This window comes from Hyperoodon ampullatus, assembly GCF_949752795.1.
Source record: "Hyperoodon ampullatus genome assembly, chromosome: 15".
In the NCBI taxonomy this organism is placed as follows: domain Eukaryota; kingdom Metazoa; phylum Chordata; class Mammalia; order Artiodactyla; family Ziphiidae; genus Hyperoodon; species Hyperoodon ampullatus.
This window is the reverse complement of record NC_136928.1, coordinates 12,617,472-12,826,666: the sequence shown is the minus strand read 5'-3', so window position 1 is coordinate 12,826,666 and position 209,195 is coordinate 12,617,472. Positions and strand designations below refer to the sequence as shown.

The window sequence follows — 209,195 nt, the reverse complement described above, 5'->3', positions numbered from 1 at the left end:
ACTAAATTTGACTTATATTTCTCATCTGAGGTCTTTTTGGCATCAGTAGGGTTTTTTTTCTGCAATATCTCAAAGCCACTGTAGTTGCTATGCAGCTCCTCTAGGGTCAAAGCTATTTTCCTATGAATTAAATGCTATTCCTGACATAACCATATGCCACAATCAAAACACTTTTATTCTCCTCCCGCTAAAATTCAGAATTGAGAAGACCAGAACTTGGAAGATAACTAAAACAGTACCTTATAAAACTTACAAGAAAAAAATAAAATTCAGCTGGTCTTCCTATATTCTAGTCAACAGGATAACCAACATTAAAAAACTTGCGAGTTCATCCGACTTCAGTTGTGCAATTTTGAAATGTTATCCTATTAAAACTTTGAGAGGGGCTTCCCGGGGCATCCCTGGTGGCGCAGTAGTTGAGAGTCCGCCTGCCGATGCAGAGGACACGGGTTCGTGCCCCGGTCCGGGAGGATCCCACGTGCCGCGGAGCGGCTAGGCCCCGTGAGCCATGGCCGCTGAGCCTGCGCGTCCGGAGCCTGTGCTCCGCAACGGGAGAGGCCACAACAGTGAGAGGCCCACGTACCGGGGGAAAAAAAAAAAAAACTTTGAGAGGAAATTACAAAAGTACTAATTTTAGTTATTTTCACAGTACAATATCTTTTTGTACTAATTAAGGCGACACATTTAATACTTTTGCAATACCCCAAATTTTTATGTGTTTTTACTTATTAGGGGACAACATAAAGAGCTACAGATGAAAGTACTGTATTAAATTGATATGCTATAAAACAAGATATCAGCATTGCTTACTAGGAACAAAAACTACCCCGCCAGAGGTAACCATACAGTTGCCTCAAGAGTAAACCCAAATGCACACAGAAGACACCTTGAGTTGCGACTCCGCAAAAAGGCAGAGCTTCCCCGGCCTCTTTAGGGTCAGATGAAACAGGCTAAGAGCCTGGGCCTCAGAACATCGTAATCGGAGCGGCAAGGGGCTGATCTAGAAGCTGAGGCCCACACGGGACACCGCATTTAGCTCAGGAAGGAAGCCGGCGCAGAGTGGAGCAGGAAGGTGCACCCCGTAAAGCCCAGCCCACAAGCTTGGGTCCCCTTGGCTCTGGCGCCCGCTCAGGGCCCGCCCCGGGCTCCCAGCCCTCCGGGTCACCGCGCGCGGGTAGGCCTCGGGGCGCGTGAGAAGACTACCGGACAGGCGATGAACCACCAGGCGCTGCGAGCCCGGGCCCATACCTGTGTGACTCGGGACGCGTCAGGCGCGGCGAGCCCCGGCTGCTCCCCGGGGCGCGAGGGCCGAGGGGGCCCGAGGGTGGCGGCGGGGACGGTCACGGTGACTCCTCGGCCGCTGCAGCTTCTCATTCCCTGTCCCTCCCCTATTCCGGAGGAAGACTGGGCAGCAGCTGCGAACACGACTGCTAATGACAGGCAGGCATGCGGGAGAACCACTCAGGCGAGAGGTTCAAATGGACGCGTCCATGTTGACTTTCCCGTCCTGCTTCGCGCCGAGGCGGGGCTTCGCCGGGAGCGAGCGGCGTTCCCGCGGTCCTAGCGCCTCCGCAGTTGAACGAAGGAAGCGCAGGGAAGAAGTTGCTGGGTATTTATTTGTACCTTCAGCCTGTACTGGGATAGGATCTTCCTGGCGTCCAGATCTTCTCCAGGTCATGTCAGTACGAGCCTGAACTGCCTCATAACTATGAATTAGAAGGTTTTCTGGCCAACTTCGCTCTCGCCTCCTGACCCCCAAATGGGAGGTATATGCCTCCAGGCTTGGGGCACGGTGGGGACTCTACTGATTTTCTCTCTTTACCAGTGCACTTTAACCTTTTGTGGGTCCGGACCTTTTGAAAAGTTGATGAAAGGTATAGAGGTCCTCATAAAAACGTTGCGTGTAATAATCTGAGCTTCACAGAGACTTCCCCTAGCAATTCATAGATCCAGGTTAAGAACCCCAGCTTTACCCCTCCCTCCCTGTCTGTGGATTCAACCGTACAATATCACACTTGGGGAAACTGTATAACTCTGTTGAGCTCTAATCTCCCATTGCATGGTGTCGCTATGTTAAAAGGATTGATAGGCGTCCTATTGCCTGAGAAATAAAGTTCAAATTCCTTATCCAGAAATATAAAGTTGCCTGAAACTTTATGTCTTCACTCAAATTATCTCCTTAGGGTCTCCAAACACATCTTGCACTTCATGGTATCTTGGTATCTTGGCTCATTCTCATCTCTTTATTTGAAATGTCAACCTTCAGGGTTTAGTTCAAATGGCCTCTTTTCAGAAGGCTTTACTCCAACAGGAAGGAGCCTGCTGAGGACTGAATATTTGTGTCCCCTCCCCAAATCCCTATGTTGAAACCTAATGGCCTATGTGATGATACTAGGAGGTGGGACTCTTAGGAAGTGCTTAGGTCATGAGGGTGGAGCCCTCATGAAAGGGATTAGTGCCCTTATGAAAGAGACCCCACAGAGCTCCTTGGCCCCTTCCACCAAATGAGGACACAGCAAAAAGACGGCTGTCAATGAACCAGGAAGCACAACCTCAGCAAACACTGGATCTGCTAGCACCATGATCTTGGAGTTTCCAGCCTCTAGAACTGTAAAGAATAAATGTTTGTTGTTCATAAGTTTGTGGTATAGCAGCCCAAAAGGATCAAGATAGAACTTAGTCTATCTTAGGCTTTAAGACCAAAATATCCCCAGACATCCCTGCCCTGAGGGTACACATGAGGTCAAATTAACAATCAGATTAACAATGCTCTGCCTTTATCTTTTACCTATTTCCTCCTACAGGGCGCCCCCCCTCAGCCACTCCCCCTCTAACTCCTCTTCCTACCAGTCCTCTTCCTGACCTGGTCTTTCTGGGAGAAACAACATCAGGACATATCCCAGTTGCCTCTCAGCATCTCTGAGTGCCACCCTCCACCTCTTGCCCCACCTCAGCCACCACCATGGCCTGACCATACATGGGCCCTCCTAGAGAAGGGGACACCATAGGCTGGTTCCACCAGCCCTGTCAGCCCCACTACCAGCCACTTGCCACAGAGGATGAGGCCCTCCCTCTGCCCTGGCTTTGCTGTGCCATCAGGCCATTGTCACACCCCTGGGGCACTGGCTTGGAGGGAACTCCTCCCCATGGGGTGTGCAAGCTGATATAAGCCCAAAAGTGTAGGGAGAAAATTTAGATCAAGGCAAATTTTGTTCAAGAGGAGCAAGGCAGGAAGGAGCCAGAGACATAAATTCCCTTTTCTTTTCCCTCTGGTGGACTGTTCTACAGCATGGTTGCTTTGCACAGCCTGCCAGACGTCCTCTGTGGCTGAGTGGGTGTGCCTGCCAAGCAGTCAGCTGAGTTTTTGGCAGTGGCCAATGCAGTGCTTCTCATCCTTCCCTTGCCTTCATTCTCTCTATCGTGGGCTAAAGCATCAGCACTCATCAAATTTGCCTCCAGCTCTATGTTTTAGAGAACACAGTCTACAAAGTGTGTCCTATGCTGCTTATTGTCCAGTCTGTGAATAGAGTTACTGAAAGGGTTCGCACAGCTCTTCCTCCTGGATGTTCCCTTGTCTGCCAATAAATTCTCTCAAGATGTCTCTCCGTGGCCTCCGCCTATGATGTTTTCCCAGGACTGGGGTCCCCTGAAACACAGGACTTTCCATTTTAAAACCAGACATCCCAAGCAAGCTGGGACCACTGGTCACCCTAATTTGCAGTCATAAGAGGCAGGTTTTGCATGCATTTGAGCAAAACCTTACCTTCTGGGACCTTGGATAATGAACCTCGCAGCATATAAAACACAATGTCTTCTCTATTCAAACGTCTGGCTAGCTTGGCTGGCCCAAATATGTCTCACCGGTATTTGTAAAAACAGTTTCAACATCGGGGCAATATACAGCACTGCATTGAACAAACAGTAAGTCTAAACATCTAGGAAGTTAGAGGGTTTTTTCTTTTAATCAAAGCTTGTCCCATCTTAAAGGGGAATTTACTTTCCCAGTTTTAAATTTTCCCTTCTCAAAGAGATGGTTTACGATATTTTGAGTCCACAATGTAGATGCTACTTTTTCAAATCTCAGTAACCTACTTTGCCCTACAAAAACACAACAATTTTAGAGAGCTGTAATTAGAGATTAAATTGAGAGTAGGTGCCATGTGGAAACTCAACTAGATTCAACTCTCTGTTTTACAGAGGCAACTCTGAGGTTCATTTGCTTAGTACCTTTTGTATTAAGTTCTCGCTTCCCAATTCTGATTTTACCCAGCAATATTTTACTACTTTAAGCCTCTGGATCTCTTGGCTATAGATGCTAAATTAGTAGGCAGCAAGACTTGAATTAGTGACTGTAATGGACTTTTTCATAGCACAGTGAGTATGTTGTTATATGATACTGAATGGCGGCATTAGCTATAAATGGCACCAAGCAGTCATTCCCTGTATGGTAATGTAACCAGCAACAACTAAGGAAATACTTTCTAAAATCCCTCCATGATAAAGGTATCCTTTTTTATTTTTATTATTTTATAACTTTATTTATTTATTTATTTTTGTCTGCGATGGGTCTTCGATGCTGCGCGCGGGCTTTCTCTAATTGCGGCGAGTGGGGGTTACTCTTCGTTGAGGTTCATGGGCTTCTCATTGCAGTGGCTTCTCTTGTTGCAGAGCACAGGCTCTAGGCACCTGGGCTTCAGTAGTTGTGGCACACGGGCTCAGTAGTTGTGGTGCACGGGCTTAGTTGCTCCACGGCATGTGGGATCTTCCTGGACCAGGGCTCGAACCTGTGTCCCCTGCATTGGCAGGCGGATTCTTAACCACTGCACCACTAGGGAAGTCCCGATAAAGGTATTCTTAGCCATTGTGAGACTTTACCAGGTAAGGGTGGGTAGTTGAAGTTGGTAGAGAAAGAGGGACACCATATATTGAGAGAGAAGAATTACAAGGCTTGAATTCTCACTTGACTAGTTAATAAGTTCAGAGGTAACTTTGTATAGTATTTATATTCCCACCGCTCAAAAAAAAGGTGTGTGTGGGGGGCTTTCCAATTTCCACAAGTGAATATGTGCTGTACATCATATCTATAGGTTTTTAAGAACTCTGAGCGGTTTGAGATTTTTACCTTCTCTGCCTGCCACAGTTCCATAAATGCTGGTAGAAGCCAGAAAACTGCCGGGTCAAAGATGAAGAATAATTTGTTACTTACAGCAGAGCATCAGCATTTTTGTGCCAGTTCCCTGAGTCCAAATTCCCACAGAGTGATGTGAAGGCTGGATGACATCTACATGCACCCTGGGTTGCATCACAGGAAAGAACAGTGAGCTTAAGAAACCCAAATCTTTAATAATAGGTAGTAAGAATGTCTGCCCTTGGTGCCAAGGGAGACACGATCTCCATCTTCTAAGGCTGTGAGCAAACCTGCCCTTTGCTCAAGAAGTAGACACTATCTCTATCTTCCAAGGCTGTTTCCTACACAAAAGAATGAGGGCAGACAGTGCCCCCCAAGCAACAAGCGGAAACATGAAAGACCCATGGAGAACTGTCTCCCAACATGGCAAAGTATAACTTTCATTTTAATGAAACTTTATTATTAACTAGCACCCCTATCCAATATCAAAGTTTCTTCTATACAAGCAAACTAAAAGACACAGGACCCGGGACTTCCCTGGTGGTCCAGTGGGTAAGGGTCCATGCTCCCAATGCAGAAGGCCCGGGTTTGATCCCTGGTCCAATGCAGAGGGCCCGGGTTCGATCCCTGGTCGGGGAACTAGATCCTGCATGCATGCCGCAATGAAAAAAAAAAAAAGATCCTGCATGCCACAACTAAGACCTGGTGCAGCCTAAATAAATAAATAAATAAATATTTAAAAAAAAAAAAAAAGACACAGGACCTAATTTCATAAAGGTTGTGTATTTGTCATCTCTTGCTGTGTAACGATATTACCACAAACCTAGTGGCAATGCACATTTATCTCCCAACTCCTATAGTCAAGAATCAGGCATGGCTTAAGTGGCTCCTATGATTAGGGTCTCACCAGACTGTAGCCAACATTTGGCACTGAGTCTTGAAAGATACTTAAATCAGTTGGGAGGCGTAAATAGGAAAAGTCATTTTAGGCCAAGAAATCGGCCCGGGACAAGGCTTGGAGATGACAAAGTTTATGACTGGTTTGCAAATACCCCAAGAAGTTTAGGAGTAGAGAAAATAAATCCAGGAGTATGTGCAGAAAGAGAACTAGCAAGCCAGGATACTTATTCAAGAATTATCTATGGACCACATCAAAAGGACAAAGAAGCCAACTGTAAAGGGTGCCACTAGCCTAAAGGAATAATTTGAGTATCATAAAAAACAATGATCTTGGGGACTTCCCTGGCGGTCCAGTGGTTACAACTCTGCACTTCCACTGCAGGGGGCATGGGTTTGATCCTGGTGGGGGAACTAAGATCCTGCATGTTGCATAGTGTGGCAAAAAAAAAAAAAAAAAAGATCTTAATGGATTAAAACACATTAGATATGTAAAAATGTGCATTCATAATGATGCTAAACAAACAAACAAGACCTTGTTGATTAACAATGGAGGTTACTAGTGCACCAACTTGTTTCTCTGAAATTTGATAATTAAAGTGAAAGTATCCAGCACTTATTCAGTCCTTCCTCTGTGATCTCTGCATTTCCAGAATAATCAATGAGGGGAAAGGGACAAATAGGGAGATTGGGAATGACATATACACACTACTATACATAAAATAGATAACTGGGAGTTCCCTAGCAGTCCAGTGGTTAGGACTCGGTGCTTTCACTGCCAAGGGCCCGGGGTTCAATCCCAGGTCAGGGAACTAAGATCCCTCAAGCCACATGGCATGGCCAAAATAATTATTAATTAATTAATTAATTAAAATAAAATAGATTACTAATCAGGACCTAGTATATAACACAGGGAGCTCTGCCCAATATTCTATGATAACCTATATGGGAAAAGAATCTAAAAAGAGTGAATATACGTATATGTATGATTGATTCACTTGGCTGTGCAGCAGAAACTGACACAACATTGTAAATCAGCTATACTCCAATAAAAAATTTTTTTAACGAATAATCAAATGAGCTGGTGAGAGAAAGTTCTTTTTATAGAAGAATGCCAGGTAGTAAAGAGAATTATTGAAAGTACTAGAAGTTCACTGTTCCCAGATAAAGGACTTAAGAGACATGCCAAAATGCAACGTGACGACTTTTTTTTTTAGATCTCCTGACCTGAACAAGCCAACTATTAAGTGACATCTTGGACTCAAGCAGGGAAATTTGAATATGTACTGAGTATCAGATGATGTGAAAGGATTATTAATTTTGTTAAGTGTGATACTGGTGATTAAGTTCAAAAAAATCCCTATCAGTTTGAGATGCAGGTTAATTTAAGGGTAACATAATGTGTCTGGGATTTGTTTTAAAGAACTAAAGCCAAAAAAGACGGGGGTTGGGGGGAGGGAATACATGAAACTAGACTGGCAAAACGTTAACAATTGTTGATACTTTGTGATAAGTATGAGAGTTCATTACTGGAAGTGGAATCACTTTTGCCTATGTTTAAAATCTCTCACAGTAAATACTTTTAAAAAGAAAATAATAAATAAAACAAACGCTACCTTTTCAGAGAGGACTTTTCCAACCACCATCTTGAAACGGGTACCCCAAGTCCCCCTCTGCGATCCAGTTTACTCCCTTTAGAAAACTTTTCACAAACTGTAACTCTTCTTTTTAAAAAGTATGTGTTTCTTAACTCTCTCTCTAGAATACAAGCTCCATCCTACTCATGATGGTGGCAAGCACCTACCACTCAGTCACGTGCATAGAGGATGAGCAATATATATATTAATGAGTGAATGAATGAATAACGAAGCCAGATATTGGTAAAGGTGGGAGTAACGAGCACTGTCAGGCACTGAGAGTGAGCGTGTAAATGATGGGGAACATCTCTGGGAGACAGAAAGGAGAGTAAAGGTAAGTAGACCAGGGCTTCCCTGGTGGCGCAGTGGTTGAGAGTCCGCCTGCCGGTGCGGGGGACACAGGTTCTTGCCCCGGCCCAGGAGGATCCCACATGCCATGGAGTGGCTGGGCCCATGGGCCATGGCCGCTGAGCCTGCGCGTCTGGAGCCTGTGCTCCGCAATGGGAGAGGCCACAACAGTGAGAGGCCCGTGTACCAAAAAAAAAAAAAAAAAAAAACCAAGATGGGCTTAATTGATATTTATAAGACAGTTCATCTAATGGCATTGCATTGACTTCCCAAATGAGAAAGTCTCAATGTCAACAAGTCTATCCAGAGTTTCCAATGAGTTTCCAATCAGCCTTTTAATCCTCTACTCTTAAATATAGTGTGGTGGCTTTTTAAATGACTATACTGGGACTTCCCTGGCGGTCCAGTGGTTAAGACTCCATGCTTCTACTGCAGGGGTCACAGGTTCAATCCCTGGTCAGGGAACTAAGATCCTGCATGCTTCTGCGGTGCGGCCAAAAACTTTAAAAAATTTTTTTAAATAAATAAATAAAATGACTTTACTATTATTGAAATGTGGGTCTAATTCATGTCCCCTTTAATCTGAGCCGGCTTTGGTGTCTTGCTTTTAAGCAATAGAATGCAGTGGAAGTAATCCTGCCTGATTTCCGAGGCTAGATAAAAAAATGCTATGCTGCTCCCATTTTATGTACTCTCATAAGCCACCACGTAAGAGTCTGCAAACTCAGACTGCCATGCTACACTGTATCACTTATGTAAGGACTCATTAAAAAAAAAGTTGAACTCATAGAAACAGAGAGTAGAATAGTAGTTTCCAGGGGCTTAGGGGTGGGGAAAATAAGAAGAGTTTGACAAAGATCTGAGGATCTAATGTATAACTTGGGGACTATAGTTGATGATACTGTATTTCTTTTTGTGCGGGCTGTGCTGAGTCTTCATTGCTGTGAGCAGGCTTTCTCTAGTTGGTGCGAGCCAAGGCTGCTCTTCCTGCGAGCTTCTCACTGCGGTGGCTTCTCTTGTTGCAGAGCATGGGCTCTAGGCACACGAACTTCAGTAGTTGTGGCATGCGGGCTCATTAGCTGTGCCACGCAGGCTCTAGAGCGCAAGCTCAATAGTTGTGGCGCACAGGCTTAGTTACTCTGTGGCACATGGGATCTTCCCGGACCAGGGCTCGAACCAGTTTCCCCTACATTGGCAGGCGGATTCTTAACCACTGCGCCACCAGGGAAGCCCAATGATACTGTATTGAATAATTGAAATTTGTCAAGTACAACTTACGTGTTTTCACCACACATACACAAAAAAGGAAAATCTTTGAGGTGATGGACGTGTTTATTAGCTTAATGGAGAGGATCCTTTCACAATGTATACTTATATCAAATCAACGTGTTGTACACTTTAAATACATTACAATTGTATTTGTCAATTATATGTCAATAAAGCTGAAAAACAGTGGGCTAAGGGAGAAGGGATAAACACACAGATTCATGGAACAGAGCTGAGAAACAGATACACACAAATAGAGCCAATTGATAGTTGTAAATAAACTTTGTTTTTTGAAACTGTTTAACAGAAAAATTGCAAAGACAGTTCAGAATTTCTATATACCCCACACCCAATTTCCTCTATTATTAATGTTTTATATTACTTAACATGGTACATTTGTTAAAATTAATCAACCAATATCAACACATTAATAGTAATTGAAATCCATACTTTATTTTGATTTCATTAATTTTAACCTAATGTCCTTTAAGTCATCTTGGTTCCTTAAGCTCTTCTTGTTTTTTACTGGGGGAAGGGGGGATTTTGTTTTTTGCTTATTTGTTTTGGAACCTACCAAATTCTCATCCTTCTCTGTAATTAACCCTCTTACTGAAATTTCTTTTGGATTTCTCCCTTACAAATCATTCCCATTGCCATCACCCTTGGGTTTTAAAATATTTATATTAGGGACTTCCCTGGTGGTCCAGTGGTTAGGACTCTGCGCTTCCACTGCAGGGGTCACAGGTTCAATCCCTGGTTGGGGAACTAGGATCCCATAAGCCGCAAGGTGTGGCAAAAAAAAAAAATCATAAAATATTTATATTAGCACCTTAAGTACTAATCCACCCACTTTGTCCTACTTATTTATTTCTTTCTTGGCCTCTGGGTTCAGAACTTCTGAAGATTAGGAGGAAGCAGGGAACCTTTCCTTTTACAGGACTTTGGCCATTTTTTAGACTGTTTCCACAGGCACTCATATTCCGTATTTCCTCCCTTCCTAAAAGATCTTCCTACCCAATCTTTCCCTCTTCCTTTATGTTCCACAAAGAGTGTACAGTTTTATTCTTCTGAAATATGAATTTGATCTTTCTTCTCCCACTCCCCTAATCCACTTTCTTTGAACATCAAATTCTCTGTCTGGATGTATATTTCTATCAGTGTTTCTATCACATTTCTCCTCTCTACCCCAGGTGAGACCATCTCTCTAAAGTCCTCTAACACATTGTGTTTCCCTCCCTCTCACACTTAGAAATGACTTCTCTGTTTTTGAATTCTGCTTTCTCCCTGCAGTAGCTTTCCTGCAACTCACATCAATTTCTCTTTTTTTCTTTTGTAGTTTTCCAAATTGAAGTATAGTTGATTTACAATGTTGTGTCAGTTTCAGGTGTATAGCAAAGTGATTCAGTTATACATATTTTTTTTCAGATTCTTTTTCCTTATAGGTTATTACAAAATATTGAGTATAGTTCCCTGTGCTATACTGTAGGTCCTTGTTGGTTTTCTATTTTATATATAGGTATGTGCATCTGTTAATACCAACTCTTCATTTATCCTTCCCCACCTTCCCTCTTTAGTAACCATAAGTTGTTTTCTATATCTGTGAGTCTATTTCTGTTTTGTAAATAAGTTCATTTGTATAATTTTTTATTCCACATGTAAGTGATATCATATGATATTTGTCTTTGTCTGCCTTACTTCACTTAGTATGATCATCTCTACGCCATCCATGTTGCTGCAGATGGCACTATTGCATTGTTTTTTATGGTTGAGTAATATTCCATTATATATATATACTATATAAATTTATTTATTTATTTATTTATTTATATATACACACACCACATCTTCTTTATCTTTTCACTTGTCGATGGACATTTAGGTTGCTTCCATGTCCAGGCTATTATAAATAGCGCTGCAATGAACACTGGGGTGCACGTATCTTTTTTTGAATTAATGTTTTTGTTTTTTCCAGATACATGCCCAGGAGTGGGACTGCAGGATCATATGCTAACTCTAGTTTTAGTTTTTTAAGGAACCTCTATACTGTTCTCCATAGTGGCTGCACCAATTTACATTCCCACCAACAGTGAATGAGGGTTCCCTTTTCTTTACACCCTGTCTAGCATTTATTATTTGTAGACTTTTTGATGATGGCCAACACACATTAATTTCTATCTTTAACTCATTTTGCACCTACTTTTTGTGCCACACACTACTATTACTCACTACACTATACTATCCTGGTCTCAAATAGTGCAATAGTTAGCACTTCGTTTTATCAGAATACAGTGACAGTTGGCTTACTCTTCTTTTGTCCTCTAATTGTTTCAAGAATATATCTTACCTCTCCAGCCAGATAGCAAATTCATTTTAAGAAAAGAGGGACTTCCCTGGTGGTGCAGTGGTTAAGAATCCGCCTGCCAATGCAGGGGACACGCGTTCGATCCCTGGTCCGGGAAGATCCCGCATGGCGCGGAGCAACTAAGCCCGTGCGGCACAACTACTGAGCCTACGCTCTAGAGCCTGCGAGCCACAACTACTGAGCCCATGTGCCGCAACTACTGAAGCCCGGGCGCCTAGAGCCTGAGCTCCGCAACGAGAGAAGCCACCACAATGAGAAGCCCGTGCACCGCAATGAAGAGTAGCTGCCGCTCGCGGCAACTAGGGAAAGCCCACGCACAGCAAGGAAGACCCAATGCAGCCAAAAATAAATAAGTAAATAAATTTATTTTTTTAAAAAAAAGAAAGGAAGAAATGGAACTGTCCCATCATATCTCAACTCAATATACAGTCAGATAGTTGATTGTAACTTTTAACTCTTGTCATACTCATTTACATTGGTTGGCAAACAACAAAATATTTAAACAACTAAAAATATTTAGTAAAATTAGTTTAACAAGATTTTTTTTTGGTGACAGAAATGGTGAATTATTTATTTTTTTCTTCCAGTTTTATTGAGATATAATTGACAAACAGCACTGTAAATTTAAGGCGTACAGCATAATGACTTGACTTACACACATCATAAAATGATGACCAAAATAAGTTTAGTGAATATCCCTCATCTCCTATAGATATAAAATTAAAGAAATTGGAAAAAATATCCGTGCGATGAGAACTCTTAGGATTTATTCTCTTGACAACTTTCGTTAGATAACATACAGCCATGTTCATTATATTTATCAGGTTATACATTACATCTCCAGTACTCTTGTTATTTTTGATAACCTTGACAGTTTTGAGCAATATTGGTCAGGTATTTTGTAGAATATTCCTCAAATGAAATATGTCTGATGTTTTCCTCATGATTAGACTGGGGGTATGGATTTGAGGAGGAAAACTGTAGTGATAAAGTGCCATTTTCATCACATCATATTAAGGGTACATATCAATCACATGAGGGTTGATGCTAGTTTGGTCATGTAGCTAAGGTGAGGTCATGTAGGTAAGGTTTCTCTAAAGTTACTTTTCCCCTATTTCCATACTGTACTCTTTGGAAGGAAGGCAATATGTGCAGCCCTCATTTAAGGAGTTGGGCCAATTGATTGGTTTTGTTTTGTTTTACAAAGTTGCAAAAGCAATTCAGTGGAGGAAAGACAGTCTCTGGACGCTTAGTGCTGGAAGAATTGAATATTCATATGCAAAAAAAAAAGAAAAGAATCTTGATCTCTACCTCATACTATTAACTTAAAATGGGTCAAAGACCTAAATGTAAGACTAAAACTATGAAACACTTAGAAGAAGATATAGATAGATGTAAATTTTTGTTACTTTGGATTAGGTAATGATATCTTAGATATGGCACCTAAAGCTCAAGCAACCAAAAAAAAAATGATAAAGTCCAATTGATAAATTGGAACTTTTAAAAACCTAAGGATTTTGTGCTTCAAAGGATACTATTAAGAAAGTGCAAAGACAATCCATAGAATAGGAGGAAATGTTTGCAAGTCATATATCTGACAACTCTATTATCCAGAATATATAAAGAACTCCTACAACTCAATATAAAAAGACACCCCAATTAAAAAATGGGTACAAGCACATGAAAACACTAATTCAAAAAAATATCTGGATCCCTATGTTCATTGCAGCATTACTTACAATAGACAAGATACGGAAACAACCTAGGTGTCCATCAGTGGATGACTGAATAAAGAAGATGTGGTCTATATACCCAGTGGAATACTACTCAGCCCTAAAAACAGAACGAACTCTTGCTATTTGCAACAACATGGATGGACCTTGAAGGTGTTATGCTAAGTGAAATTATTCAGACAAAGACAAACTCTATGATTTCACTTATATGTGGAATATAAAAAACAAACAAACATACAAACAAAATAAAACAAAAATAGATACAGAGATCAGGTTAGTGGTTACCAGAGAAGAAGGGGTTTGGAAGTGAGCCAAATGGGTGAAGAGGGTCAGTTGTACAGTGATGGATTGTAAGTAGATTTGTGTTGTTGGCGATCACTTTGTAGTATATACAGACGTTGAGATATAATTCTGTACACCTGAAACTTACATGATAAAAAAATGGGCAAAGAATTTGAATAGACATTTCTCCAAAGAAAATAAACAAATGGACACAAGACACATGAAAAGATAATCAACATCGTTAGTCATTAGGGAAATGTAAAGCGAAACCACAATGAAGGACTTCCCTGGTGGTGCAGTGGTTAAGAATCTGCCTGCCAATTCAGGGGACACGTGTTCGAACTCTGGTTTGGGAAGATGCCACATGCCGTGGAGCAACTAAGCCCATGCGCCACAACTACTGAGCCTGCGCTCTGGAGCCCGCGAGCCACAACTACTGAGCCCACGTGCTGCAACTACTGAAGCCCACACACCTAGAGCCTGTGCTCCGCAACAAGAGAAGCTACCGCAATGAGAAGCCCGTGCACCACAATGAAGAGTAGCCCCCACTCACCGCAACTAGAGAAAGCCCGCGTGCAGCAATGAAGACCAAAAGCAGCGAAAAATAAAAAATTAGAAAAACCCACTTTGAGACACTACTTCACACCCACTAAAATGTCTAGAATCTAAAAGATGTATAATAATAAATGTTGATGAGAATGTGGAAATATTGGAACCCTCCTGTGCTACTTGTGAGAATGCAAAATGGTGCAGCCACTTGGTAAAACAGTTTGACAGACCCTCAAAACAATTAAACCTAGAGTTGCCATACTACCCAGTAATTCTACTCCTAGGTATATACCCAAGAGAACTGAAAACATATGTTAACACAAACACTTTTACATGACTGTTCGTGGCAACATTATTCATAATGGCCAAGAAGTGGAAACAACCCAAATGCCCATCACCTGGTGAACGGATAAACAAAATGTGGTATATGCATACAATGGAATATTAGTCAACCATCAAAGGGAATGAAGCACTGATACATGCTACAACATGGATGAACCTTGAAAGTATTATGCCTAATGAAAGAAGCCAGTCACAAAAGGCCACGCGGTATAATTGCGTTTATATGAAATGCGTGGAATAGGCAAATCCATAGAGACAGAGAGTAGATTAGTGGTTGCCAGGGGCTAGAGGTTGGGATAGAAGTAGAGGTGGGGAAAACAGAAAGTGACTGCTAGTAGGTACAGGGTTTCTTTTTGGGGTGATGAAAATGCTTTAAAATTAGATAGTGGTGTTTCTTGCACAAGTGTGTGATTCACTTGTGCAGTAAAAACTGCTGAACTGTATACTTAAAAATGGAGTTTCATGCTATGTTTTATGCATAGCCTTATGCTATATTTTATGCAATATGAACTATATCTGAATAAAGTTGTTTTTTTTTAAGTTCTTAGATAAGACACCAAAAGTACAATCCAAAAGAGGGAAAAAAATAGTGAATTGGACTTTATCAAAATTAACACTTGTTATTCTGCTAAAAACACCATTAAGAAAAAAAAAGACAAGTCACAGACTGGGAGAAAATATCACAAATCACATTACTGGCAAAAGGGTTTTATTCAGAATATATAAAGAATTCTCAAAGAAAACAAACAACCTTGTTCCTTAAAAAAACTCTTGTCATACTTAAGTGAGATGGTCATAATCACGGTTATAAACTGAGTTATCCAATTATTACCCAGTAAAAAGAACAGATTAATTGAAACTATGCAAAAAAATTTTATGATTATGAAAAAAGAGAACTCGGTAAGACACTTTGTATAATATTTAACCAATGTTACCTTTGTTCTGAGTGGTTTTGTAGATAAGAGTAATCAATATATATCACTAATCATAACAGAATCATTATTATGTTTTCCTTTACTTATTAACTTATACTCTATATTACAGTCTTTTATGGGATTGCTTTTTCTGAATTCTTAGGGGTCAGCTGGTACAAGATAACTATTTTTGAAATGTCTCCTTACAGTTTGAACAAGTTTAGCGATAAAACTGATGGCTAGGACTTCCCTGGTGGCGCAGTGGTTGAGAGTCCGCCTGCTGATGCAGGGGACACGGGTTCGTGCCCCGATCCAGGAAGATCCCACATGCCGCGGAGTGGCTGGGCCCGTGAGCCATGGCCGCTGAGCCTGCGCATCCGGAACCTGTGCTCCGCAACGGGAGAAGCCACAACAGTGAGAGGCCCACACACCGCAAAAAAAAAAAAAAAAAAAAACTGATGGCTAGAGATACAGAAAAAAAACCTTTTTGATATGCTCATCAGAAATAGAATATTATCCATAATTAAATCAAAGTAGGTTTGTCTGGCCCCTGAATTAAGCAGTGCACTTTCATGCATTTGTCTGCTTCTGGACTAAAGTGTCTGCAATCCTACATCAGTCTTTAAGTACAGGTTGACAGCAGTTGGCAATGTCAGTTTATTCTGGAAAGCCTGGATCTATGGTACAGTCCTCAACTGCGGCTCATTTGATGTTTCTTCTAGAAGACCAATTACTCTCGGGCAAGCTAGGACCCTTAAGAGGAGGTAATAGTTGGATTAACTCCAGCTATTTTGGTATGTGCCCTTTGTTGTATGTAGTACTTGTTCAGGCAGATTGTGGCTAGTTAGGGGCATAACTTTTCAGACTTAATCACACTTTATTGTTGCACATGGAGCTCTCCCTCTCATCTTGAACTGATTCATGTTAATATTTGGGGGACCTCCCTAATTTTGTGGAGGAGAAAAGAGAGAGAAAGCCATGTTCTCCAAACTCTAGATTTCTCAGAAGGATCAGAAACTCGGAAAAAATCCAGAAACAATCATCCCCTGACCATCACATACTCCAGCTCCTTCATTCAGTTATCCAAACCAAGTAAGACCCTCTTAAAAGTGTCGACCCATTTGTTATCAATATATAAAACCAGTTTAAAATGTTCCCATCAGTCTTTGTATACATTTTCTCCCCTAACCAAGGAATCAGAAAGATCTGTGTGCCTGCACTAGATTTTGCTAGATGAAACATATAATAATAAGCTTTTATGATCTATCTGTCCCCCCAGATTGAGAGACAGAAGAACACAGAAAAAGTTATAGACAAACAAGCGATTGTAAAAGATGAGTTACTGTATCTTGCTTTTGTGAGGAAGAGAGAAGGCTTTTTTTCCCTCTCTAAATTTTCACACATACAAAAGAACTACAAGCTTAGGTTTTACAACTTCAGCTATTGGTCAAAAGGAAATACAGGACTCAAAAACTCCCCAGCTCAGCAGTTCCAGCAAACACACACACACACACACACACACACACACACACACACACACACACCACAATATTTTTCACAGAATTGCACCTCTAGAGGCAAGCAAACAAGCCAAACAGCACAGAGAACGCCAGGAGCTAACAGAGTACCCAATACGAAGAGACAATTAAAAATTATTATCTATCAGATTTTCCATTATCAACCACCTGGCAGATCACCAGATAGTCAGCCATTACCAGAAACCTTCGAGAACCAGACCTCTGTAATTTCAGTAAGCTGCTCAGCAAACGGAATCTCATATTCACCACCTCCACTCCCCCACCAAACTATAAGAACCAGAAACATCTTATTTCCAGAATGGTTTGGGGAAGAAAAGTGGAGTTCTTTATATGTACCATCTTAACTCCCCTAGAACTACAAAGGCAAAACATTTAAAGGATATATATTTTTTAAATTTAATTTTATTTTTGGCTGCACTTGGTCTTCGTTGCTGCGCGCGGTCTTTCTCTAGTTGCGGCAAGTGGGGTCTACTCTTCGTTGGGGTGTGTGGGCTTCTCATTGCGGTGGCTTCTCTTGTTGCAAAGCACAGGCTCTAGGCGCGCGGGCTTCAGTAGTTGTGGCACGTGGGCTCAGTAGTTGTGGTGCACAGGCTCAGTAGTTGTGGCGCACGGGCTTAGTTGCTCTGCGGCATGTGGGATCTTCCCGGACCAGGGCTCGAACCTGTGTCCCCTGCATTGGCAGGCAGATTCTTAACCACTGCTTCACCAGGGAAATCCCTAAAACATTTATACTGTTAGTATTTTTGTTTCAGAAGCTAAATGGAGTTGCTTGCAAGCATTAGTTCAGCTTCACATTAAATTACAAAATCTAGATCTCTGTGCTTCTGGTATGTTCTTTAGCAGCTAAATAGAGATTCCTACATCCACCATCTCAATCTCCCCCAATCTTCAGGTGTTGGACACACACTTCCAGTAGAGTTTTATGCTGATTTGAGACTCTGCTAAGCACCATCTCAGTGCCTCGGGGAACTCTGTCTAGATATCTGCACATCCCAGATGTTTGGCGTGGTGAAGGGTATCCGAAAGCTGCAAGGGCTAGACACTGGTCCTTCCAGTTTGTCATTCACCCCCTCCAAACACAGTCTCTTACATGCTCCAATACTAGTACAGTTGACCCTTAAACAACACAGGTCTGAACTTCGAGGGTCCACTTACACTCAGATTTTTCTCAATAAATATGGTACCTGTATGTAAGTACGTATTTCTTTTTCACATTATCTATTTATGTTAGATGTCTAATTTAGTCATATGTATAGCATCTACAGTGTTTTGTATCATATAAGACTGTTTAATATTGATGTGGGTATTGACAGAGAATGCAGCCTGTAAACATTTGATGTAAACTTACAGTGAATACAGTATAGTACTGGAAATGTATTTTCTCTTCCCTAAGACTTTCTTAATAACATGTTTTCTTTAGCTCATTTTATTATAGTACATAATATAGTATTCAATATCTATAACATCCAAATTATGTGGCAATCAACTGTTATGTTATTGGTGAGGCTTCCAATCAACAGTAGGCTAGTCTGGGGGGAGTCAAAAGTTATATGCGGATTTTCAACTGAGTGGGGTGGTCGGTGCCCTTAATCCCCGAGTTGTTCGGGGGTCACGTATACTTCCCATACGTTGCTGACCGTGGCGATTTGAGCATTTTAAACACACAATCTGAATCCCCCCTTCCCACGCACATACACACACCCACTGCAAATACATGAGCTGGATAATTTTCAATCTGCTGTTCAGCACGTGGAGCGAGGTGTTTTACATGTTCCATAATCATCTGCCAACAAATTCAAGAACTGGGCACCCGGCCTCTAGTATGTAATTCAGTGTGCTGGCTGAATGCAGGGTCCACCAGAGCTCTCCCAACCCCATCACAACTTACAGGTGCCAGACAATGGAACTTCCGGTGTGTTTTTTAGCATGATGAAAACATACACCATCTCATTATTATAAAGTTGTAACACTTAGATATTTGAGCTTCTCTTACTTTTTCCAGGACACCTAATGGTTTCTCTAACATGGACAATGTCACTTTTCCCCGACAAACTACAAAAGCTCAACAGCTGTCCTTGTATCCATGGAGGGGCATCTTTAATCAGCACCATCCTTTTTCTGAGCCTGACAATTTTACTTCCAGTAAGTTTTTTTTTTTTTTTTTTTTTTTTGCCTATGGAACAGATTTTCATGCTAAAGTGTCCCCAGAACTACAAAAGGAAACACTTTTAGTCCACCATCATGTTCACTGTGCTGAATGGAAATTTTACTTGTATCATTTTGCAATGACTGTGGAAGCCATTGTGCTGGGAGGGCCTGGAACTAGCCTGAGCTATTTTGCTAAAGTTCCGGCATGGCCCTGGCTCCTGGTCAGGGCACGAAGCATACTGATGAGTAATGTTGCTTTGTGGGTTCGAGGAGGTTCAGGGAGATTTGTCCCAGCTCATCAGTGCTGTTTATTGAAAACAGTGAGATACAAGGACCTACTGTACAGCACAAGGAACTATACTCAATATCCTGTGATGACCTATAATGGAAAAGAATCTGAAAAAGAATTTAATATATATATATATACATATATATGTATAACTGAATCACTTTGCTGTACACTTGAAAATTATTTAATAATTATTAAAATTATTTAATAATTATTTAATAATTTGTAAATTATACTTCATTAAAAATAAATTTAAAAAATAAAATGAAACAAAGCAAACTAAACAAAAGCCAGTGAGACAGAGGATTTGTATGTAGTCTCAGTGAGACCCCCTAGAGGGGTCTGCTCTTGAAGCTGGTTATGCCTCAGGAATATGCCTAGGTGACCCATGAAACATCAAAATCTCCAGCTACGCCTCTATTTTGGGCTCCCTGGTTCTGAGGTATTCCAGGTGATTCCTGATCCAAGATAGGAAGTGCATCCAGCCACATGTCTTACAGAAGGGTGGACAAAGGATCCTGTACCTGGCCTCTCTGGGGCCCTTACCATGAAACAACCACTAAGTGTGATGCATATTAACTTTACTGCTGTTGCTAAACTGTATCCTCTTCCTGTTTCAAACTGTAGAATGTGGATCCGGTGAGTCTTCATCAGCAGTGGATTCCTGTTTCACTGCCAATTAGTTATACAAGTACACCTGTTCACTTGTATTCAATTCAATCTTCCTAATGGATTACCTTACCTGCAGAGTGGTCCCCCAAGAGCTACACACCTGGACTCCAAGCATCTTGTTCAGCACACTGAATGGAGAGTGTGCTGAACAAGATGTGTGCACCACCTACAAGAAACTACAAGAGGGCTTCCCTGGTGGTGCAGTGGTTGAGAGTCTGCCTGCCGATGCAGGGGACACGGGTTCGTGCCCCGGTCCAGGAAGATCCCACATGCCACGGAGCGGCTGGGCCCGTGAGCCATGGCTGCTGAGCCTGCGTGTCCGGAGCCTGTGCTCTGCAACGGGAGAGGCCGCAGCGGTGAGAGGCCCACGTACCGCAAAAAAAAAAAAAAAAAAGAAACTACAAGAGGCTTGTGCTTCCCTTAAGATATGGGGTGTTCTGAGTTGACTCTCTTACAGGGCACCATCCCAGTTCCCCAGCAAACTTCAAGAACTTGGTACTTACATGGATTTCCAACACGTTGCTCAGCACACAACATGGGGGACAAGAGGTCAAGAGACTTGGACCCTGTGGTGTTGGAATGTCATTTATACAGGACTGAAACCACCAAGAATTATGACAGGGATTTTGTGAAAAGAGTGACAGGGATGCAAGTACTGAAATCTTCAAGGAATGGGAGGGAGGGACCGAGGGGTCTGTAGTGACCGCAGCAAGCAGGTCTGATGATATGAGATTCAAAGTTGGAGACTTTGGAGAGAGGGACAGAGAACGATCTTTCAGGCAGCAAGGAGAACACCACCTCCGGGCGCAGGGGAAGGAGGGAATGTGAGCGCAGGAGGCAAGGTTCAGCAAAGCGAAACCGGGGTGCTGCGGTGGGAGGACCATGGAATGGCTGCTGGGCGGGGGAGAACCAAAGTGGTCCTTGACTGGCATTTGGCCCATGAGATAGTAGCTCCCTGATGGAGGTGCTGTGCGTTGGCTCAGTGACACATTCCAGGGGTTGGTCTTACACCTGGAATTGAGCACATGCTGTCAATTTCTGTGGAATCCTAAATGAATGAATGGCTCTCTGGCACTGAAACCAGGATGAGATTGTTTCTTGGCAATCTGTCATTCACAGAATACCGTGAGGCTAAGCCCGATCCCTAAATTTTAGGCAATCTGCACTATGTTAAAATGGATGGGAGGAGGCCAGCTGTGAACTGGGGGTCCACGTGCTGGACTGGATGCAGGAGTGGGAAGTCAATTACAGGCCCCAGCTGGAGACAAGGCTGAAAGAGGTGAGGGGGATGTGTATGTGGGTGGGTAGGACAACAAAGGAAGAGGATATGGGTTCAGAATAGGGTCATTGACCCAGCAATCCCACTCCTGGGCATATATCCAGGCAAAACCGTCATTCATAATGACACATGCAGCCCTACGTTCATAGCAGCACTATTTACAATAGCCAAGACACAGAGACAACCTAAATGTCCATTGACAGATGAATGGATAAAGAAGATGTGGTATATATACAACGGAATATTACTCAGCCATTTAAAAGAATGACATAATGCCATTTGCAGGAACAAGGATGAATCTAGAGATGATCATACTAAGCGAAGTCAGTCAGAAAGAGGACAAATACCATATCACTTATATGTGAAATCTAAAATAGGACACAAATGAACATATCTATGAAACATAGAGAACAGACTTGTTGCAGAGGGCGGGTGGGGTGTGGGAGAGGGAAGGACTGGGAGTTTGGGATTAACAGATGCAAACTATTATATACAGGATGGATAAACCACAAGGTCCTACCGTATAGCACAGGGAACTCTATTCAATATCCTGTGATAAACCATAATGGAGAAGAATATATATATAACTGAGTCACTTTGCTGTACAGCAGAAATTAACACAACATTGTAAATCAACTATATTTTAATAAAATTAAAAAAAATAGAATAGGGCCATTGAGAATCAACTCTTTACATCTTTCATGTGTAGTCTGGCATGTTCCTCTGGGGACTTCAGTTGTGAGTCTTAAATCCCATCACTGGTATGTTGGACGTGCTTGAGGCATGGATTGTGATCACAATACCACTTGATTTGGGACACAGCCCTCCTACACTTGAGTCGGTGGGGGTCGACTTTCCCAGCCCCTGGATGAACACTGCTATAGCCCCTTGACTTTCCCTCTTTTTCTTACATAATAAAAGTAGGGGCTCCCCCTTGTAACATGTGGAGTCTTTAGCAGATACAGGAGACAGACAGTGTGGGCACCGAAGTATGGGTTCTGGGTTGGTGTCGCCCCGCTAAAGTTGCACAAATTTAGCCTTTGGGGGAAGACATCCTATAAGGATGGAAATAGTTGTGTAATATGGGGTCTGATTTTTCTCTTAAACTCACATCTCCTGTCACATATTTTGATGCCTTGAATAATTAGGACATTAACTTGCAGTAACATTTAGATGCATGACAAGTATGAAAAATTAATAGAGTTGAGATCCCACATTCGAGCTAAGCTTTGTTCTTCGTGAAAGTTTTAAAAGGATGCTGCAAATCCTTCGACCCTTCCATCATCAGGAGGTGGGAGCTACGGCTCTTCCCCATGAGAGTGGGGCTGTGACTGCGTCCACCAAGGCAGTCCGGTGTAGTGGAGTGGGGTGACCTCTGGGCTAGGTCATGAAAGGCCATGCAGCTTCTACCTTGTCCACTGGAAAGAATGTTCACTCTTGGAGCCCTGAGCCTCTATGTAAGTCTTCCAGCTACACCAAGGCCACCATGGAGAAGCCTTGTTTAGGTGCTCTGGTCTGCAGCCCTGGTCTTTGGAGTCATCCCAGTGTAAGTGCTAGCTATGTGAGGAAACAGGCCTTTAGATCAGGGGTTGGCCAACTTCTGTAAAGGGCCAGATCGTGTGGCTTTGTGGGCCCTCTGATCTCTGTCACAAGAAATCAACGCTGCTATTACAGCACAGAAGCAGCCATAGACAACACACAGGGAATGGCTGTGTTCCAGTAATGCTTATTTGCAAACACAGACGATAGGCCCACACGCTATAGTTTGCTGACCCCTGTTTCCGATCATTCTAGTCCCTAGTCATTGAGCCTAACATCCCAGGAGAGATGGAGGAGGAAAGACAGACCATCTTCCTTGTGCCCCATCTAAATCTCTGACCCACAGAATCTGTGAATCTAGTACAGTGGCTGCTGTTTACCCCCACTGCGTTTGGGGTTGTATATCACACAGGAATAAATAATTAGACAGTTTTATACTGGGGGGGGGGTCTCATCAGGAACGTGCGACTTAGCAAAGACCTGAAGGAGGAGCATTAACCAAGAGGGGGTGAGTCTGGGGGAAGAGCATTCCAGGTAGAGGGAACAGTCTATGCAAAACCCTGCGGTGGAACAGAGCCTGGTGTATATGAGCAGCAGCAAGGACACTGCAGGAGAACAAGGGCTCTGCTGAGATGGCCTGGCGACCTTGCACATCTCCACACAGGCGTGCAGGCGAGCCTTGACTGCAGTCTTACCCGGGTCTTGGCGGACTGTCTCGTGATTCCTCCTGCGGCAGGGGGAGGTGAGCCTGGTGAGCAGCTGTTGCAGGCAGTTTCATATCTCTCTCTCAAGGCATGCCTGTTTCTCTTCCTTCTCCAGACTTTTAGTTGAGCAAGGTGTTTCCACGCCTTCCCTCCATGCCTCTCCCTGCCCCCAAGGACACAGCAGTAGCCACCTGTGAAAGTCGATGAAGCTGCTCAGCTGTACTTTAGAGTTGGCTGCTCAGCAGCAAAGCCACCCACTCCTCATGTCTGTTCATCTGGCCCCTCGGGCTTGGTGTCATCCTATGGGACTAGGGACGCCAGGAGCTGACATCGTGCTGACTGCTTTTGCTGTCAGTGCAAGTGATAACCGATTTAAATCCATGTGGGCTGGTTGCCTCCTTACAGCCAAATCTAGCCCAAGTCACCAGCCTAGGGGTCAGGGACTGCTGGACCACAAAGCAGCATAAATGGAGGTGGAGTATGGAGATGAGGTCAGAGAAGAAAAGGGACCAGGTCGTGTAGGACCTTGAAGGCCACAAGGCAGGACTGTGGCTCTTATGCAGAGAGAAAGCGGGAACCACTGTCCAGTTTTGAGCAGAGGAATGGCTCATGTTGACAAAGGATCGCATTAAAACACATAAATTCTAAAAATGTTTCCTTAAAGTATATATATACATATACATATATATGTCAGTTATTGTTGCGATTATTAGTAAAAGTGGCTGACATTTCTTTCACGGTTAACTTTCTCTGCGTCTGCCTTCCTGGCTCCTCCACACTTTGTCGTTTGGGGGCTGCCTCTTTCCACTCACGTCTGCACTTTTTCATTGACGTTCGTCTCCCTCCGTGAGCGTCACCTCTCTTGGACTCGGGGTCACAGCGAAGAGTTCTTCCCCAGGAGGCGGTGAGCTCCTCGACGCCGAGGCTGGTCTCACCCCTTTGGCCGGGTACCCAGGGGGCGCTCGGCCGGGAGCGGATGCGTGTGGCGCTCAGCAGGGAGCGCCGCCACGGTGGCCTTGGCCTCTGGGAGCATTGCTGTCTGGGTCTTGTGTCCGCGGAGCCGAGACTGCGGGACCACCGCAGCCCCCCAGCTGCAGGCGCCTAGTCTTACGTCTGGTGGGGCGGCCTCCGCTCCCCCCGCCCAACCCAGTCTCCTCCCTCTGTCCCTCCCACCTGCACGTGTTGGACGTCGAGACAGCCCAGAGCCAGGGCCCCTTTCTCCTCCCCACCTCCGGCCGCCCCTCCCCTTTATGGTCCCCACCTCCCTCCCCTCTCTTCGGCCCCCGCCCCACATCCCGGTCGGCCCAGGCTCGACCCGAGGCCCGCCTCTCCCCGCCCCTCCGGTCCAGCCCCGTCCCTTCCTCCCCCTCCGCGGCTCTCCTCTCCCGGCCTCCTTCCCGCCCCCTCCCCTCCCCGACTGGCTCGGTCCGCTCGGACTTGGCCCGCGTCCCGCCCCCTCCAGCCCTCGGCGCCACCCGCAGGGGCTCGGCTCCGCCACTTCGGCGCTGGCTCCCGGGGCCGCCGGGACTGGGCTGCTTCGCGGGCGCGCTTGGCCGGCGACGCGGCAGGTTCTGGACGTCCATCTGTCCGTCGGTCCGCAGAGAATTTCCAGTTCCGCGGCCCCGGGATGGGGCGGGCCCTGCTGCCGCTCCTGCCGTGGCTCTTCCTCCCCGCGCTGTGGAGGGGCGGTGAGTGCAAGGGGCCGGGGGCCGGGGGCCGGGAGCTCGCCGACGCGGGCGCACCCAGCAGCTGGCAAGTTTGCAAACACCTACCCCCGCCCCAGCGGTGCCGGGTGCTGAGGCGCAGGGGCTCCCACCCACGCACTGTCCCGGCACTCAGGCTGGGTCGTGGGCGCGCGTCCCAGTGGAGCCGGGGAGGGGTGGGCACCGAGGGCTTCCCTTCACCTCCAAGAGGGAAACAGAGCTCGGCCGGGCGCGCTGCAAGTCCTGAAATTTTCGGCAGAGGGGAGTGCGCCGAAAACGTTTCCCTGGACATGGTTGCGTGGTTGGACCCTGGCTTTGGCGGGAGTTGTGGGAGCCGCAGACCCCATCATCCCCCGAGGGACCGGAGACCAGCAGGCTGCGGGAGTTGGGGGTCGCAGCCCCGGTGCTAAGATCCACCAAGGCCAGAGTGCGACCGGGAGGGACTGTCGTCCGGCTGCTCCCCCCCGGGCCCTCATGGGCAACATTAGCAGGGACACCTGGGAGCGTGGGGACCCCGGAAAAAGGGGAAGCATTCTTTTCACCCCTGTTACTGCTGAACCGAATCTAACGTGCTTGGTCAGCGTCTAGGTTTATCTCGACTCTGCCAGGCATTCCAGTATAAGTACTCTTACCCATCCAGTACTGGACTGGATGGGTAAGTGGTGGCAAGGGAGGGCAGGTCCCATTCTGCATCAGCAGCTCGTTTGGAGGATAAGTGATTAACGGGTTAGAAGTTTAATCGCTGATGCATTGCTTAAGGAAGCTGGAAGAAATTTAACCGGGCTTTATACTGAATAAACACATCTCAGGCATTTTCCCTTAACTAAAAGGTTTAGCTTTCACCTATTATAGTCAAAGATGTTTTTTAAGAGTACCTGGGAAGTTCAATTTATAGTTAAACAATTTACTTCAGATTTTTTCCCTGTGACGTTTTCATTGGAAAGCTCAGTTGCTCAAATAAGAAATTCTTAAGCAGTGCACACATTAAATTACATATGCAATTTATAATTTGGGGCAACATAGCAATTTGAAGCAAACATCCGAAACATAAACCAAGCAAATAATTAAAGCAATTCTGTTCTTTACTCCCAGCCCTCCACCAAACCCTCAAAAATTCCTCAGCATTTCTGCCAGATCCATTTTTCATAATCTGCTGCAAATCTGTTATATTTTGCTACTAGGGAAGGCTGGCCATTAACAGTAGTCTTGGACGTAGTGAATGTGGTGAAAATTATGGGAAGAGTAATAGAAACAGTAGTTTTGGTGGAAGACATTTTTTAAATGGAGTGTTTTTCTAATTTTTTTAAAAAGCTGTAATAAAAAAAACCTTTTGTAGCCAATAATCAGTTTAGGCAGATAATCACAAAAGGTCTGTTAAAATCCACCCAGCAGGAAGAGTGAAAAGTTTCTCCAGTGTTTCTTTTCCTACCTTTTGCTTTTCATCTTGAATTTACCTGTGAGATGTCTGGCAGTGTTACATTTTACTTTGTGAAAAGCTGGAAGAATGGGGTTCTCACTGGCCAAGTTAGAGCGAAGTAAGAGTGCTGTAGGAAGAGATTAAAAATGGAAATTGGACCCCTTGTCTAGTTTTACGATTTTCATATTGCATGTTGTGGTTTCAAGTGCTTTGCTCACCAGGCAGCAGAGGGGAGAGAGAGACAGGGTGTGAATGTGTGTTTAGACTCTACACTGTAGAGGAATGGATAATTACAATTTACGCATCACTTTAACCCTGGAATCCTCCCTACCGCTCACCCCCACCCCATACACACAAACACCCTCCCACAAAGACAAACACACACAGAACTGAAACTGCTGAACCAGGGGCGTTTCTGGGCTCACCAATCTTTCCTTTCTGTTCCGTCTCTGATGGGGGTGCCAGTGAGCAACAAATCAGGCAAAGGGTAGCTCTAGAGGGCCCAGGAGAAGCTAGAGGACAAGAAATACCGAAGTGGATCAAAGCGAAGGCATTGCAAGGACCTAGCCGTTGATGAGGCAGTGCTTGGCCCCTAAACTCAGCCCTTAGAACTAATTGGGCTTTTAAAACTCTTCAATGTTAGCATTTCTCTCCCAAACTGAAGCTGTCACCACATTACAATATACTGTCAACATTTTCCCAGAAAGGACTTTAAGATGTCTAGTTGCTTACGGGCTTTGTATCAATGGACTCAAAATGCTCTGTGGAAGTAAGCAGGGCACATTTCAAAAATAAGTAATTTTTCAAAACTTATTCTGATCCACTTCCTTAAAGTTAGGGTTAGGGTTAGGGTTTTTCAAATTGAGAATAATTATTTTTTCAGTCTTATTTTTATAAATAATTTCCAGGTTATTCTAGGAGCAGGGCCAGCGGGTTGCCAGTCAGAGCTGGTTACGAACAGGTTGCATCTTTAGGTGCCGGTGAATTGGGAACATGCCGCCAGGTAGGGAGGCTGAGGCCGGACCTTGGTTTAAATGGGTTCCCCGGCCTGGAAATGAACACATGCAGACCCTCCGCTTCCCACATAATGGCCAGAATGAGACTTTGAAGGTGAATCGGGCTGGGTCGTCCCCTTGTCTGACAGCCTCCAGGGGCCTCCCTTCTTTACCGGAGTTGGCAAGGACTCGGGGGGGCCTCCCTCTCCCTTTTTGACTCATTTCCAGTTACTCCCCCCTTGTGGCTGGAGCGGCACGTCTCCGGCGCTTTTGCTGTGGATGTTCCCTTTGGCTGGAACCTTTTCCCCAAGATCTCTGCACACTGGCTCTTTCTAGTTGTTTGGGTCTCAGCTCAGATGTTCTCCTGGAGAGGCCTTCCCTCACTGCCACTGCTGCCAAAGTTATACACACACACTCCATGAAATAACACTGCTGCCACCTGATGGGTTCCTCTTTACTTTCCGAGCATGATGCGCATTTCAGGTGCTCAGTATCTGCAGATGGTATCAAAGACCCAGGCCTCTGCAGGTCTCACCGTGTGTTCTTCCCGCTTCTCTCTTCCTACTGGCTTTTCCAGAAACAAGTGCTGCAGCTCCCATGACCTTGTGCTTGGGGCTTGGTTGCTAGAAAACAATCTTTCATTTCACTGTGATGCCAAAGTGATTTCCTTACTAGAAATGTTAGGGTAGATTTTTGGACTATATTAAGGCTGATAGAACAAGGTTAACGTATTTTATAGTCTCTTAACGATCCCAACTTTAAAAATAAGTCAAAAGCCAATTTTTCATGTTAAAGACACAGTTTTAACAGCTCCTTGCCCAGGGCACATTGCCCGATTCCCAGGTCATTGGGGTCCTGAGTGCCTTGACTCAGGCCTGTTGTCACTAGTTTAATCTTAAACCAAAGCACATGGTTCTGGTTGGGATGCATCTCAGCAGGAAGTTAATCATTATAAAACCTGAAAAAAGCGGGTTCACTCTGTGTGCTTCTAGGGCTTGGAATGAAAATTAACAGGGGCTGCAGCTCACGGGCTGAGTGGCCAGCGGGCTGGGCTTCCTGTCCTGCCTAGCTGGCCTCTAGGGAGCCCTGGGGCAGTGACTAACTCTCAGGACCTCAGTTTCCTCACCGGTCCTGTGGGATTCTTTGTTATTTATGGAAGGATAAATGAGCCAGTGTCACATGGTAAATGCTTCAAAACTGTTAGCCATTATTACCCATGCTTCCTCTCCCTTCTCAACTCAAATTTTGCGGTAATTGTTTTTCTTAAACAAAAGGTATTGGGGGAAAAGTTTCTTCTTTTCTCACTGAAATATGTCCTAAATTGCAACTTGAAATATGAGGGCGGACCTGTGGGCCAGCCTCCACTGTTCAGAGCGCTCTGGTGGAGGGGCTGTGGGTGTCCATCCGAGAACGCTGAAGTCCTTGCTCTGTGGGACTGTTTTCTAGTAGTTCTCCTAGCAAAACCCATGCTTGTCACCTCAGATGAGGCAGGGCCTGTCCTGACCACTCCCCTCCTAACTCCCCCATCACCCTCACTTGTTGAATTCAGACTTAACTTAGTCCAGGAATCGCTTCCTGTCATGTGCCTCTCAGGAAGGTATAAAAATGAAGTCCAATTCCTGCTCAGATTTTCCCACATCACTCTACTCTAAAGTGGGTGTGGTTTTGTTTTGGTTTCGTAATTTTTTGGGGGGTTGTTTGAGTGTAAACATCCAGATAATTCCTTTTCTTTTTTCCAGCTGAAACTAAGTTTGCCAAATGCAGTCTTCTGGCTGCAATGGCTAGAGAATGAGGCTTTGTTTCTTAGATGACGTTCTGTGTCTGAGTGGGTGTGTGCAGGTAGTCTTGTAGCAGATAGACCGGACAGGGAGGCCCGGGTGCACTCCTGGCTTCCAGATGCTTCCTGCTTGGTGGCAGGTGTAAGCAAGGTACCCTGGGAAAGGCCCAGACTCCTCTGCATCCCACACTCTGGGCATTTGCTAACCCCTGACCCAGAGGTAACTTGTCCCCTATCTTGTTCCTTGTTCCAGCCCTGCTGCCTCCAGCTAAAATGCTGAAAATGCAGCCTGGCAGGAGGATCCTGCATGCAGCCCGTCTTTGGAGCAAGAATACCGAGAGTACCCACCAACCCAGCACTCTCTCCTTCCTGGGACTTATTTTTCTTTGTCTGGAGTGTGGCTATTGAACTGTATGAAAGATTCTTAACCACAGTGAGGGCCCAGGTCTTCCCCAATTTTGTGAGGCCTGGAAGCCCGGCCCCTCCAGCACCTGGAGCAGCTGGGCAGCCCTCCCTTCTCGGTTGCCTTGCCATTCCCACTCTGTCTGGGCCTCTGTCAGCCAGCAGGATCCAGTAGGCCTGGCCTAGCTGCCACATCCAGGTCACCTCCTTAGGTCCTGGTGTTTTCAAGTGAAGGAAAGATAGTATGTCTTCAAGAGTTTGTGGAGAAACCTGCACTCCATTCTAAACCGTTTTATTTCATCCTTTTGTCCATTTCATCCACTGTTAATGCTTCTTTCACTTAATGATAAAATGGATTTTCCACGAGTCTTGGGGGTGGCAGGGGTGGGGAAAGGAACAGGGCAGAGGGGAGAGGGAGAAAAAGAGAGAAAGGAGACAGATGTTGGCTTTATGTTTGGACCAATATCGTATATGGGAAGTTTTACACCAAAAGCTAAGCATGTTTGAGAGACTTACGCTTGCAGAAAAACCATTGCATTTCATAAGAGCAACGCGTAGATATTTGTGGCACCACATTTTATGCTTGTATGTTTCTCCTTGTCCGCAGTCATTAACGGTGTCTCCTGGATTTTTCCCAGTCGATCCCTTCAAAGGTGTTGTCTAGCTTCTGGGGAGCCAGCCAAGGGCCCAGCAGGATCTGATCGTCACGGGGTTAGAGTTCTGCCCCAGCTCACTCGGGGAGGGGGCCCATCCTCACAATTTAGGTCTCAGGCTGGCGCTGGACCATCAGGCAAACACTGTCTGACAGATCCCTTTTCTTTGTCGTCTGCTTTTTGGGGCACGGGGTGGGGTTGGGTGCTCTAGCTGCCACGGCATTCAGGGCCAGTAGACGCCTTAGAATGTGCCTGAGCTCTGGTCCTGCCTCTCGTTGGACATACAAAGGAAAGCCTTGTTTATTTTGGAGACGAGATTGTTTTACTATTGTAAGCCGTGGGGCTTTTTAAAGCTACTAATAGAAGACCGACTTCATTATCGTTTTAGAAAATGATGGAATTGTTCTCCTAATTTCTTTTTCGGATTGTTCATTGTTAATGTGCAGAAATGCAAGTGATGCGTATATGTTGATTTCATATTCTGCAAACAAACTTTGCTAAGTTGTTTTATTAGTTCTAATAAATTTTTTGTGAAATATTAACAAAAAAAGAAAGAAAGAAAGAAAGAAAATGATCTTTTTACCAGTAAGGACAGGCTGTCTTCGTGGAGGATATTAGAACATAGACTCAAACTTGCTGAAAGTACTTTTCTGTCCCTGAGCTACTTAGTGAATACACAGCGAAGTGATGAATATTCATGGGCTCCCAAGGGTGGCCTGTCTTTGGAGGCCCGTTTTTTCCACTCGCCGCAGTTCAGGGCAGGCTGCCTCCACGCAGGAAGTGAAAGCAGCCTGTAAGCCTTTTTCCAATTCTGGCACACGATTCAAAGATTTGTGGATGAAAACTTTCTTTGAAAGTTTGGGGACAAAGTAAAAAAGAAGCTCTTAGATTTAGCATGAGATCTCAAGCATTAGGTTAAAAAAAATAACCACTTTGAGAGTCTGAAGATGTAAGTCCTCATCCCAGTTTCAACGTGCAGGGACAGCTGGGGTGTGATGCTTCGCCTTTCTGAAATTCCACATCACCGTTGATTAAATGGTGGGGGGGTGCGGGTTGCAGATAGGTGATTCTGGGGCCCCTGGTGGGCAGAAAATGGATTGCATCTGAAGGAGACAAGTGGGCTGGGATGTTTTCTCATCGTGAGGTTCGGACATGGTGCCTTCCGTGAGTGTGATGCCGCCAGACCCCAGCCCTGCGCCTGACACTGGCAAAAGGAGTGCAGGCATCAGCCCAGAAGTGGGGCTAGAGGCAGCGCGGGGTATTTCTTAAAAATGAGTCATGCCAGTGGCTTCTTTACTGTGGGAAGTTGCCCTTCCCCGCTGCCTGGGCTGTGTCCCCATGAAGTACCCCCTCCAGTTCTATGTGGGGCAATAGCATAGTCTGAAAACACAGAGGTGTATTTCTGAGGATACTGGACTTGCCCAAACAAATGACAATATGTTAGGTCACAAATTAAGTCTCAATACATTTAAAAGGATTTAAATCATACAAAGTGTGTTCTCTGCACACGTGGAATGAAGTTAAAAATTAACAATGGAAGAAATTTAAGAAATCACAAACGTAGAAATTGAACAACACTACTAAATAACGAATGGGTCAAAGAAGAAATCACAAAGAAAGTTAGAAAATATTCTGAGATGAATGAAAATGAAAACACAGCAAAACTTATGGACTTATGGGATGCATCTAAGGCAGTGCTAAGAGGGAAATTTATAGCTGTAAACACTGATATTGGAAAAGAAGATAGCTCTTAAATCAATAACCTAAACCTCCACCATAAGAAACTAGAAAAAGAAGAATAAACTAAACCCAAAGCAAGTAGAAGGAAGTAAATAATAAAAACTAGAGAGGAAATAAGTGAGATATCACTTTATACACATTAGGATGGGAATAACAACAAGAACAAAAACAACACAAGGCCAGTAACAGATGTTGGCAAGGATTTGGAGAAATTGGAACGTTCATACACTGTCATTGGGAATGTAAAAGGGAGCGACCTCTTTGGAAACAGTTTGGCAGTTTCTTAAAAGGTTAAACATGAAGTTACCATATGGCCCAGCAATTCTACTCTTAGGTGGATATCCAAGACAAATAAAAAATGTGTATTCACACATACAAAAGCAAACAACAAAAAAGTCTAATTACTCAATATTATGATATAATCTTATATTTATAAATTTAAAACTATTTTATAAAATAAATTGTAGAATGTAAAGCTCCAAAGCATTTTGGCTGCAAGACCCAGGAGAAAGTCAACTAGGAAGCATTTTCAAAATACAGAAGCCCAGGTCCCACCCAGGACCTATGGACGCAATCTTTGGGGTGTGACCCTGTCCTGCGTGGGTCCAGGCCGTTGTGTGCCACATCTCTTGTTACACTCCATGGATCCAGTGTGTCTGATTCTTGAGGAGGGGTGCAGAGCCTCACACCACTCCCTGGACTCCTCCCCCCAGGGCATGTATCAGAACCTGGCCACTGAGGGTAAGAATAAAATAGTTATGTTTATCCAGGGAAGACAGCAAGTCTTGGACGAGGGTGAGAACTGTGAGGCTGGATGAGTCCTCAAGCCAAGTGCTCTTATTGAGACGGGAAGGGGGCAGGGCACACAACCTTTAAAAGAATGACACAGCCCTGGAGGACATGACATAAACTGGCTAAAACCAGCTAGGTCCAAGATGGCAGACGAGTCGACTCCCACTAGACTTTGAGCCTCATTATACACTCATGGTAATACATCAGCCAAATGACACACCCACAGGAGTCATGACAGTTCCCAGGTCAACCATAAAAGGTCAAAAAGTGGGCAGTGACCCAATTCCTGGAAATCTGCACCCTCCCCAAAAGAGTTGCAATAATCCTCCCACTCATTAGCCTATGAAATTACCCACCCCTATAAAAACCAACAACCCCCATACCTTGGCATCTCTTGCCTTCTGAGATGGCCCACACTCTGTCTATGGAGTGTGTTTCTCCCTGAATAAACCTTCTTCACTTTACTATCACTCACTCTCGAATTCTTTCCTGCGTGAAGCCAAGAACCCACACTTGGCGGCCCATCCCAGGGACTCGCCTGAGACCTGGGACGAGACCATCCTCTTGTGCCCCACTCTTTTTCCTGCAACATTATGATTTGGGGACCTACGGGTGGAAGAAAGATTCAGGGAGGGATCCCATCATTCTTATCAGGTGGGCCAGCTAGTAAATAGAAAGGCCTATCTTTCTCTTTTTTTTTTTTTTTTTTGCGGTATGCAGGCCTCTCACTGTTGTGGCCTCTCCCGTTGCGGAGCACAGGCTCCGGACATGCAGGCTCAGCGGCCATAGCCCACGGGCCTAGCCACTCCACGGCATGTGGGATCTTCCCGGACCGGGGCACGAACCCGTGTCCCCTGCATCGGCAGGTGGACTCCCAACCACTGCGCCACCAGGGAAGCCCTATCTTTCTCTTTTTACCATCACATTTTTTTTTTCTTACCTACTCTTTTATTTACATACTCAAATCTTGTGGTGAAATATTTAGGATACACAGAAGAATATACAGGAATAAAACTCACCTCTGTGCTCACCACTCAGCATCAGAAATCAGACATGAGCTGTACAGTTGAAGCCCCCCACTGCTCCCCTCTCTAGTCCCCTTGCTCCCCTCCCGCTGGACAAAAGCACTACCCCCTCCCCGCCATCGGTGTTTTAACTCCCACTCATCTCTCTATCCTTTGATCACGCGTAATTATATTGGTAACACTATAGTGTTACCATGTCCTTGGGGTTTACGTTTGTTTGCACGTTACAGAAAACCTCGCTTCAGCGGCTCCACCAAAGGGGACATCCACTGGGAGTCCTACCATTCAGTTCAGTTTTGACACTAACTACCTAGAGTGAGCAGAGACTCCACAGGTTAAGGGCTCAATCCCGTAAGACTGCCTCCCCCCACCAACGCCCATTTCAGACACCAGCTCAGATGGAGTGTCCAGGCTGCCCACACTTCTGCCCAGCTGACTATAAATTCAGAATTCCCATGGCCTCCTCTCCCCCTCAGGTTTGATACTTCGCTAGAATGATTCACAGCACTCAGGAAAGCGCTATACTTAGGATTACTGTTTCATTATAAATGACACAACTCAGGAACAGCCAAATGGAAGAGACACATAGGGCAAGGTATGTGGGAAGGGGCTCAGGGCTTCCATGGCCCCTCCGGGGTACCGCCCTCCCAGCTCATCACCAACTCAGAAGCTCCTCAAACCTTGTTGTTTAAGCCCTTTATGTGGGATTTTATTACACGAGCATGATTGTTTAAGTCATTGGCCATTGGTGATTAAACTCAGTTTCCACTATTAGAGACGTATTTGACCCCACAGGCATCCGGGATGAGCCACTTTTCTGTCACCATATTTTGCAATTCATCCTCATTAAACTTAGTAAGTCCCCACTTCTTGGGGATGTGGATTTTCTGGTGGCCAGGGAACTGGAACTTGGCCCTGCGCAGGGCATCAGTCACGTGCTCCTTGTTCTTCAACTTGATGTGGATGGACATTATGACCTGGCCAGTGTGGACACTGGCCACTGTGCCCTGGGGCTTTCCAAAGGCACTGTGCATACCTGTCTGGAGCCTAGATTGGGGTTAGCATGCCAGACATGAATGTCCACTGCAAAGGTCTGTCTCCAGGGTCCCTTAGAGCAACCCATACAGGCAACAGGCTGCATGTGCTTCTGAGGAGGCTGCTGTTTGCAGCCACTGCACGCTGGGCTCCCATGGGGAAGAGAGCATGGTGGGCTTAGTTGGCTGCAAACATAGTATTTAATTATTATACTTTGGATGTCTTCAGAGTCTATAGTGATACTCCCTGTTTCATTCCTGATATTAGTAATTTTTGTCTTCTTTTTTTCTTTGTCAGTCTTGCTAGAGATTTATCAATTTTATTGATCTTTTCAAACAACCAGCTCTTTGTTTCATTGATTTTCTCTATTGCTTTTCTTTTTTCAATTCATTTCCTATATTTATTTTCTTCCTTCTGCTTGTTTTGGGTTTGCTTTGCTCTTCTTTCTCCATGTTATGAGATTAGACTACTAAACAAAATTTCCCCTCAAAACTGTGTCAACTGTGTCCCACATATTTTGATACATTGTAATTTCATTTTCATTCAGTTCAATGTATTTTTAAAAAAATTTCACTGAGACTTCCCCTTTGATCCATAGATTATTTAGGCATTAGTTTGCAAGTATTTGGAAAATTTCTTGTTACCTTCTGTTATTAATTTATAATTATTTCCATTGTAATCAGAGAGTATAAACTGTATGATTTTAGTTCTTTTAAATTTGTTGAGATTTGCTTTATGGCTGAAGATAATGGTTTTTCTTGGTTTATATCCCATCGTCATTTGGAAAGAATGTGTATTCTGCTGTTGTTGGGTGGAATGTTCTATAAATGTAGTCTAGATTCTTTTCATTGGCAATCTCATCAAGTTCTTCTTTATCCTTGCTTATTTTGTGCCTAGTCCTTTGATCGATTGTTGAAAGAGAGATGTTGGAAGTCTCTAATTATAATTGTTGATTTGTTTATGTCTCCTTTCAGTTCTATCGGTTTTTGCTTCACATATTTTGAAGCTCTTTGCTTTAGTGCATACTCATTTAAGACTGCTATGTCTTCTTGGTAGATTGACTCTTATCCTTACATAATGTGTCTTACTGTCTCTGATAATTTTCTTTGTTTATAAATCTACTTTATCTGATGTTAATGTAGGCATGCTGCTTTCCTTTTGGTTAATGGTTGCATGATATGTCTTTTTTCTATCTTTTTGTTCAACTTGCCTATATCATTATATTTGGAGTGAATTTTTTTTTTTTTTTTTTTTTTTTTTGCGATACGCGGGCCTCTCACTGTTGTGGCCTCTCCCGTTGCGGAGCACAGGCTCCGGACGCGCAGGCTTAGCGGCCATGGCTCACAGGCCCAGCCACTCCACGGCATGTGGGATCTTCCCGGACCGGGGCACGAACCCGTGTCCCCTGCATCGGCAGGCAGACTCTCAACCACTGCGCCACCAGGGAAGCCCTGGAGTGAATTTTTTATAAATGGCAGATAGTTGGGTCATGTTTTTTAATCTACTCTGCCATTATCTGTCTTTTAATGGAAATATTTATGTCATTTACATTTAATGTAATTTGTGGTCTATTAGGTGTTGATGTTTTACCAGTTCAAGTGAATTATAGAATCCCTACCTTCTTCTAAGTCCCTTTACATCCCCCATTTAAAGCATAATTATCTTAAATATATCCTCTTCATATATAAAACCACATCAGACAGTGTTACAGTTTTTCTTCAACCATCAGGCATAGTTTAGAAAAATCAAGAGGAGGAAGAAATTCTATTGTATTGACCAGTATTTTTCCTTTCTGTGTTTTTTCCTCCCTCCTGATGATTCAGGTTTTCTTTTTTTTATTGTTTCCTTTCTGTTTAGAGAATTTCCTTTAGCTATTCTTTTAGAGTAGGTCTGCTGATGACAAATTCTCTTAGTTTTCCTTAATATGAGAATATTTTGATTTCCCCTTCATTCCAGAAGAATTCTGAGTTGACATTCCTTTTCTCTCATCACTTAGGAAAATGGCCACTTCCTTCTATCCTCCATGGTTTTTAATGAGAAATTCACTGTCATATGAATTGGTTTTCCCCTATAGGTAAGGTATCATCTCTCTCAGTGCTTTCAAAATGTTTTCTTTGTCTTTAGTATTCAGAAGTTTGATTATAATGTACCTTGCTGTGGATATTTTGGGGGTTTATCTTATTTGGGGTTCATTCAGATGTTTAATTTTGTAGGTTTATATCTTTTGTCATATTTGGGGAGTTTTCAGCCATTATTTCTTCAAGTGCTTTTTCAGCCTTGCCATCTTTGTCTTCTCCTTCCAGGACTCCGATGATACAAATGTTAGCTCTTCAGTACTGTAGTCCTACAGGTTGCAGAGGCTCTGTTCAGTTTTTTCTGTTGCTCAGATTGGATAATTTTCTGTTGCTCTGTCTTCTGGTTCACTGATTCTTTCTCTGCCCCTTCATTCTGCTGCTGAGCACATCCACTGAGTTTTTTATTTTGGTTATTGTATTTTTTAGTTCAAAAATTCCCATTTGTTTCTCTTCTCAATCTTCTCTTTCTTTACTGAGACTTTGTATTTATTTGCTAAGGCTTCCTATTTTATTCATGTGTTTCATATTCGTAATTGCTCACTGAAGTTTGTTTTTTTTTTTGTTTTTTTTTTTGTTTTTTTTTTTGCGGTATGTGAGCCTCTCACTGTTGTGGCCTCTCCCGTTGTGGAGCACAGGCTCCGGACACGCAGGCTCAGCGGCCATGGCTCACGGGCCCAGCCGCTCCGCGGCATGTGGGATCTTCCCGGACCGGGGCACGAACCCATGTCCCCTGCATCGGCAGGCAGACTCCCAACCACTGCGCCACCAGGGAAGCCCTCATTGAAGTATTTTTATGATTCCTTCTTTAAAAGCTTTTTCAGATAATTCTCTGTCATCTTGGTGTTTGTATTTCGTTCAGTTTCAGATAGAATTTTTAAATTGAAACCTAGACATTTGGGGTACTATGAGACTGACTCTTATTTGTCTTTTGTTTTACTTGGTTTTCTCTGGAACAGTGTGGTAGGGGGCCTCACTGCCTGGTGGGGGTAGAATTCTAGGTTCCCCACTCAGCCTCCATTGACATCTAAGTATGGGATGGTCCTCGTCCTCATTACTGCTGGTCAGGGGTGGGGTGGAAGTTCTGGCTGAGGGAGGGGTAGGAGTGCCTGATTACTTTCCAACTGTTCCCCACCTGACCTCCACTGACGCTAGGGAGTAGTGAAAGCCCTGAATCTCTACTAGGCTTCCTCTCATACCACCCTGCCGGGGACGAGGAGGGATGCCTTGTTAATGCCACGTGGGAATAAAAGTCGAGGCTCCCCACGTGGGCTTTACTAACACCAATCAGTAGGGATGAAAGTGCCAGTTCCCTCCTTGGCCCTCTCTGATACCACCCAGTGGAATGTGGCACCTCTTTACAGCCTGGTACGGGTCCAAGTCTAGGCTCCCCACTTGATCTTTGCTGGCATGGGTGGGGATGGGGCCATGGTTTTTCCTGGGCTGTTTGCCTGGAGGAGAGCAGTTTACTGTTTAAAAGCCTTCTGTCTTGCTGAGGTGCCTTTTCCTAATCCTTTGACTAGAGATAGCAGGCTTTTGTTGGTTTTTTTTGTCTTTGCCTGTTAGCATTTCCAAATCTGGGACACACAGGACAAAAGGAGACCCAGGGAATTCATCACCATGTTGTTCCTGGGTCGGTTTACCGTCTGTCCACTCTTCAGGGTTTTAAAATGTCAATGTCGTTTTATATGTCAATATAATGCCCAGTGTTTTTAGGTGTACTTAGTGGAAGAAATAGGGAAAATCCATCTACTCTGTTTTTGGAGGGAATTCTGTGCCCTCTGTCACTTAGGAAAGACTTGGACAAACTGTGCTTGCTAAGGTGTTTGGTCTTTAGCGACGGTCACGTTTTAGAAGGAAATATTTTTTCCTGAAAAGAAAGGCTAAAATTAATAGGATTTCAGGTATTGGTGGGCTGGAGGATGTGTGTCAGGGGTGGCAGGACAGAGGAGTTAAACTTGGGGACAAGAGCGTCTCTCCTGGGTCCTGTGAAAACCATAGCTGGTTCTTGCGGAGAAGCAGCCCCAGATGGCACAGGGACCAGGGGGGCGGCTGCTTCACAACCCTGGCCAGAAAGTGTCCCCTCAGCCTTTCTGTGACACTTTTGGCATGCTGCCAAAGGGGAAAGAGAAGGAAAGCCACCCTTGGTTGGGTAAACATATATTCCTGTTTCACTGCAAGAGGCTGAATGATCTAAGTCAGCATAATCGGTTCCATGTGTTGGCCTTTGATAGTCCAGACATGACTAGTTGCACCTTTGAAACAAGGCAGATCAGATGTTTCATGTTATGAAAGCCATAACTGGCATGGATTGTGTGCCTGCGCAGTGTTCCGTGTGCGGTGTTCTGCTCTGATCTCTGAGAGAAGGAGGGGTTACCTGTCTTCCTTAGATGAGGAGGCTGAATCTCAGAAGGACAAGGGACTGGCATCTGGCCTCTGAGTGGTAGAGCTGGGACTGAACTCAGGCACCAGAGTTCTTGTTCCTCCCACGCTCCCAAGCCACATGGATTCTAAGCATCAGGGCTAAACCCTCAGGAGCCCCCCCCCCACAAGATGATTTGGGCCACCGGATGGATCCATTCCCTAATTCTCTAGGAATTAGGTCTGACCCTAATTCCTCTAGAATCACTAGAGGAGAGTTTTTAAAATCCCGATGCCTAAGCTGCACTGCTGGCCAGTTAATTCAAACTCTGGGAGAAACCTAGGCATCAGAGCTTTAAAAGCTTCCCTAGAGATCCTGATGTTCTGCTGGTTTTGAAAGCATGGTGGAGAGTTAGCAAATGATGGGGAAGAGTCAGTCAGTCGCAGTCCGCCGGGGAAGCTTCTTTTGCAAAGCACTTCTATCAAGAAACAGTCAAATGGGGCTTCCCTGGGGGCGCAGTGGTTGAGAGTCCGCCTGCCGATGCAGGGGACACGGGTTCGTGCCCCGGTCCGGGAGGATCCCACATGCCGCGGAGCGGCTGGGCCCGTGAGCCATGGCCGCTGAGCCTGCGCGTCCGGAGCCTGTGCTCCACAACGGGAGAAGCCACAACTGTGAGAGGCCTGCGTACCGCAAAAAAAAAAAAACAAAACAGTCAAATGCTCAAGTCAGAAAGTGGGGTGCAGGCTGAAGGGGGTTATGGGGGGCTGCCTGAAGCCTTTTGAGTTCCTTGGAGCTTCTACTGCTAAAGTGTGTGCACAAGGCCAAGCAAGGGGGAGAGGCACCTGTGGGGCTCCAGTCTTTTTTTTGGAGCCAATGCATTAGGGGGCCAGGGGGAGTGAGGAGTCACCCTGATAATCATGCGTTTGGCTCAGAGGCCCGAGCCCCGGCACATCCTCCAGGTGAGGGCACAGAGAGGTTGGCTAGCCTGCTTGGTGTGTTGGGGTCCCTGTTTGCCCCTCAACACCCCTTCCTCATCCTGCTCTAGGCCCCAGGAGGCCAGCCTAGGGGGAGGGCGACAGTGAACTCCCTGGGCTCTGGCTCCAGCTGGTTTGTGCTAAAGGATACTAAGTTGCATTTACTTAACTAAGTATAACCCACATAGGCATTGTTTATCTGAAATCCAGGTGTAACTGGGGCATCCCATTTTTTATCTGGCAACCCGGTGCCCGCCCACCGGAGCCTGTGTAGAAAATCTGACTCACCAGCACCATGTTTTATACCAACCCCACTTTTTACCCTGTGCAGGCATCTCAGTGGTTCACTGTCACCTCTGCTTTTTTCTGCTGAGGCTGTGGCCCCTCCAGGCACAAGCACCCCACCAATGACTCCCCCTTCTTTGTGGTAAAGCCCCTGCTGGGGCCCCTTCCCTCAGGTCAGCTCTTGGTTTCTCCCTGCACTTTTCCTGCACTAGATGCATTTATCCCGTGAATGGCCCTCCTTCTGTTTAATTCTCCCCAAGTGGCGGAGTGCTGTGCACTCAAGTTAATTTTTACCATTTACAATTTGGGGACAGTCAGGTCAGCTGATTTCAGGTTAAAGGGTTTTTTTAAAATGTCCTCTCATTCAATGTTGCTATGCTTTATCAACTGAGAATCCTTTGCGTTTGCGTAAAGTGAAATGATTCTAAGTAGACAGTTTCTGCTCGTTCTGGGTTTGGCCTCAGCCATCTTCGGGGGTGAGAGGAGGAGTTTTTAACCAAGTGACAGCGAAGCGCCCACGGACACAATTCAGTCATCGGCCTGGGGGGCACACATGGAATGGGGGGGCTCTGGTCCACGTAACAGCCCTTTCACCTGGGGGGATGGCCGACACAGGGTGTGACAAGGGAGAGGGACGGGGAGTGGACACAAACAGGATTCCAGATGCCAAAAAGCCTTTTCTGTAAACTGCAAACCCACCCCAGAATGGGGCCTTTCTCCTCCCAACCGCTGGGGCCTGCTTGATAGCAGATCGCACCGTGGGCAGCGAGGCCGAGGAACCCTTAGCTCCTGGACCAAAGTGCATCCTCCTCCTGCTCCGCGGTGGGAAGCAAAGAACCCCTAGGAGTTCAAGGATAAGTCCTCTCTCTTGCAGCTGCCTCTGGGTCTCCGGATTTTGAGGCTGAGCTTTAGAGAGCTCGGCTCATGTCCCCACCTGTTCTGTTGTCTGAGAAGCAGTAGGGAGAACCCAGTGTGGGTCCCACTGGCTGGCACTTCAGCCCTGCTGTTATTTGACCCATCCGGCCAAGGTGCTTCTGGTCCGTTCCCAGGTCTTCAGGGTAGTAAAGCAGGCTGATGGCACATAACACCAGCCTGCACTCTCCCTCCCGTGCAGCTGCCGCACTGCCCAACCCTCCTCTTGCAGCTTGGAGGGATTCCAGGGTCAGAGAGGCGGCATAAGGTTGCCACTCCACCTACTACCCCGGGACCTGCGATTTCAGCAGCCGCTGCTTCCTTTATCCACCCTGGGCTGTGATCCTGAAGCTTCAATAAAAATCTAAAGGAGGGCTTCCCTGGTGGCGCAGTGGTTGAGAGTCCGCCTGCCGATGCAGGGGACACGGGATCATGCCCCGGTCCGGGAAGATCCCACATGCCGTGGAGCGGCCGGACCCGTGAGCCATGGCCACTGAGCCTGTGCGTCCAGAACCTGTGCTCTGCAACCGGAGAGGCCACAACAGTGAGAGGCCCGCATACTGCAAAAAAAAATCTAAAGGAGCTCATGCTGGGAAAGAGTGGTGAAGACCAGCCCTGGAGAGATTCCTTAGAGCTCTCTTTAATGGTTGCATCAATGCCCACTTAACAGAAAGGACTGGGGGGTCGCAGTTCTGCTGGTGAAGCTTCTTTTGCGAAGCATTTCTACCAAGAAGAAGTCAAATGCTCAAGTCAAAAAGTGGGGTGCAGGCTGAGGGTGGTTACTTCACAGACTTGAAGTATGCCTTTTCCTCTCATTCATGGGTGGCAATTATGTTGCTCCAGTGTTGCCATTCTCTATGCATTGTCTAAGACAGACCTGACCCATTAGTCCCAGCACTCATTCCCACAAGGCCCAGAAATTCCTCCTCCGTGTGGTCAAAGGCCGGGTTCAGATGCAGGCCAGTCACAGCAGCAGCTGGTGTCTGTGGAGGCACTGATCATCTGATCGTCTTCCACCCCGCCAGGTACTCCTGTCCTTGCAGGGGGTCAGAGCATGACAGAGCTTTCCTGAGGTCATGGGTCAGGCATCCAGGGACTGGGTGGGCCTTGGCTCTCTAACCACAGAGTTGCTGGCCAACCCCCAAGCATCACTGCCCACCAACCCGTCTGCCATGCACGCCCAGCAAGCACTCAGCAAATATTCATGGATTTAAGGGTGGGATGTGCTACTTGATCACACAGAAAATAGCTTACTTTAAAATTTTTATTTTATTGAAGTATAGTTGATTTACAATGTTGTATTAATTTCTGCTGTACAGCAAAGTGACTCAGTTATACATATATAAATACATTGTTCATATTCTTTTCCACTATGGTTTACCACAGGATGTTGAATATAGTTGCCTGGGCTATACAGTAGGACCTTGTTGCTTATCCATTCTGTGTATTATAGTTTGCGTCTGCTAATCCCAAACTCCCTCCCAATCCTTCCTCCCCCGCCCGCCCCGTGGCAACCACAGTTTGTTCTCTGTGTCCTTGAGTCTGTTTCTGTTTTGTAGATATGTTCATTTGTGTCCTATTTTAGATTCCACATATAAGTGATATCATATATTTGACTTTCTCTGACCTACTTCGCTTAGTATGATAATCTCCAGGTCCATCCATGTTGCTGCAAATAGCATTATTTCATTCTTTTTTATGGCTGAGGAATATTCCATTGTATATGTGTACCACATCTTCTTTACACATTCATCAGTCGATGGACACTTAGGTTGCTTCCCTGTCTTGGCTATTGTGAACAGTGCTGCTATGAACATAGGGGTGCATGTATCTTTTTGAATTAGAGTTTTCTCCGGATATATGCCCAGGAGTGGGATCGTATGGCAGCTCTGTTTTTAGTTCAGAAAATAGCTCCTTCCCTAGCATCCCCTCATTGACCAGTTTTGAGTCTAAGAGGCTGTGGTCCTCAGTATCTGCCCCACCGCAACTGCAGGTGGTTGGGGGAGGAGATGCTGCTGCAGAGGCCTGGCTACAGACCCACCACAGTCCCACTCCCAGCCACAGTAGTGTCCCTGCCCGCGTCACACCCATTTATTCTGTAGGTGTTTGCTGCATATCAGCTTCGTGCCAGGCATCAGGTTGGGTTCAGAGGATACCACCTCCAGCCCTCAAGGAAGCTGCAGGAAAATTTGTTCAGAAAAACAAGGCAAACCTCAAACAATGGACCATAGGTCTAATCACTTTATTCGTTGGCTGAAGAAACATTTGCTAATCATATCCCATGGGCCTGTCCCCGTGCTGAGCACTGGAGGAAGATGATGGTAACACAATCCTTGTCTTTATGAAGCTGGCCTTGGAATCTGGTCAAGGCCTGGGTGATCATTGGAAACACAGGGGCACCCAGCAGGGGCGCTCCACGACCAACTCCAGGACTGGATGGATGTGGCCCCCTGGGGTGGGCAGATGAGCTGCTGGAACATGTGGACAGCTACTCTTGGACCTGAGTGGGAGGCCATTTATCCACGTTGTTCAGCTGCATTTGCTTGTGAAGCCAAACTTCCCACTTCAGCTGCTGTCCCGTCCACATGAGAAAATAACCGTGAAAGAAGATGGGAGTGGGGAAAGGAGGGGGGAGATTTCTCGTGAATTCCAGTAGCAGCCTGCGTTTCCACGTGTGCCATGGAGAGAGGACAAAATTCTCTTTGAGTCTCTGGCTGTGGGCTTTTAATACACCTCTGACTCTGGCTAAAAACATTGTCTCCACAATGGGGATCATCAAACAGACCCACCACGTTTGCTTTTGTCATCTTGAAAATGAATGAACAAGAACACGTTAATAAAAAGTAAAAGTTTAAGAAATTTGTGGTCTGATCGCATCCTCCTACCGTCACTACCTCCCCACGCCAACAAAATAATTTTAAAGTCTTCCGCTTCTGTGAGGAAAAACGGGGAGGGACATTATACAACTGAAGTAGTCAGAACACTGAAAAATCAGCAGCTTAAATGTAATTTCTAATTGATCATTGCCCTGACTTTGGTCCAAAACCTTGGAATGGTTTTCATCTTTCCTTTTCCTACATTATCCGTATTCAGTCAACGCCCCCATATCCGGCTGGCGAGGTTATGCACTGCACAGCACATACTGTAAAGCACCGTTTACACTGAAGACTATGCGGATGGCAACACCCCATCCCAGCCCCACTCCTTGCCAAAGCTGTGCAGTGAGAACCTCACCAAGCATGCGTGGTTGTTCAGCCCTCAGCGTCAACCCCTGTAGATCAGCAGTTCTCAAGTACTGGGCCATGGCAGGTTTTAGTGATACAAAGAGAAAGTAATAGAAGTAATAATAGCTAACGTTTACTGAGCGCTTACTATGAGCCAGACATAGTAATGGCTCCTTTATTCCTAACTGCAGCCCTGTGGGACACCGTTATTATTACATCCCCATTTTCCCTATGGGGGCCACACTATCCAAGCAATGGCCAGGATAAAGCTGCCAGGTGTCCACTCCTGAGAACTGCCCTGTGTTACGCCCTTCCTAAACATTTGGTGCCAAACTGACGTATCTTTTTTGTATATATATATTTTTTTAAATTATTGAAGTATAGCTGATTTACAATGTTGTGTTAACTAAAGCTCTACACCAAAATGATTCAGTTATACCTGTATATACATTCCTTTTCATATTCTTTTCCATTATGGTTCATCACAAGATACTGAATATAGTTCCCTGTGCTACATAGTAGGACCTTGTTGGTTATCCATTCTGTATGTAGTGGTTTGCGTCTGAAACTGACCTTTAATAGGAAAGACTGCAGGTAAGTTTGCCTCCAAGAGACAGAGGTGAATTCTAAGTGCTTTGAAGCCTGTAGAGGAAGAGTGTTCTGAGGAGGGTCTGCAGGCATAAGATAAATAGCCAGAGCAGCCATTACTGCAGAGGGATCCCCAAATCAGACAAGTTGGGGAGCATCCATTACTGCGGAAGAGACCCCCAAATCAGAGAAGCTGGGCTTCACCTCTTCCTACCATTCCTGTACATAAAGTTTGCCTGGCGTGGGGACGACAGGAGAGGCAGGGGCCCCTCTCTGCAGAATCACCCTGACCTCCACTCCTTGGAATAAATCACCACTCCCATCACAGCACACTAATCTGTCTGGACGACTGAGCTCAAGGCCAGCCAGCAGCCGACCCACAAAGCCCTCCTCCAGAGCCTGCAGAGAACACCTGCACTCCCAGGGCCCCCGAGACCTCAGCCTCAAGGACAAGCAATGAGGTCTCCCTGGTTTCTTATAGTGAAACCTCTTGTGCTCCAACCTGGCATTCACCCCGGACGCAGTTCCCAGATGCAGCAACTGTGAGAGTTGACCGGGTCGGGGAGAGAGAGCTGGATGGAGAGGACGCCCTGGCAGGAGCCCCGGCCCTCCATTAAGGGATAAGTGTGGTCCAGAGTGACCTGCAGGGAGGAAGCCAGAGGTATAAATTCTCAGATCCCCGCTTTTGCCCCCAAATCTGCTTGTACCTCCATTCACCCAATAAGTACTTAACTGAATCCTTATACTCAAAAAAATTTTTTAAGATTTTTTTTTTTTTGATGCGGACCATTTCTCAAGTCTTTATTGAATTTGTTACAGTATTGCTTCTGTTTTATGTTTTGGTTTTTTGGCCGCGAGGCACATGGGATCTTAGCTCCCCGACCGGGGATCGAACCTGCAGCCCCTGCACTGGAAGGCGATGGAGAGTGGCCCCCGCTTGCCACAACTAGAGAAAGCCCTCGCACAGAAACGAAGACCCAACACAGCCATAAATAATAAATAAATTAATTAATCAATTTTTAAAAAAACCCTAAAAGTACAACTGATGTGAGCCTATATTTTTAGAAATTCTTGTGGGTCAGATGAAATCAAAATATTTCCAGGTCTATTCCTGCAGGCAAGCATTTTGCTGGAAGCTCCAAGTCATTCTATAGCTGGTGACATAAGCACATGTTGATTTTTTTTCCCCCATGCTTAGGGTGGGTCATGCTGAGGCACAAGAATTGTAAACTCGCCCCTTTGTGACCAGTAGCAGCCTTTGCAAGACTGTTGGCCAAGCATAGTCTTGTGACTGAGCAGACAGTAGGAAGGTGATCTCAGGCTCCATCACCTGCCTGCCGTGCTGGTGAGATGGGTATGAGGGATTTGGAATGAGTCACGAATTTCAAAACCTGGGTGAGGGTCTTCCCTGGCAGTCCAGTGGTTAAGACTCCATGCTTCCGATGCAAGGGACGCGGGTTTGATCCCTGGTTGGGGAGCTAAGATCCCACATGCCACGCAGCGTGGTGGCCAAAAAAAAAATGGGCGAAGTGGTCAAAAGATACAAACTTCCAGTTATAAAATAGGTAAGTTCTGGCAATGTTATGGAGTTAATGCTGACTGTAGTTAATAGTACTGTATCATATATTGGAAAGTTGCTAAGAGGGTAGATCTTAAAAGTTCTCATCACAAGAAAAACAAGTGTCTCACTATGTGTGGTGTTGGATATTAACTGGACTTATTGCAGTGATCATTTGGCAAAATATACAAGTATGGAATCACTGCATCACCTGAAACAAATCACCTGAAACAAATATGTTATATTTATATATCAATTATGTCTCAGTTTAAAAAAAGAAAAAATGTTGATGGGGCATTATATTTCTTACGTATTCTTTAGAAAGAAGGAAGTAAGCGAATGAATGAACTTGTGAAAGAGAATATGCACATTATTCGTGTGTGTTAAATAAATTCCGCTCATGCTTTCTGAGGACATTCAGGATGCCCTTACTCTCTCATCATGGCCTATGAAGTTGGGGACCTACTTGGAAAACTCCATTATTTAAAAGGCTAAAAATCCAATCCTCTGTTTTGCAGCTGTCGCTGAGGTGAGCGAAGAAACGAAGCCCAACCCGCTGTTCCCCGGATCTTTCCCAGGAAGCCTGCAGACTGACCACACACCATTTTCCTTGCCTCACACCAGTGGGTTCCAGCCCACCTCCATGTTTCCACCCATCCAGCCTGGAAGACCGCACACCGGAAATGCAGCCCTTCCCGGAGTGACCTCCTCCAGGTCCACGTCCCTACCGCCTCTTGCATTTAATCACACGGTTGGCCACATAATACTTTCTGAACACAAAGATGTCAAGTTTAATTGCTCGATCAACATACCTAATATATACCAGGACAGTGCAGCTATTTCTTGGTGGAAAGATGGGAAGGAATTGCTGGGGGCCCATCATGCAATTACTCAGTTTTATCCAGATGATGAAGTTACAGCAATCATCGCTTCCTTCAGGTAAGTGTTCTTTCTTCCTCTCTTTTAAACTGTTGTTGTGCTTTTGCTCATTCAAAAGGGAAAGGCTTGTAAAGAAATAACAGCCTTCTGTTTTCTGTGTTAGCAACCCCACTGGTCCATTTAGAGTGTAGATTAATAGCTGATTGTGTTGCTGATTTCTTTTCTGTTGGCTTTTGGCCCTCCTGGAACTCTTGGTGATCAAATGCTCTTCCCAGCTGGCCTGTAAGTCCTGTCAAGGCCTGCTGGACTCAGGAGCTCTCCCAGTGTTCTTACCTGGCAGGAGGAGACATCTAACGCACCAGGTGGGCGTGGAACTTGTGAAACAAGGCAGCCCTCCACCCCTTTCGTTTGCCCTATCTCCTCTCCCTTCTCCCTCTCCCAGCACCCCCTGCGGCTGCAGATCCTGGTACTGATGTTGCCCTCCTGTTGGGGTAGGAAGGAGGCAGGAAGTGCGAAGTCTGGGCAGTTGAGACAGATCTTCAGCCACGTGGCTCACCCTCTCAGCATTCCACTTTGTGTTGGCAGGGGCAGCCCCAATGAGTTGGAGAGAGTGACAAGGATAAGCCAGGCCAGGACATAAATCTGGAACAATCCATCGTCCCAAGGATCGAGTCCTCATACCGCAGATACTGGAGACAGTGAGACAGCTGCTTCTCTTCTCACTGTCCCTTTTCATTCTCTACTCCTTCCTCTTAGCCAGGAGGGGTTTTGTTTGTTTGTGTTTACATCAGGACTTCCTGGCATGTACAGTTTTAGAATTAAGTGGACTGTGGTCACTAAAGTTTCAAAATGAATTCGGAGCCCGGCAGCGTTGACTCAGGAGGCTTTTCTCTGGGATTCCTCCACTCCGAGTGGAGCCCTCTTTGATCTGCTATGTTTTCACTTTCTCCAACCTGATGTTTGGGCCTCTTCCAGACTGTGTCATGTCTTCTGGTGAATCATTGTGTGTTTCCTTTTCAGAAAACCACCTCGGAGTTACCATAGACCTGATGACTCCAGTTAGAGTTTAGTGTGTCAACACATTCATAAGATGACCCCCCTTTTTAGCGTTTTCCAAGTTATCTTGGTCATCATCAAGGAAAGAAAACAATTTCCGCATTTCCCGTTGGTCGATTTAAACTCTGGCTGGGTCTCTCGGGCTGCCATTCTCCGCCAGTGTCAAGACTCGGGTGTCTTGCCCATTACTCTATTTTTTTCTCCATCAACTACAAAACACAGATGTTTTTCCATTATATAGACATAGCTTCTGATGGGAGAACTAAAATCACCATTTCATAATGAATAAGGTTTAAAGGCTTATAGAAACAAAAAGCTGGCACATTGGTCTCACCCAGGGTCATTTAGGAGGAAAGCACAGCCTTGCTCTCTGGGCTGCGAGTCCCAAGTGGGGGTCCTGCCACCGGCCCCCATGAGACCGTGGGTGAGCCGCTGCATCTTCCTTGGTCTTCTTGCCAAGGAGATGGGTTTGGACCACCTGACTGGCAGCTCTAGGTGTGCTCTAAGGGGCCATTAGATATTCAAAAGATTTGGAGAGTTTTTAAACTTAGTGTCTTATTCTGAACTGATGTTTTTAGAGTTCAGAAGGTGACTGGGTGGTATTTTGAGAACTTTAGAGAAAAATGTATACTTTTGCATGTATTTGGCCGAACTCTCATAAACTCATTTGGAAGAGAAAAAAATCTTATGTGACCTCCCAACTAAGCAAATTTAGTGATCAGAATTCTTGCAAAGGATGGACACTCAGCTGAACTGAGTAATATCTGGAACAGCACTAAGTCCACCATTAGAATATTCTTCAACTTTATTAAAGTAATGTACAGGCAGCACTGTAGCTGTGGGTGATTCAGTGAAGTAAATTATAGTGACTTGATCGAGATTATCAATATTTGTGTAATTTCTTCCCAAGAGAGAAGGATGTTGGAGACCCTAATTTGATGTCTTTTATATGAGGACCCTGAGGTCCTTAAGAGTAGGGTGTCTTGCCCAGGATCACTAGATAGTAAGCTGGTCTTCCTTAACCAGGGAGCCTGATATGCACACCTGCAGTATCCTCTCTTCTCAAATCTTCACGGGCCCTAAGGAAATCCACTCTGGTTCCCAGAAACAGTGAAGCGTTAAACACTAGTTCTAGGTTTTCAATGGATGCCATTTTATCAGGAATTCGTTAGCCTGCAATTTTGCTGGAGTTGCCACTAACAGGACTGGCATGGACCACGTTTATTTAAGGGAATGTGCAAAAGATAGATGTCTGTATATAGGCAGGGGTCAGAGGAACTATAAAGAAAAACACAGAGTATTTTAAGTTAGGTCACAGAACCATTTTTCTGTAAGGTGTTATTATAATAAAAAAGGACAGGGCTTCCCCGGTGGCGCAGTGGTTGAGAGTCCGCCTGCCGATGCAGGGGATGCGGGTTAATCCCCGGTCCGGGAAGATCCCACATGCTGCGGAGCAGCTGGGCCCATGAGCCATGGCCGCTGAGCCTGTGCGTCCAGAGCCTGTGCTCTGCAGCGGGAGAGGCCTCAACAGTGAGAGGCCCGCATACCGCAAAAAAAAAAAAAAAAAAAAAAAAAAGATCAAATAATAATAATTAAAAATAATAATAAAAGAAAAAAAGGACAGAATGGACATGAATTTTGAAATGATTAGGTCTCCGGATTGGGGAGTCCACCATTTGCAACTGCACTTGTGCTTTAAATACGAAGCAGCTGTGAGTTGCTGAAGCCTGGCAGGATTGTGGATGCTGCATTTAACTCTCTTAGCCTGATATTGGTTCCTGTTTTCTCTTTCATATCATGCAGACCCTTGGCTCCTGCCCAACCCACACTTAAACCCCAAACTCCTCATTCTAAAAATTAGGATTAGTCAAGCTTCTGGTCTTTGATCCTAAAACAAAACCTGTCCTGGTGGAAGGTGTAGTTTAAGAGGCGTGCGGATTTAACGCACTGGAACTTCCATCTCTGTTATTGCTTCCGCTCTTTCTCACAGTGGCCATCATAGTGCTCTCCTTTCCAAAGGAAGGAAACAAGGGGATAAGTAATCTACACTAAGGAAAGCTTTAACATTCACTGGGGACATCATTTTGGACACAAGGAATAGAGATTTTTTTTTCAAATCACAACACAGGCAACTGCCCACTAGTTATAAAAACAGCCAGCCTTGCCCTGAACATCTGGTCATTGAGACACGAAGGACAGACCTGGTCCCTGTCCTCCTGCTTTGTGCTTGTGAACAGAATGGAGGGGAAGGGAGACTCAAATGTCAAGTGCAGAAGCGCTAAGGTGGTGTTGATGTGTTTAAGGTAGTGTTGCCATCAGATTTTAGATTTGGCCTTTAGGGGAGGAGGGCCCTGCATCAGGACCAAGGGAAGGACACTTCTGCTGCTCAGGGGGGACCACGTCTTGTAGTCAACCCTCAGTTTATTGAAACTAGGTGTGGGAGGGTGGGAATGGTAGGAGGAGCTCACAGGCATTTCAGCATGAATCCCATGCACCCCGGAAAGCTTAAAGGACATTTGTTTTGGCGTCATGCTTGAGAGTATCCCCAGAAGATTTCTGAAACAATTTGGTCTTAGCTCCTATGTATGTGCATTTTTAAGTTATTTTAATAGTTATATATGTATTTTGTTTTCATAGTTATATATGTATTTTGATAAATACTTGGAAGATACCAAACACGTACAGAGAAGGAAACTATGGCCCACAACCCCAAGAAAACTTTTCCAAGCATGTAGAACTCCAAGATGCTTGAAATCAAATTAGTATTTTATTACATAGATGTATGTCTTATTTCATGCACTTATCATTGTATGATGAACATTCACCATATTGCTAAAAGTCTTCAAAATATTTTAATGGCTGTGATAGGCCCCTGTAACTTGCTATTGTAAAACAGATTCATTTATTGAGAGTGCAAATGAAATTATAAAGGGAAAACCTTAAAAATTATTTTCAAAATGCCAAGGTTGGTGGCATACACAAGGGAAGAAGTAACTGATGTGGGACTTCAAATCCAGATGCCCTCTTGAGCTGGGTCTATCCTATGCTAATAGTTCACGTTTCACTTAGATGTCTATTACTCTTGATAGAGTCGAGTCATCTTTCATTAATGGGTGTAGGAAGCATTCCGTGTCTGCTAGTAGGTTGGAGTATTCTTAGCTGATAGCTTGGTGATGAATACTGAACATCCACACCACCCTCCCTACTCACCTCCCCACCCCTTGCATTGTCCTGGATGGTACGTCACTTGAAAGCAGTTGCTAGACTGTGGGACTTAGGTCACCAGGCTGAGCATCCCCCTTGACACTCCAACCAGTCTCCCGCCCCATCTACACCTGTTATCAGCTCGTCCAGCCCCAGGACCCTCCTTAGCCAAGAGCTTCCCCTGAAGTCTCTAAAGGAGGGTGTAACTTGTGGGACATGGCTCTAAAATCTGGTATGGGGTGTAGAAAGCTCTCTCGCTTAGATGGAAACACTCCCTCATCAGGAAGGCACCAGCCTTGAGATCAGAAGACTTGGGGAGACTCACCCTCAAGCAAAAACAAAAGCTGATGCTCCTGTAAACTGACAGGCCCTGCAGATTTAGTTATTGGGTGATTTATGGAGAAGGGAAAGTATTTGATGTTTGTTTTTTTTATAGTCTAGGTATTCCCAGTACTCTTTAAATTCTGGCATCCTTCCCAGGAGCTAAAGCTAGAAGGATTTTACTTTCATCCTACATTTTCTTGGTAAACATGTTAAGTAGGTAGTTTGGGTCCCTGCGGGCTCCTGGCACCCGAGACGCTTGTGTTGGCGGGGCTCCCGCAGGCGCTGCGCGCCGAGACCCTTGCCACAGGCGGGGCGGGGTGCGGGTGTGCATCTGCCTGATGCCACTGCTGGCTGTTCTTTACCCCAAAATGGAATCGTGCATGAGAAATCAGCCAAACATCTAGAAAGTAAGAACCTAATTTGTTTAGCCAAACCATCAGCTGGAAAAGTTATTTTTAGCCATGGATCCCTGAGACTTTTGGGCTTGCTTTATATTCAGACTTCCTTTCAGCTCAGGTTTGGTCCAAGATCCCTGAACTCAGGTGATCCACGGAATCCTATCAGCGCCATTTGAACGAAGGCAGGGTAAAACAGGATGCTTCTCAGTGGGTCGTCTTTGTATTTCTTTTAAAAGTTTTTTTTTTTCCATTTTTCATGGTTTTTTTTTATTGTGGTAACATACACATAACATAAAACTTACCATTTTAACCCTTTTTGAATATCCAAGTCAGTGGCCTTGCGTACATTCACAGCGTTATGCCGCTGTCACCAGAGCCCTTTTCATCATCTCAAACTGAAACTCCAGACCCATGAAACACTGACTGCCCACTCCTCTTCCTCTCCAGCCTTCGGTAACCTCTATTCCACATTCTTTCTCTGTGAATTTGACTACTCTAGGCATTCATCCAATATTGGTCCTTTTTTATATGTCTTTTAAGAAGGCTTGAGAGCTTAGGTGCTCCTTGCGAGCCATTTCTGAGCAGGCCGGCCTAGTTGTAATAGGTCTGAGGGCCAGAGAGATGCTGTGTGTCCTTGTAGGATGCCCTGGGGCGCTGAGGGGATGCTGGTGTGATGGGCTTTTGCAGCTGCTGTCCCCCCACCATGGCTCTCCCCAGGTGGTTCCTGTCTAGACGCTATGGCAGAATCTGTGGTTTCTTTGGTCTTCCCCTGTTCAGATGTTTGACCAAAAGCTGATGGAATTCTTATACTTTTTTTTTAAAGTGCCTGCACATGGTAAAGTAGTCTAACTATCCAAAAGTTATCTCTTGCATTCCAGCCCCGTTCCTCTTTCCCAGTGGGGAGCTGAGGTGACCCATTTATTGGGTAGCTTTCCAGAGATATTCAGTCCATGAGTCGTGTGTGTGTGTGTATGTGTGCGTGTGGTGTGTGTGCATGCCCGTGCCAGGCCCCAACATGGTATGTTAATCTAATAGGGTACTACTCATAGCTGTGGTTAAATCAGTACCCAGAGTTCACAATTTTTGTGGCTATGGAAATGCTATTTTCAGCCGAATCATGTAGTCAACTGTAATTACTTCGTACTTGTTGTAGAGCTTTTTGATTTTCCTGAATTTAATAGTTTCCTTGCCTGTTGGTTCGCTGAATTGTCTAAGTTTCAATCGCTCGTTCTCCTCCCACTTTTTTTTTTTTTTTTGCGGTACGCGGGCCTCTCACTGCTGTGGCCCCTCCTGTTGCGGAGCACAGGCTCTGGACGCGCAGGCTCAGCGGCCATGGCTCACGGGCCCAGCCGCTCTGCGGCATGTGGGATCTTCCCGGACTGGAGCACGAACCCATGTCCCCTGCATTGGCAGGCGGACTCTCAACCGCTGCGCCACCAGGGAAGCCCTCCTCCCACTTTTTAAAGGAAAATATGCATCTCCTCTCAAAATGACCAAATTCTCGGGACTGGTGTTTTTCCTTGGAGGTGCCAGTCCTGGAGCCGTCCCTGTTGCTCCAGCCCAGACACGTTGCCCTCCAGGTCTGGGGTCTGGCTGAGTCAACTTTGCTCTCATTTTTGGGAGCCTCGTTCCTGCTGATTTCCAGCGTCTGTTCCCTGGAGCCCAGCTCCCCCCTTCCTGGCTTTACCCCGTCACCTTGGCATGGAGCCCAGCCTCTCCTCACTTGCTGGGCCCTCATGTGTCTGAAAATGCCATGTTTTTCCTACCTCCCCCTTGAGGTAGTTTGGCCAGATACAGAATTTAAAAGGAAAATAATTTCCTGTTGTCATCTTGAAATCATTGCTGTTTCCTTTTCGCTCTCAGAGCTGTTCTTGAGAAGCATGATACGTTTCTGATTCACTCGTAAATTTCCTGCTTTTCTTTTCTCTGGAAGCTTTTGGGGGGTCTCCACTTTGTCTTAGAGGTGTGACATTGCCTGGCGAAGCCCCTTGGTGGGTCTTTTCTCTCTTGCTGTGCTGCCCACCTAGATGTCAGGTTAGGAAAGACCCGTATCTCCAGTTCTGGACATTTTCTTGAATTATGCCTCCCTCCTCCCCTGTCTGTGTTCTTTCTGGAACTCCTCACTCAGTCATCGTCCGAATGCCTAGGTTGCTATTCTGAGCTCAGAGCCTTTCCTGCTGTTTCTGTGGGGGAGAGGGAGGAGATTGGGGACCAGTCTCCCATCTCCTGTCCCACCCCCCACACTGCCTTCATCCTGGGGGCCTTTACGTGATGTCTAGAAAGCAACAAGAGAATTATTTGTGAAAAACATTTCCTGTGCTATAGGTAAGATGGATCTGGACTTGCTAATGAATGCAGACACGTTGTCTTTTTCACCCAGTGATGCTAGATCCTGCCTGACGCAAATGAGTAAAGACCAAGTTTTGCTCACGTTCCCTTTGCATTCTCCTGCTTTACTCCTAGTCTGAATTTTCCTTGCTGGTTAGTTGAAGGTACTCCTGGACTTTTTTGTGTGGTCTGATTTCTGCTGCCGAAGGTATGCTGCTCCACGGTTATTTGTGCCTGCTGGTTTCTTGGGTTCCCGGCGTGCTGTGCATCCCTGGGCTGGGTGCGGTCCCCCTGGGGATGTGCCCTGCCTCCCTCTCTGGCCTTCACTTCCTCTCTGGTCCCTGGCTCACTGAATCATGCAGCAAGCCTGCTACAGCACTGGGGTCCCAGGCCGTGAGCCACAGCCCAATCTTCCGAGGGTGGAGGTGTCCTCAGCCTGTCACATCTCATCGTCTGCTTCATCCAGCCCCTCCCTGAGTCTTGCCTCAAGAAAATGTTGCTTCTTGTAAAGTGAACTTGTGAAATGAGTAGAAAGGGTCCTCTCTTCAGTAGCCGTAACCTTGGTTTCCCTTGGAACTGCTAAGACTAGACTGGTCAGCCGTGGAGCATCTGCAGGAGCTGCTGAAAGCCACGTTGTACCGTCCGGCCTCTAGGTGTTACCCACGGTGGGCAGCGCATCATCCTGGACGCCTGCTCCCCTCCCGCTCTCTTCAGCCCCTTCCTCTCACCTTGATATCCTGGCAGATTCTAGGGGAAGCGTCAGCTAGCCCGTTATTTGGAGATATTTGTCCTGTGAGGTCTCTTTCCGTTTTCTCCTGGTGACCTCTAAGCATTGTGACATTCACCTCCTGCCCTAAAGCATGGAGAGACCGGCCTTTCCTTGACCCCTGCATCCTCCCCAAGTCCAGCAGTCACTCATCAGGTGCACTCCAGAATTATATCGCGCCTACATAGGAATGAGGGGAGACGGGAAGACAGAGTGTTCCCTGTCAATGGGGCACTGCTTAGATTGGCACATCAGGAAGTGCAGGGGACAGGGGACAGTCACACTGCCGGATCTGAGACCGTTAAGGAGGTGATGCTAACCCAAGCAGCTCTGGCCCTCGTAGTTCTGACTGATGCCGTTCTTTTTTTTGTGTGTGTGGTACACGGGCCTCTCACTGTTGTGGCCTCTCCCGTTGCGGAGCACAGGCTCCAGACGCGCAGGCTCGGCAGCCATGGCTCACGGGCCCAGCCACTCCGCAGCATGTGGGATCTTCCCGGACTGGGGCACGAACCTGTGTCCCCTGCGTCGGCAGGCGGACCCCCAACCACTGCGCCACCAGGGAAGCCCCCAATGCCGTTTTTGATGTGTACCTTCGTTACTCTGTTTATCATAGGCTAATAGGGGTCTGCAGAATGGTATTGTTGGGAGAAGCGGTATTCACAGTGTCCAGTGTTGGTTCTGAAAACCGTGGCTTCTGGAGGCCGGGGACCCTTCACTGCCGCCTGTCAGCTCCTGGTGGTGCCTGTGCTGTGTTAATAACCCTGGCAACTGCCCCTTCTGACCTTGCCCGCCTCCTGGTCTCTTTCAAGCCTTAAGCCTTAGCCCTTGACAGGTTGAGGACAGATTTTATTTTGCTTTGGGATAAACTAGTCATATCGGGGAACAAGCTGCTAGGAAGGCAGGTGGACCCCTCCACGTTTTCCTTCTTTTTTCTTTTTCCTTCATTCACAGTCTTCTTGGTTGTGTCTGATGGGCAGAGAAGAACTCAGTGCTTTGGGGCTAATAAAGGCATCCTCTCCAGGAGAGCATCTGAGAGCATTGCAAAGTGTGTCTCCGTTGTCTCACCCCTTCCCACCCCGGCTAAGAGCGGGTTTCACGCCTGTGGTGTAACTCCCTGTTTGTAAACACATTGGGAAATTGGCAAGCAGGGCTCTGAACCTCTTAGAGCCAAGGCTGCCTGTTTATATAAGATATCTTATGTTCATCCTGTAATAAGAGGGAAATGAAAGGAAAGCAATTGATAATTAAATAATATGAATGTGAATATGTAAATGCTGGGTGTGACCACACCAGGAGAGATTATAATAAAGTCCACAGTGACTTGCACCCAGGCACATGGCAGCTGCAGACGGAGCAGTGCTGTTAGGGATCCATCTTCCAGACGATGACCGAGTCACAGCCAAGTTCCAAACAGGACAAAGGGATACTGGCCCTCCATTTTCACGGTCCTGGGAAATGAGATGGATAATAACACCGGGCAAACTATTTTGTGTGTGTGTACAGTGGGATTAGGTTCTAGTCTCAGGTCATTTGGGGGCTTCCCTGGTGGCACAGTGGTTGAGAGTCCACCTGCTGATGCAGGGGACATGGGTTCATGCCCCGGTCCGGGAAGATCCCACATGCCATGGAGCGGCTGGGCCCGTGAGCCATGGCCGCTGAGCCTGCACGTCTGGAGCCTGTGCTCCGCAACGGGAGAGGCCACAACAGTGAGAGGCCCGTGTACCGCAAAAAAAATAAAATAAAAAATAAGGTCATTTGAGATGTGGAAAAGTTGCCCCTAGTTATTTGTGACCATCCAAAACAACCCCACAAATTTGCAAAATGCCTGGAGGGGAGGTACTCTGATATGGAGAACCCTGGTACAGAGCCTACCATGGAAATCCAGACAAGTGACAATATATGTGTTAGACTGGCTTCTTCAGAGAAACAGAACCGGTAGAGGGGACACACACTCACACACACACACAAAGAGAGAGCGAGAGAAATTTATTATAAGGATTGGCTAATGTAATTGTGGGTGCTGCCAACTCTGAAATCTGTGGGGTGTCAGTGGGAGGCCCAGGGAAGAGGTGATGTTGCAGCCTTGAGGCCCAAAGGCAGTTTGGAGGCAGAATTTCCTGTTCCTTGGAAGACCTCAGTCTATGCTCATAAGGGATTTAACTGACTACATGAGGCCCACCCAAGCGATGGAGGGTCATCTGCTTTACTTTGAGTTGACTGGCCTGAATATTCATCACACGTGACAAACACCTTCACAGAAAAATATCTTTACATCTAGAGTAACGTTTGACCAAGTATCTGGGTACTGTGACCTAGCCGTGTTGACACACATGTGACACACATTAGCCATGTTAATCATCACCGCGAAGGACAAAGAAGTTGAAGAATGTTCCATTCCTGGGCTTCCCTGGTGGCTCAGTGGTTGAGAGTCCGCCTGCCGATGCAGGGGACACGGGTTCGTGCCCTGGTCCGGGAAGATCCCACATGCCGCGGAGCGGCTGGGCCCGTGAGCCATGGCCACTGAGCCTGTGCGTCCGGAGCCTGTGCTCCGCAATGGGAGAGGCCACAACACTGAGAGGCCTGCATACTGAAAAAAAAAAAAAAAAAAAAAAAAGAATGTTCCATTCCTATAGTAGGAACTCTAAAGGTCGTCACAATAAATATCTTTGTGTTTCTCCCGGAAGCATTACCAGCGTGCAGCGTTCAGACAATGGGTCATATATCTGTAAGATGAAAATAAACAACGACGAGATCGTGTCTGACCCCATCTACGTCGAGGTGCAAGGTGAGTCCAGAGGCCACAGGGTGTCCAGTTGCCACAGGGCTGTTTGTTGTAGAGCCTGCATTAATTGCTTCGTGTATAATGATCCAGAGTTTGGCATGCCCATTTGTTTGTTTGTTTTTTACTTGTTTTTATTGAGTATAGTTGATTTACAATGTTGTGTTAGTTTCAGGTGTATGGCAAAGTGATTCACTTTATTATATGTGTGTGTGTATATATATATATATATATATATATATATATATATATATATATATATTCTTTTTCAGATTCTTTTCCCATATAGGCTATTACAAAATATTGATGATAGTTCCCCAAGCTATACAGTAGGTCCTTGTTGTTTATCTATTTTATATATAGTAGCATATATATGTTACTCTCAAATTCCTAATTTATCCCATTTGTAGCTCTGTATGCAAACCTTGCAAATCCATAAGCACTGAAATTTTACAAGGCCATCTTTGTAGACTTTAGGTAGTTATGAAATTCACTTAATTCTTAGAGATTTAACTCTATCCTATGCACTATAGCTGAGGTAAAAAGAGATAGTGGACCTCCTTGTCCTAAGGTTATTTACAATTTAAAATAACTGAAGTCTTTTTACGTTAAGAAACAAAATGCAATCTATCATCCAGTTCTCAGTGCTGGCACCAGATGCCCCTCACCTGGTCAAGTGCCAATTTGTTTATTATTCAGTATCTTTTACTGTCTTGCTTATGCAGATGGTGAAATCAGGGAGAGTGAGCCATTTTCTTGATTGGGCCTGCAGCTCGGCCTGGGATTCCTTTTTAGGCCCTAGGATTTGTCAGGCACGTGATTCAGTGCAGTTCGACGCCATGACATGAGATGAGCTTGGTGGGGGAGCTGGGGCAACAGGCAAGGAGAAGGCAGTCTCTGCCCTCAAGGAAGTTGGACTCCCGTGGGGAACGTGAGCTGATGCACAAGTGAGCCAGGCCAGGTCGGCCCAGGTCCTGCATCTCAGGGTTTGCACGTCCGGTTCGGCAATGGCAGGGCCTGTCAAGAGAGGCTTTGAGGAGGAAGCATCTTCATTATCACCCCAAGTGGCCACTCCCCACTGTCCTAGGGACTGCCCTCCAGAGTCTCTGCATCCCTGCTCGCTGAGATGCCCCATCAGCAGAGCCTTCAGAACAACTTTTCTGCTTTCTCCTGACCCTCCCCATCACAGGCTTTAGAGCAGGTGATTAGCTTTTCAAGGAACTTCAAGGAGAAGCATCTCCCACAGAAAGGCTGCTGTGCTACCTATTCTTTTGCAGACCTGAACTTGATACCCTCTAATGCTGCAGGAGGCTTGAAGGAGGGGCCCCTCAGAGGAGTCTCTTTTGGAGCTTTGCTCAGAGCCCATCCCAGGCTGCACAGCCAGTTCCGCAGGGATCTGTCCTCATCAGCCAGAGGGGAGGGTTGCTACATTTGCTGCTAATCTGGGAAAACTCTTCAGAGGACATTTCACTTGTAAAATCCCAGAAAAAATGCCCAGGGCAGGAATGAGTTAGGTCCGAATGGAGTTTTGCAAAACTTTGAAACATGAAAAAAGAATCGCATTTTACCACTCTCACATTGGTCCTGCTGGGACCAGATCTGTGAGCTCCCAGTCCCAAAAGGACACAGTTTGAACGTCCGAGGCCAGTTAGCTTGATCTGTTAAATTTTTGTCACGTGCCCCAAATAAGTACCAACTGGTTTTCTCTGAGCTATTCTTTTTTTTCTTTTTTTTTTTTTTGCGGTATGTGGGTCTCTCACTGTTGTGGCCTCTCCCGTTGCAGAGCACAGGCCCCGGACGCGCAGGCTCAGCGGCCATGGCTCACGGGCCCAGCCGCTCCGCGGCATGTGGGATCTTCCCGGACCGGGGCACGAACCCGTGTCCCCTGCATCGGCAGGTGGACTCTCAACCACTGCGCCACCAGGGAAGCCCTGAGCTATTCTTAACGTCCCTTCCCTATGACCCTGGTTCTGGAATCATAGTGGGAGATCTTGGGGTTGTAACTGTGTAACTCTGTCTATACTCTTTTCATGAGAATGTGCTTGGAAAAGTGTTCAGCCCTGTACAAGTGTACAGATTTTAAAATTTATTATCCCTCACCTGAAAGTCTCACACAAAATAGGTTGTCCTCAAAAACAGGCAGACCACACTGTTCAGAATGGCCATCATCCAAAAGTCTGCAAATAATAAACACTGGAGAGGGTGTGGAGAAAAGGGAACCCTCGTATACTGATGGTGGGAATGTAAATTGATGCAACCAATATGGAGGTTCCTTAAAAACTAAAAATAGAGTTACCATATGATCCAGCAATCTCACTCCTGGGCATATATCTGGAAAAGACAAAAAGTTTAATTTGAAAAGATACATGCACCCCAATGTTTACGGCAGTACTATTTACAATTGCCAAGACATGGAAGGAACCTAAGTGTCCATCAACAGATGAATGGATAAAGAAAATGTGGTGTATATACTGGAATATTACTCAGCCGTAAAAAGAATGAAATATTGCCATTTGTAGCCACATGGATGGACCTAGAGATTATCATACAAGTAAAGTAAGTCAGACCGAGAAGGACAAATATCATATGATACCACTGATATGTGGAATCTAAAAAAATGATACAAAGGAACTTATTTACAAAACAGAACCAGACTCACAGACATAGAAAACAAACTTGTGGTTACCAAAGGGGAGAGAAGGGAAGGGATAAACTAGGAGTTTGGGATTAAAATATACACACTACTATGTATAAAATAGATAAACAACAAGGACCTCCTGAATAGCACAATATAGCTGATATTGAACTACATTCGATATCTTGTAATAACCTATAATGGAAAAGAATCTGAAAAAGAATATACATTTATATATGTATAACTGAATTACTCTGCCGTACACCTGAAACGAATACAACATTGTAAATCAAGTATACTTAAACTTAAAAAAGAAAAAAAAATGGGTGGACTCTTATGTGGCTTTGTTTTCACTTTGTGTTTATTGGTAAGGAATCCTGAAAACCTGCCAACCTTTCCCAGGAGTTTGAGCAACACCTAATTTCAGAACTGCCAGGCCTCCCTTCTGAAAAAAGCAGTTCTGAATCACCATTACTCCTTTGGGAAAGTGTCCGAGAAAACCGGCTAGAGCTAGGCTGGCAGGAATTAGCCTGTTTGTTCTTTCTTACCCAACTTCAGGGAGATAAAAACTGGCTGTTTCAGACCTGGGTGGTGGACAGAGAAAGCTCCTGCTGCCAAGCTCCGGTGTGGTTTCCATTCCCCCGGGGGCTGTGCCTTGGCCTGTGGATCTAAAACATTCTTTCATTCACCTCTTCCTCTGCAGGACTTCCTCACTTTACGAGGCAGCCCGAGAGCATGAATGTCACCAGAAACACAGCCTTCAACCTCACCTGTCAGGCCGTGGGCCCGCCTGAGCCCGTCAACATCTTCTGGGTTCAGAACAGCAGCCGTGTCAATGAACTTCCAGAAAAATCCCCCTCCGTTCTGACTGTTCCTGGTGAGTCTGAGTTGTGAGATTTCCTTGCTGTTTGCCCTGGAAGGGTGGAAGGGAGCAGAAGTTCGATGAGCGCTGCTGTGCTCAGCAGCAGGTAGTCGAGGCGGATAAAACCGCAGGTGAGGCAGCTGAGGGTAGGGGCCGGGTGGAGGGGGAGGCAGGTGGGAATCTCGGGGGTCAGAGGTCACAGGGCAGGACGGGAGCGTGGGGATATGCCCACCACGGGTGTCTGTGGTTAAGTTGGCAAAGTGGCCAGAGTGCTTGAGCCTGGGCAGCGGGAGCCCTGCTCACATCTTCCGTGGCAGCTGTGGCCCTGCTGGCTGGCAGGGCTTGCATTTCAGGAACCATTGACGGGACGGCCTCAGCGAGGTTTGGCGGCAAGGAAAGTGCATTGGTCACGGGCTTGGCGGTGGGAGGGTTGAGTCACTGTGAGGCCGTGGCTGCCCTGATGGTCAGCGGTCATCTGATTTCCCTCGGAATGGGCGTGCCCCGGCTTCCTTGCCGCGCTCCTCCGACAGTGCTCTCGGGGTCAGCGCCACTGATGTTTCTGTGCTGCTGAATCCAGTGGGCTCCTCTTTGGCTCCTGTCGCTGCATCTTCCAGCAACATCTGGCAAGGTTACCACCCCTGATCCTTCCTTTTTTCACACACTCAGCAAACGTTCTGAGGGATGCTGCCCGCCAGAGGTGACCTTCAGGAAGCCCTGTCTTCCTGGCTTCCTTCCTGCCTCCCGACTCATCCTCTTCCCTTGACAGGAGTTCTGAATGTGGGAGGGTGCCCTAGGGCTCAGTCCTGGACGCACCTCTGAGAGTTCCTTTGGGCCCCGGGCTTCACGACCATCTGTGTGATGACAGCCTTGAACGTCGTATCTCCAGCTCAGACCTCCCTCCTGAGCTTCAAGCTCCTTGCTTGGCATTTCCACTTACTGGATATGGAAGCGTCTTGAAATGAAACTCTTGATTTCCCCCCAAGACTTGCTCTGCCCCAGAGCTCCCCATCTTAGTAAATGATATCACCATTTGCCCATCCTTCCTTCCTTCTCCTTTTCCACATTGAATGCATCAGCAGGTTGTCCGTTCTGTTCCGACAGTACATCTCAAATCTGTCTCTTCTCTGTCTCTGCTGCAGTGCCCTGGTCCACGTCACTGCCAGCTCTTGCCAACAGCACTGCAGTAACTTCCTAACTGGTCTCTTTGCTTCTAGCCTTGTCCCCACTCTCGTCCTCAATGGCAGTTCGTGTCCCCTGCCTGCTGGAACCCTTCAGGGGCTTCCCATTATCTTTGACTGGCACTCAGAGTCTGTCCTGCCCCCGCTCATAGGACCTGCGTGCTCTGGTTCCCGCTCAACTCTCCAGCGCAAACCCATCCCACTCTTTCCCTGCTTATTAAGCACCACTGTCTTGCATTTTCTGATTGTCTTTCATTTTCTCAGAAACGTCACCCTTCTCGCTGCCTCAGGACCTTTGCACTTGCTTTCTGTCTGCTTGCAGTGTTGTTCCATCTGCCCTTCATCCCATGACACATCTCAAACATCACTTTTGCACAGAAGTCTTTCCTGGTCATTCTTTTAGTTCCTCCCCACTCCTTTATTGACTCCCAGGCATGTATTCTTGTGGACTTCCTTCATTGCACTGGTCACAGTCTGCCATTTCCCTGTTTATTTGTTTAGCCACTTGTCTGTCTTCTTAGAGAATGTATACTCAGTAAGAACAAGGACTTTGTCTCTCCCAAGGCAGTGCCTAACTCATGGTAATTATCACTGAATATTTACGCTGAGTGGACCAGCAAGTGAATGCCAACCTGAGGTATTGTTTCTGAATCACTTTTCTTACTCCTGACTCCGCGAGGAATGTTATGATTGTCTCTGCCTTCATCTGAGTTTTCTTTGAGTTTCTCCAAGGAATTGATCGTCAAGTAACTTATTTGTTCAAAACTAATTAAAAAAAATACGTTCCTCCCTCTGTAGGATGATTGCTTTGAAGTCCCATAAAGGAGGATTTATGGGGCATACAATGAAATATGTAGTTTAAATTGACATACAGTTAAATGCCTAGCAATTAAGTGCACAACTCAGTGAGTCATGATAAATGTAGACACTCACGTAACCACCACTTCAATCAAGATATAGAACATTGCTGTCACCCCAGGAAGTTCCCTCTTGTTCCCTTCAGGTCAGCCCCCACCTCCCATAGGTAACCTTGTTCTGATGTCTATTATCATAGATTAATTTTGCCTATTCTTGAAATTTAAATTAATGAAATCATGAGGTGTCTATTTTTTTGCGTCAGGCCTCTACATCTTTTGAGATGGTCTATGGTTTTTCTCCTTTCTTCTCTTCGTATGGCAAATTACATTGATTTGATTTTTAAATGTTAAACCAATGTTGCATTCCTGGGCTAAACTCTGCTTGGTCATGATGGGTTGTGGTAGTTTCCATTTGCTAATATTTAGTTAAAGATTTTTGCATTTATGCTCATTCTGGGGTCACACCAACTGCGTGTGTACTGCAAGTCAGTTCTGATCTTAATTACTAGGAGTTAGTGCAGACCCCATGGGTTAAAGACAATGTCTGCCACAAGCCTGCCCTCACCTCAGCTGCCAGCCACAAGTCTCAAGGGGGTCCCTAATCCACCTGCACTTCTTACTGACTGGCTGTAAACTTAGAGGTTTCTTTGACCCCCTTGGGTTCGATAATTTGCCAGAACAACTCACAGAATTCAGGAGAGTTCTATACTTGTGACTATAGTTTTTTTTTTTTTTTTACAAAGGATACACATAGGATGAAGTCTGGGAGGGTCCCAAATGCAGAGCTTTCATGCCCTTCCCTGCCCTGATGTGTGGAATCAAGGTGTGTCACCTCCTGGCGCATCAGTGTGTTCACGGAACAAGAAACTACTAAGCTTTGGGGTCCAGAATTTTTATTGGGGTTTCATTGCGTGGGTATAACTGATTAAAGCATCAACCATGTGATGGAACATGATCTCCAGACCTCCCTCTCTTCCCTAGAGGTCAGGAGTTCGGGCTAATATCCCGTGGATCAAAGTCCCAACCCTCCCATCACAGGATTTAGTCATTCTGGTGACCAGTCCCCATCCTGAAGTTATCTAGGGGCCCATCCTGAGTCACCTTGTTAGTGTAACAAAGCCACTCCTCTAACTCAGGAACTAACAAGGAACAAAAGCTAGTCAGACTTTATCATACAACAATGTTCATGAAGGAAATTGTTTTATAATTTTGTTTTTGTTTCTGTTTTGTATTGGTAATGTCCATTTTGGTATCTGGGTATTGTTGACCTAATAAAACATAGTTGGAAATGTTCCCATCTCTTTCCTGAAAGAGCTTGGTAGCATTGATGTTATTTTGGAAAGATGTGTGTGAAGTTCAGTGGAGGCTGTAACCTCTTGTGTTTTGGATGCTATATTTTTGGTAATGCAGTTTGCATTACTTTTTTTTTTTTTTTTTTTTTAGCTGTGTTGGGTCTTCGTTGCTGTGCACGGGCTTTATCTAGTTGTGCCGAGCAGTTGTGGCACGTGCGCTCAGTAGTCGTCGCTCGCGGGCTGTAGGGCGCAGGCTCAGTAGTTGTGGCTCACCGGCTTAGTTGCTCTGCGGCATGTGGGATCTTCCTTGACCAGGGCTCAAACTCGTGTCCCCTGCATTGGCAGGCAGATTCTTAGCCACTGCGCCACCAGGGAAGCCCTGCATTACCTTTTTTTTCTTTCTTTTTTTTTTTTGCGGTACGCGGGCCTCTCACTGTTGTGGCCTCTCCCGTTGCGGAGCACAGGCTCCGGACGCGCAGGCTCAGCGGCCATGGCTCACGGGCCCAGCCGCTCCGCAGCATGTGGGATCTTCCCGGACCAGGGCACGAACCCGTATACCCTGCATCGGCAGGCGGACTCTCAACCACTGCGCCACCAGGGAAGCCCTAACCGCTCCCTTGTTGATGAACATTCAGGTGGTTTTAATTTTTTGGGGGTCACTGATGCAGACATCTTTGTACCCATATGTATTCCTCTTCCATGACTGTCATCCCTTCCCACCACATGGAAGCACACCCATCTGCTTGTCTGCCTCCCCCATGTTATTAATCAGTGTGATTATTACATATTAATCATTCATTAGTTTAACCCCATTACCCAGCACATTGCCCGGCACATCAGAACTGTGTGAGTGAATGAATGAACAACTGAATGAATTTCAAACAGTTCCTGAGTCTTACGTCCTTTCACTGGGACAGAGACATAGTGATGGTGAAGTAACTTGTATTCATGTCACTAGTTTTGCATTTAAAACTCTTTCTTACCTCTTTTCTCATTTATACCTCTAGTGAGTTCTGTGAAATGGGTAGAACAGGATTTTTTTACATCCATTTTGCAGCCTCAAAGGGCTTAAAGAAGTCCAGGGAGAGAGGGCCTGGGGCGTAGGCTTCTTATTGCAGACCTTGCTCTGGGCACATCAAGGCACACCAAATCAGCTACGGCGGACCGTCCCCAAACGCCAAACTTTGTAGCACTCTGAAAGAACTACATACAAACTTATTCTTTTTTTTTTTTTTTTATCTTTTTCTTCCTGTTTTTCTGAGGTATAACTGACATACAGCACTGTATAAGTTTAAGGTGTATAGCATAATGATTTGACTTACATACATTATGAGATGATTGCTACAATGTTTAGTGAACATCCATCATTTCGTATAGATACAGAATATTTCCTTGTAATGAGAACTCTTAGGATTTATTCTCTTAACAACTTTCATATATAACATACAGCAGTGGTAATTAATCATGTTGTACATCGCATACCTAATATTTATTTACCTTATAACTGGAAGTTTGCACCTTTTAATCACCTTCATCCAAATCCCCCCTCCTCCTCTGATCTCTTTTTCTATGCATATGTTGGTTTTGAAGTATAATTGACCTACAACATTATGTTAGTTCCTGGTGCACAACATAGCAATTTGATATTTACGTACATTACAAAATGATCACTGTGAAACTATGTCTAGTTGCCATCTGTCACCATACAAAGACATGACAGTATTGTTGACTGTATTCCACGTGCTGTACATTTCATCCCCATGACTCATTTATTTTGTAACTGGAAGTTTATACAAATTTATTCTTATCTGCATTTGTTTTTAATTTTGAGGACGCTTTAGTGTGAGACCTGAGCCCCTCCCAGTAAGAGGAGGTCATGTTTAGGGAACTAGGTGCCGAGGCTGTGCTGACCCAAGATGCCTCTGGGGCCCTTTGTGCCCATGCAGCGCCTCCCATGCTGATGTAAATAAAACCTGAATGTTTGCAGGTAGGCACCCTGCTATCTTGGAGTTAACCCTGAAGTAAACTTTTCCCATCCCTTCTACCGAGAGGATGCGGAGTAGGGAAGTGGTTTACAGAGCCCTGATTGTTGAGACATGTTTGAACAGGAAGGTCATACGCTTTTCCCTCTTGATACCAGTTTTGTTTTTTTTTTCCTCTGTGATGTAAGCGCTGTCTTCAAGAACTATGAGCGAAGAAGTACTTTGTCTAAAGGGCATTATTCTGAGTCAACAAAGCCAATCTCAAAGGTTACATGCAAAATGTACTTGGCGGCTGTCCTTGGAAGGCTCTTGAAGGGACCTCTGTTTGAAATGTTTTCAAGCTGTGATTTCCTTTCTGGACAATCTGAGCCTAATTCAATCTGTGGCCCCTTTCTCCTCTCCAGACTTTTGTCAGAAGGCAAATTACCCGTACATGACGCTCTACAATCATATAGATGGTTTTGCTGGTTTGGGCTGAGACTTTTACTGAATTGTAAATAAATGATCCCGTTGGTACAGGGGGGAAAAAAAAGGTTACATGCTATGTAATTCCATTTAGACAACATTCTCTTTTTTTTTTGAATTTTATTTTATTTATTTTTTTATCCAGCAGGTTCTTATTAGTTATCTAATTTTATACATATTAGTGTATATATGACAATCCCAATCTCCCAATTCATCCCACCACCACTTTCCCCCCTTGGTGTCTGTACGTAAATGACAACTTATAGTGATGGTGTACACATCAGCTCCTGCCAGATGTTAGGTTGGGGGAAGGACGTTCGTAAAAAGGGTGGCACGGGGGAGCTTCTTTTTGGTGATGGAACAGTTCTCCATCCGTACACAAATCTGTACCTGTAATAAAATTTCATAGAAATCCCCCCCACACACACACAAAATAAAATGACCAAAAGCTGGTGAAATCTGAATAAGGTCTGTATTTTAGTTAATAGTATTGTACCAGGGACTTCCTTGGCAGTCCAGTGGTTAAGACTCTGCACTTCCACTACAGGGGGGGTGGGTTCGATCCCTGGTGGGGGAACTAAGATCCCGCAGGCCGCGAGGTGCAGCCAAAAAAAAAACCAAACATATTAATCATACCAAAGTATTAACCACTGGACCACTAGGAAAGTCCCAAAGCAAACCTCTTTATCTCACTGAAATGTCCCTTCAGTAAATGTAAGCCTGAAACTAGCACATAGCTGATTATTCTGTTATCTCTGGAAATTCCTGATACATCGTTACTAACTAAAGTCAATAGTTTATTCAGATTTCCTTAGTTTTTACCTAATGTCCTTCTACTGTTCCAGGATTTAGTTGTTATGTCTGCCTAAGGCGCCTCTTGGTTGTGACAATTTCTCAAACTTCCCTCGTTTTTAATGACCTGGACAGTTTTGAGGAGTATTGGTCAGATTTTTTGTAGAATGTCCCACAGTTTGGACCTGTCTGATGTTTTTGGTCATTTTTCTTATGATTAGATTTGGGTTATATGTTTTGGAGGAGGAAGACCATAGAGGAGAAGTGCCCTTCTCATCACATCATATCAAGGGTACATTCTGTCAACACGACTTACCGTTGTTGGTCTTGACCTTGACCATCTGGCTGAGCTAGATGTTTGTCAGTTTCTCACCCAAAAGTTTTCCTTTCATTCCCCTTTCCATACTGTCCTCTTTGGAAGGAAGTCACTTTGTGCAGCCCGTGCTTAAGGAGTCAGGAGTGATGCTCCTCTTTGTGGGCAGAGCATCTGTATAAAAATCATTCGGAATTCCTCTGCATGGGGGGTTTGTCTCTTCTCCCCCTTTCATTTAATCATTTGTTTATATCAATATAGACTCATGGATATTTGTTTTATACTTTGGGTTACAATTTAATGCTACTTTATTTTCTTGCTCAAATTGTCCCAGCTTTGGCCATTGGGAGTTCTTTCAGCTGGATCCTGTGTCTCTTTGCCGTACCCCCATCCGTGTGTGTGTGTGTGTGTGTGTGTGTGTGTGTGTGGTGTATGCTGTTTGTGTTATATTTTGCTTCAGGCTCATCATATATGTTTTCTGCTCCAACCTAACAATCAGCCATTTCTCCGAGGAGCTCTGGTTCCTTTCACTGGAGAATAGTATTATAAGAAACCAAGATCTGGATTACCTCTCTTACTTTCTCCTTAAAATTAACGTCAACTAATTTTTTTCATTTCCAAGATGTCTTCAGACCTCTGAAATAATAGAATTTTCTTCATTCAGCACCAGTGTCTTTTCTTCAAGTAATTAATAATGATGCCTTGTGTTTATATAATTCCTTATGAATACATTGATTTTTACTATTAAAAAAGGATTCATTACAACAGATCACCTGAAATTTTTAAAACTGTAACTTTTATCCTTCTGTTTCTGGTACCCTGACATGTCCATACTGTGTCGTGGAGTGTACGGGGTTCTAAGCAGGAGATTGTCTGGGTGAGCCTCAGAAACCACTTTTCTTGATTTGGGGGCCAGTGATTCCCATACCTCCTTGCAGAAATTTTAAAACTAAATGATATGCTTTGTTACCTAATGTTTCATCATCAGGGAAAATAAAGGCTTTTAATGAATTATGGCTGCCTTCTTTTAAAAAAAAATTTTTAACATCTTTATTGGAGTATAATTGCTTTACAATGGTGTGTTAGTTTCTCCTTTATAACAAAGTGAATCAGCTCTACATATACATATGTTCCCATATCTCTTCCCTCTTGCGTCTCCCTCCCACCCTCCCTATCCCACCCCTCTAGGTGGTCACAGAGCACCGTGTTGATCTCCCTGTGCTACGCGGCTGCTTCCCACTAGCTATCAGTTTTACATTTGGTAGTGTATATATGTCCATGCCACTCTCTCACAGCTGCCTTTTAAGCCCATGGTTGCCTTGCTCGTGGTACATAAGGTTTAATCCTAGGTTTGTTTTTCAAACACCAACACGTATTTTTAATTAACTTTGCATTTATGGCTTGAAGCAGTGAACCAAGAAGTAAAAGGATGCTGAAACCCCCATAGGATTCTGATAAACAGAAGCCTGTCTCTCTGCAGCTGGTCTCACGGCTCTCCTTCCCCTCCAGGTCTGACTGAGACCGCGATCTTCAGTTGTGAGGCCCACAATGACAAAGGGCTGACCGTGTCCAAGGGCGTGCAGATCAACATCAAAGGTAAGCGGCAGGGTGGAGTCCCCCCTGCATGTTCCAGGGGTTAGGGGGGTGCAGTGTGAGCTCTGCAGCCAGCCACCTGGGGTCGAGTCCTGGCTTCCCTTTGTGACCTTGGACAAGTCACTTAACCTTTCTGCCTTCAGTGTTCCCCTGTGTAAAATGGGGATAATTACAGAACCTACCTCCTCTTGAGGGTTCAATGAGATAATGCAAGTCAAAGTACTCATAACAGGGCCTGACACTTGTCTTTGATCAACATTAGCTAGTTTAGTTCTGCTCAGATGGAGAAGAAAATTGTCTGAAATGCTGACCCTGGATCATCTTAGCTTCTATTTTCACTTTTTCCTTTTCTACCCTGAACTAGTCCCCATTACTCCTTGAAGAGCCCCAGGGTGGGCGCAGCTTGGGGCACTGATCTGGGGATACCCTGAGGATGGGCTCTGTCCTTCCCTGGGCATCTGGGGCTGAAGCAAGTCTCCACCAGCAGCTGTCCTGAGGAAGGAGAATGTCAGAGTCACTCTTCTTCTGGGGGCACAGGGCTCCTGTCCCTCTTTCTCCTAACCTCCTCCTCCCCCCTTGCTTCCTCTGAGCTGGGATATAACAGAATGAAAGGCACATGTTTGAAACCTCCCCCAAGCTGGTGGAGACATTCCAATCCAATTATCTGCCATTGGATTGGACAATCCAAACCAATCATCAGATTCCTCCTCCTTTTGTGGGATCAAAGGTATTTGAACCTGAAACTTGAAAGGAAAGGAAAATCTACTGTCTTTTTATCCCTTTCAACTCATCTCCCTTAACCTTCCTCATAGAAATTCAGGGAAATGGTATGTTTTAGTATTTGTTCTTAATTTATTTTTAATTAATTACTTTATCTTTATTGAAGCATAATTGATTCACAATGTTGTGTTAATTGCTGCTGTACAGCAGTGATTCATTTATACATATATATATATATATATATTCTGTTTTTAATATTCTTTTCCATTGTGGTTTATCATAGGATATTGAATATAGTTCCCTGTGCTCTACAGTAGGACCTTGTTGTTTATCCGTTCTATATGTAAAAGCTTACATCTGCTAACCCCAGCCTCCCATTGCATCCCTCCCCCAACCCCCTCCCCCTTGGTGACCACCAGTCTGTTCTCTGTGTTATTTGTTCTTAATTTAAATATTGAGAGGCAATATTGAGTTCATATTCCTTTTGGTCTTATCCTTGGGGAAATAATAGAGGGGAAACGGCAGAATGTGTTTAATAATGAGTTAAACGGTGGGTAATGCATGGCAGGAGACTCAAAATTACAAAAAACATACTTTTTTTTTTAAACTGATGTAATAGTTTTGCTTTTATTTATTTATTTATTTTTACATCTTTATTGGAGTATAATTGCTTCACAATGGTGTGTTAGTTTCTGCTTTATAACAAAGTGAATCAGTGACAAAGCGAGAGAGAGGCATGGACATATATACACTACCAAAGGTAAGGTAGATAGCTAGTGGGAAGCAAAAGACATACTTTTTAAAGGTGCTGATGTTTAGTTTCAGCAAATCAACTAGAAGAGGCTACGAGAGGGCATTTTCGAAAAGTTCATTGGAAGGAAACAAAATGAGCAAACTGAAAGTTACTAGGAGAGGAACTGAACAACTTCCTTCCTTCATTACGAATTCCATTATTACAATTTTCAAAAGAAATGTTGAGAATTTCAGGAATTCACGCGTGGGCATAAATTTATAAAGACATTTTCATAAAATATCAACATCTTAAAGTTTAAAAAATCCATAAAATGAGAAGCACTTCCTGAATTTTATGCTTCAGACAGAATCTCAACTAGGACTTTATTTTAATAAAGCCTATTTCCAAGCCTTATGTTTTGGGCTTTCATTGATTTAAGCATGTATATCAAAGCAACCCAAACTCCCTGCTCATCTGTTATCAACTGAGGTATACGTGGCCAAACTTTGATCTGGAAAGGCAGATACTCTATTGAGGGAAGTGAGTCAAACGAAACACTGACTCTTTCCCATTCATCAGTCTGTGTGTCTCCTGGTAAAACTGCAACTCCTGAATACCGTACCCAGTGAGCGCTTAACGTGGTCCCAACCTTCCTTCCCTCTCATCCCCTGCGCATCCTGTCCTCGCCTTTACCACCAGCGCACCTCCCCCAGACCTCGTTACCGCATTTCATCCTCACCCCGGCCCGTGGAGCAGTGTGGTCACTCCCCGCCCTTAATAGAAGCGGGAGCTGAGTTTAGAGAGGGCATTGAACTGTGCCGTGGGCCATGCAGCTGGCTAAGTGGTGGCCACACTCCCCAGCCCCTGCTGGTACTCACGCTGGTCTGCTTGCTGCCCCTGCAACCAGCTTCCAGTGTCCTGTTGAGGGACACTAGTGCTGGAGTCAGGCAGACTCGAGTTCAAGTCCCCATTCTGCTGCTTATGGGCTCTGTGAGCTTTGGCAAGTTTTTAACTTCTCTGGTCCTCAGTTTCCTCATCCGTCAGTGGGGATCGTAAGACTGCTTCTCTGATAGGGTTCTTCCTATCAGATTAGTCATGTTTAATGAAGTCCATAGGTTCCTGGCACAGAGTAAGCACTCAAAAACATTAGTCATCATTTTGGATTATAAGTGCGGTTATTACTGTTAATTAAGAGTTAAATGTATGGGAATTTTCTGGTGGTCCAGCAGTTAGAACTTCACGCTTTCACTGCTGAGGGTGAGGGTTCCATCCCTGGTCCGGGAACGAAGATCCCGTGCGGCACGGCCAAAATAAATAAATAAAAATAATACTGATTCACAGATTTTAATATAGATTTCTTTTTAAAAAAAGAGTTAAATATAGCACAAGAAACTGAAAGCCTCAACTTCAGATCCTTGTTGGATTCTAATGTAAATATCTATCCATGTCCCACCTGTGGCTGAGGTCATTGCACGTTCATTACAGTATGCCCTCCCCTCCCCGCAAGCAGATGCACTTGGGTCTTTTGCTTGAGCTGACTCTCCCTCATTTCCTCGGCCTGGAAAGCTTCCTTCCTCCACCACACACATGCATATGCACGCACGCATGCACACACATGCCTGTTCCCATGGTACCCCTCTTTTCTCAGCACAAATCACTCACCCTCAATTAATGTGGGTCTCCCCAACGCAGCCTTTAGCTCCACAAGGGCAGCGCCATGGCCTTTCACCCCCATTGAGAGCACCAGCGCCCAGTGACGCCCCCACATACAGTAGCAGGAAACGGATGTCTCCCCATCCTCGTCCAGCTAGAAGTTCTCACTTCATCAGGGGGCAGGAAAGCAGGTCTACATCCCACGTCTCTGGCCCTGGCCGAGCCATCCTATCACTGCAAGACTTCTCCGTAGGCTAATACCATTACCCTTAGGCGTACGATGGCTCCCCTTTAAAACTTGTGTTTAATATTCCCAGTCTCAAGAAACAGAAGTAGGCTTGGTATTAATGCATTTGTTTGGTAGCTGTGGCCTCCTGTGGTTTATAATTGTGTCTGTGTCTTTGTTTTTTACATAGCAATTCCCTCCCCGCCAACTGAAGTCAGGGTCCGCAACAGAACCGCACACAGCATCCTGATCTCCTGGGTCCCCGGTTTTGACGGATACTCCCCGTTCAGTGACTGCAGCATTCAGGTGAACTTCCGTAATGAAAAGAAGTAGCTGTTTGGTGCTCAGTGGGTCTGCCTGATTTTTCTTCCTCCGGAGGATGGGCGCTGAGATCATTTCAGCACGCCCGTTCAGAATCCCTTGACCTTCCCCCTGATCAGCATCCACTGGGCATGCACCATTTTATGACGTTCTGGCCCCGCCCTTCCCCACGCCCCCATGATGCTGCCTCCTTCCTGTGCGTGGTCCAGGGCCAACTGGAAGAGAAACATGTTTCCAAGATAGAACGTCATGAGACCAGGGAGAATTCATTTTTAAGATACAAAACCTCATCTGGCTTGTAACCAGGAGTCCAAGAAACCAGGTCCCCTGCAGCCTGGCTTCTCCTGGGTTGGTGGCCATGAAGGACAGAAGGGCAAGCACAAGGTGGATCATCTTCACGACTGAACGTAGCATCTCAGCCGGTGGCTGCCAGGGAAGCCTGGGGATTACAGGCCTTACAGAGTCATCACCCACTTTTAACCACTACCTAAAACTGGTATAAAATAGAGCTGTAAGAAATATAGGCTAGCCATCCTAAAATGACACCTTGCCATGAGATAGGCTCTGCTCTGAGTGTTCATGTCATAAAAAAGGGAAGGGTAGGGCTTCCCTGGTGGCGCAGTGGTTGGGAGTCCGCCTGCCGATGTGGGGGACATGGGTTCGTGCCCCGGTCCAGGAAGATCCCACATGCCGCAGAGCGGCTGGGCCCGTGAGCCATGGCCGCTGAGCCTGCGCATCCGGAGCCTGTGCTCCGCAGTGGGAGAGACTACAGCAGTGAGAGGCCCGCGTACCGCAAAAAAAATAAAAGGGGAGGGTAACAGTAACACTACCTTTTACTGAGTGCCCACAATGGCCCAGGGACTTTGCAGACATTATCTTACTTGGAACCCACACCAGCACTGCAGGGCCACAGTGCACACAGAGCCTGTGAGTGGCAAAACCGGAATTCAAGCCCAGGAAACTCTGATGCCCAAAGCAATGCTCAGGACCACCTGTTCCTCCGTGTCTCAGGAAGACGTTGCAGATGGGAGCAGGTAGTTGAACACACGTGGATTATCCGCTGAAAACATGAATGCATTCTGCCTGTACTTGATCATACAGTAAGGTCAGGGATGATTCTTAGTTTTATAAATGTCTGGTCTTATTAGGTAAAAACATATGAACCTGACATGGGCCAGTCATGCCAACTCAGCTGAGAGAAGTGACTTTCATAGAATTTTATGTGTTGACAACTAGATGTTTTTAATACCAAGTGGAACTCGTTTCTCTGCTCTTATTGCCTCCCACCCTTGTGTAACAGCTGTTCCTTCTCAGAAGAGTAAAAACATATCATCCCCAAAATAGCCTCCACCCTCACCCTGCTACCCACAGCCTTGCTTAATCTTGTCCAACATTATTTGCAAACCTCCCAAGTACTGGTAAGTGTTAGGAATTCTCCTTGTGTCTACAAAGTCTCACCAGGGATATCCTTTTTTTTGAACAGCTTTTTTTGAAATATATTTTACATACCATAATATTCACCCATTTAAAGTGTACAATTCAGTGGTTTTTAGTACAGTCAGAGTTCTGCAGTCATCACCATTATGTAATTGGGACTGTATTCATAAGAGATATTGGCCTGTAGTTTTCTTGTGTTAGCTTTTTCTGGTTTTGATATCAGGGTGATACTGGCCTTATAGAAAGAGTTGGGAAGCGTTCCCACTTCTGTTTCTTGGAAGAATTTGAGAAAGGTTGATGTGAAATTGTCTTCAATATTTAGTAGAAATCACCAGCAAAGCCATCTGTTCCTAGGCCTTTGTTTGTGGAAAGTTTTTTGAGTAATACCAGCTAATCTTTTTACTTGTTATAGATCTATTCAGATTTTCTATTTCTTCGCGAGTCAGTTTTGGTAATTTGTGTGTTTCTAGGAATGTGTGCGTTTCTTTTAGGTTATCTGATTTGTTGGTATACAGTTGTTCATAATGTTCCATTAGAAGCTTTTTTTTTCTTTGAGGTTATAAGTAATGTCCCCTCTTTCATTCCTGATTTTAATAATTTGAGTTGTCTCTTATTTTTCTTGGTCAGTCTGACTAAAGGTTGGTCAGTTTTATTGATTTTTTTGAAGAACCAACTTTTGGTTTCATTAATTTTTTCTATTTTTTAAAATTCTGTTTCATTCATTTCTGCCCTAATCTTTATTTCCTTTCTTCTGTTTACTTTTTTTAGCTTAATTTTTTTCCCCTTTTTGTTTCTTATAGTGAAAGTTTAGGTAATTGATTTGAAATTTCTTCTTTTTTAATATAGGCAATTATACTATACATTTCCCTGTAAGCACTGCATTGGCTGTATACCATAAGATTTGGTACTTGGGGGGTTTTCCATTCATAATCAAGTTTTTGATCATTTTTCTTGTGATTTCTTCTTTGTTCTATTGGTTATTTAGGAGTGTGTCATTTAATTTTCACTTAGTTGTGAATTTCTTAAGTTTTCTTCCTTTGTTGGTTGTGTTTAGAGGATATACTTAGTATGACTTCCATCTTTTTTTTTTCTTTTGGCCATGCTGTGCAGCATGCAGAACTTACCTGACCAGGGATTGAACCCATACCCCCTGCAGTGGAAGTGTGGAGTCTTAACCACTGGACCACCCTGGAAGTCCTCATCCTTTTAAATTTATTAAGTCTTGTTGTATGGCCTTGCATATGTTCTATCCTGGAGAATGTTCCATGTGCAGTTGAGGAGAAGGTGTATTCAGCTGTGGTTGGGTGGAATGTTTATATGTCTCTTAGGTCTAGGTGGTTTATAGTCCTGTTCACTTATTCTGTTTCCTTGTTAAACTTCTGCCTCATGGTTTTATCTATTATTGAAAAGAGGAAATTGAGGTCTCAACTATTTTTTTTTTTTTTTTTTTTTTTTTGCGGTACGCGGGCCTCTCACTGTTGTGGCTTCTCCCGTTGCGGAGCACAGGCTCCGGACGCGCAGGCTCAGCGGCCATGGCTCACAGGCCCAGCTGCTCTGCGGCATGTGGGATCTTCCCGGACCGGGGCACGAACCCGTGTCCCCTGCATCGGCAGGCGGACTCTCAACCACTGCGCCACCAGGGAAGCCCTCAACTATTATTTTTGAATTGTGTATTTCTCCCTTCAGTTCTATCAGTTTTTTTGCTTCATATATTTCAGGACTCTGTTGTTTTGGGAACAACCAGGGCCTGTTTCCCTGTATATGGACATAACTGAACCTACATATGGACACAAATAAAGCATGGACCAGCTCTTTTTTTAGAAAAAATGAGGTATAGTTTTAGGTGCACAACATAGTGATTCAAAATTTTTAGAGATTTTGCTCCATTTATAGTTATTATAAAATATTGGCTATATTCCCTGTGTGGACCAGCCTTTTTAAAAATTGTTTCCAGTTACTGAACTGTTTGAAGAGTCCAAGAGGACATGAGACTCCTTCCCATAGGAGGGTGTTACCTTCAGGGAGACTGAGGAAGCGTACTGCCCCCACTTGAAGAAGAGTGTGTCTCAGGGTAGACGTGAGGTAGAGGGGAGGTAGAGTAGGGTGGTTGAGTGGTCTGAAAACACCAGGTCACCCCTTCAGGTGGAGGATGATCACACAAGCTTCACTTGCACTCCCTTTGCCTTGGCTTTGGGTGGCCAGGGCGTGACAGATCATCCTGAGACTGCCAAATTGAAGCCCCTCTTGACCACCTTGGATCCTGTTGTGCAGGACGTGGTTTTCCTGTCTTTGCCCCACCAGCTAGCTCAGGCTTCCTTCACGCATTCTCCTTTCCATCTCTCCTAGGGTGACCAGAGTTAGCAAATAAGAATCCAGTTACTTTACAAGTTAATTACACTGCTGATTTTGTGTCATACCTATACCCATAATTATTGGTGGTCTATCTGAACTTTAAATATAAACGGGTGTCCTTTATTTTCTCTGGCAGTCCTAGTGAGGTTGATCAAAACCAGCTCCACAAATTATATACTTTCACATTCTGTTGATGAACAATGTATTCCCATTTCTGAAGGGACCAAGTATCATTTTGTAGCAGATTCCAAGTTTGTTACAATTTTAAACTCTGACTTGGTAACAAATGAATGTTTTGGATAAGATTCACATCCACCCACTAGCCGGACACACCCTCTCACTTCCCTTGGTCTTGGCATCAGTTCCTTTCTTCACCCATTTTTGGGCTATGGACTCCGTTTCTATTTTTAACTCTCCCACGTATGTCTTGCCGTTTCATGCCCTCCTTTCCCCCAGAACCCACTGAGCACTGTTAGAGAAACCCGTCTTCTTCTAGGAACATGCCCTCCAAGAGTGTCCCTGTGCCTGGAAATGGTCCAGCGCGTTGTTCCGGAAATGGGGCAGGGGTGGGGAGCCAAGGTTTCCTCCACCTTAGTTCCAGCGCTTGGTCACCAGGAAGTAGGTGCAGACTCTCAAGTGAAGAAACAAAGAGTGATTTCTGCCTACAGCCACCACCGAGATAAGCACACAGCTCCTGGTTTCTCCTCTGGTGGCTCCTCAGGCCAACTCGTACCCTCTTGTCACCCCGCAGAGTCTGCGGGTCTGAGTCAGAGGTGAGACTCGGTCCCAGGGCCACCCTCATGGTATCCACTAGGGGATTTGGAATTCCAAAATGTTGATCTGTGTGGCCCCTTGACCTAAATTGCAAACATACATATCCTGAAATAACAGCACTGTGTTTCCACACCCCATAATTGCAAGCCCATTATTAGCAGAAATTTATTTTGTGGGTTTAAGATTTTTTTCCCCAAATTGTTTTTGGTGGCTTCTGTTTTGTCCAATACTATTTTTGTCTTTCTGATGTTATATGTACAACATATTTTAGAAGTTGTGAAAAACATACAGTGAGAGAAAACTCTGCATGATCCCCGTTCCCAGATAAGAGGTTTCCTTAAGGGAAAAGCTGGAAGTTTAGCCTAGGACTGAATTTTGCTGGGAATCCCTCTCTCTTGCCTGTGCATACAGAAGACATCTGGAGAGGGATGTGGAGAGACTGGTGGAGTTTATGGAGAGAAAGTTGAGGTACAAGGACTCGGGAAAGAGCTGATGGGTTTTTAAAAGATTTGGAGAAAAGCTTGTTGGGTGAGGTGCAAATGACCCTTTCCTATATCTCCCCACCAAAAAATGCCATAAAATCTACACTCTCTGTGTTTGCTTTTGGAGTTGAATCTATATGGGAGCGGGAACTGGGGGGTAAGAATAAAGGACATGCTAAAATTAGCCTCAAGGCAAGAGCAGAATTCCTCAGGAGACATAATGAAAAGAAATACAGATTTAAAAAAAAAAATTAAGTATCTCATCTTCTAAAGTAGGATTTGGGAAATATTTTCTCTAAAGGGTCAGACAGTAAATATTTCAGGTTTTGCCCCACATACGATGTCCCTTGTCTTTACTGCATATTCTGTGAAACAGCTGAAAAAAATGATCAAGAAGCGAAGTGATTCTGAGGAAAAGCTACTTTTATTATAAGTTATATTATAATGTAGAATAATTATAATGTTATGATGACGATTATTTGCTCTGTTACCTGCCGGAGTGAGAACACTTATTTTAGGCATTTTCCATCAGGTCCTCGATTGTTGCACAAGTGAGTAGCATGAGTAATACACAGTGATCCTGGTGGGAAATTTAAGGTGTGCCCCGAAAGGAAGCAGGTACTTCCCCTCAGTGGAGAGGAAGGGCCATGTACACTGAATGCATGAATGCCCCAAGTCTGACATTCCTACCCCCTTACTAACGCCTGGTCCACAATTTTACTCTTCATTTAGGTCGAGGAAGTTGAGCCACTGAGTCATGGCTCAGTCATGATTTTTAACACCTCTGCTTCACCACATCTGTATCAAATCGAACAGCTTCAGGCTCTGGCGAATTATAGCATTGGTGTGTCCTGCATGAATGAAGTTGGCTGGTCTGCAGTGAGCCCTTGGATTCTGGCCAGCACTACCGAAAGAGGTAATTCCTGGGGTTCAGAATGCATATTGTGCCTGATGGCATGTGATGAAACAAATCCTTCCCAGTGGCCTGATTCAGAGTTTAACTTTTTCTTTGTGTGGCCTTTGTCTCTGGAGGATAATTTTATGGAGGTGACCAGTGAAAATGGGAAAGATGTTTCCTTCTATAATTGAAAAGGGTTTAGTGACGAACCTTATACTTACTATGTATAGGGAATATTTTCTTTTACGTAGGAAGATATTAATAGTAGCACACTCTTTTTTTTTTTTTTTTTTTTTTTTTTTTTGCGGTATGCGGGCCTCTCACTGTCACAGCCTCTCCCGTCGCAGAGCACAGGCTCTGGACGCGCAGGCTCAGTGGCCATGGCTCACGGGCCCAGCCGCTCCGCGGCACGTGGAATCCTCCCAGACGGGGGCACAAACCCGTGTCCCCTGCATCGGCAGGTGGACTCTCAACAACTGCACCACCAGGGAAGCCCAGTAGCACACTCTTTATAGCATATATTATTTTAATTAAAATATAAATATATGAAAGTTATTACTCATAGCATCAAACTTAAGAAAACTAATAGGGCTTCCCTAGTGGCACAGTTGTTGAGAGTTCGCCTGCCGATGCAGGGGACACGGGTTCGTGCCCCGGTCCGGGAAGATCCCACATGCCGCAGAGCGGCTGGGCCCGTGAGCCATGGCCGCTGAGCTTGCGCGTCCGGAGGCTGTGCTCCGCAACGGGAGAGGCCACAGCAGTGGGAGGCCCGCGTACCGCAAGGAAAAAAAAAAGAAAACTAATAAATGTGAAAGTGGCTAATGTTCAATAAGCACCTACTACATGCCAGAGACCATCTTAGGTACTTTACATGCATTATTTCATTAGCTCCTCATAGCAATCATATGAAGCAGGTACTGTTGTCTCGACATTATTTTCTTATAGCAAATTTTATTTACATCTGTAAACTTTCATTTCTGTGTGCTGCTTTTGATTTCCAAGAGTTTGTATTTTTTCTATGAATATTGGAGTGAATATTGTAGTTATGTTAGATTTGAATTGTCCAGTTTCCCTTATTTCCCGATTTAGAGCTCTGGATTACTCAGAACCTCTTTCCTGCCCGTAACTCCAGCCTTACATAATCAGTGCTCCAATTTTAATACAGACAGTGGGACAGGTCTAGGTCATAAATTGTTAGGGCTGAATCCTTGCACAAATGAAACTAGTGCCAAGATTGTAAAATATCTTAAATGAGGAAGAAAAACCTCTGAGAACAATTTTTATATGGTGTTTCATTTTCATTCAGTTCAAAAAACTTTCTGGTTTCTGTTTTGATTTCTTCCTTAACCCATTAGTTATTTAGGTGTCTAATGTAGTTTCCAAATATTTGTATTAGTGATTTCTAATTTCATTCTGTTGGGGCCAAAGAACATAATTCATATCACTTGAATCCTTTGAAATGTATCAAGACTCAGTTTTACAGCCCAGAACATGGTCTATCTTGATAAATGTTCCATGTGTACTTGAGAATGTGTATTCTGCTCTTATTAGATGGAGTGTTCTATAAATGTCAACTTGGTCAAGTTAGTTGACAGTGTTTATCAAATTGTATTCTTATTGATTTTATGCCTCCTTTTTCTATCAGTTATTTAGCCAGATGCATTGAAATCTGTAGTTATAACTGTGAATTTATCTATTTCTATTTGTAGTTCTAGCAGTTCACATATTTTGAAGTTCTGTTATTTTGTGCATAACTGTGTAATATTACTATGCTCTCCTAATAAATTGGCCACTTTATCATTATGAAATTATTTTCTTTATCTTTGGTAATATATTCTGTGAAATCTATTTTATCGATATTAATATAGCCATTTTACTCTTTCTTTTGATTACATGGTGTATCTTTTATTCATACTTAATTTTAACTTACTTGTATCTCTATATTCAGTGGGTATTTCATGTAGGCAGTACTTTACTTCACAATCCTTGCCTTTAAATTAGGGTATTTAATCCATTAAAATGTAATGATATCATTCATATGGGTAGATTTACATCTGTCTTCTATTTGTTCTGTCTGTAATTTGTTCCCCTTCTTTTGGGTTAATTGAATGTTTTTATTCCATTTTATCTCCTTTTTGACTTATTAGCCATAACTCTTTTTTTCTGTTCTTTCAATGGTTGCTTTAGGGTTTATAGTATACAGGTTTAACTTATTACTATATACCTTCAAGTGATGTTATACCACTTCAGGTATAGTATAGGAACCTTAACATAGTATACTTTCATTTTTCTTCTCCAGATATTTATGCTATTGTTGTCACTCATTTTACTTTTACATATGTTATAAGCCCACACTAGATTGTTATTATTTTTGTTCAAATAGTCATAATTTTTTAGAGTGATTTATATAATTATAAAAAACCTATATTTACCCAGTTGGTATTTACCCAAATGGTAGTTACCATTTCTAATGTTATTCATTTTTTTGGTGTAAATCTGTACATATTTCCATGTGGTATTATTTTCCTTCTTCCTAAAGGATTCTTCATTACTTCTTGTAGTATGAATCTTGGTGAGAAATTCAGCTTCTGTATGTCTGAAAGAAATCTTTATTTTACCTTTGAGGGGTTTCTTTGGCCTTCATTTGGTAAGATACTTTTATTAGGTATAGAGTTCTAGGTTACTCCACTGTCTTCTTGCTTGCATCGTTTCTGATAACAGATCTGTGGTAATTCTTAATTTATTCCTCTGTGTATAATGTGTCTTATGTCTCTGGTTTTCCTTTTGTATTTGATTTTGAGCAATTTAATTATGATGTGCCTTGGTGTAACTTTCTTTATATCCCTTGGGCTTGGGGTTCACTGAACTTCTGAGGTCTGCGTGTCTATAGTTTGCATCACATTTGGAAAATGTTGGCCATTGCTTCTTCAAATATTTTTTTCTGTTCCCACCTCTCCGCTCCTTTGAGGACTCCAGTTACCCATGTATCGTATCTCTTGAAGTTATCACTGATGCTATTACTTTTTTCCCTGCTTTTCTCCTTGTGTTTTATTTTGGGTAGTTTCTATTACTATGTCTTCAAATTCACTAATCATTTCTTGTGCAGTATCTAATCTGCCATTAATTCTATCTAGTGTATATTTCAACTCTCACATTGTAATTTTGTCTTTTTTTGTATCTTTCCTGTCTCTACTTGACTTTTAGACCATATGGAATAAGTTATAATAACTGTTCTAATGTCCTTGTCTGCTAATTCTAACATCAGTCTTATTTCTGGAGTGATTTTGATTGATTCATTTATATTCCTATTGTGGAGAGTACTTTCCAATTTTTCTACATGTCTGGTAATCTTTGGTTGGATTCCTGAAATTGTGAATTTTACTTTCTTGAGTGCTAGATATTTTTGTATTCTTATAAATATTGAGCTTTGTTTGGGGTCACAGTTAAGCTAATGGGAAAAGACTGATCCTTTTGGACATTGCTTTTAGTATTAGGCTGGACCAGAGCAGTGCTTCATCTAGGGTCAACTATTACCCACTATTGAGACAAAACCGTTATGTGTACTCTACCCAGTGCTCCTTGAATCATTAGATTTTCCAGGCTGATTGATGGGAACAGGCACTATTCCTGACCCTGAGTGACGCCCAGCCACTCTCATCTTTAATTTTTTCATGTGGTTCTTTTCCTGTCTTCCTCCAGAGTCCTCCTAGTGACTCCTTTGCCATCTCCTGGGCGTTTGTCTTTCTTGGTTTACTGTCTCTCATTCTCATGGAGCACATTCTCAGTTAGCTCTAGAGAGAATATATATATAAATAAAAACTATGGGACCTTCCATGTCTGTTTGTCATACTGGATTGGTAATTTTTCCTAATAGAGAATTTTAGGTTGGAAATGATTTTCCCTCAAAATTTTAAAAGTATTTCTGCATTGCTTTTTAGCTTCATGTGTCATTGTAGAGAATTTTGATAACTTGAGTTTTCTAGGTGAACTATTTTTTAGTTTTAATTTTTTTTTAATATCTTTTCTCTTTAATCATGGTGCTGTCATGAGCTGTGATGTGGGATTTGTTTCATTCATCATCATAGGCATTCCATCTAGGAATGCAAATGCTTTGGTTTTGAGACTTTTTCTTATACATTTTTTCCTTTAAAAATGTTCTTCTGTTTTTCTTTCCAGATAACTGTATTAGACATTTGTTGAAACTCTTTAATTGCTTCCTCAATTTTTTTTTTACCTCAAATTGGCCTCCTTTTAAAAATTTTTATTCTACTTTTCTTCTGGAGATTTACTTGATTTATCTTCTAATTCTTCTGTTGAATACTTCATTGAAATTGGCAATGCAATATATAAGAATAATTTTATTTTTCATTGACAGTTTTTTCCAGTTCTCAATTATGAGAGCCTTTTCTTATCTTTGGGTATGTTAATGATTGGTGTTGTTTGTTTGTGTTTTAGTTTTCTCTAGTTCCCTACATTGTCTCTGCCTCCTCTGCGTGCTCTGTCCGGTGTTTTGTTCTGGTCCCTGACATTCATGAAGAAGGCCTCCCCAGCCTCTTCTCATCTTCCACTGTCTCTCCTATTGAAGAGTGAAGAACCAGCGATTGATGGGAAGCTCTGTGAGTGTGGGTGGGGCTTGTAGGCTTCACCGTCAGGTGATTGGGCAGCGACCTAAGTGTTTTAGTTTGGATACCCCCAAGTGTCAATATTGGCTTTCTTTCCCCTGGAGCCACTTACTTCCTCTAGAAATGAGTCTCCTGTCTGCTGCCTCAGGGATATGAACACAGCTGCTGATGCTCTAAGATCAGGTGGGGAGGAGCCAGAGGTGGAGTCCCCCTCAGTCAGTGTATGAACTTTCACTTATTTCCCTAGTTGTCAGCCCCTCATCGTGCCTCCATTCTATACTGGTGCCCCAAGTCCAGTAGCTTTTCAGTTCAGAGAAGAAAGCATCCTGTCTCCTGTGGGAATTTGAGGGATACCTGCCAGCTGTGTGTGGGCATAGGTTAGAAGGATCTCGAGGGCTACTTCCTGATCAGACTTTCAATCTTCCAGTTTTAGTCCCCACTCTGGTCCCTTGGCCCTCCGCTTCTGAGCCTCTCTGTGGTTCTTTGGGGAGAATCAGTTTACTGTGTTAATTACACCTTCTTACTCTGCTTTTCAGCTTTCCTATGTATGTTGGCATTTCTCTTCCACTGTTGACTACTCTGTACCCTGTGAGTTTATACTGTTTCAAATTTCTTATTGTCATCATAGAGGGGTTTTAGGAGGGAGTAGACATAAAGACATGTTGAGTCAGCCATGTTTCCCTGTAAATTCTACTGTGTGACTCGCTTCATAGGTACAGCTTTAGCTATATATTTCCTAAGCTGAAATTTGCTCTAACTTCATTATTACTGCTCCTGGAATCAGCAGAGACAAAGAGGTTATAGTGCCCTTTTGTTTCCCTTTCAGATATATCAGAAATATACAATTTAATCTCCCCTAAATACAAACACAACAACAGTTTGGTGTATATTATTGCATATTTACTCTTCCTATGTGTAAAATACTTATTTTTTAATTTCTAAAATGGATCATTGATACGTACTTTTTGGCAGTTTTATTCACCCCCCCCCCACCATTAGATATTCTTTCATATCAATTTACATGGTCTCGCAAATTCTTTTCAGTGTGGGGTAGTGAGTATTCCATTGGAAAATTATCAGAATTTATTATATCGTAATTATTGACTGAACATTACATTTATTCCTTTCTGTCACTATTATGCTTCAATGAATATAACACTACCTACAGGAGAATTTTTCTAGATTAAATTCATGGAAAGAAAATATTGGTCAAGAGGCATATTTTTTTCAGTTTTAATAGCTACAGTCAAGTTCTTCCCTCTCAAAAAAAATGTAGTTGTGATCTTGACTTGTTTCCCAAATTATTTTGTACACTTACTGTACCCACATACATACTTTTTCTAAAAAGTGCGTTAACTTTTATTATCCTTGTATATAGACATTTTGACATAAAGTGGTTATGTGGCTTGTGTAGAATTTACTATAAACCAGAGAGTGAAAACCAGTGCTAAATTCTACAGTTTGTCACCTAACCCAGCAAATAGTATTTGACCCTCTGATCTTCATTCATGAGGTGTCTTACACACACACACACACACACGCACACATACACATACATATTTAAATTTATTCACTGATTAGCTCTGTTCAGATCATTAGTAACCTGGCTCTGGACTTTAAAACGTGGCTTCCTTCTGAGATCAGCAGTGTTCCCTGCCTTGTACAGCTCAAATGACATAGAACTGATCCCCAGCTGGCCTTCTTGACCTATTGCTGCACAGGTGTCTACTGGAGAATCCTCTTGGAGTTGTGTGTGTTTTGCTTCCCCAAGAGGAGTCCATGAGCTCTACCTACCTCCTTCCCTGTCTTCCACTTCTTTGTTGTTTTAGTTTGGAAAGGGCTTACTTTTTAAAAAAAACTTTTATTGAAGTAGAGTTGATTTACAATGTTGTGTTAGTTCCAGGTGTACAGCAAAGTGATTCAGTTATATATTCTTCTTCAGATTCTTTTCCATTATAGTTTATTACAAGATATTGAATATAGTTCCCTGTGCTATACAGTAGGTCCTTGTTGTTTATCTATATTATATATAGTAGGTTGTATCTGTTAATCCCAAACTCCTAATTTATCCCTCCCCACTCCTTTCCCCTTTGGTAACCATATGTTTGTTTTCTGTCTGTGAGTCTGTTTCTGTTTTATAAGTAAGTTCATTTGTATCATTTTTTAAGATTCTACATATAAGTGATATCATATTATATTTGTCTTTCTCTGTCTGACTTCACTTAGTATGATCATCTCTAGGTCCATAGCGCTTACTTTGTGTGTGTGTGTGTGTGTGTGTGTGTGTGTGTGTGTGGCCTTTTTAAGAGAATTTTATTTGAGTGGTTCTTACAAAGATTGTTGCACTATGAAAGTCATTTGTTTGATAGAAATATCAAGCTGTCTTGTCAAACACACTAAAGTAACCCAAAAATATATTTCAGAGCTCACAGAGCCTAAAAAGAGCAAAGATTATATGCAACAAGACAAAACCTATTTCTGCATTTCCTATTTCTTGCTCGGACTGCTTTGCTTACCAGCCTGTCCCTAAACATCTTGAGGAAATGCAGGGATCATTTTGTTTGGAATCTTAGACACAAAGCTTACTTTGTTAAACTCATGATATCTTAATGGTCCTCGATTGAAAAGAAGGTGAAAGTCCACTATTTTTTTTTTAAATGTGACATCGAAGAGATTTTATCATGAAGGAAGCACTGGAAAATGAGAAGAACTAACATTTTCTGAGTGCCTACAATGAACTAGACACTGTGCTAAGCACTTACATATAATATCTTAATAAATCTTCATAGAAAGGTATGAAAGTCCACTATTATTTCAGTCTCATTTGAGTGCTTTTCATAGAAAATTAAAACACCAAACGTACAGAAACCAAGAAGAGAATGACCCACTATGTGCCTTTCTTCGTACTTCCTCATCCTTCTCTCCTTTCTCTTTTGTAGCCCCGTCAGTAGCACCTCTGAATGTCACTATGTTTCTGAATGAGTCTAGCAACAAGGTGGATGTCAAATGGATCAAGCCTCCAATTAAGCGGCAGGATGGGGAACTGGTGGGCTACCGGATCTCTCACGTGTGGCAGAATGCAGAGACGTCTGTAAGTCTGAACTTCAACAGAGTGCACTTGTCTTCTTGGATTTGCTGATTTAATACTGCTTTAGGAGCTTTCCTTTTGTCGTGAAAAGGCCTGATATTATTGGGTTAGGCAAGGCACCTTTCAGTGGGAGATAAACAATGTAGTAAAAATTAGAAGTGCCTGAAAAGTTACAAAATTCCAAGAAATCTTTGGGGCTTTCCTCACTCACTCTTCATCCATTCATTTATTTCATTAGTCAATGTGAATAGAGCTCATCCCCTGTTGTCCCCTGATTCTTGCCTTCAGGGAACCTTAGGCTCTTTGAGGAAGGCAGTGTGAACTACTCAGAGGGTTTACCGGGCTTAGCAGTCCTGCAATTCATAACCTCTTGGAAATTCCAGAAGATGATTGTCAGGGAAGACCCCCAGCCTCATAGCGGATGGCAAGAGAAACTAGACCCCGAAGGAGAGGGTCGAGCAGGCCAGCAGGTGGATTGGCACAGCCCTGTAGGACGTACTGTATAGCACAGCGTTGTTAGACGTGACTCCAGTCAAGCCCAGAGGGCCGTCTGATTTTGATTGCCGAGAGGTCTAAAGATGGTGGGAACATCGGGCCCAAGACAGAAGTGGTGAGGCGGACAGCTGACTGTGGTTAGGTGGGCAGCTCCCAGACAGGCCCCTTTCCCACTTGAGAAAGGAAGAGGGTTGAGGTGACACTGACTTTTCATGACACAGAGGGTCTGTAGAAGAGCAGACGCACTGGCTGTATCCTCAGGACTGTCTCTTCTTTACCGCCACTGTGGAAAGCATGCTTCTTTTGTGTTGTTACAGTCCTCATGGATCTAACCCTGGTAATAGGTCAGACTTCAGCATCCTCGTGGCATCTGTAGGGAGAATCTCAGGAAAGTTACAATTTCTTGGCACGAGAGAGGAAAGGGGTGAACAGCTGCACTGACCCATGATGTCCAGGCTTTGTGTCGGTCACTTTTAACCTCGTATCACCCAGCTTTTACCAAAACTGCGGTCTTCCAAAAGAACAATTTGAATTTTTTTTTCTTTTCCTGCCTCAGTTTACCTATCAGGAAGCAGACTGTCGGAAGCAGTAGTGATGGAAAAGGAAGAGAGCTTAGAAATCCATGGTTTGTTCTGCCTCATAGTAGATGATAAAAGGATGCTATTTGTACCAGTCAAAACCCTGCTTAAGAGAGTTGCAGCTATGAGATAAGAAGTCTCTCACCTCCTGGTCTTTTGTCTCAGAGCATTTGTGCAAGGGGCCTGTTGATCACGTTTGCACACTTTCGAGTCAGGGGAATCAAATGCCTCTCTTAGAGGATGGCTCCTGCTTACAATACTACATTCTTAGTAGAGATACATGAAGGTCCAGTGATTGCTTTCTGATTCAGTAGGAACTTTGGTTGGCGGAAGATAGTGATTCTCAGCAGACACTTGAGTGATGTAGGAACAAACCAGTTTCTTTAAAGAGCTGCAGGTCATCCTTTCTCCTTCTCCCCTGGTGTGGGTGGAAGATACTTCTTCAGGGGGGACCCCTGCAGCAGAGGCGTGCTGAAGGACAGGAGTGATGAAAGCCTTACTTACAAAGGACATGACGTCGCCAAGGAGCGTAACACACAAGTGCCATTAACACCCAGCCTTGCATTCCCTCTGCCCTTTGTTCAGAATGCTCCCCTCTGTAGTGAGGACAGTACCGCCACAGTTAGGACTGTGACCTCTCCAGTCATCACCTCCTTGGAGACGCTAGCTCATCCCAGCAGGAAGGTCATTGGCATTGTACTCATGTGTCCTCTGTGCATCACGACAGTCTCGTGACAACAGAAGACTTAGTGGCTCACTTTACTTTGGGTAACATTCTCTGAGGCAGCTAAGCTCCCAGCTCACCAACTGCAGCTGGAGACAAATAAGAACACTTGGAGAGAAGCTCAGCCCGGGAGGGGCCTAAAACCCCCTTCCAAAGTGAAGCTTGAAATGACCTCTGTACCCAGCACTTCGGTTCCCTAAACTCCCTTCTTTGCCGAAGGGCAAGAGTTAGACACAACTTCCTCTCGAAATCGTCCTTTCATTTTCATTTTAAAACTGTTACTAGGGACTTCCCTGGTGGTCCAGCAGTGAAGACTCCGCGCTCCCAATGCAGGGGGCCTGGGTTTGATCCCTGGTCAGGGAACTAGATCCCGCACACAGCAACTAAGACCCAGTGCAACCAAATAAATAAAAATAAAATAAATATTTTTTAAAAAGAAAGAAAACTGTTACTAAGACTACATCTTCTTTATGTAAGGTGATGAAATTGGATATTTTTGGAAGATATTCTTATTTATTACTCTAATAAGGGAAGGTTTTTTTGTATGGAATTTCAGAATATTCTTGAAGTAGTCTTTGGGTGGGTTATTACAGTTTGCTGGAAATTTAGTGTTCAAAATTTGTACCTTCAGTATCCTACAACCATTGTGTCACTTTCAGACTAAGAAACTCCTGGTATTTACTGTACGGACATTTACTGTATCTTGATGAAGTCATCAGTGTTTTTGCTCTCTTTTTCTTGCTATCCCTTGCCTTCCAAATCAAAGCTTAAAATACAAAGGTCAGGATCCAGTAAAATCTGTTCTCCTTGAAATTGGAGCTGTGCCTTGCTCATCTTTGTACCACCTGAACACAGGACGTTAAACTTGCTTTGTAGGCATTTATAGCACTATGAACTTGATGTATGGACCTGACCGACATCTAAACCAGCAGGAGAATTTCTCTCTCTGAATGGTACAGTCTTTTGATGAGTGTGGACTGGTATTTCTTGTCCCATTCCCATAAAGTGTCAGTAGACCTGTGAGAATTCAGTAAGCAGATAAGTTTATAAAATACTGCGTATTATACCCCCTTCTGGAAGACTCACAGTGTATACTGGCAAGTTCAAGGTTCTCCAGTGTTCTGCAATAAATAAATCTGTTTACCTTTGACCGAGATTTGCCCGAACCTTAGACAGAGACTCATTTTTATACGTGTCATTCTTGTAGAGCTCATTGTTTTGGGATTGGGGCTCTAATGCTGGTTTAACTGTGTTTGGAAAGGGTGGAGATCCTTGATCAGAAGGAAGTTTCATAGCTGATTATGATGGGCCAAGAGACATGACATGTAGAACCAGTTTCTTTAAAGACACAGGGAAGCCACAGTGCACTCAAGGCTTCCTTCCTTGGGCCCAGACCCCTGCCTGCTAGCAAGCTGCATGCCTGGAGGGTAGATGTGCCCACTGCCTCTTCCCTTTCCTCATTTCTCACTGTCACAGGAGGGCAGAGCATGCGAGCTAGTGTCATTTTAAGGTAAAAAGAACAGGTGAGGTTCTTGTGAGACAGGCCAGACAGGGGTCTGAAACATTTCTGAAACCCAAGGATCCATCAAGGATGGTACCTTTTGCCTGGAAGAGAAAGCTACAGTGAAGAGCAACTCCATGAATGGGTCAAATAAAATTCTTGGTTTGGGAACTAGACAGCCTTGATTATTTTCTCTAGTGCACCAAGACTTGAAAGATACTACTTGCTCAGTTCTATCCTAGAGCCTTACAGTTATAGGGGAACCAGATCAAAATACAGCACCTTACAGGTGCTATAGGAATGTAGGAATAATAATAACCATCATCAGCTACTTACAGTGTTGATTACTTACAGACCCTGTGCCAAGCGTTTTACATAAAAGGCCTCGTTTAACCCTTACAAAAACGCTGTGAGAAAGATACTATTTTCTCAATTTTCATTTGAGGAAACTGAAACTCAGAAACATTGAGTAACCTACCCAGAGTCACACAGCTTAGAATTGCAGCACTGAAATAAGAACCCAGGTCTGACTGACTCCAAAGCCAATGCTTTTCAGAACCCCACTACTCTTCTCCAGATGCCCTTGGCTTTCTTCACAGTACAGTGTCTCTTGTTCAAATTCCACAGCACGGCCTCTTAGCAGAAAGAAGTAAAAACAGGACAGGTTTCAAGAGTAAGATGTGAGGGTTTTACACTGATGATTGTGCATTTGAAGCCCTTTTGAACAAGTTTGTTGTCGCATGGGGTAGCTCTTTCCCTATTGAAGGTTACTTTTCTTTGAGGTAATAAAATGGGCCATATTCTTCTTCTTTTTTTTTTTTTTTAGCCTAAGTAATTTGATTTATTTATTTATTTTTGGATTTTATTTTATTTTTTAATACAGCAGATTCTTATTAAGTATCTATTTTATACATATTAGTGTAAATGTCAATCCCAATCTCCCAATTCATCACACCACCAGCACCACCCCCGCTTTCCCCCCCTCAGTGTCCATACGTTTGTTCTCTACATCTGCGTCTCTATTTCTGCCCTGCAAACCGGTACATCTGTACCATTTTTCTTGATTCCCCATATATGTGTTAATATACGATATTTGTTTTTCTCTTTCTGACTTACTTCACTCTGTATGACACTCTCTAGGTCCAACCACATCTCTACAATGGACCCAATTTCGTTCCTTTTTATGGCTGAGTAATATTCCATTGTATATATGTACCACATCTTCTTTATCCATTCATCTGTCGATGGTCATTTAGGTTGCTTCCATGACCTGGCTATTGTAAATAGTGCTGCAGTGAACATTGGGGTGCATGTGTCTTTTTGAATTATGGTTGTCTCTGGGTATATGCCCAGTAGGGGAATTGCTGGGTCATATGGTAATTCTATTTTTAGTTTTTTAAGGAACCTCCATACTGTTCTCCATAGTGGCTGTATCAATTTACATTCCCACCAGCAGTACAAGAGGTCACTTTTAACCTCACACCCTTTCCTCCACACCCTCTCCAGCATTTACTGTTTGTAGATTTTCTGAAGATGCCCATTCCAAGCAGTGTGAGGTGATACCTCATTGTAGTTTTGATTTGCATTTCTCTAATAATTAGTGATGTTGAGCAGCTTTTCATGTGCCTCTTGGCCATCTGTATGTCTTCTTTGGAGAAATGTCTATTTAGCTCTTCTGCGCATTTTTAGATTGGGTTGTTTCTTTTTTTAACATTGAGCTGCATGAGCTGTTATATTTTGGAGATTAATCCTTTGTCCCTTGATTCGTTTGCAAATATTTTCTCCCATTCTGAGGGTTATCTTTTCATTTTGTTTACAGTTTCCTTTGCTGTGCAAAAGCTTTTAAGTTTCATTAGGTCCCATTTGTTTATTTTTGTTTTTATTTCCATTACTCTGGGAGGTGGGTCAAAAGAGATCTTGCTGTGATTTATGTCAAAGAGTGATCTTCCTATGTTTTCCTCTAAGAGTTTTGTAGTGTCCGGTCTTACATTTAGGTCTTTAATCTACTTTGAGTTTTTTTGTGTGTATGGTGTTAGGGAGTGTTCTAATTTCATTGTTTTACATGTAGCTGTCCAGTTTTCCCAGCATCACTTATTGAAGAGACTGTCTTTTCTCCATTGTGTATCCTTGCCTCCTTTGTCATAGATTAGTTGACCAGAGGTGCGTGGGTTTATCTCTGGGCTTTTTATCCTGTTCCATTGATCTATATTTATGTTTTTGTGCCAGTACCATAGTGTCTTGATTACTATAGCTTTGTAGTATAGTCTGCAGTCAGGGAGTCTGATTACTCCAGCTCTGTTTTTTTCTCTCAAGATCGCTTTGGCTATTCGGGGTCTTTTGTGTCTCCATACAAATTTTAAGATCTTTTGTTCTAGTTCTGTAAAAAATGCCATTGGTAATTTAATAGGGATTGCATTGAATCTGTAGATTGCTTTGGGTAGTATAGTCATTTTCACAATATTGATTCTTCCAATCCAAGAATATGGTATATCTCTCCATCTGTTTGTGTCATCTCTGATATCTTTCATCAGTGTCTTATAGTTTCCTGAGTACAGGTCTTTTACCTCCTTAGGTAGGTTTATTCCTAGGTATTTTATTCTTTTTGTTGCAATGGTGAAGGAGATTGTTTCCTTAATTTCTCTTTCTGATCTTTTGTTGTTAGTGTAGAGGAATGCAAGAGATTTCTGTGCATTAATTTTGTATCCTGCAACTTTACCAAATTCATTGATTAGCTCTAGTAGTTTTCTGGTGGCATCTTTAGGATCATCTATGTATAGTATCGTGTCATATGCAAACAGTGACAGGTTTACTTCTTCTTTTCCAATTTGTATTCCTTTTATTTCTTTTTCTTCTCTGATTGCCATGGCTAGGACTTCCAAAACTATATTGAATAATAGTGGCGAGAGTGGACATCCTTGTCTTGATCTTAGAGGAAATGCTTTCAGTTTTTCACCATTGAGAATGATGTTTGCTGAGGGTTTGTTGTATATGGCCTTTATTATGTTGAGGTAGGTTCCCTTGATGCCCACTTTCTGGAGAGTTTTTATCATAAATGGGTGTTGAATTTTGTCAAAAGCTTTTTCTGCATCTGTTGAGATGATCATATGGTTTTTATTCTTCAATTTGTTAATATGGTTTATCACATTGATTTCTTTGTGTATATTGAAGAATCCTTGAATCCCTAGGATAAATCCCACTTGATCATGGTGTATGATCCTTTAAATGTGTTGTTGGATTCTGTTTGCTAGTATTTGGTTGAGGATTTTTGCGTCTATATTCATCAGTGTTATTGGTCTGTAATTTTCTTTTTTTTGTGGTATCTTTGTCTGCTTTTGGTATCAGGGTGATGGTGGCCTTGTAGAATGAGTTTGGGAGTGTTCCTTCCTCTGAAGCTTTTTGGAAGAGCTTGAGAAGAATGTGTGTTAGCTCTTCTCTGAACGTTTGGTAGAATTTACCTGTGAAGCCATCTGGTCCTGGACTTTTGTTTGTTGGGAGATTTTTAATCACAGTTTCAATTTAATTACTTGTGATTGGTCTGTTCATATGTTCTATTTCTTCCTGGTTCAGTCTTGGAAAGTTATACCTTTCTAAGAATTTGTCCATTTCTTCCAGGTTGTCCATTTTATTGGCAGAGTGTTGCTTGTAGTAGTCTCTTAGGATGCTTTGTATTTCTGCGGTGTCTGTTGTAACTTCTCCTTTTTCATTTCTAATTTTATTGACTTGAGTCTTCTCCCTCTTTTTCGTGATGAGTCTGGCAAAAGGTTTTTCAATTTTGCTTATCTCCTCAAAGAATCAGCTTTTAGTTTTATTGATCTTTGCTATTGTTTTCTTTGTTTCTATTTCATTTATTTCTCCTCTGATCTTTATGATTTCTTACCTTCTACTAACTTTGGGTTTTGTTTGTTCTTCTTCCTCTAATTCCTTTAGGTGTAAGGTTAGATTGTTTATTTGAGATTTTTCTTGTTTCTTGAGGTAGGCTTGTATTGCTATAAACTTCCCTGTTAGAACTGCTTTTGCTGCATCCCATAGGTTTTGGATCATCGTGGTCATTTCTTGATTTCTTCAGTGATCTCTTGGTTAGTTAGTAACATATTGTTTAGCCTCCATGTGTTTGTTTTTTACATTTTTTCCCCTGTAATTGATTTCTAATCTCATAGCATTGTGGTCAGAAAAGATGCTTGATGTGATTTCAATTTTCTTAAATTTACCTAGGCTTGATTTATGGCCCAGGGTGTGATCTATCCTAGAGGATGTTCCATGTGCACTTGAGAAGAAAGTGTAATCTGCTGTTTTTGGAATGTCCTATAAATATCAATTAAATCTCTCTGGTCTACTGTGTCATTTAAAGCTTGTGTTTCCTTACTAATTTTCTGTCTAGATGATCTGTCCATTGGTGTAAATGAGGTGTTAAAGTCCCCCACTATTATTGTGTTACTGTTGATTTCCTCTTTTATAGCTGTTGGCATTTGCCTTATGTATTGAGGTGCTCCTATGTTGGGTACGTATATATTTATAATTGTTACATATTATAGGATTGATCCCTTGATCTTTATGTAGTGTCCTCCCTTGTCTTTTATTTTTTTTAATTTATTTATTTTATTTTTGGCTGCATTGGGTCTTCATTGCAGTGCGCGGGCTTTCTCTAGTTGTGGCAAGCAGGGGCTACTCTTTGTTGCGGTGCACAGGCTTCTCATTGCACTGGCTTCTCTTGTTGCGGAGCATAGACTCTGGGTATGCGGGCTTCAGCAGTTGTGGCTCACGGGCTGTAGAGTGCAGGCTCAGTAGTTGTGGCGCACGGGCTTTGTTGCTCCGTGGCTTGTGGGATCTTCCCGGACCAGGGCTCGAACCTGTGTCCCCTGCATTGGCAGGCAGATTCTTAACCACTGCACCACCAAGGAAACCACTTCCTTGTCTCTTGTAACATTCTTTATTTTAAAGTCTATTTTATTTGATATGAGTATTGCTACTCCAGCTTTCCTTTGATTTCCATTTGCATGGAATATCTTTCATCATCCCCTCACTTTCAGTCTGTATGTGTGCCTAGGCCTGAAGTGGGTCTTGTGTAGACAGCATATATATGGGTCTTGTTTTTGTATCCATTCAACAAGCCTGTATGTTTTGTTGGAGTATTTACTCCATTCACATTTAAGGTAATTATCGATACGTATGTTCCTATTACTATTTTCTTAATTGTTTTGGGTTTGCTTTTTGTAGGTCCTTTTCTTCTCTTGTGTTTCCCACTTAGAGAAGTTCCTTTAGCATTTGTTGTAGAGCTGGTTTGGTGGTGCTGAATTCTCTTAGCTTTTGCTTGTCTGTAAAGCTTTGATTTCTCTGTCAAATCTGAATGACATCCTTGCCTGGTAGAGTAATCTTGGTTGTAGGTTCTTCCCTTTCATCACTTTAAATATATCGTGCCACTCCCTTCTGGCTTGTAGAGTTTCTGCTGAGAAATCAGCTGTTAACATTATGGGAGTTCCCTTGTATGTTATTTGTCCTTTTTCCCTTGTTACTTTTAATATTTTTTCTTTGTCTTTAATTTTTGTCAGTTTGATTACTGTGTGTCTCATTTTGTTTCTGTTTGGGTTTGTCCTGCCTGGGACTCTCTGTGCTTCCTGGACTTGGGTGGCTGTTTCCTTTCCTGTGTTAAGGAAGTTTTCAACTATAATCTCTTCAAATATTTTTTCTGTCTCTTCTCCATCTGCGACCCCTATAATGTGAATGTTGGTGTGTTTAATGTTGTCCCAGAGGTCTCCTAGGCTGTCTTCATTTCTTTTCATTCTTTTTTCTTTATTCTGTTCCGCAGCAGTGAATTCCACCAATCTGTCTTCTGGCTCACTTATCCGTTCTTCTGCCTCAGTTATTCTGCTACTGATTCCTTCTAGTGTATTTTTCATTTCAGTTATCGTACTATTCATCTCTGTTTGTTTGTTCTTTAATTCTTCTAGGTGTTTGTTCTTTAATTCTTCTATGTCTTTGTTAAACATTTCTTGCATCTTCTCGAGTTTTGCCTCCATCCTTTTTCCAAGGTCCCGGATCATCTTCACTATCATTATTTTGAATTCTTTTTCTGGAAGGTAGACTTCATTTAGTTGTTTTTCTGGGGTTTTATCTTATTCCTTCATCTGGTACATAGTCCTCTGCCTTTTCATTTTGCCTATCTTTCTGTGAATGTGGTTTTCCTTCCACAGGCTGCAGGATTGTAGTTCTTCTTGCTTTTGCTGTCTGCCCTCTGGTGGGTGAGGCTATCAAAGAGGCTTGTGCAAGCTTCCTGATGGGAGGGACTGGTGGTGGGTATAGCTAGGTGTTGCTCTGGTTGGCAGAGCTCAGTAAAACTTTAATCCGCTTGACTGCTGATGGGTGGGGCTGAGTTCCCTCCCTGTTGGTTGTTTGGCCTGAGGTGACCCAGCACTGGCTCTTTGGTGGGGCTAATGGTGGACTCTGGGAGGGCTCATACCAAGGAATACTTCCCAGAACTTCTGCTGCCAGTGTCCTTGTCCCCATGGTGAGCCACAGCCACCCCCCACCTCTGCAGGAGACCCTCCAACACTAGCAGGTAGGTCTGGTTCAGTCTCCTATGGGGTCACTCCTCCTTCCCCCTGGGTCCTGATGTGCACTTTTGTGTGCCCTCCAAGAGCGGAGTCTCTGTTTCACCCAGTCCTGTCGAAGTCCTGCAGTCAGATCCCACTGGCCTTCAAAGTCTGATTCTCTAGGAATTCCCCCTCTGTTGCCGGACCCCCATGTTGGGAAGCCTGATGTGGGGCTCAGAACCTTCACTCCAGTGGGTGGACTTCTGTGCTATAAGCGTTCTCCAGTTTGTGAGTCACTCACCCAGCGGTTATGGGATTTGATTTTATTGTGATTGCGCCCCTGCTACCATCTCATTATGGCTTCTTCTTTGTCTTTGGATGTGGGGTGTCTTTTTTGGTGACTTCCAGTGTCTTCCTGTCAATGATTGTTCAGCAGTTAGTTGTGATTCTGGTGCTCTTGCAAGAGGGAGTGAGTGCACCTATTTCTAGTCCGCCATCTTGAACCCGTCTCCCCCTTAGTAATTTTGAAATGGGCCATACTCCTTTTTCTTTTTTGGCTGTGCTGCATGGCTTGCAGGATCTTAGTTCCCCAACCAGGGATTGAACCCAGGCCCTCGGCAGTGAAAGCGCGGAGTCCCAACCACTGGACCGCCAGGGAATTACCTATATTCTTAATTACAGTTACAAATTATGGGGTTGTGAATTCTTACAGAGTTGGAGATATTAAGGTCTTTTTGATAAGTGAAAACGGATATCCAGTTGCCCTGACCAACACTGAAGCCACACAATGAGAAAAAAGAAACTGTGTTTCCAAAGATGTGCTATTACTTTCCCCAACAGGCAAGGTCCATACGTTTTCTATGTAAGTAAAGTTGTAGTCAAACTGATTTCATTACCTGACAATGCCTTTAGGTTTTAAGTTCTTAGAGATATGGGCCTGTGTTGGTGAAATTTAAAGCTCAGTAAATGAGAAATGTGCAGCTGACCCGTGACCTGTGTCCTGTGGTCAGACCACATTGTGCCAATGAGATGACCCCTCCTTCGGCAGTCTGCACCCTGAGAGCAAGAGAGATAACACACGGGGTGAGCTGGGGGGCTCCTACAGCTGTCTGATATTAGATGGATCTCTGCCAACTTTCAAGATCAAAACTAAAATACTTGGGGATATGGATGTGGTCACACCTTTCTTTACGTATTTGGCATCAAAACAGTATGAATAAATTACATCAATTTTTAACATTGGGAATCATGTTTAAATTTGAGGTTTTAATTTGAGGTTACTATTTAAGGATATTCTTGGAGAAAATTGGACACCTCCACTAAGTGTTTATCATTTATCTTTCTAATCACTACTTCAACATTGATTACAATTCCACCCCTAAAGTAGGATGATTTTTTATGTATTTCCAAAATGGGTTCCCAGTGAGCCATGGCTGGCATCATTTCCTTGCTTCAGGGTTCAGGTTAGAACTTTCCTGGTGGCGCAGTGGTTAAGAATCCACCTTAACCAGGAGACACGGGTTTGATCCCTGGTCTGGAAAGATCCCATGTGCCACGGAGCCACTAAAGCCATGCGCTGCAACTACTGAGCCTATGCTCTAGAGCCCATGAGCCACAACTACTGAGCCCACATGCCACAACTACTGAAGCCCGTGCGCCTAGAGCCCGTGCTCCGCAATAAGAGAAGCCACCGCAATGAGAAGCCCGCGCACCGCAACGAAGAGTAGCCCCCGCTCACCGCAACTAGAGAAAGCCCGCGCACAGCAACGAAGACCCAACGCAGCCAAAAATAAATAAATAAATTTGTAAAATTAATTAGTTAATTAAATTTTAAAAAGATTCAGGATAATGCCAACTGTGATGGTAGCTCTTGTGACTCTTGGGTAACCTTTGCTCTGGGTCAGGCACTGTTTCAAGCACTTCACAGATTAACTCCTTACATTTATTAACTCAAAGAGTAGGAGGTGGAAATTAAAAAGTAACTCCTCTGGGTTTTCATAGGGAGTTATAGGCCCTATGGGAATAGGTGTTATCAACTGCTTTTATGTTCATTTCCAAAAGGATAATTTTGGTTTTGTTAGGATTTCTCTTCTTCTTGGGATTGAATTCTTTCAAAACTTGTGTGTCCCCTTATTTTAAGATAGTCTTTCTCATAAACAAGGTATTGCGTTTGAATCTTTGCAGACAAAATGTATGACACCAGGAGCAGGCCCCATGTTCCTTGTCAGGCATGAAGTCTTTTGTACTTTGAAGAGCTGTTAGGTTTTAAACTGTGGGGTATATGCAGTACTTCTCAGCTGCCCGTCCAGGTTCCATGACTGTGAGGCTTTGACAATGAAGTTACTCTACTTGATGATTTTCTGTCCTCCCCAAATTATAGAGAGAATGACCAACTAACACATAATCAAAACTGGGTTAGCCATACAGAAAATGCCTTTGATATATCCAAAAAGATGACTCATGTGTCTACCTAATTAACAAAAAATCTATGGCAAATCTTTTAGGCACTGAGTCCAATGGGGTTAAAAGACCAAAAGAAAAAAAAAAAAATGAAGACCATAGTTTTCCCTTTCATCCCTTGTCTGGGGACGTTTCTAGGTCCTGATGGTCACTGCCTGTTTAGATTAGAAACAGTCTCCAGGTGGCTGACCCAGGTGCCCCCATTGGTCATGAGTGATGAGACTGCCCTCTCCATAAGGGCTGACCTGGTTCCACCCAGCACCACTGGGAGAGGTGACCAGCATGAGTGACCAGGGGAGGAAGTTACCACCCAAACCAGGCCCCTGCTATCCATTGCTGATCCATGATATCTGTGTTCCATGTGTGATATCTCTCTGTGAAAACATATCTCCATAATTCAGAATTGAAGACATGTTCTTAGTGCTACATTTCAGCCTTCACCAACCCTATGGTTCCTATCTGAAAAGCCAATCCCAAACACAAAATTAGTTTCCCACGCCAGAGAACACCATGATAGTCAAGGTTTGGAAACAAAGGGGAAAGTATTTTTTCCCCTGGTTATTTTTTCAAAAATCTCCCCCATCCCCCATGTTTTAATGGGTCAAGTTGTGCAGCAATGGCTTTAAAACAGAATAAGTAAAGCCAGATTTTTGAAAATGGAGCACACTGTGTGTTTGTCGCTGGAAGAAAAAGTGTCAGTGCCCTTCTAAATGTAGACTGTAGTCACAACTCTTAGAATTGCAAGGAACACGAGCCCACTTGTGCTGGTTCAAGGAAGCTGGCAGGTGGTCCATGTCAAGGTTCAGGGCAGCTCCTGGGCAGTGTTCTCGGGGGGTTCTGAGGGCGGGGGTGTCGAGGACACAGTCCTGCTCTTGCCTTCGGGTGCATCTGCCACATGTTCCCTTTCTTCCAGAGGTTTCTTCACTGACCCCTCTAAGTACCATGTTTGCACGACCCTAGTAGGCCCAGATCCCCAAGACCTGAGGATGCTGCCAGCCTGTCCTGCATCACTGCCCGCCTAGTGGCTCCCTTGGCTGTGGCCTGAGTGAGGAAGGGATGCTGTGGAAACACAGCCGCTGCCCCTGGGAGGTGGGTGGGGCAGCTTCCCTCGGAAGAACTGCCCTCGGGCAACAAGGCCCCTGGTGCCTCAGTGTTTCCTTTCCTTTCCTTTCCTCTCTGTCCCCAGAAAGAGCTGTCAGAAGAGGTCGGCCAGAACGACAGTCTTGCTCAGCTTTCTGTTCAAGTCCACAACGCCTCGTGCACCGTGAGGATTGCAGCCATCACCAAAGGGGGAGTCGGGCCCTTCAGTGACCCAGTGAAAATATTTGTCCCTGCACACGGTGAGAGCTGGTGCCCGACTGGCTGACGGAACATCCATCCGGGCAACACACAGGTGGCCAGAGAGTAGCCTGTGGCATGGACGGCTTGTTTAAGAATGAAACATAAAGACCAAAAGGAAATTTCGCAGTGATGAGGATAGTTGATAGTTGATCACAGAGCTGTCGATACCCTTGCGTCTTCCCACTACTATTACTATGCAGTGTAATAACTTCCTAGGAAGATTCATCCCTTTCAGAACCCAGAATTTGACTGGACTTAATGAATTTAGGTTTTTTGGTTTTGCCTTTAACATTTATTAGAGTATAATTGATTTACAATGTTGTGTTAGCTTCAGGTGTACAGGAAGGTCAGTCAGTTATACATGTACATATATCCACTCTTTTTTAGATTCTTTTCCCACATAGGTCATTACAGAGTATTGAGTAGAGTTCCCTGCGCTATATGGTAGGTCCTTATTAGTTAGCTGTTTTATATATAGTATTGAATTTAGTTTAAATGCATCCAAACTACATGACTGAATTTTGGATAGGCAGTGTGGCTAATCCTCAGCTCTCTATAATTGGCACTGTTTGTTTGCTTTAAGCGGTGCAGGTTGCTCTGTTATTAGTCATTCAAACCTTAGGTAACATGCTTTGTGATTGACTGATACAGAACAAGAAGCATTTCCTACAGAAGCCATCTTTACACAGCGCTGGGCTCGCTCAGCTAAATGCCCACCCCTGCGTGCTGGCTTCTGCTTGTTGTTGGAGTGGCCTTAAGCAGGGTGACGCCGTGGTGCCCCAAGTGGCCCAAATGCTGTGTTTGCTTCTGTAGACCAGGGCAGCCGCTTTTGTTCTGACTCTGACCTGCCCTAGGCTGTTTGGTAATGAACTGCTACCATAAACTCTACGCAGCCATCTATATGGGTATGATTTGTGCATTTACAAGTTCTTGTCAAATATATAGCCTTTGCAGCCGTAGCAGACAGGACTTGGGAACAGACTGTTGAGTCCCCCTATGTCTGTCCCAGTGACCCTCAAATATGTTCTCCCTTTTAGTGCCAAATTGGACCCATATTACAGCTCCTATAGCCCATAAGCCCAGTCCCAATGGAACATTAGTAATTGGTGTTGGGGACACAAGGCACACCTACCTGGCAGAAATTCAGGGACAATGAGATTCTGATTCTAGAGGCACAGGTTAAAAATCAGAGCTTAGGGCTTCCCTGGTGGCGCAGTGGTTGAGAGTCCGCCTGCCGATGCAGGGGACACGGGTTCGTGCCCTGGTCTGGGAAGATCCCACATGCCACGGAGCGGCTGGGCCCGTGAGCCATGGCCGCTGAGCCTGCGCGTCCAGAGCCTGTGCTCCGCAACGGGAGATGCCACAGCAGTGAGAGGCCCGCGTACCGCAAAAAAACAAACAAACAAAAAATCAGAGTTTAACACAGACATAGAAAACAAACTTATGGTTACCAAAGGGGAGGGGGTGGGGCAGGGATAAATTAGGAGTTTGGGATGAACAACTACAAACTAGTACGTATAAAATGGATAAACAATAGGTCCTACTGTGTAGCACAGGGAACTATATTCAATATATTGTAACAAACCATAATGGAAAAGAATATGAAAAAGAATATAATTATGTATATATATACACACACACATACACACACATATAACTGAATCACTTTGCTGTACACCAGAAACTAACACAACATTGTAAATCAACTATACTTCTTTTTTTTTTTTTCCCCGCACCTTGTGGCACGTGGGATCTAGGATCTTAGTTCCCCGACCAGGGATCGAACCCACGGCCTCTGCAGTGGAAGCACAGAGTCTTAACCACTGGACTGCCAGGGAAGTCCTATTCTTCAATTTTTTTAAAAAAAGAGTTTAAGATGACAGAGCTTTCATCTTCATTCATAATAAACTGTCAAAACTGTGAAAAGCTTTACTGTTCTGGCAGTCCTGGTTTTGCATGGTTCCTGTCTGCATACATTTCAGTTACCACAGTTTAGTTACATCATACCTGTTCCGCAACAATATTTCAAATTTAAGGTGCCAGCATATATTAACTCTGAGTAATTGTATAAACTTCACCGCCAGCTCTTCAGTGCACAAATCACTCCATAAATAACAGGGGCATCTTGGTTGTGACCAGTTGGGTCACTTCTTTCAAAGTCTGTAGTTGATCATCATGCTTTCCTTATTCAGTTCACATGCATCTAACAGGCATAGAGCTGTGTTACTTCCTTGTCTCGCAGGGGCAAACCCACATGACATTTCACAAAAGCAGATAATTGAGAGACGGAGCTGGTGAACAAAGATGAAAATGTAGAGAAGAAAGAAAAAGTGATAGTGTTGGAAGTGGAATTTGAATTGAATGTGGGTGGAATTACGAAAGAAATAGTTGACTGTGGGCATGTTGATGCTGCTGCCATTTGGTCCATGAGATGTGCAGCCAGGGAACTCAGTGAAGGTGGACTTACCCACATGAGTGAACTGGTTGTGCTGAAAAGGAAAAAGATGTCCCAGAGGAAGTTACACTGGCCACAGTCTTCACATGTGTGTCAGGGGCCCCGAAGCTGATGTACTGAATTGAGAATATGCAGATTATGGCCCACTGAATGAGGAGCACACACCACCCACATGGGGTGGGCAGATAGTTCCCTCAGCATCTGAGCTCCCACTTTGGGGAAGTGAAAACTCTGGGGTCATTTTGATTGTGCAGTTTCAATACACCCACACAAAGGAAGCAGAGTCACAAGATCTATTACAGATCCCAGATGTGGGTGTGCGGTGAGGAGGTGGGAGAGCCAGGGCAAGGGTGGTCCTTCATCCCACGTCAGAGCAGGCGGTAGAGAGAGGGTAGAACACGCCTGTACTTAACTTTTCAGGGGCTCAACTCTAAATGGTTATTTTAAAAGGTGCCCCCGGAAAAGCAAAGCAGGAACTTGCAGCAGGACTCCTAAGCTCAGATCCTTATCAAAATGCCCAGACTCTAAATTGTCATACTGGGTTGTAAGCAGGGTTGTCATACCATACAGTGCCTCAGCAGGGACTTCCCTGGCGGTCCAGTGGTTAAGAATCCGCCTTCCAATGCAGGGGATGCGGGTTCGATCCCTGGTTGGGGAACTAAGATCCCACATGCCGAGGGGAAAGTGAGCCTGTGCGCCACAGCTAGAGGGCCCGCACACTGCAACTGTTGAGGCCGTGCACTCTGGACCGTGCATGCCACAACTAGAGAGAAGCCTGCACGCCACAACAAAGAGCCCGTGCGCCACAACAAAAGATCCCACGTGCCGCAACTAAGACCTGACACAGCCAAATAAGTAAATTGATAAATAAATAAATATTTTTTAAAATAAAATAAAAGAAAATGCCTCAGCAGCAACTCAAAATCTCTGCCTTCTCATCACATTAAAGGAACTCACAGAGGTATTTTACAACACTAAAAGTGCAAAGGATAAAACATTGGAAGCTGATCCAAACTTGGAAAGGAGTATGACATTTGTCAGGGCATGGAAAATACATTCTCTCTATATCCTAAGCTATATGGCTAGAAGCTGGCAAGCAGTGTTCAAACTACTCTTGATACTTTTTTTTACAAAGAAATAAAGCATTTTTATGCTCAGTATTTCTAGAGTTTTAAATTAGAGCGTACCAGTTAAATATTAGTTTTACTATTTTTTCAATTGCTTATACATTTATAACTGACATGAAGAGAGTTCCCCAATATTGTAAATCAACTATCCCGAATCCCAAAGAGATGTTTTGAATTGATTCTATTGGTATTTTACCAGGTTGGGTAGATTTTGCCCCCTCTTCAACCCCAGCACCTGGCAACAAAGATCCTGTGCTCATCATCCTTGGCTGCTTTTGTGGATTTGTTTTGATTGGGTTGACTTTATATATATCTCTGGCCATCAGGAAAAGATTCCAGGAGACAAAGTTTGGGTAAGTTTCTCAGTTTAAAATGTTTTGCTCAGTGGTATCGATGAAGTTGCTATGCCAAGCGTTAATGCCTCTTCTGCTGGCCCAGCTCCGGTACCCAGCTGGGTCCCTGTATTATGCACACCCTGGGGGAAGGCAGCTTCTTAGGCCAGTGCCACAAAGGCAGGCAATAGTGAAAGCTTTTTACTTCTTCCAAAGTCCCTTCTTGCTTTCCTCCTTTCTTCTTTTCCTTTAAGAGGAAACTTAAGATTTTTTAGGACATTAAATGTTGTGAAAATACTTTGATTCTGGTTTTAAAATACATTAAAGTCAAAGTGCTAGAATGACAACCCATCCACAATAGCACGAGAACTATAATGTTCCTAAGAAGAAACCCAATATATGTACAAGAGCTTTGTGGAAAAACTTATTAAACTTTACTGACAATCCAGAAGACAACTCAAATAAATGGAAAGATGTGTACCATGTTCATAGATGGGAAGGCTCAGTTTTGTCAAGAGATCATTTTTCCCCAAGTTAACCATAAATTCAATATAACCACCATCTAAATTGCTGCAGGATTGTTGATAAAAGCTGATTTGAAAATTTACCTGAGGGACTTCCCTGGCAGTCCAGTGGTTGAGACTTTGCCTTCCAATGCAGGGGGTGTGGGTTTAATGCAGAGGGTGCAGGTTCGATCCCTGGTCAGGGAGCTAGGATCCCATATGCCTCGTGGCCAAAAAGCCAAAACATAAAACAGAAGCAATGTTGTAACAAATTCAATAAAGACTTTAAAAAAGGTCCACCTCAAAAAAATCTTAAAAAAAAAAAAAAGAAAAAATTTACCTTGAAGAGTAAATGAGCAGAGACAGCCAAGACAGTTTTGAAAAACACAAAAGTTTGGGTGGAGAGGGCTAATCCTACTAGGTATAAAAACATGTTAAATGATTAGAACAGTGAGGTATTGGTGAGAACTCAGTGTATGGACATCACAGGGCGCCCATATGTGTGTGGGAATAGAATATACAATGAAGAGTGCATTTCAAATCTGTGCAGAAAGGAAGGAATGTTCAAAAAACAGAAGCTGTTCTAGGGTTTGGATGGAGAGAGATGAACAAGACAAGCATGGGGCTGCCCACATGTAGCTTATAGTCTAGCAGTTAAGAAATGCAGAAGAAAATGTTCCATGTGAAAACATTCTTATCAGCTAGTCCTCCACTAACTCATGGTTCCACAGAACCCAAAAGCTTACCACCAAAATAGATCTTAGATATTATCTGATTCAACCCTAGCTGTAATAATTTGGAGAAGTTTAATGTTGAATGTTTTAAACTTACCAAAAAGTGGGGCTGCAAAGTACAGCAGATATATTAATAAGATTCCAGTACTGTTTCAAATATTTAGAAATAAAATTATCTCCAAGAACCATTAAGCTGAGCAGAAGCTGAAAACAAGTGAAAAGTTGATCACAGGTTAGTTTCTACATTATTTTATACTGAAGTCAGTTTCCTTGGGTCTTCACTGCAACACCCTATTCATTTGTTCATTTTGTACAAACCTTCCATTTGTTCATTTTTTAATGAAAATACCTTTATTTTCTACTTATAAAAGTAACATTCTTACAGTTTTTTTAAAAATCAAATTATATAGAATAGTTGAAAGTAGAAAGTGAAACCCACCTGTAACTCCAGGGTTTCTACCTGGTCTCAGTTGCTATTTTGGCATAAATCCTTCCAAATTCTTTACTTTGCATACAAATATATTATTTTTTAAATGTGTTCTCTCTTTTAAAATAATCTATATATGCAAGATAACGTGAGGTTAAGTGTGTAATTTAGACTCATGAATTCATAGTACTTTCCACCAATTAGTCTAAAACAGTGACTAAATGGAGTTTTTAAAATAGGTTTTATTTTTCAGAGAAGTTTTAAATTTACAGAAAAATTGAGAAGGTAGTACAGAGACTTTCCGTATATATCACATCCAGGGTCCCCTGTTATTAACATTTTATGTTAGGACAGTATATTTGCTACAGTCAGTCAAATAATATCAATACATTATCATTAACAAAGTCCATACTTTATTCAGATTTCCTTTGTTTTTGCCTAATATCCCTTTTCTTTCCCAGAGTCCTATCCAAGACACCACATTACATTTTGTTGTCATGTCTCCTTAGGCTCCTCTTGGCCATGGCAGTTTCCCAGCCTTTCCTTGTTTTGTTGAACTTGATAGTTTCCGGGAGTACTGGTCAGGTATTTTGTAGGATGCCCTCTCTTGGAATTTGTGTGATGTTCTGCTCATGATTAGACTGGGGGTTACAGGTTATTGAGTGGAAGACTACAGAGGTGGAGTGCCATCTTCATCCCATTACATCAAGGATACACACTGTCAACATGACTTATCACTGTTGATGCTGATCCTGATCAGCTGGCTGAGGTGGTGTCTGCCTGATTTCTCTACCATAGTTATTTTTTCTCCCTTTTTATACTGGACTCTTAGGAAGCAAGTCAGTATATGCAGCTCACACTTACAGGGTAAGGAGTTAACGCTACCCCCGTCTTTTAAAGACAGAGTATCTATATAAAATATTTGGAATTCTTCTGCACAGGAGACTTCTCTCTTTCCCCCAATTTATTTATTTATACACATATACACACACATATGCGTGTGTGTGTGTGTGTGTGTATTATCAGTCTGGACTCATGGATATTCATTTTATACTTTGGGTTATAATCCAATACGACTTTATTGTGTTGCTCAAATTGTTACAGCTTTGGCCGTTGGGAGCTTATCAGTTGTTCTCAGCTCTTGATGGTTCCTAGACAGGGTTGTTTGATATTGCCAGGTAAGCCTAAAATGGATCTAAGGAAAGAAGCCTATTTCTCCCAGTGAGAAAGGTTTTTGTACTAGAAGAGCCCTTTGAACAGGCAGCAGCTTAGTAGCATCTTGTGGAACCAGCCCCAACCTGGGTAGCCTTCTGCTTCTTGTGTGAGATGTCTGTTCTCATTCACCCAGGAGCGCCTTCACAGAGGAGGATTCAGAATTGGTTGTCAGTTACATAGCAAAGAAGTCCTTCTGTCGGAGAGCCATTGAACTCACCTGTAAGTTGACTCTCATTTCTCTGTTTTGGCAAAAGTTACAATAGTTGAAAGCAAAGAAAACCACAAATTAATTGATAGATTTCTAACAAAAGCCAAAGGAGTTGAAGAATATCTATCTTTAATATGCAACATGTCTCTGGAAACCAACAAGTAGAGAGTCAGACATGGCCCTGGGCTTCCCTACTGGCCGGTTTCCTGGAAATCTGGAGCTGGACCCACGGTGAAGTGACCAGGACTCCTGATGCCATGAACCATGGAGGGAAGAAGGAACTCTCAGGGCGAGAGGAGAAGATGTGGGCAGAGGGATTTAAAGGAAACAGCAAAGCAACTGTCATAATCTTGAGCTCATTTCCTGTTTTTTCCTGGCAATCAAGTCAGGGAACAATTGGCTAGCATACTTTGTGACAGTTATGGTTTGAGCTTTGCTGAATCAGAGTGGGAACTCTTTTAGTTTCAAAGAATGGGAATAGACAGCTGTGTTCTTGAATAATTTCAGAAACAGTGTTGGAAGTGTGTGAATATTATCAAATTCAAGCTTCTGGATGTTTGCCAAACAACAAAACAACAACAAATAAATATAAGGATGATGGAAGGCAGGTTACTATGAAACAAAAACTCATTTGATGTAGGATGTTATTACTTCTCAAATCTACAAGTTTTGCCTTTTAGATGTCTATTCTTGCATTTAAAAAAATCTGTCATTTAGACCAATTTCTTTCCTTGATTGAAGCACTATTTGGGTAAAATTTTTTCACTAAGAGCTAATGTGTCCTTTCTAATTACCACATTTTTTTTTCTTGCAAAGTCTTGCTCATTCCCTAACTATGGCACAAACTGAATCATTTGCCAAATGGCTATTGAATTGGTCGCGCTTTCCTGGTTAATGCCTTTTATTTATTTATTTATTTAATTTTTTTTGCGGTACGCGGGCCTCTCACTGTTGTGGCCTCTCCCGTTGCGGAGCACAGGCTCCGGATGCGCAGGCTCAGCGACCATGGCTCACGGGCCCAGCTGCTCCGCGGCATGTGGGATCCTCCCAGACCGGGGCACGAACCCACGTCCCCTGCATCGGCAGGCGGACTCTCAACAACTGCGCCACCAGGGAAGCCCCAACACCTTTTATTGATAACACTGATTGTCTGTGCTGCATATCTACGCCTCATAGAAAATCTGAATCTTCAGTCCCCCACCAAGTATTCAATTTAGCACTTTCTATGTCATTATAATGAGGTTCTATATACCATATGTAAAACAAACTGTACCTTGTTCTCTACATGTTTCCTGTGGATTCTGTGCCACCTTCCCTGGCATGGGAGGGCAGGGGAGGTGTCCTGATGACTTTTTTGTATCCCACAGTTAGGGGTATACTAGTAAATGCTCCACTAGAAAGAATATTGACTTGGGACTGCCCTGGTGGTCCAGTGGTTAAGACTCTGAGCTCCCAATGCAGGGGGCCTGGGTTTGATCCCCGGTCAGGGAACTAGATCCCACGTGACACAACAAAGATCCCTCACACGGCAACGAAGATCCCGTGTACTGCAACTAAGACCCGGTGTGGCCAAATAAATTTATAAATAAATATTTTAAAATTTAAAAAAAAAAGAAAAGAAAGAATATTGACTTACCTTCCTCACTCCTTTGAGTCAAGGGCAAAGCTCCCTTGCATGAATCTGATTGCCAGCTGCTGCTACCACCCAGTGGGAAGAGAAATATGGTTCTGATTTTTATAATCCTTCAGGATTAGTTTGCCCTGAAACATTCATTTTACTCAGTCTAATCATTAAGTAGGATTAAGTGTGATATTTTACTACTGGCATTTTGGGGGGAGAGCTATGGATATAAAATGAGAAAACTGTTTAACTTTTTTATAGGACTTTATACTTTATATACAATTTTAATTATATTCAGATGAAAGGAAGCATACTGACAGGTCATGTATGTTCTGTGACTCCTTTTATAGTACATAGCTTGGGAGTCAGTGAGGAACTGCAAAATAAACTAGAAGATGTCGTGATTGACAGGAGCCTTCTAATTCTTGGGAAAATTCTGGGTGAAGGTAAGCGTTTAATTCTTTTAAAATATGAGTAAGAAGGTAAGCAGTTCACAGCCATTTTAAAAAATATACATTTATTAAATAAAATACCATTTTTGTGACTTTAAGTTATAATACAAATAGTTCTATCTTATAACTTTTAAACTGAAAAAGTAAACAGTGATTTTTGAAACTCAGATTTGGCCTATGAAAAGGGCCTCTGCAGAGCCTAACAAACACAGTAGGCTCTTGAAAAATATTAATTTCCTTTCTTCATTAAAATGCACGCAATTCATTGGTCGGCTTCCTATATACTTTCAATTTATTCCTCTAGTTCTTAAGTTTACTATTCTTGTCACCTTCCTAATTAAATAGGAACAGAGGTGAAAATACATATTTGTCAAAATGGTCTTAGGATAAATGATAATGGGATTAAGAGTTTGTACTTGATACATGTCAGTAACAATTTCCATGTTGTCTTGTAAGTTTCTTGAATCAGTTATGATGCTTAATAAAATGATGAGCTGAGCTAAGTCTGAGCCAACTAAGCTTGTGACAGGCAGCAGGCTAGGGCATGGCCTGTGCCCTGGGTTTACCAGTGTGGGTGACCTGGCCAGCTCTGCCTGGCTGCTGTGTTGGGGTCACAACGGAGCCACATGAAAACAGCAGCTATGGTGCTATTGCATTTCTGTGGGCAAGAGAGATTTTGCACAAGGTCAATATAGATGTTGTTTTACTTCACAGGAGAGTTTGGGTCTGTCATGGAAGGAAATCTTAATCAGCAGGATGGGACCTCTCAGAAGGTGGCCGTGAAAACCATGAAGTGTGAGTTAACCCTGATGAAACCCATTCTTCTGGGGGTGGGCAGCTGCTTCAGTATCCAGTGCTTCATCAGGCCAGTGATGAATGATGGAGTTCATATGTCATGGTCTCGGTCACCAATGGGTCAGAAGGCCATCCAAAGCACTATTAAGGTCACAGATGGAAGGTTACTGTAAAGAGCTCTTCATACCTGCATCATATATTCTTTTTTTTTAATGTTTGGTTTTATTTATTTATGTATTCATTTATGTATTTATTTATTATTGAAGTACAGTTGGTTTACAATGTTTCAGATGTACAGCAAAGTGATTCAGAATATTATATATTCTTTACACTTGTCAGGGAGGGGGAGATTTCCCCCTCCACCCCTTTTAAGTTCTTGTGGCTGGCCTAATAAAATTGACACAAGACAGATTAACAGGAGAAAAAGAAATAAGTTTTAATCCATGTGCAGGAAATGTCATAGAAATAGGACCTACGAAGTGGCCAAAGAGGCAGCTTTTACACGTTTTAGACAAAGAAATAGTAAATTTGTGAGGAATTGACAGGACAAAGAAACGTGGGTTTTAGGTACTCAATAAGTGAAGAATCAAAGCAAAGCTCAAAGTTTGGGCTTGGGGTAGTCAATTTAAAGAACTAACAAGGGAGAGGGTGTGGAGAAAAGGGAACCCTCTTGCACTGTTGGTGGAAATGTAAATTGATACAGCCACTATGGAGAACAGTATGGAGGTTCCTTAAAAAACTGAAAATAGAACTACCATATGACCCAGCAATCCCACTGCTGGGCATATACCCTGAGAAAACCATAATTCAAAAAGAGTCATGTACCACAATGTTCACTGCAGCTCTATTTACAATAGCCAGGACATGGAAGCAACCTAAGTGTCCACTGACAGATGACTGGATAAAGAAGATGTGGCACATATATACAATGGAATATTACTCAGCCATAAAAAGAAACGAAATTGAGTTATTTGTAGTGAGGAGGACGGACCTAGAGTCTGTCATACAGAGTGAAGTCAGAAAGAGAAAAATACCGTATGCTAACACATATATATGGAATCTAAAAAAAAAAATGGTTCTGAAGAACCTAGGGGCAGGATAGGAATAAAGATGCAGATGTAGAGAATGCACTTGAGGACATGGGGAGGGGGAAGGGTAAGCTGGGACGAAGTGAGAGAGTGGCATGGACATATACACTACCAAATGTAAAATAGATAGCTAGTGGGAAGCAGCTGCCTAGCACAGGGAGATCAGCTCGGTGCTTTGTGACCACCTAGAGGGGTGGGATAGGGAGGATGGGAGGGAGATGCAAGAGGGAGGAGATATGGGGATATGTGTATATGTATAGCTGATTCACTTTGTTATAAAGCAGAAACTAACACACCATTGTAAAGCAGTTACACTCCAATAAAAATGTTAAAAAAGAAAGAACTAACAAGGTTTGTTTATACAGGCTTCTTCAGCCAGAATTCCCTATCTCTGGCGATAAGGGTGTCCTTCATCTTTCACATGAGAGATTTATCTTCTGCTTTCAGGAGGACAGAAAGGAGTGTCAGAGTGTCCCTCTTGCACTGGTTGTTTCCTAAGTAACTGTAATTCAAAATAATTAATATGCCATTGTGACATGTTTTGGGGTGGCCCACCCTGAGCCCTAGCACACTCAAGGCAATAACATTTGTTATTTTTACTCTCTCCCTCCCCCTCTCTTATCATTTAGTAGAGATAATGATTCCAAAGTAAAGCATGAATTTCCAAGGCAGGACTGAGCTGGTAGCAGCATCTGACCCCAGGGATTGGTCTGACTTAGCTTGGTGGGTTCACTTCCTCACTTGAGGGTGGTTGTGTGGTCTGCAGGAAGCTGTGTACTGCCTGGAAGGTAAGATTCCCAGAGAGAGGAGAAATATCCTTTGGTTAAAGGCATATCAAGAGCTCTGATCATAAACTGCAATCTCCAAGGGAGCTGGGAAGAGTGCTTACATCTGGGTCAGGAAGGGCCTGATAAGTCATCACACAGAATCTGTTTTCATCCCACAAGTAGTAAAGCGCTATTAAGAGTCTTAAGCAAATAAGGACAAGAGCATATTATTACATTCTAGAAAGTTCACTTTGGTTGCAGCATGGAGGAGAATGAATTACAGTGTTGACAAAAATAGTGGCAGATGCCAGTTAGAGCCCTTCAGAGTCTGTGCCCATGTCCATTTAGACAAGGAAACTAAGGCTCAGAAAGGTGGTGACTTGTCCAAATCAAATAGCTAGAAAGGAGGAGAGTTGGGCCGGAGTTTTCCTCACCATAGATTGACCAGACTGCAATGGCGGAACATGATAACGGGTCCCCCCATGCCCTTCTCCAAGAAGCATCTCCAGGGCCTGGAGATACATGATTGTCTAAGTTCGGTTCTTCAGGTGTCCAGCTGGGCACCCATGAAATTGACCATGATCATACACCATTCACCTGCAGTTGTCTTCACAATTCATACAGAGGAAAATTATTTGGTGCTGTGTTTGTTAATGCTCTTAATATTGCTTCCTCCTTTACCCCTTGTATGTATTCAATATTATTTTTGATCAAGGGGTAATGTAAAATTGGTTTCTTCCTAAAATTTAAATCCACTGTTTATTGGGCATTAAAGCATCAGTTAGATTATAAGCATGTACTGAGACTTCTTAACCAGAATTGGAGGCTGAAGTTTTCATTTAAATATAAAAAGTAACCATAATAACCAAGTCAGACGGGCTGGTGCTTTTTGCTTTTTCAAGCTTTTTATATACATAATAATGGCCAGTACTTATGTCATTCTTTTTTTTTTTGCGGTACGCGGGCCTCTCACTGCTGTGGCCTCTCCCGTTGCGGAGCACAGGCTCCGGACGCGCAGGCTCAGCGGCCACGGCTCACGGGCCCAGCCGCTCCGCGGCATGTGGGATCTTCCTAGACCGGGGCACGAACCCATGTCCCCTGCATCGGCAGGTGGACTCTCAACCACTGCGCCACCAGGGAAGCCCTTATGTCATTCTTACTGTGTGCCAGAGGTCACTGCAGTTATTCCCACATTTCATCAGTACAGCAGGAGCAGGATATCAGTACAGCTAGGAGGTAGGTGTGGGTAGTAATCTCCTCCATAGACTGAGAAAACCCAAAGTTAGAGTACTGACTGGAGCTGAACCCGGTGTGGAGCCGAGTCTGGGTATCAAGCCACAGTCAGCATCCTTCCTGCCTCTCTCATTTTTCTGTTAACCTCTCAGTGTGTCCCTGGGAAGGCTCCTTCCATCATTTATCCCAATTCACCAGTAGAAAGTTTAGGGGCCCTAGTAAAAGGAGCTGGGCCTGGAACCTGTTTCCTCTCTGGCCTTGGTTCTGCAATCCTTTAACTTAATTAGAGTAACTTGTATGTGAATTGTATCCATGCTAATTACCAAAGATTAAAAGCCCAGTCTCTGGCCTCTGAATCCCAGGCTCATCTACACTTGCCTGGAGGGGTTAGACCCTGGGGAAGGGGTTTGCCCACTTCACCTGGTTTTTTGGGGCAAAGTTGGCAGACATTTTGCAGGTCTGTAGAATTTTTTTGCTTAAATTTGCTTGGATAGGAAGATTAATATATCTTAAGCCCATAGGAGGTACAGACCCTGTACTACATGCTCTTACATGTAATTTCAATCAACACTTCCCCCCTGTTAAAGCAGATTCCCTAAGGTATGCTTGGCTTTGTGTTTGATTTTAACTGTGGTGAAATACACATAACGTAAAATATACCGTCCTAACCATTTTTAAGTGTACAGTTCAGGGACATTCGGTACATTCACACTGTTGTGCAACCATCACCACCATCCATCTCCAGAACTTTCTCGCCTTGCAAAACCATAACTCCGTACCCATTAAACAGCAACCCTCCATCCCCCATGCCCCCTCCTGCTTCCGGCAGCCACCATTCTACTTTCTGTCTCTGTGAATTTGACTTCTCGAAATACGTCATAAAAGTGGAGTCATACAGGATTTGTCCTCATGTGACTGGCTTATTTCACTTACCATAATATAGAATTTTAAATGTTTCTCTTAAATTGGCTTAATTCCAAAAACTCAGTATGAAAGTGTATCTAGTTCACAAGGCGTGATTGGGCAACCAGACTTGCAAGAAACGTGGTGAAAGAGAGAAGCATGTGTTCTTTCTTTTTTGAAGGCAAAAATCATTGCAACAGATCAGTTGGATCTGATTTTAGTTTTTTTAAACTAATATGCTTTCATTTTTAGAGCAGTTTTAGGTTTATAGAAAAATTGGGCAGGGACTTCCCTGGCAGTCCAGTAATTAAGACTCGGGGCTTCCACTGCAGGGTGCATGGGTTTGACCCCTGGCCAGGGAACTAAGGTCCCCTATGCCTTGCAGCTCAGCTGAAAAAAAAAAAAAAAAAAGGGCAGAAAGTAGAGGGTTCCTATATGCCCCCTACCCTCACACAGTCTGCCCTGTTAACATCTTGCATGGGTGTGGTACATTTTTTATAATTGATGAACCCGTAGTGATACATTATTAACTGAAACGCATAGGTTACATTAGGGTTCACCTTGTGTTGTATGTTCTGTGGGTTTTGACAAATGCATGATGCCCTGTGTCCACCATTCCAGGGTCATACAGAAGTTTCACCTTCCTAAAATCCCCAAACGCCATCTGTTCATCCCTCCCCCAACCAGTCTCTGACAACCACTCGTTTACTGTTGCTGTCATTTTGCCTTTGCCTGATTTTACTTTTTTTTTTTTTTTTTTTTTCCTGCGTTACGCGGGCCTCCCACCGCCGTGGCCTCTCCCGTTGCGGAGCACAGGCTCCGGACGCGCAGGCTCAGCGGCCATGGCTCATGGGCCCAGCCGCTCCGCGGCATGTGGGATCTTCCCAGACCGGGGCACGAACCCATGTCCCCTGCATCGGCAGACGGACTCTCAACCGCTGCGCCACCAGGGAAGCCCCTGATTTTACTTTTAAAGAACAAAATTGCTATTGCCCCCTCCCCTTCTCTGAGTAAATAACTCGTGCCTAACATTTTCTGTCTTTTCTTTCAGTGGACAACTTTTCGCAGCGAGAGATTGAGGAGTTTCTCAGTGAGGCTGCGTGCATGAAAGACTTCAACCACCCAAATGTCATCCGACTCCTAGGTACTCAGAGAAACATAGGACTGGGTGGCCGGAGGGGCTCGGCTCATCCACTCTGGGCCACAGCAAAAATCTCTGGGGCAGATAAATTTTACACTTTGTATAACTCCGAAGCAATTTATAACACCGGGTTTTTCGGGACTTCCCTGGCGGTCCAGTGGTTAGGACTGGGCGCTTCCACTGCAGGGGGGCCCGAGTTCGATCCCTGGTCAGGGAACTAAGGTCCCGCAAGCCGCACAGTGTGGCAAAAAATAAAATAAAATAAAAATAAAGGAGTTTTCACCCAAAAGACTTCTTATGGTTATGTTTTCTGAGGCTGGTCGTAAAAATAGGCCTGCATTTTCCTGGACATCAGTGGGCTCAGGAATGTTTCGTGTCCACAGAGTTCTAGGTGATTGTGGATTAAAACGGCCCCCGGTTACCCCAGTTACAAGACATGAAAGCTGGTTATGCTATAATTTGTATTGATTTAGTTTATCCGTGAATCAAAAGCTAGTGGAGTAAAGCTGTAAAAGTAGACAAATTCCATAGATCATCTTTGAGAAACAATTTATTGACATCTTTCAAGTACTGGTTTCTTGGGATCTACACTGACAATTTCATGGCCCTTGATTAAAGTGATTTGAGTCAGTGATTTAATAGGCAGAATTTGGTTTTGTGGCACTGTTTGCTAAAAAATACAAAACGGAGAGCCCGTATCAAGTGGTTACTGTGTGATACTATTCCAGGAGGGAAGAGCGACCTAAAAATCATTGAATATTCTGCTGACTTTTTTTTTTTTTTTTTTTTTTTTTTGCTGTCCTGTGACTTGATAAATGCTAAATTCTTTGGGGGAACTTTCAAAGTTTTATTATGATGGACACTGCAGAGAGATGGGAAAACTAATGTTTGGAGACAATGTTATGTCAAAGAAACTACTGTTGCTCATTTGTAACTATTGACTTCAGCAGACTCTGAGAACAATGGCGCTTTGTAATTGTACCACCACGTGCAAGAGCTTTGTAAGCTTGATCTCAGGTGACAGACAGGCTCTGAGTCTAGCATCCACGACAAATGATGTTTTTTTCCCCGTGTATGTGTTAACATTTAGAGATGTGAATTTCACCTATTGGCCCTCAGAATTCTTCCAATAGTTTTAAGCATTTGGTTGCAGGGGACTTCTTCATATGATTAAGTATTTAACCATCCCATGAAACTAGTTTGCCCTTGAATTCTGCTGCAGTCACTACCCCTCACTTAGACTCAGTATAACAAAAACGCCACGGGTTTATAGATGGCTGTACTAGGTATCGATTAATTTTTGAGAGCTTTCACGCAAAGATTGGCACTAGTCTGAAAGAAAAAGAAATACCAAGAAGTGGATCCAGTGTGTGTTCCATATTCTAGAATACAGCGTGTGAGTTGTGAGGGTTTTGTTTTGTTTTGTTTTTTTAACCGTTAACTTGAGAGCACATGTTTTCAATTTGGCCAGTGCTCCTGCAGTGCTTTTTCTGGTCACTGGTAACAAGGGCTCTTTGTAACTTACTCTCTGTTTTTCATTCCAGGTGTGTGTATAGAAGTGAGCCCTCAAGGCATCCCCAGGCCCATGGTGATTTTACCCTTCATGAAATATGGGGATCTGCACACCTATTTACTCTATTCCCGATTGGACACAGGACCAAAGGTAATTGATCACCCAGTTACATGGACTCTGAACAGCGCTTGGGGCTCCTGTGACAGGACCTGGACAACACCAGCCTCTAACCTAGAAAATGACGGAGGGAAGGAGGGGACGTTGGCCTCTGTTCAGCGCTCACTGTGCACCCTGGGGGTTGAAATGTGATCCTCATAACCGGCCTGCCCATAGATTTCATTATTCCTGTTGTATGTGACGGAGAAGCAGGCTGGGAGTGGAGCAGAGAGGGCCCCTCTTGCTGTCAGAGGGGCCTCTTTCCTTGAAAGTCTCCTCTCTTTAGATTGTTCACTCTGAAATTACTGAGTGCCGGAGCCATCTCAGTTTTCAGGGAGAAGTTGCATTGAGTTGTTTTTCAGAGACCCTGAGGGGGAATGGGCTCCATCCATGTTTCTCTTCATCCTGAGCCGCTCTGTCCTCAGAATCAGAAAGTGTGTTGGGAATTGGTGGGCCAGCCTGCCTGCCTTCCACGGTGCCCCTGAGAGGAGCACTGACCCCACAGGGCAAACCCTGCCCTGAAGCCCCACAGCACACAGACGCCAAATGGAAACGAGCTCTTAGACTGAAACACCTCGCCCACTGGTCACAGGTGGTAGAGGGACTCATGATGAGATAGTAGGAATAAGATGGTGCCTGGGGAGCTTCCTGGGGAAGGTCCTTATCCCAAGAGACAGGTGAACCTGTAGGAACAGCCATTTATTTATAATATGGCGAGGCAGTTGAAAAAAAACATAAAACTTGAGACCCAATTTAGGGGGAACATTTTCTAGAGCCTTCTTCCCTGTGTCTTGCTGCCCCCGTTGGTAGCTTATGCCTGTGTGTTATGAACAGGCCAGGAGATTTTTGCTTTCCTTTTTCTTGTACTTGTTCCGTTCTTTCCAGGGACGGCGTAAGAGACCTAAACGGGAAAGTGAGCCCCTTCCTTTTTTTAGCTACCCCCATGGTCCTGTGCTCACACCTATTTTGTTCATGGCTTCTTTAAGTCTTTCACCAGCACAAATACTAACCAGAGACAGGAAATTGTAGCCACATCACAGAGCTATTACAAAGTCACTGGGGCTCCTCCAAAGAGGTGAAGGGCCTAATCCAAAGTAGGGGACTCAGCATGGCTGAGTGCTTTCCTTCTCTGCCCCGTCCCCCAAGAAACAGACAGTAACATTATAAGAAGCCTGGAGAAGAAGAAAAAATTACCCATAATTCCCAACATTGGCATCCTCGGACATTCACGTCGCAACCGTTTATTCCACATCTGTGTGTTTCACAGGCAGGGGCTCAGTATGTACACATCTGTCTGTAGGCCAACAACAGGGGCTAACATTTCTCAAATGTTTGGCAGAGGCCAGCCTGTGTTTCACATATACCAATGGCACAGCCACCATAATAAGTAGTTACTAATAGAATCTCAGGTGAGGAAACTGAGGCACAGATCAGCAGTGGTGGAGGCAGAACTGGCTGCAGACCCCCATGCCTTTAGTTCTTCTCTGCCCCATCCCATGGGTGCCCCTGCCCGACAGGGCAGCCTCCAGACAGATGTCTGTGAATGGCTGCATAGCATCCTCTTGAATGGATTTTGCTTCATGTTGATGAGTGATTTTGCCTACATTTAATTTCCTGGTATTTTGTATGATTTTTCTAATAATTTGCAGGGGGGGGGTTCATATTTCACAAGAGTGATTTCTGTAGTAAAAAAAATAAAAATACACAGGTTTGTTTGATGACCAACAATCATCCATCTTGTGAAGCTTAACTCTCCTCCCCTTTTTGGACCCCTGTGCAAGTGTAGTGAGCCTCAGATTGGATGTCTTTCTGGAATCTTTGTAGAAGAGAAATAGGCCATTTATATCCTTTATAAAAATATTTTAAGGGCTTCCCTGGTGGTGCAGTGGTTGAGAATCTGCCTGCCAATGCAGGGGACACGGGTTCGAGCCCTGGTCCAGGAAAATCCCACATGCCGCGGAGCAACTGAGCCCGTGAGCCACAACTACTGAGCCTGTGCGTCTGGAGCTTGTGCTCCGCAACAAGAGAGGCCGCGATAGTGAGAGGTCCGCGTGCTGCGATGAAGAGTGGCCGCCGCTTGCCACAAGTAGAGAAAGCCCTTGCACAGAAACGAAGACCCAACACAGCCATAAATAAATAAATAAATAAACTTAAATCATATGGGCTTCTAAAAAAATTTTTTTTAAATTATCATACAGAAAAACATGACTTTTTTCCCTTTTTGGTTTATAGTTATATAAATTGTAATGCATGTATAGATTCATATACTACCATTACAATCAGGATAAAGAACAGTTCCGTCACCCAAAACTCCTCCTCCTGCTACTACCCCTTTATAGTTACACCTTGTCCACATGGCTAACCCCTGGCAACCACTGATCTGTTCTCCATCACTACAGTTTTGTCTTTTAGAGAATGCCATATAAATGGAATTATATAGTTTGTAATTCTTTGAGACTGGCTTCCTTCACTCAGCATTATGCCTTTGGGAGCCATCCAAGTTGCATGTATCAGTAGTTCATTGCTTTTTTTATTGCTGTGGAGGCTTCTATTGTATGGCTGTATCACAGTTTGCTTTTTCCATTTGCCTATTGAAGGACCTATGACAGTTTTGAGTTGCTATAAAAATTCACATACAGGTTTTTGAGTGAACATAATTTTTCATTTCTCTAGGCTAAATACCCACAAATGGGATGCTAGGTCATATGGAAAATGTATGTTTATCTTTATAGTAAACTGCTAAACTACTTTCCAGAATGGCTGTACCATTTTACATTTCCACCAGGAATGTATGAGAAATTCAGTTGCTCTGCATTCTTGTTAGCACTTGGTATTATCTGTAGTTTTTTGTTTTGTTTTGTTTTTAGCTGCTCTGATAGGTGTATAGTGATAGCTTATCATGAAATTTATTTGCATTTCCCTAATGATTAATGATGCTGAGCATCTTGTGTTTATTTGCCATCTTTATATCCTCTTTGGTGAGTGTCTGTTAAAGTCTTTTGTTTATTTTTTAATTGGGTTGTTGGTTTTCTTGTTGAGTTTTGAGAGTTCTTTAGCTACAGTTCCTCTGTTGGATATGTGATTTGCAAAGACTTTTCTCCCAGTTTGTAGCTTGGCTTTGTATTCTCTTAACATGAACAAAAAAATTTTAATTTTGATGAAGTATAGTTCATCAGTTTTTTCTTTTAATGGATCATACCTTCACTGTCATTTCTAAGAACTCTTTGCCTAACTCCAGATAAAAAAGATTTTCTTCTGTGTTTTCTTCTAAAAATTTGTGGGTTTACATGTTACATTTAAGTCTGTGCCCCATTTTGAATTAATTTTTGTAGAAGGTGTGAAATTTAGTTTGTTGCTTTTTTTGCATATAGATGACCAGCATCATTTGTGAAAAGACTGTCCTTAATCCACTAATTGCTTTTGCACCTTTGTGAAAAATCAGTTGTACACGTGTGGGTCTATTTCTGAGTTCTCTGTTCTGTTCCGTTAAGCTATGTGCCATCCTTCACCCCTATCACACCACTGAGATTACTGTAGCTTTATTGTCTTAAAATCGGGTAATGTGATTCCTCCAAATTTATCCTACTTTTTCAGAGTTGTTTTTGCTATTCTAGTTTTGTTGCCCTTCTGTATAAATTATAGAATCAGTTTGTGTCTGCCAAGAGTACTGCTGTCATCTTATGTTCTTTTGAACAGAATAACAAGGAAGTACACAGCATTTTACTGACTAATGAATAGTTTCAATTTGCAAAAATATAAAGTATATCTCCAATGATGGAAACTCCCAGGTTTTATAAAAATTGAAAAGGAATGTTTTTAAAGGGAATGTATTTTCATATTTTGACACCTTGTAGCCACATGTAAAGCTGAAAGTCACAAAATGCATCATAGACAAACTAGAAAATAAAGCTTTTATTCAAATCTCTACTGCCTTATCAGTCAGTTCCTTGGCAATAAATACCTCTGGTCCTGCTAGAGTGGCCCAAGACTAGGTCTCAGTCATATAAATGTGCTTCTTCAGCAGGACCTGGGTGCCATTCTGTCCTCTGTGTGAATAGCACACCTGCTCTTCCAATCCATGAGCACTGGATACCTTTCCATTTATTTAGAAACTAATTTAATTCTTTCCTTTTGTAGTTCTCAGAGTATAAGTTTTGCACTTCTTCTGTTAAATTTATTCCTAAGTATTTTGTTGTTGATTCTTTTGTAGATGTTGTTTTCTTAATTTCATTTTCAGACAGTTCATTGTTAGTGTGTAGAAATGCAGTTGAGTTTTGTATGTCAATCTAGTATCCTGCAACCTTACTGACCTCATTTATTAGTTTTCCCACACAATGATCTTTTAAATGACCTTTGGTCACAGTCTGCAAGATTAACATAGTTCTGCTTGGAAAAAAATAACACAAATGAATAGCACCTGATATGCATTATACTTTCATGAATGTCAGCAGATTTGATATTTCTTAGCACCCAAATTCTTTCCTGGAAATTAGCATCCAGAAAATCAAATGCCCCAGATATATAGAACAGAGGTGTAAGGCTTTCATGCCTGATTTACTTACGTTTTTTTTAACAACTCCATTATGTAAGGGTAAAGGACAAAGCATTTTTGTTATATATACAGTCTGTGATTGACACGTGTCTTAGTTGAGAAATATAAATCATTAAAAATTCAGTGTCAGGACTTCCCTGGTGGTCCAGTGGTTAAGACTCCATGCTCCCAACTCAGGGGGCCTGGGTTTGATCCTTGGTCAGGGAACTAGATCCCGCATGCTTCAGCTAAGAGCCTGCATGCCACAGCTAAGACCCAGCACAGCCCAATAAAAAAAAAAAAAAAATTCAGTGTTTTCACGAGTACCACTTTAGAAGACTCATGTGCCATATAGAATAAACCATAAATCCAGTGCCTTGGGGAAGCATATATCATGGGTGGACCCATTTATGATTTCTAGGAACTTTGTGAACCCTTTTCTTTAGGGCTCTGACTGCACTAAAACATTGAATTACTACACAGAAGTCTTCATTCGTCATCATCCTCTTAATCAGTCCCAACACGGCAGGTTTTCTAACATGCAGTCTGGTTTGATTTTTACAACATAGGAAAAAAACATTAGGCTGTTAAAACTTACAGGAAGGCCCTAGAGAAACAAAAATGAAAATTCCCGAATACTTACTTGTGGTACTTTGGTCCCATGATAAGGGGTAAAGACCATCCTACTTTCTGTCCAGAAGAAAAAAAGCCTCTTCTGAAACATTTCATAATAAAATGATACCAGATGTGGGTGCATAATTGGGAACAGCTCCTTCTCCATGGGCTTTTTGCTGTCAGAACATTAGATCCTCCCCCACTGCAGCCAGACCCCCCTTCTTTTCCTCTCTTTGTCCCACTGCCACTCAGAAGGACACAAGGATCGCATTTGAGCTCATAACTTGTGAAAAGAATGTTATTAACTGGCCACACACACAAAATAAATTGTTGGCGGTATCTTTGGAATTGCATTAAAGTTATAAATTAATTTTTTAAATACCTTTAAAGACGAGGAGAAGAAAACGTGATACTTGCCAAGAAGTTTTAGGGTTTGTTGGTTTTTGTTTGTTTTTCATTTTTAAAACCTTATTTGTGACATTAGTGATATGGAAATTTCCTTGTTTCATGGCCACACTTCTAAGTCATAAAGCCATCATTTCACCCCCTCAAATGGAAGTAACTCGGTTCCGTTTAAAAAATAACCCTGGGGGCTTCCCTGGTGGCGCAGTGGTTGAGAGTCCGCCTGCCGATGCAGGGGACACGGGTTCGTGCCCCGGTCCTGGAGGATCCCACATGCCACGGAGTGGCATGGCCGCTGAGCCTGCGCGTCCGGAGCCTGTGCTCCGCAGCGGGAGAGGCCACAACAGTGAGAGGCCCACATACCGCAAAAAATTAAAAAAATAAAAAAAATTAAACATAAAATAAAATAAAATAAAAATAAAAAATAAAAAATAATCCTGGACTTCCCTGGTGGCGCAGTGGTTAGGAATCTGCCTGCCCACGCAGGAGACACAGGTTCGGGCCCTGGTCTGGGAAGATCCCGCATGCCGCAGAGCAGCTAAGCCTGTACTCCACAACTACTGAGCCTGCGCTCTAGAGCCCACGAGCCACAACTACTGAAGCCTGTGAGCCACAACTACTGAAGGCTGCGTGCCACAACTACTGAAGCCTGCGTGCCTAGAGCCCGTGCTCCACAACAAGAGAAGCCACTGCAATAAGCAGCCCACGCACCGTAACAAAGAGTAGCCCCTGCTCGCTGCAACTAGAGAAAGCCCAGGCGCAGCAACCAAGACCCAGCACAGCCATAAATAAATAAATAAATTTATTTATTTTAAAAAATAATAATAGTCTCTCAGGAATTCCCTGGTGGTCCAGTGGTTAGAACTCTGTGCTTTCACTGCCAGGGCCCGGGTTCATTCCCTAGTCAGGGAACTAAGATCCTGCAAGCCACATGGTGTGGCCAGAAAAATAATAATAATAATAATCTGTCTCCTTGTGTCTTCCACCCCCTAGCATATTCCTCTGCAGACACTATTGAAGTTCATGGTGGACATTGCCCAGGGAATGGAGTATCTGAGCAACAGGAACTTTCTTCATCGAGATTTAGCTGCTCGAAACTGCATGTAAGAGCCCTGGCCCATCCTGGAGTGGGTTGGACCTCATGGTGGTAGATATTTGTGGGCCTATGGGGTGACCTGTTGATGTTAAAGTATGGAGGAGGATTAGGCTTGGGAGGTGACAGTGTGGCAGGCTCCGGAGATGGGGTTTCTACCGCCCTGACACATGACTGGGTGTTTGCTTGAGGGTTTTCACTACCTCTGCCTCTAAGAGTCTGGCTGGCCTCCAAAACTCCCCTGTGACTTCTTTTTTTTTTTTTTTAATTTTTATTGGAGTGGAGTTGATTTACAATGTTGTGTTAGTTTCAGGTGTACAGCAAAGTGATCAGTTATACATATAGCCACTCCTTTCTAGATTCTTTTTCCATATAGACCATTACAGAGCAATGAGTAGAGTTCCCTGTGCCATATAGTAGGTCCTTATTAGTTATCTATTTTCTATAGTGTGGTGTGTTTATGTGTGACTACTTTTTGATTTTCACACTCTCACTCAGCTAGGAGTACTAGGTGTGAACTTTGGGATCCTCCCCAACTGCCATCAGCTTATTTGGATCCAGAGTTACATATAAGTCAGCTGATCATGAAGACAGTAATGAAAATCATAATGGTTTTGTCCCTGAGTTTTCGTGATACTGCCTTGTGAAGTAGTTTTGTCCTGACTACACCAAAGCTTTCCTCTTGCAGCAGAGAGACAAGGGCTTATACAAGAACTTCTAACTTCACCTTCCCCATCTCTTCAATCTATTTCAACAGCCATTATCTGCTGTAAATCTTCAAAAACAATAACTATTTCTTGATTTGAAATTTACTATTGCAAGAAGAGAGAGTGTTCCTTAAACGTATTGCTGTTATTCGTTTTTCTTCGGTGGAGATGTGACAGTGGAGCCCGTCCCCTCCCTCCTCCTAACCAACCCTGCCCCCCGGCCCTCTGTCACTTTCGCCTCATTTTTGAAAACCCAGAAGGGTCCTGGTTTTGTTTTTTATTGAAATCATTTGTCTACCATGGAGGGAGAACCATGAAAACCTTTTCTTCCCCTTAACATTTCCTTCATGGTTTTCCCACGAGGTAGGGTGACCAGCTGTCCGGTTTGTCCAGAATTGAGGGATTTCCCAGGATGTGGGACTTTTAGTTTTAAATGTTAGTGTCAGGCAAAGAGGGACAAGGTAGTCGCCCTACCTCCAGACCACTCGTTCCTCCTCCTCCTCCTCCTCTCCTTGTCTAAGATCAATTTTAACTGCTTGGGCTGTAAATGCAATTGTATTCCTTTAATTTTCCAGTTAATTCCTCAGGTACCACCTGGCACCGTCTTAGCAGGAAGTCCAGTGTCCCCCAGTTACAGCACGTGCTTCCCCACCTCCCCCAAGCTGTCAAGTGGCTTACTTAATCTATGGAGCCAGGGCTGCTTCCAGACGTCAGGCAGGAAGGCTACTGGGCTCTAGATGAGTCCACCAGGGGGCGCTGGCTTGGAGCTGCTGCTCTTTCTACACCCGTGCCCCTCTGTTCCTCCAGCTGGCTCCATCCTCTGTGCCCAGGTGCCCTGGTTGGTCCAGATTCCCACACCGACCAGAAGGGTAGAAAGTAATAACTCATCTGGTCCCCCCTCACTTGCTCTGCCATTGGTCCCAAAGCAGGACCCTCGCAGGCTGTGGGGTCTCTATCTTTTGGTTACTCATCGTGAATGTTTTCAGCTGCATCAGGTGCAGACCTGTGATTTAAGGCTTTGCCTCTGAGGTCGCTGAGGACGTGAACTCGCTCCGTCTCTCTCTGTAGGTTGCGAGATGACATGACTGTCTGCGTCGCGGACTTTGGCCTCTCTAAGAAGATTTACAGTGGCGACTACTACCGCCAGGGCCGCATTGCTAAGATGCCTGTGAAATGGATCGCCATAGAGAGTCTCGCGGACCGAGTATACACCAGTAAAAGTGACGTGGTACGTACGTACAGAGTTTTGAGTCGGGGCCCCGCATTGCAAAGAGGAAGGCATGCTGAAAGAGATGACTTAAGCCGGTGATGCAGGACATCTTACTCTTTGATCAGCTGAAGATTGGGGCATGCTCACAGTTCTCTTTATTTATCGCTCGATGCTTTAATTCAGGCGGCACATTAGATTCTGGTGAAGTAGCCTGACATTCAGAGGATGGCAAAGGCCCTTAATTTATTTCCACTTGCCTCTGCTACAGTATAGTGACTCATTGCCTGCAACTAAGATGTTTCATAGTCCCATTAAATTAAATGAATTCATCCCATGGCTGTTTGGAGCTAAGATGCTGTATAAAAGGTGCTGTGTATTCATACCCTTAACCAGAGATCAGGAAAAGAAAGCACTTGCCGACAACAGTAGGAACAGAACGTTACACAGAGCACTGACGTGACACAAGGCTAGATCTGCCTTTGTCTCATTTCCCAAACAGCTTTAGTAAAAATGGGGAACTGTGACGTTCCGACCCCACGTTACTGCCGTTTTGGGAGAGCGGCGTATCTCAAACATAATTGTCAGCTTTGTGCGTGACCGCCGGGGCTCTAAGGAAATGACCTTTCCCCATGAAAAGGTCCATTCAGCCCTTCTGGAAAGACTTGCATCCTGACGTTGTCGCTTTGTCCTTAGTGGGCATTTGGCGTGACCATGTGGGAAATAGCCACACGAGGAATGACCCCCTATCCCGGAGTCCAGAACCACGAAATATATGACTATCTGCTCCACGGCCACAGGCTGAAACAGCCAGAGGACTGCTTGGATGAACTGTGAGTCAGCTGCTTTTCATCTCGGGGTACCCTGCAAAGACCTGGGGACACACTGCCATAGTGGGTGGGGACACTTAGCCAGGCGGATGTGGGCAGAAGATGACACACGCAGATGTCTGGGACAGGAGCCTCTCCTGGTGTGGGAAGTGGTGTGTGCACATCTCCGGTGAGCTCGCACGTGTTCTGAAGTTCTGTAAGCCGGGAAGCGGTGTGTGCACATCTCCGGCGAGCCCGCACGTGTTCTGAAGTTCCGTAAGCCCCTCTAGGAAATACAGTCGGCCCTCTGTATGGGTGGATGCAGAACCCACAGATACGGGGGGGCCAACTGACTGCAAGGGACTTGAGCATCTGCAGATTTTGGTATCCGCTGGGGCTTCTGGAACCAATCTGTCATGGATACCGAGGGATGACTGTATATCCTATAGATAAATAGGTCGACTTTATAATGCATGAGGTACTTGGAGGATTCTCTGCCCTCTTTTGCTGCAGTCATGCTTCTCTTTTCATTCAACATCTTAAACAAACCAATCACAGGAATATCTTGAATCAGGAAATTTAGAAATCTAAGCCAGTAACTTTGCTTTCAGGCTGGTCATCAGAATTGCTTAGGGGATATTCTAAGAATGTGATTCCTCAGCCCTGTGCCTGGAGATTGTGATTCTCTTGGTACAGAACAGGCCCAGAAATGTATGTTTTAAAACTATCCCAGGGATGGACTTCCCTGGTGGTGCAGTGGTTAAGAATCCGCCTGCCAACGCAGGGGACATGGGTTTGAGCCCTGGTCCAGGAAGATCCCACATGCTGTGGAGCAACTAAGCCCGTGCACCACAACTACTGAGCCTGCACTCTAGAGCTCACGAGCCACAACTACTGAGCCCATGAGCCACAACTATTGAGGCCGCGTGCCACAGCTACTGAAGCCCATGCCCCTAGAGCCCGTGCTCCACAGCAAGAGAAGCCACAGCAATGAGAAGCCCGCGCACCGCAACAAAGACCCAACGCAGCCAAAAATAACTAAATGAATAAATAAATTTATAAAAATAATAATATTGTTAAAAAAAAAAAAACTATCCCCGGGAGACTGTACACTCAGCCGGCGTGAGACCCCCCAGCTCCCAGCGTGCAGGACCACAGTGCCCTTCCCATCCCAACAGGCCCCTCTCTTCGGGGTGGACAGTACGGGGAGAGGCCTGGGACTTGGAGTCAGAGAAGCCAGGCTCTGCCTCCTAACTAGCCACGTTTGTGGCCACTGCAGCTGACTTGACCGCTCTGTGCCACGTGATCAGCCACCAAAAAAGTATAGTCACGTATTCTGCAGAGGTATTTGGAGGGTTAACAAAGAAGTGTGTGGAGTGCTCAGCCTGCAGGGAGCATGCACGCTAAGTGTCACACATGGTGCCCGCGATTAATAACATCTTTACAAGTCGATCCCCTCCCAAACACCTTGCCGACTTTTAAAACATCATTTCTTGGGGCACTGCCTGTAGCTTGGTGATCTGAACCTTCCTAATGATGAGTCTGTCCCCAGCGTAACAGGGGTCATGGGCTTGGAGAGGGGCATTCTCACCATGGTTAGCAAGAACATTTCAGGACCGTGGGCCTGCGTGGGCTCCGCCGTGGAACGCTGGGCTGTGCTGCTCGGGCAGGTGGGCCCGTGCAGGACTCCACACACGCGCACCCACACTCACACTCTGGCCCTGCTTCCTCGGACCGGTGAGAAGGCCCCGGTCAGTCTGCACATGGGCCTCCCAGATCCACCGCGGCCAAACAGAAGGAAAGGTTTTTTTTGATCAGAGCCTCGCACTGCTTGCGGGGGGGCGGTGGTAGTGGTGGTGGTGAGTATGGTTGTAAATCCATAACATTTAGAAGAGAAACAGAAGTCACAAGCCCTTTAAAAGAAACATCATAAAATCCTAATTCAATTAGATCTGGGGCTTCACGGTCGTTTCTGAAAGGGCCACATGAATGAAATGTTTGCTTCTGCAAATGAGGAAGCCATTTCTGTCAAACAATATTGAATGGAGACTTTTGTGGCTGTTTCTGTCTTGGCTTCTTTGGTGCTCCAGGAGAAGTTGATTATCTGGGGTCTTAGCAAGGTCTAAGCTGTGTCACGTTGTGGTTTTAGATGCTGCGTGTAGAGCCATGACCAGGGAATGCTGAGTCGGTTTTTGAGAGGTGGTTTTTTAGGTGAAAGAGTTGCAGTGTCAGCAGTGCCGTGCGGCTGGGGGAGGGAGGCTGGGGAAAAGCAGGAGGAAGCAGCGGCTCTGCGGTCCCCACGCCCAGGCTGTTTCCTCACACCGCAGGCTCGCAGAGGCTCTGGTGAGCCAAGCCCGCTTCCCAGGTCCCCTCTGAGTCTGGATGCTGGCGAACGACAGCTTTCCCCAGAGAGCTCTCTGCATTTCCGTATCTGGGGTCTTTTCTTTGAAAACTGAGGCTGATATTTCAGTGCATCTCTGTTTGCTGTCTCACCGTAGTGGAGATGAGTTGACTCCTGTGTTTCGTTGCCCCTCGGTCATTTTACAGTCAACCCTGAGAAATAACAGGGTGTGCTTGGAGCCCCGCTCCCCGGTCCTGCCCGCTGAGGGCCACCTCTTCTTACGGCATCATCCCCACCTCTGAATGACCAGGTCCCCATCACCCAAGAGGCCGCTCTGGGTGGTGCTCCCATCACCTCCGGGGGACCTTTCCTCGGCCGAACTCACAGCCTCCCAGCTCCAGCCACTGTGGTTCGTGGCACCAGCCCTTGGTCTCCTCGTCTCCAGGGTGACACACAGAGGCCACCTTGTTCCTTCTTATCCCACTGGGTCCCCACAGCCAGCAGATGTCTTTCAGGGTCCCCCTCCCCTCCATTCCTTCCCCCAGTACAAGCGCGCCTCCCAGATATTGCGGGTTCAGCTCCAGAGCACTGCAGTAGAGTGAGTCACAGGAATTTTTCGGTTTCCCGGTGCATATAAAAGTTATGATTACTGGGCTTCCCTGGTGGCGCAGTAGTTGAGAGTCCGCCTGCCGATGCAGGGGACACGGGTTCGTGCCCTGGTCCGGGAGGATCCCACATGCCGCGGAGCGGCTGGGCCCGTGAGCCATGGCCACTGAGCCTGCGCGTCCGGAGCCTGTGCTCCGCAACGGGAGAGGCCACAACAGTGAGAGGCCCGCGTACCGCAAAAAAAAAAAAAAAAAAAAAAAAGTTATGATTACTGTAATGTAGTCTGTTAAGTGTGCGATAGCATTATGTCTAGAAAATGGTGTACATACCTTAATTTTAAAAACACTCTGTGGGGACTTCCCTGGTGGTCCAGTGGCTGAGGCTCTGTGCTCCCAAGGCAGGAGGCCCGGGTTCGATCCCTGGTCAGGGAACTAGATCCCACATGCCACAGCTAAGAGTTCGCATGCCACAACTAAGACCTGGCGCAGCCAAATAAATAAATATTTTTTTAAAGAAACACTTTATTGCTAAAAAATGCTAACCATCCTCGGAGCCTTCAGCAAGTCATAATCTTTTTGCTGGTGGAGGGTCTTGCCTCGATGTTGGTGGCTGCTGACTGATCAGGGTGGTGGCTACTGAAGGTTGGGGTGGCCGTGGCAATTTCTTAAAATAAGACAACAGTGAAGTTTGCTGCATCGATCTACTCTTCCTTTCATGAATGATTTCTCTGTAGCATGCAGTGCTGTCTGATAGCATTTTACGCACAGGAGAACTTCATTCAGACTTGGAGTCAGTCCTCTCAAACCCTGCTGCTGCTTTGGCAACTCAGCTTGTGTAATATTCTAAATCCTTTATTGTCATTTCAACAATCTTCACAGCATCTGCACCAGGAGTAGATTCCATCTCAGGAAACCACTTTCTTTGCTCATCCATGAGAAGCAACTCCTTATCCATTAAAATTTCATCGTAAAATGGCAGCAATTCAGGGAATTCCCTGGCAGTCCAGTAGTTAGGACTCCACACTTTCACTGCCGAGGGCCCAGGTTGATCCCTGGTTGGGAAACTAAGATCCCGCAAGCTGCTCCGTGCAGCCAAAAAAAAAAAAAACAGGTTAAAATTGCAGCAGTTCAGTCGCATCTTCAGGCTCCACTTCTAATTCTAGTTCCCTTGCTCTCCCCCCACATCTGCAGTGACTTCTTCTAGTGAAGCCTTGAACCCCTCGAAGTCATCCATGAGGGTTGGAATCAACTTCTTTTCAAACTCCTGTGTATGTTGATATTTTGACCTCTTGCCATGAATCACAGATGTTCTTAATGGCATCTAGAATGGTGAATCTTTTCAAGAAGGTTTTCAATTTACTTTGTTCAGATTCATCAGAGGAATCTCTTACCCATGGCAACTCTAGCTTTACAAAATATATTTCTTTTTTTTTTTTTTTTTTTGCGGTACGCGGGCCTCTCACTGCTGTGGCCTCTCCCATTGTGGAGCACAGGCTCCGGACGCGCAGGCTCAGCGGCCATGGCTCACGGGCCTAGCCACTCCGTGGCATGTGGGATGTTCCCGGACCGGGGCACGAACCCGCGTCCCCTGCATCGGCAGGCAGACTCTCAACCACTGCGTAGGGCCTTGCTTTGGATTGGGCTTTGGCTTAAGAGAATGTTGTGGCTTGTTTGATCTTCTATCCAGACCACTCAGACTCTCCACATCAGCAATAAGGCCATTTTGCTTTCTCATCATTCATGTGTTCACTGGAGTAGTGCCTTTTAATTTCCTTCAAGAACTTTTCCTTTGCATCCACAACTGGGCTGTTTGGCACTAGAGGCCTAGCTCTCCGGCTGTCTCAGCTTTGGACACGCCTTCCTCACTAAGCTGAATCATTTCTAGCTTACTTAAAGTGAGAGACCTGTGACTCCTCCTTTCAGTTGAATGCTTAGAAGCCGTTCTAGGGTTATTAATTGGTGTAATTTCACTATTGTTGTGTCTCAGGGAATAGAAAGGCCCAGGCAGAAGGAGAGAGGCAGAGGATGGCCGGTCGGTGGAGCAGTCAGAACAGGCACAGCGTACTTTGATTGAATCTGCTGCCTTACGTGGACACAGTTTGTGGCACCTCAAAAATATTATCATAGTAACATCAAAGATCACTGATCACAGGTCACCCTAACAAACATAACAATAATGGAAAAAGTTTGAAATATTGTCAGAATTACCAAACTGTGACACAGCGACACCAAGTGAGCAAATGCTCCTGGAAAAATGGCACCAATAGACTTGCTCAATGCAGAGTTGCCACAAACCTTCAACTGGTAAAAAAAAAAAAACAACACACAGTATCTTTGGAGTGTGATAAAACAAAGTGCAATAAAACGGGGTCTGCTAGTACTGTCAGACCACAGAGGTCCAGGGCTTGGCGGGGCCTGGGGGTGGTGACACTTGTGGGAACTTTGGCGCATTGACATCCACAGTATATGTACGTGAACGAGCGGGTCCCTGTTTCCTACAGGGGAGTGCAGGCTCCTCTGTCTCCTGTCTTGTTCTTCTCATCACCCCCAGGATCCTAATACATCCTTTGGGTGACATCCAAAGCAACTTTCCTAAAATTGTCATCTGGTCACGGGAATGCACCGAAGCACAATCTTTCTGTGGTTCCCCCTTGCTCATAGGGTAGAACCTAAACCCGTCAGGGTCTGACCCATGGCTAGCAGGTCTGCTCAGTGGTTAAGAACGTGGGCTCTGGCGTCAGACACTCTTTGATGTGGGTCAGAGCTTCACCCTCGTCCTGGGGCCAAGCATCACGCTCTCAGGATCCTCCTCTGTAAAATGGGGATCCCAGTACCTGTGTGTGGGCTCGTGCTGCTAAGCAGGCTAGTATCTCTAAAAGTACCTTACGGGGCTTCCCTGGTGGCGCAGTGGTTGAGAATCCGCCTGCCGATGCAGGGGACGCGGGTTCGTGCCCCGGTCCGGGAAGATCCCACATGCCGCGGAGCGGCTGGGTCCGTGAGCCATGGCCGCTGAGCCTGCGCGTCCGGAGCCTGTGCTCCGCAACGGGAGAGGCCGCGATGGTGAGAGGCCCGCGCACCGCGATGGAGAGTGGCCCCCGCTTGCCGCGGCTAGGGAGAGCCCTCGTACAGAGGCGAAGACCCAACACAGCAAAAGTTAATTAATTAATTAAAAAAAAATAAAAGTACCTTACACAATGGCTGTCAGATAGGAAATGCCGATGACAGGTCAGCGGTTATTATTTTTACTGGAGGAGGTCGAAGTCACGGAGAAGAACAGGGGCCCCAGAGCGTTTCTCCTTCACGGAGCAGCATCAGGTGGCCGAGGTTCAGCAGCCCTACACGCACCACGAAGCTGCGGCCGCCTCAAGTCAGGGGCTGTCCCAGCCCAGGGCTCACCTGCCGCTGTCACAGCACTGCCCTTATTTTCACACACCTGCCCACGCCAGCCCCCCTCTGGATTTCCTTCCTCGAGCCTCCCAAGGCCTGGAACGACGGTGAGTGTGGAGCTGGCGCTGACACCTGTCTGCTCCCAGGACCCCCGCTCCCCTCCTCCTCCCCCCAGCCCCTCCACTCCCACCTGAGTGGGAGAAGCAGGGGCGGATTGCACGTGGGCTGTGCGTGCTGCGCCAGGAGATAACACTCTTCTTCGCCTCTAGGTATGAAGTCATGCACTCGTGCTGGAGAGCTGAGCCCTTGGACCGCCCCACCTTCTCAATGCTGAGGCTGCAGCTAGAAAAGCTCTTGGAAAGCCTGCCTGAAGTTCAGGACGAAGCTGACATCATTTACGTCAACACACAGTTTCTGGGGAGCTGCGAGGGCCCGGCCGAGGGCTCGGCACTTGCTCAGCTGGACGTGAACATCCATCCCGACTTGGGCCTTGCTTCTTGCACACCCGGCGCCACCGTCAGTGTGGTCACCGCAGAAGTCCATGACAACAGACCTCACGAGGGAAGGTACATCCTGAACGGGGTCAGCGAGGGCTGGGAAGAGCAGGCTCCTCCTGCCCCGGCGACGGGGACGGCGGGAAGGAACGGTGTTTTACTGGAGGACAGGCTGGTAAGGAATGGGGTCTCCTGGTCCCAGTCCAGCACGCTGCCCTTGGGGAGCCCAGTGTCAGATGAACTCTTATTTGCCGACGACTCCTCAGAAGACTCAGAAGTCCTCGTGTGAGGAGAGCTGAGACACATTCCCAAATCCTGGAAAATCCGCCTTACGAGAACCCACATACACTCGATGTTTTTGGTATTTGTCTTCCTTACCAAGTCAATGCCCTGGCCCGAAAGCACCACGTGAATGTTGTCAAGTAAGTCATCGTTTAGAATACGTAACATATATTTATTTAAAGAGAAAATATCTATATGTATATGGTGGAAAGAGACAAAGATATTCTATTTTAATAAAAGATGACTTATGTCACTTTTCTGGATGATCTTAACATTTAAGCTCTAACAGCCCCATCTCCACAGCAGTTCCTGGATGTTCACGTTGGCACAAAGTTGTTTTTTTAAAGTTCTTTTCCTTTTTCATGACTATTAAATATGTGTAAAATAAAATGCCATATTTGCCTTTGCTTCTACTCTTAAGAAAAATCTGGTATTCCCACCTGAATCATCTCTTTGATAAGAGTGATTCATTTCATATTTAAAGTTTTATAACTGATGAATTCTCCGATCTGGCTTCCTAATAAAATATGAATGAGGAAAGATGCGTGGTACTTACTTGAGACTTGGAAAGACATGGCCACTGGCTGCCTCAGTGCCCTTGCAAAGGAATTCCCTTGATGCCTGGCCCTCGATGCAATTGCTCTGACCACTCGACATTTTTTTTTAAAGACATGGAAAAAGCACTCCAGAGAGTCCAAAGATGAAGAACAAAAAAATATTAGAGGGTTGAAAAATACAATCTGAGTGGAAAGATTTAAAATAAATCGTAGAAGGGACTTCCCTGGTGGTCTAGTGGTTAGGACTCTGCCCTTCCACTGCAGGAGGCACAGGTTCAATCCCTGATCAGGGAACTAAGATCCTGCATGCCGCGTGGCACGGCTAAAAAAAAAAAAAAAAAAAAAAAAAATTCTAGAAGAGAGTCCAAGAGGTTAAGCGCTTTTCTGTGGGAAGGCGAGACTCGTAGGAGGGAGACGCGGGCAGTGGACAGGGAACAAGCTCAGAGCTTAGGACCCCTGAGTTCACGTCCTGGCTCTGCTGGGTCATAACAGCCATTGCTGGTTGAGCACTTGTTATGTCTCAAGCACTTTATGTGAACTGTACATTAATATGTACATCATTAATGTGGGTACCAGTGCCATCATCATGCATGGGCCAGGAAACAGAGGCTGGAAAGGTTGAGGGCCTGCTATGCCCCGTGTCTAGAGAGGGTGGGAGCCAGAATTCAGAACGAAGGAATCCAGTTCTGGCTGGCTCTAAGCATGTGATTTGGGGGTCTGTTCTAGAGCCTCTTGACCTTTTAACTTTTTTTAACAAACACATAGATAGCCCTTAGTATGTGGCCAGGCCTGGCAGTCATTTAATCCTCCTAACAACCCTACCAGGTAGGTACTACTGTTATCTCCATGTCACAGATCGGCAGACTGAGGCAAGAGGAGGCTCACTTACTCTGCTAGTAAAGCAGTAGACTGATGTGGTCAGTTTCAGTGTTGATCCCTTCAGCCCCCAGGGCAGCCACGCAGACGCAGGGCCACTGGCATCCCCAGGTGTGTTGCAATTGTGAGTAGCCTCACCCAAGCCACTGCAGCCTGCAGGGATCAGTGTGTGGTCCTCACAGTCTGGGTCCTGGTCCTGGATGCCAGCCCAGATGCCCCAGTCTCCAGGGTCTGCCAGCTCTATTGTTACCGTGAAATGCTCCAGACAAGAAAGTTCTGAGGGTTGGAAAGGAAGCTGCATTGTTAGGAGAAATGCTAGCACCACATTTTATCCGTGAAAGGAAAAAAACAAAAGACTGTTAGAGCCTATAAAGATCATTTCTACTGTTGGAAATGTTTGAATGGTTATTTGAAAATCAGTAGGAGAATTTTATTTTTTTACTTTGTGCAAATAAAGTTTCCTACTGGGGATAACTCTTGAGAATGTCTTGATCAGGAACTGACTGGCTAGTTCAAGCAAAAAAACCCAAGGTAAAAAGGTACGTTCGTGGGGACTTCCCTAGTGGTCCAGTGGTTAAGACTCTGTGCTTCCACTGCAAGGGGCACGGGTTTGATCCCTGCTCAGGGAACTAAGATCCTGCAAGCCGTGCAGCCCAAAAAAAAAAGGTATGTTCAGGACTTCCTGGTGGCACAGTGGTTAAGACTCTGTGCTCCCAATGCAGAGGGCCCGGGTTCGATCCCTGGTCAGGGAACTGCATCCCACATGCATGCTGCAACTAAGAGTTTGCATGCCACAACTAAGGAGCTGGTGATCCACAACTAAGGAGCCAATGAGCCACAACTAAGGAGGCCGCCACTGCAACTAAGGAGCACACATGCCGCAACTAAGGAGCACACATGCCGCAACTAAGGAGCCCATGAGCCACAACTAAGGAGCCCACCTGCTGCAACTAAGACCCAGCACAACCAAATAAATAAATTAAATTAATATTTTTTTAGAAAGTATATTTGCATCTGTAAGATAAATGAGCAAATTGAAAAACATACTTGGGAGTTTCATACACATTTAATATTAAATATCTAAACTAATACACTTTGTGTTTTTAATTTTAATTACATAATGTAAACAAATATATAATGAATAGGTCATCAAATGCCCACAGCCCCTCAAATTCTGTCCAGTTTGCTCAGTATATGCCGTGTGGCCTGAGAAGGGCTGGAAAGCTTGGGCCAGTTCTGCTGTAGAGAGAAAGCTGTGACTTCTGGCTTTTCCTGAGACATTAACAAACATGGCAGAGAAATTCACTTCAACCCCACAGCGATGCCCCAGGGCCTTGGGTAAACGGGGCGTGATGGGCAGAACTCCCATCCCAGCCTCCTTTTCCCAACAGGAGAACGGAGCCAGACTACCCTTGTTCAGACACTTAAAGTCTCCTCCCTGAGACCGTCAGTACCACCATGTTCTCTCAGCCACGCTGGAATGTTTGAAAGAAGTAACTTTCAGAGGACCCGATCCCTGGCAAAGTCTTGTATAGACTTCTGAGCATGAACTGAACATAGCCCTTCAAGTTCTCTTTTGTATAAACTCAAATTACTTTTGTAAGTGGCTCTTATGGGCAAAAAGTCTGGGAGAGAAAACGGAGAAACAAGTCAGTCATTCTCTTCAGCCGGGCTGGGACAGGGCTGGGGAGAGCAAGAGAAATAAACAAATACCAGAAATACTTGTGACCTACAGGTGAGACTAGCTCTGCCTTGGGAGGGTTATTTTTTCCTCCCTTCCCTCCCTCCCTCCCCCTTCCCACCTCTCTCCTTTTTTCTTCTTTCCTTTTTCCTTTTCTTTTCTCCCCTCCTCCCCACCCCCCTTTCCATTCCTTTTTCTGGCCTTTCTTTCTGAGTAGAAAGGAGAAGTGAGAAGAACCAGGGCCTCAGGAGTCAGACCACGCAGCCAGCAGCAAGGGCTGGACAGGAACCAGTCCTGTGAGCATTCCTTGGGCAATCTTGGTCAGGTCACTGCTCTCCTAGAGCCCAAGTGTCCATCAGTGTACAGTAAAGATTGCAACACCTTCTCCTGCACCCCCTGTAGGAAGGGGAGGTGGCAAGGTCCTTGAAAGGACCTTATGCTTGTTATCAAGGCTTCTCCCAATCAGAGGCTTCTCCCAATTTCATTGCTTATGCAGTACAAACTCGCCATTTGTCATAGTAGACATATTGTCCCTGATTATGTTATCAACTGCCTCCAAAATAATGCAAACTAATTCAAAAAAGAAAAGAAAAAGGGACTTCCCTTGTGGTCCAGTAGTAAAGAATCCGCCTTCCAATGCAGGGGATGTGGGTTCGATCCCTGGTCCAACTAAGATCTCACATGCCGCAGGGCAACTAAGCCCAGCATGCCACGACTATTGAACTCACACGCCTCAACTAGAGAGCCTGCATGCCACAAACTGCAAAGCTCACATGCTCTGGAGCCCTCGCACCACAACTAGAGAGAGAAAAACCTGCACCCCACAACTAGAGAGAAGCCCGAGCGCCATAACGAAGGATCCCGCAACTAAGACCCAACGCAGCCAAAAAATAATAAGGAAAATAGAGAGAGAGAGAGAAAGAAGAAGGAAGGCAGGAAGGGAGGGAGAAAGAGAGAGGGAGAGGAGAGGAGAGGAGAGAGGAGAGGAGGAAAAGAAAAAGACTTAATATTTGCCAGTGATGCACACAGTAGGGGAAGTTGCCAGAGTGCAGGAGAGTGGCCCTCAACCCCCAGAGGCAGGCAACTCCCTACACAGCGATGCCGATACCTCTCCTATCAGTCTCATCCTGGAGTTTAGTTATTTGAGCTTTGGTGACCATTCTCTTTCCATATATGGGTGATGGCAAGCAGTGGTGACTTTACCAACAGGATTTAGGGACCTGAGGTGTCAGAGTGCCCTCCAGGGAGGAGGAGACCCTCCCTCTGCTTCCATGTCCCCCAGACCAAGCAGAGATTCCCTCTCAGGAAACAGGCCAAACCACAGCTCTTATTTTACAAATCAGGTCAATTCTGGCTAGACTTGTCCTGACTCATGAAAGTAAAGAATTTTGTAACTTCTCCTGGTAAATGAGAAAAGCAAGTTGGAACTTCTGCTGAGTCGGTAGGAAAGTAACTCACCCAAAAATAAACCAGTTATAACAGCAACTTAACTTCTCTAAAGACATTTAGGTACCTTGAGTGACAAATGGGAAAACGGGAAGTTTTGCTTTCTTTAATGAACACTTCAGTAACGTGTGACGTTTCTGTATGTAGGTTTTATTTTCTCGCTTTTAAAGCTCTAAGAATAGAAGTAAAATTGCCAATCCTGTTTAACTTTAAAAAGCATGTCTAAATTACCTAACTCATTTGTATTTTAATGTAATGATTATTTTCAGAAATTGTAACCCAAAGACCACTACTTTAGAACATTTTCATGTATAATATCTTTTATTGAAATAGGATTCCATGCATAGATATTTGAAAGAGACACTTGAGAATTATGTATATTAACCCTTCCTACCTCTTAAGGACACAATAATTTTAAATTAATCAGTGGATTTACTGAAACTGCACATCTACGAATTTTAACCAAAAAAGTATTTTTGAAAAAAAAAAAAGTGTTTTTGAACATCAGCCATGTGAGGATACAATCAACTCACCCATTCAACTGATACTCACTGAGAATATTAGTGACTATATTCTGAACAGAACTGGGACATTGGGATTTGCAAAGCACAGCAATCTAGGCCTTGCTGTCTTGGATAACAGTCCAGAAGAGGGAATAGATGGCTTCAAATGAATACTTTCTTTTAAAGAATATTCCTCAGAGTACTCTGACTTGCACATTTTATTGAAGTCTATTAATACCACAGTAAAGCAGATCAGCCAGGCCTGCAGATGCTGTTCAGACTCTGTAACAAACTTCAGAGCTAGAGATCAAACGCTTTTCCTGAAAGCAGGCTCTAAGGCCCAGCCCCATTTGACTTAAAATTAAAGGGCCATCAGTTGGAGTTTGAAAACCAAAATTCCATCATGTTACAAGTCTGAACAAGAGAATGCAGGCTGCTTCTTTAACTCCATGGAGTACTCCATGAGTACTTAACTCCATGAGGCTTGTTTTAACATAGTTTCTCCAAAGACAGAAGACAGTTTCTCATTCAAAAATGTGTGGTTCTCCAACTCTTTTTCTTCCCGTCCTTTAGGTGAGATTATCTGTAATGATCTACCTTCAGGTTCACTGATTCTTCCTTCTGCTGGCTCATATCTGCTGTTGGGCCCTTCTAGTGAGTTTTTCATTTTAGTAATGGTATTTTTTCAACTCCAGAAGTTCCATTCAGTTATTTTAATAACTTCTCTTTCTTTATTGATATTCTCTATTTGATTTTTAAAAAATGGTTTTCTTTCACTGTTTGGACATATTTATAAATAGATGCTTTTTTACATAATAAAATGTCTGTTCAGTCCAACATCTGGATCCCTTCAGGGAAAGTTTCTATTGACTACTTTTTTCCTGTGTATGCATTAATATTCTTGTTTATTTACCCATTTAATCTATTTCTGTTGAAACTGGATATTTCAGATCATATATTGCAACAACTATGGATTCTAATTTGTCTCCCCTTCCAGGGGTGGTTGTTATCACTGTTTCTTTAGGGGTTTGCCCGAACTAATCCTGTAGGTTGTGTTTCTCCTGCAATGTCTGAACACTGGTGCCTCTGCTCAGTTGATTTTTAAAAATTATTCGTATTTTTATTTTTAAGTCTGGCTTTTAAGGGGTCATCCCGGAGTCAAGCAGAGTTTAGTAGTAAGCCAATCATTGATCAGACGTTGTACTTAAACATCTTGGGCCAATGAGGCCTCCACATTTTGTTTATGGATCTGTCTGTAGCTTGGATAATATATTCCAAGGTCAGGAAGTTTACAAGTCTGCCTGGCATTCCCAGTGTTTCTTGCTTAGCCAGTGATGAGTATAGTTCACTAAACGTGAATGGATTAAATATTCCAATCCAAAATCTGAGATCATCAGTCTGGATAAAAGGAACTTTTATCCAGAATTTATAAATAATTCTTACAACTCAACAGTAAAATGACAACCTAATTTTTATTTTTTTCTTCCAGTTTTATAAAGATATAATTGACATACGGCACAGTATAAGTTTAAGGTGTACAGCATCATGATCTGACTTACACACATCATGAAATGATCACCACAATAAATTTAGTGAACATCCATCATCTCATATAGATACAAAATTAAAGAAATAGAAAAAAATGTTTTCCTTGTGTTGAGAACTCTTGGGATTTACTCACTTAACACATTTCATGTATAATATTACATCCCTAGTACTTATTTATCTTATAACTGAAAGTTTGTACCTTTTGAATGCCTTCATCCAGTTCCCCCTCTCTCTACCCTCTACTTCTGGAAATCAGAAACCTAATCTCTTTTTCTATGAGTTTGTTTGTTTTTGAAGTATAATTGACCTACAACACTATGTTAGTTCCTGTTACACAACATTGTGATTTGATAATTCTATACATTTCAAAATGATCACCAGGATAAGTCTAGTTACCATGTGTCACCATACAAAGATATTACTAATTATTGACTATATTTCCCACACTGTATATTTCATATCCATGGCTTATTTATTTTGCAACTGGAAGTTTGTACCTCTTCATCTCCCTCACCTATTTCTCTCCTCCCCCCCACCTCCCTCCCCTCTGGCAACCACCTGTTTATTCTCTGTATCTATGACTTTGTTTCTGTTTTGCTATGTTTGTTCATTTGTTTTTTTAGATTCCACATATAAGTGAAATCATACAGTATTTGTCTTTCTCTGTCTGACTTACTTCACTAAGCATAATACTCTCTAGGTCCATCCATGTTGTTGCAAATGGCAGGATTTCATTAGTTTTTATGGCTAATATTCCATTGTGTGTGTGTGTATATATATATATATATATATATCTCACCTTCTTTATCCATTCATCTATTAATGGACACTTGGAAACACAAAGCACCACAAATAACCAAAACAATCTTGAGAAAGGAGAACAAAGCTGGAGGTATCATGCTCTCTGATTTCAAAATATAATACAGGGACTTCCCTGGTGGCGCAATGGTTAAGAATCCACCTGACAATTCAGGGGACACGGGTTAGATCCCTGGTCCGGGAAGATCCCATATGCTGTGGAGCAATGAAGTCTGTGTACCACAACTACTGAGCCTGTGCTCTGGAGCCCATGAGCCACAACTACTGAAGCCCGTGCACTCTAGGGCCCACATGCCACAACTACTGAGCCCACATGCTGCAGCTACTGAAGCCTGCACACAGGCCTACTAGAGCCTGTGCTCCACAACAAGAGAAGCCACCGCAATGAGAAGCCCACATACTGCAATGAAGAGTAGCCCCCACTCGCCACAACTAGAGAAAGCCCATGCGCAGCAACAAAGACGTAATGCAGCCAAAACAAAAAACAAAGCTACCATCATCAAAACAGTATGATATGTACCACAATGTTCATTGCAGCTCTGTTTACAATAGCCAGGACATGGAAGCAACCTAAGTGTCCATCGACAGATGAATGGATAAAGAAGATATGGCACATATATACAATGGAATATTAATCAGCCATAAAAAGAAACAAAATTGAGTTATTTGTAGTGAGGTGGATGGACTTAGAGTCTGTCATACAGAGTGAAGTAAGTCAGAAAGAGAAAAACAAATACCGTATGCTAACACATATATACAGAATCTAAAAACAAAATGTTTCTGAAGAACCTAGGGGCTGGACAGGAATAAAGATGCAGACTTAGAGAATGGACTTGAGGACATGGGGAGGGGGAAGGGTAAGCTGGGACGAAGTGAGAGAGTGGCATGGACTTATATATACTACCAAATGTAAAATAGATAGCTAGTGGGAAGCAGCACATAGCACAGGGAGATCAGCTCAGTGCTTTTTGACCACCTAGAGGGGTGGGATAGGGAGGGTGGGAGGGAGGGAGATGCAAGAGGGAAGAGATATGGGGACATATGTATATGTATAACTGATTCACTTCATTATAAAGCAGAAACTGACACACCATTGTAAAGCAATTATACTCTAATAAAGATGTTTAAAAAATAAATAAAATGCTGTTATTATTTTGCTTAATAATGATGATGTAAAGATAAATAAATAAATAAATAACACATAAAAGCATTTGTTCTTTAATAATGTAAAATCCCCATTGAGTCCATTACCAGCAATCAAATGTGTGATACCTAGCACTAAGGCACACAATGCTTGCTGATGGATTAAAGTTTTAATGGCTTAAATTAGAGGTATATATAGCATCATCTATTGACGTTGGAAGATGAAAACTCTGGATTAAAAAGCCATTTAGAGTAGACAGTATTTTATGTAAAATATCTTCAGTCTGCTAGTGTCACCTACTGGTGAGGATTGGCTAGTGTTCTAGAAACAATTCTATTTCCTAGTGCTCTTGAATTTTAATGGTTGCATAACAAGGGGTTTGTATGAAGCATTAGTAAACAATAAAACTTTGACACAATAGAAAAATATTTATATGATATACAAGTTTCTTGTGAAAAGCAACTGTTAGAAATTCAGTCTAGCTAGTTACTTTGTAGAATGTTCCTCAATTTGAGTTTATCTGAGGTTTCCCCATGATTCAATTCACGCGATGCATTTTTGGCAGGAATACCACAGAAGTGATGCTGCTTCTTTTCAGGGCATCACAGCGTGAGAAATATCATGTCAATTTGTCCCACTCCTTGTGATATTAACTTTGATCATTAAGGTGGTGTCTGCCAGGTTTCTCTACCATAAAATTACTATTTTCCCCTTTGTAATTAATATAGTTTGTGGCAGATACTTCCTCAACAAACTTTTACTAATTTTAGAATCCAATTGATGATTCTTTCTGAGTCAAGTGTAAGTATGACAGTTACCGAATGACAATTTTCTAACTCCATCATTCATTCTATATTTATTTGTTGGTGTCCTACTGTAAGGAAGAGGTTTTCTTTCTCTCCTATTTATTTAATCATTTATGTATTATTATTATTTATTACTGATAATAGACATCTCAATAGGTGTGAGGTGATATCTCATTGTGATTTTTAAAATTTTTTATTTATTTTTGAATGTGTTGGGTCTTCATTGCTACACACGGGCTTTCTCTAGTTGTGTTGCGCGGGCTTCTCATTGCGGTGGTTTCTCTGGTTGCAGAGCACGGGCTCTAGGTGCACAGGCTTCAGTAGTTGTGGCTCGTGGGCTCTAGAGCGCAAGTTCAGTAGTTGTGGTGCACAGGCTTAGTTGCTCCGCGGCATGTGGGATCTTCCTGGACCAGGGCTCAAACCTGTGTCCCGTGTATTGGCAGGCGGATTCTTAACCACAGTGCCACCAGGGAAGCCCCTCATTGTGGTTTTAACTTTCATTTCCCCGATGATTAGTTATGTTCAGCATTTTCCATGTGCCCGTTGGCTATCTGTGTGTTTTCTTTGGAGAAATGTCTATTCAGGTGTTTTTCCCATTTTTTAAATTGGGCTATTTGTTGTTGGTTTTTTTGCTATTGAGTTGTATGACTTCTTATATATTTTGGATATTAACTCCTTATTGGATGTGTGGTTTGCAAGTAGTTTCATTCTATAGGTTGCTTTTCATTTTGTTGATGGTTTCCTTTCCTGTGAAGAAGCTTTTAGTGTGATGTAGTTCCACTATTTATTTTTGCTTTTGGTCCCAAATCCAAAAACTCGTTGCCAAGACTAATGTAAAGGAACTTAGCTCCTCCATTTTCGTCTAGGAGTTTTATGGTTTTAGCTTTATGACCAAGTCTTTAATCCATTTAGCATTGACTTTTGTGTATGGTGTAAGATAGGATCCATTCTTTTGCATATAGATATCCAGTTTTCCCAGTACCACTTATTGAAGAGACTGTCCTTTCCCCATTGTGTATTCTTGGAGACTTTGTAGAAAATTAATTGACCATTATGCAATGGTTTATTTCCAGGGTCTCTATTCTGTTCCATTGATCTATGTGTCTGTTTTATGCCAATAGCATACTGTTTTTTGGGGGGGGGAGGGTTTTGTTTTGGTTTTTTTTAATGTAGCTTTGTAATATAGTTTTAAAAAATTTTATTGGAGTATAGTTGAGTTACAATGTTGTATTAGTTTCAGGTGTACAGCAAAGTGATTCAGTTATACATATACATATATTCATTCTTTTTCAGATTCTTTTCTCATATAGGTTATCACACACTAGTGAGTTCCCTGTGCTATACAGTAGGTCCTTGTTGGTTATCTATCTTATATATAGTAGTGTGTGTATGTTAATCCCAAGCTCCTGATTTATCCCTCTCCCCACGTTTCCCCTTTGGTAAGTGTAAGTTTGTTTTCAATATCTGTAAGTCTTTTTCTGTTTTGTAAATAAGTACATTTTTATGTGATATAGTTTAAAATCAGGAAGTGTGATGCCTCCAGCTTTGTTCTTCTTTCTCAAGATTGCATTGGCTATTTGAGGGTCTCCTGTTGTTTCCATACAAATTTTAGGATTTTTCTGTTTCTGTGAAAAAATGGAATTTTGATAGGGATTGCACTGAAACTGTAGATGACTTTTGGGGGAATGGGCACTTTAACAATAATAATTCTTCCAATTCAGAAAACTTTTTCAATCATTTCTCTGTCATCAAGGGCTTTGTAGTTAATAGATGTTGTTTATCTACTTTCATTGACATCAAGCAAAGTTGCAAAAGTGCTTCTCTCTCAGTTCACACCCAGGGCTGCATGGAAGATCCTATTTATGATCAGCTGATAGAGAGGTTAAAAGCCTGAGCTTGGTACATAGATGGATCAGCTCCATATGTAGGGGCAAGTTGAAAAAGGATAGCAGCTGCACTCTAGTCTTACTCAGGGGTGGCCTTGAAAGACAAAGGTGAGGAAGAAATCCTTCCAGTGTCCCCAGGGTGGGGCACAGGGACAGAACTTTAGGCAATGCATCTGTTTACTCACTTTTTGTGGAAAGGGAAGTTGTCTGAAGTTGAAACATACATGGATTTATGGGCAGTGGTTAATGGCTTAGCCAGCTGGTCAGGAATCTGGGAGGAGAAAGATGAGAAGATTTGGGACAAGGAAATCTGGGATAGAGGGATGTGAGTGGATCAACGGAAAAAGACACAAAGTGTCCTTCGTAAATAATATTGTACTAACGGGAGCACCTACAATGGAAGAGGCATTAAATGGAGATGTGATGGTAGCCACCACCATTGCATCTTTTAAAGGTAGCACTAATTTCTGCCATTCCTCCCAGGAGACAATATGGTTTGGCCAGCGGGGCAGATTCAGAGGCTTCTACTTGGACTTCCCCATTAAGACAGCTCTTATTCTAGACACCAAGGACCAGTGTAAGGTCATTTCAGCTACTCATTATGTATATTCCAATTATACAATCTGGAACCAGGATAATTACCACCACGTGGGTCTGTGGACCCAGTGGATCCAACTGTGGGCCCAGACTCTATTTATTACCTGGCCCCTTATGCCTCTCATTCAGGGAGCCAATACCAACTCAGACTCTGTGTCCAACACTCCTTGAATTGTTTGGGTATCTCTCTTTCCCCAATGTACAGTTACCTAAATAAATTACCCCTTTGTGAAGCCATCTGGTCCTGGATCTCCTAACTTTTCTCCTCTTCCAGATGTTCCACACCTCATTTGTTCCAGCCAGATACCTTGGTTCCAGCCTCAACTCCTCTCCTTCCTAAGCTCCAATATCTAATCAGTCACCAAGGTCTTTTTTTTTTTTTTTTTTTTTTAGCTAATTGGGCCTCTCACTGTTGTGGCCTCTCCCGTTGCGGAGCACAGGCTCCGGACGCGCAGGCTCAGCGGCCATGGCTCACGGGCCCAGCCGCTCCGCGGCATGTGGGATCCTCCCCGCATCGGGGCACGAACCCGCGTCCCCTGCATCGGCAGGCGGACTCTCAACCACTGCGCCACCAGGGAAGCCCCACCAAGGTCTTTTAATTTAAAATCTCCATCTTCCACATTTCTGGAATCCATCCAAATCTCTATTCTAATGGAAGCTTCTGTGGTTGAGGCCACCATCTCTGAATTACCGTAATTTATTCTTAACTGGTCATACAAAGTATTGAAATATTCTTAACTGATCATCTCATTGCCCTCCTTAACACAGTTTTCATATGACTGAGATTAACCAAAGTAATCTGGTCACTTCATCCTCCTTGCTTAAAAACCATCATTGCCCCTCTGATGTCTTAGACTAAAGTGCTTAGGAGGAGCTGGATGTTCTGCTACTGTTTAAATATTCGCAGTCTTGCCACTGTCCATCTCACACCAATAACCAGTCATCTCGTAGGTCTTTCTGTTCCTCCAGGCCTTGGCGTAGTCTATTATTTCCACCCACATAGAAATGATCACAACTGCTTGCTGGGAAAGGCACGGGCACGTATGGAATGCACGTGCAGTCTTTATTACACATTAGGCTCTCGATAATTACTGTCTAAATAAGTGACTAAGGTGACTGATAAGGCCAGATCCTCTTGACTATAAATCGATCCTATTTTACGTTAATGACAGTGTTAAACTAGGATAGTATTCTCCCTCTGGACATTATTTACATTTACATTTAAAAATAAATAAACTACTGTAGTTCTCTTTGACAGCAAGACATTTACTCAGGTTTCACAGTCAAAAATGCCTGGCGAAGTACACAGTTAAGACAGACCCAAGCTCTGCCCCTCTGAGCTTTAAGTAACCAGGCAACTTTATTTGTTCTAAAAATCATTAACCATCCTACCGACATTATACTCAAAATACAACGCCTTGGGTTCAACGGACAGGACCTCAAAGCACTTTCCAGGCACTTACCGTGAATTTAGAGAACAATTTGTTTCCCCTGAGCTGAGGGGGTTGGGGGACAAATGCAGAGGATTCAAGAAACGGAAATACACAGAGAAAAACCTTAGCTAGTAGCTCCATCCTATATTTCCCACTAAGCATTCGACCAGAGCCATGCGAATTCTGGGACCTCAGCTTCCCGCCTCGGGCTGAAGCCGCTTCCAGCTCGCAGCCGATTTAGAGCCCCGCCTCCCCTCCGGCCCCGCCTCCTCGCCCCCCACGGCCTGACTCTGAGCCCCGCCCATCTCCTCCACTCCCTCCCGGCCCCGCCTCCACACTCCCGCCCAACCCTGAGCCCCGCCCCTCGCCTCCTCTCCCGGCTCCCTTCCCTGCCTGGCCCCGCCTTTATGCTCGGACCCCTCCCGCTAGCCCGCCCCCTTTCCTTTCCATTCTCTGGCCCCACCTCTAGCTCCACGCCCCGGCCGGCCCTGAGCCCCGCCTCCATGCCCCAGCCACACTTCCCGGACCCGAACCCGTCCGGGGCGGAGCTGCACCAGGTGCGGGCCTGGGCGTGGCGGGCGTCACGGAGCGCCAGGTGCGGCTTCCGCGTCAAGATGGCCGCCACCAGCTGGGCCGGGGTCTGGCTCCCATCCCGCGGCCGCCTTCCCGCCAGGCGCCCGCTGCTGCGAGTCGCCCTCTGCCTTCTGTGCTGGGGCCCGGCGGCTGTGGGCGCCGTCCCCGAGCTCGGGCTCTGGGCAGCGACGATCAATGACGTAAGTGGAGTGTCGGACCCAGGCGAGGTGCTGCCCGGGCCCGCAAGTCCTCCCCGGGCTCTCTGGGCTCCAGGAGCCGGTCACGGGCTTGTTGATCTGGCAGGGCCTGCCCCGGGTCCCCTGATACTTTCTCTGGGCTGTTTGTCTGCTCGGCGCGGGGAGCGCCCCCTTCTCCGGCCCGACTTGGGCTGTGGGGAGGATCAGTCAAGCTTGTGTGCTGGGGGATTGCTATCCCTTCTGAACCCTGTTCACGAGGATCACTATTCCCGAAGTCCTGGCCCCTCGCTCTGCTCCGACCTGCTCTGGCTAGATCAGGTCCTCGTTTATTCAGACCTGAGCCCTGAACCCCTCGGCACTCCTAGCGGCATCTTTGGATTTGACCTCTCCTCGTGCCCGGGTGCGGCCACAGGGCCACACCCGTGTGGCCACAGGGTGGATTTTCCAGGGCTTGAGTTTCCGCATAAATTTAGAAAGAGCTTGTGCCTTTTCTTTCTTTCTTTCTTTAAATGAGAAGGGAACATGCAATAGTCACCCCAGCCCTCTTTCCCTCTTCTTGGGTTCCTGACATCACAGCTCCGGGAGTGTGTTTTGGCGGGGGGCGGGGGCAGGATGTGTAATTGAGGAATGTTTGCAAGGCTAATCTAGAGGCATGAGTGCGTGGAAACTCTTCCTTTCCAGGGCAGGCCATTTGAGAACTTGACATCCAGTAGTTACATGAGATGACGTGGGAGGAATGCAGAGGTAGAGTTTTGGAAAGATTTGCTGAAGAGGGACAGGAAATGGAAGAGGCCTTACCTCCTGCTTTTCTAGATTCAGAGGATTCATCCAGCTCCGTTTGAGATGAGTATTTTCCACATGTATGGAAACGATGTCCCAATTCTAAAGGCAAAACTTATATTTTGATTTCCTCAACCGGAAAGAAAGTACCAGAGGCTACAAATTCTTCCTATAACACAAAAGCTGCGTAAAGGAAGGAGAGTACATATCTTTCTGAATCTTTAAGACCCAGTGCAACCATTTTTTCCAGGATTCTTCTGGGTTGGTGCCCTATTTTGTGCGCCAGTGATAGAGCCTGCGTATCTTCCTCATTAAATTTCTCAGAACAGTAAAAAGCAAAACTCAGGGAACCACACTTACCGTTTGATGGTGCTTCTGCAGTGAGTAGGCAGTAGCATAAACTAACGAATAAGTTGGAAGTGAATCGGCTGCATACAGACTCCTTGACCATATCTGTAAAGATCTTTGCCAAGTATACTTTGGATGGTGAGATTCCAAAGGCCATGGGGAGAGAATGACTTTGCTTCCTGCGTGAGGAAGAAAAAATTACCTTTGGGTCCCACGTAATCTTTAGTCCTGTGTGATTCAGGACAGTAGCAATCCATAAAGCTCTTTGCAAAGAGCAGGCTGATTTTTTTTTTTTTTCCCCATTTCAAGTTGTCAAAACTTGTTCTTCAGAACAGGAAAGGAAAGTGGAGTTTTCTTTCATTTGTTCTGCAAATCTATCAAGAAATGGTTCTTTTTTTTAATGTTTAAAAAATATATTCATTTATTTGGCTGTGCTGGGTCTTAGTTGCAGCATGCGGGATCTTTAGTTGTGGCATGAGACTCTTAGCTGTGGCATGAGGGATCTAGTTCCCTGACCAGGGATTGAACCCGGGCCCCCTGCATTGGGAGCGTGAAGCCTTAGCCACTGGACCACCAGGGAAGTCCCAAGAACTGGTTCTTTTGATTGTAAAGGTCAACAGTTTGAGTGCCTACCGTGTGCCATGCACTACACTGGCCATTGCTGTTGCAAGGGTGAATTTTAGCCCCCTCTCAAGAAGCTCACACAATGGTAGCGACAGCAGATTCATGGGTAGTAATTACATACATGGTGGCGTTCTTGGGATATTACTGGAGTACTAAAGGAGTCACCTAATCCCACTTTCCGGAGTTGGTGCCTGGCTGGGTCTGAAAAGATGAGTAGATGTTACCTTGGTGAAGAAGGAGGGGAGTGGAACAGCAGCTGTGTAGAAACTCTTAGTGTTTCTGCTGACCGAAGGCAGGAGTGTTAGGGGGGACTTAGGCCACCAGAAGCCTTCCTTCCATGCCTGAGCTTGGCCTTAAGCCTGAGGCCAGGGGTCTCAAACTCAAGGACCTGTGGGGACTGAGGCAAGTCGTATCAGTGTGCTGGGTTCGGGACTGAAGGGACTGGTGGGGAATGCAGTGAACTGCAGATGACATGCCCCTGCTGAAGAGGGCAGCTGCCGTTCGGCTCCAGCTGGTGGATGCTACAGGGTGGTCTAGGCACAGAATTGCCAGGTCTCCTTTTCTTTTTTTTAAAGTGAAGTCAGATTCCATATTTTTATTATGTCCACTAACTCAAAAAAAAAAATGTTTAGGGCTTCCCTGGTGGCGCAGTGGTTGAGAGTCCGCCTGCCGATGCAGGGCACACGGGTTCGTGCCCCGGTCTGGGAAGATCCCACGTGCCCCAGAGTGGCTGGGCCCATGAGCCATGGCCGCTGAGCCTGCGCGTCCGGAGCCTGTGCTCCGCAACGGGAGAGGCCACAGCAGTGAGAGGCCCGCGTACCGAAAAAAAAAAAAAAAAAGTTTAAAGGCCCCTTGTGGGCCTAACACACCCCGTTTATAGGTTGGATTAGCCCCACTAGCAGCTTTGGGGTGTGAATGAGGAAGAGCCAGTGAAGGGTTTTAGACGTACCTGCTAATCACTGTGGCTGCCATCAAAGGATGAATTACAGGCTCCGGTCTGGAGGCAGAGGTACCAGTTACTGCAGAAGCGTAGGTTTGAATTACAGCAGTGGTGGCAGGAATGGAGAGAAAGAGCTCAGTCTGTGAAGTGCCTGTGAGATACAGTAGGCATGCCGTGGGGATGGGGTGACGGAGGTGAGGGGCTGGAAGGATCCATGACTGGGGGTGGCATCGCCTACAGCCACGGTAGACAGCGCAGGAAGAGCTGCTGGGGAGTGGAGGGGGAGGTGTCTGGTTTAGGGCAGGTGAGTGTGGACTGTCTACTGGACATCCCAGTGGACATGACCTTTAGGTAATTGGGTATGTGGATGTGCAGCTCAGAGGAGGGGTCTGGGCCCGGGGTTTTGTTGATGTTGAAACTGTTGAGGAGGGAGAAGAGTTTATCAAGAAAGAGCTGCTTGTCCTGTCGGTGTTTTTCTTTAATTCCTGACCACATGTCCGTTTATCGTAATCCCTTCTCATGGGATTTTTTTTCTTGGTGAGGGCAGACATTAAATAACTAAGTAGTGTAAGATTTCATTTTGGTTGTGGTACGGGTTGTGAGGAATGGGTCTTACAGGCCATGGAAGGGAGGGCCTGGCCTGGTGTGGGCCCCAGTGGAAGACACCCTGAGGAAGGGGATATTTGAACTGGGCTTTCAGGGGTAAGAAGGAAATAACTAGATGAAGAGAGTGACAGGGAGGGGATTTCAAATAAGTTTCAGGTTGACTACTAAGGTCCTGAGGGCAGGAAGGAGGTACCATGTTTTTGAGGACCTGCCAGAAAGGTGCAAGCGAGGTGGGCAGGCCTTGGTTATGCGGGGCCCTGTGAGCAGCCGTGAGATTTGGTCTCTTGTAAAGAGACAGCGGTAAACCATAGCTTAGGGAGGGGGTCCGTTGTTTTATCAGAAGCGCATTTATGTTGATACCACGAGAGCAGCTGCAGAGGCTGCTGTCTGAACAGCAGTCATCGTACAGTGGCAGTCGCACTCACCCGCCGTGTGTTGCTGGCCCCAGGAGCCTTCTGGAGCCTCACATCCACTGCAGGGAGTAGATTACATGAGGCCAGATTCTAAGCCAGTGAGTGATGTGATCATATTTATGTTTTTAATGCCTTTTTTTTGTTTTTTGGCCGAGCCACGGGGCATGTGGGATCTTAGTTCCCCGACCAGGGATTGGACCTGTGCCCCCTGCAGTGGAAGCACGGAGTCTTAACCACTGGACCGCCAGGGAAGTCCCAGGTTTATGTTTTTAAAGAATAATCACTCCAGGCATAGGAGTTAAAGGATTAGAACTATATATTTTCCAGGATAAAACTATACTCTTAAACAGTAGAGAGAAATTTTTTTAACAAGAGCTTTCTGTATTTCTTTGTTTTTCATTATAGAAATCAGGACCTTTGATATTTAGGAAAACTATGTTTAACTCTACTGAGATCAAGTTTTCTGGTAAGTATAATAAACTAATATAACAGTAAAATAACAAATTATAAATGAGCAACATGTAATATAAACTAATGCATTAATTTAATATAAACTAACATAACACATTGTAATATTATATATTTTAAACTAGGCAAATGTTTTTAAGTGATCCTAACGTTTTAAGGGTTTCTTTTGTTCCAGTCGGGTCATAGTTATTTTCAAGAATGAATTTTTCTGATCCTGTCTCAGAATATGTAATGTGAATCATTCTTTATCATTCTTTAAAAATTATAGTTAAAACCTAATAAAGGAGTCTTCAGCAAAAAAGTATTTGACCTCCGAAATTTGACTCTGAATCCCTTTTAAAATTCAGTAAATTCTTTTTATGGTTATATGAAATGCCATGATTGTGATGAAAGCTTTGTGTTTCTGAAAATTTTCTAAATATACACATGATCACAGTATGAAATAAAAATTATTAGACACTAACAGTTAGGATTTTAGAGCTTATGAAAGTGAAAATATTTGCTAGGGACTGTGTTGTCTATGTAAATACTGGTGTGTCATGACTACCAAGTCATAGATCTTGAGGTTTGCAGTATTTTTAATGAGTTTACATTGGATCATATTTACTGTGCACCAACCCCTCTAGGTGTTTCCAGTAACTTGACTAGGTCAGTTGGTTGCCAGAGTTAAAGTTTGGGGTAAGGAGTAGTTTTTTTGTTGGGTAGAGCAAATTGGCTTCGTGGGACCCACAGCCGTGGCCCTTTTATCTCTCGCACCATCCTCTGAACATTTGTTGGAGAATTCTGCCGTGTGTGGGCTTTGCTGACGGAAGTAGGCCAGCCATCAGCTAGAAAGCAAAGGCGGTTCAAAGCAGCTTCGTGATATAGATCATCAGTGGTGATAAGAGCTTGGCAAGAGGAAATTGAAGCCCAAGGTGGGTGAGGAAAACATTTTGGCCTCTCAATGCTTTAATAAATTCATGTCTCACTGTCTAGACAAGATTTAAAACACTGGTGCAGACAAAAAAATTACATGGAGGAATAAAAAGTTATATGGACCACTGAAACACAGAATTTGATTTTTAAAAAAATCAATATGTAATGTCCGAGATCAGCGTAAAAGTAGACCACAATTTAGTATTAACATATCTAAAGAAAGAAAAATGAGGCAGCAGAAGGGAGTTAGGAACAAAAGCTTAAAAAAAAAATGAGGGTTTAGTCAGGTAAAAGCTGGCAGTGTCCCAGCACTGATGGGAGAGAGGTCTTTCTGTAACTATGACTGCAGCTCTAACATTGTGGCTGGCGGGGGTGGATGAAGTGCCCATCTGAGCCTCCTTGTTCTGCTGCCATATTCACCAAGCAGCCTTCTCATCATCTACTTTATAGTTACTGTTTAAGTGAGTAATTGGGCATTCTGTTTTACACACCTACATCCGTGGTGTGAAAGATAAAACTGAGTCTCTGAGTTCTCACAGAGCCAAATTTTATTTTATTATTATTTTTTTAAAAAAATATTTGTTAGGAATGACTTTTTAAAAAAATAAAATTATTTATTTATTTATTTTTGGCTGCGTTGGGTCTTCGTTGCTGCGCGCGGGCTTTCTCTAGTTGTGGCGAGCGAGGGCTACTCTTCGTTGCGGTGCGCGGGCTTCTTATTACGGTGGCTTCTCTTGTTGCGGAGCACGGGCTCTAGGCATGCGGGCTTCAGTAATTGTGGCACATGGGCTCAGTAGTTGTGGCGCGTGGGCTTTAGAGCGCAGGCTCCGCAGTTGTGGCGTATGGGCTCAGTTGCTCCACGGCATGTGGGATCTTCCCAGACCAGGGCTCAGAACTGTGTCCCCTGCATTGGCAGGTGGGTTCTTAACCACTGCGCTACCAGGGAAGTCCCAGAGCCAAATTTTAGTGCCTACAAAGTTAAGCATTGGTCCCTTGGGTATGTGTCCATGCTGTTTGGTGGATCAGGTGCCTTGCTTTCCCTAAGGAAAGCTAAGGTGACCCCTCTTAGCTACTCCATTCAGCATACAGTCATGTGGAGCCACTGGTGAAAATCTCTCAGTGTAATTCACCATATTAGCAGAATAAAAGAAATACATCATATAATCATCTCAATATATACAAAAAAGCATTTGAAAAAAATCAGTACCTATCCATGATGGAAACTCTCAGAAAACTAGAAATAGAAGGAAATGTCCTCAACCTGATAAAGGGCATCTATGATAAATCTATAACTTAACATTATACTGGCAATTCTCCCCAGATTGACCTATAAATTCAATTAATCCCAATCAAAATCCAAGCAGACTTATATAGAAACTGGCTAGCTGTCTCTGAAACTTATATGCAAATACAGAGGACCTAGAATAGCCAAAACAATTTAAAAAAAGAACGAAGTGGGAGGGCTTTTACTCTCGGATTTCAGAACTTAACATGAAGCTACGGTAATCCTAACACTGTGGAACTGCAATAGACACATAGAACAGTGCACATCGTTGTCAAATTGACTGATTCATGTCATGATTATGAGTCAACTTTTCCCACTTTGTATATCTAGTATTTTTGTTTGGATAGTGGATATCGTGAATTTTACATTCTTGAGTACTAGAATGTTGTATTCCGTGAACCACTTTGTTCTGGCAGACAGTTAAGTTTCTTTGGGGTCAGTTCGATCCTTTCCAATTTTCTTTTTAATTTCTTTTAGGAGGGATCAGGAGTAGCCTTTACTCTAGAACTAACTTAGCACCACTTTTTTTTTTTTTTTTTTTGTGGTACGTGGGCCTCTCACTGTTGTGGCCTCTCCCGCTGCGGCGCACAGGCTCCGGATGCGCAGGCTCAGTGGCCATGGCTCACGGGCCCAGCCGCTCCGCGGCATGTGGGATCTTCCCGGACCGGGGCACGAACCTGTGTCCCCTACATCGGCAGGCGGACTCTCAACCACTGCGCCACCAGGGAAGCCCTAGCACCACTTTTAAGGTGTGACTCTTCTGCGTCTCTCCCAAACGCTGGGTGTGTTTAATGAGGCCTTTCTGCTCTGGCTAGTGCAGACTCTGGCTAGTTCCCATCCCCATGTGAACTCTGAGAATTTTTCATCTTGTCCCTATGCACGGGCACGCTGTTATGCAGCCAGAGACCAAGGAGCTGTGTGCAGATTTCACTGACCCTTCCTCTCTGTAGTTCCTGCCTCTTGTGTACTCTGCCCCAGAAACTCTACCAGCCTCAGCCTTGGTTAACCATAATAATTCAATTTAAGGAATTTATCTGTCTCATTTTCAGTGACGTTTTGGAGAAATTAGGTAATACTTTACTCATTGTTTCCTTAAAGTTGTCTATTTTATGTATTTAATTTTTTAAGGAACATTTATTTATTTATTTTTGACTGCGTTGGGCCTTCGTTGCTGCACGCGGGCTTTCTCTAGTTGCGGCGAGCAGGGGCTACTCTTTGTTGCGGTGCGCTGGCTTCTCATTGCGGTGGCTTCTCTGGTTGTGGAGCACGGGCTCTAGGCGCGCGGGCTTCAGTAGTTGTGGCACGTGGGCTCAGTAGTTGTGGTGCATGGGCTTAGTTGCTCCACAGCATGTGGGATCTTCCTGGACCAGGGCTCAAACCCGTGTCCCCTGCCTTGGCAGGCAGATTCTTAACCACTGCGCCACAGGGAAGTCCAAAGTAGTCTATTTTAAATTGCATTCTTGAAACCTTAAGTTTATATTAGAGTATATATATTATTGTTGTAAAATGAGACTTTCTTTCTCTAAACAGTTAAGTCATTCAGTTGCTCTGGGCCTGTGAAGTTTACCATAGTGTGGCTTTTGGAACATCATACCTGTCACAATGAATATTCTAACCTGGAAGTAAGTAAAACACAAATTTTAAATGTGTCTAAAGCTGTGAAGGAAAAGTTAGGAGTTTAAAGATTTATTAGCTTATCAAGTGAGGAGGCCAGAAATAGAGAAGTGCCACAGATTTTGGGACTTAGGGGTAATAAATGCCTCAATTATATCAAAGTATATGCTTTCTGAGAATACAGATCTTTTAGTTTCCTTGTATCTTATGAAAAATGTTAGTAAATATTTAAATCAGAGTTGTGGAAACCATTGCTAAGGGGACTGTGGGTCACGCACAAATGAAAACCAACTCAACTTAAAGAAGAAATGTAAAAGTTTCACTTCATTCAAAAAATTAGTAATAGGGAACCTAGAGCTTCAGTGAGTATGAGTAGATTTAGTGAGTATAAGTAGACCTCAGAAAGAGGTGAGGAGGGAAAAGGAGGGGGAGAGTGTGAGAGAGGAAAAAGAGACCGGGTTAGGTCAATGTGTATTTCCTAAGAACAAAGATATTCCCTTAGATTACACAGTACAGAGATCAGATTTACGAAATGTAACAGTGATACAATGCTAATTGATATAATAGCTCATAAACCATGTTCAAACTTTGCCAGTGTCCCAACAACATCCTTTTTAGCAGCTTTTTTCTTTTCTTTTCTTTTTCTGGTACAGGATCCAATCCAGGATCACCTTGTATTTCTGCAGGGTTTTTTTGGGGGGGTGGAGGTGTTGAGGGTGGTTCCTGACATGACATTGATGTATTTGAGGTGTACAAGCCATTTATTTTTACAAAATGTCCCTCAATTTGAATATTTCTCAGGTTTCCTCGTGATGAAATTCAGGTTATATTTTTGGCAGGCATACCAGAAAATATACTGTTTTGTCCCATTTTTGGTGATGTTAACTTTGATCAGTTAAGGAAGTTTCTCCACTGTAAAGCTACTACTTTTCTCCTTGTTGTTAACAATAATTTGTGAAGAAATACTTTTGTATTTATGTGTAAATATCCTGTTTCTTCATCAGTCCTTGTTTTAACATTCTTTGATTCTTGCCTGAATCAAAGCACAGTTACCACTGTGATGATTGCTAAACAATGATTTTCTAATTCCATGTTTTCTTCTACATTTATTAGCATTCGACTATGAGGTTGCACTCTTTTTCTCTCTCTTATCCATCTGTCAGTCAATCAGTTATCAATATGGACTCACTGATTTTCACTTTGTTGGGTGGGTTATAATCTATTACTGTTTTTATGTATTTTGCTCAAATTGTCCCATATTTGGCCAATGGAAGCCTCTTAACCTCTTCTTCATGCCTGGGAGTTGCCATTAGGAGCGCGGTTTTATTCATCCATCTAGGAGCCCCGTTGTTAGTCGATGTGTAAATGAGTGTTCCCCCTGCACTCAGTTGGGCTTGCCGTCTTTGCTTTATGTTACTAAGTGTTTGGTTTATCTTTCCTTGTAATTAAATGCTGCTTTTTCTCTGTAAAATCTTTTATACCTGGAGTAAAATGGAAGAAGCCCCAGGACAAAGTATTTTGTATTTCTCTGTGAACCATTTCCTTGTAGTAGCATCTTAATCACTTTTATGACTGTAAGAGAATGCTTATATTATGTATTACTGTATCTGAGCACATCAGAATGGCTAAAATGTTATGATTACCTCAATTGTGCTGAAAATTATATTCAAAACTTTTTCTTTTTTTGTATTTTGTTCTATTGCATGTTTCAAGTGTTCCAAGCTGAATAACTTTTTGGGATTATTTAGATATTAAGTGGAAATAAATGATGACATAGAACCTTACTTTGCATAGGAGCTGTCCCAGAAACATGAACTTAGTGTCGGTGAAGACTTCTGTGGTCATTATTTCAAGAACAGCGAATGTTGGACAACAAAAACTGAAAACTTAGATTGCGACAGTGATTTACAGGTGTTTCCCTCATTGAATGTGAGTACCTGTCTTGCGATGCTGACATAGAATTGATGTTTCTCCCAGTGAATGCAAGTACCAACTTCTGTTTTATCAGTATTTTGATAAAGGAAGGTGCTTAATATGTCAATTATTAGGTTTAGTTCTTTTGTGTGTGTGGCGGTACATAAAAAGTGGAACCATTGTTCCATTTCTTTGTGCCTTTTGCAGCAGCATCCTTGAAAGAGGATCCTTTCATCATCCTTTCATGATGTGCCGTCACTCCATCCCTCGTCTCTCTTCTGCCCACCCCAGTCAGGGCTTTGCCCCCATCATCCCATCAGAACAGCTCTAGTCAAGGTCACCAGTGACCTCCATGTCGTTAGATCCCTAGGTCTGTTACTCCTACTGAAGGTCTGTCAGTGTACTTGACTTAACCAGCATTTAACACACTTGAACACTCTCCTTTGTGCACTTTCTCCTCCTAGCCTAGAAGACTAGATTCTAAAATGTGAACAGCAGTCCTCTCTGGGTAGTGAGGCTGTGGGTCATTTTAACTGATTTTTTTGTCCTGTAAATTCTGAAATGAAAATGTCTTTAATAAAAACGTTAAAGGGTTGTTTTAAAAATTTGTGTCAAGGTATAATAAATATACATAAATTTACAGCAAAGCTTGCATATCAGCAGTGTAGGGCTTGATGAATTTTCACAACCTGAACCCACCCATGTGAATCCCGATCAGGAACAGGGCATTTGAGCACCTCGAGCTCCCTTTGAGTTCCTACTACCCTCCCTGCCAACGGTAACCACTGCTCTGATTAAGGAAGTAATTTTTCAAAAGTAGGATTTTGTTACACATGTTTGGGATACAGTGAGATTTGTTCTCTGGTGTTCAGCTTTAATCTTTACTTTTTTCACAACACATTTTTTTTTCTTAATTGTTAAAACTATTTTTCCTTATGGAAATGTACCAATATAAAATGAAATAATTTTATTTCATTTTTCCAGAATAAAGAACTAATAACAAATACTGGTAATGTTTCAAACCAGGAAGGGTCAACGGTAAGTCATTTTATTTGCCTTTAAATCAAATACATACAAGTTAGAGTAAGACTGAGCAGAATCTTTTGATGGACAGATACTCAGAGAGTGATCTAAAGTAGGGTTAGTAGAATTAGGAAAGAAAAAAGAAGCATTATTTAAAACAGTATATCTCCTTACATATGTCTGTGTGAATTTTGTACATACTTGGTTCTATCTTTGTTTAAAAATCTCTTTAAAGGTGTGATTTAACAGTAACTTCTATGGAGTCTTTCTTTATTTTAAAAAATAAAATTCCGCTGCCAAATACCTGAGACCGCACAGCAGTGGGCTGATCTGTATCGTCATTAAGGAAGTAAAGAAATAGATAGAAATCATGATGTAGCACGAGGGGGAGGGGAAATTTGGAATTTGGGGAAATTACTCAAAGTCAGAAGACTAAGAGGTTGAGAGGATTACAAGGAGTTGAGTGTAAGGACTGAAAGTGGATTTAGAAGAGCTTGATGTTTGCCTTTAGACTGGGACTCTTCTGCTTTTATACTGTTTTCTCCAACCATCTTACAGAGTAGTCTGATAGTGGAAGGGCGTTCACTCTGCAGTGGCTGGACCAACTCTTTGCTTTGCACAAACTGTCACAGGTGGAGGAGTAGGAAATGAGAGGGAAGGATAGGAAATACTCAGGAAGGAAGAGTGTGAAAAGCTTGGTCCAGCTACCTGGGGGCACTGCAAGGTTCACAGGCAGTCCCAGTGGGCAGTTTCAGGCCTCAGTGGGACTGCCAGCAACAGAGTGCCTTAGGAATTTAAATACTTTAGCCTATGCACCGAATCTGAGTCATTTCCAGCAATATTATCGGACATCTTTCTCCCCCAGTTCAATTAAAAAAAACACACACTTAAAAACTGAATGCTTGGGACTTCCCTGGTTGGTCCAGTGGTTAAGACTCCGTGCTTCCAGTGCAGACGGTGTGGGTTCAGTCCCTGGTCAGGAAACTAAGATTCCACATGCCGCAGGGCGTGGCCAAAAAGTAAAAATAAATAAATAAATAAATAACTGAATGATTGATTATACTAGGATATTAGAAAAACTATTTGAAAGGTAGTATTAAATAAAACATAGAATGGTAACATTAGGGGGAAAACCTGTAGAAATATAAAAAGTAGAAAACATTGGCAAGTGGAAAAGGCTTTTTTCCTCCTCCATCCCTTTGGGTCTGGGAGGATGGTGGTAAAAAAAAAAAAAAAAATGGAGGAAATCCTTCCACTACCCGCTGTCCTTCCACAGCCCACCATTCCTTTTATCTGTGTTTTTTTTTTTAAAGTAACCCAATTCAGTTCTTAAAAGTTGTTTTAAAATATGGTGGACAATTGTTTAGCTATATCTTATATAGCAATTAAAAAAAATAACATGAAGGATTTTTTTTTCTGTTTCAGGATGTTGTAGCCAAAACACAGAGAGATGGGTTTCATATCTTTATTGTTTCTATTAAAACAGAAAAAACAGATGCAAGCTGGAATTTGAATGGTATAGTTAAACAGTATGCATGTTTTATTGTCTGCTTTTACTGTATTCTGTATTTTTGTCATTAACCCAAATCTACATTCTCTTTTAAAACACATTATTCAAAAATGATTTTCTGTTAATCACAAAAATGAATAATCTGTTTATTTGGGGTACTTAGAACTTTATGCTTATCTTAACTCTAATATATATATTTTTTAACGGAATGGAAATTTTAAATTAAGATAAATTTTGGGAGTTCCCTGGTGGACCAGTGGTTGGGACTCTGTGCTTCGGCTGCCGAGGGCCAGGGTTCAATCCCTGGTCGGGGAACTAGAATCCCACAAGCTGCACAGTGTGGCCAAGAAAAAATAAATAAAATAAAAGGGTGAATTAAAAAAAAAGATTAATTTAAAAAGTTTTAAACTTCATAGATGGATACAAAATTCTCCATCCTTCCAGATTAAAAAAATTTTTTTTTAACATGTAGAAATGGGTAGGTGACACCTTAATCGTACTCGAGGTGGATTATATTCTGTTTCTTGAAAATGGCCATCATCAGGGGTTTAAAATGTTTGTTCTTTAAAAAGTTTAAGAAAAAAGAATCTGTTTGTAGCCTAGGAGTAGAAGTAGCTTGTCTGGCAACTGTGGCTTCTGTGGTCTGTGAGCTCCCCTGCCTGCCTGTAAGGTAGATGCTCTTTGCCTCATGAAACCGTAGTTCCTGGTGCCCAGTGTGAGAGCGGGCTCACATTAGGCGGTTTTCAAGGGAGCGAATGCTTCCGTGGATCCTGGAATTGCTTTAGCGGTCATCGTCTAGACTAGGTATCTGCTGGGCTGACAATAGCCAAGCAGCATGTGAGGATCCTGGGGATTTGCAGACTGCCCTGATTCACCCACTGGGACACAGAAGTGAAGCCAGGCTCTGTCTCTGAGGGGCACCCAGTCCAGAGAGGAGGGAGAAAGCAGGGAGGTGAGTCAGGCATGGCCGCAGGGGAGGCCCAGAGCTGGTCTTCCACGGGGAAGCTGGTGGGGGGGCTGCTCTGGAGAGTGTGAAGCAGGCCTTCCTCCCGGAGGTGCTGTAATGGGCCCAGAGCGTGCCACACAGGGAACAGAGGGGCCTTGCTGCCATCCTGCGCCCCAGCCTGTGCGCCCTGCCTTCCCAGGTGTGGCGTCTTTTCCTCTGACGCCAGCAGGCAGCTTTAAGCTTCTGCTGGTTAGTAACGGGCGCAGTTGCTAAGCCTTGCAAGTCTTGCCCTGTATTCGGCGCTCTGTTTGCTATTGCTCTTGGACAACAAACCAAACTAGATTCTGGAGTTCAGTAAATTTTTTAAAAATATTTTAAATTAATCAACTAATTAATTTGGCTGTGCCAGGTTGCCGCATGCAGGATCTTCGTTGCACCGTGCGGGATCGTTAGTTGCAGCGTGTGAGATCTTACTTGTGGCATGCGGGATCTAGTTCCCTGACCAGGGATGGAACCCAGGCCCCCTGCATTGGGAGCTCGGAGTCGTAACTGCTGGACCACCAGGGAAGTCCCTGGAGTTCAGTAATTTATCCAAGTTACATTAAGAAAGACAAAGTCCTCAGCTAGGTCAGGGACTCAGCCAGGGCCAATCTCAGACCAGGACTACTTTGCTGTCTGCATAAGGTCTGACCTGGCCCACACTTTACAAGAGCATGTATACAAATACGTAAAGATATCTTCATACAGTTACATAATCAAAGGTAAAAATTCAGCATTTAACTTGGTTTGTATTCTTGGAGTCTTAATATGAGCTTACATTGAAAAACTTAAGGAAAACTGGTTGTTAATTTTAATGCCTTAATTTCTTTATCCCCACCCTGCCTTCACCAGTTTCTCTTTCTATGATGGGGCCTCATGGATATATCTCTGCATCAGATTGGCCTCTGATGATTGTGAGTATCTCTCATCATTTCTTCCTTTTTTTAAAAATGAGTTTTGTATCCTAATTGGAACATTTAAACATTTTAAGAGCTCAGTGGTGGTAATTCCTTAGTAGCTAACACTTTGACATACCCTCTATTTCTGGTTCCATGGTGACTGGAAAATAAAGGATTGCAAACTTGAATGTAGAAATGTCAATTTTCAAATGATCAAAAGGCTTAACTGACTAAAATTGCTTCTCCTCTCACAGTTCTACATGGTGATGTGTATCGTTTATATCTTATATGGCGTACTCTGGCTGATGTGGTCTGCCTGCTATTGGAAAGATATATTAAGAATCCAGTTCTGGATTGCAGCTGTTATTTTCCTGGGAATGCTTGAAAAAGCAGTTTTTTATGCTGAATACCAAAACATCAACAGCACTGGGTTATCAAGTAAGTGGTGACTGTGTCCGTGAATATGGTATGACCCAAGGGTCTCCTAGCATTTGTGAGCAGAGCTGTGGGGACTCCCCGCCCCACCTTCATACATTGGTTTGGGAACAACCATATAGATGAAGAGGAGGGAAGCCAAGAAGAGAATATCAGAGTAGGACTCTGATCCAGGCTAGCATGTGTGTTGTCTTCATTTTGTTTTCTTCTTGCTGACTTTCCCTTATTTCCCTTCTGGGGAAAAGAAAATTCCTGTTTCCTAAGGTACCCGTGACTGGCTTTAAACAACACGAAGTTCTGGACTGGGGACATCGGGTGATGCCAATCCTTTTAACCTATTTCTCTGTTTTTTTTTCCCCTTCCTCTTTCTTCTCCTTTCCCCTCCAAAGAAGAAAAGAAAATTTGGCCACAGGGAGTAAAATTAGTAGTGCCAGGATGGATGGTGACTGCACCCTTTTTACAAAGAACTTCGTGTGACTGGGGGAGATACCATCCCAGCTTACACAGTGGAATGTGGCAAGCAGGCAGGGCATATAGTGGGGCATCCTCAGACGGGTGCCCCAGACTTCTAGAAGGTAGAGTTCAAAAGGGCCAGAGAAGTAAAGGTACAATTAATTCCGTCGCTGAACCTTCAAAAGAGAGATAGCTCAGAAGGGTAGAAAGCCCTCAGGAATGTGCTTCTGAGTGCTCAGTTACAAATGATCGCGGTACAGATTTTCAAAGGGTGTAGTTGTACCTGCTCCTTATTTTAAAATACTCCGGGAAAAAAAGAGGGTGAGTTGGAAAATAGATGAGACAAATTTAGCATAATGTTGATAGTTATGGAAGCTGAGTGATGGGTACATGGGAGTTCAATATATCGCTTTCTCTGTGTTGGAGAATGTTTGTAATTTCCCAAAATAAAAAGTTTAAAAAGACATGTACAAGGCAATAAAGAAAAGACAAACATCCAGGGAGGCATGTTAGAGGTATCATTACCCTATAAGAAATTTTAGTGACGTGTGTGCCTGTGTATGTGTGTGTGCCTGCCCTAAACCAGATAAGGAAGGAAGGACAGAGCTGCTGCGTAGGACTGGGGGTTAAAGCGTTCTTGAATGTCAGAGAAGGCGGGTCAGCTCCTTTGCTGCCAGTGGTGGGGCTCTCTGTCCAGAAGAGGGTGGCGTGAACTTGGGTGAGGGGCAGCCAAAGCCTGAGATCCATGAAGAGAAGGAAAGACCATCTGTCTTCCTCAGGGCCTTCAAGCCCTCTGAGATGACACCAGAAGGCCCTTGGAAGAGAAACCCCAGACTGCTGTCCTAGTCTTTGAGGAGTCCTGTGGAGAGGAGAGGTGCCACATGGGGCCTGGGCTGATGTTGTTTCTGATTTTCCCAAGCCTAAATTCTGTAACCCAGGCTGTCTTGCTTAGCATTGGTCCTGGAAGGATAGACTTCAGAAACATCAAGCAATGATGATTTAGTGATTGTTAGGACCCAGCAAGGATACGTTAAGAATAGGTCGTGTCGGGGGCTTCCCTGGTGGCGCAGTGGTTGAGAGTCCGCCTGCTGATGCAGGGGACGCGGGTTCGTGCCCCGGTCCGGGAAGATCCCACATGCTGTGGAGCGGCTGGGCCCGTGAGCCATGGCCGCTGAGCCTGTGCTCCACAGCGGGAGAGGCCACAGCAGTGAGAGGCCTGCGTACTGCAAAAAAAAAAAAAAGAATAGGTCGTGTCAATTGACTTCTTTGTTTTGTGCTTCTAGATTGGCAGTTAGGCAAATGTAATAAATTCAGTATATCTGCACTTCTTCAAGGTATTGGGCAAGGTCTCTTGTGGTTTCTTCTAGAGAAGGCAGAGAAACATGAACTGAAAACAGGCATATTAGGTGGATTCACAACTAGTTTCTGAATGGCTTTCTCCTCTCCATCTTTACCGCCAGCACTCTCATCATCTCTTGGCTAAATTCTGGAATAGACTCCTGAGCGTTTTCCTCACCTACAGTCTATTCCTCTCCAAGCCATTAAGTAGAGCAATCTTGATAAAATAAAGCTGTCTACTTTATTCCAAGGGTCAGCAAGCTTTTCCTGCAAAGTCTACACAGTGAATATTTTTGGCTTTGCGAGCCATGTAGTCTGTGTTGCAACTTCTCAACTACTGCCATTGGAGCATGAAAGCTGCCACAGACAACAAATGGGCATGGCTGTGTTCCAATAAAACTTCATTTACAAAACAGATGTAGGGCCAGATTTGGCCTATGGCTGTAGTTTACCAGTTCCTTTTTCACTCCCTTGTTTACTATCATTGACTTCCCTCTGCCCTTAGCAACAAGCCCTGACTCATGACCTAGCCTAAAACTGAGGTGATTGGGCCCCGCCTCTGCCCCAGCCTCTTTGCTTGACCTCCCTCGTTACACGCTCTGCTGCAGACATGCCGAACTTCCACTTCTTGCAGCATATTTTGCTTTGTCTCTCTTGCCCTCCATGCCTTTGCACGTGCCATTTCCTTTGCTTTCGCCTTTCCCTCCTCCAGACGGTTCACTCCTACTCAGCCTTCAAACCCTGGTGTAGCTGTCACTTCCTATGAGAAGATTTTCCTGCCCCGTGTGGATGAGGTCGCTTTCATCACAGTCCTGGGAGATACAGCATTACCTCCAGCACTTGCTGAGCTCTGTCCATTTACTTGTCCCGACCAGAGTACAGGCTTCACGAGGGCAGGGAACATGGTGTGTCTTTCACTGTGATAGCCACACGGTAGGAGCGTGAATGAATAAGTGATGAGGGCAACCTGGAGAAAAGAGAGCTCTGGAGGGCGTTATGGTTTTCAGATATTTACAGGACAGGAAAGGGCTACAATGCTTTGTAGCCTCAAGGAGAAGAATAAGAGCAGAGGGGAGCTCGGGGAGACAGATTTCCAGTGGACGTGAGAAAGCTGTGCCCAGTAGAGCCCATCAGAATCCCCTTCATTGAGGTTTCAAACATCACTGGGATTAGATGACCTTTAACTTAAACGTGGCTAATTCGTCTGAGGTCAGGACGTAACTGGACACAGTACACATTTAGACTCTTGGCGGCAGGCGTCCAGATGGACCCAGAGCAAATGATTTTCCTTCCTTCCCTCAGCCCAGAGTTTACTGATCTTCGCGGAGTTGATATCTGCGATTAAGAGGACGCTGGCTCGCCTTCTGGTGATCATCGTGAGCTTGGGATACGGCATTGTGAAGTAAGTACCGGGGCCCAGAAAAGACACTGCGTCCCCATCCTGTGATCCCATCCATCCCCGCCATGACCCCTGTGACCCGACACCTCTCAGTATCCTAACACAAATCCCTGAGGGAAATACCTGCAAGGGCGTGTTTTGTTTTTTGGTGTTTTTTTTTGCGGTACGCGGGCCTCTCACTGCTGTGGCCTCTCCTGTTGTGGAGCACAGGCTCCGGATGCGCAGGCTCAGGAGCCATGGCTCACGGGCCCAGCCGCTCCGCGGCATGTGGGATCTTCTCGGACCGGGGCACGAACCCGTGTCCCCTGCATCGGCAGGTGGACTCTCAACTACTGCGCCAGCAGGGAAGCCCAAGGAGGTGTTTTTAAAAGATTTCCATGCACTGGCTATTTTATTCTTTTCTCAAATAAAGATCCTGAATTTGAATTCCAGTAACTTTATAGTTAGATGAATAATCAACTATAAGGATAATAGAAAATTTTAAATGATTCTCGAAGTTCAGACCATTTTCTGTTTCCTAGACAGCATACTTAGGGGTCATGATTGTGTATGCGATATTGTAAGAGAGAGTGCTCTGATTAAACACCAGGTTCAGTGGAATTTCTGGCTGAAACCTGGCAGTCGCCTGAGGACCCACTTTCGGGACCCTCTCAAGCAGATCTTTTCTCCCTCTTACCTTTGAGTCCCTGGGCATGAACATGGAAGAGCCTGTTCCCTAAGACCCTGTGATTCCCAGAAACTCAAGTCCTCACACTGGACCACAGCTGCATCTTCTGATTGCAGGCCTTGTCAGCTGCCAGGTTTCCCCTCATCCCTCACCGCTCCGAGCACTTGCTTTATTGTCTTTCTCCTCAGCACTTCGTTGTCAGGATTCCCTGTGATTTCAGTATCCGTTTGAGGACCCTTTAAGAAACCTGACCTCACCTCCTCACCTCTGCCGCTCTTACCTGTCACCTCCCCTCAACTCCTGAGTCCCCTGGCCATTTTCTAGACTTGATTATTATTTATTTATTGTTGTGTATAACTGCACCCGCTCCATGGTGGCACATTTAAGCAATCCACTCTTCAGCCTCCCCTTTTTCCTGTTTACTTTCTCTAATATGTCAGCTGTAGGCACTCTTGGTCCCTGGTGTGGCCTCCGGCCTATTGATCCCACCGCCTTCCACGGTCCAGCAGGGCACTGATCACCCCTGCCACCCCTGAGGCCCTCCGCCTTTTCCTTTGTCAGCCTCCCTTGATAAATCCAGCTCTCCATCTGCGCAGGCTCAGCTGGGGCTGCAGAGTCGGCCTGAGAAGAACACCCCACCCCACTGCCTGGCTCAGTTCACTTCATGACCCTGAACTTGAGGGGCGCCCTGAGTGCTGCTGGCAGTTCTCCATCCCCTTGCCATTTGTGTTCTGACTCTTCACTCTGCAGAAGACCATTTACCCCTTCTCTCTCCTCACACCTCCCTACCCTCCTCCATCGTAGCTGATCTTGGCTCTTTTCTCACTGAGGAATTAGAAGCCATCAGGAGGGAATTGCGGCCATCAGGTCTGTGTCATCCTCCCCACCTCTGGACCACACGCAGCATGTTCTGCTCCTGTAAGGCGTGGACCATCCCTGTGTGTGGTTAAGCCCCGCCCTGCCCTGGTGCCCTGGGTCCTGTTACCTCCTCTGTTAAAGAAGCTGTTCCAGCAGTCTGTCCCGTTTTCTCTGATAGCGTCAATTTCCCTCTCCGGTGGGCCATTCCCATCAGCACACCGTTACTTCTGTCATCTTCAGAAGCAAACCCTCCCTTGAACCCAGATGGCCCCCTCCTCTGCTTCTCCTTCATTGCTTTTCCCCTGTGTGCAGCAGCATCTTTCAGATGTGTTGTCTGTGCCTGGCCGCTTCCACTTCCCTCATTTTCTGTCCTTGTGAGGTTTGGCCCCATTCCTCCACTGAGACTGCTCCTGTCAAGGTCACCTTGACCTCTCCTTGCCAAATCGCAGGGCCCCGCTCAGCCCCTGTGCAGGTGCCCGGTCATGGAGGCTCCTTCAGGGTCTCCTGTGCCGGAGCCCCCTCGTCTTCCCAAGCTCCAGTGTTGGGGGGCCCTGGGCTCAGGCCCCAGACCTCTGCTCTAGTGACCGGCATCCCCAAGGCTTTCTATCCAGTTCTGTGGCTCTGACTGATGAAACGTGTCGAGAATGAGCCCGTCCCGCCCCTCCACAGCCACCACCCTGGTCCAGGCCACCACCTTCTCCTGCCGAGACTACACTCCAGTAGCCTCCAAACTGGTTTCCCCGCTTCTGCCCTGGTCTCCTGTCAGTCTTTTCAAACACAGCAGCAGCCAAGATGATTCTCTTAAAATGTAACTCCAGTTTCATTACTTTCCTGCTCATTTCACTCAGTGAAACCCAGATTCCATCTTGTGGCTTCTCCGATGGCTGACCTCATCTCCTGCCACTCTCCCTCCAGACACGCTGCTCCCTCCTGCTGGTTTTCTTACCCTCACTGTGCCTTAAACACAGCAAGGCTTCCCTGGTGGCGTAGTGGTTGAGAGTCCGCCTGCCGATGCAGGGGACACGGGTTCCTGCCCCGGTCCGGGAGGATCCCACATGCCGCGGAGCGGCTGGGCCCGTGAGCCATGGCTGCTGAGCCTGCGCGTCCGGAGCCTGTGCTCCGCAATGGGAGAGGCCACAGCAGTGAGAGACCCAAGTGCCGAAACAAAACAAAACAAAACAAAACACAGCAGACACTTGACTCACAGTGCAGGAAAGGCCTCTGCTTGTCAGCTTCTCCTCTGGATCCCAGGCGTGGTTTGCTCCCTCACTTCCTTTAATTCTCTGCCTCACCATCACCCCCCAGGGAGGATGGCCCTTTGGGACCCTAATCAGTGCCCATCCTCCATCGCTCTAGCCCCTCGTCCCTTTTGATGTGTTTCTTAGCATTTGTTGTCTCTTCCCCCCACTTGTGTGTGACTTCCCTGTATTGTGTCCTGTATCCCGAGGCCCCAGTGCACTGGGCGGTGCACAGCGTGCACTCAGTAAGCGTGCACTAATGCACGCACATGTGCTTCTGAGCTCCGGACTGGTGCAGTTACCAGGACTGTAGCGAGGAAACCTTCTTTTCGTTTGTTTTGCTTTCTTTTGTTTTTTGGCCTTAGTACAGTATATAGAACACAAAACCCTCTGGGTCCCAGTGGCAGCTCACAGTTGGAGCTATGAGCGTCAGGTGCCAGGGTGCAGAGGGTGGTGGCTGAGAAAGGGATAGAAGATTGAGCTGGTGCGTGAGGGCTCAGCCCTTTTTGACTGAATCCCTTCACTGTCAACTTGTGTTCAACCCTTACAAAGCGAGCGCAGTAACAGTTCTGGCTGTTGCAGGGTTCCCGTAAGCTGGCTATAGTGAACCAGAATTTAGATTAACTAAGTTAGATAAATTGTCTGAAATGTGAGCTATGGGTATTAGTTCAGTTTTTACTTAGATTTGTTTTAAAATGACTATCATAAGTATTTTTTTTTCAAAACCAGTTTTTTCTTCTAATTACTCTGAAAAGAGGGTTTTTGAGTTAAAACGTATTCACATTAAATTCTGACTTGCAAGTGTCATGAAATTTCAGTTCTTTTTTTTCTTTTTTTTTGGCCACGCTGTGCGGCCTGAGGGACCTTAGTTCCCCAACCAGGGATTGAACTTGGGCCCACGGCAGTGAAAGCGCCACGTCCTAACCAGTGGACCACCAGGGAGTTCTCGAAATTTCAGTTCTATTTTCAAATGACTAATTGCAAAAATCATCATCTTTGCATGTTCTCAACTCATTTATACTTTCAAAGAATCAAAACTGTTATTTTAATTCTTTTCAATTCGAAGAATGAAAACTGAAGTCTGTTCGGACTGTCATTTGGGAGTATTGAGAGAGGAAGGCAGTGGGATTCGATCTCCTGACATCCTGCTCTTTCTCTGCCCTAGTCATAGAATCAGTGGATTATCGCTGACAAGACACATCTCAGAACACTTTACAATTTCTGTTAGTGAAAGAATTAAATGATTATTTCTGCCAGTGACAGAAGTTGGCACTTACTTTCTAGGTTTCATCACTCTTCTCGTCCATTCTATAGACATAGTACCTGGTTTATGTTAATCATATTGCTTGGATTTCAGCAGCAAGATCCTCTGGCCTCAAAAATGTTGCTTCATAGGCATCAGTACAGCTTCAAGTCCTAGAGAAGGGGGCCAGATTTCCCTGAGCCTGTTTCTGCCTTCTTCCCAGGAAACAATGCTGTTTCCCAAAACAGAGTACCTCCGAGGCGGGAAGGGACTGACGTGTTTGGATAGTGACATCCCCAGTGTTGGAAATGGGGCCAGTTAACTGTAGTCAGATACGTTTTACTCACCTTGCTTTTTCTTTCTCTTTTTTCTGTTTTCCTCCTTGTACCAGGCCTCGTCTAGGAACAGTCATGCACCGGGTCATCGGACTGGGGATTCTTTACTTTATCTTTGCGGCTACTGAAGGCGTGACAAGAGTCATTGGGGTAAAAACTACATCATTCCACTTGCACTTTTTGTTGTTGTTGCTGTGAAATATGATTTTACTTTCTATCTCCTGAGATGAATTTTTAAAGATAGGAAATTTGTGATAAAGGCCCAATTTGAGTTTATATTCCCCCCTGTGGACTCTTTCCCTTTTTCAATACATCCTGAAAGTATAAGGCTAAAGAGAGCACTTTTTTAAATGACGTGTTTATGAAGGCACCACCTGACGTCATCCTAGGAATTAGCTCCATCTCAAAAACGTTCGTGGTTGTTCTTTATGAAGAACATTCATCTTTATCATTATGCAGTCGGAACACATTCATTTCTTCCTTAACCCTTGGTTTAAACGTGTAAGTGAAGAGCAAGTTAATTTTACCTTGTGTGCATACAGATATTATGTGTCATCGCTTTTTAAAGTCTCCTTTGGTTGTAAGTTTTCCCTGACTCTTGTGGGCTCAGAATTTGGGGGATTCAGCAGACTCCACGCTTGGAAAAACCAGGAGGAGGTAGTGTTCTGGGGAGAAACGGCTCTAGCAACATGGGCAGCAATGCTTTACTCTAGAGAAGAGTGAATATTTGTATCTGTGAAGACCCCTACGTTTCTAGCTCTCGGTTTTCCTTAATAATATGGCTGACGACTGAGTGATTAAGAAGCTTATTATATTTTTACTTGATTCAGAGAACCTTGTAATTTTTACTCAAAACGTCTTTTGGATTAGATGTTTTAAGTCAGATCACTGTGCACAGAGTGAATAATCTGTATATTGCCACATACGTCTACTTCATGTAGGTTGATCTGACCCTTAAAGCAGGACATTTGTCCAATAATGTTAAAAGCTTTACTCTTCTTCTGGTGTCTTTGACACATCTGCATTATGGGTTAGATACACCTGCTCCTTGAAAGGTGCATTTATTTTTACTTTTACATAATAATGAAGAACTTTGCATTTACATGTATAATTCACAGAAAAATAATCTTTGCTAGGAAGAAAAGGGAAAGGATAAACATCCCACGGATAGATTGCATTGTATTTCTTTAAAATTTTACACAGTCAGCATCTTAGATGTGACCGTTTTAAATATGATTCTCCGTCAGCTCTTGAGTACGCATCCAACCTATGGTTTGTTTATACCCTTCCACACAGTTCCTTTTCCCTATTTTACTTTTTGCGTGTCCTTTCACACGCGTGGGGATGATGAGGAGTCCGTTTCTTTAGGAGCCGTGGCTGCAGGTTTGGTGCGGAGAGGGCAGAGATTGAAATGGTTGACCTGAGTCGGGTGGGATGCGCTGTGTTTTATTTGCCACTTTATAATACACTTTTACGTTATCACGGGACAAGTTGATGACAAATATTTGTTGACACCAAAACAGATAACTTCCATGTGCTCAAACACAATTCTGTTAGGCAATAACATCTTTTATGTGGCCTTTTATAAAATGATGATATGAGATAAATTGTTTTTCTTCATCAGATGATAATTATTATAATACAATGAAACGTTTACATTCAGATTTTTTTCCCTATTTTTATTTTTCAGGGTTCTAACCATTTAGCTGTTGTATTTGGTGACATTATTTTAGCCGTTATTGACTCCATTTTTGTATGGTTCATATCCTTTACTGTGTCCTAAAATTGTTGTATCATTAAAATCAGATTATTTTTAGTTTGTAATAATAATAGAGAGAAATATACTTATGCATTATTGTTACCTCAATATAGAAATTTAGTTGAAGGTGAAAAAGTAACGATTCCTCAAACAAAAAATATCCTTATTTTTTCTATTAGTTCAGCAAACTTAAAGGCACATATTGAGCGATCTGGTAAGGAAGACAAATACTTAACTAGGAGTAACATAGCAATAGTAATTCCCATGTTAGAGAGGTGCTATGCAAACAGAGGAAAGAGAAATTTGCTCCAGGGTGAAAATCAGGAAAGATTTCAGGGAGATGGTGACATTTTAATTTAGACTGAGCCGACAAACCGGGGTTTACTAGGAAAAGAACTGAGGGGAAAGCATTCTGGGAGATTTAAGGGGACCAAACAGTTGGAAGCATGAAAATATAGGGACAGTGGCATGATGTCTCAGAGTCGCTTGCCTGTAGGTAACGTGTGTCGGAGAATCATGGAAGGTGGGACCAGAAGGAAGGGATAGAATGACATGCTCGAGAGTTTAGAAGGTGGAAAGTAGCAAGGAGTTGAGGCTGCACAGGTGAATGACATGATGAAATCTTGGAAGAAAGAACTCAAGGATGGCATTTAAAAAAATGCCTGGGAAAGGAGAGTCTAGAGCTGGGAAGTCTAGTAAGGAGTCCTTTGCAGTGGGCCAAAGGAGGGATAGTGAGGGTTAGAAATGGGGCAGAGGAAATGGAAGAAGGGCTCCGGATGACAGGCTGGCTAGAAGTGGGTGGGGAAAGGGAGAGAGGGCTCCCAGGAAGGTGTGCACGTCTCAGGTAGGTGGCTGGACCAGTGTTGCCATTCTCAGGGTGGTAAACATGGATAAGGGACCACAGTGGGTGAGCGTTGAGCTGCCCGGGGCATTAGTGTGAAGAAGAGAGTTGGAAGTCCCAGCCTGGCTTAGCAAGAGGAGTCAGAGCTGGTGATGAAGGTGGGAGTCAGCTTTGTGTGGGAGAAGGTCGCAGCCGCGGAAGCGACCCAAGAAGAACAGGTAGACCAGCAAGTGGAGAGGAACCAGGATAGTGCCTCGTGGGGCGGAAACATGCACGGAGGGAAGTCCAGGGCGAAGGGAGGTGGGAGACCCAGGCAGTCGTCCTGGGGTGGAGGCTGGGAAAGCTTTGGTAAGGAGGGGCGCTCAGCAGTGGCCAGCGCTGCAGAGAGATGAGTTCCCGAGGCGCACCTGTCTGCCTGGGTCATTCCAGGGGTCACGGCGGACAGCAGGAGAGTGGGTTCGGTGGAGGTGTTGGGCCAGAGGCCATAGCACAGCAGGAGAAGTTTCAGAGACAGTGTTAACCGATCCTTGAGGCTCCTCCTCCCTGACTGAGTGACTCCAGTGGAGTCTGGGCAATTCCACTGTTTTCCTCTCCAAGGCAGGACCCTCTAAAGTGCATTCGTGGAAATGGGAGGGATTCTAGAGAAACTACGACCTGGTCAGAGCAGAATGCAGGGTTCTGCGGATCCAGAACATTATTTTTATCTGTTTCGTTGACATTCATGTCCTCTTTGAAACTCATAAGCTTTTATTTTTACACAGTTCTTTTTGTTTCTGTTGTCTTTGATAATTGTCTTTTAGCTTTTTTTTTTTTTTAAAGAAGATGTTGGGGGTAGGAGTTAATTAATTAATTAATTAATTAATTTTTGCTGTGTTGGGTCTTCGTTTCTGTGTGAGGGCTTTCTCTAGTTGCGGCGAGCGGGGGCCACTCTTCATCGCGATGCGCGGGCCTCTCACTATCGTGGACTCTCTTGTTGCAGAGCACAGGCTCCAGACGCGCAGGCTCAGTAGTTGGTGGCTCACGGGCCTAGTTGCTCCGCGGCATGTGGGATCCTCCCAGACCAGAGCTCGACCCCGTGTCCCCTGCATTAGCAGACAGATTCTCAACCACTGTGCCACCAGGGAATCCCTGTCTTTTAGCTTTTAACATGAAATGTGATTTTGTTTTCCTTGTGTTTCTTTTCATGTTCTCATCTTTGTCTCTCACAGGGAGGGCCGGAGGGCTTAAAATTGCCCGTGTCCCTTCTCTACAGGAAGCTGTCCCTTTCTGAAGGTGCGCTAACGGATGTAACACTGTTAGTAGGATTTTCTGAGCTCCTTGTGGGTTGTTTTCCTAAACCCGGTCTTATCTATTCTTTAAATTCCCTGTTTGTGAATTCTCGATATGCTTCCAAGTTAAAAACACAACAGAAATCTTTTAATTTATTTTTATTCTCGGAAGCAGTGGTTCTTAGCCTTGTTTGGGTTCTGGCAGCAGAGATGCCTTTGCAAATCTGATGAAAGCTGTGGAGCCTCTTCACAGATTATATATAAACACACACTTCATTCATACCAGGAGTTTTTCCCACAGTGAGGCATTTACAGACCTCCTAAATTATGTCCAGATAGCCCCTAGTGTCCGAGGGGTGTCTAGTAAAGGGATAATACCTGATTTTAAGAGTTGTTTCGACCAACTTGCTTGAAAACTGGATTCTACTTCTGTTGAGAGCTACCAGTTGAGAATCCAAGTTTACTGAGTAAAATTATAGTAATATAAATCTGATCTTTTCCGAGTCATAAAAATATCTTACTCTAGTGTAATTTTTCATATTTTCTACACTAAAAAAAAAACATGTAGAGTCATTCAGTTGTTAAAAAGGTGAAGGCCAGGGCTTCCCTGGTGGCGCAGTTGAGAGTCCACCTGCCGATGCAGGGGACGCGGGTTCGTGCCCCGGTCCGGGAAGATCCCACATGCCACAGGGCGGCTGGGCCCGTGAGCCATGACCGCTGAGCCTGCGCCTCCGGAGCCCATGCTCCGCAATGGGAGAGGCCATAACAGTGAGAGGCCCGCGCACCGCCAAAAAAAAAAAAAAAAAAAAGGTGAAGTCCATTCCTCAGTTCTGCAGGTGAGCAGGGTTCCAGCTCTGAGTACTCATCCCCAGTGTGGAGCCCGCTCTGCCGAAGCCCCAGCTTCACCGCTTGTTAGGGATTCTCACCTGACTTGAGGATAAGGGGCAGGCAGTGCGAACATCCTGGGACCTGGACAGGTGGAATTGCAGGGGAGGTGAACTAGCTACTGGGCTCAGCGTTACTGTCTCTAATCTTCATGTCTTCTCTTCTGTCATTGTGAGTTTAGAAAATGAGCTTAAGACATCTATTCATTTTAGAGTTGTCTTATTTCTAAACTTGTATATGCTTAGAGCCTTGTAAACTTTATATTTTAAAAATCTATATTATCTTTTCTCCTGGTAATTTACAGATATGTATTTCAAAGTATTCTTGTTTTTAATCATCTACAAGGTGGTATATTGTTCATTGGGAAAAATACATAGTAATGCAACTTGGCAGAAAATTCCAGAGGAAAGTGGCTGTAAACGCTCTAATTCCATCTGGATTTGAATGAGGGTAACTTACCACCTTTATGGACAGCATTGGCTTTGGTCCAACACATAATGAGCCAGATTGGGATGGGGAGAGAAGGAAAATAAGGGGAAAGATTTAGCTTGCTTAATTAATAATGTTTTTAATAAACATGTTTGAGGTAAAAGTCATAAAGAAATCCAGAAATTAAAGTTCTCTTGGTTAGTATTTCATGGTGAGAGAAAGGAAATTTAGTATTATCCATTTCTGCTTCAACCTGAATTTCTGACATTTGCTTTTAGATTGCTGTTTGGTAATTTTCATCACTGAGATGAAAAGTCTGCTTTCTCTGTACAAAAAGGTAGTGGATTTCCTAAATGATTACCAGTGACAAGCAAAGAAGCAGGACTACGTCCTTATAGAATTGAGTGCTGGGATAATGACCCTGCTTCCGTCACCTTTGATGAACCTAATCTAGCTCCTCCTGTAAGAATCTAATTCTACATTAATAGAAAAAATAGCCTGAAAATGCCAAAAGCCACAGCCCTTTGCCTCTTTTCTCCCGCTTGTTCGTTTTATTTTTTTGCTGTTTTGCTGCAGGCAAATGATTCAGATCTTGTGCTTCTGGCCAGCCTCCCTCTGTCTCTCCTTGACTCTGGCTTGTGCTGGTGGATATCCTTTTCCTAGCGCAGCAGCACGTTCAAGGTGATTCTCTTGTCAGGATGATGGGGCCTGTGTGCTTTCATTACTGCTTCAGAAGTATTTGGTCTTGATTCATGTTTATTGAATAAAGCATATTTGCATTTCTGTAAATTCTGACGGTAGGCCTAATTGGTTGAATTGTGCTATTTTAGAAATTGATCTTCTGTTGCAACTTACTGGTCATTTAGAAAGATTGAAAAGCAGCTTTGGTAGTTTTAGTACTAAAGTGAAGTTTTTGATGAATGAAGTATTTGGAATTTAAATAGGAGGCCTCAGTGCAAACTGTGCCACTTCCATTCCTTTGCTCAACTCTGCTATGTATGTTCAGAGTGTGGTCCCTGAACGGGGCTGGGCAGGTGCTGCAGAGGAAGCAGCTCCCGTTGACAGAGCTCTGGCTTGAGCACAGCTGCACTGCTGAGGAGCCAGTGGACAAACCTCTTTCTGCTTCTTCGTACCTGACGGTGTCGCACTTTACCTGAGCCCTGTGCTCCTGGAACAGCCGTGGTTAAGGCAGCCTCCACCCTTTCGTGTACTGGGAAAAGGCTTACTATCAATACAAACAGATGCCTTTCCCCATAAGACTTCGATGAGACGCCCAGGTGCCCCCATGTTTACTTGTGACAAGGCCAGACACAGACCTATGTACCCACTGACCAATCTGGACACAATACCAGACTGGACCAAACTAAGCCTTCTCCTTCCCCCGGGTCCCCGAGCTTTCATCCACCCGCAGCCCTCCTTCATGGCCCCTCCTGAAAACCTGCAGACTTCAAGGAAAGTCATTCTCTGAGCAACTGTCCCGTCAGGCCACCCACTTCTCACACCTGCCGCTCTCAACACCTGTTTACTCCTCCCTATAAAAGCAAAGCCCTTCCCTGCCTGACCTCTGGGACTCTCTCAGACCTTATAGTCGGAACATTTTCCCTGTTGCAATAATCTCTTCAATAAAGTCTCTTTTTACCTAAGTCCAGATTTGTGTTACTTGACATATTTCAGTTTAAATTTATAAAATGGAATTGGCAGATGATGTAACTTCTTAATTATGGTCATTCGGAGGATAAAATGAGAATAGACCAGAAACAACAAAATAAGAAAGAAACAGACAGAAAAGCACAAGCCAAATGGCACATCATGATGGGATCTGTAAAGAGTGTCTGGCCTAAGGGGGACTTGGCATTTAGTGTGTGTCCTGCTCTGTTCTCTGTTTCAAGAACTTGGCATTGAAGGAGCACATCATAGGTCTTCTTGCTTATGTTTTTTTTCCTTGAAGTTTGTTTACTTAGTTCAGACAGTGGTATACTGTAAAACAGTATCTGTGATGAAATTGGTATCATGATTATACAATATTGGATAAGGCAACATTTTCTGTGTTTTTATTAGTTTTAAATTATAGGAATTATATATAGCAGTACTAATTTTGGAAATGTAGCAGAAGATTCTTATTTTGTTTTTTATCTTAACTGTATATTACTATTTAAAATTTTTTCCTTAACTTTTTTCACATTTTTATAAGTTTGGCACAAACTATGAAGACTCTAAGGCTAAGAAAGAACACAGTGAAATTTTCTTTGTACAGGCACTTTACAAATACCCTGATCTTTGCCATAATGGGTAAGCTATCTTATTTTTCTTTTAAAATACATTATTTTAGTATTGCATATTCTTTCAAAGGTTGACTTTTTTTGGTGTGTTTCAGCATCTGTAGTGTTTATGGTGTGGACAACTAAGACATTTAGAATTGCAAAATGTCAATCAGTAAGTATAATCTTCCTATTTAAACAGTTTTCGTTTCTAATTATTCTATTTTATTTTGTGTAAGTTTGAAGAATTTTGTGTTTGTAGACAGATAATTTTAGTGGAGATTTTCTGTTTACTTGGAATTATTTTGTATAGAATTATAAAAACATTTGCCTTCTTTAAATGTCTGAAAAAGTTCCTCTTAAATCTCCTTTTCCAGTTATGCCCTTTTCTCAACTTCTTTTTGTATATTTTGAAAAGGAATCCTCCCCCTGTATAATTTAAGGTAACAGGAAATGTTTTTCTTCCAGCACACAGTGTAATTGGGTTGTTTTGTACTTAGGACTGTAAACCTTAAGCCTGACATGTTTCTAGGATGGTATACTCATTATGAACATTCAGGAGATACCCTCCATGGATTCTCTAGTTAGAAGAAGATACATTTCTCAGACTTAAAATATAAAAGGCCCTCTTGGGAGTTTCTTGATTTGGAAATAGTCTCTAGTTCTATATAAATAATTATAAAGAGCCCTCTGAAAACCCTGGACTTTTGCTGCTGTAGAGATAATTTAGTGAGAGAAGAAACTGTTCTTGTCTAGAAAATAATTGACCTCTGAAGCCCTTTTAAACTCTAATTCTTTTTTTTTTAAATTTATTTACTTATTTTTGGCTGTGTTGGGTCTTCGTTGCTGTGCACAGGCTTTCTCTAGTTGCAGCGAGTGGGGGCTACTCTTCGTTGTGGTGCATGGGCTTCTCACTGCGGTGACTTCTCCTGTTGTGGAGCCCAGGCTCTAGGTGCGCGGGCTTCAGTAGTTGTGGCACATGGGCTCAGTAGTTGTGGCTCGCAGGCTCTAGAGCACAGGCTCAGTAGTTGTGGCGCATGGGCTTAGTTGCTCCGCGGCATGTGGGATCTTCCCAGACCAGGGCATGAACCTGTGTCCCCTGCATTGGCAGGTGGATTCTTAACCACTGCACCAACAGTCCCTCTAATTCTTTTTATGATACTATATAATTTGTTAGGATTTTATTCATTGTATTGGTTATAAGGCTGAAGTAAGCATTAATATTACTGAAGTAAGCATAATGATTTTATAAAGATAGCATTTCTTAGTTTTTATGTTTCTCTGAAAAACGTGTGGTTATTCATTTGGAAGACTTACTGGTTGGAAAGATTTCATTAGTACTTGTCATTATGTCCTATTTGGATGGGAAATCTGTATGTTTATCAGAAAATTAACTTTTCCTGTTTGAATTGTCCTTATTATAGGATTGGATGGAACGCTGGGTTGATGATGCATTTTGGAGCTTCCTTTTTTCCCTTATCCTTCTTGTAATAATGTTTTTGTGGAGACCATCAGCAAATAATCAGAGGTACCTAACATAGGAAAGTTCCAATTTGGCAAGGATTTGTTCCTCATCTGCTACAATGTTAAAACAGCATTTATAGAAACTGGAGAGGTAGTCCTTGCTGTTAAAGAGTGTACATACAGTCAAGTGGGAAGACAAATGTAATAAAAGCAAGACAGTGAAATAAGAGATATATAAGCCCAGCAGGAAGGTGGAAGAGGGGTCCATGAAAAGGCAGCATTTATGTTACACCTTCAGGAACGGAGCAGGACTGTGAATGGCTGACCTGGGAAAGAGTGCAGGTTTTCTAGGGGTAGCGGGGACAGACATGGCATACTTTGGAGGCCAACACGCCATGCAGTTTGGTCACTACTCTTACACTGGCGGGACATAAAGCTGGAAAGGAAAAGTGGGAGCAAAATCGTAAAGAGCTTGAATGCGAAATTCAGAAACTTGTACTTTAGACTACATGTGACAGGAAGCCCCACAGCTTCCCTTGCCTCATTCCTCTTCCTTAAGGAAAGCACTGTCCTTCTAGGAAAAAACGAAAAAGTATATACTAGTGTGTGTGTTTCTCTCTCTCTTTAAAATTATACAACAACATGCAAATCAACTATACGTCAATAGAAAATTTTTTGATTAAAAAAAGATTTAAGAATTATACAACGATAATACATACATACATATATACACTATTCTGCACTTTCTTTGTTTAAAATGTGTCTTTCCTTATCATCTTGTATAGACCTACCATATTACTTTTAATAGCTATCTGGCATTCCATATGATTGTAGCATAATTTATATAAGCAGTCCCTAATTATTAGACACTTAGTTTATAGTTTTTTTGCTATTATCAGCAATGCCTTTTTTTTTTTTTTAAATCAGCAATGCTTTTTGAATGCTGTTGGACCTAGTAAATGTTACTCGATTGGTGTGCTTTATTTTCACCAATCAGGTTAGCAATTTCTTTTCGTTAGGGGATAAGTAAAAATAGCGGGCAGGGAGGTAAGCCTGACCTGGAGAAAAAAGTACAGCAGAAAATTCCCTTCCCTGAGCATTCGATATTTCAAAGTTGCTTCCAGAGAAATTTGATCCATTGATGCTTTTACCAACGGGTTTGGGAACCCCAGTTTCAGTTTCTTCACAGTAACCTTTGCTGATTTGAGAGTAAAATAATTAAATTTTTATCATTTCAATTTATGGGAAACTTTTTAAGTGTATATATTTTTTAAAGTGTGTACTGACTCTTTTAGATGTAACCTGAAAGTTGAACAGGTTTAAACACACTAGTAAAACTACTCCTTGTTTTTGATTTAGATATGCCTTCATGCCCTTAATAGATGATTCTGATGATGAAATTGAAGAATTCATGGTAACATCTGAAAATTTAAGTGAGTGGAATATTTTCTTATTAAATGACCATTGTATATATTGTAACAAAGAAATATTGTACCTCTACCTGTGATGCAAGGTCAGATACACTTTTTTTCCTGTAAAATGTTTTTAAAACTATATCTGCAGAAACCTCTATTATGGTAGACAGTCACAGAAGAGAAGTCAGTAATGAAATTTTCAAGATTGCTAAAGTAGTTTGAGCTTTTTTTACATGTTTGCTCTTAAAGTCTAAGTATTGAAGTAGCTGCACTGTTTTCCACAAGAGTGATTTGGTGTATATTGTGCTTAGCTCCTAAACAATATTTGTCTTCTTAATGATGATTGCTAAATTTCTTTGTATCACCTCTTCTTGCTCTTGAAAATTGTGCACATCTGTAATTTCCCAGTCATGCCCAAAGCATTTCTAATTATGGTTTTAGTGCTTTAGTTTTCATCTTTCTATTAATTTATACATAAGTGTCTTATCATTTTATTAATTTTACCAAAACACTGTAATTAAAGCATTTGTTACGGCAACATAAGTATGTAACTCAGATGTAAAGAGTAATTTTATCTTTATTCCATTCTTCCTTCCTCTTACTTTGGTTTCTCTTATTAGTACATTCTTTTTCACAATTTTTTTTGTTTCTCTACTGTGAAAATTTTATAATCTACCCAGTCAGCAAAATTTGCAACATAATCAGTGTGTCTTCAGTGTGCACACTTCCTTTTACCTCCTCTCATCAGATTATCACCTAGAACTAATTCTTTCATGTTTTTCTGACTTTTCTATTAAGAAAAGAAACCTGCAAAACTTATTCACAGCAGAGATATTAAAATTCAGTGTGTTGGTTCTGGCTCTAATAATGATGGAATGAATTGTTTGGGGCTAATCTTCCTGCTGATAGCTAGAATAAACTCTGGACAGTTTTGTTTTTTTTTTTTAATTAACTATTGGAGGCACTGGAGAGCAAAGAAAAGCAGGCAGAAACTGGAGGAGATTTCACTGTTGAAAGAAGAGAACCATGAAAGAAGAGTTCATGCCCAGTCAATGAGACAGTACAGTGCCTAGAGCACAAGCAGATAGGTATAATCTTACTGATGCAAGGAATTGGAGAGTGAAATTTGGGCCTGTAAGAATGTCTGGAGATTGATGGAAGAAATCCAGAAAAGAGAGAGCCACAAAGGGGGAAATTTGAAAGTCTATAAAGTCTCTCTAGTCTTATCTGATACCTGAACTGGGTATGTACAAAGCGAGACTCCAAGAAGCCAGGGGGAAAACAATAGCTATTAGGCTAAGAAGCGGAACAGAAATTTCAGCAGCTGCCACTGCAGAGTTTGAAATTCAAATCTCAACAAGTTAAAGTGCTTGGGTAAACCCCTTGGGCTTTCCTTTAAAACCCCAGAAGGGCCACTCCTTAGAAGAAAAGACCACAGTCTAGGACCACTGAAATTTACCCTAGGACTAAAGCTAAACTGAAATAAACCCTAATCAAATCTAAAAGCATACCCCCAAAAGATCAGTGGTCTAGCAATAATTTGAATTGCCTGCTAGAACAAAACACAACACTTCCCAGAGGAAGATAACAGAATCCAGTCTATAAGATACCATTCTCAATGTCTAGTATACAATTATAAATTACTAGACATGGGATGAAACTGGAAGCTGTGATCCATAGTTGAGGGAAAAATCAGTAAGAGCAATCTAGAGGTGGCCCAGATGTCACAGTTAGAGTTGAATAAAACCATCGACCTAATTGACTTGATTGATATTTATAGAACATTGCATTTAGCAACCAAAGAATAAATGTTCGAGTCTACGTTGAATAAGATAGACCATATGTGTGGCCATTAAAAATGTCTCCATATATTTCAATGGATTGTAGTCATATAGAGTATGTTTCTGATCACAATGGTTAAATTAGATGCACAGCAGTAAGATATCTACAGAATAATCAAATGTTTAGAAATTAAGCAATAATTTCTAAGTAACTCATGGATTGAAGGAATCTTAGAAAATATTTCATGCTAATGATAATAAAAGCATAACATGTCACATTTTACAGGATGCAGCTAAACCAATTCTTAGAGGAAAATTAATAGCTTTAAATGCCTATATTATCAAGAAAACATATTGATAATATGTTTCCATCTTGAGAAGCTAGAAAAAGAATGGCAAATTAAACCTGGGGTAATTAGAAGGAAGGATATAATAAACTTGTGTGTACACCAGTGAAATAGAAAACAGGGGGAAATAGAGAAAATCAGCAAAGCCAAAAGTAGTTTCTTTGAAAAGATTAATAAAAATTGATTAACCTCTAGGTAATCTAAACCAGAAATAAAATATAGCAAGGCAAATTTCCAACATTGGAAAGATAGGGAGTACAGTACTACAGTAAGAAAGGGTAAGTAAGGGGATATTATGAACAAATTGGGAGTTTGGATAAAATGAACAAATTCCTTGAAAAATACACTTAAGAAACTACCCTAATCTTAATTCTAACCCTATGCCACTAATTGGAATAGCCATATATTTATTAAAGAAAGTGGGTTTGACATTGAAAATCTTCCCATAAAGTGCCAGACCCAAATGGCTGGCTTCACTAGTGAATGCTTTCAAATACTTAAGGAAGAAATATTCTAATCTTACACAACTCTTTAGAATATAGAGGAGGTGACAGAATGGGAGAAAATACTTAAAAATGAAGCAACTGACAAAGGATTAATCTCCAAAATTTACAAGCAGCTCATGCAGCTCAATATCAAAAAAACAAACAACCCAATCCAGAAATGGGGAGAAGACCTAAATAGACATTTCTTCAAAGAAGATATACAGATTGCTAGCAAACACATGAAAGAATGCTCAACATCATTAATCATTAGAGAAATGCAAATCAAAACTACAATGATATATCATCTCACACCAGTTAGAATGGCCATGATCAAAAAATCTACAAATAGTAAATGCTGGAGAGGGTGTGGAGAAAAGGGAACCCTCTTGCACTGTTGTTGGGAATGTAAATTGATACAGCCACCATGGATAACAGTATGGAGGTTCCTTAAAAAACTAAAAATAGAACTACCATACGACCCAGCAATCCCACTACTGGGCATATACCCTGAGAAAACCATAATTCAAAAAGAGTCATGTACCAAAATGTTCATTGCAGCTCTGTTTACAATAGCCAGGACATGGAACCAGCCTAAGTGTCCATCGACAGATGAATGGATAAAGATGTGGCACATATATACAATGGAATATTACTCAGCCAGAAAAAGAAACGAAATTGAGTTATTTGTAGTGAGGTGGATGGACTTAGAGTCTGTCATACAGAGTGAAGTAAGTCAGAAAGAGAAAAACAAATACCATATGCTAACACATATATATGGAATCTAAAAAAACAAAAAAAAAGGTCATGAAGAACCTAGGGGCAAGACGGGAATAAGGCGCAGACCTACTAGAGAATGGACTTGAGGATATGGGGAGGGGGAAGGGTAATCTGGGACAAAGTGAGAGCGTGGCATGGACATATATACACTACCAAACGTAGAATAGATAGCTAATGGGAAGAAGCTGCATAGCACAGGGAGATGAGCTCGGTGCTTTGTGACCACCTAGAGGGGTGGGTTAGGGAGGGTGGGAGGGAGGGAGATGTAAGAGGGAAGAGATATGGGGACATATGTATATGTGTAGCTGAATCACTTTGTTATAAAGCAGAAACTTTGTTATAAAGCAGAAGCTAACACACCATTGTAAAGTAATTATACTCCAATAAAGATGTTAAAAAAAAAAAAGAATATAGAGGAGGTAGGGATACTTCCCAACTTGTTTTATAAGGCCAGCACAGCTCAGATACCAAAATCTGACAAAGACAAAAAAAGGAAAGTTACAGACCAATATCACTCATGAGTAGAGACACAAAATTCATTTAAACAGACTTCCCTGGTAGTCCAGTGGTTAAGACTCCATGCTTCCACTGCAGGGGGCACAGGTTCGATCCCTGGTCAGGGAACTAAGATTCCACATACCACTCTTATTTTACTTTATTTTTAGTAAATAAAATCTGGAAGAATAATGAAAGACCATCACTGTCAAGGGGACTTTATCCCAGGGTTGCAAGGCTGTTTCAGCATTTGAAAATCAATCGGTGTAATTCATCTAAAGAATAAGGAAGAAAAATGACATAATTATCTCAGTAGGTGCAGAAAGACATCACAAAATTCACCTATTCATGATTTTTTTAAAAAGAAACCCACTTAGCAAACAAATTACAGAATAGTTTGAAAAAACTCTACAGCTAAAATCATACTCAATGGTGAAATAGTGAATACTTTCCTCCCAAGATTGGGAACAAAGTACACGGATATCTGCTCACCACTTTGACTCAGTATCAGACAGCAGTTCCTAGCCAGTGCAGAAAGGCAAAACACAAACCAACCCAAAGAATACAAAAGGCATAAAGTGTGGAAAGCAAGAAGTAAACCTGTTTTTATTTACAAACAGCAAGGCTTTGTTTTGTTTCGGCCGTGCCACGCGGCTTGTGGGGTTAGTTCCCCGACCAGGGATTGAACCCACGGCCTCGGCAGTGAAAGCACGGAGTCCTAACCACTGGAGTGCCAGAGAATTCCTCAGCAACGTTAAGTATGTAGAAAATCCTAAGGAATCTACAGAAAAGAAAAGATACAGTAGAACTAATAAGTGAATAATATAACAGAATCATAGGATATATGTCCAAATACAGAAATGAGCTGTTTTTTATATAACTGGAAATAATTGAAAAATGAAATTTAAAATATTGTTTACAGGAGCTTCAAAAAATAAAATATTTAGGAATAAATTTAATGGAAAAAAAGGTGGAAAACTGCACTGAAGAATACAAAACAATGCCAAGAGAAATTATAGACTAAGTAAATGTTTATGAATTGTAACTCTCAATATTATGAAGCCATCACTTCCTCAGTTGATATGTAGATCCGGTACAGTCCCAATTGAAATTCTGGCTGATTTTTTTTTTTAATGGTTAAGCTGATCTTAAAATATGTATGGAAATACAAAAGATCTGGAAGAACCTAAACATCCTTGTAGTTACAACATAGATCTTGAAAACACTATACTAAGTGAAAGAAGCCAATTACAATAGATCGTATGTTATATGACTCCATTTATATGAAAAGTCCAGAAAAGGTAAATGCCTGGAGATAGAAAATAGATTAGTGGCTGCCAGGGGCTGGTGGAAGGAGTGGGTTGGGAGTAACTGCTAACAGGTATGAGGTTTTGGCGGGGGCGGGGGTGATGAAAAGCTTCTGAAATTAACAGTGATGATGATTGCACAACTCTGTGACTGTTCTAAAATCCACTGAACTGTACACTTCAAAATGGTGCATTTTATGGTGTGGAAGTTATATCTAAATAAAATTAAATTAATGGACTTAACACTGATTTCAAGACGAAAATTTCAAGTTATACTAATCAAGACAGTGTAGTATTGGCATAAGGATACATACATCAGTGTATCAAAGTAGAGTCCCAAACATAAGTAAATAAAATAAAACGAAATGAAATTTCAGACAACTTAAAAAAATAGTCCAAAAATAAATCTGCACATATTGTTCAGTGGATTTTGTTGTTGTTGCTTCAGATTATTTTATCAATGCAATAACACTTTAAAGAATGTACTCTTACTAGCACCAAATTGATTCCAATGTAATAGGAGGTCTCTAAAGCTTTTGTTTTTAAAAGAGATATAATATTTAAATTAGCTCCAAATTGGAAACCTCATTTGTCAATTGATTTTTGACAAAGGCAGCAAGGCTTTATATGAGGAAAAGATAGTATTTTCAACTAAGATTGCGGAACAACTAGATAAACATGGGGGGAAAATCACCTAGACTCCTGCCGTGTATATCACCTATAATTAATTCAAGAGAGATCACAGACTTAGATGTAAAAGATTAAAGTATAACTCTTCTAGCAGAAAACAGGAAGATATCTTCATGACCTTGGGTTAGGCAGTTTCTTAGGACACAAAAAGCAGTTACCATAAAATAAAAACGTTGGTAAATTAGCCATCACCAAAGTTAAAAACATGTTCATCAAGAGAAACAAGAAAGTGAAAAGGCCAGCCCTAGACTGGGATAAAACATTCTCAATACATATATCTGACAAAGAACTTGTATCCAGAATATAAGAATTCCTACAAATCAATAAAAGATAACTCAATTTGTAAAAAAAAAAAAAAAAATGGGAATACTTAATAGACGCTTCACCAGAGAAGACAAAGGAAAGGCCAGTAAGCACATGAAAATGTGTTCGATAATACTGGTCATCAGGGAAACTCAAATTAAAACCAGAGTGAAATGCTACCATGTATCCACTAGCATGGTTAAAATTTAAAAGACTGGCAGCATGAAATGCTGAGGAGGATGTAGAACAGCTGGATCGCTCATACATTGTGGAAGAAGTCTTAAGAAGTTTTAAGAAAGCAGTTTGACAGTATCTTAAAAAGTTAAACATACACCTACCATATAGCCCAGCCATTCCACTCCAAAGTATTTATCCAAAAATGAAAATGAAAGCATATGTCCACAGAAAGACACTGTGTATACTTTTATAGCAGCTTGATCCCTAATGGTCCAAAACTGAAATAGCCCAAATGTCTGTCAACAGATGAATGGATAAAATAATAGTGGTATACTTACACAGTGGAATATTGTTTGGGAAGCAAAAGTAATCAACACTATACAACCTGAATAAATCTCAAAACCTTTATGTTGAGTGAAAGTAGTCAAATCCAAAAGAATATTGAGTCCTTATGGTTTTATATAAGAAGTTCTAGAGCAGGCAGGAGTAAACTGTGGTGATTATGTAAATCAAAGCAATAGTTGCTTCTGGTGGGGTTGGGATTGACCAGAAAGGAATTTAAAGAGCCCTCTGTGGGGACTTCCCTGGTGGCACAGTCGTTAAGACTCTGCACTCCCAATGCAGGGGACCCGGGTTCCATCCCTGGTCAGGGAACTAGATCCCACACGCATGCCGCAACTAAGTTTGTATACCACAACTAAGACCCAAATAAATAAAGAACGAAATAAAATATTAAATGAAAAAAAAGAATCCTCTGTGATGACAAAAATGTTAAATGTCTTGATTGGGATGGTAGTTACACAAGAGTTGATAAAAATCTCTTCAGACTGTACACTTAAAAGTTTGTATTTTGTATATTATACTTCAGTTAAAAAAAAATCAGTGTATTATGCCTTGAAGAGAAGGATCTCAAATGTTGAGATTTCAGACGCCCCATGGAAACATTTTTAGATCGAGCAACCTCATTTTCACTCATTATATCCACTTATGCACTTGATCTCATCGTATCGTACCAACTGTCCTAGTTTATGGAGAAGCACTTTTTGCAAATTACTGTAGTAACAAAAGTGAATACTTATTGGACATAGACATTATGTTTCAGGTACCTTATATATGCTAATTTGTTTAATGCTCATCAGAATTCTCTGAGGTAGACATTATTATTCCATTTTATAGACAGGGACATTGAGTCACAGAAAGTTGATTGCTTAGCCCGAGTTTACATAGATAGAGCCAGAATTCCAAGTGAAGCCATCTAGTTTCTGGACTCATGCTCTTAACCTCTCCTCTGCTAAACCTGCTGGCATAAAGAAGAGCCTTGGGGCTTCCCTGGTGGTGCAGTGGTTGAGAGTCCGCCTGCCGATGCAGGGGACACGGGCTCGTGCCCCGGTCTGGGAAGAGCCCACATGCTGCTGAGTGGCTGGGCCCGTGAGCCATGGCCGCTGAGCCTGTGGGTCTGGAGCCTGTGCTCCGCAACGGGAGATGCCACAACAGTGAGAGTCCCGCGTACTGGAAAAAAAAAAAAAAGAAGAGCCTTGGTCAAATACAAAGAAAATCTTTTTCTTCCCTATTTTATTTATACCATAAACACATTCTAAAAATTTATACATTAGAGAAGTGAAAGCATGGCCAAAAGGTGTGTTTTATTCTTAAATATATCATAAATCCTATAGATTTTTAAATCCATGAACTTTAAAATGTACTGAAACTACTTAATGTGTGCATGTATGTATGTTTGCTTGTTTATTTAAACTCCTCTAAAACTGGAATTCAGACTAGCAACTTGAGAACCTGGTTGTTTTTGTAAACAGTTACGACATTTTTAACTTTTTCTGTCCCTCCTACATTCCCAAATGGTATATTAAAGCCAGCACCCAGCCCAAAGCTTCCACTATTAACTCTCTTTATAGGGTTATTAAATGTGAAGCTACAAAGGAAAATATTATTATTTTATAATTTTGTGAATTTCTATAATGTTTATCATTACAGCTGACGGAATAAAATTAAGAGTCTCAAAAATGGTTTCCAATGGAACAGCTAAACCTGCTACTTCTGATAATTTTGTGAGTATAGTATATATTTAATAGCGTCTCAGTCTTTAATACTTTAGAAATCTATATGAGTGTCACATTCATTGACCTTCAGGAGAACACTTTTTACTAGGTTTTTTTGTATGAAAATAAATGTTACTAAGTAGTGATACTAGTTAAGTCTGACAACTGTACTGCTGTAAACCGTCACTTTTCATGTGCTGTCATTGGACCAGCGGCACAAACCTCACCTGGGAACTTGTTAGAAACACAGAATTTCAGGCCTACACCAGATGTACTGAATCTAAATCTGCTTTTTAACAGAATTCTATAGATGATTCACATGCACATTAAAGATTGAGAAGCTTTGTTATAGTGAAAGTTTGTATTAATTTTTCAACACTTTTATGTTATTTTTGAAGCTATTTCAGATAACATTTGTTGTCTGTTGGAAAGGGACTTTTAAACCATGTAAACTTGAATAAAACATTAAAATATTGGGTAGAGATGAGTTTTTAAATATTTTATGCATATTATTTATGCATACAAGTGGTAATTATGAGAGTAATTAAACAAAATGGAAATGCCTATAATTGGCTTTCTTGCAGTTACATATGTGGTTAATAAGGTGTAAAAATTTATGTAGGCATCTAAGTTCTGACAGGATGGATGGTGTATGAAACAGTTTCATTTGTTGGATTTGGTAAATTCTCTAATCCTCATTTTTGGTAATTAATAATTCTTAAAATGTGTTCTTTGAGTAGTTTTATGGTAATTTAACTAAACTTTAAAGCGTTCCACAGTTTTAATTATCTGGTGTTAGAACTATTAAACTTTCAGCTTGCTAAGAGATTTTCCTCTTATTTTAGGGATATGTTTCAGTTTATTTTAAAGCTCAGTATTTGCACATATAGCAAGGGAAAATGTTTTCATTTCTCTAAATTGTGTAGTCAGCTCTTATTTTTTTGGTTTTTTGGGGGGGTTTTTTTGCGGTACGCGGGCCCCTCACTGTTGTGGCCTTTCCCGTTGTGGAGCGCAGGCTCCAGATGCGCAGGCTCAGCGGCCATGGCTCACGGGCCTAGCTGCTCCATGGCATGTGGGTTCTTCCCGGACGGGGCATGAACCCGTGTCCCCTGCATCGGCAGGCGGACTCTCAACCACTGCGCCACCAGGGAAGCCTAGCTCTTATTTTTTTTAGATAATTATTTTATTTTATTTTTTAATTAATTAATTAAATTATTTTTAGCTGCGTTGGGTCCTCGTTGCTGTGCGCGGGCTTTCTCTAGTTGTGGTGAGTGGGGGCTACTCTTCATCATGGTGCACGGGCTTCTCGTTGCAGTGGCTTCTCTTGTTGCAGAGCACAGGCTCTAGGCATGTGGGCTTCAGTAGTTGTGGCACGTGGGCTCAGTAGTTGTGGCTCATGGGCCCTAGAGCACAGGCTCTGTGGTTGTGGCTCACGGGCTTAGTTGATCTGCAGCATGTGGGATCTTCCCGGACCAGGGCTCGAACCCGTGTCCCCAGCATTAGCAGGCAGATTCTTAACCACTGCACCACCAGGGAAGTCCCGTGTAGTCAGCTCTTGATCAGAAGTCGGGGACCTTGTCTCTCCTTGATTGACTCATTTCTACCCAAGATTCACTCAGAGAATTGGGGTGCCTATTAGTACTGGCTCAGTTGCTTTCTCTCTCTCTGTAAGTAAGCAAGATATAATTAATGCTAGAACCAGAGGATTCCATGTAGCCATTTTGATTTATTTTACATTATAAACCAAAATATTCAATATACCTTTTATTTTTCTTACTCCCAGTGAGATAACTGTAAGCAAGTTTCTGTTGAAAAAAAAATTTAGATACCCCAATTGACCTGCTTTTCTTTTCTTCTACAGAAACATGAGCACTAAACACAAGTGACTGAAATAAATAGGCTTTTGTAAAGTTAGAATATCTGTACCATCATCTTTTTCTGCTGAAAAATTATAAACTCATAAAGTGAACAGATTAGGAGGCATACTGAATGCTGGAAGCAAGAAATTAATACAAATCAGTATTCATGCTGTTTTCTATCTTATAAATCAACTCTCTGTATTTTTACTGTGGTTTTTCAAGACAAAAAAATAACACCTGTGCATCAGCCAAAACCAAAGAAGTACAAAAATCCAAAATCCAAGTGTGTGTTTGACTGTTTAAGAAAATACTGGCATAATTTTCATGTGGCATAAGTGTCAACTTCTTAGGCTATGTAGAAATTAAAAGAATGTCATACATTTGAATTTAAATGCTTAAATTATATATACATTCTATTTAAAAATTCTCCTTTCAGACATTATTAAGCAAAAGCTAATATGTAAATATTTATTTCTACAGGATGAAGATTTGAAGTGGGTGGAGGAAAACATTCCCTCTTCATTCACAGATATGTAAATATCCTCTGCTAAAGTTTGAATCTAAAATTTAGGCTGTAGTATAAAGGGATAATTATCATGCTTTGTTATGTGCTTTTCAAAACTCTCACCTCTGTATGTTTTTATAGGCCCCCATCACTAGTGTTTGACTGATTAACTTCATATCGAAATGCAAAGAAAACACAGCCCTGCCTTGGTTTGTCTTTCTCCTTCCTTTTTCGCTGTACAACTCTATTAATACTCCTGCCCTATAACCAACTCCAACATTTTCTTATGTAAGTTTATCAGGATCATTTTGTTTTAGCTTTATAATATGGAAGAATTCAAACTTTTTTTTTTAAAAAACACGTGTAACCACGATACCATGTATGGTGGGGAAGCTTTTGGAGGAAAAACATGAGCATAGGAAAACTAGAGTGCAGAGGAAGCCCCTCTGGGAACTTGGAGCTATTCAGGTTCTTCTTTATCAGTGTCCTATATGACACAGAAATTCCAGTTAGCTGTTTCCACAGTAGACAACAGGATAGCCAAGCATGATGTTTTCACATGTTGTTTGTTCCTTTCCCTGCTCCCATTTACTTCCTTTTTAGATAGTTTCTGTCTAGTATGATGTTACATTTGCCTGAAGAATTTCCTTTATGTTTCTGGTCGTGCAAGTATGTTGGTAATAAGTCTGTCAGGTTTTATTTGTCTGAAAAAGTCTTTGTTTTGGCTGTTTGGGAAGCTGTTTTTGTGGGGTGTAGAATTCCTAGTTGACTGTTTTTCCTTTCAGCACTTCAAAGATTGTCACTTGAATGTTTTCCAGCTTTCATCGTTTTAGAAAGAAGTCTGCTGTGCCTCTTCTCTGTTCCTTCATATGTTACGTGGGTTTTGTTTTGTTTTGTTTTTGGCTGCCTTCAGGACTGTCTCCTTCTCTTGGGTTTTTCTTTTCTCTTGGGTATATACCTAGAAGTGGAATTGCTAGATCATATGGTAACTGTATGTTGAACGTCTTGAGGAAGTGCCAAGCAATTTTCCAAGAGCTGAACCATTTTATAATCCTATCAATAATGTATGAGGTTTCTGATTTCTCCACATCCTTGTCAGCACTTGTAATTGTTCACCTTTTTGATTTTAGATCTCTTAGTGGCTGTGAAGTGGTATCGCATTGTGCTTTTGAGTAACTGAAATTAGAACTGTCTTGTTGAGGGACTGGTGTTGTTTAATTAAACTGTGGTAACTGAAATGCACACATACCAGATTCATATGAGGTAAGAACTGCCTTTACATTATGAAACTAATAGTACACTATTATCCTTTTTTTTTTAATAGTCATAAAAGGAAAGTAGGTGTATAAATATCCTTTACATGCCTTTATTATTTCTTTTTTCCTTCCTGTATATCTGAGTTATCACCTTCTCCTGTAGGTCTTTCTTTAGTGTTTCTTACAGTATGGGTCTGCTAGAAACTAATTCTTTCAATTTTATTTATGTGAAATGTATTTGTTTGCCCTCCTGTTCAAAGGATGGTTTTGCTGGATATAAAAATCTTCATTGACTTTTGTTTGAGCTCTTCCAACACATCCCTCCAATATCTTCTGGTTTCTATTGTTTTGAAGAGAAGTCAGTTTTTAGTTGTATTGTCCTCATGTGTGTACCATGTCATTTATTTTTTGCCACTTTTCAGATTTTTTTCTTTACATTTGGCTTTCCATGGTGTGTGTATAATGTGCCTAGGTATGGTTTCCTTTTTGAGTATTGGAATTTGTTGAGCTACTTGGATTCATATCCCCACTCCCTTTGGTCATTTTCCAGTGCCTTTAACTACTTATTTTTAATATTTTTGTCCAGGTTTTATAAATGTTTCTGTGGGAGGAATCATCTGATTTCTTTCCACCTTTACCTGCTATCTTCCATTTTTTTTTACTAGTTTTTCTGTAATCCTTTTTACTTCTTTCTTTATATCATTTTCATTTTCTTAGTAGTTTTCTTGCCACATATTAAATTTTTATTTAAATTTGTTCTGCCTTGGGTACCTTGTAATTTTTTTCTTCATTGCTGGGATGATTTTGTCTTTTTTTTTTCCCAGAGTTTAATGGACTCTTTGAATTTCTTCCTCTTTTGTTTTTATCCATTTTTTCTCTTGGTTTTAAAATTTCTTATTGTAGTTTTTAATACCACCAAATATTCTTTTTAACTTGTTTCATCTAATTTGGAGTGTTATGTTATAGCTGTAGCTTTCTTCTACTGTAAAACACTTTGATTTTCATTTTCCTTCTTTTTTTCTTCCTGCACCATTATATGGAATTGGTTTTGTTTGTTTTTCCTGTTCCTAGGCATTTGGTAGTGAGAGTTCCTACTTTGAGTGCTTTCTTCCATCAGTTGCATAAATTATAGTTTTATTTATGGAAAATGTTGATGGGATGGAGGTATGGAGAGAGGGAGGGTGGTGGTGTCTTATTTTTCTTTTATTTCTACAAGATCTTTAATTTTCCCCTTTTACTTCCTTCTTTTTATTCATGGTACTGCCATAGCTCTGAGGGTACCACTCTTCCATGTATCTGATTCTCCCCTGAAAACCATGATTGTTCAAGACTGCTTCTTTTGGTTCCACTCAATTTAAGCCCCTTCCCTGTAGCAGATACTGTGAACTACCAAGTCACTGGCCTTTAGTCAGCATTTTGGAACTTAGTGTTGATTTTTCTTGAAGAGGTTTGTCTATACTTTGTCTAAATCCTCCTTCCCCTCTACTCTTTCACAGAGTCTCTCAAACCTCTCTTTCCCCGCTCTCAGTACTCATGAGCTTGCAGTGACAGCAGGGAATTTGTTGGTATTGGCATGTATTTCTCTGTTTACATATAATTTCAGGTTTGCTGTGTTCTCCTGGTTATGCTGAAGACTGTGAGTTGTGTGTGGTTTTGTTTGCAATCCTTAGGGACTTCATGGAATTTTGAGCAAGGTGTATGGAGAGATTCAGATTAGGTGGCAACCATTGTCTTCCAGATTTGGAAATTCACTACTGAGTACTTTAGAAGGAAATCACCTAAGTAGACTAACCCCGTACTATGCCACCACTTCTTGGTGGAAAGCAATAAGGCTCCTGGGCAGTTCTCCTTATGTCTTAGAGAGTCATTACTCTCTACAATTTCTTTCTGTAAGTAGAATGTCTGCCTGATTACAAAAATTCCTCTGGAATATAAAAGAACACAATGTCTTCTTTTATGTTCTCATGAACCATTTATGTGAAATGAGTAGAATTGTATAATCCAAAATAGCTTCCAGCGTTTTAGGTTCTTAGGAACCTGTGTGTCCATTCTGAAAACTTTAACACAAGAAGTTTAGCACAATGCTACCCAAAATTCATGTGCAATTTATGTGGCAAGTTTAGAAACTGGACTTCATGTACAGGTAAACAATTTTTTATACATCAATAGAAATGGACCAAAAATTTTGCAAGCCATAGGACAATTTAAACAGATCATGAATAACCATATGATCTAGTGTGTTATGTGATATTCATATGGTATTCATTATGGCTTTTCTGTATCTCTGATAAACCAAAAAGATCAGCTTAGCATAGTTCTCCTTCCTCTTCAATGCACTGAGTCCGTCTTAGTAAGTTTTAAATAGTCATTTACCTCACAAAAGGAACCATTTTGGAGATTGCAGTGTTTATCTCTAAACGAGGTGCTAAGCACTCAGTGGGCTGTCTTCTGGGCTCCCAAGGTTCTGGGTCATCTTTCCCTAAAGCAGTCTGGATTTCCCTTAATATTATTCCAAGCCATATAAGTTGGCTCCTTCCTCACATCTAGCGAGGCCCCAACTTCTCTTTCTTCTGTCTCCACTGTGGGCTGCACTGTTAGTAGCATCCTCTGGATTGTGCGTGGATGTGACTTTCATGTTGTGACCTTGGCATGCAGACCCTTTGGGCTCTCCCTCTCAGTGCTCCATTGCACGTCGAAGCTCTACATTTGTCTTTTTATCCATATAATCTTTCCCGAGTGAAGGTTCTGTTGCATAACTTTTTCTCTTCAGCATCCTTCACTGGTTTATGTCCAGTCAATGGTAACAATGACATAGGATTAAACAAATACTTGATACCATAAATACCATCTTTCATAATATGTTTACTCATCCATCTTTTTAAAAATAGGTATATCTTTTAATTAAATTGTGTTTATTTAAGATGTCCAACATGATAATTTGATATACATGTACGTCGTGAAATGATGACTACAGTCAAGCCTATTCATCCCTCTTAAGTTCTCACAAAAGTACACGACATGTGGGTTTTCAAATTAGACAGCACATCACTAGTCAAGATATTTGTCCAACTATTCAAAGTAAAAAATAACCAGGGGCTTAAAAAACAAAGATCTAATTGGATGCCCACTGTGTTTGGAATTATTCATTCATCATGGTTTAGTCCTTGATGTTCTTCCAACATATTAGCCTCTAGAATTGCTGGTTTTTGTTGTTGCTTCCATTTTGAAGTTATAATTATTTTCATATTTCAGTTAATTTTTTAACTGAAATTTTTTTTTGCATCTTTATTAGAGTATAATTGCTTTACAATGGTGTGTTAGTTTCTGCTTTATAACAAAGTGAATCAGTTATACATATGTTCCCATATCTCTTCCCTCTTGCGTCTCCCTCCCTCCCACCCTCCGTATAGCACCCATTCTGGAAAGTGCACAAATTCTAAATAAGTATATAGCTCAGTAAATTTTTAATACAAGCACACTCATGTAACCTGCACCCAGATACCCAGATCAAAAACTGGAACATGGGCTTCCCTGGTGACACAGTGATTGAGAATCCGCCTGCTAATGCAGGGGACGCGGGTTCGTGCCCCGGTCCGGGAAGATCCCACATGCCGCAGAGCGACTGGGCCCGTGAGCCATGGCCGCTGAGCCTGCGCGTCCGGAGCCTGTGCTCCACAACGGGAGAGGCCACAACAGTGAGAGGCTGCGTACCGCAAAAAAAAAAAAAAGAAAAACTGGAACATCACTAATACCCTAAAAACTGTCTTCTTGTTTTCCTCCCAAATCATGACCCCACTCTCCCAAAGCTACTGCTGTACTGATGTCTGTAACTGTAGATCACTTGTGTCAGTTTTTAAAATTTGATCCCTCAATAGTTCATACCTCTTTTGGGGGCTGTATAGTGTTCCAGTTTACCTATTTGGAGCCTGTTAAGAACAACACTGCTATGAATATTCTTCTCCGTGTGTGTTGGCAACACTAGGTATTCATTTCTGTTGACTTTGTCTTCCAGGAGTGAGACTTGGTGGATCATAGGGTATGCTTATATTCAGCTTTGTAGATACACTGGCCTTTTAATAACATTGTCAACTTTTTTTTTTCTTTTATTTCAGAGCTCTTCCAGTATTAGCGGATTCAGATGAGGTAAAATATATTTTTGCTTATGTCTTGGAGCTATTATTTTCACAAAGTAGGAATGTATTTCAAAAGAAGCTCTGAAAGTTACTTCTTAAAATGATTACAAATTGAGCAGATTGAAAGACTGCGTTCAGTTGTGGGTAAAGTTTTAAGGAACTGGATCCTCATTTAAAACAGGAGCAAGATAAATGCTTATTGGTGTAAAAGGAGGGAAGAATTATTTTATGAGGTTTTGAGTCTATGGTTTTCTAACATCTTAAGATGTAAGAGTTTAGAAGACTTCTTTGTCTAAATCAGTCTCTTATATTTGTAGATATTTTCCTGGGGTATTAAATAAAGTTTCTAACTGAGTTACATTTACTAAGTAGGAAATTTGAATAGATGATGTGGATTTTGGAAGGTTTTGGGGGGAAAAATTAGTTATAGATCATCTGGACACTGCAGGGTGGCCCAGGACAGGAAGAAGTCTGAAGTGTAAGGATTAAAGGATGGACGTGGGGACCACCAGTTTATCCAGAGGAAGAGTAGCGGGAAATGAGTGGTAACTAAGGAGTAATTTACGTGGTGGCTGTAGAATATGAGAGAAGCTACAGCTCTGTTCATTGAAAGGTCAGGGAGAAGACTGGTATCAGCGTGGGGATTTGGCCCCAGTGGGATGGGAAGTTTTGAGGAGGCTGCCATATATACGCACCGTGCTACAAAACCATTGAACTCCAGGATTTATAACGCCAGGATTTATGGAAAGATATACCATGGAATTACTTTTAAAAGGGCATTTGTAGTATTCATTTGATAAATAATTGATTTGTAATTTCAAAAATACCTAAAGTGGTGAAGTCAGGCAAATCCCTAGGTGAGCTCCATGCCGCTGCCTCACACTGGTGATTCTGAATTAGAAATGTTAACGTTTTCTGAACTTCACGGATAATTGATTCGACTCCATTACTAGAAGTCTGGATTATATGGTCTTTATTTTCCGTATCTGATATTTCTGTGTCTATCGTGGCGTGTACCCCACAAAATTGTGACTAGTTCGTAGAGACGCTATAGAGGATTCTGTTAGGACCCGGACGGAGCATCAACATTTTGATGAATATCTTCCCTTTGTTTTTTAAGGAAATTATGACCAGATCTGAAATGGCAGAAAAAATGTTCTCTTCAGAAAAAATAATGTGATTGGAACCCACATAAATGAAGCCTACATAACAGTGAAGGACTTCCTCAAGACTAAAAGAGAACTTTGTTTTGATATAGTACAATCAGTTTTTATTGCATGATCTTGGAAATCTGCGTACTAAAATTAGGAATTCAGATGGTGGGAGGGTTCTGCAACCCTTATTAAGCTGACTCTTGAATGCCAGTTTAATGTCCAGTAAATTGCCTAGACTTGGCAATGACCTGAGAGAAGTATTATAGTAAAGATAGGTGCCTAAATGCCCTTGGCTGATGGGTGGCAGGCGTGTGGGTTTGGGTTCTCTTTTTTTTCCTGGGAAATACGACAATTTAAAACAACTTTTTTACATCAACGCTCCTACTGTTCTTCCACTGACCTTTGTTTGATTCAGGTGATGTGATTCTGAGGTGTGGTAAAGCAGTGTCTCCATCTCTTGGGTTTATAGTTACTAGATGCAGTAATAATTCTCTTTGATTTTCATGCTGAAGCAATTCGATAAGAAGTAAAACTTGGTTAACGTTGGAACATAAGGTTGTTTATATGGTTAGGTTTGCTCTGTGTGTACCTCTGTGTATGCACATCTGCACAAAGCCCTTGTGTGTAATTATCACCACACACATCAAATCATAGCATTGGTCTTCTCTGTCTGAGCTCAGGGGAGCACAGTACATGGAGAGAGTTTACTTCCAAAGATCTGCCCTGCCACTGTCCCCTCCCTCAGGCCGGATATCTGTGTGCTGCTGCTGAATGCCTGGGGCAGGTGGGGTCCCCTGGCCACATGGCTCCGCCAGAGCACTTCCTCCCTGGCGAGCTGGGAGGCTCATTACCAGTGAACCTTGAGGAAACTAGAACCTTCTATGTAATCCTAGCATATTTGGTTTCGTAACAAAATATATATTTAACTGCATAGTACATCACTATTAATCTTGTAACTAATTTTTTAACCTTAAACCATGTTTTATATATTATTTTGTTACATTATATATGTAATTTGAAATTAAAAAAAAAAATTTTAATGCAGAATGTTCTAAACTTGAAAAGCAGTTGAATATAGTATGATGGAAATGGTGAATGTTCTGCTGCTCTCCTGACCAAAGATACAGCCTAGTGAACATTTAGAATAGGAATTAAAGTTAGAATCCTATATGTCTTTCTTTGAAGGAGTTCTAAGCTTGTGAGTTGAGGATGACTTCAGAGTTTTTTGTTTGTTTGTTTGTTTTTTGTTTGTTTTGCGGTACGCGGGCCTCCCACCACTGTGGCCCCTCCCGCTGTGGAGCACAGGCTCCGGACGTGCAGGCCCAGTGGCCGTGGCCCACGGGCCCAGTCGCTCCGCGGCATGTGGGATCCTCCCAGACCGGGGCACAAACCCGTGTCCCCCGCATCGGCAGGTGGACTCCCAACCACTGCGCCACCAGGGAAGCCAACCAGAGTTTTTGATTAAGCATTAAAGTCTTAACCAGTACAAGCACTTAAATCATAACCTTTCATTGATTATTTTCATTGTGAAGCCACAAAACAAAATGATTTCTTTCAAAAGCCTGCATTATGAATTGGTTTCTCATTTACTCGTTTCATAGGAGTTAGTAAAAAAGCTTTCTAGTAGTAATGCCTCTTGAAAGATACTTTCAAATTTATTTGCAGTAGTGAATATGGACCGTGTTGTACTGAGAAAGGTTTGGGACGTCCTTCCCAAGAAAAGAACATCTAACAGTGTGGTTCCCTTCCTTATTTCTGTTTCTGCCACAATAATGGGCTCCCACCTACCATCTTTCCCAGCATTTATGTCCATTCTGGTTTTGGTGTATTTTACCCTCAGCCCAGTTGTTTCAGAGCTGGAGGTGACCAGTGCCTTCTTGTTCCTAACATTTGTATCTAATACCAGTCCCCAGATTTTGAAGCAGATTGATCCCCAACTCATAGGGCTCTAGTTGAATTTTGAAATGTAGAATCCTGGGTTTCCAGCTGCAGGTGTCATGGAGTGCGAGTGGGGAGTTGATGGTAACTGTGTAGTAATAAGGGAAAATGCTTCTCACATAACCTTGATAGTGTTTATAAAAACACTTCTGTCTGCAGCTGGCAAGAAAAATGCTGCCGGTATGGCTCAGGTGCACACCGCAATGCAGACTTTTCTCCAAATCACAGAAAGCAGTGTTTTCTCCTGATAACCTCATCAGAAATGTTTTTCAAGGGGTGTATACTGTGTCTGTCACCTTCAGTGGCACTTGTGTTTGTTGGTGACTCGTGAGCTGAATCGAGTGTTCCTACAGCGGACCTTCTCGGCCCCCTCGTGTGCGCAGGAGGGGCTCCCTGGGGCTCTAGCCGTAGTTCTGATGAAGGACCCCAGGGAGAAGTCACACTCAGAGCCACCGTACAGCTCGTCATCCCCGCTTCTGCACAAAGTTTCCAGAAACTGGGCATCAGGGTCTTTGAGGCTCTCACATCATTTTATTCTTAGGATGTCATCAGGATGGGTTTTCCCCATTAATGCAGGGATCTGAGAATAAGAGTCCAGTTTTATGTGTTCCTAGGCAAAATGCTTAAGTGTTTTTATTATGCAATTCATGTTAGGTTTATGTGATGTATGAAATCTGCTTAAAAGGGAATTTTCATGATTTGAGTTAGATTAGTATTAGTATCTGCTTTAGTGGAGCTTTAAGTTAGTTTATTTCAAAAAATAAGGAAAAATAGATGAATATGTGAATTTTTTAAGCCCGAGAGATAAGATGCTCCCATACTTTTTACTTTTCCTGTAAAGAAAATAATATTTAAAATCTTTCACATATCCTGTAGAGAGGACTGACTTTCCCCCTCTATGGCAGTATATTATATTTGCACTACTGTAATGTGAAGATTGAAAGTATAAAAGACATACATGTGCATGAAAGTATAAAACGTTGATTTTTATATCCTTTTTTCAAAAGGAATTTGAGTCTATTGCACTAGGCCATACAGGACTGGTTTATGAGCCGTATTATGCTAGATTTATAAGTCCCTAGTTTTGGTACTTGTGTCTTCGTATGATCGACAGCATGCGATAAGCAATACAAAACACCATGCCTTATAAGAAAGAAGTTTAACATGTTGGTTAAAGTACTAAATTACATAACGAATGTATATAAGTGACAAAACTAGATTTAAGGAAATGTACATTATAACACAGGAGCTCAATAAGAAACTTCTTTAGAACTAGGAAAACATGTATTTGGGAAGAAAGGGGCTTAAGAAGTTATATATTTTTATTTAAAAGTTTAAATTATTGTATTATTTGGAAGAAGCTGCTCTGAATGTAGGACAAAGCTATTTCAAAGATTTTTGTTTGAAAAAACTGATGTATTTTTGTGCCTTAATATTTGTTATGACAATAAAATGCTTTCTGAAATTTTGGATGACCCATTCTTTTCTTTTTTTTTTTTAATTTATTTATTTTTGGCAGTGCTGGGTTTTCTTGCTGTGCGCAGGCTTTCTCAGTTGGGGCGAGTGGGGGCTACTCTTTGTTGCGATGCACAGGCTTCTCATTGCGGTGGCTTCTCTCATTGCGGAGCACGGGCTCTAAGTGCGCGGGCTTCAGTAGTTGTAGCGCATGGGCTCAGTAGTTGTGGCTTGCGGGCTGTAGAGCGCAGGCTCAGTAGTTGTGGCGCACGGGCTTAGTTGCTCCGCGGCATGTGGGATCTTCCCAGACCAGGGCTCGAACCCGTGTCCCCTGCATTGGCAGGCGGATTCTTAACCACTGCACCACCGGGGAAGTCCCTGGATGATCCCTTCTTGATAGGATTTATGAGTGCTAAGATTACTTAAACCTACAGGAAATGTAGACTCCAATAGATGGCAGGACATAAACAGAATTCTCAAAAGATGAGGTACAACTAATTAACAAACATGAAGAAGTGTTCAATCTCAGTAGTGATCAAAGAAATGCAAAATAAAAGGGGAAATTTTAAAAAATCAAGTTGATATGTTTATGCTGTTAAGTATTTGTAAAAATTCTTTTGCTTTTAATGTCTGATGGAATGAGCACATCATTAGTGATGGTAATGTAACTGATTCAGTCTTTGTGAAAAGAAGTTCAACCTTTTCACAACCTTTGAATAATACCAGTTCTGGTGACGTTTTTAAAAATGATTCAAAATATAGAATCAGGCTTCTGCACAAAAATGTTTATTATAGCATTATTTAAAGTAGAGAAAAAACAAGAAGCAAACTAAATAATCAACAGTAGAATGGTTAAGTGAATTATGGTTTACCAGCTACTTTATGGAATACTCTGCAACCATTAAATTATGAAGAATATATGATAACGTAGAAACGTACTTGTAAGAAATATAATCCAAAGTCACATATGTGACCTCATCTATGTAAACACAAAGTAGGGAAAGGACTGAGTGAGAACACATCACTGGCACGCAGGGTGAAGGTTCAGGTTCAGCTAGGCTGTAACTAATAATAAATAATAAGTCAATCACATTTCAGTAGGTTAAGGCAAAAAAGTTTATTTCTTGACCTCGTAACTGTGCTAGGATAGGTGCAGAGGTGAGCAGGGCCGCCCTCCTCACACAGTCCCTCAGGGGCCCAAGGTTTATTTCCATCTTGTGGGCCCACCATCTCCTGGGGCCTGTCCTCTGCATCCAGCCAGCAGAAGGGGAGAGTTGCTCCCGCCTGGGGATTTTGCGGGGCTAGACCTGGAAGTGGTGCCCGTCACTTCTTAGCCTATTCCATGAGCAAAACTCAGTCATGTGGCCACACCAAACTGTCAGCTGGACTGGGGAATGGCGCGAGCCGTATCCATGCCTGCTATTCTTTTTTTTTTTTTTTTTTTTTTTTTTTTTTTTTTGTGGTATGTGGGCCTCTCACTGTTGTGGCCTCTCCCGTTGCGGAGCACAGGCTCCGGACGCACAGGCTCCGGACGCACAGGCCCAGCGGCCATGGCTCACGGGCCCAGCCGCTCCGCGGCATGTGGGATCTTCCCAGACCGGGGCACGAACCCGTTTCCCCTGCATCGGCAGGCGGACTCTCAACCACTGCGCCACCAGGGAAGCCCCATGCCTGCTATTCTAACTGTGAAAGGAGAGGATGGATTTCGGTGGACAACGAAGGCTCCTGCCACAGGTTATTTGGGGTCACTGGCCTAGGGGAGACTTCCAAACCTATGTTTTTCCAATTTTCTAAGGTCAACATATTGAGAAATAAATATGTTAAAAGGGCCATAACTAGGCTGTACGAGATCAGAAACTTTAGAAACAAATGTGTTCTCAGATCACAGCTGAGTCCATTAATCAATAAAATCCATCTGGCCCCAAGTAGATGGGACGTGGAGGATTTTCTTCATGGGAATTCTCCCAGCCTTGGGGGGTGGTCAGGATGGGTAGTCCCAGAGGAAAAGCAGGGTCTGTTGTCATGGCTGTGATGACAATTCAGGGAGTGTTGGGAGTACTGGAGAGTGCCAGGCTTGGTTAACCGTTGTGGTCTCATAGTAGACAATGAGGGAGGTATAGCCACTTTATAGATAAGAAACTGAGACACGGTGGTTAAATAACTTACCCAAGGTCACCCTCCTGACAAGTGACAAAACTGGTACAATACCAGCTGTGGGTGAGAAGTGTCCTTGAAGGGTTGTCCTCAAAGTCCTGGGGAGAAGGGAAATTTCATTTAACAAACATGTGATTGCTTGTTAGAGGATTAAGATATTGTATCTAAAGTGCCTGGTGCGGACTTCCCTGGTGGCGCAGTGGTTAAGAATCTGCCTGCCAATGCTGGGGACACAGGTTCGAGTCCTGGTCTGGGAAGATCCCACATGCCACGGAGCAACTAAGCCCGTGCGCCACAACTACTGAGCCTGCGCTCTAGAGCCCACAAGCCACAACTACTGAGCGCACGTGCCACAACTACTGAAGCCCGTGTGCCTAGAGCCCGTGCTCCACAACAAGAGAAGCCACCACAGTGAGAAGCCCGCGCACGAAGAGTAGCCCCTGCTCACCACAACTAGAGAAAGCCCGTGTGCAGCAACAAAAACCCAACACAGCCATAAATAAATAAATAAATAAATAAATAAAATAAAGTGCCTGGTGTACAGGCCTTCCCAAGACAGGTAAGTTTAGTATAAAAAAAAAATGCAACAGTTAAAAAAAAAAAAAAGCAACAGTGATTATGGTAGATGGTACTGAGACTCGGTTGAAAGAAACGCCATACAAAATTCAAACACATTCTAAGGTTTCTTTACATGCATTAAAATGAAGTTACCCATGGTAGTGTATATATGTCAATCCTAATCTCCCAGTTCGTCCCACCTTCCCCTTCCCTCCCTGTGTCCACATGTCCGTTCTCTATGTCTGCCTTTCTATTCCTGCCCTGCAAATAGGTTCATCTGTACCATTTTTCTAGATTCCACATATATGTGTTAATATACGATATCTGTTTTTCTCTTTCTGGCTTACTTCACTCTGTATGACAGACTCTAGGTCCATCCACATCTCAACAAATGACCCAACTGCATTCCTTTTTATGGCTGAGTAATATTCCATTGTATTTATGTACCATGCATAAAATAGCTAGCTAGTGGGAACATGCTATAAAGCACAGGAAGCTCAGCTCGGTGCTCTGTGACAACCTAGATGGGTGGGAGGGAGGTCCAAAAGGGAGTAGGTATAGGTATACATATAGCTGATTCACTTCATTGTACAGCAGAAACTAACACAACATTGTAAATCAGTTATACTCCAATTGAAAAAAAAAAGAATGTTTCCCAACTGACTCAGAGAGAGATGTGACTACAGGACATGAGTCAAAGAGATGCGTTATGAAAAGCCCTTGAGCCACCATGGCTGGCTTTGAAGGTGGAGGAAGGGGCCATGAGCCAAGGGATGCAGGTGTCCTCGAGGAGCTGGAAAACTCAAGGAAACAGATTCTTCCCTGGGACCTCCAGAAGGAACTCGGCCCTGCTCATGCCTTGATTTTAGCTCAGGGAGACTCATATTGGACTTCTGACCTCCAGAACTGTAAGATAATAAGTTTGAATTGTTTCAGACACCGGTTTGTGATAACTTGTTACAGCAGCAATAGAAAACTAATACAGGTTCTGAGTCTCTCTGGCAGAGAAATGTGGGATGAAGGAAGCACACAGAATTTTTGGTGATCCATAGCACAAGGGCTCATTTCCGTTTCACCTGACCTTCAAGGGAAGAGTGCACTCCTGGGAAATATGGAAGAGTTGTATTCCACGAGCAACAGTGGTCTCTGCCAAAATCATGTGACACCACTTTTTGGCACATGGTGGACATACATTAATACTGAATAAAAGAATCAGCAACTAGGGCTTCCCTGGTGGCGCAGTGGTTGAGAGTCCGCCAGACGATGCAGGGGGCACGGGTTCGTGCCCCAGTCCGGGTAGATCCCACGTGCCGCGGAGCAGCTGGGCCCGTGAGCCATGGCCGCTGAGCCTGCGTGTCCGGAGCCTGTGCTCCGCGACGGGAGAGGCCACAACGGTGAGAGGCCCACGTACCGCAAAAAAAAAAATTAAATAAATAAATAAATAAATAAATAAATAAAAGAATCGGCAACTAAATTTTTAAAAAATGAAGTTACCCAAGGCATGTCCTATGCCCCTTCAGTGATAGTGGATTGACAGCTAAATTCCTACTAACATAAGCTGGTATGGTACTGAATTCAGATGTAAATAATTTTGACAATATTTCCTTTAAATCATTTGGGAAATAATAAGAAACTCCAGTGCAAGTTTATGTACAGGAATGCTTTTAAACACTATCCAGCAGATGGTGCCAAAGTGATGTCTCTGAAGAGGGCTAATCTCTATTTTTGGCCTCTAATTCTTGCCTTCAAAATTTTTATTCATTTACTTTTACTTACCAAATGCCAATTTAGGGATAAAATTTTTTAAAAATTTTTTAAATGTACACAAAGAGTACCACCATCCTGGTAAAAAAAAAAAAAAAAAGGCTTTTCAGGTAAACTTTTCAGGTCTCCCTGGTGGCGTAGTGGTTAAGAATCCGCCTGCCAATGCAGGGGGCACAGGTTTGAGCCCAGGCCCGGGAAGATCCCACATGCCACGGAGCAACTAAGCCCGAGCACCACAACTACTGACCCTGCACTCTAGAGCCCGTGAGCCACAACTACTGAGTCCACGCACCTAGAGCCCGTGCTCTGCAACAAGAGAAGCCACTGCAATGAGAAGCCCGTGCTCGGCAACGAAGAGTGGCCCCAGCTCGCCGCAACTAGCGAAAAGCCCAAGCGCAGCAACGAAGGCTCAACGCAGCCAAAAATAAATTAAAAAAAAAAAAAAACTTTTCCTTTAGGTATATTTCCAGTCTCTCTCAGAATTAGAACTTGAAAGCTCCAAGAGGCCTCTGAGCTCATTATACAGATGAGAAAATAATGAACCAGGAAAGCTTCCTTGGCCCCAGGTCTCTCAGGCCAGAGTGGGAGCCTGTCTCCTAGATTGCTTTTCTCAACTCTGGATCCTCAGGGTCAGAGGGAGGGAGGTGCCACAGGCAGGTTGAACTGCACATCAAAACTTGAAATATACTTTCTATGATTTGGTTATCCCTTGCTACGTCATTTTATAGTACTGTGCTGTCTTTCACTCTAGCCACCAAATTCTTGTCTCTACATAAAGAGTCATAATTCTGATTCTCTGGTTCTTAATTTGATAAGTGGACATTTCCTTGAGGCATAGTAGACTCCAGAGAGTTAAAGACAGTGTCTATTTCATTTTTAATGCTACTGAACATACTGATAATAAAATATTCTATTCTAAATTTTATCTTCCTTTTTTGTTTTTTCAATTTCTTTTTTGTTTTTAATTTTTTATTTTTGGCCATACTGCATGGCATGCAAGATCTTTTTTCCCTGACCACGGATCAAACCCGCGCCCCTTACAGTGGAAGCACAAGAGACTTCCACTGCACTGGACTGCCAGGGATGTGCCCTTTCTTTTTTAAAAAAAGAAAATTAAGTGGGGAATGAACAAGCTGGCCTTTTCACTAAGAAATTGCTTTTTAAATAATGGATTTATTATTATAAAATGTATTTGTGGATTTCAAGTTCTGATAATGGAGAATTACCTTCTGTTGAACCAACCTTACCCACAGACAACAACTCTAGATAAAATTTAAATAACAGCTACTTTGAAGACATCGGAGAGAGACAGAAACAGGGAGACACTGGAAGGTACTCAACACTTGGATGAAGGGAATTGTACTGGGTGCATTTCCCATTTTTATGGCTTTTACACTCAGGGCAGGCCACAGTTTTTGCCAAGTGGAGATTAAACCCAGATATAAAACCTGAATTTTACCTGAGCTGGAAGACAGAAATTAGAAGAACCACAACAGCTGGAAAGTGAAAGGATTACTGAAAGAGAGAGCCAAAAACGTAAGAACCATTCTCTGTGTATAAACCTCCCAAATCACTGGCTTGCCCTCAACTATGCATGTATGGTGGTACAGACTCCATGGACCCATCTAAGGCTAAAAAAATGAAACTAAGATTTCTGCTAACATAAGAGACAAAGTTTGGCTAGAGTCCAACCATGTAAACTGCCTGCTTAAAAACAATGTGGGGTGACATCAGAGAAAATGGGGACTAAGGACCTCTGAAAATTTATCATATAAACAATGGAAATCCTCATGAAACCTTTCAGAATAAACCTTTTTTGAACTCTGGAAATTGACCAGTCTTGCAGCAACCTAGGGAGCATTTATTCAAGAAAAATTCCTGAATTTCAGTAAGAACATCAAGCTTGGTGGTGTTCTAATTTGTCCTACTACCATACTCTGTTCCCCAGCTCAGCAGTAGCCTTCACAATTAAGGGTCTACATTCCCAATACTGCAGGGGGGCAGAATGGATTAAAGACCTAAGTTAAGACCTGAAACCATAGAACTCCTAGAAGAGAACACAGGCAGAACACTCTTTGGCATAAATTGTAGCAATATTTTTTTTGGATCAGTCTCTGAAGGCAAAAAAAAAAAAAAAAAAGGCAAAAATAAACAAATGGGGCCTAATTAAACTTAAAAGCTTTTGCACAGCAAAGGAAACCATCAACAAAATGAAAAGACAACCTACTGAATGGGAGAAAATATTTGCAAATGATATGACCAATAAGGGGTTCGTATCCAGAATATATTAACAGCTCATACATCTCAATATCCAAAAAAAAGAAAAAAAAACCTGAGTAAAAAATGGGCAGAAGACCAGAACAGACACTTTTCCAAAGAAGACATGCAGATGGCCAACAGGCACATGAA

At 43.3% G+C, this 209,195-nt stretch overlaps 2 protein-coding genes across 3 annotated transcripts; both read left to right on the top strand.

The window, feature by feature from the left end:
- Window positions 1-25,254: 25,254 nt before the first annotated feature.
- On the top strand, window positions 25,255-134,926 carry MERTK (MER proto-oncogene, tyrosine kinase; the record flags this gene model as incomplete). The annotated part of the gene is made up of 19 exons (XM_079721324.1): window positions 25,255-25,315; window positions 47,660-48,080; window positions 58,781-58,881; window positions 62,214-62,387; window positions 70,761-70,847; window positions 74,367-74,482; window positions 80,275-80,458; window positions 88,002-88,153; window positions 101,622-101,775; window positions 105,558-105,711; window positions 108,703-108,788; window positions 110,749-110,844; window positions 111,565-111,645; window positions 116,688-116,780; window positions 118,322-118,440; window positions 124,988-125,097; window positions 126,863-127,022; window positions 127,698-127,834; window positions 134,413-134,926. The coding sequence occupies 19 exons, from the start codon at window positions 25,255-25,257 to the stop codon at window positions 134,924-134,926; spliced, it is 3,000 nt and encodes a 999-aa protein (XP_079577450.1).
- A 13,903-nt stretch (window positions 134,927-148,829) lies between these two features.
- TMEM87B (transmembrane protein 87B) lies at window positions 148,830-198,943 on the top strand (the record flags this gene model as incomplete). Of its 2 annotated transcripts, none has more annotated exons than XM_079720897.1 (19): window positions 148,830-148,988; window positions 153,102-153,162; window positions 156,895-156,986; window positions 158,773-158,907; window positions 159,877-159,930; window positions 161,341-161,431; window positions 163,263-163,324; window positions 163,564-163,747; window positions 166,838-166,937; window positions 171,332-171,425; window positions 177,034-177,105; window positions 178,638-178,746; window positions 178,832-178,890; window positions 180,140-180,243; window positions 181,539-181,612; window positions 189,946-190,019; window positions 192,350-192,402; window positions 197,743-197,773; window positions 198,884-198,943. In XM_079720897.1, the coding sequence occupies 19 exons, from the start codon at window positions 148,830-148,832 to the stop codon at window positions 198,941-198,943; spliced, it is 1,668 nt and encodes a 555-aa protein (XP_079577023.1). The 2 variants fall into 2 exon arrangements, with proteins under 2 accessions (XP_079577023.1, XP_079577022.1); XM_079720896.1 differs by lacking the exon at window positions 177,034-177,105 and adding an exon at window positions 172,966-173,051 and having other exon boundaries at window positions 178,649-178,746.
- Window positions 198,944-209,195: the final 10,252 nt, after the last annotated feature.